Source organism: Phyllobates terribilis, unplaced genomic scaffold, assembly GCF_046119375.1.
Source record: "Phyllobates terribilis strain yellow unplaced genomic scaffold, ASM4611937v1 Scaffold_11__3_contigs__length_659146591, whole genome shotgun sequence".
Lineage (NCBI taxonomy): Eukaryota > Metazoa > Chordata > Amphibia > Anura > Dendrobatidae > Phyllobates > Phyllobates terribilis.
This window is the reverse complement of record NW_027362771.1, coordinates 38,941,700-39,199,635: the sequence shown is the minus strand read 5'-3', so window position 1 is coordinate 39,199,635 and position 257,936 is coordinate 38,941,700. Positions and strand designations below refer to the sequence as shown.

The following is a 257,936-nucleotide window of genomic DNA, read 5'->3' as shown; positions in this document are numbered from 1 at the left end:
TGCCTTTAATCTATTGTTTTTTCACCTGTGGGAGCAATTCAATTAAAATTACTACCCTGGTTTTCCAAGCTGCGCTGCCTTAACCCCTCCGGAACGCTGCCGGGGGTGTTGGTGAAGCTGGGCGTCTATCTCGGCATTACATGCTACTAACCTGACCACGTGATCCACCACTGAGAGATCAGGATCTGTGAACGCCGCTGGAAATAGATGACAGCCACCAACAGAGCGGAGCTTGTGGAGCTTTACACTGGGGTTGTGCAGAGGTGCACAACTTCATAAGGTTAGTAGCCATCCTCACACCCCTCTACAAATTGCAATACTGAGTCACCCATTGCGCCTTGTTCTCTCCTCTCTTTACATACCTGGAGGCTCCTGACACTTACCCGTGGTTTTCAAACAAAAGAGTGGTCAAAAATTCCACTTGAGAGATGTAAGAAGCTTGTTAATGGTTATAGGAAGTGATTGCAGTTATTTATTCAAAAGGGTGTGCAATCAAATATTAAGTTGAGGGTGGCAACAATTTTATCTGGCTCATTTTTGGGGTTTTGTGTAGTGATGACGAGCACTAAAATGCTCGGGTACTCGTTGTTCGGGTCGAACAAATTGGAATGCTCGAGTGCTCGGTTCGAGTAAGAAGCGCAATGTAAGTCGAAAACTCGAGCATTTTTCCAGCGGCCTTCCCCAGCGGTCTGCAGAGGGCCTAGAAATTGCTCAAATCAATGGGAACAGCATGGGAAATACCCCTGGAAGCATCTCTGACTCCCAGGTCACTGCTATCAACAATGTTGTCAGAGGTATTATGCCACTTTTACGGACTCACAATAAAACATACAAAAAAGAAACCAAAATGGATTTTCCTGGGAAAAAATATTAAGGAACATCCTTTCCAGGGTAATGACTTGTATATAGGGCAAAATAACTAACCAAAAACAAAAATGTTCCTCCACACCTTGGGCTATGTTCACACGTAGCATTTTTGATGCGATTTTGCACTTTTGCATTGCTTTCAATGGTGAAAAAAGCATTCACCAGGAAATGTCATTTTAACATTTTACTACCTTATCTGGCCATGTGGTGTGTGAGACATCATCAGACACATCCTGTTTCATTTATGAAGGAAGGACTCTGAAAGTCACAAACACTATTTTTATAGGGCCATCAGGCGGCCCTTACTATTCTTAAAGGGCCAGCAGTTGGCCATGCTTTGTTGTTCCCATTATTAAAGAGTGGGTCTCCTATACTGTTATTGCGTATGCAGTGACTGCAAGGGCTGCCAAAAATTTGGACGCACCCCAATACCCCTCTGAAGAGACATAGAGGAGGGTCTCACTAAAAAAATTGTTCCCATTATAAAGGAGTGGGTTTCCTATAGCGATAATGCCCATGTAGTGACTGCAAGGGCTGCCAAAATTTGGGAAAAACCCCAATACCAATTTAAAGACACATAGAGCTGGCAACAGTAACGACATGTTCCCACTAGAAAGGAGTGGGTCTCCCATACTGTTTGCCTATGCAGTGAATGCAACAGCTGCCAAAGATTTGGAGGAACTCCAATGTCCCTTGCAAGAGATGTAGAGGTCGGAGGGCCTCCTGAAAACAATATTCCCATTTTTAGGAAGTGGATCTCCCATTCTGTTTGTCTAAGCAGTGAATGCAATGGCTGCCAAAAATTTGGAGGAACTCCAATGTCCTTTGCAAGAGACGTAGAGATCGGAGGGCCTCCTAAAAACAATATTCCCATTTTTAATAAGTGGGTCTCCCATACTGTTTGCCTATGCAGTGAATGGGTAGGTTTTGAGAAACCGCTGAACTGCGAGGTTAAGCACATGGGCCAGGCATGGTATGTGTGTGAGCTCGTCTCGCTTCAGAGTTGCCACCAGGTCTCAGCCATTGTCACACACGACCATGCCTGACTGTAGGTTCAGCAGGGTCAGCCACAGATCTGCCTGCTCTTTCAGAGCTGTCCACAACTCTTCAGCAGTGTGCAGTTTGTCACCTAAGCATATTAGCTTCAGCACAGCCTGTTGCCACTTGGCCTAGGCACTGCTGCAGTGCTTCCAACTTCTGACTGATGTGCTCATTTTGGATATGGAGGCTGAAGAGGAGGAGGAGGTGCAGGAGCTGTACAATGTGGGGGCAAGCCTGATTGACCCAGGGCCCGCAATCCTCTGGTGCCGGGAGGACGTGTTCCGCCCCAAGGTCCGACTGGGTCCCGGCTTCCACTATATTAACCCAGGGTGCCGTCAGCAAGATGTACTGTCCCTGCCCACAAGCACTTGTCCACGTGTCCGTGGTTAGGTTGACTTTCCCAGTAACTGTGTTATTGAGGGCAAGGCTAATGTCGTGGGACTCGTGCTCGTGTAATGCAGGGATGGCACACCGGGAGAAATAGTAGCGGCTGGGGACCGAGTACCGAGGGACGGCCGCCGCCATCAAGTTCGGAAAGCTTCCGTCTCCACGAGCCTAAAAGGCAACATTTCAAGAGCAAGCAGTCGAAAAATGTGTGAATTTAGTAGTGTGGCCTGTGGGGCATTGGCTGCGTACTTGTTCTTGCGTTCCAAGGACTGGGGTAGGGACAACTGAACGCTGCGCTGGGACAAGGAAGTGGATGTGCTTGTTGATGGTGGTAGTTGAGAGTGTGCATTGACACGTGCAGGGCGGGAGGCATCTCCACATGCACCATGGACAGGGGATTGGGGTGCACGCACAACAGCAGAAGCAGTGGTGTCACCCATAGACACTGTTTCTGGCTGTTTCTGGACCCTGGAGTTCGGCCCACTTAGTAGGGTGCTTTGCTGCCATGTGCCTGATCATGCTGGTGGTGGTCAGGCTGCTAGTTTTGCTACCTCTGCGGATGCTGGCCTGGCAGATGGTGCAAATGGCCTTTTTTGGGTTATCTGCAGAGTCTTTAAAAAACAACCAGACACGGGAAGACCTAACAGTTGTACTGGCAACTTCTGTCGCATTGGTGTTACGGGGAACACTTTCCTGCCTTGTGTCTGCGGTTCCCACACTGCTTCTTCCTGCCTGTTGTGGCGCTATGCCTCCCTCCCCCTGTGTGCTGCTGTCCTCGCTCTACATGTCCCTCTGCCAGGTTGGGTCAGTTACTATATCATTCACCACCTCATCTTCCACTTCTGCTCCCTGGTCCTTCTCCTGACTTTCTGGCAATTGTGTCTCATCATCATCATCATCCACCTCTTGCGACAGCAACTGCACTTTCAAACCGTGCCTTCGTGTGACCTTGGCTGCTCAAATATTTGGGCATCGCTACACGCGTTCTACTCTTGATTCGCTTGAAGCTGGCCGGGTGAGAGGCCCGAATCTACAAATGGAAAAGTGAACATTGATGGACGCCAAGAAGTCAAGGACTCAAGGACTTGAACTCTATTCCATTGGGGAGCATACTTGTTACCCTAGACGTAAACAGTTTATATTCGAACATAGAGCACGTGAGAGGTATCCAGGCAGTTGAAACATTTCTTGATGAATTTACGGATTTTGGTACTTTACACAAGGAATTTTGCATATCGATACTTAAGCTTATTTTGTCCAAAATTTTTTTTTTGTTTGAGGATCAATTTTTTATGCAAATGACTGGCACAGCAATGGGCTCGAATGTGGCGCCTCCGTACGCCAACATCTATATGGCACAATTTGAATCCACTTATATTTACTCCAATGTCCTCTTCCAGAGGCATGCCCTACTCTGGAAGAGGTAAATTGATGATATTTTTCTTATATGGCATGGAGATCAAACTACTCTTGACACGTTTTTTGAGGTCATCAACCTTGCGGTGCCACGGCTAACCTTAACGCTATATTCCCATCCCCATAAGATCAATTTTCTGGATACCTATGTTATTTTAAATCAGGAGGGAACATTGACCACGGATCTCTTTATTAAACCGACAGACAGGAATAGTCTTCTCCATTTCTCAGGCTGTCATCCCAACCATATGAAGAGGTCATTACCGAGTTCACAATTCCATAGGGTCAACCATATTGTCTCAGACACTCACACCCGCGAGATTCGATTGAAAGAAATGCAGAATAAATTTAGGAATCGGGGTTATCCTGATATTTGCCTTTCCCTTGTATCTAAGACACCTAGAGAGAAAATTGAAGGTCCGAGAGTGACATTTGTGAATACCTACCATCCATTTATGCGTGCTATCCCTACAGTCATTCATACCCACTGGGCCCTTTTAAGGAACTCTTATCCCAACATATCTGAATTTCAGAAACCACCCTTAATTTGTCATAAGAAACCCCAGAACCTTCGTAATATGCTTGTTAGAGCCGATCTCGGCTCCAAAATGATTAAAGACACACAGACTTTTCTGTCTACACCGAGAAGGGGAACGTTCCCATGTCTTCACTGTTTACAATGTTCCAACATTTCCAAAGATGACTCGTTCACGCATCCCTGGTCGGGAAAGAAATTCCCTATCGGTGGATTTTTTACATGTGACTCGAATTTTGTCATATACCTCATTAAATGCCCTTGCGGTCTCGGATATGTTGGAGAAACTACCCAACATATCTGAGACCGCATTTCTCAACATAAATCTACAATGCGTTGTAAGAGAACAATGTTACCTATACCGGCACATTTTATTTTGAGAGGACATGACATTTCTCAGCTTCGTTTTCAAGTATTGGAACATGTTCCCCTTTCTAGACGTGGTGGTAACAGAATTCTTAGGTTGAAAGAAAGGGAGGCATACTGGATCTATAGATTGAACACATTGGAGCCGTATGGCCTCAATAGGGAATACAAAATTTTTTATAAAATTTTTTTTTAAGTTCTCCATGGAAATTTTGTATTTGACTGCTTTCCCTATTACTGTATCTGTTATGTATGCCATTTGATTTTCATACACCCATGAAATAGTTATTTATGATGTTTGTATTTGTTAAAAATTCCTTTTTAATAATTTTTCCTTCCTTTTCCCCTCGTTATGTCCCACAGGTTAATTAAGGGTTCCTCAGGTATGGCGTTTGTCCTTTATTTCCTTCCCTCTCCTTGATCTACTTTTGGTTCTATGGTCCTCTTTTACCTTTACTTTTCTTGTAATTTCTTCTATTCCAGCATTTCTCTAATATTTTCTAGTCATTTTTCTAGTATTTTCTCTAGTACTTTCTCTAGTATATATATACATACTGTATATATATATCTCTCTAGTGTCCTTCTAGTATTTTTCGGTATTTTTCTACAATTTTCTGTGTTTCCCCTTTTTCCTCTGATCCTTGTCCAGCTTATTCCCCCATATTTTCTACTGCGATGCGCTTGTTCCGTTTTGTTTTATTCCCTGCCCTGGCCGCTCCTTTGCTTCAGTCGTTTTCAAATTTTTCTGGCTCTGCCGGCTTGGCGCATGCGCAGTTTTGATCTGTGCGTAATCGCACAGCTGATTCGGGATGCCGGGCGCGTACTTCCACCTCGGCTCCATTTAAACTGGCATCCGCCAGGAGAAAGTACACACCACCCATCCCAGGCCACTAATTTTCTATTTGGATCACGCAGGATTGACCAGGTGTTATTAAATAGATTATTGGGGACTATTTTCTTGCTGTGTATTTATTCTACACTATGTGCAGAATTATTAGGCAAGTTGTATTTTAGAGGATTATTTTTATTATGGATCAACAACTATGTTCTCAATCAACCCAAAAGACTCATAAATATCCAAGCTTAATATTTTTGGAAGTTGGAGTGTTTTTTTTTTAGATTTGGCAATCTTAGGAGGATATCTGTTTGTGCAGGTAACTATTACTGTGCAGAATTATTAGGCAACTTAATAAAAACCAAATATAATCCCATCTCACTTGTTTATTTTCACCAGGTAAACCAATATCAGTGCACAAAATTTATAAATAAACATTTCTGACATGCAAAAACAAAAAAATTAGTGATCAATATAGCCACTTTCTTTATGATGACACTCAACAGCCTTCCATCCATAGATTCTGTCAGTGGCTTGATCTTTTTTCGATCAACATTGCGTGCAGCAGCCACCACAGCCTCCCAGACACTGTTCCGAGAGGTGTACTGTTTTCCCTCCCTGCAGATCTCACATTTTATGATGGACCACAGGTTCTCTATGGGGTTCAGATCAGGTGAACAAGGGGGCCATGTCATTACTTTTTCTTCTTTTAGACCTTTACTGGCCAGTACTGGAGTAGTTGGATGCATGTGATGGAGCATTGTCCTGCATGAAAATCATGTTTTTCTTGAACGATACCGACTTCTTCCTGTACCACTGCTTGAAGACGTTGTCTTCCAGAAACTGGCAGTAGGTCTGGGAGTTGAGCTTCACTCCATCCTCAACCTGAAAAGGTCCCACAAGTTCATCTTTGATGATACCAGCCCATACCAGTACCCCACCTCCTCCTTGCTGGCGTCTGAGTCGGAGTGGAGCTCTCTGCCCTTTACTGATCCAGCCTCTGGCCCATCCATCTGGCCCATCAAGAGTCACTCTCATTTCATCAGTCCATAAAACCTTTGAAAAATCAGTCTTAAGATATTTCTTGGACCATTCTTGACGTTTTATCTTATGTTTCTTATTCAAAGGTGGTCATTTTCCAGCCTTCCTTACCTTGGCTATGTCCCTGAGTATCGGCACACCTTGTGCTTTTTGATACTCCAGTAATGTTGCAGCTCTGAAATATGGTAAAACTGGTGGTGAATGGCATCTTGGCAGCTTCACGCTTGATTTTCCTCAATTCATGGGCAGTTATTTTGCGCCTTTTTTGGCCAACACGCTTCTTGCGACCCTGTTGGCTATTTGCCATGAAACGCTTGATTGTTCGGTGATCACGCTTCAAAAGTTTGGAAATTTCAAGACTGCTGCATCCCTCTGCAAGACATCTCACAATTTTGGACTTTTCAGAGCCGTCAAATCTCTCTTCTGACCCATTTTGCCAAAGGAAAGAAAGTTGCCTAATAATTAAGCACACCTTATATAGGGTGTTGTTGTCATTAGTCAACACCCCTCCTCAATACAGAGATGCACATCACCAGATTTACTTAATTGGTAGTTGGCTCTCAAGCCTATGCAGCCTGGAGTAGGACAACATGTATAAAAAGTATCATGTGATCAAAATACTCATTTGCCTAATAATTCTGCACACAGTGTATGTTGGCAATAAATTTTGAAAACTTCAAATGAATCATTTATTACGGACTTTATATTGTGCCTAGATGTTAATTTTGTTACTAGAATACTGATTTTGTATCAAATAGGCACCATTAAGGAGTAGCGTGTATTCTTTTCCGTGCTATGGATGCATTATGTGTTATCCAACCAACAACCTTTTGACATTGCTCTGGGTTCAATAGTGGTGTGCTGTGGTCCCCTAGCAATTGAGACAGGAAGGTCGGGCGACAAGATGTGGGTGTTTGTTGTGGCACAATTTCAGCTTGTCCACGGCCTCTGCATGCACCATCACGTCCACTTCCCAGTCCCTTGCCACGCACCTTGCCCATTTTAAATGTAGGGCAATATTTTCAACGTTCACTAGAAATGGCTGATTTTGGAACGTAGTTATATGTGATACGTCTGACAGAGAACCACGGTTTTAAATAGCAGGAATGTAATTTACTAATATTATTCTTCACAGAGACCTAGTGTGAATAGCTTGACCGACACACTGCAACGAAGTGAAAGGCAGAAATGGCTGGTTTTGGAACACTGTTATATGTGATATGTCTGTCAGAGAACCACGGTTTTAAATAGCAGGCCTGTAATTTACTAACTCCTGCTATCACCTTCACCACTGAAAATATGCTCCTGGATTAGTTCTCAGAAGGACTGTTAGTTCAGATGGATATATCTATAATATAACTGGAGATGCGTACCTCTGTCTGAAGCCTTTATAGACTGCGCAAGAGCGACACACCTGCGCAGTCCGGCTCCAGACAGAAGAACGTATGGAGCCGTTACAGGTAAGAGGAGTGTGTATGGCGCGGGAGATCGCGGTATGCATAGACACTGAATGTCTACCGCGATCTCCGGCACTATACTTACCTGACGGGGAGGAGTGTTGCCACAGTGTCTCTCTTCTCACCGGAGACCGGGGCAGGAGTGAGGCATCGGAATCGATCGGCGCATGCGCATAGCGCTATCCGTCGCCATTTTACTGAAGACACATTTGCAGTGTGTCTTCAGCAAAATGGCACCGGACAGCGCGGTATGGGCACGCGCGTACTCCGCCGCTGCATTCCTCCCCCGGCCTCCAGCATCGCTGGAACACAGGGAAGAAAGGTGAGTATAAGTGTTTATTTTTTGGTATGTGTGCAGCGTGATAGGGATGAGGGGTGCCATATATACCAGGATTGGGGGATGAGAGGTGCCATGCACACAAAAATTGGGGGATGAGGGGTGCCATACATACCAGGATTGTGGGGTGAGGGGGCCATATATACCAGGATTGGGGGTTGAGGGGGCCATATATATCAGGATTGGGGGATGAGGGGTGCAATGCATACCAGAACTGGGGGATGAGGGGTGCCATGCATACCAGGATTGGAGGAAGAGGGGTACCATGCATACCAGGATTGGGGGATGAGGGGTGCCATGTATACCAGGATTGGGGGGGTGAGGGGAGCCATACATAGCAGGATTGGGGGTGAGGGGAGCCATACATACCAGGATTAGGGGGGGTGAGGGGACCATGCATACCTGGATTGGGGGGTGAGGGGAGCCATGCATACCAGGATTAGGGGATGAGGGGTGCCATGCATACCAGGATTGGGGGATGAGGGGTACCATGCATACCAGGATTGGGGGGGTGAGGGGAGCCATACATACCAGGATTGGGGGGGTGAGGGGAGCTATACATACCAGAATTGGGGGATGAGGGGGCCATGCATACCAGGATTGGGGGGTGAGGGAAGTCATACATACCAGGAATGGGGGGTGAGGGAAGTCATACATACCAGGATAGGGATGAGGGGGTACCATGCATACCAGGATTGGGGGTGAGGGGACAATGCATACCAGGATTGGGGAGGTGAGGGGACCATGCATACCAGGATTGGGGGGTGAGGGGACCATGCATGCCAGGATTGGGGGGTGAGGGGACCATGCATGCCAGGATTGGGGGGTGAGGGAACCATGCATACCAGAATAGGGATGAGGGGTACCATGCATACCAGAACAGGGATGAGGAGTGCCATGCATACCAGGATAAGGGATGGGGTGCCATGCATACCAGGATAAGGGATGGGGTGCCATGCATACCAGGATTGGGGGGTGAGGAGTGCCATACATACCAGTATTGGGGATGAGGGAGCCATGCATACCAGAATGAGGGATTAAGTGCCATGCATACCAGGATTGGGGAATGGGGAGACCATACATACCAGAATTGGGATGAGGGGTGCAATGTATTCCAGGATGAGGGGTACCATACATACCAGAATAGGGATGTGGGATACCATGCATACTAGGATGAGGGATGGGGTGCCATGCATATCAGGATGAGGGGTACCATACATACCATACCAGAATAGGAATGCAGGGTACCATACATACCAGGATGAGGGATGGGGTGCCATGCATACCAGGATTGGGGAATGAGGAGGCCATACATACCAGGATTGGGGGATGAGGGATGCCATGCATACCAGAATTGGGATGAGGGGTGTCATGTATACCAGGATTGGGGATGAGGAAGCCATGCATACCAGGATGAGGGATTGGGTAACATACCTAACAGGATTGGGGGATGAGGGGTGCCATCCATACCAGGACTGGGATGAGGGGTGCAATGTATACCAGATTTGGAATGAGGGGTGCCATGCATACCAGGATTGGGGATGAGGGGTGCCATGCATACCAGGATGGGGATGAGGGGTGCCATGCATACCAGGATAGGGATGAGGAGTGCCATGCATGCCAGGATAGGGATGAGGGGTGCCATGCATACCAGGATAGGGATGAGGGGTGCCATGCATACCAGGATAGGGATGAGGGGTGCCATGCATAACAGGATAGGGGAACAGGATTAGGGAGCACAAATACCAGGATGGGGGCAGCGCAAATACCAGGATGGAGGCAGCACAAATACCAGGAGGGGGGCAGCACATACCAGCATGGGAGACCATATACCAATAAAAATGCTCGCCACCCGGGCGTAGAACGGATTCAATAGCTAGTAGATATATGTTGTGGAATACCTATACTAACTATAAACAAGCAAATCTCTCCCTGACTCAGCAGCACCTCTCCCTACTCTGCCTGATTCTGGGGAAGACTGTGACGAGCATAACGGCGCCAGGTCTTATATAGCCCTGTGGTTGTCATTGCTGGGAGGCTATGAGCGCCGCCCAGCGGTCAGCGCTCATAGCCAGTGAGCATTTCTGCTACACACATGCAATCTGATCATCACAGCTTCTAGTCCCATGGAGACTATTGAAACTAGTGTAAAGTAAAAAAAAAAAAAAAAAAAAATATAAAAGTTTAAATCACCCCCTTTTAGCCCTATTCAAAATAAAACAATAAAAAAAATCAAGTATATACATATTTTGCATTGCCGAGTTCAGAATCGCCCGATCTATCAATATATAAAAAGAATTAATCCGATTGGTAAATGGCGTAAAGAGAAAAAAATCAAAATGCCGGAATGACGTTTCTTTGGTCGCTGCAACATTGCAATAAAATGCAATAATGGGCAATGAAAACATTGTATTTACCCAAAGATGGTATCAATAAAAACGTTAGCTCGGCACGCAAAAAATAAGCCCTCATCCGGCCCCAGATCCCGAAAAATAGAGACGCTACGTGTCTCAGAGTATGGCAATTTTTTTTTTTTTTTAACAAACTTTGGATTTTTTTTTACCACTTAAATAAAAATGAACCTATACATGTTTGGTATCTATGAACTCGTAATGACCTGGGGAATCATACTGGCTGGTCAGTTTTAGCATTAGCGGTACTGGGCAGTCTGGTCTTTATACTATGGCACATGGTTGGTATAATAATATAGCATGACTGATGATTACTATTTAGTTTTGGTCACTTATGGTTGCTAAAGGGCACCTGTATATTATAACCTTGCCCTAACCGCGCGTGAATTAAATGTGATCTCTGTTACTGTATGACTTATATTTGATAGATAGTACAATATAACTGCATATATGGAAAAGGTCACAATTGATCATTTGGACATCTAAATGATAATGCACAGGATTTTGTGCCTCTCCACTCTTCCTCCAGACTCTGGGACCTTGATTTCCAAATGAAATGCATAATTTACTTTCATCTAAAAACAACACCGTGGGCCACTGAGCATCAGTCCAGGTCTTTTTCTCCTTGGCCCAGGTAAGATGCTTCTGGCGTTGTCTACTGGTCATGAGTGGCTTGACACAGGGAATGCGACACTTGTAGCCCATGTCCTGGATACGTCTGTGTGTGGTGGCTCTTGAAGCAATGACTCCAGCAGCAGTCCACTCCTTGTGAATCTCCCCCAAATTTTAAAATAGCCTTTTCTTTCTTTCAAGGCTGCGGTTATCCCGGTCGCTTGTGCACCTTTCCATTAATATGCTTGGATACAGCACTCTGTGAACAGCCAGCTTCTTTAACAATGACCTTTTGTGGCTTACCCTCCTTGTGGAGTGTGTCAATGACTGCCTTCTGGACATCTGTCAAGTCAGCAGTCTTCCCCATGATTGTGGAGCAAACTGAATCAGACTAAGGGACCTTTTTAAACGCGTAGGGAGCCTTTGCAGGTGTTTGTAGTGCCATTTCATTTTGGAAGTGCACAGTTTGGTGGAATGATTTTTGGTCGCCAGATAACATTTCCAGAGCCCTTAAGATACCAAAACAGTGAAAATACACCAAATGTGACCTCATTTTGGAAACTACATCCCTTAAGACATACACATAAGGGTATAGTGAGCATTTTAACTGCACCGATGTTTCCAGAAATTAGTATGCAATGGATGAAAACTATCTCAAAACTGAATTATGTTGTACAAAGTTTATGCCACTGTGATCTATTTCCAGATTTATGAAACACATTAAATGTGACCTAAATCTTTTGTCAAGCACACTTGATTCCTAATTTGGTAATTTACACAATGGCAGTCTATTTCTGAGGTTCTAGGGTGAAAAAAACAAACAAAAGAAATCCCCAAAAGTAACCCTATGTAGCAAACTACGCCCCTCAAAAAATTTATCAAAGAGTTTGAACCCACAGATATTTCCTTATGTTATTGCAAAATGGATTTAGCAGTCCTCAAGGCATTTATCCAGATGTGTCATGAGCAGTCTTCCAGAAATGAATGTGTTGCATTTGATACAAATCACTGAATTCTAAGGACTATAACATTTACATTTTTTTGGTATGAGGACTTATTTTTTTGTGGGTCCAGTTATAGCTGTGATCGGTAATTGTTTTTTATTACATTTATTTCTATGAGCCAAGATAAACAAAAATCAGCAATTTTATTTGTTTATCTTTTTCTGAGGTTCATCTAGCATAAGATCATAAAGTTATAGTTTGGAATATTAGAGATGCACTGATATCGATTATTTATATACTTTTTAGGTATAAATGTAAATGGTACAGAGACAGAGATTATCAGGACACACTTTTGGCTTCTGTCTGGTACATGGCGTCTACAGGAATGGGTAATGTTATTTAGCTCCTGGTGTATATATTTGGCTAAATGCACAAATGCAGTGTCACTTAAAATGCTGTAAAATATTTAAAATTTGTGTTAATAGAAGTGTTCGAACAAACTAAAAGTGTGTCTAACAAAGATTTAAGGTTAAGTTCCCATGAGGTTTTGACGCTGTGTATTTTCGCAGCATCTTCCAGTTCCAGAAAGTGGATTGGATTTAAAGAAATCGCATGGCCATTGTGCTTGTTTTTTAGGCAGCGTAAACTGACCTGTGGTGCGTGTTTGAAATTCACAACATGTCAATTTCTCTTGCGCTTACACTGGACTTTATGTGCAGATTTGCCACATAGAATTGCGAAAAATCCGCAGGTAGAAAACGCATGTATGTTTATAGTGTGTTTCTTCTGTGGAAATGTACTAAAAACGCAAGTAATCCACACATGACTGTATCAATAAAGTTTTGTTAAAGCCAAATACTAGGGAGTATCAAAAACAAAGCAACTTTATTTAAAACATGATAGGAGAAAAAAACGTGGACTTTTCCATGCTACTGATGAATTGGTCCATGATACACAGAGCTGTATTAAATGTGCTTTTATTATCGGCACGTTTCGAGGTTGACACACTTGTTCAGGATATAACTACGGTTTTATCCTGAAGAAGATGTGTGACAACTTCGAAACCAAGTTGGTATATTTATATAGACCAACAGGAGGCTGCTGGTGCATTGTTTTGGCACGGCAAGAGCCTTTTAACCTGGCTGCCATACCCCTGGTGATTCCTTAACGGGATGAAACGTGTCGGGAGGTGGTACAATGGTTGGAAGAACCCTCTGATCCACCTCATCATTTGGGAGCAAATATAGACACCGTGGGTGATACTCCAGACGTTATATGGAGGACAGACGTGGGCCTTCTTTACAGATTGGGTGAGCTTGTTCCAATGTACATTTCTTTGTGAAAAAAAGTAAGCTCACCAACTGTGACATAAAGAGTTTTGTAGTCTACCTGTATGGTCTGACTATATGTACTGCTATTTTATGCGTTTAGCACTTTGTTGATATGACAATTGTCTGACTTGTTTCTATGTGTTAGCAATTCTATGCAATAAGCACTCTGGTTACAGACAATTCACCTGACATTCCACTGTGAATACCTGCATTATTTGACTTGATGTGCTGGATGATTCTATAGAACATACAATTTTTCAGATTCTAGTACAGCCTAAGTTTTTAGAGAGGCCTACTGACTGTCAGGTTTCTTTATGTATTGTATGTGTCCTATATGTTTTTATTTTTAATATAAATATTAAATGCTAAGTTTCAATTGAAAAATCCTTTTGCCTGCTTATATGTCGATAATAAAACCACATTTAATACAGCTCTATGTATCCTGGACCAATTAATCAGCAGCGCAGAAAAGTTCATGTTTTTTTCCCCTATCGTTCCTATCTGGACTGGCGACCGGTGGATCTGCAGCAGCTGAATGCCTACTCCTACAAAACTCTTGTGTGCACAGGTTAGCACATCCTTTTAAGAAACTTAATTTTTATACCGAATAAAACCCTATTGCGCTTATTTTGTTCCCCAGCTTCTATTATTTAAAACATGACATAGCAACAAGGGGCAAAAAACGCAGCATCAAAAACAGGATAAAAAAACACTCAAACTGAATGAAAAAATACAAGTAACCTAATATACCTAACTGGTGCAGAAAACATCAAAAAACACAGTGGAAACAGTTTGCTTTCCTTCAGACAGCACCTCAGCCAGGAAGATTGAGCAACCATCAATCAATGTTTCAATCCCATTACGCGAGAAAATAGACATCAAACATGGCTGCCAAGTTTTATTTAAATAGAAAGTGTTTGATAATCGTTCAATGAATAGAACTGATTTTTTGGTCCCAATTTGTTGCAACCTAATATAGGCTTTATAGAAGAAAAATAATCTTTTAGTCCATGTGAGTCAAGAAAACAAGGAAATTGTGGTCTTTTGCTCTCCGGATTCTGTAGCTAGGTATAGGTAAAAATTGGTCCAAAATATCTGAATGTCAACATGATCTCAATGACCAGAACTCCATAATGTCAGAAATTATTATCAAAAATCACTTCATGCTTATTTATATACATAAAAAAACTTAAAAACTGGATAAAAATTTTGTATCAACTACCAGCACAGCTGTGTCAGAAAGGATACATAGAGATAATAGGTAGATAGCAGGCGTCATGTCTCTACTGTGCGCTCTGAATTCATTGATGACCCCAGACTTCTCCTCTGTGCTCTTCAGAAGTGTGGAAATATGAAGATGTTCTTTTAATGACACATGTTGTCACTGCCTACCTTTCTTAAAGGTGCAGTACAATCAGCAAGAGACATGATTAGCTACCCTGATTACAAGGATCAAAACATCATAACTTTGTGTTCATTAATATGATGCCATTTTTTAATTCCTCTGAATTTTCATAAAGATTTTTATGGGTATTCTTTTTGCAACATAGTCTGTAAAGAAAAAAAATAATAATTTAGTAAGAATGATAATGAACATTTTCCGTCTAAGTCAGTCATGAAGACAACCCCATTTTAGAAGAAAGTTGCTAGCTGGTCACTGTGTCCCCCATGTCTCACACCCTGGAGAAACAGATGTTTTCCTGGGGAAGAAGTACCCATCTCCATAAACCTAGGCACATTTTGCAGCACAAAACACAATGGATTTTTTGCTTGGGAAAATAAATCCATCTTTTGCTATTTCTGACCATTGGGTGTCCACTGTGAATTTGCAGTTTGTACTGCCCCAATTCCACATGGGGATAATCTGCATTTGGCTATCCCCAATAGTGGCCTGGCAAAATCTGCACATTGATGAACCACATCAAAATATGCACGGAAACAGCATCACTAATTTCACATCCCTAATTCAGGTGAATTTTGAATTATTCATTATAGTCTGTAATAAAGACAATAAAGTGTGGCCACGTCCACATTACAGCTGTCTGAAGTTGGACTTTAAGGGGTTTTGCAAAATATTTTTTATTTGTGCTCAACTTTCCCTTAGCAATATAGGCAGAGTAATAATCTGCTTATTCTGGCCCTGTCTAATAGTATGTGTGCTTATCATCTGGACTGTGATGAGGCTCTGGTGACGCTGCGCATACATTCCACATAGTTCACGGCTTTTATCATGGGGGACTGCTGCCTCCTGTACTGCACTGGTATTGTAGCATGGTGTTGATAAGTAAGGCCTCATTCACACATCCGTGTTTAAACACGTATGTGAAAAAATAGTACAGGTGTCATCAGTGTTTTGGATCAGTGTGTCATCAGTGTATGGTCCGTGTTTCCATTTTTACCATCAGTGTGTCATCAGTGTATGGTCCGTGTTTCCATTTTTACCATCAGTGTATGTATGGTCCGTGTTTCCATTGTGACCATCAGTGTGTCATCAGTGTATGGTCAATGTTTCCATTTTTACCATCAGTGTGTCATCAGCGTATGGTCAATGTTTCCATTTTTACCATCAGTGTGTCATCAGTGTATGGTCCGTGTTTCCATTGTGATCATCAGAGTGTCATCAGTGTATGGTCCGTGTTTCCATTCTTACCATCAGCGTGTCATCAGTGTATGGTTCATGTTTCCATTTTTACCATCAGTGTGTCATCAGTGTATGGTCCGTGTTTCCATTGTGATCATCAGAGTGTCATCAGTGTATGGTCTGTGTTTCCATTTTTACCATCAGTGTGTCATCAATGTATGGTCCGTGTTTCCATTGTGATCATCAGAGTGTCATCAGTGTATGGTCCGTGTTTCCATTCTTACCATCAGTGTGTCATCAGTGTATGGTCCATGTTTCCATTTTTACCATCAGTGTGTCATCAGTGTATGGTCCGTGTTTCCATTCTTACCATCAGTGTGTCATCAGTGTATGGTTCATGTTTCCATTTTTACCATCAGTGTGTCATCAGTGTATGGTCCGTGTTTCCATTGTGATCATCAGAGTGTCATCAGTGTATGGTCCGTGTTTCCATTTTTACCATCAGTGTGTCAGTGTATGGTCCGTGTTTCTATTTTTACCATTAGTGTGTCATCAGTGTATGGTCCGTGTTTCCATTCTTACCATCAGTGTGTCATCAGTGTATGGTTCGTGTTTCCATTTTTACCATCAGTGTGTCATCAGTGTATGGTCCGTGTTTCCATTGTGATCATCAGAGTGTCATCAGTGTATGGTCCGTGTTTCCATTCTTACCATCAGTGTGTCATCAGTGTATGGTCCATGATTCCATTCTTACCATCAGTGTGTCATCAGTGTATGGTCCGTGTTTCCATTCTTACCATCAGTGTGTCATCAGTGTATGGTCCATGTTTCCATTTTTACCATCAGTGTGTCATCAGTGTATGGTCCGTGTTTCCATTCTTACCATCAGTGTGTCAGTGTATGGTTCATGTTTCCATTTTTACCATCAGTGTGTCATCAGTGTATGGTCCGTGTTTCCATTGTGATCATCAGAGTGTCATCAGTGTATGGTCCGTGTTTCCATTCTTACCATCAGTGTGTCATCAGTGTATGGTCCGTGTTTCCATTCTTACCATCAGTGTGTCATCAGTGTATGGTCCGTGTTTCCATTTTTACCATCAGTGTGTCATCAGTGTATGGTCCGTGTTTCCATTTTTACCATCAGTGTGTCATCAGTGTATGGTCCGTGTTTCCATTTTTACCATCAGTGTGTCATCAGTGTATGGTCCGTGTTTCCATTTTTACCATCAGTGTGTCATCAGTGTATGGTCCGTGTTTCTATATTTACCATCAGTGTGTCATCAGTGTATGGTCTGTGTTTCCATTTTTACCATCAGTGTGTCATCAGTGTATGGTCCGTGTTTTCATTTTTACCATCAGTGTGTCATCAGTGTATGGTCCATGTTTCCATTTTTACCATCAGTGTGTCATCAGTGTATGGTCCGTGTTTCCATTTTTACCATCAGTGTGTTATCAGTGTATGGTCCGTGTTTCTATATTTACCATCAGTGTGTCATCAGTGTATGGTCTGTGTTTCCATTTTTACCATCAGTGTGTTATCAGTGTATGGTCCGTGTTTCTATATTTACCATCAGTGTGTCATCAGTGTATGGTCTGTGTTTCCATTTTTACCATCAGTGTGTCATCAGTGTATGGTCCGTGTTTCCATTCGTACCATCAGTGTGTCATCAGTGTATGGTCCGTGTTTCCATTTTTACCATCAGTGTGTCATCAGTGTATGGTCCATGTTTCCATTTTTACCATCAGTGTGTCATCAGTGTATGGTCCGTGTTTCCATTCTTACCATCAGTGTGTCATCAGTGTATGGTCCATGTTTCCATTTTTACCATCAGTGTGTCATCAGTGTATGGTCCGTGTTTCTATATTTACCATCAGTGTGTCATCAGTGTATGGTCCGTGTTTCCATTCGGACCATCAGTGTGTCATCAGTGTATGGTCCATGTTTCCATTTTTACCATCAGTGTGTCATCAGTGTATGGTCCGTGTTTCCATTCTTACCATCAGTGTGTCATCAGTGTATGGTCCGTGTTTCCATTCTTACCATCAGTGTATGGTCTGTGTTTCCATTTTTACCATCAGTGTATGGTCCGTGTTTCCATTCTTACCATCAGTGTGTCATCAGTGTATAGTCCGTGTTTCTATTTTTACCATTAGTGTGTCATCAGTGTATAGTCCGTGTTTCCATTTTTACCATCAGTGTGTCATCAGTGTATGGTCCGTGTTTCCATTCTTACCATCAGTGTGTCATCAGTGTATGGTCCGTGTTTCTATTTTTACCATTAGTGTGTCATCAGTGTATGGTCCGTGTTTCCATTTTTACCATCAGTGTGTCATCAGTGTATGGTCTGTGTTTCCATTTTTACCATCAGTGTGTCATCAGTGTATGGTCTGTGTTTCCATTCTTACCATCAGTGTGTCATCAGTGTATGGTCCTTGTTTCCATTTTTACCATCAGTGTGTCATCAGTGTATGATCCGTGTTTCCATTTTTACCATTAGTGTGTCAGTGTATGGTCCGTGTTTCCATTTTTACCATCAGTGTGTCATCAGTGTATGATCCGTGTTTCCATTTTTACCATCAGTGTGTCATCAGTGTATGGTCTGTGTTTCCATTCTTACCATCAGTGTATGGTCTGTGTTTCTATTTTTACCATTAGTGTGTCATCAGTGTATGGTCCATGTTTCCATTTTTGCCATCAGTGTGTCATCAGTGTATGGTCCGTGTTTCTATATTTACCATCAGTGTGTCATCAGTGTATGGTCCGTGTTTCCATTCGGACCATCAGTGTGTCATCAGTGTATGGTCCATGTTTCCATTTTTACCATCAGTGTGTCATCAGTGTATGGTCTGTGTTTCCATTCTTACCATCAGTGTATGGTCTGTGTTTCTATTTTTACCATTAGTGTGTCATCAGTGTATGGTCCATGTTTCCATTTTTGCCATCAGTGTGTCATCAGTGTATGGTCCGTGTTTCTATATTTACCATCAGTGTGTCATCAGTGTATGGTCCGTGTTTCCATTCGGACCATCAGTGTGTCATCAGTGTATGGTCCGTGTTTCCATTGTGATCATCAGAGTGTCATCAGTGTATGGTCCATGTTTCCATTTTTACCATCAGTGTGTCATCAGTGTATGGTTCGTGTTTCCATTTTTACCATCAGTGTGTCATCAATGTATGGTCCGTGTTTCCATTGTGATCATCAGAGTGTCATCAGTGTATGGTCCATGTTTCCATTTTTACCATCAGTGTGTCATCAGTGTATGGTCCGTGTTTCCATTCTTACCATCAGTGTGTCATCAGTGTATGGTCCGTGTTTCTATTTTTACCATTAGTGTGTCATCAGTGTATGGTCCGTGTTTCCATTCTTACCATCAGTGTGTCATCAGTGTATGGTCTGTGTTTCCATTTTTACCATCAGTGTGTCATCAGTGTATGGTCCGTGTTTCTATTTTTACCATTAGTGTGTCATCAGTGTATGGTCCGTGTTTCCATTCTTACCATCAGTGTGTCATCAGTGTATGGTCTGTGTTTACATTTTTACCATCAGTGTGTCATCAGTGTATGGTCTGTGTTTCCATTCTTACCATCAGTGTGTCATCAGTGTATGGTCTGTGTTTCCATTTTTACCATCAGTGTGTCATCAGTGTATGGTCTGTGTTTCCATTTTTACCATCAGTGTGTCATCAGTGTATGGTCTGTGTTTCCATTTTTACCATCAGTGTGTCATCAGTGTATGGTCCGTGTTTCCATTTTTACCATCAGTGTGTCATCAGTGTATGGTCCGTGTTTCCATTTTTATCATCAGTGTGTCATCAGTGTATGGTTCATTTGTCCATTTTTACCATCAGTGTGTCATCAGTGTACGGTTCGTTTGTCCATTTTTACCATCAGTGTGTCATCAGTGTATGGTCCGTGTTTCCATTTTTACCATCAGTGTGTCATCAGTGTATGGTCCGTGTTTCCATTTTTACCATCAGTGTGTCATCAGTGTATGGTCCGTGTTTCCATTTTTACCATCAGTGTGTCATCAGTGTATGGTCTGTGTTTCCATTTTTACCATCAGTGTGTCATCAGTGTATGGTCTGTGTTTCCATTTTTACCATCAGTGTGTCATCAGTGTATGGTCTGTGTTTCCATTTTTACCATCAGTGTGTCATCAGTGTATGGTCCGTGTTTCCATTTTTACCATCAGTGTGTCATCAGTGTATGGTTCGTTTGTCCATTTTTACCATCAGTGTGTCATCAGTGTATGGTTCGTTTGTCCATTTTTACCATCAGTGTGTCATCAGTGTATGGTCCGTGTTTCCATTTTTACCATTAGTGTGTCATCAGTGTATGGTCCGTGTTTCCATTTTTACCATCAGTGTGTCATCAGTGTATGATCCGTGTTTCCATTTTTACCATCAGTGTGTCATCAGTGTATGGTCTGTGTTTCCATTCTTACCATCAGTGTATGGTCTGTGTTTCTATTTTTACCATTAGTGTGTCATCAGTGTATGGTCCGTGTTTCCATTCTTACCATCAGTGTATGGTCTGTGTTTCCATTTTTACCATCAGTGTGTCATCAGTGTATGGTCTGTGTTTCCATTTTTACCATCAGTGTGTCATCAGTGTATGATCCGTGTTTCCATTTTTACCATTAGTGTGTCATCAGTGTATGGTCCGTGTTTCCATTTTTACCATCAGTGTGTCATCAGTGTATGATCCGTGTTTCCATTTTTACCATCAGTGTGTCATCAGTGTATGGTCTGTGTTTCCATTCTTACCATCAGTGTATGGTCCATGTTTCCATTTTTACCATCAGTGTGTCATCAGTGTATGGTCCGTGTTTCCATTCTTACCATCAGTGTGTCATCAGTGTATGGTCCGTGTTTCTATTTTTACCATTAGTGTGTCATCAGTGTATGGTCCGTGTTTCCATTCTTACCATCAGTGTGTCATCAGTGTATGGTCTGTGTTTCCATTTTTACCATCAGTGTGTCATCAGTGTATGGTCCGTGTTTCTATTTTTACCATTAGTGTGTCATCAGTGTATGATCCGTGTTTCCATTTTTACCATTAGTGTGTCATCAGTGTATGGTCTGTGTTTCCATTCTTACCATCAGTGTGTCATCAGTGTATGGTCTGTGTTTCTATTTTTACCATTAGTGTGTCATCAGTGTATGGTCTGTGTTTCCATTTTTACCATCAGTGTGTCATCAGTGTATGGTTCGTTTGTCCATTTTTACCATCAGTGTGTCATCAGTGTATGGTTCATTTGTCCATTTTTACCATCAGTGTGTCATCAGTGTATGGTTCGTTTGTCCATTTTTACCATCAGTGTGTCATCAGTGTATGGTCCGTGTTTCCATTTTTACCATCAGTGTGTCATCAGTGTATGGTCCGTGTTTCCATTTTTACCATCAGTGTGTCATCAGTGTATGGTCCGTGTTTCCATTTTTACCATCAGTGTGTCATCAGTGTATGGTCTGTGTTTCCATTTTTACCATCAGTGTGTCATCAGTGTATGGTCCGTGTTTCCATTTTTACCATCAGTGTGTCATCAGTGTATGATCCGTGTTTACATTTTTACCATTAGTGTGTCATCAGTGTATGGTCCGTGTTTCCATTCTTACCATCAGTGTGTCATCAGTGTATGGTCTGTTTTTACATTTTTACCATCAGTGTGTCATCAGTGTATGGTCTGTGTTTCCATTCTTACCATCAGTGTGTCATCAGTGTATGGTCTGTGTTTACATTTTTACCATCAGTGCGTCATCAGTGTATGGTCTGTGTTTCCATTCTTACCATCAGTTTGTCACCAGTGTATGGTCCGTGTTTCCATTTTTACCATCAGTGTGTCATCAGTATATGATCCGTGTTTCTATTTTAACCATCAGTGTGTCATCAGTGTATGGTCTGTGTTTCATTTTTACCATCAGTGTGTCATCAGTGTATGGTTCGTTTGTCCATTTTTACCATCAGTGTGTCATCAGTGTATGGTCCGTGTTTCCATTTTTACCATCAGTGTGTCATCAGTGTATGGTCCGTGTTTCCATTTTTACCATCAGTGTGTCATCAGTGTATGGTCCGTGTTTCCATTTTTACCATCAGTGTGTCATCAGTGTATGGTCTGTGTTTCCATTTTTACCATCAGTGTGTCATCAGTGTATGGTCCGTGTTTCCATTTTTACCATCAGTGTGTCATCAGTGTATGGTCTGTGTTTCCATTTTTACCATCAGTGTGTCATCAGTGTATGGTCTGTGTTTCCATTTTTACCATCAGTGTGTCATCAGTGTATGGTCTGTGTTTCCATTTTTACCATCAGTGTGTCATCAGTGTATGGTCCGTGTTTCCATTCGTACCATCAGTGTGTCATCAGTGTATGGTCCGTGTTTCCATTTTTACCATCAGTGTATGGTCCGTGTTTCCATTCTTACCATCAGTGTGTCATCAGTGTATGGTCCGTGTTTCTATTTTTACCATTAGTGTGTCATCAGTGTATGGTCCGTGTTTCCATTCTTACCATCAGTGTGTCATCAGTGTATGGTCTGTGTTTCCATTTTTACCATCAGTGTGTCATCAGTGTATGGTCCGTGTTTCTATTTTTACCATTAGTGTGTCATCAGTGTATGGTCCGTGTTTCCATTCTTACCATCAGTGTGTCATCAGTGTATGGTCTGTTTTTACATTTTTACCATCAGTGTGTCATCAGTGTATGGTCTGTGTTTCCATTCTTACCATCAGTGTGTCATCAGTGTATGGTCTGTTTTTACATTTTTACCATCAGTGTGTCATCAGTGTATGATCCGTGTTTTCATTTTTACCATCAGTGTGTCATCAGTGTATGGTCCGTGTTTCCATTCTTACCATCAGTGTGTCATCAGTGTATGGTCCGTGTTTCCATTTTTACCATCAGTGTGTTATCAGTGTATGGTCCGTGTTTCTATATTTACCATCAGTGTGTCATCAGTGTATGGTCTGTGTTTCCATTTTTACCATCAGTGTGTTATCAGTGTATGGTCCGTGTTTCTATATTTACCATCAGTGTGTCATCAGTGTATGGTCTGTGTTTCCATTTTTACCATCAGTGTGTCATCAGTGTATGGTCCGTGTTTCCATTCGTACCATCAGTGTGTCATCAGTGTATGGTCCGTGTTTCCATTTTTACCATCAGTGTGTCATCAGTGTATGGTCCATGTTTCCATTTTTACCATCAGTGTGTCATCAGTGTATGGTCCGTGTTTCCATTCTTACCATCAGTGTGTCATCAGTGTATGGTCCATGTTTCCATTTTTACCATCAGTGTGTCATCAGTGTATGGTCCGTGTTTCTATATTTACCATCAGTGTGTCATCAGTGTATGGTCCGTGTTTCCATTCGGACCATCAGTGTGTCATCAGTGTATGGTCCATGTTTCCATTTTTACCATCAGTGTGTCATCAGTGTATGGTCCGTGTTTCCATTCTTACCATCAGTGTGTCATCAGTGTATGGTCCGTGTTTCCATTCTTACCATCAGTGTATGGTCTGTGTTTCCATTTTTACCATCAGTGTATGGTCCGTGTTTCCATTCTTACCATCAGTGTGTCATCAGTGTATAGTCCGTGTTTCCATTTTTACCATCAGTGTGTCATCAGTGTATGGTCCGTGTTTCCATTCTTACCATCAGTGTGTCATCAGTGTATGGTCCGTGTTTCTATTTTTACCATTAGTGTGTCATCAGTGTATGGTCCGTGTTTCCATTTTTACCATCAGTGTGTCATCAGTGTATGGTCTGTGTTTCCATTTTTACCATCAGTGTGTCATCAGTGTATGGTCTGTGTTTCCATTCTTACCATCAGTGTGTCATCAGTGTATGGTCCTTGTTTCCATTTTTACCATCAGTGTGTCATCAGTGTATGATCCGTGTTTCCATTTTTACCATTAGTGTGTCAGTGTATGGTCCGTGTTTCCATTTTTACCATCAGTGTGTCATCAGTGTATGATCCGTGTTTCCATTTTTACCATCAGTGTGTCATCAGTGTATGGTCTGTGTTTCCATTCTTACCATCAGTGTATGGTCTGTGTTTCTATTTTTACCATTAGTGTGTCATCAGTGTATGGTCCATGTTTCCATTTTTGCCATCAGTGTGTCATCAGTGTATGGTCCGTGTTTCTATATTTACCATCAGTGTGTCATCAGTGTATGGTCCGTGTTTCCATTCGGACCATCAGTGTGTCATCAGTGTATGGTCCATGTTTCCATTTTTACCATCAGTGTGTCATCAGTGTATGGTCTGTGTTTCCATTCTTACCATCAGTGTATGGTCTGTGTTTCTATTTTTACCATTAGTGTGTCATCAGTGTATGGTCCATGTTTCCATTTTTGCCATCAGTGTGTCATCAGTGTATGGTCCGTGTTTCTATATTTACCATCAGTGTGTCATCAGTGTATGGTCCGTGTTTCCATTCGGACCATCAGTGTGTCATCAGTGTATGGTCCGTGTTTCCATTGTGATCATCAGAGTGTCATCAGTGTATGGTCCATGTTTCCATTTTTACCATCAGTGTGTCATCAGTGTATGGTTCGTGTTTCCATTTTTACCATCAGTGTGTCATCAATGTATGGTCCGTGTTTCCATTGTGATCATCAGAGTGTCATCAGTGTATGGTCCATGTTTCCATTTTTACCATCAGTGTGTCATCAGTGTATGGTCCGTGTTTCCATTCTTACCATTAGTGTGTCATCAGTGTATGGTCCGTGTTTCCATTCTTACCATCAGTGTGTCATCAGTGTATGGTCTGTGTTTCCATTTTTACCATCAGTGTGTCATCAGTGTATGGTCCGTGTTTCTATTTTTACCATTAGTGTGTCATCAGTGTATGGTCCGTGTTTCCATTCTTACCATCAGTGTGTCATCAGTGTATGGTCTGTGTTTACATTTTTACCATCAGTGTGTCATCAGTGTATGGTCTGTGTTTCCATTCTTACCATCAGTGTGTCATCAGTGTATGGTCTGTGTTTCCATTTTTACCATCAGTGTGTCATCAGTGTATGGTCTGTGTTTCCATTTTTACCATCAGTGTGTCATCAGTGTATGGTCTGTGTTTCCATTTTTACCATCAGTGTGTCATCAGTGTATGGTCCGTGTTTCCATTTTTACCATCAGTGTGTCATCAGTGTATGGTCCGTGTTTCCATTTTTATCATCAGTGTGTCATCAGTGTATGGTTCATTTGTCCATTTTTACCATCAGTGTGTCATCAGTGTACGGTTCGTTTGTCCATTTTTACCATCAGTGTGTCATCAGTGTATGGTCCGTGTTTCCATTTTTACCATCAGTGTGTCATCAGTGTATGGTCCGTGTTTCCATTTTTACCATCAGTGTGTCATCAGTGTATGGTCCGTGTTTCCATTTTTACCATCAGTGTGTCATCAGTGTATGGTCTGTGTTTCCATTTTTACCATCAGTGTGTCATCAGTGTATGGTCTGTGTTTCCATTTTTACCATCAGTGTGTCATCAGTGTATGGTCTGTGTTTCCATTTTTACCATCAGTGTGTCATCAGTGTATGGTCCGTGTTTCCATTTTTACCATCAGTGTGTCATCAGTGTATGGTTCGTTTGTCCATTTTTACCATCAGTGTGTCATCAGTGTATGGTTCGTTTGTCCATTTTTACCATCAGTGTGTCATCAGTGTATGGTCCGTGTTTCCATTTTTACCATTAGTGTGTCATCAGTGTATGGTCCGTGTTTCCATTTTTACCATCAGTGTGTCATCAGTGTATGATCCGTGTTTCCATTTTTACCATCAGTGTGTCATCAGTGTATGGTCTGTGTTTCCATTCTTACCATCAGTGTATGGTCTGTGTTTCTATTTTTACCATTAGTGTGTCATCAGTGTATGGTCCGTGTTTCCATTCTTACCATCAGTGTATGGTCTGTGTTTCCATTTTTACCATCAGTGTGTCATCAGTGTATGGTCTGTGTTTCCATTTTTACCATCAGTGTGTCATCAGTGTATGATCCGTGTTTCCATTTTTACCATTAGTGTGTCATCAGTGTATGGTCCGTGTTTCCATTTTTACCATCAGTGTGTCATCAGTGTATGATCCGTGTTTCCATTTTTACCATCAGTGTGTCATCAGTGTATGGTCTGTGTTTCCATTCTTACCATCAGTGTATGGTCCATGTTTCCATTTTTACCATCAGTGTGTCATCAGTGTATGGTCCGTGTTTCCATTCTTACCATCAGTGTGTCATCAGTGTATGGTCCGTGTTTCTATTTTTACCATTAGTGTGTCATCAGTGTATGGTCCGTGTTTCCATTCTTACCATCAGTGTGTCATCAGTGTATGGTCTGTGTTTCCATTTTTACCATCAGTGTGTCATCAGTGTATGGTCCGTGTTTCTATTTTTACCATTAGTGTGTCATCAGTGTATGATCCGTGTTTCCATTTTTACCATTAGTGTGTCATCAGTGTATGGTCTGTGTTTCCATTCTTACCATCAGTGTGTCATCAGTGTATGGTCTGTGTTTCTATTTTTACCATTAGTGTGTCATCAGTGTATGGTCTGTGTTTCCATTTTTACCATCAGTGTGTCATCAGTGTATGGTTCGTTTGTCCATTTTTACCATCAGTGTGTCATCAGTGTATGGTTCATTTGTCCATTTTTACCATCAGTGTGTCATCAGTGTATGGTTCGTTTGTCCATTTTTACCATCAGTGTGTCATCAGTGTATGGTCCGTGTTTCCATTTTTACCATCAGTGTGTCATCAGTGTATGGTCCGTGTTTCCATTTTTACCATCAGTGTGTCATCAGTGTATGGTCCGTGTTTCCATTTTTACCATCAGTGTGTCATCAGTGTATGGTCTGTGTTTCCATTTTTACCATCAGTGTGTCATCAGTGTATGGTCCGTGTTTCCATTTTTACCATCAGTGTGTCATCAGTGTATGATCCGTGTTTACATTTTTACCATTAGTGTGTCATCAGTGTATGGTCCGTGTTTCCATTCTTACCATCAGTGTGTCATCAGTGTATGGTCTGTTTTTACATTTTTACCATCAGTGTGTCATCAGTGTATGGTCTGTGTTTCCATTCTTACCATCAGTGTGTCATCAGTGTATGGTCTGTGTTTACATTTTTACCATCAGTGCGTCATCAGTGTATGGTCTGTGTTTCCATTCTTACCATCAGTTTGTCACCAGTGTATGGTCCGTGTTTCCATTTTTACCATCAGTGTGTCATCAGTATATGATCCGTGTTTCTATTTTAACCATCAGTGTGTCATCAGTGTATGGTCTGTGTTTCATTTTTACCATCAGTGTGTCATCAGTGTATGGTTCGTTTGTCCATTTTTACCATCAGTGTGTCATCAGTGTATGGTCCGTGTTTCCATTTTTACCATCAGTGTGTCATCAGTGTATGGTCCGTGTTTCCATTTTTACCATCAGTGTGTCATCAGTGTATGGTCCGTGTTTCCATTTTTACCATCAGTGTGTCATCAGTGTATGGTCTGTGTTTCCATTTTTACCATCAGTGTGTCATCAGTGTATGGTCCGTGTTTCCATTTTTACCATCAGTGTGTCATCAGTGTATGGTCTGTGTTTCCATTTTTACCATCAGTGTGTCATCAGTGTATGGTCTGTGTTTCCATTTTTACCATCAGTGTGTCATCAGTGTATGGTCTGTGTTTCCATTTTTACCATCAGTGTGTCATCAGTGTATGGTCCGTGTTTCCATTCGTACCATCAGTGTGTCATCAGTGTATGGTCCGTGTTTCCATTTTTACCATCAGTGTATGGTCCGTGTTTCCATTCTTACCATCAGTGTGTCATCAGTGTATGGTCCGTGTTTCTATTTTTACCATTAGTGTGTCATCAGTGTATGGTCCGTGTTTCCATTCTTACCATCAGTGTGTCATCAGTGTATGGTCTGTGTTTCCATTTTTACCATCAGTGTGTCATCAGTGTATGGTCCGTGTTTCTATTTTTACCATTAGTGTGTCATCAGTGTATGGTCCGTGTTTCCATTCTTACCATCAGTGTGTCATCAGTGTATGGTCTGTTTTTACATTTTTACCATCAGTGTGTCATCAGTGTATGGTCTGTGTTTCCATTCTTACCATCAGTGTGTCATCAGTGTATGGTCTGTTTTTACATTTTTACCATCAGTGTGTCATCAGTGTATGATCCGTGTTTTCATTTTTACCATCAGTGTGTCATCAGTGTATGGTCCGTGTTTCCATTCTTACCATCAGTGTGTCATCAGTGTATGGTCTGTGTTTCCATTTTTACCATCAGTGTGTCATCAGTGTATGGTCCGTGTTTCTATTTTTACCATTAGTGTGTCATCAGTGTATGGTCCGTGTTTCCATTCTTACCATCAGTGTGTCATCAGTGTATGGTCTGTTTTTACATTTTTACCATCAGTGTGTCATCAGTGTATGGTCTGTGTTTCCATTCTTACCATCAGTGTGTCATCAGTGTATGGTCTGTTTTTACATTTTTACCATCAGTGTGTCATCAGTGTATGATCCGTGTTTACATTTTTACCATCAGTGCGTCATCAGTGTATGGTCTGTGTTTCCATTCTTACCATCAGTTTGTCACCAGTGTATGGTCCGTGTTTCCATTTTTACCATCAGTGTGTCATCAGTATATGATCCGTGTTTCTATTTTAACCATCAGTGTGTCATCAGTGTATGGTCTGTGTTTCATTTTTACCATCAGTGTGTCATCAGTGTATGGTTCGTTTGTCCATTTTTACCATCAGTGTGTCATCAGTGTATGATCCGTGTTTACATTTTTACCATCAGTGCGTCATCAGTGTATGGTCTGTGTTTCCATTCTTACCATCAGTTTGTCACCAGTGTATGGTCCGTGTTTCCATTTTTACCATCAGTGTGTCATCAGTATATGATCCGTGTTTCTATTTTAACCATCAGTGTGTCATCAGTGTATGGTCTGTGTTTCATTTTTACCATCAGTGTGTCATCAGTGTATGGTTCGTTTGTCCATTTTTACCATCAGTGTGTCAGCCATGATTTTCATGGATGGATAAATTAATGACAAAACTTCTCTCATACTTTGCAATATTAAATACGTACAGCACAAGGATGGCACACTGATGCCATCCGTGTTCTGTACATGGTTTTCATGGACCCAAAGACTTGTATTGGACCTTTTCATCCATGGTGCTGGAAAAAGTGGACATGTGAATAGCACCATAGATTATAGTTGGATACGTGTGGTATCTGTGAACAAAAACAGAAACAACATGTACATGCAACACGGACTTAGGCTATGTGCCCACGCTGCGGAAATGAAGCAGAAATTTTCTGCTTCATTTCTGCATGTCCTCTCCCGGAAAAACGCATGCGGAATTCTGCACGCGTTTATCGTGCGTTTATCGAGCGATTTCCACATGCGGAATTGCCTTGCGTTTTTTATTGCATTGCAAAGGCAATTCCGCTTGCGGAAACGCAAAATTAATGGACATGCTGTGGATTTTTCCGCGCATCAAAAACACTGCGGAAAAATCCACAGCATGGGCATTAATTTTGCGTAATCACATTGCGGACCATGTGGTGCGGATTACCTAGCGTTTCACAAGCGTTTACGCTGCAGAAATTCCGCAGCATATCCACTTGAAAAATGCTACGTGGGCACATACCCTTAGGCTGCCTTTTTTTTCTGTGACCACTTATATAGTGCTGGGGAGCCTGCCTGATCTAATAGTATGGGTGTCACTAATTGATGTAGGGCCATGTTCACACGTTCAGTATTCGGTCAGTTTTTTACCTCAGTATTTGTAAGCTGAAACCAGGAGTGAAACAGTAAAGTAAAAGTATAATAGAAACATGTCACCACTTTTGTATTTATCACCCACCTCTGGTTTTCGCTTACAAATATTGAGGTCAAAAACTGACCAAATACTGAACGTGTGAACGTGGCTTATGCCAGCCACTCTGCATTACTCGTGTCTGTGTGACTGGCACCCTATGCAAGCCTCATATGTAATAAGCCTCATTCATAATACTAAACAACCACCCCCTTCATCAATAATAGGTTTGTCAGTGGTTGTTTCATCAGTATTTTGCACCTGTGCTGCTACCGGCTTCATCATGGGGGTCTTCTGCATCCTGTAGTGTTGATAAGTAAGGCTGCCTTTTTCTGTGCAGTTTTCTGAACTGGACAGTGAAGTATGTATAATGTTATTGCTGGTGTAAGTTTATGGGTGGTGCTGAAGTTCTATGAGTGATCCCCAATTCCTTTCCCGTACGCTCAGCGATACAGAACAAGTTGGGTTACGCACATACAATCCCTGCTGTCCCCCGCTTTGTCTCAAATGCTGTTGTGGGGATCATGCATGAATGAGTTAGGAGCGAGATCCATGCTCTCTCTAGCTGTGCATGGCACTCCTGATTAGTTCTGCTGTCAGGAGTACCAGGAGTCCCATCTGCATCAACAATTCATGTATGTGAGAGGAGCAATGCACTACAGGATGAGGTAGATAGGAGATACCTACTGCAGGATGGAACTCAGATGGAATGGGGCTTATTGAAGCAAGGTACTGCAATATGGGGAACACAGGTGCCAAGAGGAGTGATGTTCTGCAGGGTGGTGCTGAGGAGAGCGATGTACTGCAGATGGGGATGAATATAGTGGAGAATGATTGGCGTAATTTGGTGGCCAGCTAGAAACACCATACAGTGTCTGTGTCAATAAAGGAAAACCATAACTGGAATCTAGCTGGGTGCTATGGACAATACATTCAATATGTCATTGGACTTAGCATAAATCCAGCTTAATGTAAGCGTACATCAAACATTTATTTTGACGGAAAGTCACAAGATACTAATGGATGTCATTGGGTCCAGATGCTTACTGACATGTTATAAAGAGTTGTTTTTTTTTACCCGTTTACGTTAGGTGTGTGATCCAAAGTTTCAGGTAGAGGTCTTCCAAGAGTTTCTGGGAAGAACAACACAAGAACTCCCATAATTACAGTCAAGCTTCCCATGAGGATGTAAGGCAGCAGCCGGTTATAGGCACCTAGGTAAAACAAGAAACAGCGTGTCTCATAGTTTATTCACTAACCTAGAAGCAACACTTTGCATAATAACATATTACAGATCTCTTCAGTATTTTACATCAGTGTTATAAAGACAAAACCAGGGCTGGACCCTAAACCCAGGGAGATGTGATGGAAACACTCTATTCTGGCATCTACTACTTATTTTGGCAAAATACTGATACAAATCTGCAATGTGTGTAAGGCTGAGGAGCAGAACTTTCTCAGTTTTGGATGTCACTATGAATATAACTATGGTATCCAAATTGACTTTTTCAATCTGATGCTCCTTTTTAGAATATATGGACATCGTGCGATCCAATGATGTTTTTTGTTTTGCCATGATGACAGCAAAACTGTAGGGATGGATGACAGGAGAAAGAGAAATAGTTTAGAAAACATGGATTGGAACCAAATCATTCTGTGCCTTTTTAGAAATTCTACAACTTCCTACGAATTGCATACATATCTGAAGAGTGAGTGTAGTACAGGGACAGGGGATCTATGAAATTAATATATTGGCCTTTGTAAGAGCAGCATGATACAGCAACAGATCTCCTAAAAGACAAAAGGACACCAAAAATGCTGAGCCACTCGGCTAGTAGGAGCGCTGAAATAATACTGGGGGTCTGGGGTTTAAGAGTCCAGTGTATTCATGAAAAGAGCACTTCCTCCGTGTCTCTCCAATTTCCTCAAATCCCTTAGGGCAGTGACTCACAGTCTTTAGGCTACGTTCTCACAATGAGCTTTTGGTGAGTTTGTAAAAAACTCACCGAAAAGTCATCGGGGGGGACCTAGCCTTACACAGCAGTCTATCAGTCACTGGAGAGAGGGGCAGGCTCTATGGTAATAAATATACTGAACTCACAAACTCAGTGGACTCAAACTATGACTTTCCTGTAATCTTTCTGTGCTCTTAGTAGCCAAACTATTTTATGGCCTTTTGACTACTACAGTCTGGACTTGCGGCTGTACTGTAATGCCCTTTTAACCCCTTTACGCCATGGCCATTTTCCGTTTTCATTTTGTCTTCCCCTTCATCCAAGAGCTATAACTTTTTTATTTTTCCATCAATATAGCCATAAGAGGCCTTGTTTTTTTCAGGGACGAGTTGTACTTTTGAATGACACCATTGATTTTACTTTATAGTGTACTGGAAAATAGGAAAAAAATTCCAAGTGAGGTCAAATTGCAAAAAAAAGTGCAATTCCACACCACAATTGTTTTTTTTTTATCTACCATGTTCACTATATGGTAAAAATGATCTGGCAATATGAGTGCCAAGGACAGTACAAGTAAGCAGATATTTATTTATTTTACTCATTTATATTGTGCCATTAATTCCACAGCACTTTACAGACATCATCATTACTGTCCACATTAGGGGCTCACAATCTACATTCCCTATATCAGTATGTCTTTGGAGTGGGAGGAAACCCATGTAAACACTGGGAGAACATACAAACTCCTTGCAGATGTTGTCCTTGGTGGGATTTGAACCCAGGACCCCAGTGCTGCAAGCCTGCAGTACTAACTACTGAGCCACCGTGCTGCCCAGTAATACCAAACATGTATAGTTTTTTTAAAATTTAAGTGGTAAAAAAGCTTCCAAGATTTGTATGAAAAAAAGTTTTTGTGCTTTTCAACATTTTCCGAGACTCGTAATGTCTCCACTTTTGGGGATCTGGGGCTGGGTGAGGGCTTATGAGCTGTTGTTGTTATTGATATTATTTTGAGGCAGAAATGATGTTTTGATCGCCTCTTATTGCATTTTATTGACATTTCTGAACACAAGGATACCAAATATGTGTATTTTTTTAACTGTTATATTTTCATTAGAGCAAAAGGGGGGTGATTTGAACTTTTGTAGATAACTGGTTTAAAAACAAACACTGTCTGTGAAGGCACCCCAGGTAATTTCCAGTACAGGGGTCATATAGAAACACAAACAGAATGACTATAAATGGACCTGAAAAAAATCAAAGTATTGCACTGGGTATAATCTGTCACCAAAAATTGGCAATAGATAAAGCAGTACGATAATCTATCTTGCTGCATGTGAATTTAGACTTGTAACTGTACATCTCATCAGGACTGTGAAGTCGGAGTCGGAACCCGTTTTGGTGGATTCGGAGTCGGTATAAAATGGACCGACTCCGACTCCTAAAATATATAATAAATTGGGTACAGTAATTCAATGCAGTTTGTGGGGAATATTTTTTCAGAAGAATTTGGGAAAGTTATGAAATGTCCTATAAATGTCTGTCCTATTCCTGATCTAAGGGTCTAGACTTTTAGCGGAGATGAATCTGTGCTACAGTAAATTTATCACTTAAACATGAGCCATGTATGAGGGAGTTGTGGAGTCGGTGGCATGGAGATTGAGGAGTCTGAGGTTTGGCTTACCGACTCCACAGCCCTGCATTTCATTCAGCGAAATCAGGCCTCTTGTGTAGTTCTGATGAAGGGCAAATACCCTGAAACACGTGTCTGCAAATAGACTGGTTTTTATCTTAAGTCACGTGGAAGGCTTGTTAAAGGGTCAACATTCACTTTCAGGATTGCTACTTCCAATAAGTGGCACTAGAGTTCAAGTCCTCCTCAGATGGTACTGTTTTCTACTTGCTTAGTAGTATATGTAAGCATGGCAGCACAACAACTAATATGGTTGGTGTGATGAGCATAGCTGGCCCTTGCTTTTAACAGATAACGAAGGTGGAACTTGCTCATACAACATGAAGCATTTACATTTAGAATTTCTATAATAATCTTACCAAGGTAAACAAAGTATGGAGAGATGACGCTTCCGACACGAGAAGACATAGAACCAATACCAACACCCATATTTCGTATGACTGTAGGGTAAAGTTCAGCTGTGTATACATACGCCATGGAGAAAGCAGCTGTAACTCCAAATTTTCCTACCATCACCATAAAAGTCGACAAAATGTGGAGATCTGAAAAGACATATAATGAAATGATGTATATTACTAATAGTGTATCATAACATAGGACATGAAGGTGCCACACCACAACTAAGGCATTGTTCAGATGGCCATATTTCAGTCAGGATGCTGTGCAACAGACATCACAATGAGCAATATTAAAGAAGACCTGTCAACATGAATCAGATTCTGGCTGCACAATTGCAGCTAGGTATGTTTTTACTCTGAAACACTGCAGTATTGCAGCAAAAACATAGATTACAGATCTGGAACATAGGGATAGATTAAACTAGTCCAGTGGCAGATTCTCTCTGCCCTGCTCCAGGTGATTGACAGGTCTCTCTTCTAAGTGTGAAATCAGGAGAGACCTGTCAATCATCTGGATCGAGGTCGGAAGAATACAGCTGCAAGCTAGCTTCATCACTGCTTATTGTTCCTGGCTGGATCTTAAAACCATGTTTTCTCTGAAATGTCAGCACATTTCAAAGAAAAATATACCTGGCTGCAATCGTACATCCATCTGATTCATGAGGCCAGTGGTTTGGGCAGCATGAATTGACGGGTAGGTTCCCTAACCTAAAGTGCAAGTGCAGACAATTGATTTTCCAAATGGACTTATGGTCTACGTAGAAAAAACTGCAGAACACAATAATCTAATCCATTTTACATAGATACATGGGTTGGAACAAGACACCTTTCTCAATCAAGTATACAATATCTATCACTGGATAATTTATAACCCATGATGCAATTAGTTCTGAAAAAGGAATCCAGCCCTTTTTTAAATCTTTTGATTAAGTAGTTCAAATATGAATACATTTACAAAGACATGAAAAGTTTTATATCAAATCATAAAGAAAATCCAGAAAAGAACGTCATTGTCAATTATGCTCAAAAAAATCAAATAATAAGAAATCCAGTATCATTCAGCCCTTTAATACTGTTACAGTATCTGTTATAGACAATTCTTGTTTTTTGAGCCTTTAATATTTTTACCCTTTCTTCTAAAAACCATAAATTTTTATTTTTCATAGCCGTAGGAGGGCTTATTTTTTGCAGAACGAGTTGTAGCTTTGAATTAAACCATTCATTTTAACAAATAATATACTGAAAATAATGTAAGTGCAGTGAAATTCTAAAAAGAATGCAATTCTGCCATAGTTCTTTTGTATTTTGCCGTTACAGTGTTCAGTAAAATGATGAGAAAGCTTGTTTCTCCAGGTCAGTACAATTACATTAATACCAAACTTGCATATTTTTGCTTTTATTTGAATGATGAAAAGGAATCAGAAATTTGTAAGAAAAAAAATTGTTTTGTGTCACCAGTTTCTGAGACGTGTAATGTTTTTACATAGCGACCTGACATTTTTATTGATACCAATTTGTGGTATATATTACATTTTGTCCCCTTTTATTGCATTTGTTAAAGGGGATGTGGTAAATTGCAATTGAAAAATCATAATTCTGATATTTGGATTTTTTCTCTATTCTGTCTTTGCGGCACGGGTTAATAAAGAGTAACCATCGTTTTTATTTTCATTTCATAAATAAAAAGTACACAGGAAAATAAGCAACTTCATAATATATCTTATAAGAGAAATCTGCTTCTTTCAGCAAAGAAAATACGGATAGTATCAAAATGACAGTATGCAGATCAGAAAGTGACCGCTGGAATCAGGGTCTCAGCTCCTATATTATTCTGCTCTCAGATTACACAACAACCTGATGACAGATTTCCTTTAACTTTTTATGGGAGAAGTAAAAAAAAAAAAAGGCAAAATTGTTAAAAAGAAATATTGTTTGTTTTGCCATCTTTTGAAAGCTATAACTTTTTATTTTTTTGTTGACAGGGCTGTTGAGTGCCTGTTTTGTTTTGCATCACAAGACACATTTTTCATTGGTACCATTTTGAGGAACAGACAAAACTAGCAATTTTAGCGTTGCCTTTTTTTAAACACAATTTAATTGAAATGGATGCAGAGTTCAGGTCATCATGGACTCACTGAAACTAATTATATTTACATTTTTTGTGCTTTTGTATTTTATTAAAATCAGATATGTTTTGATCAGGTGAATGTGTTTTTTTTTTCATTTATTTTTTTAATGCCTTTAAAAGACTTTCACATTTTTCTTACACTGTTTACTAGTCCCACAAGATGACTTGAACACACATTATAATCACTTATATGTAGAAGTCTACTGATAGATTGATTAAAATCCTATATCTGACTGAGCTTAATTTGTTCCATAATTGGCTGACCTGGAGTCCATTGTTAAGCCTACAGTCGCCATAGTAAAACATCAGCTCACGCAATTACATTTGAGGGACTGATGCGATGACAGAGGGGGCTCCCTAGCCAACTAGATACCATAGTCACTATTAACAGTGACATTTAGGTGTGTTAAACATGCAGAACCAGAAGCCATTATATATGGATCTCGACTATCAATCACTGCAAGGCTCCCAAAGTGATAGTATGGGCACAGCTTCTGAACCCATATAATCACATTGATGAAAAGGTACGACATGGTGCCTTAACCTAAAGAAACAAAGTTTAATCCATACCCTCCCATCTAACTTCTCGGTTCTCAGCAACATGGAGAAAGAGCTATGTATAAAGGTAACTTCTGCAAGTAATTGGGCTTTAGGGGTGCAGGGAATAGATCATTAGGATCCTAATTATGTGGCACATGATGTTGTGGAAGCAGTTTAGAACTGGAAAACCTAATGACAGGTTCCCTTATACCAATTTTTTTACCCATGTGTTCCACTTCAGTTTACAGACCAGAATAGTGCATGAAATAGAAGGCAGCACATGCACACTGAGCCAGCCGCACATGCACACTGAGCCAGCCGCACATGCACATTGAGCCAGCCGCATCCGCAATTTGAGGACGTAACTGGCCCAATGCGGGAATGGTGCAGCAGTGTGGAGAAGGGGTGGGGGGCACAGCATAGACAGCGAGGAGTCTGGAGTGGACAGTATGGACATGTGGAAGATTGTGGGGGACAGTATAGAGAGGTAAGAGTATAGAACAGAAAGTATGGAAAGCTGGCAGCATGGGAGGACAGTAAGGACAGGTGGCTAAAGTGGGAGGACAGTGTAGAGAGTTGGGCACATAGAGGTGGCAGCATAGGAAAACAGTATAGATAGGTATATGCACAGTATGGAGAAGGGGCAGCATTGGGGGACAGTATGGAGAAAGGGTAGCATAGGGGGACAGTATGGAAAGAGGGCAGCATGGGGAGACACTGAAGATGGGGACATTGTGGAGATGGGAACAGCATGAGGGAAGACATTGTGAGGAGGAGGCACAGTCTGAAGAGGGGGCAGTTTAATAAGGGGGCCCAGTGTGAAGGCCATAGTTTGTAAGAAAGAACAGCATGGCAGTTATTGTTCTTAAGGGTAGACAGTATGGCAGTTATTATTTTAAAGTGAGGACAGTGTGGAGGCAAAGTATCATAAGAGGGGGACATCATATTTTGTGCAGGTACACAGTCAGAGGAACTAATTTATTCAGGGCACAGCACGGGAGATATTTTTATTCAGGGGCATTATAATGATGCTTTCATTTTCAACTGCATGTAGAAGGCCAGAGAAGAGGGAAGTCTGCAGAGACAAATTGTAGGCGTGAAATATTATCATGATATCTGTACTACATGGAGAAAGAAAGGATGAGACTGACTCCATTTCAGCGAAGACGTTACCTTTAAGGTACTTAGATGTAAATGTATATTTGTGATACTAAGTACATATAGACATTACTGTGGTTAATGTCTCTGTTAATAAATTATTGTGCCGTTTGAAAGGTTAAGGGTGATGACATGTCACGGGGATACCGTGACAGAGAGGGGTCAGAAGATCGCAGCATCTGGCTACACATGCACCTACACTGGATGGATCTGCTTTGCCTTCCACTTACAAGAGTTAGACAGTTCTGTTTGTCTCCTAAAGCTCTCTGTGTTGAGTTATCTCAGCTGTTCAGAGTTTGCTACTCCCCTCTGGTATAAATGCTCACATTTAAGCTTGAGTAGTTGCCAGTGATAGTTTGCTATACCTCGGAGTTTGTTTGGGAGCTGTGAACAGTGAAGTCGTCTTTGGAATTTGCTGTTTGGAAGTTTGCTTAGTGTAAGGCTATGTGCCCTCGATACAGAAATGTTCCGGATTTTTCCTGAGCGTTTCTGCATCTCCCTGGCAGAAAAAACGCATGCGGATTGTACATGCGGATTGTACATGCGGATTGTACATGCGTTTTTCCTGCCAGGGACATGCGGATGTGAAGCGCTCTTCACTTGCATTTCCGCATGTGGGTTGACAAGCAATTTTAGCATCACTTGGAAAGTGCTTGACAACTTGGTCACACTATATAAATCCATGCAACCGGCATGGATTTATTTAGTGTGACCGTAAAAGAATGGTAAAAAATAAATATTATACTTACCTTCTGATGGCCCCCGGTCTCCTTATCCGATCCATCCAGTGTCACCGGTGTCTCGCGGTGGTCTAAAAGGACCTTCCATGACGTCATTTAGTCATGTGATGGGTCACGCGACCGTCGATGTCAGCGGTTGCGTGACCCGTCACATGACTGAATGACGTCATGGCAGGTCCTTTTAGACCATCGCGAGCTGCCAGGAAGCCAGGATGGATCGGTATGAAGACCGCGGGCCATCAGTAGGAGAGTATAATGTATATTTTTTATTTTATTCATTTTTTTTACAGGCACTATGGTACCCGGGTCTGGAGGAGAGTCTCCTCTTATCCAAACCCGGGTACCATCCGCACATTGAACCGCATGATGTTCGCATGTGCACATGTAGTGATGCGGATATTATGAGATTCAATGCAAGTCAATGGCGGCGAAAACACCGCGATTCCGCAAAATAATTGGTAGTGCTACGGATTTTTCCGCAATGATAATCCGCAGCGGAAATTTCCGCAGCATGTGCACAGCACATGGGGATTATCATTGGGGAACATGGCAGACCTTCTACCAAACGTTTAAGAGTTTCTGCAGCGGAATTGCCACTGCGGAAAAGCTTAAAAAATGAATAGTGGGCACATAGTGTTATTCTTCTCCTTATCTCCCTTTTTGATGTGCCTCACCCTTCCTCTCCCGTTATACACCATTCCTTAGTCTGGGTGTGCTGAGAGTGATTGCTGTTTTCTTTAATCAATAAGAAAAAAACACCAGCACCTCTGCACTTAAAATGGCCAAATTATACCAGTGTATCTGTGGGAATCTATTATACACCTCCTCCCATCCTTAAGCGAGTGCTACAATGAAATCAGTCTATTATAAAGTCTTTGCAAAAGAAGAAATATAGCACTCACCAGTCTGTGTAAAAAACTTCTTTATTCTTAATCCATAGTAAAAACAGACGAGCAGGGGAGCATGTAACAAACGGTAAGGACTACATCCGTTTCGCACTCCGGCGCTTCCACGGGTCCTGTGTTCAAAACAGGACCCATGAAAGCGCTGGAGAGCGAAACGGCCATCGTCCTTACAGTTTGTTACATGCTCCCCTTCTCGTCTGTTTTTACTATGGATTAAGAATAAAGAAGTTTTTTTACACAGACTAGTGAGTGCTACTTTTACCTCTTTTGCAAAGGCTGTTTTCTTTACCCTTGCCTGTCTCCCTTTGTATCTGTATTATAAAGCAGGACTAGTTTTAGACAAAGTGGGGCCCTGGGCAAGACTTTAAAGAGGAGCCCAAATACTAACACATTGCACCATCACACAGAAACATTTCGGTGGCATTTACATGCGCTGAGTTCAGGCCGTTAAACCAGAGTGATCGATAATATTGAAGTCATTCGGCGACTGTTTCGTGGCTTCTTTACACCGGCTGAGGAAGAATGATGGGCCCAAAACAATCACTAGTACATCAATCTGTCCCCATAAAGTAATATGTTATCAGCAGCATATCTGCAGTTTTCACCAGGTGATGTGCTGCTGAGAACAATGATTTTTGTTCCAGCATACACAATCCAATCACCTGATGAATAGGCAGCAGTTTGCTCGTTTAGTATAATGCACCCCCGTAGTCCTCCACATAGTATAATGCATCCTATAGTCCTCCATATTGTATATTACACCCTCCATATAGTATAATGCACACCCCATTGTCCTCCATATAGTACAATGCACTCCCCATATTATATTGCATCCCATAATCCTTCATATAGTATAATGTACTCCCCATAGGTCTCCATATAGTATAATGCACTCCCCCATAGTCCTCAATACTGTATAATGCACTCCCCATAGTCGTCCATTCAGTATAATGCAGCCCTCATATTGTACATACAGTATAATACACAGCCTATAGTCCTTGACAGAGTATAATGATGCCCCACAGAGAATAATGCCGCCCTACAGAGTATGATACCGCCCTCAAATAGTATAATGCAGCCCCATATAGTATAATGTAGCCCCCATTTAATATAATACAGCCCCCAGAGTATAAGGCAGCCCCACAGAATATAATGCAGCCACCATGGAGTATTATGTAGGCCCCATAGAGTATAATGCAGTTCCTATATAATATAATTTAGCCCCCATATAGTATAAGTCACACCCCATATAATATAATGTAGCCCCCATATAATATAATGCAACCCCATATAGTATAATGTAGCCCCCATATAGTATAACGTAGCCCCACAGTCCTGCAGTATTACGGACACCTCGTACTCACTGATTTAAAAAATAAATAAATACAATACTCTTCTCTCCTGCTCCGGTCTCTGCAGCGCTTCTCAGCAGCTCCACTGCCCTGCACACTGTGATACATGATGATGTGACGTCATCGCAACTGCTGCGTCAGAGGCAGAGGGGGAATTATGGGAGAGGGAGCGTCACATGATGCTTTCTCTTCCATTACTGCTTTCAACTGTATCGGCATCTATGAATCTATGAATGCGCGATGCGGGAGTGACGCTGGCACAGGGCCCCCCTGACTCATGGGCCATGGCGGCCGCATGGTGCGTCACTGGCTGACGGCACCTGGGAGCATGAGAGCCCTAGGCAAATGCCTAGTCTGCCTACCCCTAAAGCCGGCTCTGCCCATGCACAATCCAGGGCCGTGCTTAGGAGAAGTCAGGGATTAGGAATGTGATCGCTGCACGCGGTGTAAGAACCCATCTAGGGACGTCGGGGAGCTCGGGGTTGCACAGGGCAAGATTCAGAAGTGCCCCTTTAATCTTTCACCAGTGCAGTGTTTTCCTTCCCAAAACCACCCCTGCACTGGCCTGGAGAATTAAATTCACAAATCAATTTTACCATTAAATAAGTACCGCAAAAGCAAAATCCAAAAAACTATTTTCATCTCTAGCAGTAGAAAAGCTAGAAACGGCCCTCCACAACCAAGATATATGACACAACCACAATACACTCTGACAATTGATATGGAAATAATAGAATGTGATTCAACGGATTCCAATCAAATAGACTTTCTACCAGACTTTCTTTGTCAGATCTGCACCAAAATGTTATTTGTCGTAGTTATCAGTCAAGATATATTTGTTAAATAGTATATGCCCACGTTTTTCATACCATTTTTTATAAAAGTGTTTTTGCTGAAATTTACTATTGTAACTATTAAATATCGTTGATGTTATTCATTTTGTTATAATTTTAGTATCTGTTTTTACTGATATTTTTCAAGTCATAAAGAGAACTTTATATGAAAAATGGTAAAAACAATACAACCAGATTATACGGTGTAAAAAATAATAAAGAAAACTTTCTAATATATCTTATTAGAAAAGTTTGCTTTATTCTCCACCGCCTCCAAAACTCACCATTCTCACTAAAAACAGTTCAAATACATCTTGATCAAAATAAGACAAACTGTCAACAAAGTGACATGTCAAGATGCAGGATCTACTCAGCACAGTGACAGACCAGGCACACAGGGAGATTAAGCTGCAGCTTTCAGCAAATGTATTTCACTCTTATGATGGATTCACAGCTACAGTGTCCATTTTAGGACATGATCAGATATCAAAATCAAACATCAGAATGATGTCAGTTTGAGGCCAAATACCCTGTCTGACAAGTGATTCACGAAAAGCTATCAGTTAGTATCATTTGACTGGATAGATTAATGGTAAGGCATGAGCCTCTGAAACTACAGTGTTAGAGTTCAAATCCTGATAGGAATAAGAATTTATTTTTTTTAATTATGCCTATTTAGCACACAAACTACAGGGGTGTTTTACTTTAATATCTGACACTCTGATTGTCATCCTGATGTGTTTAGAGTTTCAGACACACTGTCTATTTGCATGGTAAATTACATAGCCAAAGTAAATTGGGAGTTTGCAGCCAGAACTTGGGTGGATGGAAATAAAAATTTACAATAAAGACATTTTATCATTAGACCCCTTTAAGAAATTATGCAAATATAAAGTCACTTGGAAATAGATATGTAGTAAATTAGTGCCTCCCAATTTACTTTGGCTATGTAATTTACCATGCAAGGGCTTGTCCCACGAACACGGTACATTTTAATTAATAGATCTTAGAATAAAATTAGCACATAATCACAAAAGGGGCATACTGGAATAATATAATGTTATGTAAGAGCAGTAAAAAGCATATGACCCAAAGGCCTACTTTAAGTATGTAAGAATAAAGGATAAAAAACCTTGAATTAATAAATAATACTGATAAAGTATGATGCCAACAAAAGTGCCCCCCAAACACCCACAGTGAATTCCTCCACAGTACCCGCCACACTCACGATAGGATGACCCTACTGCTCCCCCCCCCCCCGCAGCTTGTCCTGTAATGATAATCTCCTACTGATAAAACACTGCTTGCATTGAGACAGCAAAACACAGCCCAAGTAAATGACACATCGCTGGATTCAGGCTCTCTGCTCCTACATCATGGTGTTCTCAGATTACATAGGAAAACCCTTTTATGGCATGAGCAGAGCAATACTGTGAGAAATAGTACCAAACTTGTCACCTGGCATCATGCACCACTTCTTTTCAAAGAGAAACTTAATGAGACTAAAATGCTGCAAATGCTCAAAAAAATTCAGATGTGTACATGTTCTCTTTATATTATTTGGTGGGTCTGCTGATATAATACCTATATAAAAGGTGCAAAAAATAGTAGAAAAGTAAAGTTGTGTAAATATCAATGGAAAAAAATCTAACTTTACAGAATGAATACATGTCGCTGATCACATTCTGTTTTTACATCTATATTACAATAAACAGACATTTTGGGATGATAATGTACAATAGTATGTGGGAGTGGGTCACAGAATGAGAAACTGGAGCAGCAGAATGGGCCTCCCATTAGAAAGGCATCCATGGAATTTATAGATTTACTCAATTCTTTATTTTGCTTCTTAGAACTTAATCACTTGTACATTGAGAAAGAGCTCTGAAGTAAAATAATGTAGTAAATGTGGTCTTATGTGATCCTAAAGAGCTTTAGCAAATCACAAACTCTGCTGTGCTATGCCTGTATGCCCATACATGCGCCAAACATTTATCATTAATTTATCAGACATAAGCATACATAAAAGGTTAATTTTCCTGAAAAAAATACTTCCCATAGATACTACCAGGGTATCCGCCTCCAGTGCGTCCCAGCCATTACCACCATCTCTCATATAATACAGCCAGGCATCACAGGCTACAACGCTTGCAATTTCTAGTTGGTCATAGATATACTGCACTGGAAGCAAGGAAATCTCATTTAAGCCAGCTACTATAGCATCTTTAGGAGAAAATACTTACTTTGTGGTACAAGTTGTATAAGGAGCAGCAGAACTCCACCGAGAAGCATTGTTCCACACATTGAATAGCGCCTTGATACACGTCCAAGAAGCTGCCATGCTATAATATATGATGGAATTTCAATGGCAGCCAGAAGGAAGCAATTCAGAAATGGGTCACCATGCAGATTTGGGGTATTCAGGGAAACACCAAAATATCCAATAGATACAATCAACCTGGAATAGAATAATTTTTTATATTATATCACCATTCAATTCCAGAACGGTATACATGAAATACAAATCTCATGAACAAACATGGGTATACTGAGAGTGAGACTGGGTTTACCACTATAAGACTGATTTACCCCAGACAGGTCACAGTGCAACTTGTTACATGTAAACTTTACAGCTCATATAGTATGGTATAGGTTGTCTACAGTAATAAACCAATTATAGCCCCTCACCCAGCCTCAGGAAGCAGTTACAATTGAATAAAGTGATGGAAAGGAATCTTTTCCTCCTTTCAGCCCATGTGTATGTATCTCAGTGTAGATGGTTACTGTGAGGGCATCGTACTGTGTGGAGAGGCTATAGGTGCCATCATACTGAATAAGGGTAGCTTTCAGTGCCAGCAAACTGTGCTGAAGTCTGTGGAAGTCATCATACTGTGTACTGGGGGCTATGAGGACATAACACTGCATGGGATGGGACTGTGGGGGTAATTATACTATGTGGGGGGCTGTGAGGTCCATCATACAGTGTGAGCAGCTGTGGGTGGTATCATGAGGTGTGAGGGGGCTGTGGATGTATTACAATGTGTGAGGAGCTGTGGGGGCATTACACTATATATATCTTAATTGTAAAGTGCTGCGGAATATGTTGGCGCTATATAAATAAAAATTATTATTATTATATGGAGAGCTGTGAGGGATCGTACTGTGTATGTGGGGGAAAGGGGGGTGACTGGGTACTTATTTGGTGTCATCTGAAACAACGGATACTGGAAGCCTGTGCTAGCGTCTCTTCTGCGGTGTTGCTATCAGTGTGTCAAGAGTGGGAGAAGAGGGTTATATTGACAATCCAACACAATGGGCAGCACTTGGAACACAATTTATAAGTGGTAATAAACTTGTAAAAAACTCATGAAAGAATAAAGTTACGTTAAAACCAAGCACACCATTGTTTATCTTATGAAATTCTCAATAAGTTTGATTTGTCACATGACCCTTTTCCCATTGAAAAAAATAAAGTTGGATCCAAAATGGCAGACTTCAAAATGACCGCCATGATCACCACCCATCTGGAAAAGTTTTCCCCCTCCCATATACTAATGTGCCTCAAACAGGAAGTTGATATCACCAACCATTCCCATTTAATTTAGGTGTATCCATATAAATGGCCCACCCTGTAGAACTTTTACCCAAGGAGGGGAGCTCTCTCGGCCGGAATCCAGGAAGTGAGGACTGTAAGGAGACTGCATAGCTCTGAACTGTCAAGAGACAACTTGATTATACCCCTTTAAGATTTTCTGAACATTTGGATGTGTTACCTGCATTTACTGAGAGTGTTAGTGATGTGTACATCACTAACAACATCCTGAGATTCCATTTTTATAGCTTCATAACAGTACTAACAGTAAGGCCACTGTCACTCTGTGTTCTGCCATGTGCTACCATCATTTCCAGAGAATGTCATATGCAAATAGAACTTATGTAGTGCTGTTATCATGTAGGATTGATGGGTGTTGTGGGGGTTCTGTTTTAAAGGAGAAATAGTAACTGTCTGAAAGTGATTGCTACCTCTCTGAAAAATTATTTGGACTTTTGGTAAGGGTGTTGGCTGCCACCCATAATTAAAAAGTTGGTATGAAATCGTAATGCAGTTTTGGCTGAAGTAATAACTTAAAGGGTTTGGCCACTTTTTCTTGTTAGTGCAGTTTTCCTCACAGACTGCACCTCACTTCTGTCCATAAAATGGCTGCTGATGGAAGAGCACGCTACTGTAGCGCCACCGTCTCTGCCTCCCTCCCATGGCAGAGACGCCAATCCCCTCACCACCGCGGCCCCCTGGCCGGAGTGTCCCGCTCCTCTGTCCTCGTCACACGCTGACACTGCCTGAGGTACGCTGTCCTAAAGTGTTCCCGGCCAATAGCAGGATGAAACTGACTATTTAAGTCAGCTCCTCCAATATGGAGGTGCCTGTGCAACGTTGTAAGTTTGTTTCTTAACACTCTTGTTAGTTCTCAGATCCCAGTGCATGTACCTCCATTTACTTGCCTGTCTATCAGCAGTGCCCACCAGCCTGTCTACCAGCCGTGCCCACTAGCCTGTTTACCAGACGTGCTAGCCTGCCTGTCTAGCAGCTGTGACTGCCTGTATACCAGCCATGCAAGCTTGCCTGTCTACTAACCGTGCCCGCTTACCTGTCTACCAGCCGTGCCCGCCTGTCTACCAGCCATGCCCGCCTGCCGGTCTACCAGCCATGCCCGCCTGCCGGTCTACCAGCCATGCCCGCCTGCCTGTCTACTAACCGTGCCCGTTGGCCTGTCTACCAGCCGTGCTCGCTTCCTTCCCCTTTGGGGGTTAGCTGCCATCCACTGAAGGTCAGTCCTGGAGTAGCACCTGGTCTGGCTCCCTCATCTCTCCTTGGAACACGGAGTCATCAAGCCACTGTTTATCCGAGGTTGGACTTGGTGAGGTCCCTAGTTACGCCCCTTCCGGGCTCTCCTCGGTCCACGGCACAGTGGTTCCACCACCCATTCCGTTATAGCTACCAGCAGTTTCCTCCAATAGAAAAGAAGTTTTCCCGTGTGAGGTGTTTTACTAATTGAGGAGGCTCATAGAGCAGCCATGTTATGGACAGAAGTACTGGTCAGTTTGTGTGGAAAGCTGCACTAAGGCCAAGGCCCCATTATCAGTATTTGGTCAGTATTCAGTCAGTATTTTTTCTCAGCAGTGGGAGCTAAAACCAGGAGTGGGTGATAAATACAGAATTGGCGCACTTGTTTCTATCATACATTTTCTCTGATTGTTCCACTCCTCGTTTTGGCTCCCACTCCTGAGAAAAAATACTGACCGAATACTGACCAAATACTGATAGTGGGGTCATGGCTTAAAAGAGAAAGTGGCCAATCCCTTAAACCCCAAGGTGTTAGAGCCAGTTTCAGCCTTTATGCGACACCTTATTTTTACTTTTCTATTGTCACATTCCTGGAGCCATAACTTTTTCATTTTTTTGGTGACATAGTTATAATGGAGCTTGTTTTTTTTTAGGTACACAGAACTTATTAACAAACTATTAACTTTTTATGGGAAGAAAAAACAAAACAAAATTCTGCCACAAATTTTACCTTGTCGTGCTACACAAATAAAGTGTTAACTGTATAGTTTGGGTCAGTACAAATATGTTACCAAATTTACATAGCTTTATTTCTGTTTTATTACTTGTGTACAATTAATTCACTCTGTGAAAAAAATTATTTATTTTGGGGTCGCAATATTCTAAGAGCCAAAAGTTTCACAATTTTATGTCAGAGAAGCTGTAAGAGCGACAAGCTTTGATTTTCGTTGGTGATGGTGGTGGTCACTTTTTGATCACTTTTTATTAACTCTTTGCGAGGCAAAAGAAACAGAAAAAAAAACAGCAATTCTATTTTTTGTTTATTTATTTTTTAAAAACGCCAATCACCATTCAGTATAATTGTCATGTTATCTTTATTATGTGGGTCAATACAATCACACAAGTACCAAATTTAATTTACATAGGTTTGCTTATGTTTTGGTGCTTATGCACAGGGAATTACTTGAAAAAAACAACACATTTTTTTGGTGACCATATTCTGACATCCATAACTTTAGTTTTCCATAGATGGAGCGGTATATAAGGGCTTGTTTTTGAAGGAAAACCTGTCGTTTTTACTGCCTTCACTTTTTGGTATATGTCATAAAAATATCAAGAAAATATTACGGATTTCTCTCTCCCCCCTGAAACCCTCCCTTCCCTCCTCTATACCATTTGTCAAAGGAAAAGAGCTGACACTTCGGCAAGTTGCTTCTATGCAAATTAGCACACACAGGAGAAGTGGCTAAGAGGCAGATGCTAGCGCAAAGGGTACTACCAACCCAATTAACATGCGAGTGTATGACACAGGCCTGTGATAAATTTACACCTAGGTGAGGAAGATTTAGTCCCTGGCTTCAAAAGAATTCAACAGAAATCTGAAGTCTGTCCGGCACCGACACAAAATATGGAATATCTAAAGTTCTATACCTCCGATAATAATGGGGCCCATATTTTTAGTGGCAGGGTCAGCTAAGGAACAATATGCATAATTTTCCGTATGCCCCTCCAAAGAGCGATAATGCAAAAGTACAAAATAACAGACCACAGCTATGTCATGTGTGTAAAGAAAGGCAAATTCATAATGGAAAATATGGTATCACTTTCGGGCTTCTGCAATCAACCAGAGAGAAGTTATCGCAGAAGCCAGATATTTTTAATAAAAATATGAAGGCTGGAGCCCAGCCCACGTGATGTCATTACAGAAGAGTGTGTGGGCAGGTCCCCCCTTCGGCATAAAAGACCCGACCGAAGATGGGTCAGCACTCATGTTGGAAGTACATATTTATGTGTAACACGGATCACGTTCGCTGAACGGGCATAGGACCAACTATACCGAGTCGCCTCTGCGATCTTTATAGTAAGTTCTTCTTTCATTCTATTTTATTTTTGAAACCGTATATTCTGTACTCTAAATGTCTCCTTTTGTAAAACCTTTTGTGTATTTTTCATAAACACTGCCTCCCTTTTGGATTAAATATAAAATTTAATAGTCCTGTTTCTTTTATTCTGTAAGCGTTCCCTCCCCTCAAGCCATACGCTACCAGAAAGCAGGCGTCCGACCAGGCCTGTATTATAGCTCAAATTTGGTCGGTGGTGGCAGCGAATAACAATAAGTGGGCTATCGTGAAGCTGGCAGTGATCATACACGTATTCCCTGTGTTGGAATCCGGAGGTGTGTACGCCATACGCTCACTGCGCGCTTGCCGATACCTATGTAGTGAGTAATCGAGATCGTGTGCGCGAATCTCTGCTCAATCCTGACAGAGTGACGGCAGCGGTGGAATATTGTGTGATTTCCCCAGTGTCATCCTTGTGACGTCCCTGACAGTATGTATTATTTTTCTGATCATTGTTTAATTAATTTTTTGGTAGTAGGTATGAACAAAAAACATTAAATTTAATTACATTTAAATGTAATTGTTACCTTTATTCTGTGGGTGGATACGAATATGTCCATACCAATTTATCCTTTTTTTAATGCCTTACTACTTTTTCACAAGAAAAATCTATTTTTGGCCTAAAAATTCCATATTGTAAGAGTCCAAACTTTTCCGTTTTCTGTTTACAGAACTGTATGAGGACTTGTTTTTTTTGCGTAATGAGTTATAGTTTTATTTATACCATTGTGGAATACATATTGAGCCAAGACTAATAAAAATTGGCATCTATATAATAATTTTTCATAGATTTTTTTTAACAACATTCAACACTTGGTATGAAAATTGATAGTTTTATAGTACAGGTCGTTAGAAATGTGGCATTACCAAATATGTGACTTTTTGTGAGGGTTTTTTTTTTTTTTAAAGATAAACTGTAGCATCGGCGTCTCTGCCCCCTGACAGGCAGAGACGCCGTCCCCCTTACCGCCGCGCTCCTGTCCCGGCGTCTTCCGGCTCTCCTGCTGCTGCCGGCGCGCGCAGCTTCCCGAGCACTGTGCTTAGGGCGCGCTCCCTCCCTCTTAAAGGAACCGCGCGCGCGCCGTCCTAAGGAGTCCCCGGCCAATGGCCAGAAGACTTCTCATATAAAAGGCACCTCCTCCAGAATGGAGGTGCCCGTGCAAGGTTGTTGCTCTGTGTACTAACTCTGCTTCAGCCCTCGGGTCCCGCTGCCAGTCTGACTACCAGTCCAGTCCGCTAGCCTGACTACCAGTCCAGTCCGCCCGCCCGACTACCAGTCCAGCCCAACAGTCTTCTTACAGCCCAGCCCGGCAGTCTGTCTATGGGCTTGGCCAGTCCGCTTATCCGGAGCCTTTACCTGCTACCTGTCTCCGCCAGCCAAGTACACTCTCCAGCCCGACAGTCTGCCTACGATCCAACTCGCCAGTCTGTCTATGGGCCAGGATAGTCTGCCTGCCCGGAGAACGTACCAGTTACCCGCCGTGCCTACCAGCCTGCCTACCTGGAGGCTCCTGCCAGTTACCCGTGGTGTCTGCCAGTCCGTCTACCGGGATCACCCGTCAGCCTGCCTGCCGTGCTCATCTGTTGTATCCCTGCCTTCTGACCCATGGGAGTCACCTGCTCTCGTACAAGGACTGGCCCAGAGTAGCACCTGGTCCCTCTGCTCAGTCCTTCCCTGGTTCACGGAGTCGATTGAGCCGCCGTGCGACCTTGGTCAGTCCGAATTGATACCTAGTTACGCCCCTCTGGTCCCTCCTTGCACCGCAGCACAGAGGTTCCACCACCCGGATCCGTAACATAAACAATTTTTTTGTTATTAAAACTAATATTATGATTATTTTTTTATAACACTAACAAACATTTTTTTTTTGCTTTTCTTCTTACAGTACTTGCTAGTCTCACAAGGGGACATGGACCTATTGATTGCCTCGATAAAGCAGTGTAGTACTAAGTTGACTGACAGACAATCAGACCCCACCTACGCGGGATTTGATCGGCTGATAGATATGGCAGGGCAGACACGGAGGCCATTGTTGGGCCTCTTTGTTGCCATAACAACCACCGAAAGCTGCAGGGGTGCCAATGGGCCAAAAATAGGAGTGATCTCCCTTTGTCCAACTCCTCACATACCGCTGTCACTACTGGGGTTAAAGTGCTGAGATAGGCACTGTGTCAGGTCTCATCACATGTAGCAGGTACCTGTATAACAGCCAACTCTTGCTGCGGATGGCATGGGCACATGAGTCATAACTGTTTACCCGATTGTGGGAAATTACCTTCAATCTGGATGTACAGTTAAGTCCATTTGTGGGAAGGGGCAAATGACGCATATATGTAAAGTCCAATGTAGTAGGATATTTCCACATACTGGTCATATCACCTTTTGTGACACAAATATGGAGTATATCTTCTAGGTGAGAATATGTGATATAGCCCTCGAGCATGTGAGGCAGGAAATGGAGGCCGAGCTGTGGATACCAGTCTTAGCATTTATTACCATCACTCTCACATTGTCAAATGTTTTCTAACAAATGTCATGCCCATACACTATTTTATCTGAAGACATTACTCACCACAACAAGATTGTAAGCAGTGTGATGAGTCGTATGTTGTGGGTTTTCAATAAATCCAAGATGGTATATCGTCTGTTGTGGCGCTGCATGGTGTCATCCAGCTATGAAGAGATATAGATATCCTCAGCAAAGGATCTGACACAGGAATGTATCTGCTCCACACAGACGCTATCACATACTTTACCTCAGCAGTCTTAAAGATGACGGCAGGTGCTGTTACTTTATTTTGTTTTGCCGCCTTCCTTATTATAGCCTCGGCTTCTTCTATCCTTCCCTGCGTGATCAGCCATTGTGGAGATTCTGGAATAATCCTGGAAGAGAACAATTCAAGAAGAAGTCTTACTTTCCTTGCACTCCCTACTTGTCCATCTACGCATGTGCTTTAATGTTATTTAATATTCCATTTATTCTGTATTTGCCATAGACATTGCATTGTTGTCGCATTTGTGTATGCCGCATATGGGCCAGTACTTATTTCACATGTGTGCGCCATTTTCCTTATGTGAAAATATCACGCACACTAGGTGGAATCTGCGCATGCGCTGAGAAAGACATTTTGTATTTTGCCTTGTAATTGGCACTTGCCTGGGTGCCGCTGTGTATGCTGTTATTGCGCAGACGCCGACTATTCAGCTTGGTACGGAGTCTGCGCATTACAATACTGAATACTTTTTTTTAATTTCATTCATTCTGTATGTGCCATTGGTATTTTATTGTTGCCGCACTTGTGCGTGCATACATGGGCCAGTACTCACTTTACATATGTGTGCTGTTATTTATTACATTACTTGCGCTAGGTGATATCTGTGCATGCACTGGGAAATCCATCTTATATCCTGACTTACAATGGGCACTGGCGCGTGCTCCGATGATGTATCTGGCGACCTTTCACAATAATTTCTGGTGTGCGCATGCGCACGGTTAACCTTCACTTAACTTTATTACAATTTGCCTTAATTGACAAGCGTCATGGAGTCACATGAGACAGCTCCTACCTCCCTTGGCTAGAACTTATCAAGGAGATATATATATATTATATATATATATATATATATGTCTGTGTGAGCCACTTGCAGTTACATTTCTGCCCCTGATGAAGCCACACCCCTAGTCGCGATATGTGTGGTTATCCCTTTTCTGTTCATGTACCATCATACAGGTTACCTCAATTTGCCTAATTTTAACCTTGTCCTATATTTTCAATAGCTTTCACAGTTGTGCTGACAGTAAGTCTTTTTCAGTATTCTAATCATCTTTGCTTCATATGCACATGCTGCATTATTTGGTCATCTAGAATGTTTATTCATTTGGTGTAAATATGTTGTATACTCATTTTTTTGAGCAATGCTTATCTAAAATTCCTCATCTTAAGAATGCACATTAGCCATTGGGCTCAGGTACTATCAGCTGTTTGTTTTGATTTATTTCCTATTACATTGGTTCCAATTATAAGTCTTTGCATTGCTGATCTAGCTTTATGGCATACTTTGATATGTTCCTAATATAGTTAGAACAATTGATGATTTCCTCATATTAGCAGACAGTTTAGATCTAAAGCTCTATAGTGGCTTGGTCTGGACATTTATTATAGCCATTGTGCCTTTTAACCCCTTAAGGACAAAGCCAATTATGTACTTAATGACCAAGCCAATTTTTACAATTCTGACCACCGTCACTTTATGTGGTAATTACTCTGGAACGCTTCAACGGATCCCCCTGATTCGGAGAGTGTTTTTTTGTGACATATTGTACTTCATGATTGTGGTAAAATTTCGTCGATATCACTTGCGTTTATTTGTGAAAAAATGAAATTTGACGAAAATGTTGAAAATTTTGCAATTTTCAAACTTTGAATTTTTATGCCCTTAAATCAGAGAGATATGTCACACAAAATAGTTAATAAATAACATTTCCCACATGTCTACTTTACATCAGCACAATTTTGGAACCAAAATGTTTTTTTTGTTAGGAAGTTATAAGGGTTAAAAGTTGACCAGCGATTTCTCATTTTTCCAACAAAATTTACAACACCATTTTTTTTTAGGGACCACATCACATTTGAAGTGACTTTGAGGGGTCTACATGACAGAATATACCCAAAAGTATACCCAAAACCAGGGGAGGAGTCCTGAGGAGATAATTTGCATATTCCCACTGCATTTTGGGGTAAGTGAAGAGTCTCCGCGAGCTCAAAGAACACTGGATTTTGGCTGTTGGAGCTGAAAAGAGGACGTCGGTAAACCAGGGGAGGAGTCCTGAGGAGATAATTTGCATATTCCCACTGCATTTTGGGGTAAGTGAAGAGTCTCCGCGAGCTCAAAGAACACTGGATTTTGGCTGTTGGAGCTGAAAAGAGGACGTCGGTAAACCAGGGGAGGAGTCCTGAGGAGATAATTTGCATATTCCCACTGCATTTTGGGGTAAGTGAAGAGTCTCCGCGAGCTCAAAGAACACTGGATTTTGGCTGTTGGAGCTGAAAAGAGGACATCGGTAAACCATGGGAGGAGTCCTGAGGAGATAATTTGCATATTCCCACTGCATTTTGGGGTAAGTGAAGAGTCTCCGCGAGCTCAAAGAACACTGGATTTTGGCTGTTGGAGCTGAAAAGAGGACGTCGGTAAACCAGGGGAGGAGTCCTGAGGAGATAATTTGCATATTCCCACTGCATTTTGGGGTAAGTGGAGAGTCTCCGCGAGCTCAAAGAACACTGGATTTTGGCTGTTGGAGCTGAAAAGAGGACGTCGGTAAACCAGGGGAGGAGTCCTGAGGAGATAATTTGTATATTCCCACTGCATTTTGGGGTAAGTGAATAGTCTCCGCGAGCTCAAAGAACACTGGATTTTGGCTGTTGGAGCTGAAAAGAGGACATCGGTAAACCGCTTTTTTCACTGTTTTCAGAACATTAACAGTAAGAACATGGAAGAGTCCAGGAGCCATTTGGTGAGCTGCATATCCTGCTACATGTTCACAGACTTGCCAGTGGAAAAGCCAAACTTCACATGCCAGAAATGCAAGCTTGTGTCCCTGTTGGAGGAAAAGTTGCGAAATCTAGAAGAGAGGTTAACTACCTTGAAAATCATTAAGGAAGGTGAAGAGTTCTTAGACAGAGCAGAATTATCTCTTCATGATACTGAAAGAGAAGAAATTCGAACTGCGCCTGATGAAACAGAGGAATGGAAGCATGTGACCCACAGAAGCAGGAGGATCGAGAGGCAGTCAGCACCCATACTGCTCAGGAACCAGTACCAGGCTCTCACGCAGGAGAACCATGAAGAAATACAGCAAAATAACACTTTGCCAGCAATGAATAACCTTGTAAGCCCTCAGAATCCTCCTGGATGGAGAAAGAAGAATGTTGTGAAGAAAAAACGGAGAGTGGTGGTCATGGGGGATTCCCTGCTAAGAGGAACAGAGGCCGCTATCTGCAGACCAGACATAACCTCAAGAGAAATGTGCTGTCTTCCAGGAGCAAAAATTAAAGATGTGTCTGACAGGATATCAAGACTCTTCAGACCTACAGATCACTACCCATTCCGGCTAATACATGTGGGGACAAATGACACCGCAAGAAAGGACCTGGAAACCATCTGCAGTGACTTTGAAGACTTAGGCAAGAAAGTGAAAGAATTGGGAGCGTAGGTGGTCTTCTCATCCATCCTCCCAGTGGATGGCCATGGAACAATGAGGTGGAATAAGATTCTACAGGTGAACAACTGGCTACGTCGATGGTGTCGTCAACAAGGATTTGGATTTCTGGATCACGGAATGAATTACCTATACGATGGACTACTTGCTAGAGATGGGGTGCACCTTACGAAGACTGGAAAACGTGTATTTGGAAGTCGCCTTGCTACACTCATCAGGAGAGCTTTAAACTAGAACAATGTGGGAAGGGAAGCAAAAGGCCAGAAAAAGCCATACAGCTGACAAATACTATTGAGATCTCTGCTACTGGAAGTGGAATTGAAGAACAAAGACAAAACAATTTAAATAATAAAAATATGGGAGGAAGAGAAACCAATCAAAAACTAAAATGTTTTTATACAAATGCACAAAGCATGGGCAACAAACAAGGAGAATTGGAACTACTAATGCAGGAAAAGGAATATGATGTCATTGGAATCACTGAGACTTGGTGGGACGATACACATAATTGGAATACAAGGCTAAAAGGATACAACTTATTTGCAAGAAACAGACTTGATAAACGAGGAGGAGGTGTCGCATTGTATGTTAGAAAAGCGTATATCTGCACAGAGATTGAAGCTTCAGAGACTGGGAGTTCTGTGGAAACTGTTTGGGTAAGAATACAAGGAGAGAACAACGGAAAGGACACCATTGCAGGCATTTACTACAGGCCACCTGGGCAAGCTGAAGATATGGATGAACTCTTTATGTATCAAATGACCAAGTTCTCCAAAAAATATGACGTAGTGGTCATGGAAGATTTCAACTATCCAGACATTTGTTGGGAATCTCTCTCAAGTAAAACTAACAGGTCAAGCAAATTCTTATCCTCTCTTGCTGACAACTTTATCTTCCAAAAGGTAGGGGAGAAAACAAGGGGATCTGCTACTTTGGATCTAATCCTTATAAACAGGGAGGAAATGGTTGAGGAGGTAAAGGTGGCTGGGACCCTAGGAGGCAGCGATCATGCTATTATAGAATTTTGGATAACTAGAGGAGGAAGACATGTGAAGACTCAAACTTCAAGGTTAGATTTTAGAAAGGCAGATTTTAAGAGTCTCAGAAAGAGAATAGGAGGGATCCAATGGCTGGATGTCCTTAAGGACAAAAATGTCCAGGAAGGATGGGAAATTTTTAAAAATGAGATTCTCAAAGCACAATCGTTAACAATCCCGAAAAGTAGGAAGAATGGGAAGCATTTAAGGAAACCAGGATGGATGAACACAGAACTTAAACACATGCTAAAAAGAAAGAAAGAAATGTTTATTAAATGGAAAGAGGGAGGCATATCTATAGAAGATTATAATGCAGTCTGCAGATCCTGCAGGGCACGTATTAGGTTAGCTAAAGCTGACAATGAATTAAGGCTTGCAAGAGATGTCAAAAGCAATAAAAAAGGATTTTGGGGGTATGTCAAAAGTAAAAGAAAAGTCAAAGATGCTATAGGATTTTTACAGGATGAAAATGGAGAAATGGTAAGAGAGGATGTTGAGAAGGCCGAACTTTTTAACTCCTATTTTGCATCTGTTTTTTCTCAGAAAGAAAATGTAACATCAACTGATCTTCACTGTCCTTTTAAAGGAATAGAGGAATCCAAGTTATCTGTAAACAGAAAGATTGTGAGGGAATATTTAGCTAACATAAATGAGTTCAAGTCTCCAGGTCCAGATGAATTACACCCCAGAGTACTGAAGGAGATCATAGAAGAAATTTTAGAACCACTCTCCATAATCTTTGAAAATTCTTGGAGAACAGGAGAAGTCCCAGAAGACTGGAGAAGAGCAAATGTTGTTCCTATCTTCAAAAAGGGGAAGAAGGTGGACCCAGGGAACTATAGGCCGGTGAGTCTGACTTCTATACCAGGAAAGATCTTTGAACAAATTATTAAACAACATGTATATAAGTACCTGGATAAGAATGAAGTGATTAACCAGAGTCAGCATGGGTTTGTAACTAACAAGTCATGTCAGACTAACTTAATTTCCTTCTATGACAGAATCACTGACTGGGTGGATCAGGGAAATGCTGTAGATATAGTATATCTTGACTTCAGCAAAGCATTTGACAAAGTATCTCACACCATCCTTATTGAAAAAATGACCAAGTATGCAATGGACCAGGCAACTGTTAGGTGGATTCATAACTGGCTTAGTGATCGGACTCAAAGGGTGGTTGTAAATGGCTTCACATCCAGCTGGATGAATGTCTCAAGTGGGGTACCACAGGGCTCCGTCCTGGGACCTGTATTGTTCAACATCTTTATCAATGATTTAGATGAAGGAATTGAGGGTAAACTGATTAAATTTGCTGATGACACAAAGCTAGGAGGGATAGCTAATACTAGAGAAGAGAGAGAGAGGATTCAAAAAGACCTAAATAAACTGGAGCAGTGGGCAGCAACCAACAGAATGGTTTTTAACAGGGAAAAATGCAAAGTACTACATCTGGGCAATAAAAATGAAAAAAGCATATACAGAATGGGAGGAATAGAGCTAAGCAACAGTACATGTGAAAAAGACTTAGGTATACTAATAGATCATAGACTGAACATGAGTCAACAGTGTGATGCAGCAGCAAAAAAGGCAAATACAATTCTGGGATGTATTAACAGAAGCATACAGTCTAGATCACGTGAAGTCATTATTGGTCTTTACTCCTCTTTGGTCAGACCTCATCTGGAATACTGTGTACAGTTTTGGGCACCACATTTTAAAAAAGACATAGACAAACTGGAGCAAGTTCAGAGAAGAGCGACCAGAATGGTGACTGGTCTGCAAACCATGTCCTATGAGGAACGGTTGCAGGATTTGGGAATGTTTAGCTTGCAAAAAAGAAGACTGAGAGGAGACTTAATAGCTGTCTACAAATATGTCAAGGGCTGTCACATTGTAGAAGGATCATCTTTATTCTCATTTGCACAAGGAAAGACTAGAAGCAATGGGATGAAACTAAATGGGAGGAGACACAGATTAGATATTAGAAAAAACTTTTTGACAGTTAGGGTGATTAATGAGTGGAACAGGCTGCCACGAGAGGTGGTGAGTTCCCCTTCAATGGACGTCTTCAAACAGAGGCTGGACAGAAATCTGTCTGAGATGATTTAGTGAATCCTGCTTTGAGCAGGGGGTTGGACCAGATGACCCAGGAGGTCCCCTCCAACTCTACCATTCTATGATTCTATGATTAAGTGACACCATTCTAAAAACTCCATCATTCAAGGTGCTCAAAACCACATTCAAGAAGTTTATTAACCCTTCACGTGCTTCACAGGAACTGAAGCAACGTGGATAGAAAAAATTAATATTTAACTTTTTTTTCACACAAATTTTACTTCAGGCCCCAAATTTTTAATTCTCTCAAGAGAAAATGAGCTCCAAAATTTGTTGTGCAATTTCTCCTGAGTAAGCCGATACCCCATATGTGGGGAAAACCAATGTGTGGTGAGCACTTTGAACCCCCAGGAGCTTCACAGAAGTTTATAACATTGAGCATAAAAATAAAATTTTCACATATTTCCCACAAAAATGTTTTTCAGCCTCCAAATTTGCGTTTTCATAAGGGTAAAAGAAGAAATTGCATCATAAAATTTGTTGCGCAATTTCTCCTGAGTAAGCAGATACCCCATATGTGGGGGAAAACCACTGTTTGGGAGCACGGCAGGGCTCGGAAGGGAAGGCGCGCCATTTCACTTTTTGAATGTAAAATTTGCTTTCAATAATTATCGGACGCCATGTCAAGTTTTGGGAGCCCTTGATGCGCCTAAACAGTGGAAACCCCCCACAAGTGACCCCATTTTGGAAACTAGACCCCTCAAGGATTTTAACAAGGGGTGTAGTGAACATTTTGAACCCAGAGGCACGACATAGAATTTGATAACATTAGGTCATCATATTAAATAAGTTGTCATTAGTCTTGAGCGCAAGTGCTCGCTACTTGAGTTTGCATCGTGTACTTGGGTATGCACCATGTATCACGGGTACTCGAGTCCCTGCCCCACATGTTTCACGGTTGTTAGACACCCAAAAAAGACATATGGGGATTGCTCGTGTATGGCAGGCAATCCACGCATGTTTTTTTGGCTTTGTAACAACCGCAAAACATGCAGGGCGAGGACTTGAGCTTGTCACTCGAGCACCCGATGCAAACTCAAGTAGAGAGCACTTGCACTCAACACTGGTCGCCATATCGTCATCATTTTTTTTCTTTACTTCTGAAAAACTCCCAACCCTAACCCTAGCACAACCCTAACCCTAGCCGTAATAGTAACCGTAACCCTAACCCTGTGCTATCCCTAACCCTGGGCTAACCCTAACCCTAGGCTAATGCTAATCCTAACCCTAGGCTATCTCTAAGCTAACCCTAACCCTAGGCTAACCCTAACCCTGGGCTAACCCTAACCCTGGGCTAACCCTATTTTTTATTCTATAATTTTTATTTAGCTAACGGGGGTACAAGAGTGGGTTTGCTTTATTTTTTTTTTATTTTGATCACTGTGATACGGTTTATCACAGTGATCAAAATGAACCAATAGGGAAAAGTCCCTGTTGTTGCCAGGCAGATCTCAAGAGACGCCGCTAATTTTTTTTTTGCCGGGGAGTCGGGGGACCATCAGGGGGAGATCGGAGTACGGCAGAGGTACCGGGGGCTCGAGGGGCTTCATTTCTCCCTCCTCTGACATATATATCATGTCAGACGAGAGAGAAATCATTGGAATCTGCGGGCACACTTTTTTTTTCGTGATCGCCGCTATTCGGTGAATAGCGGCGATCACGTGACAGGGGACCGGAAAAACCGACCCTGGTCATATTCTCCAGGGTCTCAGCTACTCCTGGTACCAGAGACCCGGAGAATTTCCGACTCTGGGGGGGCGCTACAGCCTTATTCCTCAGCGTCGCATTTTCACGGCGCTGAGAAATAAGTACCCTTAACTGCTGCCTTGAAAATGCGTTATGGCGGATGTTAAGGGGTTAAACGTTTTTACAGTGTCTTGTTTGGCTTGTATGTTATGCGGTAGGTTGATCCCAACAAATATTGAGTGATGCCCTCTTTACCTTTTTTTTTAAATCCTATCATGTATAATACAGTCCACTGAGCTGTGTGTTTAATCCGATTATGTGTGATACAGTGTGCAGTGCCGCGCCAACTAACAGAATCAGAGCTGTCAGCCGTCCTCGATGACACTGTTCACATATTAATAACACATTGCAGTCACCAGCAAAATGTCTCTGCATCATGATCCAAAACTTAATTTTCCCTTATCCTTTTGCAAACGCCAGAAGGGGAGGAGAGACATCAGACACATTACGAGCAGATCCCGCCCATTTGTATAGCAGTCGTAATGCGAGCTAGCAATACACTAGGCTTTTATAATAAATGTCAGCAACTGCTCCCCTAGTGTTTAAAATTAGAAAATAGCAAAACTTTTTTACCATAATTAAAAGACCAATACTTTACAGTTGTTGAAAACATTTTTATGACACTTTCCCTTTATAGGGGTCTTAACCGGTTCCCGACCGCCCACTGTAGATAAACGTCGGCGCTTGCCGGGCTCTGTGCAGTGCCGACGTTTAAAAACGGTGGGTGGTCTCGCAGTGCTCAGGACCCCCAGGGTCCTGCAAGCACTGCGATTCCGGTGCAGAGCGTTAGCTCTGACAGGGTACATCATCGGGACCTGATTAGATCAGGTCCCAGTGATGTTAACCCTTTGCTGTCTTCTATATGCTGTGATCTATAGTGATCACGGCATATAGGAGACAGCAGGAAGAGAGGGGGTCGTCTTACTTACCTCCGAAGACCTCCGTTTCGTTTGAGGACCTGGGGTTGCTATGGCAGCTGGAGGTCACATGACCGCCTCCAGCTCTGCCATATATGGTGTCCTTCCTGTCTGACTTCAGACTGTATGTAGCTGAAGTCAGACAGGAGACTCTGACTGAAACAGTCAGTGAAGATCTCATATAATGTAATATATGTGTATTACATTACATGAGATCAGAAAAATAAAAATTAATGTCCCATACAGAGACTAAGTAAAAATGTAAAAAAAAGTAAAAAAAAAGTTTTTAAACTATTAAAAAAAAAAATCACAAAATAAATAAAAATAAATAAAATATTAAACCAATAAATCCGTAAATTATTACAAAACCAAAAAAAGCACACATATTTGGTATCGCCGCGTCCGAAACAACCCGAGCTATAAAACTGTCACACTAATTAACTCCTTCTGTGCACACCGTAATAAAAATAAATAAAAAACGAAGCAAAAAAATATGCTTTTTGATCATATCGCCAAACAAAAAGTGGAAAAAAATGCGATCAAAAAGCAGAATAGAAATAAAAATGGTACCACTGAAAACGTCATCTTGTTCCGCAAAAAAAAGCCGCCATACAGCTCCATCAGCCAAAAAATAAAAAAGTTATAGCGCTCAGAATAAAGCAATGCAAAAAAAATATTTTTTTTTCTATAAAATTGTTTTATTGTGTAAAAGCGCCAAAACATGAAAAAAATACAGTAAGTGTAGTATCGTTGTAAACGTACTGACCCGAAGAATAACGCTGCCTGATCACTTTTACCACACGCAGAACGGCATAAAAAAAAACTCAAAAAACAATTCCTGAAGTGTTTGTTTTTGTTAACTTTACCTCCCAAAAAACGGAATAGAAAGCGATCAAAATATGTCACGTGCCCAAAAATGGTTCCAATAAAAATTTCAACTCGTCCCGCAAAAAACAAGCCATCACATGACTCTATCGGCCGAAATATGGAAAAATTATAGCTCTCAAAATATGGTGATGCAAAAACTAGATTTTGCAAAAAAAGCGTATTTTAGTGTGACAGCTGTCAGTCATAAAAACCCGATATAAATCTGGTATCTCTGTAATCGCACTGACCCGAAGAATAAAGTAATCTAATCAGTTATATCACACTAGGAACGGCATAAAAAATAAATAAAACAAATATTATTCACCTGCTACTGATTTGTTTATTATGTCTCCCAAAGATCCCAGTAAGGCTCTGCTCACATTTATCCTGTGCTCTGCGCTGAGCACTTACACCAGAGTTTCCGTGTAAATCTCTGAAATATGTGATTCAGCCAGAACCCATGATGGAAGATTCCCTGTAATGAGGCAGATATAGGCCACTGTGGATGCCGTCTAGCCTGGGATCCCACGGTGTCATTTGTTTTAGGCGTGCATAAAAGTGCGGTTGGCCACAGTTTTGTGCACTTCTGAAAAAAAGGACACCACTAAACAGAGGCCAGACGGAGTCCAGAGTAACTCTGCTGCCTCATTACAGTGAATGGATCCTGCAGGGGTTTCATCTGAATTACATCACTTGGAAAATTAGATGGAAACCCCGATGTAAGTGCTCAGCCTAGAGTGCCGGATAAATGTTACGTAAAATGTTCCCAATAAAAGCTTCAACTCAGTCCTCAAAAAAAGCTAGTCCCCACTCAGGTCCATCATCTGTTAAAAATATAAGGGACTTCCAAGTTACTGGTAGCAGAAAGGATCTGGAAAAGCAAAATGGTCCTTGCCCCCCAAAAGAAATTCAGAAAATTTTGTGCTCCCAAATCCAAATGCCTATTCTACAATAATTTGTTCTCCAATTGTCAAATAGCGCTCCTTCCCCCTCAAATCTCACCGTATGGCTAAGTGGTACGATACAGCCACATATGGGGTATTGACACTTTTAGAAGAAATTGTGTGACACATTTCGGCACCATTTTTACCCATTGCCCTGTGTGAAAATGTAAAATCTGAGGGTAAAACATTTTTTTGTGGTAAAAATATAATTATGCTTTTTTCACTGCCCAATGGTATAAATTTAAAAATTAAAAAATGCTCACTACTTCCCTAGATGAATTCCTTGAGAGGTGTAGTTTACAAAATGGGGTCACTTGTGGGGGTTTCTGCTGTTTTGGCATGTCAGCGACTCTTCAAACGTGACATGGTGTCTGCTGCCTATCCCAGCCAACATAGCGCTTCTTTCTCTTCCGAACCCTGCCGTACACCAAAGCAGTGGTTTTCCCCCACATATGGGGTATCGGCGTACTCAGGAGAAATTGTACAACAAATTTCATGGTGCAATTTATCCTGTTACCCTTATGATAATGCAAAATTAGGGAATGAAAAACATTTTTTATGGGAAAAATGTGAAAATTTTATTTTTACGGCTCAATATTATAAACTTCTGTGAAGCAGCTGGGGGTGCAAGGTGCTCACCACACATCTAGATAAGTTCCCTAAGGGGTATAGTTTCCAAAATGGTGGCACTTGTGGGGGGTTTCCACTGTTTTGGCACATTAGGGGCTCCCCAAATGTGACACGGCGTCCGCTAATTATTCAAACAAATTTTACATTCAAAAAGTCAAATGGCGCTCCTTCCCTTTCAAACCCTGCCATGTGCCCAAACAGTAATTTGCCTCCACATATGGGGTATCAGCGTGTTCAGGAGAAATTGCATAACAAATTTCATGGTGCAATTTATCCTATTACCCTTATGATAATGCAAAATTAAGGGATGAAAAACGGTTTTGTGGGAAAAATGTGAAAATTTTATTTTTACAGCTCAATATTATAAACTTCTGTGAAGCACCTTGGGGTTCAAGGTGCTCACCACACATCTAGATAAGTTCCCTAAGGGGTCTAGTTTCCAAAATGGTGTCACTTGTGGGGGGTTTCCACTGTTTAGGCACATCAGGAGCTCTCCAAACGCAACATGGCGTCCGCTAATTATTCAGACAAATTTTACATTCAAAAAGTCTAATGGCGCTCCTTCCCTTCCGAACCCTGCCGTGCGCCCAAACAGTGGTTTTCCCTCACATATGGGGTATCAGCACGCTCAAGAGAAATTGCACAAAAAAATTTGGGGTCCATTTTTTCATGTTACCCCTGTGAAAATAAAAAAATTGGGTCTAAAGTAACATTTTTGTGAAAAAAGTTAAATGTTAATTTTTTTCTTCCACATTCCAAAAATTCCTGTGAATCACCTGAAGGGTTAATAAAGTTCTTGAATGTGGTTTTGAGCACCTTGAGGGGTGCAGTTTTTAGAATGGTGTCACTTTTGGGTATTTTCTGTCATAAAGACCCCTCAAAGTGACTTCAAATGTGATGTGGTCCCTAAAAAAATGGTTTTGTAAATTTTGTTGGAAAAATGAGAAATCGCTGGTCAACTTTTAACCCTTATAGCTCCCTAACAAAAAAAAATTTGGGTTCCAAAATTGTGCTGATGTAAAGTAGACATGTGAGAAATGTTATTTATTAACTATTTTGTGTGACATATCTCTCTGATTTAAGGGCATGAAAATTCAAAGTTTGAAAATTGCAAAATTTTCGCCAAATTTCCGATTTTTTCACAAATAAACGCAAGTGATATCGAAGAAATTTTACCACTATCATGAAGTACAATATGTCACGAAAAAACAATCTCAGAATCAGGGGAATACGTTGAAGCGTTCCAGGGTAATTACTTCATAAACTGGCAGTGGTCAGAATTGAAAAAATTGGCCCGGTCACGAAGGCAAAAACAGGCTCTGGCGCGAAGTGGTTAAGCTACAAGTCTGCAGTTACTCTATGTGACTGCAGACTTGTTAATTCTCACATTGCACGCACTGCAAGCTGTACGGATTCTAAGGTGCTGGCGCCTGAAGCATGACTGCAAGTATGTGATTTGCATATATATGGTCACGTGATGATTAGATGGGCACGGTAACATGACCGCCCTCTCCCTGGGATTCAACCCAGCAAGCAGGGCGCACTATCTGAAGATACACAAGTGCACAGTCACATTACAGTGACTGCAGACTTGTAGCTTAAGACCCGACAACCCCTTTAAGGGGCCAGCCTCGGATTATTGGGCTGGATTCTATAGCAAATGAGTATAGTATTTATGCCCTTTGTGTAAACCTACCCTAAGAATACCAAAATGTACTCATTGGAGTGACTGACGGGGGTCCCAAAACCAGACTCCCACCAATAAACCCTTCTGACTTTAAAGGGGTGATACGAAATACATCTTAATTTTCATTCTAAATCCCTATCTATTTAATGCCATAATCTAAACTATTTTCTAACATACTTAAATTAAAAATTACTACCGCAGCCTCTTCTCCCTCCCTGAAATGAAGCGTCATCAGCTCGTTTCAGGGGCTGGGCTAGTCCCTGCACAACGTGACGCTCTCCTGCCAGCTTGTTTCTACTAGTCTGAGCCGGCGAGTGAGAACGTTCTGTCATTGTACACATCACACATGTGCATATCGCTCAGTGACAGAGTAGGGACTGGTCCAGCCCGATAATGCTTCGTTTGAGTTTCCCAGCATGCACTGGGAATTCTCAAAGGAAGAGTCATCAAAAAGTAAATAGGAGAAAAAAGAAAAGCAGTTAAATAGTGTAGCTAGGGAAGGATAAGGAATTTTTAATTCAAGTATATTAGAAAAAAATTTGATTATGGCTTTAAATAGATAGGAATTTAGGATGAAAATCAAGTTGTACTTCAGATCACCCTTTAAGGTCTTTAATATTAAAGTCATAGGAGAATAAAAATTATAAATTATATATTCATTTATTATTATTATTATTATTCACTACTCATAAGAAATTACCGAAGATGAACTCACCACCACAAAGGGACACAAAGCAATCCAGGAATAGTCAGGGCCATCAGTAATGTTCTCCAGTCCCGGATGAAAAAGGCAAACAAAGGCAGAATCATGTAACCAATTGCAAAAAATATGCAAATACCTAATGTTGAGAAGATGATACGAGCGGACTTGCCAAGTATTTCAGATCCTATTAAAAATGAAAAAAAAAAAACAATTTAGTCCCAGAAAGGCGACTTTAGCTGAAGGGTGAGCACATTTCTGTTCATATTTCTGTTTCTGTTGAATATTCTATAGTAATATTAGTGACAGGATGTCCTTTTGGGGCAGGGATACCCCATGGAATTAGGTGTTGTATCATGAGCAAACAAACATCTACTATTATTTTTTTCTATAGTTCAAAGCTGAATTGTAGCTAAAATAAAAGAAGCAAGTCGACAGTGAAGTTTAGTTTAATACTTAGCAAAATAATTAAAGGGGTTGTACACTTTATCTTTATTTCAACAAATGTTTTGGGGACATGATTTAGTGGAACTTAATACAGGTACTTGTTAGTGTGATCTTCCTGACAAACTGCTTTCCAGTTATCAATATGGTTGCTGTTGGAGGGGCCTGCTTAGGGTAAAGCGGTTTTTCAATTGGTGGAGGCTAATGGACAGGTCGGGTCACATGTTACTCCAAAGGTGGCCATTTTCTGGACAGCAGAGCTGTACAATCTGTGAGGAAGGTCACAAGTACAGGAGAACCTGTAATACTTATATATTAGTAAATGGCACAAAATCTTGTTCCCAATGTGTTAATATAAAAATAAAGTACACAACCCCTTTAAGGTAAGAATAAAATCGAATATGAGGCCAGAATTTGTGACAAATTTGTACAAATATGACTAATCTTTTGTACCTTATTTTATAGTATCGCCAATGGAGGGAGGACTGCAATTAAGTGCAACTAAGTGCATAGTGTAACCCAATGTCATGGTCTGTGATTACTGTGGCTTATTTGTTTGAGGCATTGTCTGTTCATTTGTATGTAATTACAAATGTAATTGTTGTTAAAGTGAAACAAAATTTGATTAGTTGTAATAACTGCCACTTGTAGTCTGTTAGCTTATTGCATACCTTCTAACCATCCAAGATCCAGTGGGACAGTCCCAAATTGGGACCTAAAAATCAAGGTTTGGCTACAGTCTCAAAGCACCTATCCTAATGACGTGTTCCCTTTAAAGCTTACTAAGCAGGCTGTCAGCGGCCAGTGATATGGAGGCGGGCTGTATCAGGACAGAGGTGTCAGGGAGCCTAGACAGAAGCTGTCATGCCCTAGTAAATATACCTGTTTGGCTGATATTAGGGATGCAAACCCAAGACTAGGATCACTGTAGAAAGACGTTGTTCCTAGCAAACAGGAAATTGACTGCTGTAGGTATGAGGGAAATAGGAGTGCATCAAAGGCCATAATTAGGCAGACAGGCTCATCTGCCGTCGAGACCGTGAATGCCGAACAATGTGTTGTCTGCTGGGTGCCCAGGTTTGGCATATTGTTGATTGCATAGACAGCTTTCTGGGTGGAGCTGGGGAAAACTGAAGAAAAAGCTAAAGACAGATTTTTCAAAGGTTTTATAGATTAATGAGATGAGTGACTCTTGATGGCCAGATGGATAGGCCTGTGGCTGGATCAGTAATGGGCACAGAGCTTCACTTCGACTGAGACACCAGCAAGGTGGAGGTGGGCTGCTATTATTAAAGATGGACCTTTTTGGGTTAAAGATGGACTCAAAATCAATTCCCAAACCTACTGACAGTTTTTAGAAGACCCTCTTCTTCAAGCAGTGGTAAAAGATAAAGTCTGCTTCTTTAAGGAAAACCATGATTTTTTTATGTAGGACATGCTCCATTGCATGCATTGAAGTACTTCACTGCCTGGCTAGCCAGTAAAGGCCTTAAAGGCAGTAAAGGCCTTAAAAACAATCTCACAGTCTTGTGGTTGGGGCTGACCAAAAAGTTAATTAACACATTTAGAAACTGACAGACTCCATGGATGGAAGGCTTATGACTGCTATTAAAAAGAAGGATGGCTATATTTGTTGCTGATATTTTGCTTGAAATGTCAGAAATGTATTTTTGTACATTTTGAGTTGTTTGGTTATTATTCTCACTTACGGGGTAGCAGTGGTCTTCTTAAGAACCACAAGTGCAGCATGGTTTTCGTGGCCATGTCAGTGCCACCCCATCTGTCCTTACCCTTGAGACCATATAGGGCTATATTGACACATTACTTTTTTGCTGCATTATTTTATGCAGCCAAAACCTGATCTAAAAAAAGACAGCCAAAACATAGGTTTTGATGTGTTTTTTGCTGTTTTTCAGGATCCCAAAGTTCAGCTTTGCTTCCACCTTGAAAGCATAAACAATACAAGGTGTTAGGCCACCAACGCAAGATGTATGTAAAACCTAAAAACGTTTTTGCAAAAAGGGCAATTTGATCAAATTATTTAGGGGAAAAAGTTTTTTAATGTCTGAAAAAATAGTGACTATTCTGAACAAAAAAGCTGGATTCATGTATGAAGTGCAACTGTAAACTAAGGTTATATGAGTTCATGAGAAATACACAATTGCAATCGCATAAACAGCGGAGGAAGTTGAATTGGTCAGGCATTGTTTACTTTAAGGCTAGGGTTACACCAGAGTATTTTCTCTCATCGGAGAGAATAGGGCCGATCATGCTAATCACACTTTGATCAATTATTTTATCGGACTCATTGACTTACATGGCCAAGTGCGATCCAATAATCAATCCAACTCAGGCATGAGACAAACTCAGTCCGAGGAAAAAATCTGACATGTGCACATAGAATAACAGTGGTTCGAGTGCAATCCGATATTTTGTCAGATAGCACTCGTAATGAAAATACCGTCATCTGCACGAGCCCTAACACAAATAACTAATTTAATAATCACTAATTTCCTTAAACTATACTTGGAGTCAGGAGAAACAAAAGGATTGATTTAAAAAATAAAATGCAAATTACATTACAATCAAAAAATACTATCATCCATGCTCATGTGAGGAGACCATGATAATATGGTCTCCTCACATGTCAAGTCTATGGGTGCGTGTTAAACATCGCACTGCACTCGACCCAATATTACTCAATGAGACAGTGCAGATCTGTTCAGCATGATGCGATTTCACTCCGAAACCCGGTAGGTGTGAGAAAAAAAAAATGTCATGCCATACGGACCATCAGTGCGGCATCCGATTTTTACAGATACGTTACAATTCTGTAGCATAGGAAACTGTAAATGGTCTTGTAAATGATTAATAGCTGCTGAGTTAAAAAACAGATTGTATATGGACAGTACACGGATGACAAGGGAGAAAAAATCTTTCACTTTTGTGGATGAGAATGGGAGTGAGTTTTTAAACGCAAGTGTGAGTGTACCCTAAGGTGATGTCAATATGGTAGAGAGACTCTGACTGCATTTCTATTGTCACTAGTGCGTGACATGTCCTATATTGGATTTTAAATGCTTGCTTCAAGCTTAGTCTACTGTGAAGAAACATCACAAAAATGACAGCAAATATGCCTACATTTTTTGCTGTAAAGGTTTACTTTATTAGGCGTGCCTTTATTTTTTTGTTAGTGACCACTTCTCTTTATATTAGGGTGTCAGACACTGGGTTTACTGTTAGCAGCAATGAAGGGGTTATTTTACACAAGAGCATTCATTTAAAATGTTTCTGTTTGGGAAGAATTCTGGAAATAAGTAGTGTATAGGGTCTCATACAGTAAGGGTCTGTTTACATAGACTGCAAGGCGGCCGATCGGTAAACTTCTACGGATCGGTGGTTGTTTAACTGCCTTTGTGCAAAGGCAGACCAGAGTAAACGATGCGCAGTGAGCGATTGATACTAGATCAATCAGTACACATAGGCTGTCAGTTCTCAGCAGTGCGAGTTCTGTTTACACAGATCAATGCACCGCCAAGAACCATGATCTTTTTTGCTGCACAAAAGATCATTTCACCCACTGAAATGATCATCAGGTTATCTGCAGCCTGCTTACACTGCAAGTTAATCTTGAAAAGAGCGTTTTTAACAAGGTTCATTTGTGATTATCTTGCAGTGTAAATGCAGCTCAGGCCACAAGTAGACTTGTTGCACATTCAGTCATGGCTGAAACTGAATTTGCTCCAGAAAATGGGGGTAAAGGGTGAGGTGCATTAGGTGCATCCTGTTACCTTAGTCTCTGAGCCAATATTTTGCTTTGGGGTAGGGGAGGGAGAAGCCCCATTGGCTTCATCTGCCTAGGGCACCAAAACACCTTGTCCTGGCACTGATTACAGTCATGACCGATAGTGTTGGCACCCTTGAAATTGTTCCATAGAATGAAATATTTCTCCCAGAAAATTATTGCAATTATACATGTTTTGTTATAAACATTGTGAAGAATATTCAATATAATCCCATGTCAATCATTGTGCCCTGTTTGGCGCGGGATTATAGAGGTCTACAATGGACTGCTGTAACTGGACACTTTTGCAGTTAAACAAGAAGGGAGGGGGCTGAGGGACTGTGAGTGACAAAACCCCCATCTTCTGCTGTGGAGCTGCCACAGGAAGACCCCTGTGGACCCCAGCCAAGCGGCATGTCCTTTGTGTCAGACAAGTATAATTCAATACCGAGTTATGGGAATACGATACATCCCAGCGATACACCAAATAGATTTTTGGAATCACACGAACAGGAAGAATGCCACTCTGGCTTCCAACACAGTCTAGAGTGTAGGGATGGGGAGATAAACGGCACAGCCTTTCGGAAACCCCTATGGCCACTGTGTTTGGTCTCCCCGCGTAGCAGGGGCCCGGCTGGATCCGATGACACCAGAACCGGCACCCTAGGACCGTCCATTAAGGAATTATAGCCCATTTTAGTTTTTAGAGTTTGTAGCTGAGAGAGACCAGGGGTGGAGATTTAGGTGCAGCCAGGGGGCAGGAGGGAGAGTGACCCAGAGGGTTTAAGAGCTCCAGAAGCTATAGCCCAGTGTCTTTTTCCCCGGGAGGTCGCGACGACACCGTGTGGGAGAAGTCGTGCAACAAAGGGGACCACCAGCCTCCCATGTGGCAGCCCCTCCCCCGCATGCCAGGCCTTCTATCTGACTGGTAACGGACTCTCAATAACTACTTATATCTTTTGCACCACTACTATTGTGTTTGCATCTCTGACCATTATGTATGTATAACCCTTATGTACTGTATATAGTGTATTGTCTAGTGTGCCCTTAAGGCTATTAAATATATAATTTAACCTTGGGCTGCTCTTTTATCTCAATCCACGAACCCTCACATCTGTTGTTCGGTCCAATGAACACGCTACCGGGCTGGTTTCTGGCCCGATGTAATCCCCCGGTCCTAGCGGGAATTATATCTAATAGAATCTGGTGGCAGCTCTACCAGGCCGGCAAGGTTCTGCTTCACAGGGGTGTGAGCGAGTGTGGTGCCACGTCAGTGACTGAGTGGGCCACCTGTTCTCACTCCCGGTGCCTCCCTGTACCCCTGTGGAACTGTACCAATCTGACCTTACGTGTCCCTGAGGGGGCATGGAACAAAGGGTAGCTCAGTGTGTTGGTGCAAAGGGCAGATCCATATCACGTGATCCGTCTAACATAATTGTGACATCAGGCGGGTGGCGAGGGGTGGATCCATCAAAAGTGGTGGCAGCTGTAGGATTCTGCGGGATATCTCTGGTGCGATTCTTTACAAGTGGTGGCAGTGGTGGGATTCTGCAGAATCTCTCTGGTCCCATTCATCACACACGTTTATTTCCTTTGTGTGTATTGGAACAACACAAAAAAACTGAGAAAAAAAGGTAAGTTGGACATAATTTAACACAAAACACCGTAAATAGGCTGGACAAAATTGCTGGCACCCTCAACTTAATATTTGGTTGCACACCCTTTGGAATAAATAACTGCAATCAATCGCTTCCTATAACCATCAACTTCCTTCTTACACCTCTCAACTAAAATTTTGGACCACTCTTCTTTTGCAAACTGCTCCAGGTCTCTCATATTTGAAGGGTACCTTCTCCCAGCAGCAATGTTAAAATCTTTCTATAAGTATTCATTGGGATTTAGAAACAGACTTATTGCTAGCCACTTCAGAACTCTCTAGCGCTTTGTTTCCATCCATTTCTGGTTACTTCTTGAAGCATATTTGGGGTCATTGTCCTGCTGTAAGACCCATGACCTAGGACGCAAACCCAGCTTTCTGACACTGGGCACTATATTGCGACAAAAAAACCTTTGGTAATCTTCTGATTTCATGATGCCTTGCACACAGTCAAGGCACCCAGTGCCAGAGGCAGCAGAACGGCTCCAAAACATCTTTGAACCGCCACCATATTTGACTGTAGGTACTGTGTTCTTTTCTTTGTAGGTCTTATTTCGTTTTGGGTAAACAGTAGAATGATCTGATTTACCAAACAGTTATATCTTGGTCTCATCTGTCCAAAAAACACTTTCCCATAAAATTTTTGGCTTACTCACATACATTTTGGCAAACTGAAGTCTATCTTTTTATGTTTTTGTGTCAGTGGTGGGGTCCTCCTGGGTCTCCTGCCAAAGAGTTTCATTTCATTTAAATGTCGACGGATAGTTCGCGCTAACACTGATGCACTATAAGCCAGCAGGACAACTTGTATTTCTTTGGAACTTGATTGGCTTGATATTTGCTGCTTATCCCCCATCCGAACTATCCTGCGTTGCAACCTTTTTGATAAATTTTTCTCTGCCATCCACATCCAGGGAGATTACCTACAGTGCCATGGGTTGTAAAGTTCTTGATTATGTTGTGCACCGTGGACAAATGAACATCAAGATCTCTGGAGATGGGCTTGTAACCTTGAGATTGCTGATATTTTTCAACAATTTTGGTTTTCAAGTCCTCATACAGTTCTCTTCTCCTCTTTCTGTTCTCCATGCCTAGGCCACGGCCAAACTATCAGTATTTGGTCAGTATTCGGTCAGTATTTTTTCTCAGAAGTGGAAGCCAAACCCAGGAGTGGGTGATAAATGCAAAATTGGTGCACTTGTTTCTATTACACCTTTTCTCTGATTGTTCCTTACCTGGTTTGGGCTCCCAATCCTGAGAAAAAATACTGACCGAATACTGATAGTGGGGCCGTGGCCTTAGTGTGATACACCCAGACACAAGATGCAAAGATTGAGTCAACTTCTCCCCTTTTTATCTGGTTTCAGGTGTGATTTTCATATTGTCAACACCTGTTACTTGCCACAGGTGTGTTTGAACAAACATTATATGCTTGAAACAAAATTGTTTACACACATTTTTGGAAAGATGTACAGCTGTCATGTGCCCCTAACAGCTGCGGGTGGAATCCCGATCCAACCGTGGCTGTTAACTAGTTAAATGCTGCCGTTAATCTCTGACAGCGGCATTTAACATCGCAGCGCCTGAAGCACGTCACTGGCTCTGCCCATCGGTCGCCGATGGGTTGGCATGACAACCCGAGGTCTGCAGGAGACCCCTGAGGTTGTCATTGCCAGATTGCTATGATCGCCACCCAGCAAGTGAGCATTTCTGCTACACACAGGAGATCTGATGATTGCCTGTGTGTAGTACAGGCAGTCAGACAATTGCAGCTTCTAGTCTCCCATGGATATACAGTACAGACCAAAAGTTTGGACACACATTCTCATTTAAAGATTTTTCTGTATTTTCATGACTTTGAAAATTGTACATTCACACTGAAGGCATCAAAAATATTAATTAACACATGTGGAATTATATACTTAACAAAAAAGTGTGAAACAATTGAAAATATGTCTTATATTCTTGGTTCTTCAAAGTAGCCACCTTTTGCTTTGATGACTGCTTTGCACACTCTTGGCATTCTCTTGATGAGCTTCAAGAGGTAGTCACCCGAAATGGTCTTCCAGCAATCTTGAAGGAGTTCCCAGAGATGCTTAGCACTTGTTGGCCCTTTTGCCTTCACTCTGCGGTCCAGCTCACCCCAAACCATCTCGATTGGGTTCAGGTCTGGTGACTGTGGAGGCCAGGTCATCTGGCGTAGCACCCCATCACTCTCCTTCTTGGTCAAATAGCCCTTACACAGCCTGAAGGTGTGTTTGGGGACATTTTCCTGTTGAAAATTAAATGATGGTCCAACTAAACGCAAACCGGATTGAATAGCATGCCGCTGCAAGATGCTGTGGTAGCCATGCTGGTTCAGTATGCCTTCAATTTTGAATAAATCCCCAACAGTGTCACCAGCAAAGCCCCCCCACACCATCACACCTCCTCCTCCATGCTTCACGGTGGGAACCAGGAATGTAGAGTCCATCCGTTCACCTTTTCTGCGTCGCACAAAGACACGGTTGGTTGGAACCAAAGATCTCAAATTTGGACTCATCAGACCAATGCACAGATTTCCACTGTTCTAATGTCCATTCCTTGTGTTCTTTAGCCCAAACAAGTCTCTTCTGCTTGTTGCTTGTCCTTAGCAGTGGTTTCCTAGCAGCTATTTTACCATGAAGGCCTGCTGCACAAAGTCTCCTCTTAACAGTTGTTGTAGAGATGTGTCTGCTGCTAGAACTCTGTGTGACATTGACCTGGTCTCTAATCTGAGCTGCTGTTAACCTGCAATTTCTGAGGCTGGTGGCTTAGATAAACTTATCCTCAGAAGCAGAGGTGACTCTTGGTCTTCCTTTCCTGGGGCGGTCCTCATGTGAGCCAGTTTCTTTGTAGCGCTTGATGGTTTTTGCAACTGCATTTGGGGACACTTTCAAAGTTTGGCCAATTTTTCGGACTGACTGACCTTCATTAAAGTAATGATGGCCACTCGTTTTTCTTTACTTAGCTGCTTTTTTTCTTGCCATAATACAAATTATAACAGTCTATTCAGTAGGACTATCAGCTGTGTATCCACCTGACTTCTGCACAACACAACTGATGGTCCCAACCCCACTTATAAGGCAAGAAATCCCACTTATTAAACCTGACAGGGCACACCTGTGAAGTGAAAACCATTTCCGGTGACTACCTCTTGAAGCTCATCAAGAGAATGCCAAGAGTGTGCAAAGCAGTCACCAAAGCAAAAGGTGGCTACTTTGAAGAACCTAGAATATAAGACATATTTTCAGTTGTTTCACACTTTTTTGTTAAGTATATAATACCACATGTGTTAATTCATAGTTTTGATGTCTTCAGTGTGAATGTACAATTTTCATAGTCATGAAAATACAGAAAAATCTTTAAATGAGAAGGTGTGTCCAAACTTTTGGTCTGTACTGTATATAAAAAAATATATAAAAGTTTAAATCACCCCCCTTTTGCCCAATTCAAAATAAAATGAAAAAAATAAAATATACACATATTTGGTATTGCCGAGTTCAGAATCGACTGATCTACCAATATATAAAAATAATTAATCCGATTGGTAAATGGCGCAACGAAATTTTTTTTCGAAACACCAGAATTAAGTTTTTTTTGGTCGCCGCTACATTGCAATAAAGGGCAATCAAAACATCATATCTACCCCAAAACTGTATCAATAAAAAAGTCAGCTAGGCGTGCAAAAAATAAGCCCTCACCCGGCCCCAGATCCAGAAGAATGGAGACGCTATGGGTCTCAGAAAATGACGCTATTTTTTTTTACAAACTTTGGATTTTTTTTTCACTACTTGAATAAAAAAGAACCTACATGTTTGGTATCTACTAACTTGTAATGACCTGGAGAATCATAATGGCAGGTCAGTTTTAGCATTCGGTGCACGTGGTAAAAAAAACAGCAAAAAAACAACAACTGCTGAATTCCACTTTTTTTGCAATTTCACCGCACTTGGAATTTTTTTCCCATTTTCCAGTACACAATATGGTAAAACCAATGGTGTTGTTCCCCCAAAAATAAGCCCTGTCATATTGACTGAAAAATAAAAAAGTTATGGCTCTGGGAACAAGGGAAGCAAAAAACAGCAAAAACGGAAAACGGAGAACACGTAGGGGTTAAAGGTACACAAATACTAATGTACTGCGTTATATCAAGCAAATGTAACAATTGTTCAATTGGAATCAGTGTACTGTTGGGTCATGGTGATCTCTAGTGACCCAATGGCCTTTCTGAGCGTCCACCTTTTTTGACCAGCGCTGTCTGTCACACACGCTCGGTTCAACCTCCCTTAACACATTGTAGACAGTTGAGGGAATATTTGCAGTCTAATCAAAAGGAATCAGCACCCTAGAAGAGGATGGCATCTGTATTCAACACATTGTTCTCGTAAGTAATGAAAAGAGCACCGGGGACGCCATAACCAGCGTGTAACAGCAATATCTAGACTCTGCCAATTAAAAACTTGTTATGTTGTCCGATCTAACAGTGAAATGTAATGTTTAATCATGGGACAACGCTGAGCAGCAAACTACACAATGTTCTTGTTTTCATAGCTAAGTACAAAAATGTCCTGTGTAATGTGTGTTTATATAGTACTTCTGACAGATTAACAAATCCCGTTCCATCTTTTAGTTCTCCCCATTTATAACAAGATAACTTAAACCAAAAATGATATCCATACCTAATATAAAGGCAGCCACATAATTGGAAATCTGTCCCATGCCGACAATGAGGAAGAGAATGGCAAACATCTCCCAGCTGGTGGAGAATACTTGTATAATGCTGAAGCCGGTCTGTACAGCCATTGTTGCAAAGAGGATCTTCTTTCTCCCAAAGCTACAGAGGAAAAAGAAATAATGAAATAAAATGATGAAGATCCTAAGGATTATTACCGGGCTGCTAAGGAACTGTTACTTTACCTATTGTCTTGTGTATTCCTGTAGGATAATTATTATACCATGCATGCTGCACATACAGACTTCTTTCCTGCTTAATTATCATACTTTATTTCCAAAAATGCTTCTTGACGCTTATTCACACGTCAGTATTTTGCATCGGTGTTTGTGCGCCAAAACCAGGAGTGGAACAGTCAGAGGAAACTGAAAGATGGACACCTGTTCTGTGCTTTGCTTTGGCATACAAATACTAATGAAATACTGATCAAAACTACTGATGTGTGAATAAAGCCTAAGATGTAGGAAGATATAACGCAGGGATATGCTATCTATACGATAATACGTCATACATCATGCTTTTCAAGCTTTTCTTGGGCTCAATGAAATAAAATTAGAGCTTATTTTATACCACTAGACTCGTGGTCTCCAAGTTGCGTCTCTCCAGCAGCTTCAAAACTGTAACTCGCTATAGCTGGGAATGTTACCGTATTTTTTGGCAGGGGAGAGGCAGAAGAAGGGTGTGCTCACATACTTTTCTATATGACTACAAAACCATGTATAAATTTGCTATACACCCCACCAAAAACATTTGCATTTAAAAAAACATGAGGGAGGTTACAAACATGCTAAAAAAATATCTGTCAAAGGCGCAGTAAAGTGCAGCGGTCATCAGAAAATGACCTATTGCTTAAAGCACCACTCCAGCATATTTTTCTATTGCAGCGCAGGAGTGGTGCTACTAATACAAGTCCCCTGACCCCAGTATTATGCCTACCCACCTCCGTCTTTAACTGTTCCCAGTGACGATTTCATAGGTCTCTATTAATTTGTGACCTGTCCGATCACTCCAGTGTTTGCTGCAGTGATCCGGAAGTCTAACTGACCGGAAGTCAGAGGTAACGGTTGTAAGCTCTTAAAGGGGTTTTCCCACAAACAAAAGTTCATTTTAATCATTGTCGGTGTCTGACCATGTACGGAACATACCACATCTCCTGGGCAGGGGAGGAAGCAAAAGACAATACAGACATTACAGAAAGGGATTCAATTTGTGAGGTAAAATATTGTTAAGAACAGAAGTGAAATGTTTTACCTCACAAAATGAATCCTCTGTGATCTCCTGCTGTAATGTCTGAATACTCTTTTGCTTCCTCCCCTGCCCAGGAGATGTGGTATGTGCCGTACACGGTCAGGCAATTTGCCCAAACCACTGGCAGCATGAATCAGAGCCGGGCTGCACAATAGCAGCCAAACATGTTATTCCCTACAAAGTTCCGGTGTTTCTGAGATAATATATTTTGAACAATAGGCCGGGGACATTAGAAATAGCCAAGATTAGTCCAGCACCGCCCCTGGCCAGCTTCTTCCCACTCCATTCCAGGTGATTGACAGGTCTATCTTTACTCCTCTCTTTAAACACCACAGTGGTTAAAAAAAAAAATCAAACCGGGCTGCATTCATGGAACAGGCTCTGATTCCTACTGCCCACGGTCCTGTTTCATGAACGCTGCTGTGAGTTTACTACACAGGTTAGCTGTCATTTATCTGTGAAACATGTTGATCCCAAGGCTTCAGTCATCATTACAGTAAAACTTTGACCCTTGCCACAAGTTAATGTTTCCCATGTTCTATGCTTACACTGCATTACATTTATACAATGTGTAAAAGAACAGAAAGTACAATGTCTACATGGCTTTAATTTCAAAATATGACACCCTGGCAAACAGCTGATTCTGAGGGAAGCCAGCCAGGCATGTCCCCAACCGCAGCCAGTGTATTAAATGGTGGCTGTTAATATGAATGGCCGTTAGCTATAGTTCATACAGAATACCCCCATCTGACAACTGCGTATACTGCCACTTTGTGATCTGGTACTGGGAATAGAGAGTTTGAAATCCTAACTTAGGCTATGTGAGCACGTTCAGGATTTGAAGAAGAAATTTCTGCAGCGTTTCTGCATTTCCATGGCAGGAAAAACGCTGCGGAAAAAATGTGCGGTTTTTAATGTGTTTTTTTAAGCGTTTTTGTGCATCAATGAATGCTTTTTGGAGCTAAATAAAGTTATTTGAAAAGGAACGTGGGACTTTTCTTTCACCCTTGGATTTCCGTCAGAACTGGGGTGAGTATATTGGTTAATTTAAGAATGTGTCTGTTGTATTTCAAATAAAGTGTATACTCTATGTCTGTGTGTATATTTAACTCTTTACTTTACTTTAATTAGGTTTGGTGATGAAAGGGTCTGATTGACACCTTGTCATCACCAAACAAAAGAGCTAGGTGTCACCCAGTCTTCATTAGCATTTCCATTCATGTAATTTCTGGGGCAGCTGTGAGCTGCTATTTTTAGCCTAGGAAAGCGCCATTAGGCAAACATGGTCCCTGGCTATTATTAACAGCTCACAGCTGTTTCTTTAGTCTCTATGTCCCTCCTGATCGGCACTCAGCAGCGCTTTAGCCGCAGTATTTTTTTTGCTGTGTCCAAAATGTGGCGTTCTAATGCCGCACTTTTGTTGTCGGTACATGTGAATCCACCGCATATAATGACACTTCAATCGGTCAAAATCTGTGGCGGAGACTAGAGTGTCCGCTACAGAAATTGACATGCTGCGGGTGAGTTTCGGTACATGGCCACGACCGCTGCAGGTTTGATGCTGCGTATTTATACAGCCTCAAAGCCGCAGCGTCCAGATCTTACAGCATAGTGGATGGGATCTCTACAAATACCTTGTCCACTATGCGTGCATTTGAGGCTGCGGATCACCCGTGGACACTGACACCCGTGTGTCTTTCAGGACCGCACCATGCCAAATTCTCTCGCAGAGTCGCTAGTGTCCACAACAGAAATTTTACCACTAGAATGTATAGAATGCAGTAAATTCGCATGGTTCAGTGAACACATGTGGATTTACCTGCGTTCAATAGAATGAAACGTTTTGGACGCAGCAAAAATATGCATCCAAAGCCCTGCCAAGTCTGAATCATGGGCACAGAGCCTAAAATTGATAAAAAAATGGCGTGGGCTCCCACGTCATTTTTATAACCAGGAGATGGAAAACCGACCGCTGGGGGCCAATATTAGTAGCCCGGGGAGGGGCCATTAGCCAAAAATGTTCCCTGGTTATTAATAACAGCCCACAGCTATTTGCTTAGCCTTTACTGGCTAGATTACAGGGAGACTCCAGAAAAAAATTTAAATAGGGTCCCCCTATAAAATCTAACCAGAAAAGGCTAAACAGACAGCTGCGGGCTGATATTAATAGCCAGGGAAGGGGCCATGCATCCTGGCCCCCTCCGCGGCTACTAATATCATCCCTCAGCAGTCCCAGAAATGGCGCATCCATAAGATGCGCCACATCTGGCGCTTAGCCTCCATTCTTGCCACTGCCCTATAGCGGTGGCGAGTGGGGTAATGGGGTTGGGGTTCACGGCAGCCTTGTATTGGGGGATGACGTGAAGCCCAGATTGTCCCTCGGCGATCCGGGTCACTTCTACAGCAGTGACATCAGCAATCAGTGATGTCACTGCTGTAGAAGACAGCAATGTACACTGACGGGGTGTAATCACTCCTGTCAGTGTACATGGCTCTGCTGCAGGAGTTAGGTCACTGGGGTTCATCAGCCCCGGTGACCTCAGCATCAGTACTGGTGGGAAGATTCCTGAGAATGTTCCCAGGTATCACCGATGCCGTAAAGTGAGGTCACGTGAGCTCTCAGCTGAGAGCTCATGTGACCTCAGGTCCTGTCAGTGTAGAGATGTACACTACCAAACTATATAAGACTTGTCGCAACACAGTAACATTTTTTTAATACATCCAATTGTGGAGTTTAGTTTTATTCCAAGATCTATTGATTAAAATGTACTTTGTGGGAAAACCCCTTTAAAGAAACATAAGCAAATGGATTTTTGGAAAGCTGATTAATTGCCTCCAATTTGTTTTATCTACAATTTAGCTCTACTGGGCACTGGGACCCATGTCTTTCAATCCCAAATAAAGCTGAAATAGAAGTAATTTTAATAAACAAATGTTGACCCCAGAGGTGGGCAGCAGTTTTCTTTGGAACGAGCCACAGAATGCATTTTCTGCACTGAATACCAGGTGTCTGACGTAATAGAAGAAAGTCTCTGTAACGTACAGAATAATGTAACAGCTGGTCCTTTAGATCAGGAGAATATAGCATCACGTGATACATGAGCATCTACAGTAAGCAACACATACTGTACATATCTTCATATCAGACTGGGGAATATTGCTAAGGATAACGACTTGGACCGTAACACAAATGGCCGACGTCTGCTGTCTACTGATCTACACCCAAAATCCAGAGAAATCTACAGAAAAGCCACATTATTTGTGTGGTGATCTGTGTCTCACTAGGTGGACGTTTCTGGTTCAAACGCCACTATAACATGCTTTTACTTAATGGCTCTGCCCCTGCTAATCTGTAATCTGAGAGATGAGGAAGTAGTAGGAATAAGGGGAACCACACAAACGTTCTGAACGGTGAATTTGTGGCTGAAATACGCCATTTACATTCACTTATTATTTATATCCTCTGGCACATTTCATAAAAAGGCTCAAAGGGAACTGGTGTTTTCCAAATATATGATATTGCATATTAAATATATAGTATTATATGTTACTTCTAAGCCTCAGAGAGCGGATCTGTTTCTATATTGCTCTAGGCATACTCATACACAGTTTACCTGTACACACCGTATCGGCATAGACAGGAATGTATGCATTATGTCCATATATGCACCACCATCTGAAGCCCCAAATTAGTTCAGGGGCATCACGTGTGAAAGCGGTTTTAAAGCACCACTCCATGCTTTTTTGTCTCTTTGTTTAGGGATCACATATGTGAGCGTAACGTATGTAGTCACATATTCACCAGTAGTCATCTTCACCCGTTTTCATCCCGCTTCGGCACCATGTAATCACAGTTGTGACCTGCCAAATCTCGCAGCGGTTGCTGTGTAAAAATGAGGTCACTTTTTTAAAATCTTCGCAATGCAAGTCTATGGGAATTCAGGAGGAGGCTCTGTAGCTTCGTTCTGAGTTCCATAGACTTGTATTAAGAAAACTGACTGAAGGAACACATGGTGGTCTGACGGCTTATAAAAGTCGTGACGTGGTGCTGGAGCAACCGAAGCGAGGCTGAAAACAGATGAAGACGCCAGTCGGCGAGTATGTAACTACATGCATTACACTCACATTAGTGATCCCTAACAAAGAATTTAAAAAAAAAAATCTGGAGTGGTGATTTAGGAACAAGTGATAATATTTCCCACAACATCGAAATTCTTGGTGATAATGTGTCACCCCAGGCCTGGATGCCACAAACATTAAAGGCTGTGTCTGAGAGCAGGAGGGAGGTTCTCTGGTTAGGGACCATTAGCATACAGCACCTCCTGTCCCAGGCCAGTAGGGGGAGCTGGCTGCCCCTATAAAAGCTGGAACTGAGGGCAGGGTTAGAGAGACCAGGACCCACTTCTGAAGCATCCAGAAGGGTTCCCAGAGGAAAGGGACAGGTCAGCAGCAGCTGAGGAGTCCGGGAGGCAGAGGAGGAACAGCAAGCCAGGGACAGAGGCGACGAGAGCCGGTCCTGGCAGAGATAATCACACAACCGGACACTGGGGTCCGAGGCTGTCAGGGTTGCAAGCCCGGCAGCAGATAACCAACCTGCAAGGGATTTCAGGTTCATTGGCCTAAGAAGCCTGGAGGCTCCGCCACACAGAGGGACCAGTACAGCGAGGAGAAAGCAAAAGGTACCCAAGGCCCGAGTCGCAAGCCATACAGGCGTAGTACACGGCCAGCTCAGGGACGTGGGCTATCACACCACGAAAAGGGGGATAGTCAGCAAGGGCAGAGAGAGAACGGTAGGCCTTCACACTCACCCTGACCAGTGGGGCTCGCCCGAATGCTCTCAGACCCCCAGGCCCATTCCTACCCTGTACTCCTGTTGGGTCATTAGTACTAACTACAATAAAGACCCTGGACTGTTTGAAGCAGACTCTGAACCCTTATTACTGCGCTTGCACCATCACCCCCAGCATCCTATTACACTGCCCTGAGGCTACACTCTTCTCGTGGGGAGTTATCCTATCCCTGTGCTGCACACCAACACCAGCCTCAGCGGTCTGCCTTACAGCGGCGGTCATCCCTGACCGCAATCCACGGGTGGCGTAGTCGGACATTCAAAACACTGATAAATAGACTGCCACAATTTGGTCTGACCACCCTGAGCCACGGGATCGGGTTGCCACTACTACACCCAACATTGCACTGAAGCCCGATTCCGGGTGCCCCACGGCCCAGGGGGCGTGTCAATAAAACCACATGTTATTGTGGCTACAATAAGGGTTCAATTAGGGCAACATGGTAGCTCTGTGGTTAGCACTGCAGCCACCTTGCAGCACTGGGGTCCTGGGCTCAAATCCCACCAAGGACAACATCTATAAAGAGTTTGTATGTTCTCCCGTGTTTGCGTGGGTTTCCTCCGGGTTCTCCGGTTTCCTCCCACACTCTAAAGACATACTGATAGGGAATGTAGATTGTGAGCCCCAATGGGGACGGCATAGATGATGTATGTAAAGCGCTGTGGAATTAATGGTACTATATAAGTAAGTACAATAAATTTAGACATCCATTTTTCATGTACAGATTGATGGATAGCACTCATCCCCATGTTATTCTATGGGGCCGGGCACAGCACATTTTCGATATCTTCCTTGGACCAAGACTGTCCAAGGAAAAAAAATCGCAGCATGAACGAGTTGCATCCAATTACCGGATTGCACTCAGCCATTCATGTCTGTCAGTCTGTGGAAAAAAAATCGGTCCACACTCTGATGACCTCTGAGTGTGGTCAGATTTTCACAGACAGCCAGAATGGAGAATTTTCTTTTTTCTACATATCCGAGAAAATCAGATCTCACTGTGATCAAACTCTGATCAGAGTGTGATTAGCATAATCAGCCCAATTCCCTAAGATGAGAAAAAAATCGGTTGTGTGACCCTAGCCTTAAAAGGATGCTCTCATGGTCTGCAGGAGTGCAGCTCTTCACAGGCTTCCTCCTTGATTGACAGTTTGGAACAACAACAGCGTTGCGATGCTGGCATTAATTGTGTGCTCTCCAGTGCTGCCAGTTGTACTGAAGAAGGACGAGGTCAATATCGAATAGTGCACTCCAGTGATCACACAAGCTTCAGAGCATTGCTTACAAGCTCTATAGGAAAGAGCTTGTAAGCACTGCGTAGCAGAGGCCGATTACCTAAGCAATAAAATTACATTTTTTTAATAACAAAGTAAATTGCAAAGTTGCTTGTTTTTACAATCACTTTGCAATTGTACCTATTAAAAGACATGAGACAACCCCTATAATGTCTGCGCAGTTCAGGAGCCGAATTGTTTACTTGCAAAATTAATGGGTCGACATTAACAATTATTTAAAACTGTAAAATCACACCGTGGAGTGTGTCACTACCCAAAGTGGGTAAACCTTAATAAAAATACAAGCATGAATGTGCTGCACACCATCACATAGGAAATAACAGTTCATGTATTTCCAAGTGGTAAATGGCTGTGTTCACACCTGCATGGAGTTAAACAAAAATAAAAACCCATCATCAAAGGAGTTGTCCAGGCTATTGACTGCAGCCTGCTGACTTGTGACTGTGCAGAGCGCATGCTGTCACGATTCTGCTATTCAGATGTGAGCGTGCGGTCAGGTGACTACATTATGCGATTAGCATACTTGCGGTCACATTACGACCATATTTTCTTCCGTTTTTCTCAATTCTCTTCCAGTCTAATTAGCACGGATTGCACGCAGTCACGATTCGGCAGTCTGCAATCACAGAAATTGACCGCACACTTTAGTCCCAAGAACCAGACAACCACTTTTAAAAAGAAAAAGTATACTGTGCAGAACAATGTATTGTGTAATAGATTTTTCTGTAGTATCTCCAGTTCTGAAAAGTTTATGTCTTCTTCCAATATACCCCAAAGATATTTCGACATATAGTAAATACATACATGTAAGTACTACTTAGAAAATGCTTGTTTGTTGGTTGATTACATCTTTACTGTCAGCGTAAAAGTCACTGATTGTCGGCATCACATCTCCCATATAAACAGGAAAGTTTTGTTATAATGCATACATGTCAAACTCTGGCCCACAGGGTGGTTATATTTGGCCCACAACACCAGAACCAGCACCCTTATGTGGAGCCATTATTCTGTGTGGAGGACTATGTGGGGCCCATAATACAGTATGGAGGACTATGTGGGGCCCATTATTCTGTATGGAGGATTATGTGGGGCCCGTTATTCTGTATGGAGGACTATGTGGGGCCCATAATACAGTATGGAGGACTATGTGGGGCCATTATACTGTATGAAGGACTATGTGGGGCCCATTATTCTGTATAGAGGATTATGTGGGGCCCGTTATTCTGTATGGAGGACTATGTGGGGCCCATAATATAGTATGGAGTACTATGTGGGGCCATTATACTGTATGGAGGACTATGTGGGGCCATTATACTGTATGGAGGAATATGTGGGGCCATTATACTGTAGGGAGGACTATGTGGGGCCCATTATTCTGTATGGAGGATTATGTGGTGCCCATAATACAGTATGGAGGACTATGTGGGGCCATTATTCTGTATGGAGGACTAAGTGGGGCCCATAATACATTATGGAGGACTATGTGGGGCCCATAATACAGTATGGAGGACTATGTGGGGCTCATTATTCTGTATGGAGGACTATGTGGGGCCATTATACTGTAGGGAGGACTATGTGGGGCCCATTATTCTGTATGGAGGATTATGTGGTGCCCATAATACAGTATGGAGGACTATGTGGGGCCATTATTCTGTATGGAGGACTAAGTGGGGCCCATAATACATTATGGAGGACTATGTGGGGCCCATAATATAGTATGGAGGACTATGTGGGGCCCATTATTCTGTATGTGGGGCCCATAATACTGTATGGAGAACAATGTGGTGCCCATTATTCAGTATGGAGGACTTTGTGGGGCCCATTATACTGTATACCGGTTGGCCCATGGCTTTGTCCAAGTTTTTAATTTTGGCACTCTGTGTGTTTGAGTTTCACATTCCTGTTATAATGCAAACTGTATGGGGATGACTGATCACACTAGCAATCATCCATCTTCATACAGTTTGCACAATCACGATGCATGGTTGTATGTAAAAGGGCCGACAAATGCCTTCCGATATCATTGATCGGAGCTTGTTTGTTTCCTTTATTTGCCATTGTAAAAGGACCTGTAGATACAATGTCAAGTCATACCCTACCCTCCACTGATACTTACAACACGATTGGGATGTAGCCACATTACCTGTCTGAGAGCTGTCCAGAAATAAATGACCCCGTAAGAACACCAGCAAAGAACAAAGACGTTGTCAGCGGCCCCTTCCAGTCGTTGTCACAGACTATATCCCACTGTAAAATAAAATTGCAAATGAGCTAAAAAATATGATCTAATGGTTTCACTCACTTACAATACAACTACTTCCAGAGTTCAGTGACAGATGGAAATATATACAGAGATCAGGTAAGAAGAGACCATGAATCAGTTTTCAAGAGAAGTGAAGGGTTCATGCCCTCATCCATGTGCTATCTGTTTTTTTATATGGACAACACTCAAACACATGATAGTTTACGGGTGCTTTCACATCTCTTTTTTTTTTTTTTTGCAGAACGATGGTCTGCAAAAAAACCCCCAAAAAACTGACATAACGTATGTACTACTTTGGTCTGATTTGCAGGCCAAGCATTCCCATTCTAAGTAATGGGGCATGTTGCATCCCTGTGCTGTGCGTTTAAATAATGAAGTGTGAATAAAGCTTAAGAGAAAGAAAGGTATGAAGCAAAAACTGATGCTTCTCTCTCCTATCTCCTCTTATTTCGCTCGTGTTTCAAAACATTGTGCTAAAATTGCAAAAAAAAAACCACAACGGAATTTCAGCATCACCAATATGTTAAAATATGTTTCCAAACAAGAGGCAAATATACTAGAAAATCGGAGTATTGGAGTGTGTAGCAGTAGCAGCCTTACCCCTTGTCTTATATTCTTAAGGTAGTTGATAGTTTTATGTTATTATGATGATAGAGGTAGACTTGGGTTATATAAAAATACACTATGTTATGTAATTGATCAATAATATCACCAATATGTAAAGTGTAAAATCATTATTTTGTAAAAAAAAATCTAATACTTAGGTGAGCTGTAGTACCTCCATAAAGCCTGGAGATGTCACTGTTGCTATACATGGTTTTATGGAAATAGTGGCACTTCTGTATTATCATCCACTCACTTTTCATACAGATCAGATAGCACATGGACCTCATCCATCCAAACTGTCCTGAATAGATCAATGGGCTTCAACTGAGGAAAAATGAAAGCAGCCTTGTGATTGGTAGCTATGGCTGATAAGTGAGGCCCTGTGCGTTTCGGGAGGTCCGTTTATACTGCAGTTACTATTCATATTGTCAGCAGCTGTCGGATGTTGGGGAGGGGTACACTTCCCGTTTGGCTACTTTTACTACTTCCCTTAAGTAAAGAGGAAGAGATGTTGCCACAATCGGAAATGGGTTTTATTACTCACTTACCACCAGACAGAAACAAACCAAATCACACACACGCGTGACATGTCGACTCCTACAAATACAGTAGATACAATCTAGAAGCCTCTTCTGTTGTCATCTTCTGGTTGTAGTTCATATACGGTGTGAATGTGATGAGGCTGTCCTCACACTACCAGCAGAGAAAAGCCTACTTACACTGGTTTTGCAATTGCATTTTTCTTTTAAGGGGTATTCCCATCTCCAATATCCTCTCCAAACATATAATAGGTGTAATAATAATAATATTAGCAAATACCTCCAATTAGAAATGTAGTATAGTTCTTCTAATTCGCTATGCCGCTCACCCCATGTGCAGGGCATTGCCGTAGCTTGGGTATCCATGGTTACGACCACTAACTGCTAACTAACGGTCACTATATAAGTGGTTGTAACCAGGCATACCTAGGCTACTGAAATGGCCTACATGGGGTAAGCGACATAGATAATCAGAAGAACTACTCGCATACTACATTTCTAATTGGAGGCATTTGCTAATATTATTATTACATCTACTACATATTGGGATAGGATCTTGGAGATGGGAATACCCCTGTAAGTCATTTAGCTGCTGTATCTACTGTAGCTGAAAAAAGTACTGGAACAAATAACCAATCTGGGTCCAAACAGAGATCTATTCTTCTAACCGAGCTACCAATGATTTCAAAACCACAAAATAATATCACCATAAGCCAGTATCTGTAGAACAATACAGCAATAACTATAACATCAGATGGCTGAATAGAACATAGTGCCAACCTATAGCCACAGGCATCCCAGTCGATGTGTCACTTGCATACTTGATGCGCTTCCCCTCTTTATTTTTGAGCTTCCTCGGGTGTAGAAGAAATCATATAGAGACACAATGATCAGCGCAGCAGCACTTAGATAAAACCACATATAACGCGTAATAATCTGCTTCTTTTTTCTCAGCTTAAACTGACCCGCGGTGCGTGTTTCAAATCAACAACATGTCAATTTCTCTTACAGGTACGCTGAGTTTTATGTGCAGTTTTCCCCATAGACTTGCATTAACTGGGGAAAATCTGCATAAAAACTGCATAAAATGCTCATTGTGGCAACTTAGCTTTATGTTTCTAAACCAGAGATTGCGGTAGACACAGAAAGGGGTGTGCAATTTATAATCAGTTTGGTAAAAGGAAAGGCATGAATATATTTTTTGTATACAAGAAAAACAGATGCCAAACTGATGGAAAAAACTGACACACAGCTAAAGATGGAGGAAAATCAGTCCGTGTTGATCCACATGAAATAATTGGAGTCATGTCCTGCTCTGGATTGATCTAAGGGTCAAACTCACCCACTCAAGTACATGGGTCAGTGAAAACGATAGACCGCACACGGATGCCCACCATGAGCTATCTGCTTAGTATGGAGCAGATGCTGGGAGATGCTTAGGAAACACTCTATTGAGATTCCTTTTTAGCATGTATGAAAAGCAGATGGTGTGGATAGTCCAAGATTGACAAACGAGACACAAATGAGACCATCCAAAAATAAAAAATATTTTGTTTTTGAGGATACAAAACAACACATGTAAATAAGGGCAGAAATGGCACCTGCTCCCTGAGTTAAGTGATAAGACCTGTTGTATGGGGAAAACCTACGGTATATATCCAACAATACACGTTACTGAGTGGGTGAACAGGGCTATGCTACCTCCTCAGCACTATGCTATAACGTAACAAAACATACCAGGGGCTCATGCACACAGGTGAATGTACAAAGCAGTAAGGGTACATCCACATGGGAAAGATGCTGGGTGCTTTCCATGGTGAGGAGATCTGAACAATCACTGCAGAAATTTCTGTTATGGACATTGTCCTGAGGTGCAGATTTGAGGCTCTCCCCTACAAGCATTGCCTTATTGAGGTACACATGAATACAACTAATGATGCACAATAATCATTTTACCGGCTACATATAAAATAAATAGCTTCACGACATCAACCAAGAGTGCCAGGCTCAGTAAGCTGTATGATTACTCACTGATGGGATTATCATAAAATACAGCATGCAAACCAGCTAAACCTCCTGAAACGCCCGAAAGGTAAATAGCTGTGTGTATAGTTCCACAAGGCAAGTAGTATCCATGTGTCACTGTGGCTATCAGTTCGCTGCTCTCGATCCCACGTCATGGTGTGCTTTTATCTCCAACGGGCTCCCAAAGCGTGGACGGCAGGAACACAAGCGCTCCAATTCTCATCATTGTATCCTTCTTCATCATATATAAAGCTGAATGCTAATGAATGCAAATCAGAGGCTAAATCAGCATATGATAATAAGTTATGCTTTGTGATTAATTACCCTCCACCATCCAGCACTGCTTGCTGGCAGTGAATGGAAACATTGATTGCTTACATCCAGAGGCCGCACGCTTGCCTTGATCAAGTCCGCTCCGCACAGGGGCAGCGCTGCGAAACACAAGAAACAATGCAAACTTATCCCAGATGGACAAGATGAGGAGAAAGACGAATGTTTTCAATCATTGATATCATTAAGCTGCATTCACATATTGGGGCCACATTGTGTTGTGGATGTACAGTGATTGCGGAAAAAAAACGCACCGGGGCTGCTACGTATGAATACAGCCTAAGGCTGGGTACACAGGGAATGTTTTCCAGTATCAAAGGATAGCTGCATATTCAAGAAATAAAATGACCTAAATGCAAACATAATGACTCAATAGTTTAATATCTGTCATCAGTCATGTGGCTGATGTGGGGAAGCATGGTGGCTCTGTGGTTAGCATTGCAGCGCTGCGGTCCTGGGTTCAAATCCCACCAAGGACAACATCTGCAGGACTTTGGAAGTGTTTACATGGGTTTCCTCCAGGTTCCTCCCACACTCCAAAGACATACTGATAGAGACTCTGGATTGTGAGCCCCAATGGGGACAGTGAAGATAATGTCTGTAAAGTGCTGTGGAATTAATGGTGCAATGTAAGTGAGTAAAATAAATAAATAAAATGTGTGCAAAAATATTGAGGACTGGCAAATAGTGTCATGGAAAGTTGTCTGGTTTATCAGAATTATAACACACAGGTTGAAATACCATAAGTGCAAAGCGGCCCTTAGCGTAGCGGGCAGCATCAGAATAAGGGCCCCTGCAGACAAATGTCTGAGAATCATCCAGAAAACGCGGATGATTTTCATCTGTGTGTCCATTATGATGTCCATGTGAGACCAGGTTTCATACATGTACATTATCAAATACAGTTTCCTAGGTTTATAATAGAAATGCATCAGTAACAATCAGATATGCAACGTGAAAGCATCCTAAATATTTTATCATCAGGAGACAAAGTGTTTTTATCACTGCTAGACTAGCTGCCCACCTGCATCCTGCTCCCACCACACCCCCTCCTCTGATAAGCAGCTCACTGTCAGCAGACAATGTACACAGAAAGCTGTGGTGTGGGCGGAGTTAGCTTTCTGAGCTCTGCTACATCTACAGCAGAGAAAAGTCTTAGGGTATGTGCACACAGCCGGTATTGGCAGCGCTTTCAACACAGCATACTTTACTTTAAGTGCTGCACGCAGGTGAATCGTATGTGTTCATTGAACCATGCGGATTCACCGCAATCAATACATTGCACTGATAGAGTGTCTCTTGCGTTCAATCCGCAGCGATTACTGATCGTGTACACGTACCCTTATTGTATCACAACTGATGCTCCGAGTACACTAAGCGATACATGGTTGGAATCAGGGTCTCTTTCCCCACATTATGCTGCTCTCAGATGAGGTAGTAAAAACCTGCTGACAAATTATCTTGTGCAGCCATAAACATCTCTCCTGGACACAAGACATGAACAGTGTCAGTTTACATCCCTTGAAGAAGCCATACAGCTCTGGAACATAGTTATTTTATCTTTATAACATACTGAAGTATGAAGCCATTCGAAAGTCCAGGAATATCTAACCAGTCACTAAACTGACACATTCCACGAACGGTTGGAAAAATAAGATTTGCTCAGTCTTTTTCTTAAGATTTTTTTTTCTAAATATATATATATATATATATATTTTATATATATATTTTATATATATATATATATATATATATATATATATATATATATATATATATATATATATATATATATATATATATATATATATATATACACATACATACAGTACAGACCAAAAGTTTGGACACACCTTCTCCTTTAAAGATTTTTCTGTATTTTCATGACTTTGAAAATTATACATTCACACTGAAGGCATCAAAACTATGAATTAACACATGTGGAATTATATACTTAACAAAAAAGTGTGAAACAACTGAAAATATGTCTTATATTCTAGGTTCTTCAAAGTAGCCACCTTTTGCTTTGATGACTGCTTTGCACACTCTTGATGTGGTAATTCATAGTTTTGATGCCTTCAGTGTGAATGTACAATTTTCAAAGTCATGAAAATATAGAAAAATCTTTAAATGAGAAGGTGTGTCCAAACTTTTGGTCTGTACTGTATATATACCAATGCTTTCTGGCTGATGTTTTGGTCACTTTTGAATGTTGGTTGTGCTTTCACACTCGTGGTAGCATGAGACGGACTCTACAACCCACAGAAGTTGCTCATCTCGTATCTTCACAGCATAGACAATTGCCTTCAGATGACCCCAAAGATAAAAGTGTAAGGGGGTCAGATCGGGAGACCTTGATGGCCATTCAACTGGCTCATGACGACCAATCCACTTTCCAGGAAACTGTTCATGTAGGAATGCTCGGACCTGACACCCATAATGTGGTCGTGCACCATCTTGTTGGAAAAACTCAGAGAACGTCCCATCTTCAGTGCATAAAGAGGGCAGCACATCATCATGTAGCAGTTTCAGATATCCAGTGGCATTGAGGTTTCCATTGATGAAGAATGGCCCCACTATCTTTGTACCCCATATACCACACCAAACCATCAAGATACGAGATGTGCAGCATCTGAAACAACGGATACTGGAAGCCTGTGCTAGCATTTCTTCTGCGGTGTTGCTATCAGTGTGTCAAGAGTGGGAGAGGAGGGTTGCATTGACAATCCAACACAATGGGCAGCACTTTGAACACATTTTATAAGTGGTCATAAAGTTACGTTAAAACCAAGCACACCATTGTTTTTCTTATGAGATTCTCAATATGTTTGAAGTGTCACATGATCCTCTTCCCATTGAAAAAAATAAAGTTGGATCCAAAATGGCCGACTTCAAAATGGCCACCATGGTCACCACCCATCTGGAAAAGTTTTCCCCCTCCCATATACTAATGTGCCACAAACAGGAAGTTGATATCACCAACCATTCCCATTTAATTTAGGTGTATCCATATAAATGGCGCATTTGAATTCTGCTCCCGGCTCGCCCTGGAGTATGGGGCGCTTGCGCAGTATGACATGGCCAGACAGAAGCTTGGAGCGTTGGGAGTGGCGCATGCGCTGTGACGAGCGGCTCCGGCCGTGCACAGTGAAGTTGGGAACTACACAGCCTCACTGCGCACGCGCATGCTGCAATTATTTTCTCATCCCGAATCAGTATGTCAAAAAAGTCTCAGATCTGCAGTGCCTCATAGTATACCATTGAGCCGAGTGCTATCTGATAAAACATCGGCTAGCACTAGGCCGAGTTATACGCCAGTCTGAGCGAGCCCTTCAAGAGGCAGAAGAGAAAGACATGTGATCCCAATTAATCAAATGGCATATGAGCAGTCACCTGACAATTGCCAGGACTGCGGAACAGACTTTATTCACACATCAGTATTTTTGATCAATCAGTATTTCATCAGTATTTGTTTGCCAAAACCAGGAGTGTTTCCTAAACACAGAACAGGTGTCAATCTTTCAATTCGTTTTTCTCTATAAGTTCCACCCATGCTTCTGGCATACAAAAACTGATGCAAAATACTGACCAAATACTAACGTGTGAATGAGGCCTTTAACAGTGAGTACACTGTATACTGTTAGGATTCCACATATTTAACTCCTTTCTTAGTTTTTTACATGGCACAGGTAACTGCTTTCAAGTCTGGTCATTAAAGGTTTAAAAGTTTTGATATCAGTCACCAAGAAGAACCAGTACCTCAGAAAAACCATCCTATGGCTCAGATAGGTCTCAAAAAGGCTGCACTTGATGGCTACTTAACTATGTTACTCTATTAATAAAGTTATTAAAATAAATAATGCCAAAGAGCTCAAGTTTTGTCTCATCTGACCACAGCACCTTCTCTCAATAACTCACAGAATCATCCAGGTGTTCACTGGCAAACCTCAGACTTGCTGCACATGTGCCTTCTTGAGCAGGGGGACCTTGCGGGCACTGCAGGATTTTAAACCTTTAAGGCGTAATGTGTTACCAATGGTTTTCTTTGTGACTGTGGTCCCAGCTGCCTTAAGATCATTAACAAGTTCCCCCCTTGTAGTTTTAGGCTGATCTCTCACCTTCCTCATGATCAAGGAGCGTCTAACTGGTCTGTAGCAGTCAGAACTCATAAATGTGTGTAGGGGATCAAATACTTATTTCTCACTGCAAAATGCATATAAATTTATCTAATTTATTCAATGTGATTTTTTTGGGATTTTTTGGGGGGATATTCTATCTTTCAATGTTAAAATTAACCTAACCTAAAAATTATAGACATGTCTTGTCAGTGGCCAAACTTACAAAAACAGCAAAGGATCAAATACTTATTTCCTTCACTGTATATGAATGCAACCATGATCATGATCCAACTGTTAAAGGAGAAAAGGAGTAGGCTCTATCAGGCTGAACATTTATTGGATTTGCTCAATCACAATTCTTTGTCAGTAATCTATGTGAAAACAGAAAACAAATCATTAAGGCGCCTTTCAGATGTCAGTGTTTTGAGTATGTGTGGTGTCCGTTTCCACACGTACTGGAGACACTGACACACGTAGACCCATTCAAATGAATGCGTCTGTACACATGTCAGTGTGTTTCCAAGGACCGTGTGTCCGTGGGCAAAACACGCTGACATGTCTGTTTTTTTCTCACAGAACGGGCCGCACACGTGCACAGTGATGACATACGGATGACAACCGTGTGTCATCAGTGTGACACGTGCTGGTGCCTGGGAATCAGCGGTACAGTTAGCGCTGTTCCCAAGCGCCGGGTGCTGCAGGCATCTGTCATCATTGTTCCCTGCTTGAATTACGATCAGCGCCAGCAGGGGACAATGTTGAGAGTAGTATTCGGCTCCCGCTGTGTCCTGGTGTGAAAATTTAAATAAAATAAAAATAACATTATGCTCACCTTTCCAAAAATGTCCCCTGCTGTAATCCATCTGACAGCTCACGCAGAGAAGCCGGGGAGAATGACGCACTACAAGTGAGCGGGCCCCGGAGCTGCGCTCAGTGAGTGACAGGACACCGCTCGCTGTAAGTCGTCAGTCTTCCCGGCTCCTTGGCATGAGTGGTCAGATGGATTACAGAGGGGGACACCTTCGGACAGGTGAGTATAAGGATTTTTTTATTTTATTATTTTTACACCAGGACACAGCGGGAGCAGAATACTATTCTCGTCACTGTCCATTGCTGGCACTGATCGCAGCACAAGCAGGGGTCAATGATGAGGGCAGTGTTCAGCACCTGGCGCTAACTGTACCGCTGATTCCCAAGCTCCGGTGCCTGTGATACTGATGCGGCACACAGTTGCCACACGTGTGCCACACACACGGACACGGATATCTCCGGTACTGGTTTTCCCAGAGTTGTCTGGCAGAGCAAAGGCCTATTCGACTGTAAACATTCAGGACACAGGAGAGTCTTCAGCTGACCGTGTTTGTGGGGGCAGCTTTCTAAATTAAATAATCAGCTTTTCAGATATAACATAATAAAATCAGTTCTGAGGATGATTTTATAGCAGGTTTTCGCCATTGTTTTTGCTGAGTTGTAAATATACCCTTTAGGCTTTTGTATCATTAATTTTGGTACTAATAAAGGGTTTTCCAGTGTCAGACTGTTTGAAAAATCGTACGAATTTCATCCAGAAAACTTGAATAATTTCCAACCATACTGTCATCGGTGTGTCCGTTTTTTACGTCCGTGTGGCATCGGATTTTAACTATCAACAGTTTAAAATGTACATGATGAAATCTAGTTTCCTAGGTTAATAATGGCATTGTATGTGGAAAAATCAGATGCTACACAGGTGATCTGTATGGGATCCAACTTCCTTTACGCACTCATAGACTTCAATAAGAAAGTCTCATTAGACACAAGAGACTAGTGCATGCTGCATTTTTTCACATCTGAATTATCGTAAATTAGTCAGTGTGTGGTTCAACTTTTACTTTGACATCACATATCCGTATTATACACTTGTCTGATACTACTAATACTGATGTCTTATTTTTAAGACTTGCACAGAGCACCAGAAATCCCAGCCGGTGTAATATACAGGTAATGCCAGCTTGAGGGAGTGTGCTGCATGCGTGGATACAAGCCCAGAAATTGTTTTATGTAGTACTTGGCACAAAGTCTTAAATGTGGTAGCTAAGGAAGCTGTTGTTAGTGGCAATCAATGAGTTTTATTATTTTATTCCTATTGCTGTGAAAAGCAATTGCTAAATAAAGCTGTCTGAGGTCAGTTTTCTAACCAGTCATTAACGTTGCCATCATACTTGTCACTGCAGGATGAATGCTTAGTGTGCACAGCTGCAGTGACACATATGAGAGCACCTTCACAACGGTGCATTATTTATGCTCTGTACACACTTTGTTTTATGAGCACGTTCAATCTATTCATATGGCCCTAAGCGCCAACTGTTATGCCAATGGTCTCTTTTTTGGCTCTCATTGGGCATAAGCATAGCTTTTTCTTTACGGTATAGGAAAACTCTATCTTCTAAGCATTGCTTTACAGATGGATACAGTACAAGACATATGCCATGTGTCATACATCAGCGCATCAGTATTTCAATTGGTAAAAGTTGGAGATTAGCAAAAAAAGCAGAGTGAACAGTGTTTGAAGGTTACCTCTCAGAATTCCCACTAAGATCATAGGCAACAGAATTACATTTTTTTGCTTCATCTGTCAAAAGGAATGTGTCAGCTAATTCATGGTGGCCAAACTACGGGCACAGAATGCATTACTGCAGTGTATGTTTTAGGCTGTGTGCCCACTATGCGTTTTTTAAGCGTTTCCGCAGCAGCAATTCCGCTGCAGAAACGCTTAAAAACGCATGGTAGAAGGTCTGCCATGTTCCCCAATGATAATCCGCATGTGCTGTGCACATGCTGCAGAAACTTCCGCTGCGGATTATCATTGCGGAAAAATATGCAGCACTACCAATTATTTTGCGGAAGCGCTGCGTTTTCGCCGCCATTGACTTGCATTGGAACGCATGGAATCCGCATCACTGGATCTGTACATGTGGACGCCATGCGTTTCAATGTGCGGATGGTACCCGGGTTTTGAGAAGAGGAGACTCTCCTCCGGACCCGGGTACCATAGAACATGTAAAAAAAAAAGAATGAAATAAAAAATATACATTATACTTACCTTCTGATGGCCTGCGATGTCTTTGTCCTGGCTTGCCAGCAGCTCGCGGTAGACTAAAGGACCTGCCATGACGTCATTTAGTCATGTGACGGGTCACGTGACCGCTGACAACGGCAGGTCCTTTAGTCTACCGCGAGCTGCCGGCAAGCCAGGACGCATCGGATAAAGACTCCAGGGGACATCAGAAGGTAAGTATAGATTTATCTTTTACCATTCTTTCAGTCACACTATATAAATCCATGCCGATTGCATGGATTTATATAGTGTGACCAAGTTGTCAAGCACTTTCCAAGTGATGCTAAAATCGCTTGGAAAGCGCTTGTCAACCCGCATGTGGAAATACATGTGAAGAACGCTTCACATCCGCATGTCCCTGGCAGGAAAACGCATGTACAATCCGCATGTACAATCCGCATGTACAATCCGCATGCGTTTTTTTTCTGCCAGGGAGATGCAGAAACGCTCAGGAAAAAATCCGGAGCATTTCTGCATCGTGGGTACATAGCCTTACTCATATAAATTGGATCGAGTTCTGTCCGCAATGCTCTCCCGACCCAAGCATGTCAGCCTCATATATTTCTATGCAGCTGTCATGCTCGGGTCAGGAGAGCCATGGCTATGTGTAGGGAATGCGATCCGATCTCTGTCCGATTTATACGGCCATCTGAGACCTGTTAGTCTAGGGGATAAACCACTGGGGACTTGCATCAGACTAGTCATCCCAGATGCATTAGTATAGTCATTTTCAGTGAGTTGCTTTTAATTTTACACCTGAGTTTTTGAAGTAGGAAGGTTTTATCAAACATCTTGGAGAATTAACCTCAGATCTTCTGTGGATGATGTTAGCATGATGTGTCATTCATCTGCTGCACTCACTTTCCTTTGCCGATAACGGAGTCTACAATCCTTAACTTTGCCCATTTCTGCTCTGAAATATTTGTCTGGGAGAGACCTTGCTAATGCAGTACCTTATGTCTTGCTGCTGTGCTCCGTCTTCCCATTGTGTATGACCTTTGACATAAAATTGTCTTCCACAACCTCAGCTTTGTAACAGTTTGACTGTTCCCCACCCAGTTTTATGCCTCCTACTCAACTGTTTCTGTTTCAGTTCATGGCTGTATTTCAACCTATATATGAAAATGAAAGCACTTCTGTACACCACTCTGCATAGAAGCAAAGCACTTCTGTACAACACTCTGCATAGAAGCAAAGCACTTCTGTACACCACTCTACATAGAAGCAAAGCACTTCTGTACACCACTCTGCACAGAAGCAAAACACTTCTGTACACCACTCTGCACAGAAGCAAAACACTTCTGTACACCACTCTGCACAGAAGCAAAACACTTCTGTACACCACTCTGCATAGAAGCAAAGCACTTCTGTACACCACTCTGCATAGAACCAAAGCACTTCTGTACACCACTCTGCATAGAAGCAAAACACTTCTGTACACCACTCTGCATAGAAGCAAAGAACTTCTGTACACCACTCTGCATAGAAGCAAAGAACTTCTGTACACCACTCTGCATAGAAGCAAAGCACTTCTGTACACCACTCTGCATAGAACCAAAGCACTTCTGTACACCACTCTGCATAGAACCAAAGCACTTCTGTACACCACTCTGCATAGAACCAAAGCACTTCTGTACACCACTCTGCATAGAAGCAAAACACTTCTGTACACCACTCTGCATAGAAGCAAAGAACTTCTGTACACCACTCTGCACAGAAGCAAAGCACTTCTGTACACCACTCTGCATAGAAGCAAAGCACTTCTGTACACCACTCTGCACAGAAGCAAAACACTTCTGTACACCACTCTGCACAGAAGCAAAACACTTCTGTACACCACTCTGCATAGAACCAAAGCACTTCTGTACACCACTCTGCATAGAAGTAAAGCACTTCTGTACACCACTCTGCATAGAAGCAAAACACTTCTGTACACCACTCTGCATAGAAGCAAAGAACTTCTGTACACCACTCTGCATAGAAGCAAAGCACTTCTGTACACCACTCTGCATAGAAGCAAAGCACTTCTGTACACCACTCTGCATAGAACCAAAGCACTTCTGTACACCACTCTGCATAGAAGCAAAACACTTCTGTACACCACTCTGCATAGAAGCAAAGAACTTCTGTACACCACTCTGCATAGAACCAAAGCACTTCTGTACACCACTCTGCATAGAACCAAAGCACTTCTGTACACCACTCTGCATAGAACCAAAGCACTTCTGTATACCACTCTGCACAGAAGCAAAGCACTTCTGTACACCACTCTGCATAGAAACAAAGCACTTCTGTACACCACTCTGCATAGAAGCAAAGAACTTCTGTACACCACTCTGCATAGAAGCAAAGCACTTCTGTACACCACTCTGCACAGAAGCAAAACACTTCTGTACACCACTCTGCATAGAAGCAAAACACTTCTGTACACCACTCTGCATAGAAGCAAAGCACTTCTGTACACCACTCTGCACAGAAGCAAAACACTTCTGTACACCACTCTGCATAGAAGCAAAGCACTTCTGCACACCACTCTGCACAGAAGCAAAGCACTTCTGTACACCACTCTGCATAGAAGCAAAGAACTTCTGTACACCACTCTGCTTAGAAGCAAAGCACTTCTGTACACCACTCTGCATAGAAGCAAAGAACTTCTGTACACCACTCTGCACAGAAGCAAAACACTTCTGTACACCACTCTGCATAGAAGCAAAGCACTTCTGTACACCACTCTGCATAGAAGCAAAGCACTTCTGTACACCACTCTGCATAGAAGCAAAGCACTTCTGTACACCACTCTGCTTAGAAGCAAAGAACTTCTGTACACCACTCTGCATAGAAGCAAAGCACTTCTGTACACCACTCTGCACAGAAGCAAAACACTTCTGTACACCACTCTGCATAGAAGCAAAGCACTTCTGTACACCACTCTGCTTAGAAGCAAAGCACTTCTGTACACCACTCTGCATAGAAGCAAAGAACTTCTGTACACCACTCTGCACAGAAGCAAAACACTTCTGTACACCACTCTGCATAGAAGCAAAGCACTTCTGTACACCACTCTGCATAGAAGCAAAACACTTCTGTACACCACTCTGCTTAGAAGCAAAGAACTTCTGTACACCACTCTGCTTAGAAGCAAAGCACTTCTGTACACCACTCTGCATAGAAGCAAAGAACTTCTGTACACCACTCTGCACAGAAGCAAAACACTTCTGTACACCACTCTGCATAGAAGCAAAGCACTTCTGTACACCACTCTGCTTAGAAGCAAAGCACTTCTGTACACCACTCTGCATAGAAGCAAAGAACTTCTGTACACCACTCTGCACAGAAGCAAAACACTTCTGTACACCACTCTGCATAGAAGCAAAGCACTTCTGTACACCACTCTGCATAGAAGCAAAACACTTCTGTACACCACTCTGCACAGAAGCAAAGCACTTCTGCACACCACTCTGCACAGAAGCAAAGCACTTCTGTACACCACTCTGCATAGAAGCAAAGAACTTCTGTACACCACTCTGCTTAGAAGCAAAGCACTTCTGTACACCACTCTGCATAGAAGCAAAGAACTTCTGTACACCACTCTGCACAGAAGCAAAACACTTCTGTACACCACTCTGCATAGAAGCAAAGCACTTCTGTACACCACTCTGCATAGAAGCAAAGCACTTCTGTACACCACTCTGCATAGAAGCAAAGCACTTCTGTACACCACTCTGCTTAGAAGCAAAGAACTTCTGTACACCACTCTGCATAGAAGCAAAGCACTTCTGTACACCACTCTGCACAGAAGCAAAACACTTCTGTACACCACTCTGCATAGAAGCAAAGCACTTCTGTACACCACTCTGCATAGAAGCAAAGAACTTCTGTACACCACTCTGCACAGAAGCAAAACACTTCTGTACACCACTCTGCATAGAAGCAAAGCACTTCTGTACACCACTCTGCATAGAAGCAAAACACTTCTGTACACCACTCTGCTTAGAAGCAAAGAACTTCTGTACACCACTCTGCTTAGAAGCAAAGCACTTCTGTACACCACTCTGCATAGAAGCAAAGAACTTCTGTACACCACTCTGCACAGAAGCAAAACACTTCTGTACACCACTCTGCATAGAAGCAAAGCACTTCTGTACACCACTCTGCTTAGAAGCAAAGCACTTCTGTACACCACTCTGCATAGAAGCAAAGAACTTCTGTACACCACTCTGCACAGAAGCAAAACACTTCTGTACACCACTCTGCATAGAAGCAAAGCACTTCTGTACACCACTCTGCATAGAAGCAAAACACTTCTGTACACCACTCTGCTTAGAAGCAAAGAACTTCTGTACACCACTCTGCATAGAAGCAAAGCACTTCTGTACACCACTCTGCACAGAAGCAAAACACTTCTGTACACCACTCTGAGCAAAACTGCGTTTTGCTTTTCTTTTGCTAGAGTTTCATCTTGCCATACAATTCTGACCATCATTTCATATTTGAGCAATACAAGGCAAGCATCTGACATGAACCCAAGCAAACATCTTAAAAGGTAATGAACTGGAATATTCTTTGGATTTGAGCCACCCTTACATTTCATTATTGCAGAACCCTAATGAAGTGAAAGGGTCCAATAAGAGTTATGATTAATCTGTCGGATCAAACCTACTATGGAAATTTCTCCACTAATCTGGCAAAACTAAGAAGTGGTTCTAAAAATATTGCAACTTCTGGGTTTACACACCATTCCAGCCAGATATGTCAATATGGGCAAAGCATGGATGGGATGGGCTGTGGCCCTTATGTCAAATTCATGACAAGTTACACCACTTTAGCGGAGTAACTTGCTCCAGTAATGTGAGCCTTTTAATGATTTGGGAACATTGTACTCCAGCGAGTCCATACTTTAAGACTAATATGTGCAACGCCAGTCCAAATAAATCAACCCCTTTTATTATTATTGTTGGTTTGCATGATACTTGTTTTAATGGAAATTTATAAAATGATATTGTTTTAGGTTGTTTTTCTGAAAGATAATGTCAATTGTTGTATTATCAGTTAGACATGTGTTTGATACATAAGTGATATTTTATTCTTTAGTGAAGCGACTCCCCGACTTGGAATGCAGACAAGCACGTAGAGAGTTGAAAAACAAGAATAACACAGGTGAATGTACATTAACAAAATGGTATTAGCTGAAGTCAGATTGTGTGTCCCTTTTTACACAGTGATCTTAGTTCTATCAGGTAAGATTTTAAAACACTTTCCAGACTTCTAAAATCAATTATGTATTTTATTCTAAAATACTACTCTCCATTTCTGCAAACTTTGAGGTAAAAGTCATATTTCCATGCAGAAAACAGACAAATATATCTGTTGCCATGATCGGTGCTAAAAAAACAAAAATAAAATTGGGCAGAGATTCATTGGCGAAAGCTTTGCAAGCCAAGGCTTCTTGTCTCTTCAGCAGTGAAATATGGCCAATTAGGGCCAAATAAAGAGCATGGCACCCCTCATCACCAATCCCGATATGCATGGCACCCGTCATCCCCAATCCCGGTATGCATGGCACCCCTCATCCCCAATCCTGGTGGGCATGGCACCCCTCATCACCAATCCCGATATGCATGGCACCCGTCATCCCCAATCCCGATATGCATGGCACCCCTCATCCCCAATTCCGGTATGCATGGCTAACTCAACCCCAATCCTGGTATGCATGGCACCCTTCATCCCCAATCCCGGTATGCATGGCACCCCTCATCCCCAATCCTGGTGGGCATGGCACCCCTCATCACCAATCCCGATATGCATGGCACCCGTCATCCCCAATCCCGATATGCATGGCACCCCTCATCCCCAATTCCGGTATGCATGGCTAACTCAACCCCAATCCTGGTATGCATGGCACCCTTCATCCCCAATCCTGGTATGCATGGCTCACTCATCCCCAATCCTGGTATGCATGGCACCCCTCATCCCCAATCCTGGTATGCATGGCACCCCTTATCCTCAATCCTGGTATGCATGGCACCCCTCATCCCTAATCCTGGTATGCATGGCACCCCTCATCCCTAATCCTGGTATGCATGGCACCCCTCATCCCCAATCCTGGTATGCATGGCTCCCTCATCCCCAATCCTGGTATGCATGGGCCCCTCATCCCCAATCCTGGTATACATGGTACTCCTCATCCCTATCCTGGTATGTATGGTACCCCTCATCCTGGTATGCATGGCACCCCTCATCCCTATTCTGGTATGTATGGTATCCCTCATCCTTGTATGCATGGCACCTCTCATCCCTATTCTGGTATGTATGGTACCCCCCATCCTGGTATGCATGGTACCCCTCATCCCAATTCTGGTATGTATGGCCTCCTCATCCCAGAAACCTGGTATGCATGGCACCCAATCCCTCATCCTAGTATGCATGGCACCCCTCATCCTCAACCTGGTATGCATGGCACCCCATCCCTCATCCTGGTATGCATGGTGCCCCACATTCCTATCCTGGTATGTATGGTACCCTTCATCCCTATTCTGGTATGCATGGCACCCCTCACCCCCCAATCCTGGTATGCATGGTTCCCTCACCCCCCAATCCTGGTATGCATGGTCCTCTCACCCTCCAATCCTGGTATGCATGGTCCCCTCACCCCCCAATCCTGGTATGCATGGTCCCCTCGCCCCCCAATCCTGGTATGTGTGGCCCCCTCATCCCTTTCACGCTGTACACACATACAAGATCATAAACACTAATACTCACCTTTCTTTCCTGTGCTCCAGTGCTGCGGTGTCCTGTTCTGCCGGAGGCCGGGGGAGGAGTGTCTTCAGTAAAATGGCGCCGGATAGCGCTATGCGCATGCGTCGATCCGACGCCTGACTCCTGCCCCGGTCTCCGGCGAAGAGAGGCGCGGCGGCAACACTCCTCCCGGTCAGGTAAGTATCTAAGTATGGTGCCGGAGATCGCGGTATGCGTTCAGTGTCTACGCATACCGCGATCTCCGGCGCCATACACTCCTCTTACCTGTAACGGCTGGATGCGTGCTTCTGTCTGGAGCCAGACTGTGCGTCACGTATGTGCAGTCTATAAAGGCTTCAGATAGAGACACGCATTCTCGGTTATACAGTATTATATATGTTCTTTATCTTTTTTGTGGGTGAACCTGACTACCAGGTCTCTGTTCGGGCCATGTTTCGATGTCGGTGTAGGAATGTGAAGGGATGTTGTATGTACGTTATCTTTATGGGGTTGTGTTTTTGTAGGTTACATTCTTGTCTATGCATATTAGGTATGGGAGTCAGAGAGCTATTGAAGGAAAGTCTGATTACTGGACAGCATTCTTGGTTCTTATCAGTCCCCTATTTTCTATAGTCAGTACAGCAGATGTGGATGAATTACTGTAGGCCCTGCAGCCTACATTCAGACACTTTCCGGACTCCCACTAGTTTCTACTTCCTTGTCCTTCTCGACTCACAGAAAATGACCACTTACCAATCCAGTATTCAGTCAGTATTTTTTCTTAGGAGTGAGTGATAAATACAGAATTGGTGACTTGTTTCTATTAGACCTTTTCTCTGATTGTTCCTCACCTGGTTTTGGCTCCCACTCCTGAGAGAAAACACTGACCAAATACTGATAGTGGGGTCATGGCCTAACACCGATCATGGATGCACCAGTGATTAGCTGAGTGATGATTTTCTGTGTGAAGAGTAACCACAAATCAGAGACCAGATGGAACCATAGAAGTGAAGGAACGGGAGAGGCAGGGCATCATTGAGGTGATGATCACTTCTTTTTTTATCCATTCCAACTAGACAATCTGTTTTAAGGGAAGATGTCACATCGAAAAAGTAGATGATCTGACAGAAATACTTTGTTCAATCTACCAGCAGCATGTTATAGCAATAGAAGCTGAGTAGATTGATAGATTTTTAGGAAAAAAATTCAATATAACTTGTAATTTACTGCTTATAATGGGCTTAGGAGTCAAGGAAGCTGTTCTAATCCATGACTGGCAACAATTGCGGTATGCGCCCTGATACAAGGAAGGCTGATCACTGTGTAAGACCACCCCTTTGACTGCAAGCACAGTATTAGAAAAGATTTCCACTAATCAATTACAAATTGCACTGAATCTGCTCAGTGCCTCCTGATCCCTAACATAATGCTGGTAGGCAGCATTTTCATAATACACATCTCTCTAAACATCTGGCAAAAGGGTTTCCCGAATGATACGATCATAATGGAGGTGTAGGTCTTCTCTATAGCTTTACGCGTTACTCTACATGTGGAGATTTCCTCTCTGCCATTAGGAGCTTCAGAGAACAAAGGAAAAGATTGTATTTGAGATGTTTTGGGGAAAATAACAGGGACAACATAGTGCCCCATAACTAAAAAGCATCACAAAAGCCCTGTCAGTACCTGTCTGCAGGCCATTTAGTGTATTCTTCACATTGACAGCAGGATGGACTGAAAGGTCAGACTCGGCTATGCAGCAATTTGAAAATGACAGGTTCTCCACCTGTGCTAGGGGCCATGTCCGTTGGGGGCACATGCTCTTTTCTCATGGGGTCTGTTTAGTTTAGGTTTAGTGCAGAGTGATCATTGCCTTTGTGGTACTTTGCTACTTTTTAAGTAGGAGGAAGAAATCTACGCTACAAGGAGACACAGCACGGTGTATATTTTATAGAAGGAAATCTGAAGCAGTTCAGTACAGAACTTTACTATAGCTGTAACCATAAAAGAAAGGAGTCACAAGCCACTGACATATTCTTTACCTCGGGTAAACCCCTTAATGACAGCCAGTTTTCATTTTTGCGTTGTCATTCCTTCCTCTTATTTCATGAGTCATAACTTTTTTTTGCCATATGAGGGCTTGGGTTTTTTGCCGGAATAACACTATTCATTTTATCATATAAGCTGCTTAAAAATAGCAAAACTTTTCCAATATGTTTAAAAAATGCAATTCTGTCATTGTTTTTTGGGTTTCATTTTTGCGGTGTTCATTGTGCAGTAAATGTAATCTGGCAATATGATTCTCTATGTTAGTATAACTATGGTGATAACAAACAAGCATAGTTTTTTTTTTTACTATTTTAGTGGTTTAAAGAGAACCTGTCACCTTGTTTGTCCTATGTGAGGTAAGCATGGCTGTGGAGTCGGTAAGCCAAACCTCCGACTCTGACTCAATTTCCATGACACCAACTTCGCGACTCCGACTCCCTCATACATGGCTCATGTTTAAGTGATAAATCTACTGCAGCACAGATTCATCTCAGCTAAAAGTCTAGACCCTTAGATCAGGAATAGGACAGACATTTATAGGACATTTCATAACTTTCCCAAATTCTTATGAAAAAATATTCCCCACAAACTGCATTGAACTACTGTACCCAATTTATTATATATTTTAGGAGTCGGAGTCGGTACATTTCATACCGACTCCGATTCCGACTCCAACAAAATGGACACCGACTCCAACTCCACAACTACGACTCCACAGCCCTGGAGGTAAGGCCAGTACCTTTCAGCCCTGATATACAGGATTCTAATATGCTGTATATATGACCCCAATTTGGCCTGCAACATGAGAAAAACACCTTCTATAATACTCACAGGGGCGGGGCGGTCGGGTCCAATGGGCGCCACTGGTTTTGGTCCGGCGCCTCCCTTCTTCTTATGATGCCGTCCTCCTTCTGTGCTCCGTGTGGATGACGCGTCCTACATCATCCACACAGTGTCCCCGGTATCGAGCTCTTCGCAGGCGTACTTTTCTCTGCCCTTGCCAGGGAAGAGCAAAGTAATTCATTGCGCATGCCCCGTGTCTCTTTGACCTTTTCTGGCGCATGCGCACTGAAGTACTTGCTCTGCCCTCGACAGGGTATAGAAGTACACCAGCGCAAGAGCGCAATGCCAGGGACACTGTGTGGATAACGTACGGGACGCGTCATCCACACAAAGCACAGAAGGAGGACAGCATCACAAGAAGAAGGGAGGCACCAGACCTTGACCAGCGATGCTCATCAGACCGGACCGCCCCTTAGGCGAGTATAATAAAAGGTGTTTTTCTTTTGTTGCAGGCCGCATTGGGGGCATATAGACAGCATATTAGAATTCTGTATATGAGGGCTGAAAGGTGGTGGTCTTATCTCATATGAGACAAACATAGTGACAGGTTCCCTTTAAATTAACCATGCTGTACATGGTTTGGGCAGCATGAGTCAAGTGACAGGTTGTCTTTAACAAATGCGTTTTTTCCTTTCTACAGGCTTGCAGTTAATTAATACAATTAAAATTAAATACCCCACATACTTTCTTCTAGAATGAAGAAATCTGACCTAAATCATAGTTACATGGTTATAACTGTTGAAAAAAGACAAATGTCCATCAAATTCAACCGAGGGATGGGAAAGGGTTAAACGAAGGAGCACATAAACAATGCATGATCCAGCCCGCCCCAAAAGCTAGTTTTTCCCTCTTGATCCCATTTGTCGACCCACTGAACCAAATATTCAGAAAAGAACTTTACACATTGACATGAGCATCGAAGAGTCCATTATTCCAAATCTTACAGTTAGCACTACACAAATAGCCAGGGAGCATTGTCCTGGCTCCCATCAAACTAGATTATTCTGTCAGATTGGTATATATTAACCCCTTTCTGACATATGACCTAATAGTACGCCATGGTGACCTGAGCCGACTGGACCAATCACGTATTATTAGGTCATATGGCGATCGCGCCCGCACACAAGCGGTGCAGGGCGATCGCCGCTGGTTGTCAGCTGATAGTTACAGCTGACACCCGATGCTATGTGCTGGGAGCGGTCCCGCACCGCTTCCGGCACATTAACCCCCGCAATACTCACCTCCTCTCCCGGCCTCCAGCGCTGTCTGCCGTGGCTTTCCGGATGTTGCCATGACGATTCAATGTCGTCATGACAACATCCGGGTCACCACACAGCAGGAAGATATTTTGGTCATGCGCAGTAGACGACCAAAATATCATCTGCAGCACTGACAGCCTGCATAGCACAGGGATGGTGCTCCATCCCTGAGCTATACAGGCGATCAGAATCAAAAAGGTGAAAGTCCCAGAGTGGGACACAGAATAAAAGTAAAAAAGTGTTAATAAATGAAAAAAAAAAAATTAAAAAAATTGTAAAAATAGAAAAAAAAAATAGAAAAAATAATCCACCAAAAATAAAAATATAATGTACCGATCAATAAATATTATTATGAAAAAAAAAAAAAACAATAAAAGTAAACATATTTGGTATCGCCGCATCCGGAACGACCTGACCTATAAAACTGTCCCACTAGTTAACCTCTTTAGTGAACACGGTAAAAAAAAAAAAAACGAAGCAAAAAACAATGCTTTATCATCATACCGCCAAACAAAAATTGAAATAACACACGATCAAAAAGACAAATATAGATAAAAATGGCACCGCTGAAAACGTCATCTTGTCCCACAAAAAATAAGCCGCCAAACAGCTCCATCAGCCGAAAAATAAAAAAGTTATAGCTCTCAGAATAAGGCGATGCAAAAAAAATTTTTTTTCTATAAAATGGCTTTTATTGTGTAAAAGCGCCAAAACATAGAAAAATGATATAAATGTGGTACCGCTGTAAACGTACTGACCCAAAGAATAACGCTGCCTTATCAATTTTACCACACGCGGAACAGCATAAAAAAAAAACCATAAAAACAATTCTGGAATTGCTGGTTTTTGTTTATTCTGCCTCCCAAAAATTGGAATAGAAAGCGATCAAAAAATGTCAAGTGCCTGAAAATGGCACCAATAAAAACGTCAAGTCATCCCGCAAAAAACAAGCCATCACATGACTCTGTCGGCCAAAATATGGAAAAATTATAGCTCTCAAAATATGGCGATGCAAAAACTAGATTTTGCAAAAAAATGCGTCTTTTAGTGTGTGACAGCTGTCAATCATAACAACCCGATATGGTTCTGGTATCTCTGTAATCGCACAGACACGAAGAATAAAGTCGTCTAATCACTTACACCGCACGAGGAACGGCGTAAAAAATAAACTCTAGGGTTAGGGTTGTGTTAGGGTTGGGCTAGGGATTTTTTTCAAAAGTAAAAAAGAAAAAGATGACGATATGGCGACTAGTGTTGAGTGCAAGTGCTCACTACTTGAGTTTGCATCGGGTGCTCGGGTATGCACTGAGTATCGCGGGTGCTCAAGTGACATGCTAGAGTCTCCGCCCCATATGCTTCATGGCCAAAAAAACCTTGCGGTGATTGCCTGCCATGCACGAGCGATCCCTGCATGTTTTTTTTTTGGGTGTCTAATAACCATGAAACATGCGAGCGGGGACTCGAGCATGTCACTCGAGCACACGCGACACATGGTGCATACCCGTGTACCTGATGCAAATACAAGTAGCGAGCACTTGCGCTCAAGACTAATGACAACTTATTCAATACGATGACCTAATGTTATCAAATTCTATGTCGTACCACTGGGTTCAAAATGTTCACTATACCCCTTGATAAAATCCTCAGGGAACTTATCTAGATGTGTGGTGAGCACCCTGAACCCCCAAGTGCTTTGCAGAAGTTTATAACATGGAGCCGTGAAAATAAAAAAATCAAACTTTTTCCACAAAAATTATATTTTAGCCCCAATTTTTTTATTTTCACAAGGGTAAGAGGAGAAAATGGACCCCAAAAACTGTTGTGCAATTTCTCCTGAGTACGCCAATACCCCATATGTTGGGAAAATACAGTGTTTGGGCGCACGGCAGAGTTCAGAAGGGAAGGAGCACTGTGTGACTTTTTGAATGCAAAATTGGCTGGAATTGATAGCAGACGCCATGTTGCATTTGGAGAGCCTCTGATGTGCCTAAACTAGTTTCCAAAATGGTGTCACTTGTGGGGGTTTTCCACTGTTTAGTCACATCAGGGGCTCTCCAAACACAACATGGTGTCCGCTAATTATTCAAGCAAATTTTACAATCAAAAAGTCAAATGGCGCTCCTTCCCTTCCGAACCCTGCCGTGCGTCCAAACAGTGCTTTTTCCCCACATATGGGGTATCTGCGTGCTCAGGGGAAATTGCACAACAAATTTTGGGGTCCATTTTTTCCTGTTACCCCTGCAAAAATAAAAAAAATTGGGTCTAAAGTAACATTTTTGTGAAAAAAGTTAAATGTTCATTTTTTTCTTCCACATTCCAAAAATTCCTGTGAAGCGCATGAAGGGTTATTAAAGTTCTTGAATGTGGTTTTGAGCACCTTGAGGGGTGCAGTTTTTAGAATGGTGTCACTTTTGGGTATTTTCTGTCATAAAGACCCCTCAAAGTGACTTCAAATGTGATGTGGTCCCTAAAAAAAATGGTTTTGTAAATTTTGTTGGAAAAATGAGAAATCGCTGGTCATCTTTTAACCCTTATATCTCCCTAATAAAAAAAAAAAATTGGTTCCAAAATTGTGCTGATGTAAAGTAGACATGTGGGAAATGTTATTTATTAACTATTTTGTGTGACATACAGTACAGACCAAAAGTTTGGACACACCTTCTCATTTAAAGATTTTTCTCTATTTTCATGACGTTGAAAATTGTACATTCACACTGAAGGCATCAAAACTATGAATTAACACATGTGGAATTATATACTTAACAAAAAAGTGTGAAACAACTGAAAATATGTCTTATATTCTAGGTTCTTCAAAGTAGCCACCTTTTGCTTTGATGACTGCTTTGCCCACTCTTGGCATTCTCTTGATGAGCTTCAAGAGGTAGTCACCGGAAATGGTTTTCACTTCACAGGTATGCCCTGTCAGGTTTAATAAGTGGGATTTCTTGCCTTATAAATGGGGTTGGGACCATCAGTTGTGTTGTGCAGAAGTCAGCTGGATACACAGCTGATAGTCCTACTGAATAGACGGTTAGAATTTGTATTATGGCAAGAAAAAAGCAGCTAAGTAAAGGAAAACGATTGGCCATCATTACTTTAAGAAATGAAGGTCAGTCAGTCCGAAAAATTGGGCAAACTTTGAATGTGTCCCCAAATGCAGTTGCAAAAACCATCAAGCACTACAAAGAAACTGGCTCACATGAGGACCGCCCCAGGAAACGAAGACCAAGAGTCACCTCTGCTTCTGAGGATAAGTTTATCCGAGTCACCAGCCTCAGAAATCGCAGGTTAACAGCAGCTCAGATTAGAGACCAGGTCAATGCCACACAGAGTTCAAGCAGCAGACACATCTCTACAACAACTGTTAAGAGGAGACTTTGTGCAGCAGGCCTTCATGGTGAAATAGCTGCTAGGAAACCACTGCTAAGGACAGCAACAAGCAGAAGAGACTTGTTTGGGCTAAAGAACACAAGGAATGGACATTAGACCAGTGGAAATCTGAGCTTTGGTCTGATGAGTCCAAATTTGAGATCTTTGGTTCCAACCACCGTGTCTTTGTGCGACGCAGAAAAGGTGAATGGATGGACTCTACATGCCTGGTTCCCACCGTGAAGCATGGAGGAGGAGGTGTGATGGTGTGGGGGTGCTTTGCTGGTGACACTGTTGGTGATTTATTCAAAATTGAAGGCATACTGAACCAGCATGGCTACCAGAGCATCTTTCAGCGGCATGCTATTCAATCCGGTTTGCGTTTAGTTGGACCATCATTTATTTTTCAACAGGACAATGACCCCCAAACACACCTCCAGGCTGTGTAAGGGCTATTTGACCAAGAAGGAGAGTGATGGGGTGCTACGCCAGATGACCTGGCCTCCACAGTCACCAGACCTGAACCCAATCGAGATGGTTTGGGGTGAGCTGGACCGCAGAGTGAAGGCAAAAGGGCCAACAAGTGCTAAGCATCTCTGGGAACTCCTTCAAGATTGTTGGAAGACCATATCCGGTGACTACCTCTTGAAGCTCATCAAGAGAATGCCAAGAGTGTGCAAAGCAGTCATCAAAGCAAAAGGTGGCTACTTTGAAGAACCTAGAATATAAGACATATTTTCAGTTGGTTCACACTTTTTTGTTAAGTATATAATTCCACATGTGTTAATTCATAGTTTTGATGCCTTCAGTGTGAATGTACAATTTTCATAGTCATGAAAATACAGAAAAATCTTTAAATGAAAAAGTGTGTCCAAACTGTTGGTCTGTACTGTATCTCTCTGATTTAAGGGCATAAAAATTCAAATTTTGAAAATTGCTAAATTTTCAAAATTTTTGCCAAATTTCCATTTTTTTTTCACGAATAAACACAAGTGATATCAAAGAAATTTTACCACTATCATGAAGTACAATGTGTCACGAAAAAACAATCTCAGAATCAGGGGGATCCGTTGAAGCGTTCCAGAGTAATTACCTCATAAAGTGACAGTGGTCAGAATTGTAAAAATTGGCCCGGTCATTAACGTACAAACCACCCTCGGGGGTAAAGGGGTTAAAGCGTGATTCATTCCTTCAAAGCCCCATTTCCTCTACTCCATCCATTGCTGTCATTGCCTTGATAAAACAGAATCTGAAGGTAAAGGAAGCAGCTCACACAGGACAGACATGTCCAAAACAAATGTATTGGAAATCTGACATCCTAAACTCATCAGCCATAACATCAAGGAGACTGGTCGCAAATATCCAAAATTCACCCTACCCCCAGCAGGCAATGGCCACATGATTTTACCCCCAAATCATCTAGCCAATGGACACTACTGGTGGGCAGGGTTTCAACAACATACAGCCAGGAGCGCACAGTCACACTCCAAAAGCACTATTACCTTAAGTGAATAACACTTATCTTGAGACAATGGCACATGCCAAGAAGTAGGCGGAAGTAAGATGGAAGGGAATAGTTCTTGAAGTTGTTGTGTTGAGAATGGGAAAAATGGGATGATCCGAGAGACTATAGAGTGGGGAACCAGGGACAGGAAAACGAACACTCAAGCAGTACCACCCAACTAAATGCTGCTGCAGACCAAGCCCACCCCATCTTAGCAATGATGTTCCTTAGTGGCAGAGGTCTCTTTTTGCAGGCTATAATACACCTGGTCATACTGTAAATACTGTGCAGGAATGATTCGAGGAAAGTGACAAAGAGTACAAGGTGTTGACCTGGCCTCCAAATTCCACCGATCACATCTGATCAGAGCATCTGGAAAAACAAGACTGATTCATGGAAAACCCTCGGGTAATTTACAGGATTTGCTGCTAAAGTCTTAGTGACACATATTATTACAGGACACTTTTGAGGGCCTTAGGGAGTCCATTACTCCATGTTTATAACTGTTAGCACAAAGTGCACCTTCACTGAATTCTGCAGGTGCTTTTAATGTTATAGTTGATTGATGTTGGCCGGTAAAGCTCTGGTAGTCACTGACCTGCTCAGAATAACCCTTCTGCTTCCAATATTGGTGTATGGTGAAAGCATCACCGACAATAGATGAGGCTGAAATAGCAAAGCCCTTTCATTAGAAGAGGGTGCATATACTTTTGGTCATGCAGTGAAGATTGTCAATTATTTTATTTTAGTTTCTTATGCACTCATTTACCAATATAAAAACTATCTAGTTGGATTTAAACCCTTTCGGCAAAGGATGCATTGGTACGTCCTATGTTGGGCGCAGAGGTATTGATCACAGCAGTTAACGCAGCTAGCTATTTAACCACTCAAATGCCGCTGTCAATCTCAAACAGCAGCAAATAAATAGGATTTGTCAGTAGGATCAACCCTCCTAAGCCGTCTATATAGGCATGCAGGTCATAGAAAGAATAAAATGATACCTTGTTATCTGCTATCAGATATTTTATTCCTGGGAAATCAATACTTAAGGCCCCCATTGCCACCCTATCTGTTCTCACATGAAATGAAGCCACAGGTGCTTTATATCAGATCATTTCTTTTATATATTGTAATTCTGTATTATTAAAGTATATAATAAATGATCAAATGATCATAGATTCAATTTCCCTAAGGGAACTAAAAAGTGAAGAGAAAATGAAGGGGAAAAAAATGTAAAAAAAAAAATTTCAGAAATATAAAAGTTTGAATAACCCTCTCTTTTTCCAGGTCAAAAATAAAGAAATAAAAATAAACATCTATTTTATTGCTGCATCTGTAAAAATCTGATCTAGGAGAATATAAAATTAATTCACCTGTATGGTTAATGCTATTACAAGAATAAGAGACGAAATGCAAAAACTACCGTTTTACAGATGCCGCACGAAAAAATGCAATAAAAAACTGAATTTTTTTTTTTTTTTTTTTTTAAAGTTAGTGTCATTCGAAACTACAACTCATCCAGCAAAAAAATAAGCCCTCACACGGCTATTGAAGGAAAAAAAAAAGTAATGACTCTTGGAAGAAGACGATGGAAAAACAAAAGCACAAAAACAAAAAAAATCGCCCCAGTTGGGAAAGGGTTAAAGTCTCTTTAAACAGTTTTATTCAGTTTTGGGGAATTTTTGCTGAATATTAGTCTTAGATATTCACATCTTTAAAAGGAACAAGCATGGCAAGGTGTACAAATAATCTCGGGTTCAAGCTTTCCAGATCTAATTGTAAGGCCACGGCCCCACTATCAGTATTTAGTGAGTACTCGGTCAGTATTTTTTCTCAGGGGTGGGGGCCAAAACCAGGTGAGGAACAATCAGAGGAAAGGTCTAAAATATCCCTTGTAGACGGTGAGCCCTCGCGGGCAGGCTCCTCTCTCCTCCTGTACCAGTTTGCCGTTGCGTTTTTGTTCAAGATTTTTGTAATTGTTTCTACTATGTTTACCCCCTTTTTCACATGTAAAGTGCCATGGAATAAATGGCGCTATAATAAATAATAATAATAATAGAAACAAGTCAACAATTCTGCATTTATCACCCAATCCTGGTTTTGGCTCCCACTCCTGAGAAAAAATACTGACAGAATACTGTCCAAATACTGATAGTGGGGCCGTGGCCTTATTGTGTCTCAGTCACGCTTTGCCGTACTTCTGGCTCGAGAATGCCATTGATGTTTTCCATCTATGTTTGCTAGAATACCCCAGAAGGCTTTATGTAAATTATGATATTCCAATGAGGTAGACAGGGTGACATGTAGATGTGTAGATATGTTTATGGTCATACAGGTACTCCATGCATTGTGCACTGTGAATAATGTATCCATGCACCCATAAAAGATAAAGATCCTTTATTTTTGTAGTCCTATGACAACCCCCATTATTTCTCATCCAATTGTCAGTGAGGGCTCTGTATAATGATAGACGCCAATATAGTTATGACCTATGACTACATGCAGCACTATTTTTCCAGTTAAAGGGAGCCTGATGCCAGGTTTTGCCCACATAATCCATGTCTACCACCTTCTAGCCCTCTTTGCATATTAATCTACACTAATGGGGCGATGAAAGCCTCCAACCCGTGCTCAGCGCCTCCAGTGGTCGCATCTCCAGCACTGATTAACGTGGATGACATCTCCTATATCATCCACACAGGGTTTACAATTCTCGTGCCTGCGCGAGCACGATGTCTGAACAGGCTGTGTGGAAGAACGAGGAGATCTCATCCAAATTAATCAAGGCAGGCAGAGAGGAGAATTGACATACATCGTACAAATGATAAAAGACATTTTCGGTGGTATTTGGGGCAGCTGGGCTTATATCAAGAGGTGCAGGAACATTACTAAAAAGGAATTTTTCTTAGTTTTTTTTAAATAATTGTTTTGGTTTTTTTTGCTTTTCTGCCACTATTATTCAGTTGTACCATTTCTTTTAAGTTACAGTTTGGATTTATGCCTCAAAAGAGAACATGGTTGAAATGCAGTGACTGGTTTTACTTAAATTATCATTAGCGACTTATGAGGTAATCAAGGGGTTAACATGTTGCTTGACAATTACACAATGTCCTGTTTTATAAGCTTAGCAGAGGTGTCCTAGGATGAAGCCTGTTTTGCTTGGAGTACATCCTGAAGATAAGAAGTTTACAGGGAGTAAGCTACAAGTTTGTTACAAGCCGCATCAAGGTCAGGCAGATGCCCAAATTCTGCTTTGTATCTCTACTTTTGTAGATCTTTGGCTTCTCACATACAATTATTGTCTTCATGTGTCACTAGCTATTGTAATATCGCCCTATACTCCTGATTGAGCCATGTAATCTTAAACTGGGTTTTTTCCTCTTTCTTCTCATGAATAAATGATTTCCTATGTCCTATGAAGGATTTTTTGTACTGAACCAGTGTCCACCTTAAAGTCCGCTGTTCAGCCAAAACCTCATTCAATATTTAATCCGAAGATTCAGGATTACCAGGAATCCTCTTCTTGCAGGGATTTTCTGACTGCTCTTTGCAATGCTCAAGAAGTCATCAGATTAGGGAGATTACACAAGATTTCTGTAGAATTTTGAAGACAAGTTCATATAAATATATCGTATTTTTCGGACTATAAAAAGAACCTTGCTGTAAGCTTTGCTACTATTTAAAACTTCCCTGGCAGTGTAAAGATGAGGATGGGTCAATACTAGTGATGAGCGAAAGTGCTTGCCACTGCTCGGTACTCGCCCGAGCATCATGGTGCTCGACAAGCTCCGCGAGTATTTGCAGGTTGCTCGGGCGGGAACTCGGGTCCCCTCCCTGAATATTTAACGCTCTTTAGAGAGCCAATGAACATGCAGGCATTACCTGCCACTCACTGTAATGCCGTAGCCATGTTGATTGTGGCATTACAGTGATTGGCTGGCCGCACAGCGTCATCAGGTGTATATAAGACCGGGAGCCACCATGCTCATCACAGTCTACCTCAGAATCAGGCAGAGTAGGGAGAGGTGCTGCTGATGCGTCAGAGAGAGATTTGCTTGTTTATAGTTAGTATAGGTATTCCACAACATATATCTATATATCCATCTGAACTAACAGTCCTTCTGAGGACTAATCCAGCTGCATATAATCAGTGCTAGGCAGGCAGGCAGTGTATGTGGCAGACTGCAGTGCATGATACAGCACAAGAGGGTCCATTGAATGTCCTGTCTGCTGTTGCTGTAATTACAGCTATTTCTAGACATAGGCAATTTTTTTTTTACTCTTAAGCAATCCAGAGTGCACAATTTTTCTGCTCCAATTGCTTTTTCTCACTGCAGAATAAAGCCAGATCTGTTCCATATTTCAACGATAAAAATCCAGAAATTTGAACTGAACGTGGAAAATATTGGCTTCCTTTTCCATTCTGTTGCAGTGTGTCGGTCAAGCTATTCACACTAGGTCTCTGTGTAAAATAATATTAGTAAATTACAGGCCTACTATTAAAACAGTGGTTCTATGTCAGACATATCACCTATAAGACTATTCAAAAATCATACATTTCTTCCATTTTCATTCCGTTGCAGTGTTTCGGTGATCCTTTGCACACTAGGTCTCTCTTTAGAATAATATTAGTAAATTACAGGCCTACTATTTAAAACCGTGGTTCTCTGTCAGATTTATCACCTATAAGAGTGTTCCAAAATCAAACTTACTTCTATTTTCATTTCGTTGCAGTGTGTTGGTCAAGCTATTCACACTAGGTGTCTGTGAAGAATAGTATTAGCAAATTACAGGCCTGCTATTTAAAATTGTGGTTCTCTGTCAGACGTATCACATATAACTGCGTTCCAAAATCAGCCATTTCTCGTGAACGTGGAAAATATTGTCCTCCATTAAAAATGGGCAAGGTGCGTGGCAAGGGACGGTGAAGTGGACGTGATGGTGATGGTGCATGCAGAGGCCGAGGACCTGGCCGTGGGCAAATTGAAATTGTGCCGCAACAAACACCCACATCTTGTCGCTCGACCTTCTCGTCCCAATTAATAAGGGACCACAGAACACCTCTATTGAACACAGAGCAGTGTCAAAAGGATATTGGTTGGAGAGCAGATAATGCTTCCAGTCACTTAGCCACCACCACCACACGGTCAAGTCTCAGTAGCCGTGAGTTTGGACCGCATATTTCTCACCCTCATCCTCCTTCCTCCTACTATGCCGAGTGCCCCGAGACAACTGATCCCACACTTGGACACTCTGAAGAGCTGTTCACTTTTCCATTTGTATATTCGGGCCTCTTGCCCGGCCAGCTTCAGACGAGTCAAGAGGAGAAAGCGTGTAGCGATGCGTAATTATTGGAGCAGCCACGGTCACACGAAGGCAATGGTGGGAAAGTGCAATTACTGTCGCAAGAGGTGGATGATGATGATTATGAGACACAATTGCCAGAAAGTCAGGAGGAGGATCAGGGTGCGGAAGAGGAAGACGAGGTGGTGGATGATATATTAACTGACCGAACCTGGCAGGGGGACATACAGAGCAAGGACAGCAGCACACAGAGGGAGGGAGGCATAGAACCACAACAGGCAGGAAGAAGCAGCGTGGTGGTCGCAGACTCAAGACGGGAAAACGTTCCTCGTAACGCCAACACGACAGAAGTTGCCAGTACAACTGTTAGGTCTTCCCGAGTCTGGTTATTTTTTAAAGACTCTGCAGATAACTCCAAAAAGGCCATTTGCACCACCTGCCAGGCCAGCATCAGCAGGGTTAGCAAAACTAGCAGCCTGACCACCACCAGCATGATCAGGCACATGGCAGCAAAGCACCCGACTTTGTGGGCCGAACCCCAGGGTCCAGCAACAGTGTATGCGGGTGACACCACTGCTTGTTCCGCAGTTGAGCGTGCACGCCAATCCCCTGTCCATGGAGCATGCCAATATGCCTCCCGCCCTGCACCTGTCATTGCACACTCTCAACTAGCACCATCAGCAAGCAAGTCCATGTACTTGTCCCAGCTCAGCGTTCAGTTGTCCCTACCCCAGTCCTTGGAACGCAAGCGCAAATATGCAGCCAACGCCCCACAGGCCATACTACTAAATTCACACATTTATGCTTGCGCTCGAAATGTTGCCTTTTAGGCTCGTGGAGAAGGAAGCTTTCCGCAACCTGATGGCGGCAGCCGTCCCTCGGTACTCGGTCCCCAGCCGCCACTATTTCTCCCGGTCTGCCGTCCCCGCATTACACGAGCACGTGTCCCACAACATTAGACGAGCCCTCAACAACGGAGTTACTGGGAAAGTCCACTTAACCACGGACAAGTGCTTGTGGGCAGGGATGGTACATCTCGCTGATGGCACACTGGGTTAATATAGTGGAAGCCAGGACCCAGTCGGACCTTGGGATGGAACACGTCCTCCCGACGCCGAGGATTGCGGGCACTCGGTCAATCAGGGTTGCCCCCACATCTCCTCCTCTTCAGCCTCCATCTCCAAAATGACCACATCAGTCGCAAGCTGGAAGCACTGCAGCACTGCCTCGGCCAACCAGCAACAGGCTGTGCTGAAGCTAATATGCTTAGGTGACAAACCGCACAATGCTGAAGAGTTGTGGACAGCTCTGAAACAGCAGGCAGATCTGTGGTTGACACCGCTGAACCTACAGCCAGGCATGGTCGTGTGTGACAATGGCCAGAACCTGGTAGCAGCTCTGAGGCGAGGCGAGCTCACACGTACCATGCCTGGCCCATGTGCTTAACCTCGTGGTTCAGCGGTTTCTCAAAACCTACCCGGATCTGCTTGTCAAAGTATGCCGCCTGTGTGCCCATTTTAGAAAGTCAGCTACAGCTTCCGCCGCCCTTGCCATGCTTCAGCAGCATTTGCAGCTTCCAGCTCACCGACTGATCTGCGATGTCCCCACACGTTGGAACTCTACATTGCAGATGTTGGGAAGGATTTGTGAGCAGAAAAGGGCAGTTGTTGACTACCAGCATCAACAAGGCCGTTGGTATTCAGGTCAGACTCCACACATAAGACCTCAGGAGTGGACACGGATGTCAGACATATGTACCATCCTCCAAAACTTTGAGGACTCCACCAAGATGGTGAGCGGCAATGACGCCATAATTAGCGTCACCATCCCGTTTCTCTGTCTTCTGAAATGCTCTCTGCTCACAATTAAAGAGGATGCATTGCAGGCGGAGCACGATGAGATGGAGCAAGGAACCATACAGGGTGATTACACACAGCCCAGCCTCATCTCATCCCACCGTGGATTGGGTGACAATGAGGAAGAACAGGAGCTAGTTTCCTGTGCTATAGACAGGAACTACCTGCACAACTGTCATACCGTCTGTTCAGCGTAGATGGCCTGAGGACAGGTAGGAGGAGGAAGAGGAGGAGAGCTTGGTCAGTCGTCCTCTTGGTGAGGACACGGAAGTCTTGCCTCTTTGCAGTTTGGCACACATGGCTGAGTTTATGCTACGCTGCTTTTCCCGTGACCCTCGCATTGTCCAAATTTTGGGTGACAGTCATCAGTCATTATTGGTTGGTGACACTTCTAGACCCACGCTACAAGGAGAACTTTCTGTCTCTTATTCCCTTGCAGGACAGGCTTAATAAAATGGTGCAGTACGAGAAGGCCCTTGTTGCGGAATTATTAAAAAAAAATTCCCATCTGAAAACGCTGGCAGCAGAGGTCACAGTTCATTGAACAACCAAGGAGTACAGGCGAGAGAGACACAAATGCAATCGAGCAGAGGCAGAGGAACACTGTCAAAGTTCTGGGACAGTTTTCTCAAACCCACCCATCACACAAGCCCTGATGCGGGGGGTACGCTCTCAAGGAATGAAAAGTTTTGGAAGATGGTGAAGGAGTACCAACGTCCTCCATGATTCCTCTGTGCCTTATAATTATTGGGTATCCAAGCTGGACACGTGGCATGAACTGGCTCTCTACGCCTTGGAGGTCCTGGCCTGCCCTGCTGCTAGCGTTTTGACAGAGCGGGTTTTCAGTGCCACCGGTGGAATTATATGTACCATATCAACATATCTACGTCTCTTGCAAGGGACATTGGAGTTCCTCCATATTTTTGGCAGCCGTTGCTTCACTGCATAGGCAATCAGTATGGGAGACATACTTCCTAACAATGGGAGCAATTTTTGCAGGAGGCCCTCCGACCTCTATGTCTCTTGCAAGGGGCATTGGAGTTCCTCCAAATTTTTGGCAGCCGTTGCAGTCACTACATAGGCAATAACAGTATAGGAGACCCACTCGTTAATAATGGGAACAAAAAGCATACCCTTTAAGAATAGTAAGGGCCGCCTGATGGCCCTATAGAAATAGTCTTTGTGACTTTCAGAGTCCCTCCATCATAAATGAAACAGGATGTGTCTCATGATGTGTCACACACCACATGGTCAGATAAGGGTGTAAAATGTTAAAATGACATTTCCCGGTGAATGCATTTGTTTTGGTTGAAAGCAATGCAAAAGTTAAAAAACGCATCAAAAACTCTACGTGTGAACATAGCCCAAGGTGTGGAGGAGCATTTTTGTTTTTGTTTATTTTGCCTTATATACAAGTTATTACCCTGAAAAGGTTGTTCCTTAACATATTTCCCAGGAAAATCCATTTTGATTTCGTTTTTGTATGTTTTATTGTGGGTCCGTAAAAGTGGCATAATACTTCTGACAACGTTGTTGACAGCAGTGACCTGGGAGTCAGAAATGCTTGCAGGGGTCTTCCCCATGCTGTTTCCATGTCATTTGAGCACTGTTCTCATCGATTTGGGCAATTTTTAGGCCCTCTGCAGACGGGGGGAGCCGCCGGAAAAACGCTTGAGTTTCCCATAGACTTACATTGGACTTGTTACTCGGTCAGAGCACTCGAGCATTCCAATTTGCTCGACTCGAACAACGACTACCCAAGCATTTTAGTGCTCACTCATCACTAGTCAATACCATTCATGTGAATGCATAAGGGTAGAATAAGGAGTTAATAAATCTATTACTAGTGTTCTCTGCAACACGAGTATTATACACACATAGCTTTACAGTACACACATTGTATATACTCTCTGCAGCGCACACATATACGGTAGACCACACAGCTGCATGCACAGTACAGGCACACTCAGATCTGCTGTATATAAACACATCTCTGCTACATGTACACACATCTCTGCTACATAAATACAGCTTTGATACATACACACACAGTTCTGCTACATCAATACCCACACACACACATACACCCACTCACATGACAAATATTACCATATTTTGAAGTTTCTTTGAGGCATGTGATTGATCAGGCAATAAAAACGCAACTGACCTGTAGTGCATGTTTCAAATCTGCAACAATCTAATTTTTCGTGCCGGTATGCTGAATTTCATTTGCAGATTTTCCCCATAGACTTGCATAAGATGTAGAAAATCCGCAGGTAAAAAAGTATGTGTTTTAGTGTGTTTCCGCACCAAAAATGCATGTACTCCACATATGACTATATCAATAAAGTTTTGTCAAATACTCAAGTATCAAAAACAAAGCAGCTTTATTTAAAACATGACGTAACAATGAGACACAAAAAACACATTGTCTAAAACGCGATAAAAATGCGTGTCCGCAAAATTAATGGACATGCTGCGTGTTTTTCCGCAATGATAATCCGCAGTGGAAATTTCCGCAGCATGTGCACAGCACATGCGGATTATCATTGGAGACCATGGGGCATGTATTACCAAGCGTTTTTTAAGCATTTTCGCTGCGGAAATTCTGCGACAAAAACGCTTGAAAAACGCATAGTGGGCACGCAGCCCAAGGGTATGTGCACAAATTGAGTAGTTGATTGCAGAAATTTCTGCAACATCCTGCATCTCTAGGAATTTGTTGGCAGCAAAAATGCAACGGAAAATACGTGCGGTTTTAACTGATGAGTAGTGTTGAGCGATACCTTCCGATATCAGGAAATATCGTATCGGATTGGATCGGGCCGATACCCAAAAAGTATCGGATATCGCCGATTCCGATACCGGAAACCAATGCAAGTCAATGGGACACAAATATCGGAATGAAAATAAACCCTTTCTTTCCTTGTAGGTTAATTCTACATGAAGTAAAACAACTAAGAATAATGTAGAATGACATGAAAAGCCGGCAATTCATCAGCGGCATTCACCGGTACCCGACAATTTACAACAGAAAGAATAGAGCTTCACACATAGATTAGATAGATAGAAACATGTCAGTCACATATATATGAAGTACAGTGACAGTGTTGCTTACTGTACTTGTCATTTAGTGTAAAGGATTTATTTAAAAAAATAATAGTGTTTTCATGCACCGTCTCTTTAAGAAAGCCGGCCGGCAATTCAGCATCTGTACCCGACAATTTAGAATAGAAAGAATAGAGAATCACACATAGATTAGATAGATAGAAACATGTCAGCCACATATATATGAAGTACAGTGACAGTGTTGCTTACTGTACTTGTCATTTAGTGTAAAGGATTTATTTAAAAAAATAATAGTGTTTTCATGCACCGTCTCTTTAAGAAAGCCGGCCGGCAATTCAGCAGCGGTACCCGACAATTTAGAATAGAAAGAATAGAGAATCACACATAGATTAGATAGATAGAAACATGTCAGTCACATATATATGAAGTACAGTGACAGTGTTGCTTACTGTACTTGTCATTTAGTGTTAAAATAAAGGATTTATTTAAAAAAAAATTGGCGTGGGGTTCCCCTTAATTTTAGGCTCTAGCGGAGGTTAAGCAGACAGCTGGGGCAAATGTTTGAAGCCTGGGAAGGGGGTAATACCCACGGAGCTTCCCAGGCTACTAATATCAGCCCCCAGCTGAATACCTAGCCTTTACTAGCTATTAAAATGGGGGAACCCCCCAAAAAAAATGACGTGGGGTCCCCCCTAATTTAATAGCTAGCAAAGGCTAGGCAGACAGCTGGGGGCTGATATTAATAGCCCAGGAAGGGAGCCATGAATATTGGCCCCCTCCCAGGCTAGAAACACCAGCCGTCAGCCGCCCCAGAAATGGCGCATCCATAGGATGCGCCAATTCTGGCACTTAGCCTCGCTCTTCCACGCTGCCCTGGTGCGGTGGCAGGGGGTAATAGGGTTGGGGTTGATGTCAGCTTATAATGCCAGCTGACATCAAGCCCAGGTTAGTAATGGAGAGGCGTCTATAAGACACCCCCATTACTAACCCCATAGTCAAAGTTAAAAGAAAACACAAACACCCAGAATAAAGTCCTTTAATTGAAATAAAGACACAATTCTTTATTGTTCTAAATTAAACCATACTTACCATCACGCCCATTCCAGCTGAAGCCAACGATCTCCTGCAATAAAAGTAAAATAATAAAGCAACCTCATCCTTACCTTTCCATGGTTCCCACGACAGCTTCAGCTCTGCTACATCGAGATGACAGGCTGGACCGCAGCAGAACGCTGCCATCCAGCCTGTCATCCCGCAGACACTGAGAAGCGCAGGCATGCTTGCGCTCCTCAGTGTCTCTCTGTGACGTCATCCAGATGAGCCGAGTTCATGTCCAATGAACTCAGCTCACCTCATGCACGTCACTGACAGCGTGGGAAAATTCTCCTGCACTCAGCGCTTCAGCGTGAGAATTCTCCCACGCTGTCAGTGACATACATGAGGTGAGGTCATGTCCAATGAACTTAGCTCACCTCATGCACGTCACTGACAGCGTGGGAAAATTCTCACGCTGAAGTGCTGAGTGCAGGAGAATTTTCCCACGCTGTCAGTGACGTACATGAGGTGAGCTGAGTTCATTGGACATGACCTCGGCTCATCTGGATGCCGTCACAGCCAGACACTGAGGAGTGGAAGTATGCCTGCGCTTCTCAGTGTCTGCGGGATGACAGGATGGATGGCAGCGTTCTGCTGCGGTCCAGCCTGTCATCTCGATGTAGCAGAGCTGAAGCTGTCGTGGGAGCCATGGAAAGGTAAGGATGATGTTGCTTTATTATTTTACTTTTATTGCAGGAGATCGTTGGCTTCAGCTGGAATGGGCGTGATGGTAAGTATGGTTTAATTTAGAACAATAAAGAATTGTGTGTTTATTTCAATTAAAGGACTTTTTTCTGGGTGTTGTGCTTTTTTAAATACTTTACTAGAAATTCATGGTGGTCATGTCTAATATTGGCGTGACCCCATGAATTTCGGGCTTAGGGCCAGCTGATAATGCCAAGCTGGCCTTAACCCCTTTATTACCCAGTGAGCCACCGCACCAGGGCCCTGGATGAGTTGGGTACAGCGCCAGAAGATGGCGCTTCTATGAACGCGCCATTTTCTGGGGCGGCTGCGGACTGCAATTTGCAGCGGGGGTGGCCCAGAAAGCTTGGGTCTCCCTGTGCTGCGGATTCCAGCCCCCAGTTGCCTAGTTGTATCTGGCTGGGCACAAAAATAGGGCGAAGCCCCACGCATTTTTTTTTTAAATTATTTCATGAAATTCATGGAATAATTAAGAAAAAAAGGGCTTCCCTATATTGTTGTGTCCAACCAGGTACAAATAGGCAGCTGGTGGTTGGGGGCAGCCCATTCCTGCCTGCTGTACCTGGCTGGACACAAATATAGTGCGAAGCCCCACGTCAATTTTTTTTTTAATTATTTCATGAAATAATTTTTTTAAAAAAGGGCTTCCCTATATTGTTGTGTCCGGCCAGGTACAAATAGGCAGCTGGTGGTTGGGGGCAGCCTGTTCCTGCCTGCTGTACCTGGCTGGACACAAATATAGGGCGAAGTCCCACGTCAATTTTTTTTAAAATAAATCCTTTATTTTAACACTAAATGACATTTGAGGAGTTAATAAAGATGCAGTCCCTAAATTATTATTTATTTTTTAATTAATTTTTCCCAAAACTTTTGACGTGGGCTTCGCCATATTTTTGTATGCCAGCCAGGTACAGCATCCAGCTTCTATGAACGCGCCATTTTCCGGGGTGGCTGAGGACTGCAATTTTCAGCGGGGGGGGCAGAAAGCTTGGGCCTCCCTGCGCTGCAGATTCCATCCCCCAGCTGCCTAGTTGTACCTGGCTGGACACAAAAATAGGGAGAAGCTTCACGTATTTTTTTTTTTTAATTATTTCATGAAATTCATGAAATAATTAAGAAAAAAAGGGTTTCCCTATATTGTTGTGTCCAACCAGGTACAAATAGGCAGCTGGTGGTTGGGGGCAGCCCGTTCCTGCCTGCTGTACCTGGCTGGACACAAATATAGTGCGAAGCCCCACGTCAATTTTTTTTAAATCATTTCAGGAAATTCATGAAATAATTAAAAAAAATTGATGTGGGGCTTCGCCCTATATTTGTGTCCAGTCAGGTACAGCAGGCAGGAACGGGCTGCCCCCAACCACCAGCTGCCTATTTGTACCTAGCCGGACACAACAATATAGGGAAGCCCTTTTTTTCTTAATTATTCCATGAATTTCATGAATTTAAAAAAAAAAAACGTGGAGCTTCGCCCTATTTTTGTGTCCAGCCAGGTACAACTAGGCAGCTGGGGGCTGGAATCTGCAGCGCAGGGAGGCCCAAGCTTTCTGGGCCCCACCCGCTGCAAATTGCAGTCCGCAGCCGCCCCGGAAAATGGCGCGTTCATAGAAGCGCCATCTTCTGGCGCTGTACCCAACTCATCCAGGGCCCTGGTGCGGTGGCTCACTGGGTAATAAAGGGGTTAAGGCCAGCTTGGCATTATCAGCTGGCCCTAAGCCCGAAATTCATGGGGTCACGCCAATATTAGACATGACCACCATGAATTTCTAGTAAAGTATTTAAAAAAAACACAAACACCCAGAAAAAAGTCCTTTAATTGAAATAAACACACAATTCTTTATTGTTCTAAATTAAACCATACTTACCATCACGCCCATTCCAGCTGAAGCCAACGATCTCCTGCAATAAAAGAAAAATAATAAAGCAACCTCATCCTTACCTTTCCATGGCTCCCACGACGGCTCCAGCTCTGCTACATCGAGATGACAGGCTGGACCGCAGCAGAACGCTGCCATCCAGCCTGTCATCCCGCAGACACTGAGAAGCGCAGGCATACTTCCACTCCTCAGTGTCTGGCTGTGACGGCATCCAGATGAGCCGACAATGAACTCGGCTCACCTCATGTACGTCACTGACAGCGTGGGAGAATTCTCCTGCACTCAGCGCTTCAGCGTGAGAATTTTCCCACGCTGTCAGTGACGTGCATGAGGTGAGGTCATGTCCAATGAACTCGGCGCACCTCATGCACGTCACTGACAGCGTGGGAAAATTCTCACGCTGAAGCGCTGAGTGCAGGAGAATTTTCCCACGCTGTCAGTGACGTGCATGAGGTGAGCGGAGTTCATTGGACATGACCTCGGCTCATCTGGATGCCGTCACAGCGAGACACTGAGGAGCGCAAGCATGCCTGTGCTTCTCAGTGTCTGCGGGATGACAGGCTGGATGGCAGCGTTCTGCTGCGGTCCAGCCTGTCATCTCGATGTAGCAGAGCTGAAGCTGTCCTGGGAACCATGGAAAGGTAAGGATGAGGTTGCTTTATTATTTTACTTTTATTGCAGGAGATCGTTGGCTTCAGCTGGAATGGGCGTGACTGTAAGTATGGTTTAATTTAGAACAATAAAGAATTGTGTCTTTATTTCAATTAAAGGACTTTTTTTCTGGGTGTTTGTGTTTTTTTTAAATACTTTACTAGAAATTCATGGTGGTCATGTCTAATATTGGCGTGACCCCATGAATTTCGGGCTTAGGGCCAGCTGATAATGCCAAGCTGGCCTTAACCCCTTTATTACCCAGTGAGCCACCGCACCAGGGCCCTGGATGAGTTGGGTACAGCGCCAGAAGATGGCGCTTCTATGAACGCGCCATTTTCCGGGGCGGCTGCGGACTGCAATTTGCAGCGGGTGGGGCCCAGAAAGCTTGGGCCTCCCTGCGCTGCGGATTCCAGCCCCCAGCTGCCTTGTTGTACCTGGCTGGACACAAAAATAGGGCGAAGCCCCACGTATTTTTTTTTTTAATTATTTCATGAAATTCATGGAATAATTAAGAAAAAAAGGGCTTCCCTATATTGTTGTGTCCGGCTAGGTACAAATAGGCAGCTGGTGGTTGGGGGCAGCCCGTTCCTGCCTGCTGTACCTGACTGGACACAAATATAGGGCGAAGCCCCACATAATTTTTTTTTAATTATTTCATGAATTTCCTGAAATAATTAAAAAAAAATTGACGTGGGGCTTTGCACTATATTTGGGTCCAGCCAGGTACAGCAGGCAGGAACGGGCTGCCCCCAACCACCAGCTGCCTATTTGTACCTGGCCGGACACAACAATATAGGGAAGCCCTTTTTTTCTTAATTATTCCATGAATTTCATGAAATAATTAAAAAAAAAAAAACGTGGAGCTTCTCCCTATTTTTGTGTCCAGCCAGGTACAACTAGGCAGCTGGGGGATGGAATCTGCAGCGCAGGGAGGCCCAAGCTTTCTGCCCCCCGCTGAAAATTGCAGTCCGCAGCCGCCCCGGAAAATGGCGCGTTCATAGAAGCTGGATGCTGTACCTGGCTGGCATACAAAAATATGGCGAAGCCCACGTCAAAAGTTTTGGGAAAAATTAATTAAAAAATAAATAATAATTTAGGGACTGCATCTTTATTAACTCCTCAAATGTCATTTAGTGTTAAAATAATGGATTTATTTAAAAAAAAAATAGCGTTGGATCCCCCATAATTTTAGTCTCTAGCGGAGGTTAAGCAGACAGCTGGGGCAGATGTTTGAAGCCTGGGAAGGGGGTAAAACCCACGGAGCTTCCCAGGCTACTAATATCAGCCCCCAGCTGAATACCTAGCCTTTACTAGCTATTAAAATGGGGGACCCCCCCCCAAAAAAATGACGTGGGGTCCCCCCTATTTTAATAGCTAGCAAAGGCTAGGCAGACAGCTGGGGGCTGATATTAATAGCCCAGGAAGGGTGCCATGAATATTGGCCCCCTCCCAGGCTAGAAACACCAGTCGTCAGCCGCCCCAGAAATGGCGCATCCATAGGATGCGCCAACTCTGGCACTTAGCCTCGCTCTTCCACGCTGCCCTGGTGCGGTGGCAGGGGGTAATAGTGGTGGGGTTCATGTCAGCGCCAGCTGCCATGAAGCCCAGGTTAGTAATGATGGGCGTCTATAAGACACCCCCATTCCTAACCTACAAAGTGTTAAAAAGAAAAAACACACTACACCCAGAAAAAAATAATTTATTTGAAATAAAACACACAATTTTATTTAATTCTTAGTTTACTAAAAATAATAGTTACCTGTCCACGTTCCTGCGCTGATCTCCCATGCACAGCTGTCACATCTGGAGATGGTGACAGCTGTGCATGGCTGCTGTAAGCTCACGCTGCCGGGAACACGTCCGCTCCCGGCAGCGGGAGCCACTGACTGAGGTCACCGGAGTGCATTCAGTCAGCGCAGCTCCGGAGACCTCGTTTACGGCAGTGCTGTACCGTGGGAATTTCTCACGATACAGCAGGGCCGTAAAGCAGCTAACCGGAGCACCGCTGCCTTAACTCTGGTGAACCCTTACGGCCCCGTCATTCTAGCGGCGGCAGCGGTTCAGAGCGGTCACATTCTATGTGGCTGCTCTGTACTGGAGATCTTCGTGGGACACTCGTGGACTGCTACGGAGGGGTAAGGATAAGGTTGTGGTTTATTATTTTATATTTTATTACAGGAGATCGATGGCTTCGGGGAATTAGGTGTCTAGGTGAGTATAGGTGTCGTTTTTTATTTTTTACTTTATTTTAGGTGGCGATCGGCGGGGACAGGTAATGTATGAACTAATTTCTTTTAGGTAACCACTGGCCACCAATGACATGTATTTAACATTTATTGGGGACACAGTAGGGCAATTTAAATAGCAGGATCAGTCTGATGGGAACTACTGCTCCCATCGAGCTGATCCTGCTGGCAGGAGTGGACGGGGGACAGACATAGGCCGATGGGAGTAGTAGTGTCACATCGGCCTATGTCTGCCTGCACGCACACACCCGCACACACACCGCACACATCGCACAGACACCGCGCACACCCGCACAAACATCGCGCACACACCCCGCACACACACCCCGCACACACACTAATCATGAAGGGGTGATAGTCTGGGAGGTGTGGCTGACCTGTGCGGCCGTGGGAAAGTTCATGTGAGTTCATGCAGTCAAGCATGGACTCACATGAACCCTCTGAGGGCACCGCGGCTAATTCAAATGAACAGCTGATCGGCATCAGCTGATACCTCAGCTGTTCATTTGAAATAACCGGCGGGAAAGCGCAGCACAGAACGGGAAAGCCGGCGGTGAAGTCTTTTCATTGCCGGCTTCCCCGCCCGGGTCCTTCGCTCCCCGCTCCTTGGTGCTGCGCTCCCCGCCCGGTCCTAACTTACGATCGGGATGGGAGGTGGCGAGGGGAGCGGAGGATCGGGGTGGGAGGCTGCGGGGAAGCAGTATGGGGCTGTGTGATTGTTTAAAAGCCGGCGGCTTTATACCGCCCGCCGGCTTTTAAACAATCAGGAGAATTCTCCCCCGCTGGGATGGCATTCTGATGACAGGCTGGATCGCGCTGCCATCCAACTTGTCATCCTTCACAGACACTGCAGAGCGCAGGCATTATGGGAACTTCCGATTCCGGTATCCGATATTGTAAAAGTATCGGAATTAAGTATCGGAATTCCGATACCGCGAATATCGGCCGATACCCGATATTACAGTATCGGAATGCTCAACACTACTGATGAGTGAAGTCAATGGTGAAAAACGGAAGGCAAAAACGCACAGAGAATTAACATGCTGCAGATTATTTTCTGCACCAAATCTGCAAGTCAAAAATACGCAACGTGTGCATTAGGGTGACAATGCGTTCTACAGAAAAAATAAAAATTTGTTTTATTCAAAGTCTCACATAATGATCTGTAATATCCTTTAAAAATTGTTTCTTTTGGTTGAGTTTAAAAGGTGGCTCAATGTCCTCAATGTCAGCCCTTGAACACTTAATAGCAGTTAAAATAGGATTTGGATAGTTTTAATATAGAGCACCAATAAGGACCACATCACTAATTGAAACTCTTTCCGATTTACTTATTTGCAAAGAATATTTAATATTATTATTAGTTTATATTTCCTGTTTCAAAGTAAACTTGCCAGATTACAGACAACATTCAGTATTATTCACTGTTTTAGGTAAATCTAATCTCTAAATATTCATGCAGAAGCCTACACCAATCACTCCCATGTGCCTTTTATTGTCTAAATATATTTTTGCCTGAAATTCACTTAGGGTATGTGCACACGATGCAGAAATGAAGCAGAAAATTTCTGCATCATTTCTGCATCTCCCTGGCAGAAAAAACGCATGCAGATTGTGCATGCGTTTTTCCTGCGGAATACATGCGGATTCACATGCGTTTCCACATGCATTTCCGCATGTGGATTGACAAGCGCTTTCCAGGCGATTTTAGCATCACCTGGAAAGTGCTTGACAACTAGGTCACACTATATAAATCCATGCAACCGGCATGGATTTATATAGTGTGACCCGAGAGAGTGGTAAAAATAAAAAATAAATGTATACTTTACCCTCTGATGGCCCGCGCTGTCCTGCTCAATCCATTCTCCCTCGCCGGCAACTTTGAATTGAAAGACCTGCCGACGTCAGCGTCACGTGACCCGTCACATGACTCTGACGTCAGCGCAGGTCCTTCAACTCTCTGCAAAGTGCCGGGACCCAAGCAGGAGCGGTGCACGGGCCGACAGAAGGTAAGTATACATTTATTTTTTATTTTATTCTTGTTTTACAGCTTTTTTAATGGTACCTGGGTGTGGATGAGACTCTCCTCTCCTCCACACCCGGGTACCATCCGCACATTAGAACGCGCCAATAGCGCAAGTACAAATGCAGTCTTGCGGAATTGGCGCGTTCTAATGCAAGTCAATGGTGGCGAAAACGCCGCGTTTACGCAAAATTAATTGACATGCTGCGGATTTTTGAGCGCGTTTACGCTGCGGAAAAATCCGCATCATGGGCACAGCACATGCGGATTTCAATTGGGGAACATTGCTGTCCTTCTACCATGCGTTTTTAATGCGTTTCCGCAACTGCAAAAACGCCGCGGAAACGCATTAAAAACGCATCATGTGAACTCAGCCATACTTTACTTTATAATAGTAATTTGCAAGTGTTGAGTGATATTAGGGTGATTTGCAGCAACTGGGTAAAGTGAAGATTATGTCATTGGTCACGACGAGTAGTAATACTGGTACAAAGGCTGGTGCGTGCGTCCTGCCTGCAACAGGAACTGCAGAAAGAACTGAGTTTGCAGTGCAGGCCCCACATTTACGAGCTAATTACTGCAAGCGTGTTTGATAAATTGTAGCCGGCATCAACAGGTCCAAATACAGGTGCATCTCACTAAATTAGAATATCATCAAAAAGTAAATTTATTTCAGCAATTCAATACAAAAAGTGAAACTCATATATTATACTAGATGGTGGCCTGATTCTAACGCATCGGGTATTCTAGAATATGTATGCGGTCGACCGCGACCAATCAGCAGAGCGTTGTTTAAATTTGGCGCCAAAATCGCTGATTGGTCGCGGCAGGAGGCCGCGACCAATCAGCGAATTATATTAGTGAGGACCGGGGAGCGGCGCTGCCTGTGCGGCTACTTCCGCTGCGAGAAGCCGGGAGATGAGCGGCTGTTCGCAGCAGAAGTATCCTGACCGGCAGCGCCGCTCCCCGGTCCTCCGTTCACACTTGCCGTCTGGAGATCGGCCGGCCAAGCTGCTGATCTCCCGACCCTAGCCGCAAGGAGGTGAGCGGCGCCGCCCGTCGGGTTACTTGTGCTGCCAGCAGCGGGGAGATGAGCGGCTAGCGCCGGTCATCTCCCTGCTGCATCGCCTCTGACCTCCGTCCGGCAGATGAGCCGCTAACGGCCGCCATCTTTTTCTTAAATCCCGCGTCGCTGATTGGCCGCGGCCGGACCAATCAGCGACGCGGGATTTCCTGGACAGACAGACAGACGGGATAAGACGATTATATATATAGATAGAGTCATTACAACAGAGTGATCTATTTCAAGTGTTTATTTCTGTTAATGTTGATGATTATGGCTACAGCCAATGAAAACACAAAAGTCATTATCTCAGTAAATTAGAATACTTTATAACAACAGCTTGAAAAATGTTTTTAAAATCTGAAATGTTGGCCTACTGAAATGTATGTTCAGTAAACGCACTCAATACTTGGTCGGGGCTCCTTTTACATCAATTACTGCATCAATGCAGCGTGGCATGGGGGCAATCAGCCTGCGGCACTGTTGAGGTGTTATGGAAGCCCAGGTTGCTTTGATAGCAGCCTTCAGCTCGTCTGCATTGTTGGGTCTGGGGTCTCTCATCTTCCTCTTGACAATACCCCATAGATTCTCTATGGGGTTAAGGTCAGGCGAGTTTGCTGTCCAATCAAGCACAGTGATACTGTTGTGTATAAACCAGGTATTGATACTTTTGGCAGTGTGGACAGGTGGCAAGTCCTGCTGGAGAATGAAATTTCCATCTCCAAAAAGCTTGTCAGCAGAGGGAAGCATGAAGTGCTCTAAAATTTCCTGGTAGATGGCTGCGCTGACTTTGGTCTTGATAAAACACAGTGGACCTACACCAGCAGATGACATGGCTCCCCAAACCATCACTGATTCTGGAAACTTCACACTAGACCTCATGCAGCTTGGATTGTGGCCTCTCCACTCTTCCTCCAGATTCTGGGACCTTGATTTCCAAATGAAAATTGGAACTCTGGGACCATTAATATTAACAGAAATAAACACTTGAAATAGATCACTCTGTTTGTAATGACTCTATATAATATATGAGTTTCACTTTTTGTACTGAAGAACTGAAATAAATTAACTTTTTGATGATATTCTAATTTAGTGAGATGCACCTGTATAAAATTGTTCGAGAGACTTTCGGCTGCCTGGAATCAACTGGATAAAACCAAGTTTTTGGCTGGAATGGAAGATGACATAGTTTCAACTGAGCTAGGTCTACTTAAGGGCTGTCTAGTTGAATTTTGCACCACCCATCCAAGAGATGATTACAAGGAATTGTTAACACTGGCATCCTGTTCCTTAGTCTGCCAGCAAACCCAGACATACACATCAACACTCCAGGCACCTACCATCGGGCCCGATGGATGGCCAAAGTGATATACACTCTGAAGATCTTCATATTTTGTCATCAATTTTGTGTAACCTTGACAGAGTTAAAAAATCTCCATCAATTTTGCACTTTTACTGTCTGCTTATTCTTGAAGGCTTGGTACCTCTGTCAGATCCCTGCCACATTGCTGCGAAATGACGTGATATTACTGCAAGAACTCGTAGCATACAAAGGAATCAACGGAATCACCTGTGGTATCTCAGTGAGATTATGGGGGGTCTGGCTTTTTTTAACAGTGAGGTTCCAACTGCAGAAAAGGTTAAGACGGTACTGGCCCTGCAGAATGAAGTCTGCGACACTCGCGTGCAGCTTGCCAAAGACCTTGTATCACACAAGAAGCGTCATTACTTCATGTCGTCCAACACAAAAAAACTGTTTGTTGCACTGGAAATAAACCAAGATTTTCTTCATCAAGATCCTGCTCTGTGGCACACCAATGCCAGTTATATCGATGCATCCTCAAAAGTCGCCGGATTGAAAATCGTGAATGATGCCACCGAACACTCCATTGCATTCATGAGTACATTCAATTTGTCACTGAGCACTCAAGAAGACCAGAAACAGTTTATTCTCCAGTGTGTGGAGAAGCATTGCCATGACTATCCTGAACCAAATAAAGCGTGTTTCGTTTAAAAAAGTGAAACGGTGAAATTACTGTAAAATTGTACATTTACTTTGCTGCGAAACATTTATTACAAATAATAGTTAGTTTTGTGATGACTGAGCCTCCAGTAAACAATGTTGCAATCTTACGAAACTTTGTGTATGTTACAATCACACCAGAGGGAATTATTCCCAGGGTTGAGAACTAAAAATTTACACAAAAATGTTTTGACTGTCGCCCTAGTGTGCATGAAACTTCAGATTTATCATTCACTTTGCTGGCATCAGGTTTTGTCACAAATCCGAGCAGAAAAAACTTGACAAAAACGCACCAAATTTGCCTAAGGCTGTGTGCACATGTTGCAGATTTGGTGCATTTTTACCATGCAGGTTTGCTAGCAGAACCTGATGCCAACAAAGTGAATGAGAAGCCTGAAGTGTCATGCACTCGTTGAGTATTTTTAACTCGCAAATTTGGTGCAGAAAAAAATCTGCAACATGTAAATTTTCTGTGAGTTTTCGCCTGTGTTTTTCACCTATTGAATGCACTGAAAAAAAGCAGGAAAAAAAGAGCCAAAAACGCAACGTTTTTGAGGCTGCGTTTTCCTGCCAAGAGATGCAGAAATGGTATAGAAATTTCTGCACACAAAACATGTGCACAAACCCTTAGAGTATATGCGCACACTGAGTATTTGATTTCAGAAATTTATGCAAGGTTTCTGCATCTGCTGGCAGCAAAAAAGGGGTGGAAAAAACGCAAGTTTTTCCATTTATTTTTTTAAGCATTTTTATACAGCAGTGTATGCTTTTTGTAGCTAAATAAAGATATTTGAAAACAGAAACGTGGGACATCGCTTTAACCCTTGGATTATCGTCAGACCTGGGGAGAGCATATTGAGTTAATTTAAACGATTAAAGAATATGTCTATTTTGTTTCAAATAAAGTGTTTTATTCTCGGTGTGTGTGTTTATTTAACTCTTTACTTACAGGTTCTGCAATGAGGGTGTCTGGCTGACACCTCTTCATTACTAAACCTAGGGCTTGGTGTAAGTGACACCTAATCCCATTACCTAATCCCATCACTCCTAATCCCATTACCACTAATCCCATACAAATATGAAGTGCCATTTCTAGGGCAGCTGAGGGCTGGTATTTTTAGTCTAGGAAGGGGCCATTAGACCAACATGTTCCCTGGCTATTAATAACAGCTCACAGCTGTTTCGTTAGCCTTTGGGTATGTCCCCCACGATCAGGAACCAGCAGAGCTTTGGAAGCAGCATATTTTCGCTGTGTCCTAATGCTGCACTTGTTTTGTCAGCACAAGCGGATCCACCGCATGTAATGACATTTCAATTGGTCAAAATCTGCAATTGACATTCTGCGGGTGAATTTATGCAGCGTCAAAAACAAGCACAATGTGCATGGGATTTCTTATAAATGAAATAAAATGAAGAATTAAATTAAAAAAATGGCGTGGGCTCCCGTGTCATTTTCATAACCAGCAGAGAGAAAGCCAACTAGTGGGGGCTGATATTACTTGCCAGGGAAGGGACCAGTAGCCAAAGATGATCCTTGCTCACAGCTGATTAGCCTTTACTGGCCAGATTACATGGGGACCCCAGAAAAAAATTGACATAGGGTTCCCCTTTAAAATCTAACTAGCAAATGCTAAACAGACAGCTGCGAGCTGATATTAATAGCCAGGGAAATGGCCATGGATAATGGGCCACCTCCGAGGTTAATAATATCAGCCCTCAGCGGCCCTAGAAATGGCATCAATAAGATGCGCCAATTCTGGCGCTTAGCCTCTCTCTTCCCATTTGCCCTGTTGCGGTGGCAAGTGGGGTAAGGGTTGGGGTTCATATCAGTGTTGTATTGGCAGCTGACATGAAGCCCAGATTAGTAACAGAGAGGAGTCTATAAGACGCCTCCATTACTAACCACATAGTAAAAGGTTTGGAAATAAACACATGGCCTGAAAGAAATCCTTTATTTGAAATAAAAGTCCACACGGTTTTAATCATTTATTTAAAACTAAAAATCAGAGTATACTCACCTAACGCCTAATCCCCTGAAGTCATTGTCCCCTGTAAAAAAAAACAGAAAATAAAAAAGCAACCTTATACTCAATTAACACCTAATCCATTTGAAGCCATTGTCACCTGTAAAAAATAAATAAATAACATATCCCTCACCTGTCCAACATGATGACATAATCCTGAGTGTCCCACGGCGATCGGATCATTTGCAGAGCAATCAATGTGACTGCTCTACATTAACACAGGCTGACACTGACACAGGAGTGTAATTGCTGAGCTGCAGTGAGAAAGGTCACATGAGTTCATCAGCTGATGAGCTCTTGTGATCTCGCTTACAGCACCAACGCTACGTGAGAATTTTCTCATGCAGCGGTAGTGCCGTAAGTGAGGTCACAGGAGTTAATCAGCTGATGAACTCGTGTGACTTCTCTCACGGCAGCTCAGTGGTATACACTGCAGGAGCGATCACGCTCTTGTCAGTGTATCGCCGGCGGCCAGGTAGAGTAGTCACATCTCCCGATCGCCGTGGGACACTCTGGATTATGTGGATTGCGTCGGACAGGTGAGGGATATGGTGGTTTATTATTTTTTATAGGTGACATGGGCATCGGGGATTAGGAGTTAAGGTGAGTATATGATTTTTTTTATTTTTTACAGGTGACATGGGAATCTGGGATTTGGTGTTAGGTGAGTATAATGTGTTTTTTTATTTTTATTTCCATATTTATTTATTTAAACTTTTTTTTTTCTTGACGGCGGGTCACAGGTGCAGGCTGATGATAGACTACTCCTCCATCAGCGGTGCCTGCTCTCACTATTATCAGCGGCAGCCGTTTTATGTCTGCGTTTTTGCTGCGGATTTGACTGGCTCAATTGAATTCAAAGGGTGAAAAACGTGGCAAAAACAAAACAAAAAATTGACATGCTGCAGATTTAAATGCACTGCTAATCCTGACAGGAAAATTCCTGATCATGTGCACAGCACTTCAGGATTGGTCATTTATTTAGGTGACAGAAGGATTCACTAGCGTTTTTGGCCCAATTCCGTGTGGAGAAAACGCACCAAAAACGCACCGTGTTCACACAGCCTTGAAGTTTCGTTTTTTTTTTTTTTTCAAATCTGCAGCATGTCAGTTCTTTCAGTTCCTGCAGGTTTTTTCAACCATTCAAATGGGAATTGTACTCAATTTTTCCTGCCAACGTTCTGATTTTTGCAGCAGAAAAATCTGATGCAAATACGCAAAATACGTGTGCATGTGCTCTAAGACGCACACTTTTTAGTAATTTTTGTCACGTTAAAAAGTGTATCCTATAATCAAAAAAATATTATATCATATCTTTTTCCAATTAACTTTTCTTCCATGTGACGCTCATCTGCACCGCTGTCTCTTATTCTCCTCTGTAGAATGGACCTCACTAGTACATGCTTCAAAATGTTTCCACAAGGACAGATATCACACTGGCACCCTGGCTACCACTGGTCAGTGTACAGGGACAGCACACTGACCGAAAGCATGGCTGAAACTGAAGGGGCCGAGTGTACACAACGTGAGGTCATTTTGGTTTGGCTTCCACTTGGCTTCTCATTTCTTTCAGATCCTACATTCACTGGCAATTGTGAAGCTGAAAGAAAGGCGCTGTTCATTCTTTTGGGCTGTTGAACCTTATTTTAGGCTACTTGTCTTGGAATGGTTGTTCCATATCTGTTGTTTCATCTCCACCTCAAATAAATGAAGATTTGGCAAGTGCCATGCAATATTATTTCCACCTTCAGTTGGTCCTCACATTACATTCTGACACAGGGCAAGAGTTTTCTGTGCTTTAACTTTTGTAGTCACTTTATCTGATCAGGTGCCAAAATGAAATGCCCCAAATTTAACATACGTACGAGAAAAACTGACAAAGCTTTATCACTGATTTCTGTCAGTTTCATCCGAGTTTAGTCAGAGTTCGGAACAAGTACATCAGTTTTTCTCGTATGTGAGAAAAAAAAGTTCCTCCACTTTCTAATACTCTGTGATAATTGGACTGCCCTTGGATCAAGGACCCATAGACTTGCATTGACAATTTTAATCCAACACTCGGATCAAATCAGACATGTCTCCACAATTTTGTAGGATCCGCTCGGTCCGCAAAAAATCATGGACATGTGGATGACCCCATTCACTAACATAGTGCTATCCGTGAAAAACATAGATGGCACTCATACGTGAAAAACGGCATCAGAATTAGGCCTAAGGGCTCTCTCACACATCAGATTTTCACATACGAGTGCTATCTGTTTTTTTTCACCGATAGGCACTCGTGCCCATGACAGTCTATGGGGCTGTTCATAGCAGGGCTGTGGAGTCGGTAAACCAAACCTCCGACTCTGACTCCAACTCCTCAATTTCCACGACACCGATTCCAACTCCGACTCCACGACTCCCTCATACATGGCTCATGTTTAAGTGATAAATTTACTGTAGCACAGATTCATCTCAGCTAAAAGTCTAGACCCTTAGATCAGGAATAGAACAGACATTTATAGGACATTTCATAACTAAATATTCCCCACAAATTGCATTGAAATACTGTACCCAATTTATTATATATTCTAGCAGTTGGAGTCTATCCATTTTAGGCTAAGTGCCCACGATGCAGAAATGCTGCGGAGCGTTTCTGCATCTCCCTGGCAGAAAAAATGCATGCGGATTTTACATGCATTTTTTCTGCCAGGTAGAAGCATTTGTGAAGCGTTTTGAACATGCGATTTTAGCATCACTTGGAAAAGTGCTTGACAACTTGGTCACACTATATAAATCCATGCAACTTGCATGGGTTTATGTTGTGTGACCAAGTTATGATGCTGCAAATGCAGCATCAATAGTAAAAAAAGAATAAAAATGTTGAAAAATGAAAAAAAAAAACATTATACTCACCTTCCGATGGCCCCCGGTCTCCTTCTCCGGTGTGTCCGGTGTCTTCAGCGGCTCACGGTGAGCTAAAAAGGACCTTCCATGACGTCATTTAGTCATGTGACAGGTCAAGCGACCGCCGACGTCAGCGGTCGTGTGACCTGTCACATGACTAAATTACATCATGGAAGGTCCTTTTACACCACCGCGAGCAGCCGAAGATCCAGCTGCGCCGCCGGGAGCAGACAGGGGGCCATCAGAAGGTAAGTATACAGAAGGTGAGTATATGTTTTGTTTTTATTCTTTTTTTTTACAGGTACTATGGTACCCGGGTCTGGAGGAGAGTCTCCTCTTCTCCAGACCCGGGTACCATCCGCGCATTGAATCGCATAACATCCACATGCATACTTGTATGCATGCGGATGTTATGTGGTTCAATGCAAGTCAATGGCGGCAATTTCGCCACGATTCCGCAAAATGAATGGTAGTGCTGCGGATTATTTCGCAATGATAATCCGCAGCGGAAATTTCCGCAGCATGTGCACAGCACATGCGGATTATCATTGGGAAACATGGCAGACAACCTAACATGCACTTTTAATGCGTTTTCACGGAGGAAATGCAACCGCGGAAAAGCAGTAAATCCGCATGCTGGGCATGCAGCCTTATACCGACTCCAACTCCGACTACACCAAAATGGACACTCACTCCGACTCCACAGCCCTGGTTCATAGGTCAATTTTTTTTCCTCAGAATTAGTGGTTCGTGCAAAATTGGAGACACATGTCCAATATTTATTGGTGCGTTAGGTCAAATTCGGCAATGAAAGTCTTAGGGTCCATGAAAAAAATCAGAGGCCAAAAATAACTGACATCTGAATGAGGCTTTAGGCTGTGTGCCCACGATGTGTTTTTTAAGCGTTTCTGCAGCGGCAAAAACGCTGCAGAAACGCTTAAAAAACGCATGGTAGAAGGCCTGCCATGTTCCCCAATGATAAACCCGTTGTGCTGTGCACATGCTGCGGAAATTTCCGCTGCGGATTATCATTGCGGAAAAAAACGCAGCACTAACAATTATTTTGCGGAAGTGCTGTGGTTTCACTGCCATTGACTTGCATTGAAACGCATGGATTATGCATCATTGCATATGTAGATTCACATTCCACGCGTTTCATGTGCGGATGGTACCCGGGTCTAGAGAACAGTAGACTCTCCTCCGGACCCAGGTACCATAGAACCTGTGAAAAAAAAAAATAAATAAAAAATAAATGTTATATTTACCTTCTGATGGTCCGCGGTGCGCTCGTCCTCCCTTGCCGGCAGATCGCGGTGGACTGAAGGACCTGCGCTGACGTCATAGTCATGTGATTGGAGGTCCTTCAGTGCAGTGTACCGCGAGCTGCCGACAAGGGAGAATGGAGAGAAGCAAGACTCCGGGGGCCATCAGAAGGTAAGTATAGATTTATTTTTTTATTTTTTACCATTCTTTTGGTCACACTATATAAATCCATGCCGTTTGCATGGATTTATATAGTGTGACCAAGTTGTTAAGCACTTTCCAAGTGATGCTAAAATCGCCTGGAAAGCGCTTGTCAACCCGCATGCGGAAATACATGTGAAGAACGCTTCACATCCGCATGTCCCTGGCAGGAAAAACGCATGTACAATCCGCATGTACAATCCGCATGTACAATCTGCATGCGTTTTTTCTGCCAGGGAGATGCAGAAACGCTCAGGAAAAATCCGGAGCATTTCTGCATCGTGGGCACAGAGCCATAGGGTGCATTTACACTGCATGTTTATCGTGAAAAAGTGTTCCTTGGAATGCTAGTTTCCTGATAACTGTGCAATGTAAACAGGCAAAACGCTCATTCATCAGGTGATATGATCTTCTGTCTGGCTTAAAAGTCACCTTTCTCGGCAGCACACTATCATGTGAAACTGGAACTGTGCTACCAAGAACAGTGGCAGTCTATGCACAGACTGAACTTCTAATGATTGTTCTGAAGCAGGGACATCCTGTGTAAACAGACTATTAAATGACCGCTGATCCACAAATATTTAGATGATCGACAGTCATTTTCATACACAGATTCCCCTCAAAAATGTGCCAAAATGCTGCACACTGTGTCACATACATGTGCTTCTCACAAAATTAGAATATCATCAAAAAGTTAATTTATTTCAGTTCTTCAGTACAAAAAGTGAAACTCATATATTATATAGAGTCATTACAAACAGAGGGATCTATTTCAAGTGTTTATTTCTGTTAATGTTGAGGCTTATGAGTCATTATCTCAGTAAATTAAAATAATTAACAAAAAACACCTGCAAAGGCTTCCTGATGTGGGCGGTCGCGTGACCTGTCACATGACTAAATGACGTCATGGAAGGTCCTTTTTAGACCATCGCGAGCCGCCGAAGATACCGGACACACCGGAGAAGGAGACCAGGGGCCATCGGAAGGTGAGTATAATGTTTTTTATTTTTCAACATTTTTATTCTTTTTTTACTTTTGATGCTGCATTTGCAACATCATAACTTGGTCACACAACATAAAGCCATGACGGTTGCATGGATTTATATAGTGTGACCAAGTTGTCAAGCACTTTCCAGGTGATGCTAAGGCTGTGTGCCCACGTAGCGTTTTTCAAGTGTATATGCTGCGGAATTTCCGCAGCGTAAACGCTTGTAAAACGCATGTATATCCGCACCCCATGGTCCCCAATGGCATTCCGCAATGTCAATGCCCATGCTGCGGATTTTTCCGCAGCGTATATGCTGCAGTCAAAAATCCGCAGCATGTTCATTAATTTTGCGGAAGCGCAGCGGAATCAATGTGCGGATGGTACCCAAGTCTGGATGAGAGGAGACTTTCATCCAGACCTGGGTACCAAAGAACCTGTAAAAAAAAGAATAAAATAAAGTTTATACTTATCTTCTGATGTTTTCCCTCCGTCGCGCTGTTGTCTGAAGGACCTCCCACGTCATTGAGTCATGTGACCCACCATATGACTCAATGACGTCACCGCAGGTCCTGCACACAACAGCGTGAGCCGCTCAAGCCTCCGGACGGGGCAGAGAATGCATCAGAAGGTGAGTATAAAGTTTATTTTTTTATTTTTTACCATTCTGAACAAGTTGTCAAGCACTTTTCCAAGTGATGCTTGGAGAAGTGCTTGATAACCCGCATGCGGAAATGCATGCAAAGACGCCTCACAAACGCTTCTACCTGGCGGGAAAACCGCATGTAATATCCGCATGCGATTTTCCCGCCAGGGAGAAGCGTAAAAAATATGCTTCAGGTCCGCAACGTGGGCACATAGCCTAAAATCGCATGTTCAAAACGCTTCACAAATGCTTCTACCTGGCCGAAAAAATGCTTGTAAAATCTGCATGTACAATCCGCATGCATTTTTTCTGCCAGGGAGATGCAGAAACGCTCTGCAGCATTTTTGCATCGTGGGCACATAGCCTAAAATGGACCGACTCCAACTGCTAAAATATATAATAAATTGGGTACAGTAATTCAATGCAGTTTGTGGGGAATATTTTTTCAGAAGAATTTGGGAAAGTTATGAAATGTCCTATAAATGTCTGTCCTATTACTGATCTAAGGGTCTAGACTTTTAGCGGAGATGAATCTGTGCTACAGTAAATTTATCACTTAAACACAAGCCATGTATGCGGGAGTTGTGGAGTCTGAGTCATGGAAATTGAGGAGTCGGAGGTTTACTGACTTCACAGCCCTGATATTCGGTCAGTCTTTTTTCTCAGGAGTGGGAGCAAAAACCAGATGAGGAACAATCAGAGAAAAGGTATAATAGAAACAAGTCACCAATTCTGCATTTATCACCCACTCCTGCTTTTGGCTCCCACTCCTGAGAAAAAATACTGATCGAATACTGACCAAATACTGATAGTGGGGCCGTGGCCTAAAACTGATTTCAGCATTTTTCCCTGAAATACTCCTCTAAGTCCAATCAAGCTTTTTCAGGACGTGATAAGGATATATTAAAGCATTGCGATCACAATTTAAGAGTTTTCCTAAATAATTTTTCTACAGGCTGAGGACACAACAGGTATCCCTCAGGCGACACAGAATCGATGCCACAGGTTGGCGCATGATGCAATGCCCAGGAATTATACAACGGTGAAGAGCTGGACATTAGACGATGGCAGGGAGTTGGCACGATGCACTTTGCTAGAGCAACCTCGTACTGTAACATAATGTATTTCTTCCTGCAGCATTGGTGTCCTGGCACAGCACAGGATACAGCTTTAATACATCACATTGCTGGGAGGCCATCATTACTTTTGGACATTAGGGCATGGGGAAAACATTTGCTGTCCTGCGCAGAAATGCCAGCCTTGTCCTCACATCTCACCCAGGGTGCGGGCAGATTCACAGTGACAGATACAAATTACTTTACTGTCTGTTTTATAATGGATTTTAACAAGGAATGTTCTGCCAGCAAGTTCTTACTACTCGTATGGTGCCAAAATCTACTAACCGTGCCCACTGCCAACTGCCTCAATACATGTCGCTTGTAGTGTGCCAGGGGTGACTAATAGCATCAGACAGACGGAAACATCACAGGCAGATATCAAAATAGTAACCGTAGGCTTGTAGATAGATTACATTCAATTAGAAAGACAGACAGCTAATAAAATAGAGAGATACATAGACATGGATAAATAGAGATAATGAGACAGATTAATAATAAGAAATACAAATGGATAGATCAATAATACGATAAGATATACTGTAGATAATTAGATGTTTAGATAATTATATAAACAGATCATGATAAAGATATAGATAACTAAATAGATGGCTATGAAATAGATGTGGGATAGATAGATAGATAGATAGATAGATAGATAGATAGATAGATAGATAGATAGATAGATATGGGATAGAAAGAAAGATAGATGGATAGATATGAGATAGAAAGATAGATAGATATGAGATAGAAAGAAAGATAGATATGAGATAGAAAGAAAGATAGATAGATAGATATGAGATAGAAAGAAAGATAGATAGATAGATATGAGATAGAAAGAAAAATAGATAGATAGATATGAGATAGAAAGAAAGATAGATAGATAGATATGAGATAGAAAGAAAGATAGATAGATATGGGATAGATAGATATGAGATAGATAGATATGAGATAGATAAGATAGATATGAGATAGATAGATAGATAGTTAGATAGATAGATAGATAGATATGGGTTAGATAGATAGATATGGGATAGATAGATAGATATGGGTTAGATAGATAGATAGATAGATAGATAGATAGATAGATAGATAGATATGGGTTAGATAGATAGATAGATATGGGTTAGATAGATAGATAGATAGATATGGGTTAGATAGATAGATAGATAGATAGATATGGGTTAGATAGATAGATAGATAGATAGATAGATAGATAGATATGGGTTAGATAGATAGATAGATAGATAGATAGATATGGGTTAGATAGATAGATAGATAGATAGATATGGGTTAGATAGATAGATAGATAGATATGGGTTAGATAGATAGATAGATAGGTAGATAGATAGATAGATATGGGATAGATAGATAGATATGGGATAGATAGATAGATAGATATGGGTTAGATAGATAGATAGATATGGGTTAGATAGATAGATAGATATGGGTTAGATAGATAGATAGATAGATAGATAGATAGATAGATAGATATGGGTTAGATAGATAGATAGATATGGGTTAGATAGATAGATAGATATGGGTTAGATAGATAGATAGATAGATATGGGTTAGATAGATAGATAGATAGATAGATAGATATGGGTTAGATAGATAGATAGATATGGGTTAGATAGATAGATAGATAGATAGATAGATAGATATGGGATAGAAAGAAAGATAGATATGAGATAGAAAGATAGATAGATATGAGATAGAAAGAAAGATAGATATGAGATAGAAAGAAAGATAGATAGATAGATATGAGATAGAAAGAAAGATAGATAGATAGGAGATAGAAAGAAAGATAGATAGATAGATATGAGATAGAAAGAAAGATAGATAGATATGGGATAGATAGATATGAGATAGATAGATATGAGATAGATAAGATAGATATGAGATAGATAGATAGTTAGATAGATAGATAGATAGATAGATATGGGTTAGATAGATAGATATGGGATAGATAGATAGATAGATAGATAGATATGGGTTAGATAGATAGATAGATAGATAGATAGATAGATATGGGTTAGATAGATAGATAGATATGGGTTAGATAGATAGATAGATAGATAGATATGGGTTAGATAGATAGATAGATAGATAGATAGATAGATATGGGTTAGATAGATAGATAGATAGATAGATAGATAGATAGATATGGGTTAGATAGATAGATAGATAGATATGGGTTAGATAGATAGATAGATAGATATGGGTTAGATAGATAGATAGATAGATAGATAGATAGATAGATATGGGTTAGATAGATAGATAGGTAGATAGATAGATAGATAGATATGGGATAGATAGATAGATATGGGACAGATAGATAGATAGATAGATATGGGTTAGATAGATAGATAGATATGGGTTAGATAGATAGATAGATATGGGTTAGATAGATAGATAGATAGATAGATATGGGTTAGATAGATAGATAGATAGATATGGGTTAGATAGATAGATAGAAAGATATGGGTTAGATAGATAGATAGATATATAGATAGATAGATAGATAGATAGATAGATAGATATGGGTTAGATAGATAGATAGATATGGGTTAGATAGATAGATAGATAGATAGATATGGGTTAGATAGATAGATATGGGTTAGATAGATAGATATGGGTTAGATAGATAGATAGATAGATAGATAGATAGATAGATAGATATGGGTTAGATAGATAGATAGATATGGGATAGAGAGATAGATAGATAGATAGATAGATAGATAGATATGGGTTAGATAGATAGATAGATAGATAGATATGGGTTAGATAGATAGATAGATAGATAGATATGGGTTAGATAGATAGATAGATAGATAGATGGGTAGATAGATAGATAGATAGATATGGGTTAGATACAGTCATATGAAAAAGTTTGGGCACCCCTATTAATCTTAAGCTTAATGTTTTATAAAAAATGGTGTTTTTGCAACAGCTATTTCAGTTTGATATATGTAATAACTGTTGGACACAGTAATGTTTCTGCCTTGAAATGAGGTTTATTGTACTAACAGAAAATGTGCAATCTGCATTCAAACAAAATTTGAAAGGTGCATAAGTATGGGCACCCTTATCATTTTCTTGTTTTAAATACTCCTACCTACTTTTTACTGACTTACTAAAGCACTTTTTTTGGTTTTGTAACCTCATGGAGCTTTGAACTTTATAGCCAGGTGTATGCAATCATGAGAAAAGCTACTTAAAGTGGCCACTTGCAAGTTGTTCTCCTGTTTGAATCTCCTCTGAAGAGTGGCATCATGGGCTCCTCAAAACAACTGTCAAATGATCTGAAAACAAAGATTATTCAACATAGTTGTTCAGGGGAAGCATACAAAAAGCTGTCTCAGAGATTTAACCTGTCAGTTTCCACTGTGAGGAACATAGTAAGGAAATGGAAGAACACAGGGACAGTTCTTGTTAAGGCCAGAAGTGGCAGGCCAAGAAAAACATCAGAAAGGCAGAGAAGAAGAATGGTGAGATCAGTCAAGGACAATCCTCAGACCACCTCCAGAGAGCTGCAGCATCAACTTGCTGCAGATGGTGTCACTGTGCATCGGTCAACTATACAAGGCACTTTGCACAAGGAGAAGCTGTATGGGAGAGTGATGCGAAAGAAGCCGTTTCTGCAAGTACGCACAAACAGAGTCGGCTGAGGTATGCAAAAGCACATTTGGGGAAGCCAATTTCTTTTTGGAAGAAGGTCCTGTGGACTGATGAAATCAAGATTGAGTTATTTGGTCATACAAAAAGGCGTTATGCATGGTGGCAAAAAAACACAGCATTCCAAGAAAAACACTTGCTACCCACAGTAAAATTTGGTGGAGGTTCCATCATGCTTTGGGGCTGTGTGGTCAATGCTGGCACTGGGAATCTTGTTAAAGTTGAGGGACGCATGGATTCCACTCAGTATCAGCAGATTCTTGACAATAGTGTTCAAGAATCAGTGATAAATATGAAGTTACAAAGTGGATGGATCTTTCAGCAAGACAATGATCCAAAACACCGCTCCAAATCTACTCAGGCATTCATGCAGAGGAACAATTACAATGTTCTGGAATGGCCATCCCAGTCCCCAGACCTGAATATCATTGAACATCTGTGGGATCATTTGAAGAGGGCTGTCCATGCTCGGCGACCATCAAACTTAACTGAACTGGAATTGTTTTGTAAAGTGGAATGGTCAAAAATACCTTCATCCAGGATCCAGGAACTCATTAAAAGCTACAGGAAGCGACTAGAGGCAAAAGGAGGATCTACTAAATATTAATGTCACTTTTCCGGTGAGGTGCCCATACTTATGCACCTGTCACATTTTGTTTGAATGCAGATTGCACATTTTCTGTTAGTGCAATGAACCTCATTTCAAGGCAGAAACATTACTGTGTCCAACAGTTATTACATATATCAAACTGAAAGAGCTGCTGCAAAAACACCAATTTTTATAGAACATTAAGCTTAAGATTAATAGGGGTGCCCAAACTTTTTCATATGACTGTAGATAGATAGATAGATAGATATGGGATAGAGAGATAGATAGATAGATAGATAGATAGATAGATAGATATGGGTTAGATAGATAGATAGATATGGGATAGAGAGATAGATAGATAGATAGATAGATATGGGATAGATAGATAGATATGGGTTAGATAGATAGATATGGGATAGATAGAGAGATAGATAGATAGAGAGATAGATAGATAGATATGGGATAGATAGATAGATAGATAGATATGGGTTAGATAGATAGATAGATAGATATGGGTTAGATAGATAGATAGATAGATAGATATGGGTTAGATAGATAGGTAGATAGATAGATATGGGTTAGATAGATAGATAGATAGATAGATATAGGTTAGATAGATAGATAGATAGGTAGATAGATAGATAGATATGGGATAGATAGATAGATATGGGATAGATAGATAGATAGATATGGGTTAGATAGATAGATAGATATGGGTTAGATAGATAGATAGATAGATAGATAGATAGATAGATATGGGTTAGATAGATAGATAGATATGGGTTAGATAGATAGATAGATATGGGTTAGATAGATAGATAGATAGATATGGGTTAGATAGATAGATAGATAGATAGATAGATAGATATGGGTTAGATAGATAGATAGATAGATATGGGTTAGATAGATAGATAGATAGATATGGGTTAGATAGATAGATATGGGTTAGATAGATAGATAGATAGATAGATAGATAGATAGATAGATAGATATGGGTTAGATAGATAGATATGGGTTAGATAGATAGATAGATAGATATGGGTTAGATAGATAGATAGATAGATAGATAGATATGGGATAGAGAGATAGATAGATAGATAGATATGGGTTAGATAGATAGATAGATAGATAGATAGATAGATATGGGTTAGATAGATAGATAGATAGATAGATATGGGATAGAGAGATAGATAGATAGATAGATATGGGTTAGATAGATAGATAGATAGATAGATATGGGATAGAGAGATAGATAGATAGATAGATATGGGTTAGATAGATAGATAGATAGATAGATAGATATGGGTTAGATAGATAGATAGATAGATATGGGTTAGATAGATAGATAGATAGATAGATAGATAGATGGGTAGATAGATAGATAGATAGATAGATATGGGTTAGATAGATAGATAGATATGGGATAGAGAGATAGATAGATAGATAGATATGGGTTAGATAGATAGATAGATATGGGATAGAGAGATAGATAGATAGATATGGGATAGATAGATAGATAGATATGGGTTAGATAGATAGATATGGGATAGATAGAGAGATAGATAGAGAGAGAGATAGATAGATAGATATGGGATAGATAGATAGATAGATAGATATGGGTTAGATAGATAGATAGATAGATAGATATGGGTTAGATAGATAGATAGAAGTGGGCTAGATAAGAGCTAGAGAGATGGGGTAGATAGTGTAGAGACAGAGGGGCCGCTGACTGACCTCGGTGACCACCGTGCTGTGGTACAGCTCCCGGGCATACTGCCAGCCGTCCACACACTTCTCCCTCTGGATGGCGCTGACATTGACGTCCACCCCCGGGATCAGCCCCAGCGCTGAGTAGTTGGTCAGGGTGTCCAGCCTGTACCTCCAGCACCTGCTCTCCACCTGCTGCCCGTCCTTCTCCTCCAGGGGGATGCTCACATTCCTCCATGCCTGGCTCAGGTTGGCGCTGTCGGGCACCAGGCACCGGTGCTCAGGGGTGGCAGCAAGGAACATGACAGACATTCCATTGAAGCCATTGGGGATAGTGCTGGCGCTGAGCAGGAAGAAGATGGTCAGCTGGAAGGGTCCCCAGTCCCCCAGGAAAGCGGTGGCCTCGTCATAGTCGTGCATGGCTGGTTCGGGCAGCACGGGCAGAGCTGCCTGGGCACTGGGGACAGGAGAAGCCGGGCTCTCCTCATGTTGTTATGATCAGTGCCCGCCCTCCGGCGAGAGGTAAAGGGCGGGGTCACACGGGGTCGGGCACTCTCCGGCTCATTCACCGGCTGCTCTGTGTAGTCCCATCCATACCGCCCGCCGCGGCCAGCACCGACCTATCACTGCACGGCTGTCTGCGCTCATCGTCTGCTCTCCACCTACTGAGGGTGGGCACAGCTGGCACAGACCTCACACCCGGCTGTCCTCCAGTGACACAGCACATTCATCACATTACTAAGCCGGCCGGCGACAACACCGTCCTCTCCTGTACAAGTGTGCACGGAGGCGTCACCATGTAGTGCGATATGTGGCACTGTTGTCACTAGTGTAATCACACTGTCACCCTGATGTCTATAATGTATAGTGTAATCACACTGTCACCCTGATGTATATATTGTATAGTGTAATCACACTGTCATCCTGATGTATATAATGTATAGTGTAATCACATTGTCACCCTGATGTATATAATGTATAGTGTAATCACACTGTCACCCTGATGTATATAATGTATAGTGTAATCACACTGTCACCCTGATGTATATAATGTATAGTGTAATCACACTGTCACCCTGATGTATATAATGTATAGTGTAATCACACTGTCACCCTGATGTATATAATGTATAGTATAATCACACTGTCACCCTGATGTATATAATGTATAGTGTAATCACATTGTCACCCTGATGTATATAATGTATAGTGTAATCACACTGTCATCCTGATGTATATAATGTATAGTGTGATCACACTGTCACCCGATGTATACAATGTATAGTGTCATCACACTGTCACCCTGATGTATATAATGTATAGTGTAATCACATTGTCACCCTGATGTATATAATGTATAGTGTAATCACACTGTCACCCTGATGTATATAATGTATAGTGTGATCACACTGTCACCCGATGTATACAATGTATAGTGTCATCACACTGTCACCCTGATGTATATAATGTATAGTGTAATCACATTGTCACCCTGATGTATATAATGTATAGTGTAATCACACTGTCACCCGATGTATATAATGTATAGTGTAATCACACTGTCACCCTGATGTATATAATGTATAGTGTAATCACACTGTCACCAGATGTATATAATGTATAGTGTAATCATATTGTCACCCTGATGTATATAATGTACAGTATAATCACACTGTCACCCTGATGTATATAATGTACAGTATAATCACACTGTCACCCTGATGTATATAATGTATAGTGTAATCACAATGTCACCCGATGTATATAATGTATAGTGTAATCACACTGTCACCTGATGTATATAATGTACAGTATAATCACACTGTCACCCTGATGTATATAATGTATAGTGTAATCACACTGTCACCCTGATGTATATAATGTATAGTGTAATCACACTGTCACCTGATGTATATAATGTATAGTGTAATCATATTGTCACCCTGATGTATATAATGTACAGTATAATCACACTGTCACCTGATGTATATAATGTATAGTGTAATCACACTGTCACCCTGATGTATATAATGTATAGTGTAATCATATTGTCACCCTGATGTATATAATGTATAGTGTAATCACACTGTCACCCTGATGTATATAATGTATAGTGTAATCACACTGTCACCCGATGTATATAATGTATAGTGTAATCATATTGTCACCCTGATGTATATAATGTATAGTATAATCACACTGTCACCCTGATGTATATAATGTATAGTGTAATCACACTGTCACCCGATGTATATAATGTATAGTGTAATCATATTGTCACCCTGATGTATATAATGTACAGTATAATCACACTGTCACCCTGATGTATATAATGTACAGTATAATCACACTGTCACCCTGATGTATATAATGTATAGTGTAATCACACTGTCACCCTGATGTATATAATGTATAGTGTAATCACACTGTCACCCGATGTATATAATGTATAGTGTAATCATATTGTCACCCTGATGTATATAATGTACAGTATAATCACACTGTCACCTGATGTATATAATGTATAGTGTAATCACACTGTCACCCTGATGTATATAATGTATAGTGTAATCATATTGTCACCCTGATGTATATAATGTATAGTGTAATCACACTGTCACCAGATGTATATAATGTATAGTGTAATCATATTGTCACCCTGATGTATATAATGTACAGTATAATCACACTGTCACCCTGATGTATATAATGTACAGTATAATCACACTGTCACCCTGATGTATATAATGTATAGTGTAATCACAATGTCACCCGATGTATATAATGTATAGTGTAATCACACTGTCACCTGATGTATATAATGTACAGTATAATCACACTGTCACCCTGATGTATATAATGTATAGTGTAATCACACTGTCACCCTGATGTATATAATGTATAGTGTAATCACACTGTCACCCGATGTATATAATGTATAGTGTAATCACACTGTCACCCTGATGTATATAATGTATAGTGTAATCACACTGTCACCCGATGTATATAATGTATAGTGTAATCACACTGTCACCCTGATGTATATAATGTATAGTGTAATCATATTGTCACCCTGATGTATATAATGTACAGTATAATCACACTGTCACCTGATGTATATAATGTATAGTGTAATCACACTGTCACCCTGATGTATATAATGTATAGTGTAATCATATTGTCACCCTGATGTATATAATGTATAGTGTAATCACACTGTCACCCTGATGTATATAATGTATAGTGTAATCACACTGTCACCCTGATGTATATAATGTATAGTGTCATCACACTGTCACCCTGGTGTATATAATGTATAGTGTAATCACACTGTCACCCTGATGTATATAATGTATAGTGTAATCACACTGTCACCCTGATGTATATAATGTACAGTATAATCACACTGTCACCCTGATGTATATAATGTATAGTGTAATCACATTGTCACCCTGATGTATATAATGTATAGTGTAATCACACTGTCACCCTGATGTATATAATGTATAGTGTAATCATGTTGTCACCCTGATGTATATAATGTATAGTGTAATCACACTGTCACCCTGATGTATATAATGTATAGTGTAATCACACTGTCACCCTGATGTATATAATGTATAGTGTAATCACACTTTCACCCTGATGCATATAATGTACAGTGTAATCACACTGTCACCCTGATGTATATAATGTATAGTGTAATCACACTGTCACCCGATGTATATAATGTATAGTGTAATCACATTGTCACCCTGATGTATATAATGTATAGTGTAATCACACTGTCACCCGATGTATATAATGTATAGTGTAATCACACTGTCACCCTGATGTATATAATGTATAGTGTAATCACACTGTCACCCTGATGTATATAATGTATAGTGTAATCACACTGTCACCCTGATGTATATAATGTATAGTGTAATCACATTGTCACCCTGATGTATATAATGTATAGTGTAATCACACTGTCACCCGATGTATATAATGTATAGTGTAATCATATTGTCACCCTGATGTATATAATGTATAGTGTAATCACACTGTCACCTGATGTATATAATGTATAGTGTAATCACACTGTCACCCTGATGTATATAATGTACAGTGTAATCACACTGTCACCCTGATGTATATAATGTATAGTGTAATCACACTGTCACCCTGATGTATATAATGTATAGTGTAATCACACTGTCACCCTGATGTATATAATGTACAGTATAATCACACTGTCACCCTGATGTATATAATGTATAGTGTAATCACACTGTCACCCTGATGTATATAATGTATAGTGTAATCACACTGTCACCCTGATGTATATAATGTACAGTGTAATCACACTGTCACCCTGATGTATATAATGTATAGTGTAATCACACTGTCACCCTGATGTATATAATGTATAGTGTAATCACACTGTCACCCTGATGTATATAATGTATAGTGTAATCACACTGTCACCCTGATGTATATAATGTATAGTGTAATCACACTGTCACCCGATGTATATAATGTACAGTATAATCACACTGTCACGCTGATGTATATAATGTATAGTGTAATCACACTGTCACCCTGATGTATATAATGTATAGTGTAATCACACTGTCACCCTGATGTATATAATGTACAGTATAATCACACTGTCACCCTGATGTATATAATGTATAGTGTAATCACACTGTCACCCTGATGTATATAATGTACAGTGTAATCACACTGTCACCCTGATGTATATAATGTATAGTGTAATCACACTGTCACCCTGATGTATATAATGTATAGTGTAATCACACTGTCACCCTGATGTATATAATGTATAGTGTAATCACATTATCACCCTGATGTATATAATGTATAGTGTAATCACACTGTCACCCTGATGTATATAATGTATAGTGTAATCACATTATCACCCTGATGTATATAATGTATAGTGTAATCACATTGTCACCCTGATGTATATAATGTATAGTGTAATCACATTGTCACCCTGATGTATATAATGTATAGTGTAACCACATTGTCACCCTGATGTATATAATGTATAGTGTAATCACACTGTCACCCGATGTATATAATGTACAGTGTAATCACACTGTCACCCTGATGTATATAATGTACAGTATAATCACACTGTCACCCTGATGTATATAATGTATAGTGTAATCACACTGTCACCCTGATGTATATAATGTATAGTGTAATCACACTGTCACCCTGATGTATATAATGTACAGTATAATCACACTGTCACCCTGATGTATATAATGTATAGTGTAATCACACTGTCACCCTGATGTATATAATGTATAGTGTAATCACATTGTCACCCTGATGTATATAATGTATAGTGTAATCACACTGTCACCCTGATGTATATAATGTATAGTGTAATCACATTGTCACCCTGATGTATATAATGTATAGTGTAATCACACTGTCACCCGATGTATATAATGTACAGTGTAATCACACTGTCACCCTGATGTATATAATGTACAGTATAATCACACTGTCACCCTGATGTATATAATGTATAGTATAATCACACTGTCACCCTGATGTATATAATGTATAGTGTAATCACACTGTCACCCTGATGTATACAATGTATAGTATAATCACACTGTCACCCTGATGTATATAATGTACAGTGTAATCACACTGTCACCCTGATGTATATAATGTATAGTGTAATCATATTGTCACCCGATGTATATAATGTACAGTATAATCACACTGTCACCCTGATGTATATAATGTATAGTGTAATCACACTGTCACCCTGATGTATATAATGTATAGTGTAATCACACTGTCACCCGATGTATATAATGTATAGTGTAATCACATTGTCACCCTGATGTATATAATGTATAGTGTAATCACATTGTCACCCTGATGTATATAATGTATAGTGTAATCACACTGTCACCCTGATGTATATAATGTATTGTGTAATCACACTGTCACCCGATGTATATAATGTATAGTGTAATCACACTGTCACCCTGATGTATATAATGTATAGTATAATCACACTGTCACCCTGATGTATATAATGTACAGTGTAATCACACTGTCACCCTGATGTATATAATGTACAGTATAATCACACTGTCACCCTGATGTATATAATGTACAGTATAATCACACTGTCACCCTGATGTATATAATGTATAGTGTAATCACAATGTCACCCGATGTATATAATGTATAGTGTAATCACACTGTCACCTGATGTATATAATGTACAGTATAATCACACTGTCACCCTGATGTATATAATGTATAGTGTAATCACACTGTCACCCTGATGTATATAATGTATAGTGTAATCACACTGTCACCCGATGTATATAATGTATAGTGTAATCATATTGTCACCCTGATGTATATAATGTACAGTATAATCACACTATCACCTGATGTATATAATGTATAGTGTAATCACACTGTCACCCTGATGTATATAATGTATAGTGTAATCATATTGTCACCCTGATGTATATAATGTATAGTGTAATCACACTGTCACCCTGATGTATATAATGTATAGTGTAATCACACTGTCACCCGATGTATATAATGTATAGTGTAATCATATTGTCACCCTGATGTATATAATGTATAGTATAATCACACTGTCACCCTGATGTATATAATGTATAGTGTAATCACACTGTCACCCGATGTATATAATGTATAGTGTAATCATATTGTCACCCTGATGTATATAATGTACAGTATAATCACACTGTCACCCTGATGTATATAATGTACAGTATAATCACACTGTCACCCTGATGTATATAATGTATAGTGTAATCACACTGTCACCCTGATGTATATAATGTATAGTGTAATCACACTGTCACCCGATGTATATAATGTATAGTGTAATCATATTGTCACCCTGATGTATATAATGTACAGTATAATCACACTGTCACCTGATGTATATAATGTATAGTGTAATCACACTGTCACCCTGATGTATATAATGTATAGTGTAATCATATTGTCACCCTGATGTATATAATGTATAGTGTAATCACACTGTCACCCTGATGTATATAATGTATAGTGTAATCACACTGTCACCAGATGTATATAATGTATAGTGTAATCATATTGTCACCCTGATGTATATAATGTACAGTATAATCACACTGTCACCCTGATGTATATAATGTACAGTATAATCACACTGTCACCCTGATGTATATAATGTATAGTGTAATCACAATGTCACCCGATGTATATAATGTATAGTGTAATCACACTGTCACCTGATGTATATAATGTACAGTATAATCACACTGTCACCCTGATGTATATAATGTATAGTGTAATCACACTGTCACCCTGATGTATATAATGTATAGTGTAATCACACTGTCACCCGATGTATATAATGTATAGTGTAATCATATTGTCACCCTGATGTATATAATGTACAGTATAATCACACTGTCACCTGATGTATATAATGTATAGTGTAATCACACTGTCACCCTGATGTATATAATGTATAGTGTAATCATATTGTCACCCTGATGTATATAATGTATAGTGTAATCACACTGTCACCCTGATGTATATAATGTATAGTGTAATCACACTGTCACCCGATGTATATAATGTATAGTGTAATCATATTGTCACCCTGATGTATATAATGTATAGTATAATCACACTGTCACCCTGATGTATATAATGTATAGTGTAATCACACTGTCACCCGATGTATATAATGTATAGTGTAATCATATTGTCACCCTGATGTATATAATGTACAGTATAATCACACTGTCACCCTGATGTATATAATGTACAGTATAATCACACTGTCACCCTGATGTATATAATGTATAGTGTAATCACACTGTCACCCTGATGTATATAATGTATAGTGTAATCACACTGTCACCCGATGTATATAATGTATAGTGTAATCATATTGTCACCCTGATGTATATAATGTACAGTATAATCACACTGTCGCCTGATGTATATAATGTATAGTGTAATCACACTGTCACCCTGATGTATATAATGTATAGTGTAATCATATTGTCACCCTGATGTATATAATGTATAGTGTAATCACACTGTCACCCTGATGTATATAATGTATAGTGTAATCACACTGTCACCCTGATGTATATAATGTATAGTGTCATCACACTGTCACCCTGATGTATATAATGTATAGTGTAATCACACTGTCACCCTGGTGTATATAATGTATAGTGTAATCACACTGTCACCCTGATGTATATAATGTATAGTGTAATCACACTGTCACCCTGATGTATATAATGTACAGTATAATCACACTGTCACCCTGATGTATATAATGTATAGTGTAATCACATTGTCACCCTGATGTATATAATGTATAGTGTAATCACACTGTCACCCTGATGTATATAATGTATAGTGTAATCATGTTGTCACCCTGATGTATGTAATGTATAGTGTAATCACACTGTCACCCTGATGTATATAATGTATAGTGTAATCACACTGTCACCCTGATGTATATAATGTATAGTGTAATCACACTTTCACCCTGATGTATATAATGTACAGTGTAATCACACTGTCACCCTGATGTATATAATGTATAGTGTAATCACACTGTCACCCGATGTATATAATGTATAGTGTAATCACATTGTCACCCTGATGTATATAATGTATAGTGTAATCACACTGTCACCCGATGTATATAATGTATAGTGTAATCACACTGTCACCCTGATGTATATAATGTATAGTGTAATCACACTGTCACCCTGATGTATATAATGTACAGTATAATCACACTGTCACCCTGATGTATATAATGTATAGTGTAATCACACTGTCACCCTGATGTATATAATGTACAGTGTAATCACACTGTCACCCTGATGTATATAATGTATAGTGTAATCACACTGTCACCCTGATGTATATAATGTATAGTGTAATCACACTGTCACCCTGATGTATATAATGTATAGTGTAATCACACTGTCACCCGATGTATATAATGTACAGTATAATCACACTGTCACGCTGATGTATATAATGTATAGTGTAATCACACTGTCACCCTGATGTATATAATGTATAGTGTAATCACACTGTCACCCTGATGTATATAATGTACAGTATAATCACACTGTCACCCTGATGTATATAATGTATAGTGTAATCACACTGTCACCCTGATGTATATAATGTACAGTGTAATCACACTGTCACCCTGATGTATATAATGTATAGTGTAATCACACTGTCACCCTGATGTATATAATGTATAGTGTAATCACACTGTCACCCTGATGTATATAATGTATAGTGTAATCACATTATCACCCTGATGTATATAATGTATAGTGTAATCACACTGTCACCCTGATGTATATAATGTATAGTGTAATCACATTATCACCCTGATGTATATAATGTATAGTGTAATCACATTGTCACCCTGATGTATATAATGTATAGTGTAATCACATTGTCACCCTGATGTATATAATGTATAGTGTAACCACATTGTCACCCTGATGTATATAATGTATAGTGTAATCACACTGTCACCCGATGTATATAATGTACAGTGTAATCACACTGTCACCCTGATGTATATAATGTACAGTATAATGACACTGTCACCCTGATGTATATAATGTATAGTGTAATCACACTGTCACCCTGATGTATATAATGTATAGTGTAATCACACTGTCACCCTGATGTATATAATGTACAGTATAATCACACTGTCACCCTGATGTATATAATGTATAGTGTAATCACACTGTCACCCTGATGTATATAATGTATAGTGTAATCACATTGTCACCCTGATGTATATAATGTATAGTGTAATCACACTGTCACCCTGATGTATATAATGTATAGTGTAATCACATTGTCACCCTGATGTATATAATGTATAGTGTAATCACACTGTCACCCGATGTATATAATGTACAGTGTAATCACACTGTCACCCTGATGTATATAATGTACAGTATAATCACACTGTCACCCTGATGTATATAATGTATAGTATAATCACACTGTCACCCTGATGTATATAATGTATAGTGTAATCACACTGTCACCCTGATGTATACAATGTATAGTATAATCACACTGTCACCCTGATGTATATAATGTACAGTGTAATCACACTGTCACCCTGATGTATATAATGTATAGTGTAAGCATATTGTCACCCGATGTATATAATGTACAGTATAATCACACTGTCACCCTGATGTATATAATGTATAGTGTAATCACACTGTCACCCTGATGTATATAATGTATAGTGTAATCACACTGTCACCCGATGTATATAATGTATAGTGTAATCACATTGTCACCCTGATGTATATAATGTATAGTGTAATCACATTGTGACCCTGATGTATATAATGTATAGTGTAATCACACTGTCACCCTGATGTATATAATGTATTGTGTAATCACACTGTCACCCGATGTATATAATGTATAGTGTAATCACACTGTCACCCTGATGTATATAATGTATAGTATAATCACACTGTCACCCTGATGTATATAATGTACAGTGTAATCACACTGTCACCCTGATGTATATAATGTATAGTGTAATCACACTGTCACCCTGATGTATATAATGTATAGTGTCATCACACTGTCACCCTGATGTATATAATGTGTAGTGTCATCACACTGTCACCCTGATGTATATAATGTATAGTGTAATCACACTGTCACCCTGATGTATATAATGTATAGTGTAATCACACTGTCACCCTGATGTATATAATGTATAGTGTAATCACACTGTCACCCTGATGTATATAATGTGTAGTGTCATCACACTGTCACCCTGATGTATATAATGTATAGTGTAATCACACTGTCACCCTGATGTATATAATGTATAGTGTAATCATATTGTCACCCGATGTATGTAATGTACAGTATAATCACACTGTCACCCTGATGTATATAATGTATAGTGTAATTACACTGTCACCCTGATGTATATAATGTATAGTATAATCACACTGTCACCCTGATGTATATAATGTATAGTGTAATCACACTGTCACCCTGATGTATATAATGTACAGTGTAATCACACTGTCACCCTGATGTATATAATGTATAGTGTAATCACACTGTCACCCTGATGTATATAATGTATAGTGTAATCACACTGTCACCCTGATGTATATAATGTATAGTGTAATCACATTATCACCCTGATGTATATAATGTATAGTGTAATCACACTGTCACCCTGATGTATATAATGTATAGTGTAATCATATTGTCACCCTGATGTATATAATGTATAGTGTAATCACACTGTCACCCTGATGTATATAATGTATAGTGTAATCACACTGTCACCCTGATGTATATAATGTATAGTGTCATCACACTGTCACCCTGATGTATATAATGTATAGTGTAATCACACTGTCACCCTGGTGTATATAATGTATAGTGTAATCACACTGTCACCCTGATGTATATAATGTATAGTGTAATCACACTGTCACCCTGATGTATATAATGTACAGTATAATCACACTGTCACCCTGATGTATATAATGTATAGTGTAATCGCATTGTCACCCTGATGTATATAATGTATAGTGTAATCACACTGTCACCCTGATGTATATCATGTATAGTGTAATCATGTTGTCACCCTGATGTATGTAATGTATAGTGTAATCACACTGTCACCCTGATGTATATAATGTATAGTGTAATCACACTGTCACCCTGATGTATATAATGTATAGTGTAATCACACTTTCACCCTGATGTATATAATGTACAGTGTAATCACACTGTCACCCTGATGTATATAATGTATAGTGTAATCACACTGTCACCCGATGTATATAATGTATAGTGTAATCACATTGTCACCCTGATGTATATAATGTATAGTGTAATCACACTGTCACCCGATGTATATAATGTATAGTGTAATCACACTGTCACCCTGATGTATATAATGTATAGTGTAATCACACTGTCACCCTGATGTATATAATGTATAGTGTAATCACACTGTCACCCGATGTATATAATGTATAGTGTAATCACATTGTCACCCTGATGTATATAATGTATAGTGTAATCACACTGTCACCCGATGTATATAATGTATAGTGTAATCATATTGTCACCCTGATGTATATAATGTATAGTGTAATCACACTGTCACCTGATGTATATAATGTATAGTGTAATCACACTGTCACCCTGATGTATATAATGTACAGTGTAATCACACTGTCACCCTGATGTATATAATGTATAGTGTAATCACACTGTCACCCTGATGTATATAATGTATAGTGTAATCACACTGTCACCCTGATGTATATAATGTACAGTATAATCACACTGTCACCCTGATGTATATAATGTATAGTGTAATCACACTGTCACCCTGATGTATATAATGTACAGTGTAATCACACTGTCACCCTGATGTATATAATGTATAGTGTAATCACACTGTCACCCTGATGTATATAATGTATAGTGTAATCACACTGTCACCCTGATGTATATAATGTATAGTGTAATCACACTGTCACCCGATGTATATAATGTACAGTATAATCACACTGTCACACTGATGTATATAATGTATAGTGTAATCACACTGTCACCCTGATGTATATAATGTATAGTGTAATCACACTGTCACCCTGATGTATATAATGTACAGTATAATCACACTGTCACCCTGATGTATATAATGTATAGTGTAATCACACTGTCACCCTGATGTATATAATGTACAGTGTAATCACACTGTCACCCTGATGTATATAATGTATAGTGTAATCACACTGTCACCCTGATGTATATAATGTATAGTGTAATCACACTGTCACCCTGATGTATATAATGTATAGTGTAATCACATTATCACCCTGATGTATATAATGTATAGTGTAATCACACTGTCACCCTGATGTATATAATGTATAGTGTAATCACATTATCACCCTGATGTATATAATGTATAGTGTAATCACATTGTCACCCTGATGTATATAATGTATAGTGTAATCACATTGTCACCCTGATGTATATAATGTATAGTGTAACCACATTGTCACCCTGATGTATATAATGTATAGTGTAATCACACTGTCACCCGATGTATATAATGTACAGTGTAATCACACTGTCACCCTGATGTATATAATGTACAGTATAATGACACTGTCACCCTGATGTATATAATGTATAGTGTAATCACACTGTCACCCTGATGTATATAATGTATAGTGTAATCACACTGTCACCCTGATGTATATAATGTACAGTATAATCACACTGTCACCCTGATGTATATAATGTATAGTGTAATCACACTGTCACCCTGATGTATATAATGTATAGTGTAATCACATTGTCACCCTGATGTATATAATGTATAGTGTAATCACACTGTCACCCTGATGTATATAATGTATAGTGTAATCACATTGTCACCCTGATGTATATAATGTATAGTGTAATCACACTGTCACCCGATGTATATAATGTACAGTGTAATCACACTGTCACCCTGATGTATATAATGTACAGTATAATCACACTGTCACCCTGATGTATATAATGTATAGTATAATCACACTGTCACCCTGATGTATATAATGTATAGTGTAATCACACTGTCACCCTGATGTATACAATGTATAGTATAATCACACTGTCACCCTGATGTATATAATGTACAGTGTAATCACACTGTCACCCTGATGTATATAATGTATAGTGTAAGCATATTGTCACCCGATGTATATAATGTACAGTATAATCACACTGTCACCCTGATGTATATAATGTATAGTGTAATCACACTGTCACCCTGATGTATATAATGTATAGTGTAATCACACTGTCACCCGATGTATATAATGTATAGTGTAATCACATTGTCACCCTGATGTATATAATGTATAGTGTAATCACATTGTCACCCTGATGTATATAATGTATAGTGTAATCACACTGTCACCCTGATGTATATAATGTATTGTGTAATCACACTGTCACCCGATGTATATAATGTATAGTGTAATCACACTGTCACCCTGATGTATATAATGTATAGTATAATCACACTGTCACCCTGATGTATATAATGTACAGTGTAATCACACTGTCACCCTGATGTATATAATGTATAGTGTAATCACACTGTCACCCTGATGTATATAATGTATAGTGTCATCACACTGTCACCCTGATGTATATAATGTGTAGTGTCATCACACTGTCACCCTGATGTATATAATGTATAGTGTAATCACACTGTCACCCTGATGTATATAATGTATAGTGTAATCACACTGTCACCCTGATGTATATAATGTATAGTGTAATCACACTGTCACCCTGATGTATATAATGTGTAGTGTCATCACACTGTCACCCTGATGTATATAATGTATAGTGTAATCACACTGTCACCCTGATGTATATAATGTATAGTGTAATCATATTGTCACCCGATGTATGTAATGTACAGTATAATCACACTGTCACCCTGATGTATATAATGTATAGTGTAATTACACTGTCACCCTGATGTATATAATGTATAGTATAATCACACTGTCACCCTGATGTATATAATGTATAGTGTAATCACACTGTCACCCTGATGTATATAATGTACAGTGTAATCACACTGTCACCCTGATGTATATAATGTATAGTGTAATCACACTGTCACCCTGATGTATATAATGTATAGTGTAATCACACTGTCACCCTGATGTATATAATGTATAGTGTAATCACATTATCACCCTGATGTATATAATGTATAGTGTAATCACACTGTCACCCTGATGTATATAATGTATAGTGTAATCACATTATCACCCTGATGTATATAATGTATAGTGTAATCACATTGTCACCCTGATGTATATAATGTATAGTGTAATCACATTGTCACCCTGATGTATATAATGTATAGTGTAACCACATTGTCACCCTGATGTATATAATGTATAGTGTAATCACACTGTCACCCGATGTATATAATGTACAGTGTAATCACACTGTCACCCTGATGTATATAATGTACAGTATAATCACACTGTCACCCTGATGTATATAATGTATAGTGTAATCACACTGTCACCCTGATGTATATAATGTATAGTGTAATCACACTGTCACCCTGATGTATATAATGTACAGTATAATCACACTGTCACCCTGATGTATATAATGTATAGTGTAATCACACTGTCACCCTGATGTATATAATGTATAGTGTAATCACATTGTCACCCTGATGTATATAATGTATAGTGTAATCACACTGTCACCCTGATGTATATAATGTATAGTGTAATCACATTGTCACCCTGATGTATATAATGTATAGTGTAATCACACTGTCACCCGATGTATATAATGTACAGTGTAATCACACTGTCACCCTGATGTATATAATGTACAGTATAATCACACTGTCACCCTGATGTATATAATGTATAGTATAATCACACTGTCACCCTGATGTATATAATGTATAGTGTAATCACACTGTCACCCTGATGTATACAATGTATAGTATAATCACACTGTCACCCTGATGTATATAATGTACAGTGTAATCACACTGTCACCCTGATGTATATAATGTATAGTGTAATCATATTGTCACCCGATGTATATAATGTACAGTATAATCACACTGTCACCCTGATGTATATAATGTATAGTGTAATCACACTGTCACCCTGATGTATATAATGTATAGTGTAATCACACTGTCACCCGATGTATATAATGTATAGTGTAATCACATTGTCACCCTGATGTATATAATGTATAGTGTAATCACATTGTCACCCTGATGTATATAATGTATAGTGTAATCACACTGTCACCCTGATGTATATAATGTATTGTGTAATCACACTGTCACCCGATGTATATAATGTATAGTGTAATCACACTGTCACCCTGATGTATATAATGTATAGTATAATCACACTGTCACCCTGATGTATATAATGTACAGTGTAATCACACTGTCACCCTGATGTATATAATGTATAGTGTAATCACACTGTCACCCTGATGTATATAATGTATAGTGTCATCACACTGTCACCCTGATGTATATAATGTGTAGTGTCATCACACTGTCACCCTGATGTATATAATGTATAGTGTAATCACACTGTCACCCTGATGTATATAATGTATAGTGTAATCACACTGTCACCCTGATGTATATAATGTATAGTGTAATCACACTGTCACCCTGATGTATATAATGTGTAGTGTCATCACACTGTCACCCTGATGTATATAATGTATAGTGTAATCACACTGTCACCCTGATGTATATAATGTATAGTGTAATCATATTGTCACCCGATGTATGTAATGTACAGTATAATCACACTGTCACCCTGATGTATATAATGTATAGTGTAATTACACTGTCACCCTGATGTATATAATGTATAGTGTAATCACACTGTCACCCTGATGTATATAATGTATAGTGTAATCATATTGTCACCCGATGTATATAATGTATTGTGTAATCACACTGTCACCCGATGTATATAATGTATAGTGTAATCACACTGTCACCCTGATGTATACAATGTATAGTATAATCACACTGTCACCCTGATGTATATAATGTACAGTGTAATCACACTGTCAGCCTGATGTATATAATGTATAGTGTAATCATATTGTCACCCGATGTATATAATGTACAGTATAATCACACTGTCACCCTGATGTATATAATGTATAGTGTAATCACACTGTCACCCTGATGTATATAATGTATAGTGTAATCACACTGTCACCCGATGTATATAATGTATAGTGTAATCACATTGTCACCCTGATGTATATAATGTATAGTGTAATCACATTGTCACCCTGATGTATATAATGTATAGTGTAATCACACTGTCACCCTGATGTATATAATGTATTGTGTAATCACACTGTCACCCGATGTATATAATGTATAGTGTAATCACACTGTCACCCTGATGTATATAATGTATAGTATAATCACACTGTCACCCTGATGTATATAATGTACAGTGTAATCACACTGTCACCCTGATGTATATAATGTATAGTGTAATCACACTGTCACCCTGATGTATATAATGTATAGTGTCATCACACTGTCACCCTGATGTATATAATGTGTAGTGTCATCACACTGTCACCCTGATGTATATAATGTATAGTGTAATCACACTGTCACCCTGATGTATATAATGTATAGTGTAATCACACTGTCACCCTGATGTATATAATGTATAGTGTAATCACACTGTCACCCTGATGTATATAATGTGTAGTGTATCACACTGTCACCCTGATGTATATAATGTATAGTGTAATCACACTGTCACCCTGATGTATATAATGTATAGTGTAATCATATTGTCACCCGATGTATGTAATGTACAGTATAATCACACTGTCACCCTGATGTATATAATGTATAGTGTAATTACACTGTCACCCTGATGTATATAATGTATAGTGTAATCACACTGTCACCCTGATGTATATAATGTATAGTGTAATCATATTGTCACCCGATGTATATAATGTACAGTATAATCACACTGTCACCCTGATGTATATAATGTATAGTGTAATCACACTGTCACCCTGATGTATATAATGTATAGTGTAATCACACTGTCACCCGATGTATATAATGTATAGTGTAATCACATTGTCACCCTGATGTATATAATGTATAGTGTAATCACATTGTCACCCTGATGTATATAATGTATAGTGTAATCACAATGTCACCCTGATGTATATAATGTATAGTGTAATCACACTGTCACCCGATGTATATAATGTATAGTGTAGTCACACTGTCACCCTGATGTATATAATGTATAGTATAATCACACTGTCACCCTGATGTATATAATGTACAGTGTAATCACACTGTCACCCTGATGTATATAATGTATAGTGTAATCACACTGTCACCCTGATGTATATAATGTATAGTGTAATCACACTGTCACCCTGATGTATATAATGTATAGTGTAATCACACTGTCACCCGATGTATATAATGTATAGTGTAATCATATTGTCACCCTGATGTATATAATGTACAGTATAATCACACTGTCACCCTGATGTATATAATGTACAGTATAATCACACTGTCACCCTGATGTATATAATGTATAGTGTAATCACACTGTCACCCTGATGTATATAATGTATAGTGTAATCACACTGTCACCCGATGTATATAATGTATAGTGTAATCATATTGTCACCCTGATGTATATAATGTACAGTATAATCACACTGTCACCTGATGTATATAATGTATAGTGTAATCACACTGTCACCCTGATGTATATAATGTATAGTGTAATCATATTGTCACCCTGATGTATATAATGTATAGTGTAATCACACTGTCACCCTGATGTATATAATGTATAGTGTAATCACACTGTCACCCTGATGTATATAATGTATAGTGTAATCACACTGTCACCCTGATGTATATAATGTACAGTATAATCACACTGTCACCCTGATGTATATAATGTATAGTGTAATCACATTGTCACCCTGATGTATATAATGTATAGTGTAATCACACTGTCACCCTGATGTATATAATGTATAGTGTAATCATATTGTCACCCTGATGTATATAATGTATAGTGTAATCACACTGTCACCCTGATGTATATAATGTATAGTGTAATCACACTGTCACCCTGATGTATATAATGTATAGTGTAATCACACTTTCACCCTGATGTATATAATGTACAGTGTAATCACACTGTCACCCTGATGTATATAATGTATAGTGTAATCACACTGTCACCCGATGTATATAATGTATAGTGTAATCACATTGTCACCCTGATGTATATAATGTATAGTGTAATCACACTGTCACCCGATGTATATAATGTATAGTGTAATCACACTGTCACCCTGATGTATATAATGTATAGTGTAATCACACTGTCACCCTGATGTATATAATGTATAGTGTAATCACACTGTCACCCGATGTATATAATGTATAGTGTAATCACATTGTCACCCTGATGTATATAATGTATAGTGTAATCACACTGTCACCCGATGTATATAATGTATAGTGTAATCATATTGTCACCCTGATGTATATAATGTATAGTGTAATCACACTGTCACCTGATGTATATAATGTATAGTGTAATCACACTGTCACCCTGATGTATATAATGTACAGTGTAATCACACTGTCACCCTGATGTATATAATGTATAGTGTAATCACACTGTCACCCTGATGTATATAATGTATAGTGTAATCACACTGTCACCCTGATGTATATAATGTATAGTGTAATCACACTGTCACCCTGATGTATATAATGTATAGTGTAATCACACTGTCACCCGATGTATATAATGTACAGTATAATCACACTGTCACGCTGATGTATATAATGTATAGTGTAATCACACTGTCACCCTGATGTATATAATGTATAGTGTAATCACACTGTCACCCTGATGTATATAATGTACAGTATAATCACACTGTCACCCTGATGTATATAATGTATAGTGTAATCACACTGTCACCCTGATGTATATAATGTACAGTGTAATCACACTGTCACCCTGATGTATATAATGTATAGTGTAATCACACTGTCACCCTGATGTATATAATGTATAGTGTAATCACACTGTCACCCTGATGTATATAATGTATAGTGTAATCACATTATCACCCTGATGTATATAATGTATAGTGTAATCACACTGTCACCCTGATGTATATAATGTATAGTGTAATCACATTATCACCCTGATGTATATAATGTATAGTGTAATCACATTGTCACCCTGATGTATATAATGTATAGTGTAATCACATTGTCACCCTGATGTATATAATGTATAGTGTAACCACATTGTCACCCTGATGTATATAATGTATAGTGTAATCACACTGTCACCCGATGTATATAATGTACAGTGTAATCACACTGTCACCCTGATGTATATAATGTACAGTATAATCACACTGTCACCCTGATGTATATAATGTATAGTGTAATCACACTGTCACCCTGATGTATATAATGTATAGTGTAATCACACTGTCACCCTGATGTATATAATGTACAGTATAATCACACTGTCACCCTGATGTATATAATGTATAGTGTAATCACACTGTCACCCTGATGTATATAATGTATAGTGTAATCACATTGTCACCCTGATGTATATAATGTATAGTGTAATCACATTGTCACCCTGATGTATATAATGTATAGTGTAATCACATTGTCACCCTGATGTATATAATGTATAGTGTAATCACACTGTCACCCGATGTATATAATGTACAGTGTAATCACACTGTCACCCTGATGTATATAATGTACAGTATAATCACACTGTCACCCTGATGTATATAATGTATAGTATAATCACACTGTCACCCTGATGTATATAATGTATAGTGTAATCACACTGTCACCCTGATGTATACAATGTATAGTATAATCACACTGTCACCCTGATGTATATAATGTACAGTGTAATCACACTGTCACCCTTATGTATATAATGTATAGTGTAATCATATTGTCACCCGATGTATATAATGTACAGTATAATCACACTGTCACCCTGATGTATATAATGTATAGTGTAATCACACTGTTACCCTGATGTATATAATGTATAGTGTAATCACACTGTCACCCGATGTATATAATGTATAGTGTAATCACATTGTCACCCTGATGTATATAATGTATAGTGTAATCACATTGTCACCCTGATGTATATAATGTATAGTGTAATCACACTGTCACCCTGATGTATATAATGTATAGTATAATCACACTGTCACCCTGATGTATATAATGTATAGTGTAATCACACTGTCACCCTGATGTATACAATGTATAGTATAATCACACTGTCACCCTGATGTATATAATGTACAGTGTAATCACACTGTCACCCTTATGTATATAATGTATAGTGTAATCATATTGTCACCCGATGTATATAATGTACAGTATAATCACACTGTCACCCTGATGTATATAATGTATAGTGTAATCACACTGTTACCCTGATGTATATAATGTATAGTGTAATCACACTGTCACCCGATGTATATAATGTATAGTGTAATCACATTGTCACCCTGATGTATATAATGTATAGTGTAATCACATTGTCACCCTGATGTATATAATGTATAGTGTAATCACACTGTCACCCTGATGTATATAATGTATAGTGTAATCACACTGTCACCCGATGTATATAATGTATAATGTAGTCACACTGTCACCCTGTTGTATATAATGTATAGTATAATCACACTGTCACCCTGATGTATATAATGTACAGTGTAATCACACTGTCACCCTGATGTATATAATGTATAGTGTAATCACACTGTCACCCTGATGTATATAATGTATAGTGTAATCACACTGTCACCCTGATGTATATAATGTACAGTGTAATCACACTGTCACCCGATGTATACAATGTATAGTGTCATCACACTGTCACCCTGATGTATATAATGTATAGTGTAATCACATTGTCACCCTGATGTATATAATGTATACTGTAATCACACTGTCACCCTGATGTATATAATGTATAGTGTAATCACACTGTCACCCTGATGTATATAATGTATAGTGTAATCACACTGTCACCCTGATGTATATAATGTATAGTGTAATCACATTGTCACCCTGATGTATATAATGTATAGTGTAATCACACTGTCACCCTGATGTATATAATGTATAGTGTAATCACATTGTCACCCTGATGTATATAATGTATAGTGTAATCACACTGTCACCCTTATGTATATAATGTATAGTGTAATCACACTGTCACCCTGATGTATATAATGTATAGTGTAATCACATTGTCACCCTGATGTATATAATGTATAGTGTAATCACATTGTCACCCTGATGTATATAATGTATAGTGTAATCACACTGTCACCCGATGTATATAATGTACAGTGTAATCACACTGTCACCCGATGTATATAATGTATAGTGTAATCACACTGTCACCCTGATGTATATAATGTATAGTGTAATCACACTGTCACCCGATGTATATAATGTATAGTATAATCACATTGTCACCCTGATGTATATAATGTATAGTGTAATCACACTGTCACCCTGATGTATATAATGTACAGTGTAATCACACTGTCACCTGATGTATATAATGTGTAGTGTAATCACACTGTCACCCGATGTATATAATGTATAGTGTAATCACACTGTCACCCTGATGTATATAATGTACAGTATAATCACACTGTCACCCTGATGTATATGATGTATAGTGTAATCACACTGTCACCCTGATGTATATAATGTATAGTGTAATCACATTGTCACCCTGATGTATATAATGTATAGTGTAATCACATTGTCACCCTGATGTATATAATGTATAGTATAATCACATTATCACCCTGATGTATATAATGTATAGTGTAATCACACTGTCACCCTGATGTATATAATGTATAGTGTAATCACATTGTCACCCTGATGTATATAATGTATAGTGTAATCACATTGTCACCCTGATGTATATAATGTATAGTGTAATCACACTGTCACCCGATGTATATAATGTACAGTGTAATCACACTGTCACCCTGATGTATATAATGTACAGTATAATCACACTGTCACCCTGATGTATATAATGTATAGTGTAATCACACTGTCACCCTGATGTATATAATGTATAGTGTAATCACACTGTCACCCTGATGTATATAATGTACAGTATAATCACACTGTCACCCTGATGTATATAATGTATAGTGTAATCACACTGTCACCCTGATGTATATAATGTATAGTGTAATCACATTGTCACCCTGATGTATATAATGTATAGTGTAATCACATTGTCACCCTGATGTATATAATGTATAGTGTAATCACATTGTCACCCTGATGTATATAATGTATAGTGTAATCACACTGTCACCCGATGTATATAATGTACAGTGTAATCACACTGTCACCCTGATGTATATAATGTACAGTATAATCACACTGTCACCCTGATGTATATAATGTATAGTGTAATCACACTGTCACCCTGATGTATATAATGTATAGTGTAATCACACTGTCACCCTGATGTATACAATGTATAGTATAATCACACTGTCACCCTGATGTATATAATGTACAGTGTAATCACACTGTCACCCTGATGTATATAATGTATAGTGTAATCATATTGTCACCCGATGTATATAATGTACAGTATAATCACACTGTCACCCTGATGTATATAATGTATAGTGTAATCACACTGTCACCCGATGTATATAATGTATAGTGTAATCACATTGTCACCCTGATGTATATAATGTATAGTGTAATCACATTGTCACCCTGATGTATATAATGTATAGTGTAATCACACTGTCACCCTGATGTATATAATGTATAGTGTAATCACACTGTCACCCGATGTATATAATGTATAGTGTAATCACACTGTCACCCTGATGATTATAATGTATAGTATAATCACACTGTCACCCTGATGTATATAATGTACAGTGTAATCACACTGTCACCCTGATGTATATAATGTATAGTGTAATCACACTGTCACCCTGATGTATATAATGTATAGTGTCATCACACTGTCACCCTGATGTATATAATGTGTAGTGTCATCACACTGTCACCCTGATGTATATAATGTATAGTGTAATCACACTGTCACCCTGATGTATATAATGTATAGTGTAATCACAGTGTCACCCTGATGTATATAATGTAAAGTGTAATCACACTGTCACCCTGATGTATATAATGTGTAGTGTCATCACACTGTCACCCTGATGTATATAATGTATAGTGTAATCACACTGTCACCCTGATGTATATAATGTATAGTGTAATCATATTGTCACCCGATGTATATAATGTACAGTATAATCACACTGTCACCCTGATGTATATAATGTATAGTGTAATTACACTGTCACCCTGATGTATATAATGTATAGTGTAATCACACTGTCACCCGATGTATATAATGTATAGTGTAATCACATTGTCACCCTGATGTATATAATGTATAGTGTAATCACACTGTCACCCTGATGTATATAATGTATAGTGTAATCACACTGTCACGCGATGTATACAATGTATAGTATAATCACACTGTCACCCTGATGTATATAATGTACAGTGTAATCACACTGTCACCCTGATGTATATAATGTATAGTGTAATCATATTGTCACCCGATGTATATAATGTACAGTATAATCACACTGTCACCCTGATGTATATAATGTATAGTGTAATCACACTGTCACCCGATGTATATAATGTATAGTGTAATCACATTGTCACCCTGATGTATATAATGTATAGTGTAATCACATTGTCACCCTGATGTATATAATGTATAGTGTAATCACACTGTCACCCTGATGTATATAATGTATAGTGTAATCACACTGTCACCCGATGTATATAATGTATAGTGTAATCACACTGTCACCCTGATGTATATAATGTATAGTATAATCACACTGTCACCCTGATGTATATAATGTACAGTGTAATCACACTGTCACCCTGATGTATATAATGTATAGTGTAATCACACTGTCACCCTGATGTATATAATGTATAGTGTCATCACACTGTCACCCTGATGTATATAATGTGTAGTGTCATCACACTGTCACCCTGATGTATATAATGTATAGTGTAATCACACTGTCACCCTGATGTATATAATGTATAGTGTAATCACAGTGTCACCCTGATGTATATAATGTAAAGTGTAATCACACTGTCACCCTGATGTATATAATGTGTAGTGTCATCACACTGTCACCCTGATGTATATAATGTATAGTGTAATCACACTGTCACCCTGATGTATATAATGTATAGTGTAATCATATTGTCACCCGATGTATATAATGTACAGTATAATCACACTGTCACCCTGATGTATATAATGTATAGTGTAATTACACTGTCACCCTGATGTATATAATGTATAGTGTAATCACACTGTCACCCGATGTATATAATGTATAGTGTAATCACATTGTCACCCTGATGTATATAATGTATAGTGTAATCACACTGTCACCCTGATGTATATAATGTATAGTGTAATCACACTGTCACGCGATGTATATAATGTATAGTGTAATCACATTGTCACCCTGATGTATATAATGTATAGTGTAATCACACTGTCACCCTGATGTATATAATGTATAGTGTAATCACACTGTCACCCTGATGTATATAATGTATAGTGTAATCACACTGTCACCCTGATATATATAATGTATAGTGTAATCACACTGTCACCCTGATGTATATAATGTATAGTGTAATCACATTGTCACCCTGATGTATATAATGTATAGTGTAATCACACTGTCACCCTGATGTATATAATGTACAGTGTAATCACACTGTCACCCTGATGTATATAATGTAAAGTGTAATCACACTGTCACCCTGATGTATATAATGTATAGTGTAATCACACTGTCACCCGATGTATATAATGTATAGTGTAATCACACTGTCACCCTGATGTATATAATGTATAGTGTAATCACACTGTCACCCTGATGTATATAATGTATAGTGTAATCACACTGTCACCCTGATGTATATAATGTACAGTGTAATCACACTGTCACCCTGATGTATATAATGTATAGTATAATCACACTGTCACCCTGATGTATATAATGTACAGTGTAATCACACTGTCACCCGATGTATACAATGTATAGTGTCATCACACTGTCACCCTGATGTATATAATGTATAGTGTAATCACATTGTCACCCTGATGTATATAATGTATAGAGTAATCACACTGTCACCCTGATGTATATAATGTATAGTGTAATCACACTGTCACCCTGATGTATATAATGTATAGTGTAATCACACTGTCACCCTGATGTATATAATGTATAGTGTAATCACACTGTCACCCTGATGTATATAATGTATAGTGTAATCACATTGTCACCCTGATGTATATAATGTATAGTGTAATCACATTGTCACCCTGATGTATATAATGTATAGTGTAATCACACTGTCACCCGATGTATATAATGTACAGTGTAATCACACTGTCACCCGATGTATATAATGTATAGTGTAATCACACTGTCACCCTGATGTATATAATGTAAAGTGTAATCACACTGTCACCCTGATGTATATAATGTATAGTGTAATCACATTGTCACCCTGATGTATATAATGTATAGTGTAATCACACTGTCACCCTATGTATACAATGTATAGTGTAATCACACTGTCACCCTGATGTATATAATGTATAATGTAATCACACTGTCACCCTGATGTATATAATGTATAGTGTAATCACATTGTCACCCTGATGTATATAATGTATAGTGTAATCACACTGTCACCCGATGTATACAATGTATAGTGTCATCACACTGTCACCCTGATGTATATAATGTATAGTGTAATCACATTGTCACCCTGATGTATATAATGTATAGTGTAATCACACTGTCACCCTGATGTATATAATGTATAGTGTAATCACACTGTCACCCTGATGTATATAATGTATAGTGTAATCACACTGTCACCCTGATATATATAATGTATAGTGTAATCACATTGTCACCCTGATGTATATAATGTATAGTGTAATCACACTGTCACCCTGATGTATATAATGTATAGTGTAATCACATTGTCACCCTGATGTATATAATGTATAGTGTAATCACATTGTCACCCTGATGTATATAATGTATAGTGTAATCACACTGTCACACTATGTATACAATGTATAGTGTAATCACACTGTCACCCTGATGTATATAATGTATAGTGTAATCACACTGTCACCCTGATGTATATAATGTATAGTGTAATCACATTGTCACCCTGATGTATATAATGTATAGTGTAATCACACTGTCACCCTGATGTATATAATGTACAGTGTAATCACACTGTCACCCTGATGTATATAATGTAAAGTGTAATCACACTGTCACCCTGATGTATATAATGTATAGTGTAATCACACTGTCACGCGATGTATATAATGTATAGTGTAATCACACTGTCACCCTGATGTATATAATGTATAGTGTAATCACACTGTCACCCTGATGTATATAATGTACAGTGTAATCACACTGTCACCCGATGTATACAATGTATAGTGTCATCACACTGTCACCCTGATGTATATAATGTATAGTGTAATCACACTGTCACCCTGATGTATATAATGTATAGTGTAATCACACTGTCACCCTGATGTATATAATGTATAGTGTAATCACACGGTCACCCTGATGTATATAATGTATAGTGTAATCACACTGTCACCCTGATGTATATAATGTATAGTGTAATCACATTGTCACCCTGATGTATATAATGTATAGTGTAATCACTCTGTCACCCTGATGTATATAATGTATAGTGTAATCACACTGTCATCCTGATGTATATAATGTATAGTGTAATCACACTGTCACCCTGATGTATATAATGTATAGTGTAATCACATTGTCACCCTGATGTATATAATGTATAGTGTAATCACATTGTCACCCTGATGTATATAATGTATAGTGTAATCACACTGTCACCCGATGTATATAATGTACAGTGTAATCACACTGTCACCCGATGTATATAATGTATAGTGTAATCACACTGTCACCCTGATGTATATAATGTATAGTGTAATCACACTGTCACCCTGATGTATATAATGTATAGTGTAATCACACTGTCACCTGATGTATATAATGTATAGTATAATCACATTGTCACCCTGATGTATATAATGTATAGTGTAATCACACTGTCACCCTGATGTATATAATGTACAGTGTAATCACACTGTCACCTGATGTATATAATGTGTAGTGTAATCACACTGTCACCCTGATGTATATAATGTATAGTGTAATCACACTGTCACCCGATGTATATAATGTATAGTGTAATCACACTGTCACCCGATGTATATAATGTACAGTATAATCACACTGTCACCCTGATGTATATAATGTATAGTGTAATCATATTGTCACCCTGATGTATATAATGTATAGTGTAATCATATTGTCACCCTGATGTATATAATGTATAGTGTAATCACATTGTCACCCGATGTATATAATGTATAGTGTAGTCACACTATCACCCCATGTATATAATGTATAGTGTAATCACATTGTCACCCTGATGTATATAATGTATAGTGTAATCACATTGTCACCCTGATGTATATAATGTATAGTGTAATCAAACTGTCACCCTATGTATACAATGTATAGTGTAATCACACTGTCACCCTGATGTATATAATGTATAGTGTAATCACATTGTCACCCTGATGTATATAATGTATAGTGTAATCACACTGTCACCCGATGTATATAATGTACAGTGTAATCACACTGTCACCCGATGTATATAATGTATAGTGTAATCACACTGTCACCCTGATGTATATAATGTATAGTGTAATCACACTGTCACCCTGATGTATATAATGTATAGTGTAATCACACTGTCACCCGATGTATATAATGTATAGTATAATCACATTGTCACCCTGATGTATATAATGTATAGTGTAATCACACTGTCACCCTGATGTATATAATGTACAGTGTAATCACAGTGTCACCTGATGTATATAATGTGTAGTGTAATCACACTGTCACCCTGATGTATATAATGTATAGTGTAATCACACTGTCACCCGATGTATATAATTTACAGTATAATCACACTGTCACGCTGATGTATATAATGTATAGTGTAATCATATTGTCACCATGATGTATATAATGTATAGTGTAATCATATTGTCACCCTGATGTATATAATGTATAGTGTAATCACATTGTTACCCGATGTATATAATGTATAGTGTAGTCACACTATCACCCCATGTATATAATGTATAGTGTAATCACATTGTCACCCTGATGTATATAATGTATAGTGTAATCACATTGTCACCCTGATGTATATAATGTATAGTGTAATCACACTGTCACCCTATGTATACAATGTATAGTGTAATCACACTGTCACCCTGATGTATATAATGTATAGTGTAATCACATTGTCACCCTGATGTATATAATGTATAGTGTAATCACACTGTCACCCGATGTATATAATGTATAGTGTAATCACATTGTCACCCTGATGTATATAATGTATAGTGTAATCACACTGTCACCCGATGTATATAATGTATAGTGTAATCACACTGTCACCCTGATGTATATAATGTATAGTGTAATCACATTGTCACCCTGATGTATATAATGTATAGTGCAATCACACTGTCACCCTGATGTATATAATGTATAGTGTAATCACACTGTCACCCTGATGTATATAATGTATAGTGTAATCACACTGTCACCCTGATGTATATAATGTATAGTGTAATCACACTGTCACCCTGATGTATATAATGTATAGTGTAATCACACTGTCACCCTGATGTATATAATGTACAGTGTAATCACACTGTCACCCTGATGTATATAATGTATAGTATAATCACACTGTCACCCTGATGTATATAATGTACAGTGTAATCACACTGTCACCCGATGTATACAATGTATAGTGTCATCACACTGTCACCATATATAATGTATAGTGTAATCACATTGTCACCCTGATTTATATAATGTATAGAGTAATCACACTGTCACCCTGATGTATATAATGTATAGTGTAATCACACTGTCACCCTGATGTATATAATGTATAGTGTAATCACACTGTCACCCTGATGTATATAATGTATAGTGTAATCACACTGTCACCCTGATGTATATAATGTATAGTGTAATCACATTGTCACCCTGATGTATATAATGTATAGTGTAATCACATTGTCACCCTGATGTATATAATGTATAGTGTAATCACACTGTCACCCGATGTATATAATGTACAGTGTAATCACACTGTCACCCGATGTATATAATGTATAGTGTAATCACACTGTCACCCTGATGTATATAATGTAAAGTGTAATCACACTGTCACCCTGATGTATATAATGTATAGTGTAATCACATTGTCACCCTGATGTATATAATGTATAGTGTAATCACACTGTCACCCTATGTATACAATGTATAGTGTAATCACACTGTCACCCTGATGTATATAATGTATAATGTAATCACACTGTCACCCTGATGTATATAATGTATAGTGTAATCACATTGTCACCCTGATGTATATAATGTATAGTGTAATCACACTGTCACCCGATGTATACAATGTATAGTGTCATCACACTGTCACCCTGATGTATATAATGTATAGTGTAATCACATTGTCACCCTGATGTATATAATGTATAGTGTAATCACACTGTCACCCTGATGTATATAATGTATAGTGTAATCACACTGTCACCCTGATGTATATAATGTATAGTGTAATCACACTGTCACCCTGATATATATAATGTATAGTGTAATCACATTGTCACCCTGATGTATATAATGTATAGTGTAATCACACTGTCACCCTGATGTATATAATGTATAGTGTAATCACATTGTCACCCTGATGTATATAATGTATAATGTAATCACATTGTCACCCTGATGTATATAATGTATAGTGTAATCACACTGTCACACTATGTATACAATGTATAGTGTAATCACACTGTCACCCTGATGTATATAATGTATAGTGTAATCACATTGTCACCCTGATGTATATAATGTATAGTGTAATCACACTGTCACCCTGATGTATATAATGTACAGTGTAATCACACTGTCACCCTGATGTATATAATGTAAAGTGTAATCACACTGTCACCCTGATGTATATAATGTATAGTGTAATCACACTGTCACGCGATGTATATAATGTATAGTGTAATCACACTGTCACCCTGATGTATATAATGTATAGTGTAATCACACTGTCACCCTGATGTATATAATGTACAGTGTAATCACACTGTCACCCGATGTATACAATGTATAGTGTCATCACACTGTCACCCTGATGTATATAATGTATAGTGTAATCACACTGTCACCCTGATGTATATAATGTATAGTGTAATCACACTGTCACCCTGATGTATATAATGTATAGTGTAATCACACGGTCACCCTGATGTATATAATGTATAGTGTAATCACACTGTCACCCTGATGTATATAATGTATAGTGTAATCACATTGTCACCCTGATGTATATAATGTATAGTGTAATCACTCTGTCACCCTGATGTATATAATGTATAGTGTAATCACACTGTCATCCTGATGTATATAATGTATAGTGTAATCACACTGTCACCCTGATGTATATAATGTATAGTGTAATCACATTGTCACCCTGATGTATATAATGTATAGTGTAATCACATTGTCACCCTGATGTATATAATGTATAGTGTAATCACACTGTCACCCGATGTATATAATGTACAGTGTAATCACACTGTCACCCGATGTATATAATGTATAGTGTAATCACACTGTCACCCTGATGTATATAATGTATAGTGTAATCACACTGTCACCCTGATGTATATAATGTATAGTGTAATCACACTGTCACCTGATGTATATAATGTATAGTATAATCACATTGTCACCCTGATGTATATAATGTATAGTGTAATCACACTGTCACCCTGATGTATATAATGTACAGTGTAATCACACTGTCACCTGATGTATATAATGTGTAGTGTAATCACACTGTCACCCTGATGTATATAATGTATAGTGTAATCACACTGTCACCCGATGTATATAATGTATAGTGTAATCACACTGTCACCCGATGTATATAATGTACAGTATAATCACACTGTCACCCTGATGTATATAATGTATAGTGTAATCATATTGTCACCCTGATGTATATAATGTATAGTGTAATCATATTGTCACCCTGATGTATATAATGTATAGTGTAATCACATTGTCACCCGATGTATATAATGTATAGTGTAGTCACACTATCACCCCATGTATATAATGTATAGTGTAATCACATTGTCACCCTGATGTATATAATGTATAGTGTAATCACATTGTCACCCTGATGTATATAATGTATAGTGTAATCAAACTGTCACCCTATGTATACAATGTATAGTGTAATCACACTGTCACCCTGATGTATATAATGTATAGTGTAATCACATTGTCACCCTGATGTATATAATGTATAGTGTAATCACACTGTCACCCGATGTATATAATGTACAGTGTAATCACACTGTCACCCGATGTATATAATGTATAGTGTAATCACACTGTCACCCTGATGTATATAATGTATAGTGTAATCACACTGTCACCCTGATGTATATAATGTATAGTGTAATCACACTGTCACCCGATGTATATAATGTATAGTATAATCACATTGTCACCCTGATGTATATAATGTATAGTGTAATCACACTGTCACCCTGATGTATATAATGTACAGTGTAATCACACTGTCACCTGATGTATATAATGTGTAGTGTAATCACACTGTCACCCTGATGTATATAATGTATAGTGTAATCACACTGTCACCCGATGTATATAATTTACAGTATAATCACACTGTCACGCTGATGTATATAATGTATAGTGTAATCATATTGTCACCATGATGTATATAATGTATAGTGTAATCATATTGTCACCCTGATGTATATAATGTATAGTGTAATCACATTGTTACCCGATGTATATAATGTATAGTGTAGTCACACTATCACCCCATGTATATAATGTATAGTGTAATCACATTGTCACCCTGATGTATATAATGTATAGTGTAATCACATTGTCACCCTGATGTATATAATGTATAGTGTAATCACACTGTCACCCTATGTATACAATGTATAGTGTAATCACACTGTCACCCTGATGTATATAATGTATAGTGTAATCACATTGTCACCCTGATGTATATAATGTATAGTGTAATCACACTGTCACCCGATGTATATAATGTATAGTGTAATCACATTGTCACCCTGATGTATATAATGTATAGTGTAATCACACTGTCACCCGATGTATATAATGTATAGTGTAATCACACTGTCACCCTGATGTATATAATGTATAGTGTAATCACATTGTCACCCTGATGTATATAATGTATAGTGCAATCACACTGTCACCCTGATGTATATAATGTATAGTGTAATCACACTGTCACCCTGATGTATATAATGTATAGTATAATCACACTGTCACCCTGATGTATATAATGTATAGTGTAATCACATTGTCACCCTGATGTATATAATGTATAGTGTAATCACACTGTCACCCTGATGTATATAATGTATAGTGTAATCACACTCTCACCCTGATGTATATAATGTATTGTATAATCACACTGTCACCCTGATGTATATAATGTACAGTGTAATCACACTGTCACCCTGATGTATATACTGTATAGTGTAATCACACTGTCACCCTGATGTATATAATGTATAGTGTAATCATATTGTCACCCGATGTATATAATGTACAGTATAATCACACTGTCACCCTGATGTATATAATGTATAGTGTAATCACACTGTCACCCTGATGTATATAATGTATAGTGTAATCACACTGTCACCCGATGTATATAATGTATAGTGTAATCACATTGTCACCCTGATGTATATAATGTATAGTGTAATCACATTGTCACCCTGATGTATATAATGTATAGTGTAATCACACTGTCACCCTGATGTATATAATGTATAGTGTAATCACACTGTCACCCGATGTATATAATGTATAGTGTAATCACACTGTCACCCTGATGTATATAATGTATAGTATAATCACACTGTCACCCTGCTGTATATAATGTACAGTGTAATCACACTGTCACCCTGATGTATATAATGTATAGTGTCATCACACTGTCACCCTGATGTATATAATGTGTAGTGTCATCACACTGTCACCCTGATGTATATAATGTATAGTGTAATCACACTGTCACCCTGATGTATATAATGAATAGTGTAATCACAATGTCACCCTGATGTATATAATGTATAGTGTAATCACACTGTCACCCTGATGTATATAATGTATAGTGTAATCACACTGTCACCCTGATGTATATAATGTATAGTGTAATCACACTGTCACCCTGATGTATATAATGTATAGTGTAATCACACTGTCACCCTGATGTATATAATGTAAAGTGTAATCACACTGTCACCCTGATGTCTATAATGTATAGTATAATCACACTGTCACCCTGATGTATATAATGTATAGTGTAATCATATTGTCACCCTGATGTATATAATGTACAGTGTAATCACACTGTCACCCTGATGTATATAATGTATAGTGTAATCACACTGTCACCCTGATGTATATAATGTACAGTGTAATCACACTGTCACCCTGATGTATATAATTTATAGTGTAATCACACTGTCACCCTGATGTATATAATGTATAGTGTAATCACACTGTCACCCTGATGTATATAATGTATAGTGTAATCACACTGTCACCCTGATGTATATAATGTAAAGTGTAATCACACTGTCACCCTGATGTATATAATGTACAGTGTAATCACACTGTCACCCTGATGTATATAATGTACAGTATAATCACACTGTCACCCTGATGTATATAATGTATAGTGTAATCATATTTTCACCCTGATGTATATAATGTATAGTGTAATCACATTGTCACCCGATGTATATAATGTATAGTGTAATCACACTGTCACCCTGATGTATATAATATATAGTGTAATCACACTGTCACCCGATGTATATAATGTATAGTGTAATCACATTGTCACCCTGATGTATATAATGTATAGTGTAATCACACTGTCACCCTGATGTATATAATGTATAGCGTAATCACACTGTCACCCTGATGTATATAATGTATAGTGTCATCACACTGTCACCCTGATGTATATAATGTGTAGTGTCATCACACTGTCACCCTGATGTATATAATGTATAGTGTAATCACACTTTCACCCTGATGTATATAATGTATAGTGTAATCACACTGTCACCCTGATGTATATAATGTATAGTGTAATCACACTGTCACCCTGATGTATATAATGTGTAGTGTCATCACACTGTCACCCTGATGTATATAATGTATAGTGTAATCACACTGTCACCCTGATGTATATAATGTATAGTGTAATCATATTGTCACCCGATGTATATAATGTACAGTATAATCACACTGTCACCCTGATGTATATAATGTATAGTGTAATCACACTGTCACTCTGATGTATATAATGTATAGTGTAATCACACTGTCACCCGATGTATATAATGTATAGTGTAATCACATTGTCACCCTGATGTATATAATGTATAGTGTAATCACACTGTCACCCTGATGTATATAATGTACAGTGTAATCACACTGTCACCCTGATGTATATAATGTATAGTATAATCACATTGTCACCCTGATGTATATAATGTATAGTGTAATCACACTGTCACCCTGATGTATATAATGTACAGTGTAATCACACTGTCACCCTGATGTATATAATGTAAAGTGTAATCACACTGTCACCCTGATGTATATAATGTATAGCGTAATCACACTGTCACCCGATGTATATAATGTATAGTGTAATCACACTGTCACCCTGATGTATATAATGTATAGTGTAATCACACTGTCACCCTGATGTATATAATGTACAGTGTAATCACACTGTCACCCTGATGTATATAATGTACAGTGTAATCACACTGTCACCCGATGTATACAATGTATAGTGTCATCACACTGTCACCCTGATGTATATAATGTATAGTGTAATCACATTGTCACCCTGATGTATATAATGTATAGTGTAATCACACTGTCACCCTGATGTATATAATGTATAGTGTAATCACACTGTCACCCTGATGTATATAATGTATAGTGTAATCACACTGTCACCCTGATGTATATAATGTATAGTGTAATCACATTGTCACCCTGATGTATATAATGTATAGTGTAATCACATTGTCACCCTGATGTATATAATGTATAGTGTAATCACACTGTCACCCGATGTATATAATGTACAGTGTAATCACACTGTCACCCGATGTATATAATGTATAGTGTAATCACACTGTCACCCTGATGTATATAATGTATAGTGTAATCACACTGTCACCCTGATGTATATAATGTATAGTGTAATCACACTGTCACCCGATGTATATAATGTATAGTATAATCACATTGTCACCCTGATGTATATAATGTATAGTGTAATCACACTGTCACCCTGATGTATATAATGTACAGTGTAATCACACTGTCACCTGATGTGTATAATGTGTAGTGTAATCACACTGTCACCCTGATGTATATAATGTATAGTGTAATCACACTGTCACCCGATGTATATAATGTATAGTGTAATCACACTGTCACCCGATGTATATAATGTACAGTATAATCACACTGTCACCCTGATGTATATAATGTATAGTGTAATCATATTGTCACCCTGATGTATATAATGTATAGTGTAATCATATTGTCACCCGATGTATATAATGTATAGTGTAGTCACACTATCACCCCATGTATATAATGTATAGTGTAATCACATTGTCACCCTGATGTATATAATGTATAGTGTAATCACATTGTCACCCTGATGTATATAATGTATAGTGTAATCAAACTGTCACCCTATGTATACAATGTATAGTGTAATCACACTGTCATCCTGATGTATATAATGTATAGTGTAATCACACTGTCACCCTGATGTATATAATGTATAGTGTAATCACATTGTCACCCTGATGTATATAATGTATAGTGTAATCACACTGTCACCCGATGTATATAATGTATAGTGTAATCACATTGTCACCCTGATGTATATAATGTATAGTGTAATCACACTGTCACCCGATGTATATAATGTATAGTGTAATCACACTGTTACCCTGATGTATATAATGTATAGTGTAATGACACTGTCACCCTGATGTATATAATGTATAGTGTAATCACACTGTCACCCTGATGTATATAATGTATAGTGTAATCACACTGTCACCCGATGTATATAATGTATAGTGTAATCACACTGTCACCCTGATGTATATAATGTATAGTGTAATCACACTGTCACCCTGATGTATATAATGTATAGTGTAATCACACTGTCACCCGATGTATATAATGTATAGTATAATCACATTGTCACCCTGATGTGTATAACGTATAGTGTAATCACACTGTCACCCTGATGTATATAATGTACAGTGTAATCACACTGTCACCTGATGTATATAATGTGTAGTGTAATCACACTGTCACCCTGATGTATATAATGTATAGTATAATCACACTGTCACCCTGATGTATATAATGTATAGTGTAATCATATTGTCACCCTGATGTATATAATGTATAGTGTAATCATTTTGTCACCCTGATGTATATAATGTATAGTGTAATCACATTGTCACCCGATGTATATAATGTATAGTGTAGTCACACTATCACCCCATGTATATAATGTATAGTGTAATCACATTGTCACCCTGATGTATATAATGTATAGTGTAATCACATTGTCACCCTGATGTATATAATGTATAGTGTAATCACACTGTCACCCTGATGTATATAATGTATAGTGTAATCATATTGTCACCCTGATGTATATAATGTACAGTATAATCACATTGTCACCCTGATGTATATAATGTGTAGTGTAATCACACTGTCACCCTGATGTATATAATGTATAGTGTAATCACACTGTCACCCTGATGTATATAATGTATAGTGTAATCACACTGTCACCCGATGTATATAATGTATAGTGTAATCATATTGTCACCCTATGTATACAATGTATAGTATAATCACACTGTCACCTGATGTATATAATGTATAGTGTAATCATATTGTCACCCTATGTATATAATGTACAGTATAATCACACTGTCACCTGATGTATATAATGTATAGTGTAATCACACTGTCACCCTATGTATACAATGTATAGTATAATCACACTGTCACCCTGATGTATATAATGTATAGTGTAATCACACTGTCACCCTGATGTATATAATGTATAGTGTAATCATATTGTCACCCTGATGTATATAATGTATAGTGTAATCACACTGTCACCCTGATGTATATAATATATAGTGTAATCACACTGTCACCCTGATGTATATAATGTAAAGTGTAATCACACTGTCACCCTGATGTCTATAATGTATAGTATAATCACACTGTCACCCTGATGTATATAATGTATAGTGTAATCATATTGTCACCCTGATGTATATAATGTACAGTGTAATCACACTGTCACCCTGATGTATATAATGTATAGTGTAATCACACTGTCACCCTGATGTATATAATGTATAGTGTAATCACATTGTCACCCTGATGTATATAATGTATAGTGTAATCACACTGTCACCCGATGTATATAATGTACAGTATAATCACACTGTCACCCTGATGTATATAATGTATAGTGTAATCATATTGTCACCCTGATGTATATAATGTATAGTGTAATCACACTGTCACCCGATGTATATAATGTACAGTATAATCACACTGTCACCCTGATGTATATAATGTATAGTGAAATCATATTGTCACCCTGATGTATATAATGTATAGTGTAATCACACTGTCACCCTGATGTATATAATGTATAGTGTAATCATATTGTCACCCTGATGTATATAATGTATAGTGTAATCACACTGTCACCCTGATGTATATAATGTATAGTGTAATCACATTGTCACCCTGATGTATATAATGTATAGTGTAATCACACTGTCACCCTGATGTATATAATGTATAGTGTAATCATATTGTCACCCTGATGTATATAATGTATAGTGTAATCACACTGTCACCCTGATGTATATAATGTATAGTGTAATCACATTGTCACCCTGATGTATATAATGTACAGTATAATCACACTGTCACCCTGATGTATATAATGTACAGTATAATCACACTGTCACCCTGATGTCTATAATGTATAGTGTAATCACACTGTCACCCTGATGTATATAATGTATAGTGTAATCACACTGTCACCCTGATGTATATAATGTATAGTGTAATCACACTGTCACCCGATGTATATAATGTATAGTATAATCACATTGTCACCCTGATGTATATAATGTATAGTGTAATCACACTGTCACCCTGATGTATATAATGTACAGTGTAATCACACTGTCACCTGATGTATATAATGTGTAGTGTAATCACACTGTCACCCTGATGTATATAATGTATAGTATAATCACACTGTCACCCTGATGTATATAATGTATAGTGTAATCATATTGTCACCCTGATGTATATAATGTATAGTGTAATCATTTTGTCACCCTGATGTATATAATGTATAGTGTAATCACATTGTCACCCGATGTATATAATGTATAGTGTAGTCACACTATCACCCCATGTATATAATGTATAGTGTAATCACATTGTCACCCTGATGTATATAATGTATAGTGTAATCACATTGTCACCCTGATGTATATAATGTATAGTGTAATCACACTGTCACCCTGATGTATATAATGTATAGTGTAATCATATTGTCACCCTGATGTATATAATGTACAGTATAATCACATTGTCACCCTGATGTATATAATGTGTAGTGTAATCACACTGTCACCCTGATGTATATAATGTATAGTGTAATCACACTGTCACCCTGATGTATATAATATATAGTGTAATCACACTGTCACCCGATGTATATAATGTACAGTATAATCACACTGTCACCCTGATGTATATAATGTATAGTGTAATCACACTGTCACCCTGATGTATATAATGTATAGTGTAATCATATTGTCACCCTGATGTATATAATGTATAGTGTAATCACACTGTCACCCTGATGTATATAATATATAGTGTAATCACACTGTCACCCTGATGTATATAATGTAAAGTGTAATCACACTGTCACCCTGATGTCTATAATGTATAGTATAATCACACTGTCACCCTGATGTATATAATGTATAGTGTAATCATATTGTCACCCTGATGTATATAATGTACAGTGTAATCACACTGTCACCCTGATGTATATAATGTATAGTGTAATCACACTGTCTCCCTGATGTATATAATGTATAGTGTAATCACATTGTCACCCTGATGTATATAATGTATAGTGTAATCACACTGTCACCCGATGTATATAATGTACAGTATAATCACACTGTCACCCTGATGTATATAATGTATAGTGTAATCATATTGTCACCCTGATGTATATAATGTATAGTGTAATCACACTGTCACCCGATGTATATAATGTACAGTATAATCACACTGTCACCCTGATGTATATGATGTATAGTGAAATCATATTGTCACCCTGATGTATATAATGTATAGTGTAATCACACTGTCACCCTGATGTATATAATGTATAGTGTAATCATATTGTCACCCTGATGTATATAATGTATAGTGTAATCACACTGTCACCCTGATGTATATAATGTATAGTGTAATCACATTGTCACCCTGATGTATATAATGTATAGTGTAATCACACTGTCACCCTGATGTATATAATGTATAGTGTAATCATATTGTCACCCTGATGTATATAATGTATAGTGTAATCACACTGTCACCCTGATGTATATAATGTATAGTGTAATCACATTGTCACCCTGATGTATATAATGTACAGTATAATCACACTGTCACCCTGATGTATATAATGTACAGTATAATCACACTGTCACCCTGATGTATATAATGTATAGTGTAATCAAACTGTCATCCTGATGTATATAATGTATAGTGTAATCACACTGTCACCCTGATGTATATAATGTATAGTGTAATCACACTGTCACGCTGATGTATATAATGTAAAGTGTAATCACACTGTCACCCTGATGTCGATAATGTATAGTATAATCACACTGTCACCCTGATGTATATAATGTATAGTGTAATCATATTGTCACCCTGATGTATATAATGTACAGTGTAATCACACTGTCACCCTGATGTATATAATGTATAGTGTAATCACACTGTCACCCTGATGTATATAATGTATAGTGTAATCACACTGTCACCCTGATGTATATAATGTATAGTGTAATCACACTGTCACCCTGATATATATAATGTAAAGTGTAATCACACTGTCACCTTGATGTATATAATGTACAGTGTAATCACACTGTCACCCTGATGTATATAATGTACAGTATAATCACACTGTCACCCTGATGTATATAATGTATAGTGTAATCATATTGTCACCCTGATGTATATAATGTATAGTGTAATCACATTGTCACCCGATGTATATAATGTATAGTGTAATCACACTGTCACCCTGATGTATATAATATATAGTGTAATCACACTGTCACCCGATGTATATAATGTATAGTGTAATCACATTGTCACCCTGATGTATATAATGTATAGTGTAATCACACTGTCACCCTGATGTATATAATGTATAGTGTCATCACACTGTCACCCTGATGTATATAATGTGTACTGTCATCACACTGTCACCCTGATGTATATAATGTATAGTGTAATCACACTGTCACCCTGATGTATATAATGTATAGTGTAATCACACTGTCACCCTGATGTATATAATGTATAGTGTAATCACACTGTCACCCTGATGTATATAATGTGTAGTGTCATCACACTGTCACCCTGATGTATATAATGTATAGTGTAATCACACTGTCACCCTGATGTATATAATGTATAGTGTAATCATATTGTCACCCGATGTATATAATGTACAGTATAATCACACTGTCACCCTGATGTATATAATGTATAGTGTAATTACACTGTCACCCTGATGTATATAATGTATAGTGTAATCACACTGTCACCCGATGTATATAATGTATAGTGTAATCACATTGTCACCCTGATGTATATAATGTATAGTGTAATCACACTGTCACCCTGATGTATATAATGTATAGTGTAATCACACTGTCACCCGATGTATATAATGTATAGTGTAATCACATTGTCACCCTGATGTATATAATGTATAGTGTAATCACACTGTCACCCTGATGTATATAATGTATAGTGTAATCACACTGTCACCCTGATGTATATAATGTATAGTGTAATCATATTGTCACCCTGATGTGTATAATGTACAGTGTAATCACACTGTCACCCTGATGTATATAATGTATAGTGTAATCACACTGTCACCCTGATGTATATAATGTATAGTGTAATCACATTGTCACCCTGATGTATATAATGTATAGTGTAATCACACTGTCACCCGATGTATATAATGTACAGTATAATCACACTGTCACCCTGATGTATATAATGTATAGTGTAATCATATTGTCACCCTGATGTATATAATGTATAGTGTAATCACACTGTCACCCGATGTATATAATGTACAGTATAATCACACTGTCACCCTGATGTATATAATGTATAGTGTAATCATATTGTCACCCTGATGTATATAATGTATAGTGTAATCACACTGTCACCCTGATGTATATAATGTATAGTGTAATCATATTGTCACCCTGATGTATATAATGTATAGTGTAATCACACTGTCACCCTGATGTATATAATGTATAGTGTAATCACATTGTCACCCTGATGTATATAATGTATAGTGTAATCACACTGTCACCCTGATGTATATAATGTATAGTGTAATCATATTGTCACCTTGATGTATATAATGTATAGTGTAATCACACTGTCACCCTGATGTATATAATGTATAGTGTAATCACATTGTCACCCTGATGTATATAATGTACAGTATAATCACACTGTCACCCTGATGTATATAATGTACAGTATAATCACACTGTCACCCTGATGTATATAATGTATAGTGTAATCACACTGTCACCCTGATGTATATAATGTATAGTGTAATCACACTGTCACCCTGATGTATATAATGTATAGTGTAATCACACTGTCACCCTGATGTATATAATGTATAGTGTAATCACACTGTCACCCTGATGTATATAATGTAAAGTGTAATCACACTGTCACCCTGATGTCTATAATGTATAGTATAATCACACTGTCACCCTGATGTATATAATGTATAGTGTAATCATATTGTCACCCTGATGTATATAATGTACAGTGTAATCACACTGTCACCCTAATGTATATAATGTATAGTGTAATCACACTGTCACACTGATGTATATAATGTACAGTGTAATCACACTGTCACCCTGATGTATATAATGTATAGTGTAATCACACTGTCACCCTGATGTATATAATGTATAGTGTAATCACACTGTCACCCTGATGTATATAATGTATAGTGTAATCACACTGTCACCCTGATGTATATAATGTAAAGTGTAATCACACTGTCACCCTGATGTATATAATGTACAGTGTAATCACACTGTCACCCTGATGTATATAATGTACAGTATAATCACACTGTCACCTTGATGTATATAATGTATAGTGTAATCATATTGTCACCCTGATGTATATAATGTATAGTGTAATCACATTGTCACCCGATGTATATAATGTATAGTGTAATCACACTGTCACCCTGATGTATATAATATATAGTGTAATCACACTGTCACCCGATGTATATAATGTATAGTGTAATCACACTGTCACCCTGATGTATATAATGTATAGTGTAATCACACTGTCACCCTGATGTATATAATGTATAGTGTCATCACACTGTCACCCTGATGTATATAATGTGTAGTGTCATCACACTGTCACCCTGATGTATATAATGTATAGTGTAATCACACTGTCACCCTGATGTATATAATGTATAGTGTAATCACACTGTCACACTGATGTATATAATGTATAGTGTAATCACACTGTCACCCTGATGTTTATAATGTGTAGTGTCATCACACTGTCACCCTGATGTATATAATGTATAGTGTAATCACACTGTCACCCTGATGTAAATAATGTATAGTGTAATCATATTGTCACCCGATGTATATAATGTACAGTATAATCACACTGTCACCCTAATGTATATAATGTATAGTGTAATTACACTGTCACCCTGATGTATATAATGTATAGTGTAATCACACTGTCACCCGATGTATATAATGTATAGTGTAATCACATTGTCACCCTGATGTATATAATGTATAGTGTAATCACACTGTCACCCTGATGTATATAATGTATAGTGTAATCACACTGTCACCCAATGTATATAATGTATAGTGTAATCACATTGTCACCCTGATGTATATAATGTATAGTGTAATCACACTGTCACCCTGATGTATATAATGTATAGTGTAATCACACTGTCACCCTGATGTATATAATGTATAGTGTAATCACACTGTCACCCTGATGTATATAATGTATAGTGTAATCACATTGTCACCCTGATGTATATAATGTATAGTGTAATCACACTGTCACCCTGATGTATATAATGTACAGTGTAATCACACTGTCACCCTGATGTATATAATGTAAAGTGTAATCACACTGTCACCCTGATGTATATAATGTATAGTGTAATCACACTGTAACCCGATGTATATAATGTATAGTGTAATCACACTGTCACCCTGATGTATATAATGTATAGTGTAATCACATTGTCACCCTGATGTATATAATGTATAGTGTAATCACACTGTCACCCTGATGTATATAATGTATAGTGTAATCACACTGTCACCCTGATGTATATAATGTACAGTGTAATCACACTGTCACCCTGATGTATATAATGTATAGTGTAATCACACTGTCACCCTGATGTATATAATGTACAGTGTAATCACACTGTCACCCGATGTATACAATGTATAGTGTCATCATACTGTCACCCTGATGTATATAATGTATAGTGTAATCACATTGTCACCCTGATGTATATAATGTATAGTGTAATCACACTGTCACCCTGATGTATATAATGTATAGTGTAATCACACTGTCACCCTGATGTATATAATGTATAGTGTAATCACACTGTCACCCTGATGTATATAATGTATAGTGTAATCACATTGTCACCCTGATGTATATAATGTATAGTGTAATCACACTGTCACCCTGATGTATATAATGTATAGTGTAATCACACTGTCACCCTGATGTATATAATGTATAGTGTAATCACACTGTCACCCTGATGTATATAATGTATAGTGTAATCACATTGTCACCCTGATGTATATAATGTATAGTGTAATCACATTGTCACCCTGATGTATATAATGTATAGTGTAATCACACTGTCACCCAATATATATAATGTACAGTGTAATCACACTGTCACCCGATGTATATAATGTATAGTGTAATCACACTGTCACCCTGATGTATATAATGTATAGTGTAATCACACTGTCACCCTGATGTATATAATGTATAGTGTAATCACACTGTCACCCGATGTATATAATGTATAGTATAATCACATTGTCACCCTGATGTATATAATGTATAGTGTAATCACACTGTCACCCTGATGTATATAATGTACAGTGTAATCACACTGTCACCTGATGTATATAATGTGTAGTGTAATCACACTGTCACCCTGATGTATATAATGTATAGTGTAATCACACAGTCACCCTGATGTATATAATGTATAGTGTAATCACACTGTCACCCTGATGTATATAATGTATAGTGTAATCACACTGTCACCCTGATGTATATAATGTACAGTGTAATCACACTGTCACCCGATGTATATAATGTACAGTATAATCACACTGTCACGCTGATGTATATAATGTATAGTGTAATCATATTGTCACCCTGATGTATATAATGTATAGTGTAATCATATTGTCACCCTGATGTATATAATGTATAGTGTAATCACATTGTCACCCGATGTATATAATGTATAGTGTAGTCACACTATCACCCCATGTATATAATGTATAGTGTAATCACATTGTCACCCTGATGTATATAATGTATAGTGTAATCACACTGTCACCCTATGTATACAATGTATAGTGTAATCACACTGTCACCCTGATGTATATAATGTATAGTGTAATCACACTGTCACCCTGATGTATATAATGTATAGTGTAATCACATTGTCACCCTGATGTATATAATGTATAGTGTAATCACACTGTTACCCGATGTATATAATGTATAGTGTAATCACATTGTCACCCTGATGTATATAATGTATAGTGTAATCATATTGTCACCCTGATGTATATAATGTATAGTGTAATCATATTGTCACCCGATGTATATAATGTACAGTATAATCACACTGTCACCCTGATGTATATAATGTATAGTGTAATCACACTGTCACTCTGATGTATATAATGTATAGTGTAATCACACTGTCACCCGATGTATATAATGTATAGTGTAATCACATTGTCACCCTGATGTATATAATGTATAGTGTAATCACACTGTCACCCTGATGTATATAATGTACAGTGTAATCACACTGTCACCCTGATGTATATAATGTATAGTATAATCACATTGTCACCCTGATGTATATAATGTATAGTGTAATCACACTGTCACCCTGATGTATATAATGTACAGTGTAATCACACTGTCACCCTGATGTATATAATGTAAAGTGTAATCACACTGTCACCCTGATGTATATAATGTATAGCGTAATCACACTGTCACCCGATGTATATAATGTATAGTGTAATCACACTGTCACCCTGATGTATATAATGTATAGTGTAATCACACTGTCACCCTGATGTATATAATGTACAGTGTAATCACACTGTCACCCTGATGTATATAATGTACAGTGTAATCACACTGTCACCCGATGTATACAATGTATAGTGTCATCACACTGTCACCCTGATGTATATAATGTATAGTGTAATCACATTGTCACCCTGATGTATATAATGTATAGTGTAATCACACTGTCACCCTGATGTATATAATGTATAGTGTAATCACACTGTCACCCTGATGTATATAATGTATAGTGTAATCACACTGTCACCCTGATGTATATAATGTATAGTGTAATCACATTGTCACCCTGATGTATATAATGTATAGTGTAATCACATTGTCACCCTGATGTATATAATGTATAGTGTAATCACACTGTCACCCGATGTATATAATGTACAGTGTAATCACACTGTCACCCGATGTATATAATGTATAGTGTAATCACACTGTCACCCTGATGTATATAATGTATAGTGTAATCACACTGTCACCCTGATGTATATAATGTATAGTGTAATCACACTGTCACCCGATGTATATAATGTATAGTATAATCACATTGTCACCCTGATGTATATAATGTATAGTGTAATCACACTGTCACCCTGATGTATATAATGTACAGTGTAATCACACTGTCACCTGATGTGTATAATGTGTAGTGTAATCACACTGTCACCCTGATGTATATAATGTATAGTGTAATCACACTGTCACCCGATGTATATAATGTATAGTGTAATCACACTGTCACCCGATGTATATAATGTACAGTATAATCACACTGTCACCCTGATGTATATAATGTATAGTGTAATCATATTGTCACCCTGATGTATATAATGTATAGTGTAATCACATTGTCACCCGATGTATATAATGTATAGTGTAGTCACACTATCACCCCATGTATATAATGTATAGTGTAATCACATTGTCACCCTGATGTATATAATGTATAGTGTAATCACATTGTCACCCTGATGTATATAATGTATAGTGTAATCAAACTGTCACCCTATGTATACAATGTATAGTGTAATCACACTGTCATCCTGATGTATATAATGTATAGTGTAATCACACTGTCACCCTGATGTATATAATGTATAGTGTAATCACATTGTCACCCTGATGTATATAATGTATAGTGTAATCACACTGTCACCCGATGTATATAATGTATAGTGTAATCACATTGTCACCCTGATGTATATAATGTATAGTGTAATCACACTGTCACCCGATGTATATAATGTATAGTGTAATCACACTGTTACCCTGATGTATATAATGTATAGTGTAATGACACTGTCACCCTGATGTATATAATGTATAGTGTAATCACACTGTCACCCTGATGTATATAATGTATAGTGTAATCACACTGTCACCCGATGTATATAATGTATAGTGTAATCACACTGTCACCCTGATGTATATAATGTATAGTGTAATCACACTGTCACCCTGATGTATATAATGTATAGTGTAATCACACTGTCACCCGATGTATATAATGTATAGTATAATCACATTGTCACCCTGATGTGTATAACGTATAGTGTAATCACACTGTCACCCTGATGTATATAATGTACAGTGTAATCACACTGTCACCTGATGTATATAATGTGTAGTGTAATCACACTGTCACCCTGATGTATATAATGTATAGTATAATCACACTGTCACCCTGATGTATATAATGTATAGTGTAATCATATTGTAACCCTGATGTATATAATGTATAGTGTAATCATTTTGTCACCCTGATGTATATAATGTATAGTGTAATCACATTGTCACCCGATGTATATAATGTATAGTGTAGTCACACTATCACCCCATGTATATAATGTATAGTGTAATCACATTGTCACCCTGATGTATATAATGTATAGTGTAATCACATTGTCACCCTGATGTATATAATGTATAGTGTAATCACACTGTCACCCTGATGTATATAATGTATAGTGTAATCATATTGTCACCCTGATGTATATAATGTACAGTATAATCACATTGTCACCCTGATGTATATAATGTGTAGTGTAATCACACTGTCACCCTGATGTATATAATGTATAGTGTAATCACACTGTCACCCTGATGTATATAATGTATAGTGTAATCACACTGTCACCCGATGTATATAATGTACAGTATAATCACACTGTCACCCTGATGTATATAATGTATAGTGTAATCACACTGTCACCCTGATGTATATAATGTATAGTGTAATCATATTGTCACCCTGATGTATATAATGTATAGTGTAATCACACTGTCACCCTGATGTATATAATATATAGTGTAATCACACTGTCACCCTGATGTATATAATGTAAAGTGTAATCACACTGTCACCCTGATGTCTATAATGTATAGTATAATCACACTGTCACCCTGATGTATATAATGTATAGTGTAATCATATTGTCACCCTGATGTATATAATGTATAGTGTAATCACATTGTCACCCTGATGTATATAATGTATAGTGTAATCACACTGTCACCCGATGTATATAATGTACAGTATAATCACACTGTCACCCTGATGTATATAATGTATAGTGTAATCATATTGTCACCCTGATGTATATAATGTATAGTGTAATCACACTGTCACCCGATGTATATAATGTACAGTATAATCACACTGTCACCCTGATGTATATAATGTATAGTGAAATCATATTGTCACCCTGATGTATATAATGTATAGTGTAATCACACTGTCACCCTGATGTATATAATGTATAGTGTAATCATATTGTCACCCTGATGTATATAATGTATAGTGTAATCACACTGTCACCCTGATGTATATAATGTATAGTGTAATCACATTGTCACCCTGATGTATATAATGTATAGTGTAATCACACTGTCACCCTGATGTATATAATGTATAGTGTAATCATATTGTCACCCTGATGTATATAATGTATAGTGTAATCACACTGTCACCCTGATGTATATAATGTATAGTGTAATCACATTGTCACCCTGATGTATATAATGTACAGTATAATCACACTGTCACCCTGATGTATATAATGTACAGTATAATCACACTGTCACCCTGATGTCTATAATGTATAGTGTAATCACACTGTCACCCTGATGTATATAATGTATAGTGTAATCACACTGTCACCCTGATGTATATAATGTATAGTGTAATCACACTGTCACCCGATGTATATAATGTATAGTATAATCACATTGTCACCCTGATGTATATAATGTATAGTGTAATCACACTGTCACCCTGATGTATATAATGTACAGTGTAATCACACTGTCACCTGATGTATATAATGTGTAGTGTAATCACACTGTCACCCTGATGTATATAATGTATAGTATAATCACACTGTCACCCTGATGTATATAATGTATAGTGTAATCATATTGTCACCCTGATGTATATAATGTATAGTGTAATCATTTTGTCACCCTGATGTATATAATGTATAGTGTAATCACATTGTCACCCGATGTATATAATGTATAGTGTAGTCACACTATCACCCCATGTATATAATGTATAGTGTAATCACATTGTCACCCTGATGTATATAATGTATAGTGTAATCACATTGTCACCCTGATGTATATAATGTATAGTGTAATCACACTGTCACCCTGATGTATATAATGTATAGTGTAATCATATTGTCACCCTGATGTATATAATGTACAGTATAATCACATTGTCACCCTGATGTATATAATGTGTAGTGTAATCACACTGTCACCCTGATGTATATAATGTATAGTGTAATCACACTGTCACCCTGATGTATATAATGTATAGTGTAATCACACTGTCACCCGATGTATATAATGTACAGTATAATCACACTGTCACCCTGATGTATATAATGTATAGTGTAATCACACTGTCACCCTGATGTATATAATGTATAGTGTAATCATATTGTCACCCTGATGTATATAATGTATAGTGTAATCACACTGTCACCCTGATGTATATAATATATAGTGTAATCACACTGTCACCCTGATGTATATAATGTAAAGTGTAATCACACTGTCACCCTGATGTCTATAATGTATAGTATAATCACACTGTCACCCTGATGTATATAATGTATAGTGTAATCATATTGTCACCCTGATGTATATAATGTACAGTGTAATCACACTGTCACCCTGATGTATATAATGTATAGTGTAATCACACTGTCTCCCTGATGTATATAATGTATAGTGTAATCACATTGTCACCCTGATGTATATAATGTATAGTGTAATCACACTGTCACCCGATGTATATAATGTACAGTATAATCACACTGTCACCCTGATGTATATAATGTATAGTGTAATCATATTGTCACCCTGATGTATATAATGTATAGTGTAATCACACTGTCACCCGATGTATATAATGTACAGTATAATCACACTGTCACCCTGATGTATATGATGTATAGTGAAATCATATTGTCACCCTGATGTATATAATGTATAGTGTAATCACACTGTCACCCTGATGTATATAATGTATAGTGTAATCATATTGTCACCCTGATGTATATAATGTATAGTGTAATCACACTGTCACCCTGATGTATATAATGTATAGTGTAATCACATTGTCACCCTGATGTATATAATGTATAGTGTAATCACACTGTCACCCTGATGTATATAATGTATAGTGTAATCATATTGTCACCCTGATGTATATAATGTATAGTGTAATCACACTGTCACCCTGATGTATATAATGTATAGTGTAATCACATTGTCACCCTGATGTATATAATGTACAGTATAATCACACTGTCACCCTGATGTATATAATGTACAGTATAATCACACTGTCACCCTGATGTATATAATGTATAGTGTAATCACACTGTCATCCTGATGTATATAATGTATAGTGTAATCACACTGTCACCCTGATGTATATAATGTATAGTGTAATCACACTGTCACGCTGATGTATATAATGTAAAGTGTAATCACACTGTCACCCTGATGTCGATAATGTATAGTATAATCACACTGTCACCCTGATGTATATAATGTATAGTGTAATCATATTGTCACCCTGATGTATATAATGTACAGTGTAATCACACTGTCACCCTGATGTATATAATGTATAGTGTAATCACACTGTCACCCTGATGTATATAATGTATAGTGTAATCACACTGTCACCCTGATGTATATAATGTATAGTGTAATCACACTGTCACCCTGATATATATAATGTAAAGTGTAATCACACTGTCACCTTGATGTATATAATGTACAGTGTAATCACACTGTCACCCTGATGTATATAATGTACAGTATAATCACACTGTCACCCTGATGTATATAATGTATAGTGTAATCATATTGTCACCCTGATGTATATAATGTATAGTGTAATCACATTGTCACCCGATGTATATAATGTATAGTGTAATCACACTGTCACCCTGATGTATATAATATATAGTGTAATCACACTGTCACCCGATGTATATAATGTATAGTGTAATCACATTGTCACCCTGATGTATATAATGTATAGTGTAATCACACTGTCACCCTGATGTATATAATGTATAGTGTCATCACACTGTCACCCTGATGTATATAATGTGTACTGTCATCACACTGTCACCCTGATGTATATAATGTATAGTGTAATCACACTGTCACCCTGATGTATATAATGTATAGTGTAATCACACTGTCACCCTGATGTATATAATGTATAGTGTAATCACACTGTCACCCTGATGTATATAATGTGTAGTGTCATCACACTGTCACCCTGATGTATATAATGTATAGTGTAATCACACTGTCACCCTGATGTATCTAATGTATAGTGTAATCATATTGTCACCCGATGTATATAATGTACAGTATAATCACACTGTCACCCTGATGTATATAATGTATAGTGTAATTACACTGTCACCCTGATGTATATAATGTATAGTGTAATCACACTGTCACCCGATGTATATAATGTATAGTGTAATCACATTGTCACCCTGATGTATATAATGTATAGTGTAATCACACTGTCACCCTGATGTATATAATGTATAGTGTAATCACACTGTCACCCGATGTATATAATGTATAGTGTAATCACATTGTCACCCTGATGTATATAATGTATAGTGTAATCACACTGTCACCCTGATGTATATAATGTATAGTGTAATCACACTGTCACCCTGATGTATATAATGTATAGTGTAATCATATTGTCACCCTGATGTGTATAATGTACAGTGTAATCACACTGTCACCCTGATGTATATAATGTATAGTGTAATCACACTGTCACCCTGATGTATATAATGTATAGTGTAATCACATTGTCACCCTGATGTATATAATGTATAGTGTAATCACACTGTCACCCGATGTATATAATGTACAGTATAATCACACTGTCACCCTGATGTATATAATGTATAGTGTAATCATATTGTCACCCTGATGTATATAATGTATAGTGTAATCACACTGTCACCCGATGTATATAATGTACAGTATAATCACACTGTCACCCTGATGTATATAATGTATAGTGTAATCATATTGTCACCCTGATGTATATAATGTATAGTGTAATCACACTGTCACCCTGATGTATATAATGTATAGTGTAATCATATTGTCACCCTGATGTATATAATGTATAGTGTAATCACACTGTCACCCTGATGTATATAATGTATAGTGTAATCACATTGTCACCCTGATGTATATAATGTATAGTGTAATCACACTGTCACCCTGATGTATATAATGTATAGTGTAATCATATTGTCACCTTGATGTATATAATGTATAGTGTAATCACACTGTCACCCTGATGTATATAATGTATAGTGTAATCACATTGTCACCCTGATGTATATAATGTACAGTATAATCACACTGTCACCCTGATGTATATAATGTACAGTATAATCACACTGTCACCCTGATGTATATAATGTATAGTGTAATCACACTGTCACCCTGATGTATATAATGTATAGTGTAATCACACTGTCACCCTGATGTATATAATGTATAGTGTAATCACACTGTCACCCTGATGTATATAATGTATAGTGTAATCACACTGTCACCCTGATGTATATAATGTAAAGTGTAATCACACTGTCACCCTGATGTCTATAATGTATAGTATAATCACACTGTCACCCTGATGTATATAATGTATAGTGTAATCATATTGTCACCCTGATGTATATAATGTACAGTGTAATCACACTGTCACCCTAATGTATATAATGTATAGTGTAATCACACTGTCACACTGATGTATATAATGTACAGTGTAATCACACTGTCACCCTGATGTATATAATGTATAGTGTAATCACACTGTCACCCTGATGTATATAATGTATAGTGTAATCACACTGTCACCCTGATGTATATAATGTATAGTGTAATCACACTGTCACCCTGATGTATATAATGTAAAGTGTAATCACACTGTCACCCTGATGTATATAATGTACAGTGTAATCACACTGTCACCCTGATGTATATAATGTACAGTATAATCACACTGTCACCTTGATGTATATAATGTATAGTGTAATCATATTGTCACCCTGATGTATATAATGTATAGTGTAATCACATTGTCACCCGATGTATATAATGTATAGTGTAATCACACTGTCACCCTGATGTATATAATATATAGTGTAATCACACTGTCACCCGATGTATATAATGTATAGTGTAATCACACTGTCACCCTGATGTATATAATGTATAGTTTAATCACACTGTCACCCTGATGTATATAATGTATAGTGTCATCACACTGTCACCCTGATGTATATAATGTGTAGTGTCATCACACTGTCACCCTGATGTATATAATGTATAGTGTAATCACACTGTCACCCTGATGTATATAATGTATAGTGTAATCACACTGTCACACTGATGTATATAATGTATAGTGTAATCACACTGTCACCCTGATGTTTATAATGTGTAGTGTCATCACACTGTCACCCTGATGTATATAATGTATAGTGTAATCACACTGTCACCCTGATGTATATAATGTATAGTGTAATCATATTGTCACCCGATGTATATAATGTACAGTATAATCACACTGTCACCCTAATGTATATAATGTATAGTGTAATTACACTGTCACCCTGATGTATATAATGTATAGTGTAATCACACTGTCACCCGATGTATATAATGTATAGTGTAATCACATTGTCACCCTGATGTATATAATGTATAGTGTAATCACACTGTCACCCTGATGTATATAATGTATAGTGTAATCACACTGTCACCCAATGTATATAATGTATAGTGTAATCACATTGTCACCCTGATGTATATAATGTATAGTGTAATCACACTGTCACCCTGATGTATATAATGTATAGTGTAATCACACTGTCACCCTGATGTATATAATGTATAGTGTAATCACACTGTCACCCTGATGTATATAATGTATAGTGTAATCACATTGTCACCCTGATGTATATAATGTATAGTGTAATCACACTGTCACCCTGATGTATATAATGTACAGTGTAATCACACTGTCACCCTGATGTATATAATGTAAAGTGTAATCACACTGTCACCCTGATGTATATAATGTATAGTGTAATCACACTGTAACCCGATGTATATAATGTATAGTGTAATCACACTGTCACCCTGATGTATATAATGTATAGTGTAATCACATTGTCACCCTGATGTATATAATGTATAGTGTAATCACACTGTCACCCTGATGTATATAATGTATAGTGTAATCACACTGTCACCCTGATGTATATAATGTACAGTGTAATCACACTGTCACCCTGATGTATATAATGTATAGTGTAATCACACTGTCACCCTGATGTATATAATGTACAGTGTAATCACACTGTCACCCGATGTATACAATGTATAGTGTCATCACACTGTCACCCTGATGTATATAATGTATAGTGTAATCACATTGTCACCCTGATGTATATAATGTATAGTGTAATCACACTGTCACCCTGATTTATATAATGTATAGTGTAATCACACTGTCACCCTGATTTATATAATGTATAGTGTAATCACATTGTCACCCTGATGTATATAATGTATAGTGTAATCACACTGTCACCCTGATGTATATAATGTATAGTGTAATCACACTGTCACCCTGATGTATATAATGTATAGTGTAATCACATTGTCACCCTGATGTATATAATGTATAGTGTAATCACATTGTCACCCTGATGTATATAATGTATAGTGTAATCACACTGTCACCCAATATATATAATGTACAGTGTAATCACACTGTCACCCGATGTATATAATGTATAGTGTAATCACACTGTCACTCTGATGTATATAATGTATAGTGTAATCACACTGTCACCCTGATGTATATAATGTATAGTGTAATCACACTGTCACCCGATGTATATAATGTATAGTATAATCACATTGTCACCCTGATGTATATAATGTATAGTGTAATCACACTGTCACCCTGATGTATATAATGTACAGTGTAATCACACTGTCACCTGATGTATATAATGTGTAGTGTAATCACACTGTCACCCTGATGTATATAATGTACAGTGTAATCACACTGTCACCCGATGTATATAATGTACAGTATAATCACACTGTCACGCTGATGTATATAATGTATAGTGTAATCATATTGTCACCCTGATGTATATAATGTATAGTGTAATCATATTGTCACCCTGATGTATATAATGTATAGTGTAATCACATTGTCACCCGATGTATATAATGTATAGTGTAGTCACACTATCACCCCATGTATATAATGTATAGTGTAATCACATTGTCACCCTGATGTATATAATGTATAGTGTAATCACACTGTCACCCTATGTATACAATGTATAGTGTAATCACACTGTCACCCTGATGTATATAATGTATAGTGTAATCACACTGTCACCCTGATGTATATAATGTATAGTGTAATCACATTGTCACCCTGATGTATATAATGTATAGTGTAATCACACTGTTACCCGATGTATATAATGTATAGTGTAATCACATTGTCACCCTGATGTATATAATGTATAGTGTAATCACACTGTCACCCGATGTATATAATGTATAGTGTAATCACACTGTCTCCCTGATGTATATAATGTATAGTGTAATCACATTGTCACCCTGATGTATATAATGTATAGTGCAATCACACTGTCACCCTGATGTATATAATGTATAGTGTAATCACACTGTCACCCTGATGTATATAATGTATGGTATAATCACACTGTCACCCTGATGTATATTATGTATAGTGTAATCACATTGTCACCCTGATGTATATAATGTATAGTGTAATCACATTGTCACCCTGATGTATATAATGTATAGTGTAATCACACTGTCACCCGATATATATAATGTACAGTGTAATCACACTGTCACCCGATGTATATAATGTATAGTGTAATCACACTGTCACCCTGATGTATATAATGTATAGTGTAATCACACTGTCACCCTGATGTATATAATGTATAGTGTAATAACACTGTCACCCGATGTATATAATGTATAGTATAATCACATTGTCACCCTGATGTATATAATGTATAGTGTAATCACACTGTCACCCTGATGTATATAATGTACAGTGTAATCACACTGTCACCTGATGTATATAATGTGTAGTGTAATCACACTGTCACCCTGATGTATATAATGTATAGTGTAATCACACAGTCACCCTGATGTATATAATGTATAGTGTAATCACACTGTCACCCTGATGTATATAATGTATAGTGTAATCACACTGTCACCCTGATGTATATAATGTACAGTGTAATCACACTGTCACCCGATGTATATAATGTACAGTATAATCACACTGTCACGCTGATGTATATAATGTATAGTGTAATCATATTGTCACCCTGATGTATATAATGTATAGTGTAATCATATTGTCACCCTGATGTATATAATGTATAGTGTAATCACATTGTCACCCGATGTATATAATGTATAGTGTAGTCACACTATAACCCCATGTATATAATGTATAGTGTAATCACATTGTCACCCTGATGTATATAATGTATAGTGTAATCACACTGTCACCCTATGTATACAATGTATAGTGTAATCACACTGTCACCCTGATGTATATAATGTATAGTGTAATCACACTGTCACCCTGATGTATATAATGTATAGTGTAATCACATTGTCACCCTGATGTATATAATGTATAGTGTAATCACACTGTTACCCGATGTATATAATGTATAGTGTAATCACATTGTCACCCTGATGTATATAATGTATAGTGTAATCACACTGTCACTCGATGTATATAATGTATAGTGTAGTCACACTATAACCCCATGTATATAATGTATAGTGTAATCACACTGTCACCCTGATGTATATAATGTATAGTGTAATCACACTGTTACCCGATGTATATAATGTATAGTGTAATCACACTGTCACCCTGATGTATATAATGTATAGTGTAATCACATTGTCACCCTGATGTATATAATGTATAGTGCAATCACACTGTCACCCTGATGTATATAATGTATAGTGTAATCACACTGTCACCCTGATGTATATAATGTATGGTATAATCACACTGTCACCCTGATGTATATTATGTATAGTGTAATCACATTGTCACCCTGATGTATATAATGTATAGTGTAATCACACTGTCACCCTGATGTATATAATGTATAGTGTAATCACACTCTCACCCTGATGTATATAATGTATTGTATAATCACACTGTCACCCTGATGTATATAATGTACAGTGTAATCACACTGTCTCCCTGATGTATATAATGTATAGTGTAATCACACTGTCACCCTGATGTATATAATGTATAGTGTAATCATATTGTCACCCGATGTATATAATGTACAGTATAATCACACTGTCACCTTGATGTATATAATGTATAGTGTAATCACACTGTCACCCTGATGTATATAATGTATAGTGTAATCACACTGTCACTCGATGTATATAATGTATAGTGTAATCACATTGTCACCCTGATGTATATAATGTATAGTGTAATCACATTGTCACCCTGATGTATATAATGTATAGTGTAATCACACTGTCACCCTGATGTATATAATGTATAGTGTAATCACACTGTCACCCGATGTATATAATGTATAGTGTAATCACACTGTCACCCTGATGTATATAATGTATAGTATAATCACACTGGCACCCTGATGTATATAATGTACAGTGTAATCACACTGTCACCCTGATGTATATAATGTATAGTGTAATCACACTGTCACCCTGATGTATATAATGTATAGTGTAAAAACACTGTCACCCTGATGTATATAATGTATAGTGTCATCACACTGTCACCCTGATGTATATAATGTGTAGTGTCATCACACTGTCACCCTGATGTATATAATGTATAGTGTAATCACATTGTCACCCTGATGTATATAATGTATAGTGTAATCATATTGTCACCCGATGTATATAATGTACAGTATAATCACACTGTCACCCGATGTATATAATGTATAGTGTAATTACACTGTCACCCTGATGTATATAATGTATAGTGTAATCACACTGTCACCCGATGTATATAATGTATAGTGTAATCACATTGTCACCCTGATGTATATAATGTATAGTGTAATCACATTGTCACCCTGATGTATATAATGTATAGTGTAATCACACTGTCACCCTGATGTATATAATGTATAGTGTAATCACACTGTCACCCGATGTATTTAATGTATAGTGTAATCACATTGACACCCTGATGTATATAATGTATAGTGTAATCACACTGTCACCCTGATGTATATAATGTATAGTGTAATCACACTGTCACCCTGATGTATATAATGTATAGTGTAATCACACTGTCACCCTGATGTATAAAATGTATAGTGTAATCACACTGTCACCCTGATGTATATAATGTACAGTGTAATCACACTGTCACCCGATGTATACAATGTATAGTGTCATCACACTGTCACCCTGATGTATATAATGTATAGTGTCATCACATTGTCACCCTGATGTATATAATGTATAGTGTAATCACACTGTCACCCTGATGTATATAATGTATAGTGTAATCACACTGTCACCCTGATGTATATAATGTATAGTGTAATCACACTGTCACCCTGATGTATATAATGTATAGTGTAATCACATTGTCACCCTGATGTATATAATGTATAGTGTAATCACACTGTCACCCTGATGTATATAATGTATAGTGTAATCACACTGTCACCCTGATGTATATAATATATAGTGTAATCACACTGTCACCCTGATGTATATAATGTATAGTGTAATCACACTGTCACCCTGATGTATATAATATATAGTGTAATCACACTGTCACCCTGATGTATATAATGTATAGTGTAATCACATTGTCACCCTGATGTATATAATGTATAGTGTAATCACACTGTCACCCGATGTATATAATGTACAGTGTAATCACACTGTCACCCGATGTATATAATGTATAGTGTAATCACACTGTCACCCTGATGTATATAATGTATAGTGTAATCACACTGTCACCCTGATGTATATAATGTATAGTGTAATCACACTGTCACCCGATGTATATAATGTATAGTATAATCACATTGTCACCCTGATGTATATAATGTATAGTGTAATCACACTGTCACCCTGATATATATAATGTACAGTGTAATCACACTGTCACCCGATGTATATAATGTATAGTGTAATCACACTGTCACCCTGATGTATATAATGTACAGTGTAATCACACTGTCACCCGATGTATACAATGTATAGTGTCATCACACTGTCACCCTGATGTATATAATGTATAGTGTTATCACATTGTCACCCTGATGTATATAATGTATAGTGTAATCACACTGTCACCCTGATGTATATAATGTATAGTGTAATCACACTGTCACCCTGATGTATATAATGTATAGTGTAATCACACTGTCACCCTGATGTATATAATGTATAGTGTAATCACATTGTCACCCTGATGTATATAATGTATAGTGTAATCACACTGTCACCCTGATGTATATAATGTATAGTGTAATCACATTGTCACCCTGATGTATATAACGTATAGTGTAATCACACTGTCACCCTGATGTATATAATGTATAGTGTAATCACACTGTCACCCTGATGTATATAATGTATAGTGTAATCACATTGTCACCCTGATGTATATAATGTATAGTGTAATCACATTGTCACCCTGATGTATATAATGTATAGTGTAATCACACTGTCACCCGATGTATATAATGTACAGTGTAATCACACTGTCACCCGATGTATATAATGTATTGTGTAATCACACTGTCACCCTGATGTATATAATGTATAGTGTAATCACACTGTCACCCGATGTATATAATGTATAGTATAATCACATTGTCACCCTGATGTATATAATGTATAGTGTAATCACACTGTCACCCTGATATATATAATGTACAGTGTAATCACACTGTCACCTGATGTATATAATGTGTAGTGTAATCACACTGTCACCCTGATGTATATAATGTATAGTGTAATCACACTGTCACCCGATGTATATAATGTATAGTGTAATCACACTGTCACCCGATGTATATAATGTACAGTATAATCACACTGTCACCCTGATGTATATAATGTATAGTGTAATCATATTGTCACCCTGATGTATATAATGTATAGTGTAATCATATTGTCACCCTGATGTATATAATGTATAGTGTAATCACATTGTCACCCGATGTATATAATGTATAGTGTAGTCACACTATCACCCCATGTATATAATGTATAGTGTAATCACATTGTCACCCTGATGTATATAATGTATAGTGTAATCACATTGTCACCCTGATGTATATAATGTATAGTGTAATCACACTGTCACCCTATGTATACAATGTATAGTGTAATCACACTGTCACCCTGATGTATATAATGTATAGTGTAATCACACTGTCACCCTGATGTATATAATGTATAGTGTAATCACATTGTCACCCTGATGTATATAATGTATAGTGTAATCACACTGTCACCCGATGTATATAATGTATAGTGTAATCACATTGTCACCCTGATGTATATAATGTATAGTGTAATCACACTGTCACCCGATGTATATAATGTATAGTGTAATCACACTGTTACCCTGATGTATATAATGTATAGTGTAATGACACTGTCACCCTGATGTATATAATGTATAGTGTAATCACACTGTCACCCTGATGTATATAATGTATAGTGTAATGACACTGTCACCCGATGTATATAATGTATAGTGTAATCACACTGTCACCCTGATGTATATAATGTATAGTGTAATCACACTGTCACCCTGATGTGTATAATGTATAGTGTAATCACACTGTCACCCGATGTATATAATGTATAGTATAATCACATTGTCACCCTGATGTATATAATGTATAGTGTAATCACACTGTCACCCTGATGTATATAATGTATAGTGTAATCACACTGTCACCCTGATGTATATAATGTATAGTGTAATCACACTGTCACCCGATGTATATAATGTATAGTGTAATCACACTGTCACCCTGATGTATATAATGTATAGTGTAATCACACTGTCACCCTGATGTGTATAATGTATAGTGTAATCACACTGTCACCCGATGTATATAATGTATAGTATAATCACATTGTCACCCTGATGTATATAATGTATAGTGTAATCACACTGTCACCCTGATGTATATAATGTATAGTGTAATCACACTGTCACCCTGATGTGTATAATGTATAGTGTAATCACACTGTCACCCGATGTATATAATGTATAGTATAATCACATTGTCACCCTGATGTATATAATGTATAGTGTAATCATATTGTCACCCTGATGTATATAATGTATAGTGTAATCATTTTGTCACCCTGATGTATATAATGTATAGTGTAATCACATTGTCACCCTGATGTATATAATGTATAGTGTAATCACATTGTCACCCTGATGTATATAATGTATAGTGTAATCACACTGTCACCCTGATGTATATAATGTATAGTGTAATCACACTGTCACCCGATGTATATAATGTATAGTGTAATCACACTGTCACCCTGATGTATATAATGTATAGTATAATCACACTGGCACCCTGATGTATATAATGTACAGTGTAATCACACTGTCACCCTGATGTATATAATGTATAGTGTAATCACACTGTCACCCTGATGTATATAATGTATAGTGTAAAAACACTGTCACCCTGATGTATATAATGTATAGTGTCATCACACTGTCACCCTGATGTATATAATGTATAGTGTAATCACACTGTCACCCTGATGTATATAATGTATAGTGTAATCACACTGTCACCCGATGTATTTAATGTATAGTGTAATCACATTGACACCCTGATGTATATAATGTATAGTGTAATCACACTGTCACCCTGATGTATATAATGTATAGTGTAATCACACTGTCACCCTGATGTATATAATGTATAGTGTAATCACACTGTCACCCTGATGTATAAAATGTATAGTGTAATCACACTGTCACCCTGATGTATATAATGTACAGTGTAATCACACTGTCACCCGATGTATACAATGTATAGTGTCATCACACTGTCACCCTGATGTATATAATGTATAGTGTCATCACATTGTCACCCTGATGTATATAATGTATAGTGTAATCACACTGTCACCCTGATGTATATAATGTATAGTGTAATCACACTGTCACCCTGATGTATATAATGTATAGTGTAATCACACTGTCACCCTGATGTATATAATGTATAGTGTAATCACATTGTCACCCTGATGTATATAATGTATAGTGTAATCACACTGTCACCCTGATGTATATAATGTATAGTGTAATCACACTGTCACCCTGATGTATATAATATATAGTGTAATCACACTGTCACCCTGATGTATATAATGTATAGTGTAATCACACTGTCACCCTGATGTATATAATATATAGTGTAATCACACTGTCACCCTGATGTATATAATGTATAGTGTAATCACATTGTCACCCTGATGTATATAATGTATAGTGTAATCACACTGTCACCCGATGTATATAATGTACAGTGTAATCACACTGTCACCCGATGTATATAATGTATAGTGTAATCACACTGTCACCCTGATGTATATAATGTATAGTGTAATCACACTGTCACCCTGATGTATATAATGTATAGTGTAATCACACTGTCACCCGATGTATATAATGTATAGTATAATCACATTGTCACCCTGATGTTTATAATGTATAGTGTAATCACACTGTCACCCTGATATATATAATGTACAGTGTAATCACACTGTCACCCGATGTATATAATGTATAGTGTAATCACACTGTCACCCTGATGTATATAATGTACAGTGTAATCACACTGTCACCCGATGTATACAATGTATAGTGTCATCACACTGTCACCCTGATGTATATAATGTATAGTGTTATCACATTGTCACCCTGATGTATATAATGTATAGTGTAATCACACTGTCACCCTGATGTATATAATGTATAGTGTAATCACACTGTCACCCTGATGTATATAATGTATAGTGTAATCACACTGTCACCCTGATGTATATAATGTATAGTGTAATCACATTGTCACCCTGATGTATATAATGTATAGTGTAATCACACTGTCACCCTGATGTATATAATGTATAGTGTAATCACATTGTCACCCTGATGTATATAACGTATAGTGTAATCACACTGTCACCCTGATGTATATAATGTATAGTGTAATCACACTGTCACCCTGATGTATATAATGTATAGTGTAATCACATTGTCACCCTGATGTATATAATGTATAGTGTAATCACATTGTCACCCTGATGTATATAATGTATAGTGTAATCACACTGTCACCCGATGTATATAATGTATTGTGTAATCACACTGTCACCCTGATGTATATAATGTATAGTGTAATCACACTGTCACCCGATGTATATAATGTATAGTATAATCACATTGTCACCCTGATGTATATAATGTATAGTGTAATCACACTGTCACCCTGATATATATAATGTACAGTGTAATCACACTGTCACCTGATGTATATAATGTGTAGTGTAATCACACTGTCACCCTGATGTATATAATGTATAGTGTAATCACACTGTCACCCGATGTATATAATGTATAGTGTAATCACACTGTCACCCGATGTATATAATGTACAGTATAATCACACTGTCACCCTGATGTATATAATGTATAGTGTAATCATATTGTCACCCTGATGTATATAATGTATAGTGTAATCATATTGTCACCCTGATGTATATAATGTATAGTGTAATCACATTGTCACCCGATGTATATAATGTATAGTGTAGTCACACTATCACCCCATGTATATAATGTATAGTGTAATCACATTGTCACCCTGATGTATATAATGTATAGTGTAATCACATTGTCACCCTGATGTATATAATGTATAGTGTAATCACACTGTCACCCTATGTATACAATGTATAGTGTAATCACACTGTCACCCTGATGTATATAATGTATAGTGTAATCACACTGTCACCCTGATGTATATAATGTATAGTGTAATCACATTGTCACCCTGATGTATATAATGTATAGTGTAATCACACTGTCACCCGATGTATATAATGTATAGTGTAATCACATTGTCACCCTGATGTATATAATGTATAGTGTAATCACACTGTCACCCGATGTATATAATGTATAGTGTAATCACACTGTTACCCTGATGTATATAATGTATAGTGTAATGACACTGTCACCCTGATGTATATAATGTATAGTGTAATCACACTGTCACCCTGATGTATATAATGTATAGTGTAATGACACTGTCACCCGATGTATATAATGTATAGTGTAATCACACTGTCACCCTGATGTATATAATGTATAGTGTAATCACACTGTCACCCTGATGTGTATAATGTATAGTGTAATCACACTGTCACCCGATGTATATAATGTATAGTATAATCACATTGTCACCCTGATGTATATAATGTATAGTGTAATCACACTGTCACCCTGATGTATATAATGTATAGTGTAATCACACTGTCACCCTGATGTATATAATGTATAGTGTAATCACACTGTCACCCGATGTATATAATGTATAGTGTAATCACACTGTCACCCTGATGTATATAATGTATAGTGTAATCACACTGTCACCCTGATGTGTATAATGTATAGTGTAATCACACTGTCACCCGATGTATATAATGTATAGTATAATCACATTGTCACCCTGATGTATATAATGTATAGTGTAATCACACTGTCACCCTGATGTATATAATGTATAGTGTAATCACACTGTCACCCTGATGTGTATAATGTATAGTGTAATCACACTGTCACCCGATGTATATAATGTATAGTATAATCACATTGTCACCCTGATGTATATAATGTATAGTGTAATCATATTGTCACCCTGATGTATATAATGTATAGTGTAATCATTTTGTCACCCTGATGTATATAATGTATAGTGTAATCACATTGTCACCCTGATGTATATAATGTATAGTGTAATCACATTGTCACCCTGATGTATATAATGTATAGTGTAATCACACTGTCACCCTGATGTATATAATGTATAGTGTAATCATATTGTCACCCTGATGTATATAATGTACAGTATAATCACATTGTCACCCTGATGTATATAATGTGTAGTGTAATCAGACTGTAACCCTGATGTATATAATGTATAGTGTAATCACACTGTCACCCTGATGTATATAATGTATAGTGTAATCACACTGTCACCCGATGTATATAATGTACAGTATAATCACACTGTCACCCTGATGTATATAATGTATAGTGTAATCACACTGTCACCCTGATGTATATAATGTATAGTGTAATCACACTGTCACCCTGATGTATATAATGTATAGTGTAATCACATTGTCACCCTGATGTATATAATGTATAGTGTAATCACATTGTCACCCTGATGTATATAATGTATAGTGTAATCACACTGTCACCCGATGTATATAATGTACAGTGTAATCACACTGTCACCCGATGTATATAATGTATAGTGTAATCACACTGTCACCCTGATGTATATAATGTATAGTTTAATCACACTGTCACCCTGATGTATATAATGTATAGTGTAATCACACTGTCACCCGATGTATATAATGTATAGTATAATCACATTGTCACCCTGATGTAAATAATGTATAGTGTAATCACACTGTCACCCTGATATATATAATGTACAGTGTAATCACACTGTCACCCGATGTATATAATGTATAGTGTAATCACACTGTCACCCTGATGTATATAATGTACAGTGTAATCACACTGTCACCCGATGTATACAATGTATAGTGTCTTCACACTGTCACCCTGATGTATATAATGTATAGTGTTATCACATTGTCACCCTGATGTATATAATGTATAGTGTAATCACACTGTCACCCTGATGTATATAATGTATAGTGTAATCACACTGTCACCCTGATGTATATAATATATAGTGTAATCACACTGTCACCCTGATGTATGTAATGTATAGTGTAATCACATTGTCACCCTGATGTATATAATGTATAGTGTAATCACACTGTCACCCTGATGTATATAATGTATAGTGTAATCACATTGTCACCCTGATGTATATAACGTATAGTGTAATCACACTGTCACCCTGATGTATATAATGTATAGTGTAATCACACTGTCACCCGATGTATATAATGTATAGTGTAATCACACTGTCACCCTGATGTATATAATGTATAGTGTAATCACACTGTCACCCTGATGTGTATAATGTATAGTGTAATCACACTGTCACCCGATGTATATAATGTATAGTATAATCACATTGTCACCCTGATGTATATAATGTATAGTGTAATCACACTGTCACCCTGATGTATATAATGTATAGTGTAATCACACTGTCACCCTGATGTGTATAATGTATAGTGTAATCACACTGTCACCCGATGTATATAATGTATAGTATAATCACATTGTCACCCTGATGTATATAATGTATAGTGTAATCATATTGTCACCCTGATGTATATAATGTATAGTGTAATCATTTTGTCACCCTGATGTATATAATGTATAGTGTAATCACATTGTCACCCTGATGTATATAATGTATAGTGTAATCACATTGTCACCCTGATGTATATAATGTATAGTGTAATCACACTGTCACCCTGATGTATATAATGTATAGTGTAATCATATTGTCACCCTGATGTATATAATGTACAGTATAATCACATTGTCACCCTGATGTATATAATGTGTAGTGTAATCAGACTGTAACCCTGATGTATATAATGTATAGTGTAATCACACTGTCACCCTGATGTATATAATGTATAGTGTAATCACACTGTCACCCGATGTATATAATGTACAGTATAATCACACTGTCACCCTGATGTATATAATGTATAGTGTAATCACACTGTCACCCTGATGTATATAATGTATAGTGTAATCACACTGTCACCCTGATGTATATAATGTATAGTGTAATCACATTGTCACCCTGATGTATATAATGTATAGTGTAATCACATTGTCACCCTGATGTATATAATGTATAGTGTAATCACACTGTCACCCGATGTATATAATGTACAGTGTAATCACACTGTCACCCGATGTATATAATGTATAGTGTAATCACACTGTCACCCTGATGTATATAATGTATAGTTTAATCACACTGTCACCCTGATGTATATAATGTATAGTGTAATCACACTGTCACCCGATGTATATAATGTATAGTATAATCACATTGTCACCCTGATGTAAATAATGTATAGTGTAATCACACTGTCACCCTGATATATATAATGTACAGTGTAATCACACTGTCACCCGATGTATATAATGTATAGTGTAATCACACTGTCACCCTGATGTATATAATGTACAGTGTAATCACACTGTCACCCGATGTATACAATGTATAGTGTCTTCACACTGTCACCCTGATGTATATAATGTATAGTGTTATCACATTGTCACCCTGATGTATATAATGTATAGTGTAATCACACTGTCACCCTGATGTATATAATGTATAGTGTAATCACACTGTCACCCTGATGTATATAATATATAGTGTAATCACACTGTCACCCTGATGTATGTAATGTATAGTGTAATCACATTGTCACCCTGATGTATATAATGTATAGTGTAATCACACTGTCACCCTGATGTATATAATGTATAGTGTAATCACATTGTCACCCTGATGTATATAACGTATAGTGTAATCACACTGTCACCCTGATGTATATAATGTATAGTGTAATCACACTGTCACCCTGATGTATATAATGTATAGTGTAATCACATTGTCACCCTGATGTATATAATGTATAGTGTAATCACATTGTCACCCTGATGTATATAATGTATAGTGTAATCACACTGTCACCCGATGTATATAATGTACAGTGTAATCACACTGTCACCCGATGTATATAATGTATTGTGTAATCACACTGTCACCCTGATGTATATAATGTATAGTGTAATCACACTGTCACCCTGATGTATATAATGTATAGTGTAATCACACTGTCACCCGATGTATATAATGTATAGTATAATCACATTGTCACCCTGATGTATATAATGTATAGTGTAATCACACTGTCACCCTGATATATATAATGTACAGTGTAATCACACTGTCACCTGATGTATATAATGTGTAGTGTAATCACACTGTCACCCTGATGTATATAATGTATAGTGTAATCACACTGTCACCCGATGTATATAATGTATAGTGTAATCACACTGTCACCCGATGTATATAATGTACAGTATAATCACACTGTCACCCTGATGTATATAATGTATAGTGTAATCATATTGTCACCCTGATGTATATAATGTATAGTGTAATCATATTGTCACCCTGATGTATATAATGTATAGTGTAATCACATTGTCACCCGATGTATATAATGTATAGTGTAGTCACACTATCACCCCATGTATATAATGTATAGTGTAATCACATTGTCACCCTGATGTATATAATGTATAGTGTAATCACATTGTCACCCTGATGTATATAATGTATAGTGTAATCACACTGTCACCCTATGTATACAATGTATAGTGTAATCACACTGTCACCCTGATGTATATAATGTATAGTGTAATCACACTGTCACCCTGATGTATATAATGTATAGTGTAATCACATTGTCACCCTGATGTATATAATGTATAGTGTAATCACACTGTCACCCGATGTATATAATGTATAGTGTAATCACATTGTCACCCTGATGTATATAATGTATAGTGTAATCACACTGTCACCCGATGTATATAATGTATAGTGTAATCACACTGTTACCCTGATGTATATAATGTATAGTGTAATGACACTGTCACCCTGATGTATATAATGTATAGTGTAATCACACTGTCACCCTGATGTATATAATGTATAGTGTAATCACACTGTCACCCGATGTATATAATGTATAGTGTAATCACACTGTCACCCTGATGTATATAATGTATAGTGTAATCACACTGTCACCCTGATGTGTATAATGTATAGTGTAATCACACTGTCACCCGATGTATATAATGTATAGTATAATCACATTGTCACCCTGATGTATATAATGTATAGTGTAATCATATTGTCACCCTGATGTATATAATGTATAGTGTAATCATTTTGTCACCCTGATGTATATAATGTATAGTGTAATCACATTGTCACCCGATGTATATAATGTATAGTGTAATCACATTGTCACCCTGATGTATATAATGTATAGTGTAATCACATTGTCACCCTGATGTATATAATGTACAGTGTAATCACACTGTCACCCTGATGTATATAATGTATAGTGTAATCATATTGTCACCCTGATGTATATAATGTACAGTATAATCACATTGTCACCCTGATGTATATAATGTGTAGTGTAATCAGACTGTCACCCTGATGTATATAATGTATAGTGTAATCACACTGTCACCCTGATGTATATAATGTATAGTGTAATCACACTGTCACCCGATGTATATAATGTACAGTATAATCACACTGTCACCCTGATGTATATAATGTATAGTGTAATCACACTGTCACCCTGATGTATATAATGTATAGTGTAATCATATTGTCACCCTGATGTATATAATGTATAGTGTAATCACACTGTCACCCTGATGTATATAATGTATAGTGTAATCACACTGTCACCCTGATGTATATAATGTAAAGTGTAATCACACTGTCACCCTGATGTCTATAATGTATAGTATAATCACACTGTCACCCTGATGTATATAATGTATAGTGTAATCATATTGTCACCCTGATGTATATAATGTACAGTGTAATCACACTGTCACCCTGATGTATATAATGTATAGTGTAATCACAATGTCACCCTGATGTATATAATGTATAGTGTAATCACATTGTCACCCTGATGTATATAATGTATAGTGTAATCACACTGTCACCCGATGTATATAATGTACAGTATAATCACACTGTCACCCTGATGTATATAATGTATAGTGTAATCATATTGTCACCCTGATGTATATAATGTATAGTGTAATCACACTGTCACCCGATGTATATAATGTAAAGTATAATCACACTGTCACCCTGATGTATATAATGTATAGTGTAATCATATTGTCACCCTGATGTATATAATGTATAGTGTAATCACACTGTCACCCTGATGTATATAATGTATAGTGTAATCATATTGTCAACCTGATGTATATAATGTATAGTGTATTCACACTGTCACCCTGATGTATATAATGTATAGTGTAATCACATTGTCACCCTGATGTATATAATGTATAGTGTAATCACACTGTCACCCTGATGTATATAATGTATAGTGTAATCATATTGTCACCCTGATGTATATAATGTATAGTGTAATCACACTGTCACCCTGATGTATATAATGTATAGTGTAATCACATTGTCACCCTGATGTATATAATGTACAGTATAATCACACTGATGTATATAATGTACAGTATAATCACACTGTCACCCTGATGTATATAATGTATAGTGTAATCACACTGTCACCCTGATGTATATAATGTATAGTGTAATCATATTGTCACCCTGATGTATATAATGTATAGTGTATTCACACTGTCACCCTGATGTATATAATGTATAGTGTAATCACATTGTCACCCTGATGTATATAATGTATAGTGTAATCACACTGTCACCCTGATGTATATAATGTATAGTATAATCACACTGTCACCCTGATGTATATAATGTATAGTGTAATCATATTGTCACCCTGATGTATATAATGTACAGTGTAATCACACTGTCACCCTGATGTATATAATGTACAGTGTAATCACATTGTCACCCTGATGTATATAATGTACAGTATAATCACACTGATGTATATAATGTACAGTATAATCACACTGTCACCCTGATGTATATAATGTATAGTGTAATCACACTGTCACCCTGATGTATATAATGTATAGTATAATCACACTGTCACCCTGATGTATATAATGTATAGTGTAATCATATTGTCACCCTGATGTATATAATGTACAGTGTAATCACACTGTCACCCTGATGTATATAATGTATAGTGTAATCACACTTTCACCCTGATGTATATAATGTACAGTGTAATCACACTGTCACCCTGATGTATATAATGTATAGTGTAATCACACTGTCACCCTGATGTATATAATGTATAGTGTAATCACACTGTCACCCTGATGTATATAATGTATAGTGTAATCACACTGTCACCCTGATGTATATAATGTATAGTGTAATCACACTGTCACCCTGATGTATATAATGTACAGTGTAATCACACTGTCACCCTGATGTATATAATGTACAGTATAATCACAGTCACCCTGATGTATATAATGTATAGTGTAATCATATTGTCACCCTGATGTATATAATGTATAGTGTAATCACACTGTCACCCTGATGTATATAATATATAGTGTAATCACACTGTCACCCGATGTATATAATGTATAGTGTAATCACATTGTCACCCTGATGTATATAATGTATAGTGTAATCACACTGTCACCCTGATGTATATAATGTATAGTGTAATCACACTGTCACCCTGATGTATATAATGTATAGTATAATCACACTGTCACCCTGATGTATATAATGTATAGTGTAATCACACTGTCACCCTGATGTATATAATGTATAGTGTAATCACACTGTCACCCTGATGTATATAATGTATAGTGGAATCACACTGTCACCCTGATCTATATAACGTATAGTATAATCACACTGTCACCCTGATGTATATAATGTATAGTGTAATCACACTGTCACCCTGATGTATATAATGTATAGTGTAATCACACTGTCACCCTGATGTATATAATGTATAGTGTAATCACACTGTCACCCTGATGTATATAATGTATAGTATAATCACACTGTCACCCTGATGTATATAATGTATAGTGTAATCACATTGTCACCCTGATGTATATAATGTATAGTGTAATCACACTGTCACCCTGATGTATATAATGTATAGTGTAATCACACTGTCACCCTGATGTATATAATGTATAGTGTAATCACATTGTCACCCTGATGTATATAATGTATAGTATAATCACACTGTCACCCTGATGTATATAATGTATAGTGTAATCACACTGTCACCCTGATGTATATAATGTATAGTGTAATCACATTGTCACCCTGATGTATATAATGTATTGTGTAATCACACTGTCACCCTGATGTATATAATGTACAGTATAATCACACTGTCACCCTGATGTATATAATGTACAGTGTAATCACACTGTCACCCTGATGTATATAATGTATAGTGTAATCACACTGTCACCCTGATGTATATAATGTATAGTGTAATCACATTGTCACCCTGATGTATATAATGTATAGTGTAATCACATTGTCACCCTGATGTATATAATGTATAGTGTAATCACACTGTCACCCTGATGTATATAATGTATAGTGTAATCACATTGTCACCCTGATGTATATAATGTATAGTGTAATCATATTGTCACCCTGATGTATATAATGTATAGTGTAATCACATTGTCACCCTGATGTATATAATGTATAGTGTAATCACACTGTCACCCTGATGTATATAATGTATAGTGTAATCACACTCTCACCCTGATGTATATAATGTATAGTATAATCACACTGTCACCCTGATGTATATAATGTACAGTGTAATCACACTGTCACCCTGATGTATATAATGTATAGTGTAATCACACTGTCACCCTGATGTATATAATGTATAGTGTAATCATATTGTCACCCGATGTATATAATGTACAGTATAATCACACTGTCACCCTGATGTATATAATGTATAGTGTAATCACACTGTCACCCTGATGTATATAATGTATAGTGTAATCACACTGTCACCCGATGTATATAATGTATAGTGTAATCACATTGTCACCCTGATGTATATAATGTATAGTGTAATCACATTGTCACCCTGATGTATATAATGTATAGTGTAATCACACTGTCACCCTGATGTATATAATGTATAGTGTAATCACACTGTCACCCGATGTATATAATGTATAGTGTAATCACACTGTCACCCTGATGTATATAATGTATAGTATAATCACACTGTCACCCTGATGTATATAATGTACAGTGTAATCACACTGTCACCCTGATGTATATAATGTATAGTGTAATCACACTGTCACCCTGATGTATATAATGTATAGTGTAATCACACTGTCACCTTGATGTATATAATGTATAGTGTCATCACACTGTCACCCTGATGTATATAATGTGTAGTGTCATCACACTGTCACCCTGATGTATATAATGTATAGTGTAATCACACTGTCACCCTGATGTATATAATGTATAGTGTAATCACACTGTCACCCTGATGTATATAATGTGTAGTGTCATCACACTGTCACCCTGATGTATATAATGTATAGTGTAATCACACTGTCACCCTGATGTATATAATGTATAGTGTAATCATATTGTCACCCGATGTATATAATGTACAGTATAATCACACTGTCACCCTGATGTATATAATGTATAGTGTAATTACACTGTCACCCTGATGTATATAATGTATAGTGTAATCACACTGTCACCCGATGTATATAATGTATAGTGTAATCACATTGTCACCCTGATGTATATAATGTATAGTGTAATCACATTGTCACCCTGATGTATATAATGTATAGTGTAATCACACTGTCACCCTGATGTATATAATGTATAGTGTAATCACACTGTCACCCGATGTATATAATGTATAGTGTAATCACACTGTCACCCTGATGTATATAATGTATAGTGTAATCACACTGTCACCCTGATGTATATAATGTATAGTGTAATCACACTGTCACCCTGATGTATATAATGTATAGTGTAATCACACTGTCACCCTGATGTATATAATGTACAGTGTAATCACACTGTCACCCTGATGTGTATAATGTATAGTGTAATCACACTGTCACCCTGATGTATATAATGTATAGTGTAATCACACTGTCACCCTGATGTATATAATGTATAGTGTAATCACACTGTCACCCTGATGTATATAATGTACAGTGTAATCACACTGTCACCCGATGTATACAATGTACAGTGTCATCACACTGTCAGCCTGATGTATATAATGCATAGTGTAATCACATTGTCACCCTGATGTATATAACGTATAGTGTAATCACACTGTCACCCTGATGTATATAATGTATAGTGTAATCACACTGTCACCCTGATGTATATAATGTATAGTGTAATCACATTGTCACCCTGATGTATATAATGTATAGTGTAATCACACTGTCACCCTGATGTATATAATGTATAGTGTAATCACATTGTCACCCTGATGTATATAATGTATAGTGTAATCACACTGTCACCCTGATGTATATAATGTATAGTGTAATCACACTGTCACCCTGATGTATATAATGTATAGTGTAATCACACTGTCACCCTGATGTATATAATGTATAGTGTAATCACATTGTCACCCAGATGTATATAATGTATAGTGTAATCACATTGTCACCCTGATGTATATAATGTATAGTGTAATCACACTGTCACCCGATGTATATAATGTACAGTGTAATCACACTGTCACCCGATGTATATAATGTATAGTGTAATCACACTGTCACCCTGATTTATATAATGTATAGTGTAATCACACTGTCACCCTGATGTATATAATGTATAGTGTAATCACACTGTCACCCGATGTATATAATGTATAGTATAATCACATTGTCACCCTGATGTATATAGTGTATAGTGTAATCACACTGTCACCCTGATGTATATAATGTACAGTGTAATCACACTGTCACCTGATGTATATAATGTGTAGTGTAATCACACTGTCACCCTGATGTATATAATGTATAGTGTAATCACACTGTCACCCGATGTATACAATGTATAGTGTAATCACACTGTCACCCGATGTATATAATGTACAGTATAATCACACTGTCACCCTGATGTATATAATGTATAGTGTAATCATATTGTCACCCTGATGTATATAATGTATAGTGTAATCATATTGTCACCCTGATGTATATAATGTATAGTGTAATCACATTGTCACCCGATGTATATAATGTATAGTGTAATCACACTGTCACCCTATGTATACATTGTATAGTGTAATCACACTGTCACCCTGATGTATATAATGTATAGTGTAATCACACTGTCACCCTGATGTATATAATATATAGTGTAATCACATTGTCACCCTGATGTATATAATGTATAGTGTAATCACACTGTCACCCGATGTATATAATGTATAGTGTAATCCCATTGTCACCCTGATGTATATAATGTATAGTGTAATCACAATGTCACCCGATGTATATAATGTATAGTGTAATCACACTGTTACCCTGATGTATATAATGTATAGTGTAATGACACTGTCACCCTGATGTATATAATGTATAGTGTAATCACACTGTCACCCTGATGTATATAATGTATAGTGTAATCACACTGTCACCCGATGTATATAATCTATAGTGTAATCACACTGTCACCCTGATGTATATAATGTATAGTGTAATCACACTGTCACCCGATGTATATAATGTATAGTGTAATCACACTGTTACCCTGATGTATATAATGTATAGTGTAATGACACTGTCACCCTGATGTATATAATGTATAGTGTAATCACACTGTCACCCTGATGTATATAATGTATAGTGTAATCACACTGTCACCCTGATGTATATAATGTATAGTGTAATCACATTGTCACCCTGATGTATATAATGTATAGTGTAATCACACTGTCACCCTGATGTATATAATGTATAGTGTAATCACAGTGTCACCCTGATGTATATAATGTATAGTGTAATCACACTGTCACCCTGATGTATATAATGTATAGTGTAATCACACTGTCACCCTGATGTATATAATGTATAGTGTAATCACACTGTCACCCTGATGTATATAATGTATAGTGTAATCACATTGTCACCCTGATGTATATAATGTATAGTGTAATCACATTGTCACCCTGATGTATATAATGTATAGTGTAATCACACTGTCACCCGATGTATATAATGTACAGTGTAATCACACTGTCACCCGACGTATATAATGTATAGTGTAATCACACTGTCACCCTGATGTATATAATGTATAGTGTAATCACACTGTCACCCTGATGTATATAATGTATAGTGTAATCACACTGTCACCCGATGTATATAATGTATAGTATAATCACATTGTCACCCTGATGTATATAATGTATAGTGTAATCACACTGTCACCCTGATGTATATAATGTATAGTGTAATCACATTGTCACCCTGATGTATATAATGTATAGTGTAATCATATTGTCACCCTGATGTATATAATGTATAGTGTAATCACATTGTCACCCTGATGTATATAATGTATAGTGTAATCACACTGTCACCCTGATGTATATAATGTATAGTGTAATCACACTCTCACCCTGATGTATATAATGTATAGTATAATCACACTGTCACCCTGATGTATATAATGTACAGTGTAATCACACTGTCACCCTGATGTATATAATGTATAGTGTAATCACACTGTCACCCTGATGTATATAATGTATAGTGTAATCATATTGTCACCCGATGTATATAATGTACAGTATAATCACACTGTCACCCTGATGTATATAATGTATAGTGTAATCACACTGTCACCCTGATGTAAATAATGTATAGTGTAATCACACTGTCACCCGATGTATATAATGTATAGTGTAATCACATTGTCACCCTGATGTATATAATGTATAGTGTAATCACATTGTCACCCTGATGTATATAATGTATAGTGTAATCACACTGTCACCCTGATGTATATAATGTATAGTGTAATCACACTGTCACCCGATGTATATAATGTATAGTGTAATCACACTGTCACCCTGATGTATATAATGTATAGTATAATCACACTGTCACCCTGATGTATATAATGTACAGTGTAATCACACTGTCACCCTGATGTATATAATGTATAGTGTAATCACACTGTCACCCTGATGTATATAATGTATAGTGTAATCACACTGTCACCTTGATGTATATAATGTATAGTGTCATCACACTGTCACCCTGATGTATATAATGTGTAGTGTCATCACACTGTCACCCTGATGTATATAATGTATAGTGTAATCACACTGTCACCCTGATGTATATAATGTATAGTGTAATCACACTGTCACCCTGATGTATATAATGTGTAGTGTCATCACACTGTCACCCTGATGTATATAATGTATAGTGTAATCATATTGTCACCCGATGTATATAATGTACAGTATAATCACACTGTCACCCTGATGTATATAATGTATAGTGTAATTACACTGTCACCCTGATGTATATAATGTATAGTGTAATCACACTGTCACCCGATGTATATAATGTATAGTGTAATCACATTGTCACCCTGATGTATATAATGTATAGTGTAATCACATTGTCACCCTGATGTATATAATGTATAGTGTAATCACACTGTCACCCTGATGTATATAATGTATAGTGTAATCACACTGTCACCCGATGTATATAATGTATAGTGTAATCACACTGTCACACTGATGTATATAATGTATAGTGTAATCACACTGTCACCCTGATGTATATAATGTATAGTGTAATCACACTGTCACCCTGATGTATATAATGTATAGTGTAATCACACTGTCACCCTGATGTATATAATGTATAGTGTAATCACACTGTCACCCTGATGTATATAATGTACAGTGTAATCACACTGTCACCCTGATGTGTATAATGTATAGTGTAATCACACTGTCACCCTGATGTATATAATGTATAGTGTAATCACACTGTCACCCTGATGTATATAATGTATAGTGTAATCACACTGTCACCCTGATGTATATAATGTACAGTGTAATCACACTGTCACCCGATGTATACAATGTATAGTGTCATCACACTGTCAGCCTGATGTATATAATGCATAGTGTAATCACATTGTCACCCTGATGTATATAATGTATAGTGTAATCACACTGTCACCCTGATGTATATAATGTATAGTGTAATCACACTGTCACCCTGATGTATATAATGTATAGTGTAATCACATTGTCACCCTGATGTATATAATGTATAGTGTAATCACACTGTCACCCTGATGTATATAATGTATAGTGTAATCACATTGTCACCCTGATGTATATAATGTATAGTGTAATCACACTGTCACCCTGATGTATATAATGTATAGTGTAATCACACTGTCACCCTGATGTATATAATGTATAGTGTAATCACACTGTCACCCTGATGTATATAATGTATAGTGTAATCACATTGTCACCCAGATGTATATAATGTATAGTGTAATCACATTGTCACCCTGATGTATATAATGTATAGTGTAATCACACTGTCACCCGATGTATATAATGTACAGTGTAATCACACTGTCACCCGATGTATATAATGTATAGTGTAATCACACTGTCACCCTGATGTATATAATGTATAGTGTAATCACACTGTCACCCTGATGTATATAATGTATAGTGTAATCACACTGTCACCCGATGTATATAATGTATAGTATAATCACATTGTCACCCTGATGTATATAGTGTATAGTGTAATCACACTGTCACCCTGATGTATATAATGTACAGTGTAATCACACTGTCACCTGATGTATATAATGTGTAGTGTAATCACACTGTCACCCTGATGTATATAATGTATAGTGTAATCACACTGTCACCCGATGTATACAATGTATAGTGTAATCACACTGTCACCCGATGTATATAATGTACAGTATAATCACACTGTCACCCTGATGTATATAATGTATAGTGTAATCATATTGTCACCCTGATGTATATAATGTATAGTGTAATCATATTGTCACCCTGATGTATATAATGTATAGTGTAATCACATTGTCACCCGATGTATATAATGTATAGTGTAATCACACTGTCACCCTATGTATACATTGTATAGTGTAATCACACTGTCACCCTGATGTATATAATGTATAGTGTAATCACACTGTCACCCTGATGTATATAATGTATAGTGTAATCACATTGTCACCCTGATGTATATAATGTATAGTGTAATCACACTGTCACCCGATGTATATAATGTATAGTGTAATCCCATTGTCACCCTGATGTATATAATGTATAGTGTAATCACAATGTCACCCGATGTATATAATGTATAGTGTAATCACACTGTTACCCTGATGTATATAATGTATAGTGTAATGACACTGTCACCCTGATGTATATAATGTATAGTGTAATCACACTGTCACCCTGATGTATATAATGTATAGTGTAATCACACTGTCACCCGATGTATATAATGTATAGTGTAATCACACTGTCACCCTGATGTATATAATGTATAGTGTAATCACACTGTCACCCGATGTATATAATGTATAGTGTAATCACACTGTTACCCTGATGTATATAATGTATAGTGTAATGACACTGTCACCCTGATGTATATAATGTATAGTGTAATCACACTGTCACCCTGATGTATATAATGTATAGTGTAATCACACTGTCACCCTGATGTATATAATGTATAGTGTAATCACATTGTCACCCTGATGTATATAATGTATAGTGTAATCACACTGTCACCCTGATGTATATAATGTATAGTGTAATCACATTGTCATCCTGATGTATATAATGTATAGTGTAATCACACTGTCACCCTGATGTATATAATGTATAGTGTAATCACACTGTCACCCTGATGTATATAATGTATAGTGTAATCACACTGTCACCCTGATGTATATAATGTATAGTGTAATCACACTGTCACCCGATGTATATAATGTATAGTATAATCACATTGTCACCCTGATGTATATAATGTATAGTGTAATCACACTGTCACCCTGATGTATATAATGTACAGTGTAATCACACTGTCACCTGATGTATATAATGTGTAGTGTAATCACACTGTCACCCTGATGTATATAATGTATAGTGTAATCACACTGTCACCCGATGTATACAATGTATAGTGTAATCACACTGTCACCCGATGTATATAATGTACAGTATAATCACACTGTCACCCTGATGTATATAATGTATAGTGTAATCATATTGTCACCCTGATGTATATAATGTATAGTGTAATCATATTGTCACCCTGATGTATATAATGTATAGTGTAATCACATTGTCACCCGATGTATATAATGTATAGTGTAGTCACACTATCACCCCATGTATATAATGTATAGTGTAATCACATTGTCACCCTGATGTATATAATGTATAGTGTAATCACATTGTCACCCTGATGTATATAATGTATAGTGTAATCACACTGTCACCCTATGTATACAATGTATAGTGTAATCACACTGTCACCCTGATGTATATAATGTATAGTGTAATCACACTGTCACCCTGATGTATATAATGTATAGTGTAATCACATTGTCACCCTGATGTATATAATGTATAGTGTAATCACACTGTCACCCGATGTATATAATGTATAGTGTAATCCCATTGTCACCCTGATGTATATAATGTATAGTGTAATCACACTGTCACCCGATGTATATAATGTATAGTGTAATCACACTGTTACCCTGATGTATATAATGTATAGTGTAATGACACTGTCACCCTGATGTATATAATGTATAGTGTAATCACACTGTCACCCTGATGTATATAATGTATAGTGTAATCACACTGTCACCCGATGTATATAATGTATAGTGTAATCACACTGTCACCCTGATGTATATAATGTATAGTGTAATCACACTGTCACCCGATGTATATAATGTATAGTGTAATCACACTGTTACCCTGATGTATATAATGTATAGTGTAATGACACTGTCACCCTGATGTATATAATGTATAGTGTAATCACACTGTCACCCTGATGTATATAATGTATAGTGTAATCACACTGTCACCCTGATGTATATAATGTACAGTGTAATCACACTGTCACCCGATGTATACAATGTATAGTGTCATCACACTGTCAGCCTGATGTATATAATGCATAGTGTAATCACAATGTCACCCTGATGTATATAATGTATAGTGTAATCACACTGTCACCCTGATGTATATAATGTATAGTGTAATCACACTGTCACCCTGATGTATATAATGTATAGTGTAATCACATTGTCACCCTGATGTATATAATGTATAGTGTAATCACACTGTCACCCTGATGTATATAATGTATAGTGTAATCACATTGTCACCCTGATGTATATAATGTATAGTGTAATCACACTGTCACCCTGATGTATATAATGTATAGTGTAATCACACTGTCACCCTGATGTATATAATGTATAGTGTAATCACACTGTCACCCTGATGTATATAATGTATAGTGTAATCACATTGTCACCCAGATGTATATAATGTATAGTGTAATCACATTGTCACCCTGATGTATATAATGTATAGTGTAATCACACTGTCACCCGATGTATATAATGTACAGTGTAATCACACTGTCACCCGATGTATATAATGTATAGTGTAATCACACTGTCACCCTGATGTATATAATGTATAGTGTAATCACACTGTCACCCTGATGTATATAATGTATAGTGTAATCACACTGTCACCCGATGTATATAATGTATAGTATAATCACATTGTCACCCTGATGTATATAGTGTATAGTGTAATCACACTGTCACCCTGATGTATATAATGTACAGTGTAATCACACTGTCACCTGATGTATATAATGTGTAGTGTAATCACACTGTCACCCTGATGTATATAATGTATAGTGTAATCACACTGTCACCCGATGTATACAATGTATAGTGTAATCACACTGTCACCCGATGTATATAATGTACAGTATAATCACACTGTCACCCTGATGTATATAATGTATAGTGTAATCATATTGTCACCCTGATGTATATAATGTATAGTGTAATCATATTGTCACCCTGATGTATATAATGTATAGTGTAATCACATTGTCACCCGATGTATATAATGTATAGTGTAATCACACTGTCACCCTATGTATACATTGTATAGTGTAATCACACTGTCACCCTGATGTATATAATGTATAGTGTAATCACACTGTCACCCTGATGTATATAATGTATAGTGTAATCACATTGTCACCCTGATGTATATAATGTATAGTGTAATCACACTGTCACCCGATGTATATAATGTATAGTGTAATCCCATTGTCACCCTGATGTATATAATGTATAGTGTAATCACAATGTCACCCGATGTATATAATGTATAGTGTAATCACACTGTTACCCTGATGTATATAATGTATAGTGTAATGACACTGTCACCCTGATGTATATAATGTATAGTGTAATCACACTGTCACCCTGATGTATATAATGTATAGTGTAATCACACTGTCACCCGATGTATATAATGTATAGTGTAATCACACTGTCACCCTGATGTATATAATGTATAGTGTAATCACACTGTCACCCGATGTATATAATGTATAGTGTAATCACACTGTTACCCTGATGTATATAATGTATAGTGTAATGACACTGTCACCCTGATGTATATAATGTATAGTGTAATCACACTGTCACCCTGATGTATATAATGTATAGTGTAATCACACTGTCACCCTGATGTATATAATGTATAGTGTAATCACATTGTCACCCTGATGTATATAATGTATAGTGTAATCACACTGTCACCCTGATGTATATAATGTATAGTGTAATCACATTGTCATCCTGATGTATATAATGTATAGTGTAATCACACTGTCACCCTGATGTATATAATGTATAGTGTAATCACACTGTCACCCTGATGTATATAATGTATAGTGTAATCACACTGTCACCCTGATGTATATAATGTATAGTGTAATCACACTGTCACCCGATGTATATAATGTATAGTATAATCACATTGTCACCCTGATGTATATAATGTATAGTGTAATCACACTGTCACCCTGATGTATATAATGTACAGTGTAATCACACTGTCACCTGATGTATATAATGTGTAGTGTAATCACACTGTCACCCTGATGTATATAATGTATAGTGTAATCACACTGTCACCCGATGTATACAATGTATAGTGTAATCACACTGTCACCCGATGTATATAATGTACAGTATAATCACACTGTCACCCTGATGTATATAATGTATAGTGTAATCATATTGTCACCCTGATGTATATAATGTATAGTGTAATCATATTGTCACCCTGATGTATATAATGTATAGTGTAATCACATTGTCACCCGATGTATATAATGTATAGTGTAGTCACACTATCACCCCATGTATATAATGTATAGTGTAATCACATTGTCACCCTGATGTATATAATGTATAGTGTAATCACATTGTCACCCTGATGTATATAATGTATAGTGTAATCACACTGTCACCCTATGTATACAATGTATAGTGTAATCACACTGTCACCCTGATGTATATAATGTATAGTGTAATCACACTGTCACCCTGATGTATATAATGTATAGTGTAATCACATTGTCACCCTGATGTATATAATGTATAGTGTAATCACACTGTCACCCGATGTATATAATGTATAGTGTAATCCCATTGTCACCCTGATGTATATAATGTATAGTGTAATCACACTGTCACCCGATGTATATAATGTATAGTGTAATCACACTGTTACCCTGATGTATATAATGTATAGTGTAATGACACTGTCACCCTGATGTATATAATGTATAGTGTAATCACACTGTCACCCTGATGTATATAATGTATAGTGTAATCACACTGTCACCCGATGTATATAATGTATAGTGTAATCACACTGTCACCCTGATGTATATAATGTATAGTGTAATCACACTGTCACCCGATGTATATAATGTATAGTGTAATCACACTGTTACCCTGATGTATATAATGTATAGTGTAATGACACTGTCACCCTGATGTATATAATGTATAGTGTAATCACACTGTCACCCTGATGTATATAATGTATAGTGTAATCACACTGTCACCCTGATGTATATAATGTATAGTGTAATCACATTGTCACCCTGATGTATATAATGTATAGTGTAATCACACTGTCACCCTGATGTATATAATGTATAGTGTAATCACATTGTCACCCTGATGTATATAATGTATAGTGTAATCACACTGTCACCCTGATGTATATAATGTATAGTGTAATCACACTGTCACCCTGATGTATATAATGTATAGTGTAATCACACTGTCACCCTGATGTATATAATGTATAGTGTAATCACATTGTCACCCTGATGTATATAATGTATAGTGTAATCACATTGTCACCCTGATGTATATAATGTATAGTGCAATCACACTGTCACCCGATGTATATAATGTACAGTGTAATCACACTGTCACCCGATGTATATAATGTATAGTGTAATCACACTGTCACCCTGATGTATATAATGTATAGTGTAATCACACTGTCACCCTGATGTATATAATGTATAGTGTAATCACACTGTCACCCGATGTATATAATGTATAGTATAATCATATTGTCACCCTGATGTATATAATGTATAGTGTAATCACACTGTCACCCTGATGTATATAATGTACAGTGTAATCACACTGTCACCTGATGTATATAATGTGTAGTGTAATCACACTGTCACCCTGATGTATATAATGTATAGTGTAATCACACTGTCACCCGATGTATACAATGTATAGTGTAATCACACTGTCACCCGATGTATATAATGTACAGTATAATCACACTGTCACCTTGATGTATATAATGTATAGTGTAATCATATTGTCACCCTGATGTATATAATGTATAGTGTAATCATATTGTCACCCTGATGTATATAATGTATAGTGTAATCACATTGTCACCCGATGTATGTAATGTATAGTGTAGTCACACTATCACCCCATGTATATAATGTATAGTGTAATCACATTGTCACCCTGATGTATATAATGTATAGTGTAATCACATTGTCACCCTGATGTATATAATGTATAGTGTAATCACACTGTCACCCTGATGTATATAATGTATAGTGTAATCACATTGTCACCCTGATGTATATAATGTATAGTGTAATCACACTGTCACCCTGATGTATATAATGTATAGTGTAATCACACTGTCACCCTGATGTATATAATGTATAGTGTAATCACATTGTCACCCTGATGTATATAATGTATAGTGTAATCACATTGTCACCCTGATGTATTTAATGTATAGTGGAATCACACTGTCACCCGATGTATATAATGTACAGTGTAATCACACTGTCACCCGATGTATATAATGTATAGTGTAATCACACTGTCACCCTGATGTATATAATGTATAGTGTAATCACACTGTCACCCTGATGTATATAATGTATAGTGTAATCACACTGTCACCCGATGTATATAATGTATAGTATAATCATATTGTCACCCTGATGTATATAATGTATAGTGTAATCACACTGTCACCCTGATGTATATAATGTACAGTGTAATCACACTGTCACCTGATGTATATAATGTGTAGTGTAATCACACTGTCACCCTGATGTATATAATGTATAGTGTAATCACACTGTCACCCGATGTATACAATGTATAGTGTAATCACACTGTCACCCGATGTATATAATGTACAGTATAATCACACTGTCACCTTGATGTATATAATGTATAGTGTAATCATATTGTCACCCTGATGTATATAATGTATAGTGTAATCATATTGTCACCCTGATGTATATAATGTATAGTGTAATCACATTGTCACCCGATGTATATAATGTATAGTGTAGTCACACTATCACCCCATGTATATAATGTATAGTGTAATCACATTGTCACCCTGATGTATATAATGTATAGTGTAATCACATTGTCACCCTGATGTATATAATGTATAGTGTAATCACACTGTCACCCTATGTATACAATGTATAGTGTAATCACACTGTCACCCTGATGTATATAATGTATAGTGTAATCACACTGTCACCCTGATGTATATAATGTATAGTGTAATCACATTGTCACCCTGATGTATATAATGTATAGTGTAATCACACTGTCACCCGATGTATACAATGTATAGTGTAATCACATTGTCACCCTGATGTATATAATGTATAGTGTAATCACACTGTCACCCGATGTATTTAATGTATAGTGTAATCACACTGTTACCCTGATGTATATAATGTATAGTGTAATGACACTGTCACCCTGATGTATATAATGTATAGTGTAATCACACTGTCACCCTGATGTATATAATGTATAGTGTAATCACACTGTCACCCGATGTATATAATGTATAGTGTAATCACACTGTCACCCTGATGTATATAATGTATAGTGTAATCACACTGTCACCCGATGTATATAATGTATAGTATAATCACATTGTCACCCTGATGTATATAATGTATAGTGTAATCACACTGTCACCCTGATGTATATAATGTACAGTGTAATCACACTGTCACCTGATGTATATAATGTGTAGTGTAATCACACTGTCACCCTGATGTATATAATGTATAGTGTAATCACACTGTCACCCTGATGTATATAATGTATAGTGTAATCACATTGTCACCCTGATGTATATAATGTATAGTGTAATCACACTGTCACCCTGATGTATATAATGTATAGTGTAATCACACTGTCACCCTGATGTATATAATGTATAGTATAATCACACTGTCACCCTGATGTATATAATGTATAGTGTAATCACATTGTCACCCTGATGTATATAATGTATAGTGTAATCACACTGTCACCCTGATGTATATAATGTATAGTGTAATCACACTCTCACCCTGATGTATATAATGTATAGTATAATCACACTGTCACCCTGATGTATATAATGTACAGTGTAATCACACTGTCACCCTGATGTATATAATGTATAGTGTAATCACACTGTCACCCTGATGTATATAATGTATAGTGTAATCATATTGTCACCCGATGTATATAATGTACAGTATAATCACACTGTCACCCTGATGTATATAATGTATAGTGTAATCACACTGTCACCCTGATGTATATAATGTATAGTGTAATCACACTGTCACCCGATGTATATAATGTATAGTGTAATCACATTGTCACCCTGATGTATATAATGTATATTGTAATCACATTGTCACCCTGATGTATATAATGTATAGTGTAATCACACTGTCACCCTGATGTATATAATGTATAGTGTAATCACACTGTCACCCGATGTATATAATGTATAGTGTAATCACACTGTCACCCTGATGTATATAATGTATAGTATAATCACACTGTCACCCTGATGTATATAATGTACAGTGTAATCACACTGTCACCCTGATGTATATAATGTATAGTGTAATCACACTGTCACCCTGATGTATATAATGTATAGTGTAATCACACTGTCACCCTGATGTATATAATGTATAGTGTAATCACACTGTCACCCTGATGTATATAATGTGTAGTGTAATCACACTGTCACCCTGATGTATATAATGTGTAGTGTCATCACACTGTCACCCTGATGTATATAATGTATAGTGTAATCACACTGTCACCCTGATGTATATAATGTATAGTGTAATCATATTGTCACCCGATGTATATAATGTACAGTATAATCACACTGGCACCCTGATGTATATAATGTATAGTGTAATTACACTGTCACCCTGATGTATATAATGTATAGTGTAATCACACTGTCACCCGATGTATATAATGTATAGTGTAATCACATTGTCACCCTGATGTATATAATGTATAGTGTAATCACATTGTCACCCTGATGTATATAATGTATAGTGTAATCACACTGTCACCCTATGTATACAATGTATAGTGTAATCACACTGTCACCCTGATGTATATAATGTATAGTGTAATCACACTGTCACCCTGATGTATATAATGTATAGTGTAATCACATTGTCACCCTGATGTATATAATGTATAGTGTAATCACACTGTCACCCGATGTATATAATGTATAGTGTAATCCCATTGTCACCCTGATGTATATAATGTATAGTGTAATCACACTGTCACCCGATGTATATAATGTATAATGTAATCACACTGTTACCCTGATGTATATAATGTATAGTGTAATGACACTGTCACCCTGATGTATATAATGTATAGTGTAATCACACTGTCACCCTGATGTATATAATGTATAGTGTAATCACACTGTCACCCGATGTATATAATGTATAGTGTAATCACACTGTCACCCTGATGTATATAATGTATAGTGTAATCACACTGTCACCCGATGTATATAATGTATAGTGTAATCACACTGTTACCCTGATGTATATAATGTATAGTGTAATGACACTGTCACCCTGATGTATATAATGTATAGTGTAATCACACTGTCACCCTGATGTATATAATGTATAGTGTAATCACACTGTCACCCTGATGTATATAATGTATAGTGTAATCACATTGTCACCCTGATGTATATAATGTATAGTGTAATCACACTGTCACCCTGATGTATATAATGTATAGTGTAATCACATTGTCACCCTGATGTATATAATGTATAGTGTAATCACACTGTCACCCTGATGTATATAATGTATAGTGTAATCACACTGTCACCCTGATGTATATAATGTTTAGTGTAATCACACTGTCACCCTGATGTATATAATGTATAGTGTAATCACATTGTCACCCTGATGTATATAATGTATAGTGTAATCACATTGTCACCCTGATGTATATAATGTATAGTGTAATCACACTGTCACCCGATGTATATAATGTACAGTGTAATCACACTGTCATCCGATGTATATAATGTATAGTGTAATCACACTGTCACCCTGATGTATATAATGTATAGTGTAATCACACTGTCACCCTGATGTATATAATGTATAGTGTAATCACACTGTCACCCGATGTATATAATGTATAGTATAATCACATAGTCACCCTGATGTATATAATGTATAGTGTAATCACACTGTCACCCTGATGTATATAATGTACAGTGTAATCACACTGTCACCTGATGTATATAATGTGTAGTGTAATCACACTATCACCCTGATGTATATAATGTATAGTGTAATCACACTGTCACCCGATGTATACAATGTATAGTGTAATCACACTGTCACCCGATGTATATAATGTACAGTATAATCACACTGTCACCCTGATGTATATAATGTATAGTGTAATCATATTGTCACCCTGATGTATATAATGTATAGTGTAATCATATTGTCACCCTGATGTATATAATGTATAGTGTAATCACATTGTCACCCGATGTATATAATGTATAGTGTAGTCACACTATCACCCCATATATATAATGTATAGTGTAATCACATTGTCACCCTGATGTATATAATGTATAGTGTAATCACACTGTCACCCTATGTATACAATGTATAGTGTAATCACACTGTCACCCTGATGTATATAATGTATAGTGTAATCACACTGTCACCCTATGTATACAATGTATAGTGTAATCACACTGTCACCCTGATGTATATAATGTATAGTGTAATCACACTGTCACCCTGATGTATATAATGTATAGTGTAATCACATTGTCACCCTGATGTATATAATGTATAGTGTAATCACACTGTCACCCGATGTATATAATGTATAGTGTAATCCCATTGTCACCCTGATGTATATAATGTATAGTGTAATCACACTGTCACCCGATGTATATAATGTATAGTGTAATGACACTGTTACCCTGATGTATATAATGTATAGTGTAATGACACTGTCACCCTGATGTATATAATGTATAGTGTAATCACACTGTCACCCTGATGTATATAATGTATAGTGTAATCACACTGTCACCCGATGTATATAATGTATAGTGTAATCACACTGTTACCCTGATGTATATAATGTATAGTGTAATGACACTGTCACCCTGATGTATATAATGTATAGTGTAATCACACTGTCACCCTGATGTATATAATGTATAGTGTAATCACACTGTCACCCTATGTATACAATGTATAGTGTAATCACACTGTCACCCTGATGTATATAATGTATAGTGTAATCACACTGTCACCCTGATGTATATAATGTATAGTGTAATCACATTGTCACCCTGATGTATATAATGTATAGTGTAATCACACTGTCACCCGATGTATATAATGTATAGTGTAATCCCATTGTCACCCTGATGTATATAATGTATAGTGTAATCACACTGTCACCCGATGTATATAATGTATAGTGTAATCACACTGTTACCCTGATGTATATAATGTATAGTGTAATGACACTGTCACCCTGATGTATATAATGTATAGTGTAATCACACTGTCACCCTGATGTATATAATGTATAGTGTAATCACACTGTCACCCGATGTATATAATGTATAGTGTAATCACACTGTTACCCTGATGTATATAATGTATAGTGTAATCACACTGTCACCCTGATGTATATAATGTATAGTGTAATCACACTGTCACCCTGATGTATATAATGTATAGTGTAATCACATTGTCACCCTGATGTATATAATGTATAGTGTAATCACACTGTCACCCTGATGTATATAATGTATAGTGTAATCACATTGTCACCCTGATGTATATAATGTATAGTGTAATCACACTGTCACCCTGATGTATATAATGTATAGTGTAATCACACTGTCACCCTGATGTATATAATGTATAGTGTAATCACACTGTCACCCTGATGTATATAATGTATAGTGTAATCACATTGTCACCCTGATGTATATAATGTATAGTGTAATCACACTGTCACCCGATGTATATAATGTACAGTGTAATCACACTGTCACCCGATGTATATAATGTATAGTGTAATCACACTGTCACCCTGATGTATATAATGTATAGTGTAATCACACTGTCACCCTGATGTATATAATGTATAGTGTAATCACACTGTCACCCGATGTATATAATGTATAGTATAATCATATTGTCACCCTGATGTATATAATGTATAGTGTAATCACACTGTCACCCTGATGTATATAATGTATAGTGTAATCACATTGTCACCCTGATGTATATAATGTATAGTGTAATCACACTGTCACCCTGATGTATATAATGTATAGTGTAATCACATTGTCACCCTGATGTATATAATGTATAGTGTAATCACACTGTCACCCTGATGTATATAATGTATAGTGTAATCACACTGTCACCCTGATGTATATAATGTATAGTGTAATCACACTGTCACCCTGATGTATATAATGTATAGTGTAATCACATTGTCACCCTGATGTATATAATGTATAGTGTAATCACACTGTCACCCGATGTATATAATGTACAGTGTAATCACACTGTCACCCGATGTATATAATGTATAGTGTAATCACACTGTCACCCTGATGTATATAATGTATAGTGTAGTCACACTATCACCCGATGTATATAATGTATAGTATAATCATATTGTCACCCTGGTGTATATAATGTATAGTGTAATCACACTGTCACCCTGATGTATATAATGTACAGTGTAATCACACTGTCACCTGATGTATATAATGTGTAGTGTAATCACACTGTCACCCGATGTATATAATGTACAGTATAATCACACTGTCACCTTGATGTATATAATGTATAGTGTAATCATATTGTCACCCTGATGTATATAATGTATAGTGTAATCATATTGTCACCCTGATGTATATAATGTATAGTGTAATCACATTGTCACCCGATGTATATAATGTATAGTGTAGTCACACTATCACCCCATGTATATAATGTATAGTGTAATCACATTGTCACCCTGATGTATATAATGTATAGTGTAATCACACTGTCACTCGATGTATATAATGTATAGTGTAATCACACTGTCACCCTGATGTATATAATGTATAGTATAATCACACTGTCACCCTGATGTATATAATGTACAGTGTAATCACACTGTCACCCTGATGTATATAATGTATAGTGTAATCACACTGTCACCCTGATGTATATAATGTATAGTGTCATCACACTGTCACCCTGATGTATATAATGTGTAGTGTCATCACACTGTCACCCTGATGTATATAATGTATAGTGTAATCACACTGTCACCCTGATGTATATAATGTATAGTGTAATCACACTGTTACCCTGATGTATATAATGTATAGTGTAATCACATTGTCACCCTGATGTATATAATGTATAGTGTAATCAAACTGTCACCCTGATGTATATAATGTATAGTGTAATCACACTGTCACCCTGATGTATATAATGTATAGTATAATCACACTGTCACCCTGATGTATATAATGTATAGTGTAATCACATTGTCACCCTGATGTATATAATGTATAGTGTAATCACACTGTCACCCTGATGTATATAATGTATAGTGTAATCACACTCTCACCCTGATGTATATAATGTATTGTATAATCACACTATCACCCTGTTGTATATAATGTACAGTGTAATCACACTGTCACTCTGATGTATATAATGTATAGTGTAATCACATTGTCACCCTGATGTATATAATGTATAGTGTAATCACACTGTCACCCTGATGTATATAATGTATAGTGTAATCACACTCTCACCCTGATGTATATAATGTATTGTATAATCACACTGTCACCCTGATGTATATAATGTACAGTGTAATCACACTGTCACCCTGATGTATATAATGTATAGTGTAATCACATTGTCACCCTGATGTATATAATGTATAGTGTAATCACACTGTCACCCTGATGTATATAATGTATAGTATAATCACACTGTCACCCTGATGTATATAATGTATAGTGTAATCACATTGTCACCCTGATGTATATAATGTATAGTGTAATCACACTGTCACCCTGATGTATATAATGTATAGTGTAATCACACTCTCACCCTGATGTATATAATGTATAGTATAATCACACTGTCACCCTGATGTATATAATGTACAGTGTAATCACACTGTCACCCTGATGTATATAATGTATAGTGTAATCACACTGTCACCCTGATGTATATAATGTATAGTGTAATCACACTGTCACCCGATGTATATAATGTATAGTGTAATCACATTGTCACCCTGATGTATATAATGTATAGTGTAATCACACTGTCACCCTGATGTATATAATGTATAGTGTAATCACACTGTCACCCTGATGTATATAATGTATAGTGTAATCACACTGTCACCCGATGTATATAATGTACAGTGTAATCACACTGTCACCCTGATGTATATAATGTATAGTATAATCACACTGTCACCCTGATGTATATAATGTACAGTGTAATCACACTGTCACCCTGATGTATATAATGTATAGTGTAATCACACTGTCACCCTGATGTATATAATTTATAGTGTCATCACACTGTCACCCTGATGTATATAATGTGTAGTGTCATCACACTGTCACCCTGATGTATATAATGTATAGTGTAATCACACTGTCACCCTGATGTATATAATGTATAGTGTAATCACACTGTCACCCTGATGTATATAATGTATAGTGTAATCACACTGTCACCCTGATGTATATAATGTGTAGTGTCATCACACTGTCACCCTGATGTATATAATGTATAGTGTAATCACACTGTCACCCTGATGTATATAATGTATAGTGTAATCATATTGTCACCCGATGTATATAATGTACAGTATAATCACACTGTCACCCTGATGTATATAATGTATAGTGTAATTACACTGTCACCCTGATGTATATAATGTATAGTGTAATCACACTGTCACCCGATGTATATAATGTATAGTGTAATCACATTGTCACCCTGATGTATATAATGTATAGTGTAATCACATTGTCACCCTGATGTATATAATGTATAGTGTAATCACACTGTCACCCTGATGTATATAATGTATAGTGTAATCACACTGTCACCCGATGTATATAATGTATAGTGTAATCACATTGTCACCCTGATGTATATAATGTATAGTGTAATCACACTGTCACCCTGATGTATATAAAGTATAGTGTAATCACACTGTCACCCTGATGTATATAATGTATAGTGTAATCACACTGTCACCCTGATGTATATAATGTATAGTGTAATCACATTGTCACCCTGATGTATATAATGTATAGTGTAATCACACTGTCACCCTGATGTATATAATGTATAGTGTAATCACATTGTCACCCTGATGTATATAATGTATAGTGTAATCACATTGTCACCCTGATGTATATAATGTATAGTGTAATCACATTGTCACCCTGATGTATATAATGTATAGTGTAATCACACTGTCACCCGATGTATATAATGTAAAGTGTAATCACACTGTCACCCGATGTATATAATGTATAGTGTAATCACATTGTCACCCTGATGTATATAATGTATAGTGTAATCACACTGTCACCCTGATGTATATAATGTATAGTGTAATCACACTGTCACCCAATGTATATAATGTATAGTATAATCACATTGTCACCCTGATGTATATAATGTATAGTGTAATCACACTGTCACCCTGATGTATATAATGTACAGTGTAATCACACTGTCACCTGATGTATATAATGTATAGTGTAATCACACTGTCACCCGATGTATATAATGTATAGTGTAATCACACTGTCACCCGATGTATATAATGTATTGTGTAATCACACTGTCACCCGATGTATATAATGTACAGTATAATCACACTGTCACCCTGATGTATATAATGTATAGTGTAATCATATTGTCACCCTGATGTATATAATGTATAGTGTAATCATATTGTCACCCTGATGTATATAATGTATAGTGTAATCACATTGTCACCCGATGTATATAATGTATAGTGTAGTCACACTATCACTCCATGTATATAATGTATAGTGTAATCACATTGTCACCCTGATGTATATAATGTATAGTGTAATCACACTGTCACCCTATGTATACAATGTATAGTGTAATCACACTGTCACCCTGATGTATATAATGTATAGTGTAATCACACTGTCACCCTGATGTATATAATGTATAGTGTAATCACATTGTCACCCTGATGTATATAATGTATAGTGTAATCACACTGTCACCCGATGTATATAATGTATAGTGTAATCACATTGTCACCCTGATGTATATAATGTATAGTGTAATCACACTGTCACCCGATGTATATAATGTATAGTGTAATCACACTGTTACCCTGATGTATATAATGTATAGTGTAATGACACTGTTACCCTGATGTATATAATGTATAGTGTAATCACACTGTCACCCTGATGTATATAATGTATAGTGTAATCACACTGTCACCCGATGTATATAATGTATAGTGTAATCACGCTGTCACCCTGATGTATATAATGTATAGTGTAATCACACTGTCACCCTGATGTATATAATGTATAGTGTAATCACACTGTCACCCGATGTATATAATGTATAGTATAATCACATTGTCACCCTGATGTATATAATGTATAGTGTAATCACACTGTCACCCTGATGTATATAATATACAGTGTAATCACACTGTCACCTGATGTATATAATGTGTAGTGTAATCACATTGTCACCCTGATGTATATAATGTATAGTATAATCACACTGTCACCCTGATGTATATAATGTATAGTGTAATCATATTGTCACCCTGATGTATATAATGTATAGTGTAATCATATTGTCACCCTGATGTATATAATGTATAGTATAATCACACTGTCACCCTGATGTATATAATGTATAGTGTAATCACACTGTCACCCTGATGTATATAATGTGTAGTATAATCACACTGTCACCCGATGTATATAATGTATAGTGTAATCACATTGTCACCCTGATGTATATAATGTATAGTGTAATCACACTCTCACCCTGATGTATATAATGTATTGTATAATCACACTGTCACCCTGATGTATATAATGTACAGTGTAATCACACTGTCACCCTGATGTATATAATGTATAGTGTAATCACACTGTCACCCTGATGTATATAATGTATAGTGTAATCATATTGTCACCCGATGTATATAATGTACAGTATAATCACACTGTCACCCTGATGTATATAATGTATAGTGTAATCACACTGTCACCCTGATGTATATAATGTATAGTGTAATCACACTGTCACCCGATGTATATAATGTATAGCGTAATCACATTGTCACCCTGATGTATATAATGTATAGTGTAATCACATTGTCACCCTGATGTATATAATGTATAGTGTAATCACACTGTCACCCTGATGTATATAATGTATAGTGTAATCACACTGTCACCCGATGTATATAATGTATAGTGTAATCACACTGTCACCCTGATGTATATAATGTATAGTATAATCACACTGTCACCCTGATGTATATAATGTACAGTGTAATCACACTGTCACCCTGATGTATATAATGTATAGTGTAATCACACTGTCACCCTGATGTATATAATGTATGGTGTAATCACACTGTCACCCTGATGTATATAATGTATAGTGTCATCACACTGTCACCCTGATGTATATAATGTGTAGTGTCATCACACTGTCACCCTGATGTATATAATGTATAGTGTAATCACACTGTCACCCTGATGTATATAATGTATAGTGTAATCACACTGTCACCCTGATGTATATAATGTATAGTGTAATCACACTGTCACCCTGATGTATATAATGTGTAGTGTCATCACACTGTCACCCTGATGTATATAATGTATAGTGTAATCACACTGTCACCCTGATGTATATAATGTATAGTGTAATCATATTGTCACCCGATGTATATAATGTACAGTATAATCACACTGTCACCCTGATGTATATAATGTATAGTGTAATTACACTGTCACCCTGATGTATATAATGTATAGTGTAATCACACTGTCACCCGATGTATATAATGTATAGTGTAATCACATTGTCACCCTGATGTATATAATGTATAGTGTAATCACATTGTCACCCTGATGTATATAATGTATAGTGTAATCACACTGTCACCCTGATGTATATAATGTATAGTGTAATCACACTGTCACCCGATGTATATAATGTATAGTGTAATCACATTGTCACCCTGATGTATATAATGTATAGTGTAATCACACTGTCACCCTGATGTATATAATGTATAGTGTAATCACACTGTCACCCTGATGTATATAATGTATAGTGTAATCACATTGTCACCCTGATGTATATAATGTATAGTGTAATCACACTGTCACCCTGATGTATATAATGTACAGTGTAATCACACTGTCACCCTGATGTATATAATGTAAAGTGTAATCACACTGTCACCCTGATGTATATAATGTATAGTGTAATGACACTGTCACCCGATGTATATAATGTATAGTGTAATCACACTGTCACCCTGATGTATATAATGTATAGTGTAATCACACTGTCACCCTGATGTATATAATGTACAGTGTAATCACACTGTCACCCGATGTATACAATGTATAGTGTCATCACACTGTCACCCTGATGTATATAATGTATTGTGTAATCACATTGTCAGCCTGATGTATATAATGTATAGTGTAATCACACTGTCACCCTGATGTATATAATGTATAGTGTAATCACACTTTCACCCTGATGTATATAATGTATAGTGTAATCACACTGTCACCCTGATGTATATAATGTATAGTGTAATCACATTGTCACCCTGATGTATATAATGTATAGTGTAATCACACTGTCACCCTGATGTATATAATGTATAAGGTAATCACATTGTCACCCTGATGTATATAATGTATAGTGTAATCACAGTGTCACCCTGATGTATATAATGTATAGTGTAATCACACTGTTACCCTGATGTATATAATGTATAGTGTAATCACACTTTCACCCTGATGTATATAATGTATAGTGTAATCACATTGTCACCCTGATGTATATAATGTATAGTGTAATCACATTGTCACCCTGATGTATATAATGTATAGTGTAATCACACTGTCACCCTATGTATACAATGTATATTGTAATCACACTGTCACCCTGATGTATATAATGTATAGTGTAATCACACAGTCACCCTGATGTATATAATGTATAGTGTAATCACATTGTCACCCTGATGTATATAATGTATAGTGTAATCACACTGTCACCCGATGTATATAATGTATAGTGTAATCACATTGTCACCCTGATGTATATAATGTATAGTGTAATCACACTGTCACCCGATGTATATAATGTATAGAGTAATCACACTGTTACCCTGATGTATATAATGTATAGTGTAATGACACTCTCACCCTGATGTATATAATGTATAGTGTAATGACACTGTCACCCTGATGTATATAATGTATAGTGTAATCACACTGTCACCCGATGTATATAATGTATAGTGTAATCACACTGTCACCCTGATGTATATAATGTATAGTGTAATCACACTGTCACCCTGATGTATATAATGTATAGTGTAATCACACTGTCACCCGATGTATATAATGTATAGTATAATCACATTGTCACCCTGATGTATATAATGTATAGTGTAATCACACTGTCACCCTGATGTATATAATGTACAGTGTAATCACACTGTCACCTGATGTATATAATGTGTAGTGTAATCACACTGTCACCCTGATGTATATAATGTATAGTATAATCACACTGTCACCCTGATGTATATAATGTATAGTGTAATAATATTGTCACCCTGATGTATATAATGTATAGTGTAATCATATTTCCACCCTGATGTATATAATGTATAGTGTAATCACATTGTCACCCGATGTATATAATGTATAGTGTAGTCACACTATCACCTCATGTATATAATGTATAGTGTAATCACATTGTCACCCTGATGTATATAATGTATAGTGTAATTACACTGTCACCCTGATGTATATAATGTATAGTGTAATCATATTGTCACCCTGATGTATATAATGTATAGTATAATCACATTGTCACCCTGATGTATATAATGTGTAGTGTAATCACACTGTCACCCTGATGTATATAATGTATAGTGTAATCACACTGTCACCCTGATGTATATAATGTATAGTGTAATCACACTGTCACCCGATGTATATAATGTACAGTATAATCACACTGTCACCCTGATGTATATAATGTATAGTGTAATCACACTGTCACCCTGATGTATATAATGTATAGTGTAATCATATTGTCACCCTGATGTATATAATGTATAGTGTAATCACACTGTCACCCTGATGTATATAATGTATAGTGTAATCACACTGTCACCCTGATGTATATAATGTAAAGTGTAATCACACTGTCACCCTGATGTCTATAATGTATAGTATAATCACACTGTCACCCTGATGTATATAATGTATAGTGTAATCATATTGTCACCCTGATGTATATAATGTACAGTGTAATCACACTGTCACCCTGATGTATATAATGTATAGTGTAATCACACTGTCACCCTGATGTATATAATGTATAGTGTAATCACACTGTCACCCGATGTATATAATGTACAGTATAATCACACTGTCACCCTGATGTATATAATGTATAGTGTAATCATATTGTCACCCTGATGTATATAATGTATAGTGTAATCATATTGTCACCCTGATGTATATAATGTATAGTGTAATCACATTGTCACCCGATGTATATAATGTATAGTGTAGTCACACTATCACCCCATGTATATAATGTATAGTGTAATCACATTGTCACCCTGATGTATATAATGTATAGTGTAATCACACTGTCACCCTATGTATACAATGTATAGTGTAATCACACTGTCACCCTGATGTATATAATGTATAGTGTAATCACACTGTCACCCTGATGTATATAATGTATAGTGTAATCACATTTTCACCCTGATGTATATAATGTATAGTGTAATCACACTGTCACCCGATGTATATAATGTATAGTGTAATCACATTGTCACCCTGATGTATATAATGGATAGTGTAATCACACTGTCACCCGATGTATATAATGTATAGTGTAATCACACTGTTACCCTGATGTATATAATGTATAGTGTAATCACGCTGTCACCCTGATGTATATAATGTACAGTGTAATCACACTGTCACCTGATGTATATAATGTGTAGTGTAATCACATTGTCACCCTGATGTATATAATGTATAGTGTAATCATATTGTCACCCTGATGTATATAATGTATAGTGTAATCATATTGTCACCCTGATGTATATAATGTACAGTATAATCACACTGTCACCCTGATGTATATAATGTATAGTGTAATCACACTGTCACCCTGATGTATATAATGTATAGTATAATCACACTGTCACCCTGATGTATATAATGTATAGTGTAATCACACTGTCACCCTGATGTATATAATGTATAGTGTAATCACACTGTCACCCGATGTATATAATGTATAGTGTAATCACATTGTCACCCTGATGTATATAATGTATAGTGTAATCACACTCTCACCCTGATGTATATAATGTATTGTATAATCACACTGTCACCCTGATGTATATAATGTACAGTGTAATCACACTGTCACCCTGATGTATATAATGTATAGTGTAATCACACTGTCACCCTGATGTATATAATGTATAGTGTAATCATATTGTCACCCGATGTATATAATGTACAGTATAATCACACTGTCACCCTGATGTATATAATGTATAGTGTAATCACACTGTCACCCTGATGTATATAATGTATAGTGTAATCACACTGTCACCCGATGTATATAATGTATAGCGTAATCACATTGTCACCCTGATGTATATAATGTATAGTGTAATCACATTGTCACCCTGATGTATATAATGTATAGTGTAATCACACTGTCACCCTGATGTATATAATGTATAGTGTAATCACACTGTCACCCGATGTATATAATGTATAGTGTAATCACACTGTCACCCTGATGTATATAATGTATAGTATAATCACACTGTCACCCTGATGTATATAATGTACAGTATAATCACACTGTCACCCTGATGTATATAATGTATAGTGTAATCACACTGTCACCCTGATGTATATAATGTATAGTGTAATCACACTGTCACCCTGATGTATATAATGTATAGTGTCATCACACTGTCACCCTGATGTATATAATGTGTAGTGTCATCACACTGTCACCCTGATGTATATAATGTATAGTGTAATCACACTGTCACCCTGATGTATATAATGTATAGTGTAATCACACTGTCACCCTGATGTATATAATGTATAGTGTCATCACACTGTCACCCTGATGTATATAATGTGTAGTGTCATCACACTGTCACCCTGATGTATATAATGTATAGTGTAATCACACTGTCACCCTGATGTATATAATGTATAGTGTAATCATATTGTCACCCGATGTATATAATGTACAGTATAATCACACTGTCACCCTGATGTATATAATGTATAGTGTAATTACACTGTCACCCTGATGTATATAATGTATAGTGTAAACACTGTCACCCGATGTATATAATGTATAGTGTAATCACATTGTCACCCTGATGTATATAATGTATAGTGTAATCACATTGTCACCCTGATGTATATAATGTATAGTGTAATCACACTGTCATCCTGATGTATATAATGTATAGTGTAATCACACTGTCACCCGATGTATATAATGTATAGTGTAATCACATTGTCACCCTGATGTATATAATGTATAGTGTAATCACATTGTCACCCTGATGTATATAATGTATAGTGTAATCACACTGTCATCCTGATGTATATAATGTATAGTGTAATCACACTGTCACCCGATGTATATAATGTATAGTGTAATCACATTGTCACCCTGATGTATATAATGTATAGTGTAATCACACTGTCATCCTGATGTATATAATGTATAGTGTAATCACACTGTCACCCGATGTATATAATGTATAGTGTAATCACACTGTCACCCTGATGTATATAATGTAAAGTGTAATCACACTGTCACCCTGATGTCTATAATGTATAGTATAATCACACTGTCACCCTGATGTATATAATGTATAGTGTAATCATATTGTCACCCTGATGTATATAATGTACAGTGTAATCACACTGTCACCCTGATGTATATAATGTATAGTGTAATCACACTGTCACCCTGATGTATATAATGTATAGTGTAATCACACTGTCACCCGATGTATATAATGTACAGTATAATCACACTGTCACCCTGATGTATATAATGTATAGTGTAATCATATTGTCACCCTGATGTATATAATGTATAGTGTAATCATATTGTCCCCCTGATGTATATAATGTATAGTGTAATCACATTGTCACCCGATGTATATAATGTATAGTGTAGTCACACTATCACCCCATGTATATAATGTATAGTGTAATCACATTGTCACCCTGATGTATATAATGTATAGTGTAATCACACTGTCACCCTATGTATACAATGTATAGTGTAATCACACTGTCACCCTGATGTATATAATGTATAGTGTAATCACACTGTCACCCTGATGTATATAATGTATAGTGTAATCACATTTTCACCCTGATGTATATAATGTATAGTGTAATCACACTGTCACCCGATGTATATAATGTATAGTGTAATCACATTGTCACCCTGATGTATATAATGGATAGTGTAATCACACTGTCACCCGATGTATATAATGTATAGTGTAATCACACTGTTACCCTGATGTATATAATGTATAGTGTAATCACGCTGTCACCCTGATGTATATAATGTACAGTGTAATCACACTGTCACCTGATGTATATAATGTGTAGTGTAATCACATTGTCACCCTGATGTATATAATGTATAGTGTAATCATATTGTCACCCTGATGTATATAATGTATAGTGTAATCATATTGTCACCCTGATGTATATAATGTACAGTATAATCACACTGTCACCCTGATGTATATAATGTATAGTGTAATCACACTGTCACCCTGATGTATATAATGTATAGTATAATCACACTGTCACCCTGATGTATATAATGTATAGTGTAATCACACTGTCACCCTGATGTATATAATGTATAGTGTAATCACACTGTCACCCGATGTATATAATGTATAGTGTAATCACATTGTCACCCTGATGTATATAATGTATAGTGTAATCACACTCTCACCCTGATGTATATAATGTATTGTATAATCACACTGTCACCCTGATGTATATAATGTACAGTGTAATCACACTGTCACCCTGATGTATATAATGTATAGTGTAATCACACTGTCACCCTGATGTATATAATGTATAGTGTAATCATATTGTCACCCGATGTATATAATGTACAGTATAATCACACTGTCACCCTGATGTATATAATGTATAGTGTAATCACACTGTCACCCTGATGTATATAATGTATAGTGTAATCACACTGTCACCCGATGTATATAATGTATAGCGTAATCACATTGTCACCCTGATGTATATAATGTATAGTGTAATCACATTGTCACCCTGATGTATATAATGTATAGTGTAATCACACTGTCACCCTGATGTATATAATGTATAGTGTAATCACACTGTCACCCGATGTATATAATGTATAGTGTAATCACACTGTCACCCTGATGTATATAATGTATAGTATAATCACACTGTCACCCTGATGTATATAATGTACAGTATAATCACACTGTCACCCTGATGTATATAATGTATAGTGTAATCACACTGTCATCCTGATGTATATAATGTATAGTGTAATCACACTGTCACCCTGATGTATATAATGTATAGTGTCATCACACTGTCACCCTGATGTATATAATGTGTAGTGTCATCACACTGTCACCCTGATGTATATAATGTATAGTGTAATCACACTGTCACCCTGATGTATATAATGTATAGTGTAATCACACTGTCACCCTGATGTATATAATGTATAGTGTAATCACACTGTCACCCTGATGTATATAATGTGTAGTGTCATCACACTGTCACCCTGATGTATATAATGTATAGTGTAATCACACTGTCACCCTGATGTATATAATGTATAGTGTAATCATATTGTCACCCGATGTATATAATGTACAGTATAATCACACTGTCACCCTGATGTATATAATGTATAGTGTAATTACACTGTCACCCTGATGTATATAATGTATAGTGTAAACACTGTCACCCGATGTATATAATGTATAGTGTAATCACATTGTCACCCTGATGTATATAATGTATAGTGTAATCACATTGTCACCCTGATGTATATAATGTATAGTGTAATCACACTGTCATCCTGATGTATATAATGTATAGTGTAATCACACTGTCACCCGATGTATATAATGTATAGTGTAATCACATTGTCACCCTGATGTATATAATGTATAGTGTAATCACATTGTCACCCTGATGTATATAATGTATAGTGTAATCACACTGTCATCCTGATGTATATAATGTATAGTGTAATCACACTGTCACCCGATGTATATAATGTATAGTGTAATCACACTGTCACCCTGATGTATATAATGTATAGTGTAATCACACTGTCATCCTGATGTATATAATGTATAGTGTAATCACACTGTCACCCGATGTATATAATGTATAGTGTAATCACACTGTCACCCTATGTATACAATATATAGTGTAATCACACTGTCACCCTGATGTATATAATGTATAGTGTAATCACACTGTCACCCTGATGTATATAATGTATAGTGTAATCACATTGTCACCCTGATGTATATAATGTATAGTGTAATCACACTGTCACCCGATGTATATAATGTATAGTGTAATCACATTGTCACCCTGATGTATATAATGTATAGTGTAATCACACTGTCACCCTGATGTATATAATGTATAGTGTAATCACACTGTCACCCTGATGTATATAATGTATAGTATAAGCACACTGTCACCCTGATGTATATAATGTATAGTGTAATCACACTGTCACCCTGATGTATATAATGTATAGTGTAATCACACTGTCACCCGATGTATATAATGTATAGTGTAATCACATTGTCACCCTGATGTATATAATGTATAGTGTAATCACATTGTCACCCTGATGTATATAATGGATAGTGTAATCACACTGTCACCCGATGTATATAATGTATAGTGTAATCACACTGTTACCCTGATGTATATAATGTATAGTGTAATCACACTCTCACCCTGATGTATATAATGTATTGTATAATCACACTGTCACCCTGATGTATATAATGTACAGTGTAATCACACTGTCACCCTGATGTATATAATGTATAGTGTAATCACACTGTCACCCTGATGTATATAATATATAGTGTAATCATATTGTCACCCGATGTATATAATGTACAGTATAATCACACTGTCAACCTGATGTATATAATGTATAGTGTAATCACACTGTCACCCTGATGTATATAATGTATAGTGTAATCACACTGTCACCCGATGTATATAATGTATAGCGTAATCACATTGTCACCCTGATGTATATAATGTATAGTGTAATCACATTGTCACCCTGATGTATATAATGTATAGTGTAATCACACTGTCACCCTGATGTATATAATGTATAGTGTAATCACACTGTCACCCGATGTATATAATGTATAGTGTAATCACACTGTCACCCTGATGTATATAATGTATAGTATAATCACACTGTCACCCTGATGTATATAATGTACAGTGTAATCACACTGTCACCCTGATGTATATAATGTATAGTGTAATCACACTGTCACCCTGATGTATATAATGTATAGTGTAATCACACTGTCACCCTGATGTATATAATGTATAGTGTCATCACACTGTCACCCTGATGTATATAATGTGTAGTGTCATCACACTGTCACCCTGATGTATATAATGTATAGTGTAATCACACTGTCACCCTGATGTATATAATGTATAGTGTAATCACACTGTCACCCTGATGTATGTAATGTATAGTATAATCACACTGTCACCCTGATGTATATAATGTATAGTGTAATCACACTGTCACCCTGATGTATATAATGTATAGTGTAATCACACTGTCACCCGATGTATATAATGTATAGTGTAATCACATTGTCACCCTGATGTATATAATGTATAGTGTAATCACACTCTCACCCTGATGTATATAATGTATTGTATAATCACACTGTCACCCTGATGTATATAATGTACAGAGTAATCACACTGTCACCCTGATGTATATAATGTATAGTGTAATCACACTGTCACCCTGATGTATATAATATATAGTGTAATCATATTGTCACCCGATGTATATAATGTACAGTATAATCACACTGTCACCCTGATGTATATAATGTATAGTGTAATCACACTGTCACCCTGATGTATATAATGTATAGTGTAATCACACTGTCACCCGATGTATATAATGTATAGTGTAATCACACTGTCAACCTGATGTATATAATGTATAGTATAATCACACTGTCACCCTGATGTATATAATGTACAGTGTAATCACACTGT

The 257,936-nt window shown here is 38.6% G+C and overlaps 1 protein-coding gene across 1 annotated transcript; it reads right to left on the bottom strand.

Annotated features, from left to right (window-relative positions):
* Nucleotides 1-14,465: 14,465 nt before the first annotated feature.
* LOC141165534 (solute carrier family 22 member 4-like) lies at nt 14,466-149,851 on the bottom strand. Its single transcript, XM_073651207.1, has 10 exons — nt 149,298-149,851; nt 85,671-85,774; nt 76,082-76,236; nt 65,512-65,683; nt 51,393-51,519; nt 51,209-51,309; nt 43,916-44,130; nt 33,978-34,160; nt 31,049-31,184; nt 14,466-15,131 (listed from the first exon to the last, which is right to left on the bottom strand). Exons 1-10 carry the CDS (start codon nt 149,688-149,690, stop codon nt 15,041-15,043), a joined length of 1,677 nt encoding a protein of 558 aa, XP_073507308.1. The 5' UTR covers nt 149,691-149,851; the 3' UTR covers nt 14,466-15,040.
* Between the last annotated feature and the right edge of the window lie 108,085 nt (nt 149,852-257,936).

What these genes read in the sequence shown, in the direction of transcription:
- LOC141165534 (XM_073651207.1), bottom strand. Translation starts at nt 149,690, where the DNA reads ATGCACGACTATGACGAGGCCACCGCTTTCCTGGGGGACTGGGGACCC. An exon ending in ACAGCACGGTGGTCACCGAG is followed by an intron (nt 85,775 to 149,297) that starts GTCAGTCAGCGG and finishes TTTATTTTACAG; the next exon opens with TGGGATATAGTCTGTGACAA. An exon ending in TCATCTTTAAGACTGCTGAG is followed by an intron (nt 51,310 to 51,392) that starts GTAAAGTATGTG and finishes ATCTCTTCATAG; the next exon opens with CTGGATGACACCATGCAGCG.